The sequence below is a fragment of the Mytilus galloprovincialis genome, chromosome 4, assembly GCF_965363235.1.
Source record: "Mytilus galloprovincialis chromosome 4, xbMytGall1.hap1.1, whole genome shotgun sequence".
Lineage (NCBI taxonomy): Eukaryota > Metazoa > Mollusca > Bivalvia > Mytilida > Mytilidae > Mytilus > Mytilus galloprovincialis.
In genome coordinates, this window is record NC_134841.1 from 80683194 (window position 1) to 80948111 (window position 264918).

Genomic DNA, 264918 nt, shown 5'->3' on the forward strand with positions numbered 1-264918 from the left:
TAAAAGCTTACAACTGTTGGTCACCGTCATCATCACCGTCAACAATGAGCAAAACCCATCGCAAAGTAAGCTATAAAAGCCCAGAAGGAAAAATGTGTTCAACAATGCAAACGAGAAAACTAGCATCCAGACTTGTGTCCAAAAATTCAGACGAAAAACAAATATGATATACAGCAATAAACAACAAACACCGAATTAAAGGCTCCTTCCTGACTTAAGACAGTCGCATATTGAATACAATGGGGTTAAACACGTTTGCTGGATTTATTCGTTTTCGACTTTTTTTTTATCCTGAAGTAACCTAGTATAGGATACTGGAAGATGTTAAAATATCCATATCGACGGATATGAACGTAGATTACTTATCCTAGTAGTATCCCAAGCTTGAAGATGTAAATTCGGATCCCGCACGTAGAAGGTGCGTTTGACTTCAATCTTAATTGACTGTAGGATTGTCAGATTTCCAATCGAGTGTCAGCGGGTAATCAGGCTTTGCCTTCCTCCGAAAATAAAAACACATTTTAGTGTCAACTCTAGTTTTAGAGTTTTGGAGGATTTGAGTTGAGGGAGATGGTGTGTGATTTGCTATTTATAATCTGTCTTCTGTAAAGAAATTGGTTCCCTCATTTTTTGGATACTTCATTTAATTATCAATAATCAATATCGAACGATAAGGGTGAAAATAGTTACAGCGGAAGAAGTTTCATGTATTCAAACATAAAATCTAATCAGAGTTATCTTTCTTTTGAAGAAGGGACAATATCATATAGACAAACAAATCTCCCGCAAGAATCCAATAATCTGTTTTATCAGTTCTTCGACGAGAGTATCACATTAGGCAAGCTATGTTAGTGGTAACTCAGTAGCACTTATGACATAAACTGTTTATATATATCATGCAAAATTGTAGTTTTAAATTATAATGCAACCATTCATGTTTGACATAAACTTTTATCATGATAAAGAAAAAAGCATCTGAAGAAAAAAAAAACATTGGTTCTTTTTAGTTTTTCCATATTCAACTTATTAATGGTTGCAGTCGACATCATATGTTTATACGGACTGCAGGCATCGCCGGGAAGACTAATGCTTCATATCATGATGGAACCCTTTATGAATGTTTAATAAAATGGAAACTATTTGTGCGGAAAATCGTGAAAACTTTTTTATAATCATTGAATTTTTATAAAGAACAAAGAACTCGTTCAAGTGACCAGTCAAGAATTCGAACTTTAATGTTTACTTTTTAGTTAATACCACTCAACAAAAATATAACAGATTAGACATATTTTCAATTCATATGAGCTTAAACATCTAATTCAACACTTGAAAAATCTTAAACCAGTGTTAAAGTACAAGTATTAAAATAGTCCACCGTCTTGATTTCAAGTTTAAAGTAAACAAACTTTCTCTAATCAGTTTAAATAAAAGAATTCCTGTGTGTTTTGAGTGTTACTGTGTATCCAATTATCAGAAGTATTCAAATTAGGATACTTTTAACGTCAATGATCCTAATTGGAATTCCGTAAAGATAAAAGGTAAGGCTTTATTTGGGTTTTTCTTCTGGTATATAAAGAGAAAGATGTGATTGTGGGACGGGTATCGGTCACTATATAAAACTAAAGAAACGCATTCAGATTAAGATAATTCACGACTCACTCCTTACTTGTATATTAAGATCGCCATTCCGTGTACGTCCGACTCCGGCCATACCTTACGGTATGTCTCTAACCCTGAACCCAATTTGAATTAAAATGTATACTACATCAGTGTTCAGCATTTACATCAAAGTCAGCATATATTTCTTATATATTAGCACATCTGGTGGTTTCAGTTCATATTCATTTCTTTACAACTATTACGATATATCAATGATATTCAATCCTATATTTCACTTGCGTAACAATACAGTTTTGTGGCAATCGGGTCACAGTAACCCTGATTGAACATTAAACGTTCACATGGCAGAAACCTGACGTGGTATTGAAATCATTGAAAAATAAAAACCACGAAAATGGATAAAAGGAATCGCAAAAACAATCGCACAGTACAACAGACCCCACCAACCACCATCACCCCACACCTAGAAAAAACACAGACAATCAAAAACGAACACCATACTTTCCAGTTAGCCTGACATGACCGTGCGTACACTGGTGGGGTTAAACCATATTTTCGTGATATGCGCACCAACCTCCCCTTCAACCAATTTCAAAACAATAACCATATTAAGGTCAGAACAGTTGACATTGCCATATGAAGCGCTTCAACTTTTGATATTCAATAACTTTCCACTTTTTTGCTATATTGTCGATACCACAGCAATCTAAAATACTTTTGTCATAATGACCTACATTTCACGCTTGCATGATTATAAGTAAATAATGCAATCATAGTGGAAAGGAGATATGATGTATTTTTTCCTTGCATAAGATTACTACGGTCACGCCAAAAACGGAAAAAAGAACAACACTTTTATTGATGTTCTTCACCTCAAATAGTGAGGCTCTCAATATGGCGCAAGAACTCTCACCTTCCTACAAGTTCAAGACGGACCCTAGGATCCGTTTGTTCGCATATTGTGCTTAATTTCGTCGATCAAGTGCATTACTGAAGACGGCTTCATGATAATAGACATATATATTTGGCATCTTTAGGTTCAAGTCGTAATTGTCCGACTATTTTCGTGTCTTCTCGACACTAACAAAGGTTTTACTTCCTGGTTTAGTTCTAGCAGGGACAAATATCTATATATTAAAACTGCTGATTAACATATTAAACGGGAACGTTTAGAAAGCCAAATGCTTTGACTGTGAAAAGTCATAGTTACTATGCATTACGAGAATTGGCTTGTAAAAAGAAATGATAAATGACAGACAAAAAGACATTATCTATTAATCTAAATATTTCACATTCCTTTCTACATTTATCTATGTATATGAAATTGTCTATCATGTCTAAGGTTAAGTTAGTCTAATTTTCATCAGCCGATTTTCATTGTAGTGGTGGTGATTGTTTTTGAGTTACGTTAAACGTATAACTCTTATAGTCGTTGAATGCCATGCTTAAAAAAAACCACAAAAAACAATCTTCCTGCCATTTCAGGAAACAATAATCTGACGTTACAATTGTTTAGATATTCATTTCTCTGATTTTACCTTTTAAAAGTGTAATCAAGGATTTGTATTATAGTAAGAAGGTTCTTACTTTACAAATCATTGGTGTCATGAAAAATAATATTATCCAAAGTTTTCTAATCTCGGTAATTTTGTGTGCATGATGATTGAATGGCATCATGATATTTTATCTTAGCCAGGGAAAATTATCAATAATATATCTATTATGAGAGTTTGAGGTTTGCTACATCTGGTAAGAACTGATTGTAGGCAGAATATGCATGTATCAATGAATCATATGGCTTTTGTTTATTATTATAAACAAACGTCATTTGATCTGATGCCAGTTTCTATTGGAGGTCATATGATAGTACATGCATATCTACATAGTGTGCCTTTACCCGAAGTTACCCTTACTAATTGCAGACACTGTCTTTCAACTGCTTCCTAAATTATACGTTCGTTTTCGGTTAGCTTGCATTGACAGTTGCATAGATACAACGACTAAGTAATACAATGAAAGTATCATATTAACGAAATATTTCCACGGTAATACATATAAATAATAGACTCCAATCGGACTGGGTGATATTTCTTAAGGATGACTTTATCAAATTATTTCGTTATGGTTACTTGAAGTAAGATAAAAACCCAAATCGGACACTCACCATTTACTTCCAGTCTCTTCCAGTTAAGGTATCAGCAAGATTTATGTCTTATTCGTATTATTATCTACCATACCAAATTATGCGATAATCTATAATGTATGCTTCTGTCTTAACTTACCATTTACGCCATACTTAATTATTATGCAACTTCAATTATTAGTGTGGAATGTAAAACGACCATAAGATATGCACATTATGACTGAGTTGCAAGTAGACTCGTAAAAACGATGAACAGAATTTAAGTAGTTGTAACGTGAAAGATAAAGATAGATATTTATTGGTTAAAAATCCAAATTTACAGATTGCTACATAATTTGACAAAAAACATTGGCTATACATAAACATACAAACACATATTTATTAACATTTATAAACATTTAAATGTAAGGTGAAATAAACGTTGAACGCACACTGAGTTATAGAGAAATCCTACTGGAAAGAAAATAAGAAACAAGCAACAGTGGTAAAACTTAGACTGTCACTCTTCGAAAATGAGTTACGCTCATATATATGTTAACGTTAAAAAAGAGAGAAAAATTTAACATACGCACATTACCAGATAACATTATGTAAATTTTCGGATGCTAAATTACAATCTCGCCAATCGAAGAAGTTCGATGGATGGGCAAATGCAGAAAGATCGGAGATGAAATGCACTTTTTAACACAAATTTGTGATAGGCAAAAAACTAATACCTAATCGCTAAAACGTTTTCCATTGAAAACGCAAGGTAATTTCAATAAGATCAATATTTTTCATTAACCTATAAATTTAATTTGTTAACAAATGAATCATGTTTCTAACTGAAAAGCAACATTTCTTTCCTAAAATGTCTAAAAATATCTGTGAAAACTAGGACTAATACATCAGTGGCAGTCCAATGTGTAAACTATAATTAAGATAATAAACATAAAATGAGTCCTCAATGCTAAAACCCATAACATGACTTTGCCTATATATTCTACCTCTAATACACTATGTGTATCCACCCACCTCTACCATACTTTGTATTTTGCATGTTGCACTGTATACCTTTGGTTTTATTAAGAGAACTATATATTGTACTCTAAACGGCACGTGCACGTTAGGTAATCAGATCAAAATGTGTCTATATAATAGCTAGCTCCACACACATGTAATAATAACCATAAGCCTGCATTCGCCTAAGGTTAACCATATAGGGCTGCATACATTATTCGAGGAAAGGGGACTTAAACCCGACAGTAAAGGAAAAAAACATCACCGATGTAACATGGCGATTTTTATTTTACAAAAAAAGGTTCTTTGCCAAAATGATTGGAATAACCAAACGACTATACTTTATGCTGCCAGGATTCTCACTAAGGTGGGTCCACGGGTCCTTGACGCATGGAAATATGTATGGACTCATCGTTTTCAAAACTACATGGTTAGTCCGAAGATGCAGTTATAGGTGGTAAACTGTTGTATCAACTGAGCACAGTAGCCATCATTTTTAAGGAAAAAAGTTTAACAGTAATATAAATTAGATGTCATTTCCTACGGCTTCATTTTGTCATTTAGACCGAGATGATAAATATTACAGCGATAGCATGTCTCCTTCTCAATGTGGAACTCGTCATGGCCATACACGGTGACTGATATCCTGGACTTGCCTTCAAAAAATCCTTAGTGAGAACCCCGTACTGCAATCGGTAGATAATACAGAAATCATCATTGGTGCAACTGTGTAGTAAAAGTTCTGTCATCTTTCTGTAATACATTGAGTGATTTATAATATAGAAATAACTTTATCTGCTATCAAAATACACATCCTTAATCTCTTTTCTCCTAACTTCAAGTATGACATGAATCGTTATGAAAAAGCACGAGCGTTTATGATGTGTTATTTTTATCTTTCGTTTCTGCTTTTATCGTAAAATGCACTTTCTAAATAGCTTTTCCAATCCTGTACTTATCGTGTATACATTTGTATGTCTAATTACACGTTTCAAAATAAGTCTGGCAAAGAATCATTAGATCTTATCATTTCACTCACAAGCCAAACTTCTTATAAACACAATTTCAGCAGCTTTAAATTTACAAGAGAAATCGGTCAGTTTACACAAACAAAACATATCATTCTGTACATTTCTCAATTATGTTCATTTTTCTCTGCATCTGACACCCTAGCTAATCTCGATAGACTTACCCAAATTGAAGTTAAATTCTAAAATAATATATTCATATGTGTGTGTGTGTGTGTGTTAAGACCAGGATCCAATCCACCCCACCCCTCCTTGAAAAAGCTTCGGCAATCTTGCTGTGGTCAAAAGGTAACATGCACTTTACGTTTGACTGACCTATATTTTCAACATGATTATCTTGTAAAAAAATAATGCAAGTTGTACACAATTTGATTTGATTTACATTTACTTCAAATCATATATTTTGAGTAGTAGTACCACCAAAGATAGCTGATAAATTACCCAACATGGTGATGTGACACAGTGTTTTGGTCATAATTTAAACTTAATTTCAACGGATTCAATTTCCACTTAATATAGTGTTTATTTTCCTTTATTTATGTAATATATTCAACCTATGTAAAAATAAAAATATTATAAAACTTTTGGCAACCATTTTCCTCTTTCTATCTAATCATGTTTATAAAGTAAAAAGAAAAGGATAACAATTTACGTTTCATCTCTATATCAAGAGTGTAAACATTTGTTTGTAATGTTTAAACTATTTGTGATAACGGCTGAATCATCTGGAATGCAAGAAAGTGTATTGTTGGAGCAATTTTCGATGTAGCAGTAAAGTAAACACTTGAGATTTAAATTAAAATCGAAGTGATGTGCATTAGAATGCAAGCGTGCATATTTTGAAAATAAGCGAATTTTTTTCTTTCGAAGAAGCAACTAGAAACAGGTGATTGGGGAAGTTATTTGTCGTGGTTCGACGGAGGCAATATTGACACATGCGAGCTGTTTCCGGCAGTAGCGTTGGCGGCGTCAACAATTGATCATGACAGTATAGGCAACTACTATATATGGCAGCAGTATTTGGTATGCAGTTGTATTAACATTGGTGTATCTCATTTGCGTGGACATTTTTTTGGCTCTGCCCCTTAAGTTATTGAATATTTTGCATAATTTATATGTCAAAGTTTAGCCATTTTAATTTCAACACGTTTGCATCAAAAGATTTAGCAAAGTTTACTTTGAAGTTGAACCTAGTAAGTTTACTTTAAAGTTGAACCTAGTAAGTTGACTTTAAAGTTGAATCTAGTAAGTTTACTTTAAAGTTGAACCTAAATTTATTTCATTGTTGAACCTACGGTTATTTTACTGTTGACCCTAAGGTTATTTTACTATTGAACCTCAGTTTCTATATTTTTGTGTTGTTTTCTGATTAATATGAGAACAATACTTTGAAATATGACTTGGCTAGAACAGATTGGTCTAGCTCAGTAGTACACGTGCACTTCAATCTGATATATCTGGTATATGATGAGGATATCGACATTAGAGATCCATATTTTAATAAGATTGACGGGTACTTGTCTCTCAGTCTGAGCTGAATTATATTACGGTAGATATGATTTTTTTTCAGAGACAAGTGCCTGTTAGCTAGCTAGTATGGACGTTTTTGGCAGTTAAGACATGCGGGAGTATATTGTATTACGTAAACGAACATTATACAAAATTCATTAAGATAAACAAAAACTGCCTCCGCAAAAATGTGTTGTATTTACACGATGCACAATGAAGCTATTTATTACCTTAATACCCACAACGTGACGTGACCTTAGAGTTATCTTAGTTCAATTACGTATTTCAATCCATTCCTTATTTGGCAAATAATTTAAATGTACACTACAAAAAAGGGATAAATATTTGGTAATATTTCATTCATAAAATAAAATCGTCTCAAAATTAGTCACGCAGTATTTTTTTCACCTGGGAAAGGTGTTATAGTTAAGATTTGCATAGTTGTGTATCATAAACAATGTAGGGCAGTAAATTAAATAACTGTTACGTATTATAGTTTAACCGCAGTATTCAGTTAGGAATGACATAATAAATAACAAGAAAGCATTAAATGTTTATGAAAACCCGAGTAAATCATTAAAAACTTGGGAAAAGGGGGGAAAGGGGGGAGAGATTGAAAGGTATATTTTCCCTCTCTGTTACATTAACTGCATTTAGATGATTCCGCCATCAGCTGTCAAGTTAGATGCATTTTACTTTGATTGCCGACTTTTTAACAATTTCTTCTCAGTGGAACCCAAGAAATGAAATTCTTACAAAATTATACATTTCGCAGCCTCGTAAAATAAAACACATTGGTTACTTAAGTACACATATCTAACACAAGATGATTGCCCCGAACAGCTTTTTTAACACGGGACACTGTTACAATATGAATTTTGTTTTGTTACACAGCGGATACATAAGATGATCAAAATAGATTTTCACAAGTCATCGTACGGGGTAGGTTGTTCTGGAAATAGCCTGCAGTGTGTGACGACCAGGATGAAGGGCGGGAGATTTGGATTGCCACTGGAAGACAAAAGTATATATCTTACCTCCTATACATTTTTAGGAATATAATTGGTTAAAAGCGTCCGCGTGGAGACTGTGTATATTTCATATTAAGTTAGTAGGGAGGCGGGGCTTATTTCATACACGGTTAGTAGTGGTGTTACGTCCCTTGATGTTCCATATTAGGTTAGAAGGGAGGCGGCGCTTATTTCATACACGGTTAGTAGCGGTTTTGTGTCCCTTTATTAAAACCAAAACGGTACTGAGAAAAAATCTGAAAGGTTTCAACAGACGAAGAAATTGATGATTAAGATTGAAGTAAATTCATAAAACACATTTAAACGTAACAAGTTGTCATTGTTGGCATCTGTTTTTGTAGGACTAGTTTCTTAATGCTAACAGTATTGAAGACTTGCTCATTTTGATAGGTCACTCGTCTAAATTTCACACGTTAAGATAGTCGGTAAGATAAATTCTTTACATAGTGTGCTAGTGACCTAATACGGTATATACGGGGTCAGTAAATTGCATATGGGGATTCGAGCTTCGCTATCAGACCCCATATGTACCGTATTAGGTCACTAGCACATTATATCATAAAAGGCCACATACGGCCATCTCAAATAGATATTGCAAGGCCAGCTCTATGACGTGCGTATACATAGAGCGATTGGAACTCTTGTCTACACGCGAGATTACACACCGCTAAATCAAATAACTAAACTAGACAACTTAATAATTCTGACCGGACGTGGCAGCGAATTTATATATTTTACAATATATTCTTCCTCAGTGAATTACTAGTCCATTCATTGTTGACATCAATATTGATATCTCCATTCGCATACTAGTATATGCAAGGATATACAATAATTCATTGGTTACATTACACTTGCAGGCGGAACAAGGGGTTCCGCGTATTTTTTTGTTATCCTAGACAGAAGCTAACACAAGAGAATAGTTATCTCTGAGAGTTATCTTGATTTTATTGACATTCGATTTTAAAATACATATTTAGTCATAGGATAGGCATTTAAAGGAAATGTAAATACGAATTAATAAATGTTAAGTTAATGAATAAATAAATATTATCAAATTAAATCATTTAACCTCTATACTTTATGTTGAATTTCAATATTGACTTGGATAATTTGATTTTACAGTTATGATTCCGATATGTTAATTATAAGTTCATATAGTTTTAAAAAAGTGTAACTCTCGACGTAGGTAGCGCTTCTTGAAATAGTCAGATGGACTGTTTTTGGATTGCGAGGTCTTGTATGGTGATGTGATTTTACGGTGTTGCTAAAGACACTTCTGCGTTCATCATAATGGGATAAAATTGTATAGGCATTTATTTGCAATAATTCTACTTTTACAAGTAGTGTGACAAATGCAATTCAAAAATAGGGTATGTGGTTCGTAAGTACTTCTCGTTTTTTCTATAGATTAGACCGTTGGGTTTCCTGTTTGAATGGTTTTACACTAGTCATTTTTTTTGTCTTTTTAGCTTTCTGTTCGGTGTGTTGCAAGGCTCCGTGTCAGTGAAGACCACACTCTGACCTATAATAGTTTACTTTTACAAATTATGACTTGGCTGGAGAGTTGTCTCATTGACACTCATACCATATCTTCTTATATCTATACACATGGTGGGCCGATTGATAGTATATATAGTTGAGGAGGACTTGTACTAGACTCAGTCCCGTTTGTACCAATCTTAATATCTTTTCAAAGCTGGACGTGGCAGTTGGAGTACTCAGCTCTGTACATATGACTAGGTACATGCACGTACTCTCAGTATACATTTGTAGGGGTATGCTTCAAAAATGTCATTCTATCTGAATCCACAAAAAGATAATGTGAAACATATACATATGCAAAGATTTAATAGCTTTGTTTTACGTCAAAATTCAGTCTACGGAGGATATTCTTGGTCTTTCAATATCATTTGACTTGGTAAATGAATAGTTATAGGAATATCTGTCAGCTTCCATCTAAAGAGAGTAGTTAGGCAAGCCCAGGTATCATTCGTATAGCAACCAATCTAGAAAATATGCACACATTTCCATTCAAATTACCGACACTTAACCATGACCTACATTTTACAGTTCACTGAACTTTAATAACGCCTAGTTCATTTCTAGATATTTTCGAGTAAAATAGATTTAGGCGCTCTGTGTCGGTTAAAGCTTCACAACAAAAGACATCTATATTCTCATATTTCAAGTTACTAGTACGTAAACAATATATCTTCAGTTCTTGGAAAATGAGAAATATGAACCTTGTATAAGAATCCAAACAAGATGGGATATATAGTTCTATTCAGGTAAACACCACTTTTACTCGACTGACATGGGTACCTTTTTACATACATGTTACACATTAATACTGGATGTTTGACTTCGGCAATCCTCAGTTTTTATTCTACTTTTGGGGCCAATTATAAGAAAAAAAATTAAGTTCACAAAGTAGGGATATCACATTCCGAATCTGTCCTTTTCAATTTCATTGATCTATACAAGTTTCACATGAGATTCGATTACATGTAAATACCTGGCGATAACCCTACAGTACTAAATTCCTTCCTTTTTGTAATGTTAACCGGTTATATATCGATCTTCTTCTGTCTCATTTTTTTCGCAACTACTTAGAGAAAAAGTAACATTTTACCTGTATGTATATATATAATTGTAAATTCTTTCACGTGAAGATTAAACGGTCTTGTCATGTTTCTTACAAATTCTTTCAAGTTGTAATTGTCAATTAAATTGAATCAAATATTTTATTTAACAGACGGTGCAGGAAGTTTTATTACAAGTTTAATGGCGATCTTAACAAGATAATCAAGTCCTGAAGGTAAATATTTTGTATTTTGTTAAAATGTGTTGAACTTTAAAAAAAATCGTTCATCGAACGAGCACTTGCACAATGCATGAAGTGACAAACTGGTTAGGTTTGCGTAGTTTTAAACGCCGTTTCAATGTTTCTGCGCAATCAGTGGCAAATCAAGGTCTTTCTGCAGCGCCAAAAAGATAGGGGAGTCCGACCCACTAAAAATTGCAATAAAAAAGTGGCACCGTCCACTCCCTGGTTTGTCTGTTGCTTGCTTCGTATAGACCAAAAAAACTGAGCGGATGATTTTTAACGTGCTGGTTCTCATTGTAACAGTCCAATCCTTCCCGGAAGCACCAGTTTACAATCAAACTTACCAATCGTTGGTTTTATTTGTTGAAACCACTTGCTTGCCGAAGAAACAGCAATGCAAATTTCCAAGTCATGTTTGACCCAGTCGGGGATCAAATTACCCGGATGCAGCATGACACCACCGAGGCCGGGTCTATCGGATCAAATAATGAAAGTGAAAGTTTTATAGTTTTATATGTCCACTTTCATTTAGATTTTTTAACTTCAATGATCTCTTTTTGTGGGAAGAGGATCAAAATCATCGTTTTGCCTCACATATACTTTTGAAAGGGGTCAATTGCCCCCTTTACCTCCACCAATACCGACAATAAGATAAGATAAGATATTTTTATTTCCAATTATGGGCCCCAAAGGGCATAAACATTACAACATCAATAATTTTTTTCATAATACAATACAAACAATGAGATAAAAAAAAAAAAAAAAAGTTAAACGAGAACTATTTAAGTTCTTAAAGAATACGTAGATAAAGAATCTATAGTATGTTGGTTTTTTTTAATACTAATGCATTTTATTACAAGTGTGGTTGATATAGATAACAAACAAGCAGCCCAAAAAGAAAAAAAAAAGAAAAATAGATATCCACATATGTATAGTACACAAAAAGTTGGATCAATTAAATATATAATAATTAGCCAAAAAGAAAGTAGAAATTAAACATGTACATGACTCATCCTGTGTCAGCAGCAAATAGGAAAGCATTATGGTTTCCTTAAGGCAGCTGACACCAGGGGACGATACCTTATGGGCCATAGGCATGTCAAATGTGTGTAAATGTCTCTTTCCTACCTGTATCAAAAGCAAACAAGGAAGCATCATAGGTAACTTGAATGCAGTTGATACCAGGGGACGATGCCTCAAGGATATAAGAGAACATTTGAATAAATAATATATCTTAACAATTATTTTTTTTTTTTTTTTAATCGGCTATAGTATGTTTGTGATATTCAGATGAATATAATTTTCTATGTCCAATCAAATGTATATACACACATAGATTTCCTTTAACTAATCTTCACTAAGGAAGATGTTTGTATATAAAATTACATATTATTTAAGTAACTCAACATTTTCTACACTAAATAACCAGATAATTTTGCTTTAACAATATATTAAAACGAAAAGAAGAAAGTTTCCTTCGTAATGCCATGTTAGTCAGAGCTGTATTAGCACAAAATACAGTTTTCAGTGCAATTGAAAAAGTTTAAGATTTTAAAGTGATGTTTTAAATGTAATGGGATGATACACTATAAATACTTCAAAAATGTAATTGAAAATCTCAAGTAGAAGATGTTTGAACTTTAGTACACAGTCTGAACTTAAGATTGCTTTCCGTGATATTTCTCTTTTTAATTTCAAGCGCCAAATATGGGAGAGGAGTTTTGTTACGTGTAATTGAAATTGAATTTATGTTTAAACCATACTTTTTCTAAAATACATTTCAAATAAGACTGTTCTGATCAGAAATCAGTAAATAGGAATTAAGTTTCTGTTGTGGTATGTATAATTTTATTCACAGAGAAACGACCGAAAACAGAATACTAAAGAAAAGATCTATTTCAACACAATAAACTCCTCAAATATATACCATAACATTCCTTTTGCATGTGCATGATGATGACCATATGGAGGTGCTTCTTCTTTCAGGAGGATAATACACAGAAGTAATGTGAACATGCATCTTTTTCTCAATTCAGATGGTCTGTGGTTCTCCCTGGGCACTCAAGCTCTCTTTGCCATTGAAAACTAACCGCCACGAAATAAGTTATAGTGCTGAAAGTGGCGTTAAACCGTGACAAATCAATCAATAATTATTCAGCTTTATATGTATATACCGCTCGCTGATTTTGCGCTCGCCTCTATACAACAATCATTAATTAAGTCCCTGACTAGGTAAATCGAAATACATGCACTTAAAAATTGTTAATAGCAGCTTCTCCATGCACTTATCAAGCAAAGTTTTACGGCAAGTGCAAAGATCAATGTGTCCGAGGATAAGAAGAAAAAAATGTGTTATGATTGGCAATGAGACAACTCTCCACAAGTGACCAAATGACACATAAACTAACAACTACAGGTCACCATACGTCCTTCATCAATGAGCAAAGCCCATACCGTATAGTCAGCTATACAAGACTCCTAAATAACAAGTATAAAAGAATTAAAACGAGAAAACTAACGGCCTAATTTATATACAAAAAAATGAACGAAACAAATATGTAACACATCATAAAACGACAACCACTGAATTACAGGCTCCTGATTACGGGACAGGCACATTCATACAGAATTTTGCGAGGTTAAACATGTTAGCGGGATCCAAACCCTCCCCTAAACTAGGACAGTGGTGTAACAGTACAACATAAGAACTATAAATTAAAATCAGTTGAAACGACTCAACTTATCAGATGGATACACATAGAAATACATATATATAACTAAAACCCAGAGAGGACGTGGCCGGGTACTTATATATCCCAACAACAAAAGGACACTTAAGAATAATTTGAGAGTACTCGAAGTTACTGACAGCTAGTTCAAAGCCACTAACAACTAATAAAAAAAATCATGCACCTAAGACTAAATTATTAATCAGTACACTTCCAACACTGAACCAATGGATTTAGTGTTAATACGTCACATGCAAACAGAGAAAAACATGACCTTGTGCAATGCCAAGATACATGGTATCGACATATTGGAGATCCATGAATGTATATATGTATATAGCAATAATATATAATTTGCTTTTAATTTACTGATAACAAAATCAAGATACGTGTTTTCCTATTAAATGTACGTATACAGGTCACCGATTAGCCTTCCACAATGAACAAAACACATAGTAAATCGTAAAATGCACCGACAAAACAAAATTAGCAAGAAAACCATCGGCTTGATTAATGTACAAAACTATAAACAAATACAATAAATACATGATATATAGTCAGCACAAACGATTAACACTGAATTAAAGACGCGTGACTTAGGACAGGCTCTGAAGGAGGTAATGCATGTTTGTCAGGAGCGGATGCAGGATTTTTGAAGGGGGCGTAATTTCGGATTAGTAAAAGTATTGGCAGAGCATAGCAAGACGAAAAAGTTTTGGACAATTTAATCCCCCAAAAATAATGTTTTCCATTCAAAGGATGTACGCCCTCTATACGCATCCCCCTTATTCGCCCCTGTTTTTTGGGGCACTCAACTCTCTCCCTAACCTTAGACAGGGGTGTAACAATACAACATAAGAACATACTGTAAAAGATGAATACTGAAGACTTGCATATATAAAGAGGATTATAATTGTCTAGGCACATGTATGACTTATAACTAAGGACTCATACGTTTTTTTTTTATTCGCACTAGTCTTTAATGTTGAACAATGGCCACGCTCAACTGCAAAGAAACAAAAACACAGTCAGCATTAATAGTGGCACAGTAAGGTTCGTTGTTTAAAATCATAAATGTACAGGCTTTATAATTCTGTAAATATACATTATATCGACATAAAGTATAAAACTATTTAACAAAAAAGACTGTAGACAAAAAATTGAAGCCAAGATCTAAGAGTTTTTGCAATCGATGAGAACTAGTTCAAAGTCAATTAAAATGGACAAAAGAAGCATGTTTCCAAACCTTTTAAATATTTGTATTAATCGGTACATGCACGTCCAATGTATTTAGTATAAATACATCGTAAACAGTCTTCGGAAAACATGACCTTGTGCATACTAAAATACAAGATGTATTACCGTAGGAGATCATAAATGTATAGGAATACATGTTTTGATTGCAATGCTAGTATAGTATCAATCTAAATAATGCATGTATTACTTTATTATAGTCCTTTTTCAAGCTTAAAAAGGGAGTTTCATGATAAAGTCAATAGTATCATGTCTCTGAGATTAAATCCCTAAATCCCGAATACAATTATCTAAAAAGATGCTCCAGCTTCCAGAAGATAATAATCATTGTTTCATAATCGCAAACAACACAATTCAAACATAATTTTCGAATAAAAGAAGCATAGATGCTGATCCATGCCCGGGCCGATTCAAGAAGCTTAAAAAGCCTTTAAGGCAAACAGATATTCTCATCAAAATTCATTTGTATCACTATTCAGTTTTTGGACGCACGATTTCCTAGAACTGGGTCGATATTACAGCGGGTTAGTCCCCATGGGTATCATCGGAACAGTAGGCAATGCTCCGACATGATTTATAACATATATTTCTAAAATTTCAAAGATGGTTTCGGTCATTATATTATTAATTTTTTTTTGTAATTTTTGTCATTAAAATGATTAAATATTTAAAATTAAAAATTTCAATTGGATTCTACCGGTGTGGATCCGTCAATATCTTATAAAAAGTATGCGCCATTCAGCAAATTTATATAGTTCAGTAAGATTGTGAGATTTTTTTTTCGAATAACACTACAATTGAGTCTCATTTCAGTAAAAAATAAAGATTGGTTCAATGTCTGGGCTGTTTCGTCCATTTAATCCCCTTTATATAATAAAATTCTAGGAAGAGAATTTTATAATTTATCAAAAGTAAGAACGTCAAAATTGTTTTCTGTTAGATATATAAAATTTCGGAAATGGTAAAAGCTGCGTGCAAATCTTTTTGCACATCATACGCAGAAACTATTCTTAACAATTAAAAGAAAAAATCGAATCCATATTCAGACCAAAATAAAAAAGATTTTTTCAAGTTGGACGTCTGTCCCTAAGCTATATCAAGGAGGTTATATTTACTCCTTCTAAGTCAACATTCCTTTTTTTTTTAAAAGAAAGGTTGGATAATATTGGCAGAAAACAAATAATAAGGCATATAGAGATAGTATTTATCTGACTTTACAATTCATTATATCCCTTTTTAAACCTTTTTGTTTTTTTTAAAAGATGCGTATCATATTCAACAAAGTATATTATCGCTATGTGATCGAAAGGAACATCACTGAGTTATTTAAAAGATAAATATCCCATTTAAAAAAACGAAGATAGAGCACTAATATCAATTATCTCTTTTGACCTCTTTCTTTTAAAACGATATATACCAATCCTTAAGAGCAAAGCCAAAAAGCAAAACAAAACACTAATAATAAATTGATTTTGTCAATAACGGCCTAAATGCCAGATGACCTTTCACTGTAGGTGACCAATGATCCATCTTTAAAATGTATCTATAGATCAATATGCAATCAAAACCATATGAGAGAAAACACTGACGCGTGCCTCTGACTCGCGCTGTGAACATGTGGCTTTATTTTGCACGGTGATTATGGATTACAAATGATAATTACATATAAGTTAATCTTTCATCATATATGACTTATTATTATAACATAAATAAGTCTGCACGTTTTACTTTTTAGAGATGTCAAAAAGTCATCGTTTTTACATATCTACAACATGTTTCATTTGTCATTTTTAAAATTGTAAGAGTGAATATAAAAGAGAATGAAATTTGAAATGTAATCTAAATGATAAAATAAATAAATAAACAAACAAAATGAAAAATAATAGTGAAATTCTACAAAAAAAAAAACTATTTGAGAGAGGAAAGATACAGTGGTTCATTTACATACACTTCAAGTTTTGAAAGTTAAAAGTGGTAAAAAATCTAATATATGATGGTTAACCTTAGTAAAAATTTTAACGATCACATATTTTACATGCAATTGCAATTTACTTTTACTGTAGTGACCATTCGTTATAGATATAGAAAAGTTAAAATGGAAATTAAAATGAAGGCGTCCTTGATTTAAAGACCTCAGAAGAAAAAAACCATAGATAAACTGGGGGGTCATATTAAGGACATTCAGTTAAATTGATTCATAGTTCTTCGGATTCGCTCGCTCGCTCTAACATTTTGAAAACCTAGAAAAAAAAAAGAATATATAGCCATTCACAAAAGACTTTCTGAATTACGGCTTTATTCAAATGAAAATCAACAATGGGACATAGCTCGTCCAATAATTTAGAGAACAATAAACGTTTTTTGGTGTTAAAAAACATAATTTGCTTCTAAAAACAAAAGACTTGTAGTAAAATCATCAAAGACCAAAACTTTAAAAACGGTTTCATCTTGCTCAATTCAGGCATTGCTTTTTAAAATATTCATTCAAGATAAAAAAAAAAAAAATCATTATGAATTTCGATTTTTGTATGAAAGACATAGGCATTTTATTTGGAGTGGCCCAAGCTTTATTGTTTCAACCAAAAAATAAGCTTTTCAATGATTTTATAAAAAAAAAAATGCAACCGTGATTTCATACGAAATAATATTAATTTTATATTGTACGAATTCGTTCTTTAGTAACATGTATTTTGCCTCGCCATTATGACCATTTCAAATCCCTGAAAAAGCAGACTTTTTTAGTTGAAATAGAAAACTTGATCTTACACTTTTTTACAATGTTAAGTAAAAGCTTCCGATTTTCGCGAATAACCAAGTTTTGCCGCAAATTTGAAATACAAATTTGAAACATGGAAATTAATAATAGCTATGAATATTGAAAACATGTGATACAAATACAAAGTTTGATCTTATTTCTTACGATGTTTATCGAGCATGTTTTGTTTTGAAATTTGAAAATAAATAATAGCTATGTGATTGAAAGATGTTTTACAATGTTTATTAAGCACGTATTATTTTTGAAATTTAAAAATTAATAATAGCTATGAATTGCATTTGATTTAAAAAATACTTTAAAAATCTTTAATTGGGTGGGACAATATTACAAATACCATAACATAAGATGTAAGTGTAAACATCTATGCTTGAACCGACTCATATCAATAATACAATAACTGGTTAGAGAAGTATAGTTTCCTCATCTGTAACCATGGCATTCGGAAACTTTTACTTCGGGTTTATAGTTCTCGTTTTACATATATATCTTGTGTTATTTAAAATAACCCATGTAAGATAAGTTCATTTTCTAACAAGGGCATGGTACAAAATTAGATATATCAGCAATTTATGACATTCCATATGATAGATAATTAATAAATCTGTAGTCAATGGGGGTGAAAACTCAATAATCAACGATCAGATCAAAATTCGGTTACTGTTAATTAACTTGATAATTCTTCGTAACAAACCTACACACCCCCATGAAAAAGTCTGCGATGCCTTGCGCGTCGTCTGCCTTCACCAAAGATGGTTGTAATCTTATCGCTTCGCTTGAACAGACGAACCACATGGGGGATTCCGATCGTCAATAACACACCCTCCGATAGGCCGATTTGGCACATTCCGTCAGAATCTCTTTCTCGATTTAGTTGGCAACAACCTTGACTGTTTACTTCGGCACAGCATCTTTCGACTTGAGTGGAGCGAGGTCTAGAAAAGCAGGAGTCTCAGTCAGTCAATACAGCTCTCGTCTGCAGATTAGTCAAGCCAATTCCCTTCGCTTATTTATTCTTTTTGTTTTGTGTTCAGTAACCACACTACAAAAAACTATCAATATGGATGCTATCAAGAAGAAGATGGTTGCCATGAAAATGGAAAAGGAAAATGCTCTTGATAGAGCTGAACAATTGGAACAAAAACTGAGGGAGACCGAGGAAGCGAAGGCCAAGGTAAAATATAGATTTCAAAGCTTTATTGTGTTTTACAAATTTGTTGCAAAATCGTGGTTATTCGCGAAAATCGGAAGTTTCTTCTGAACATTTTTATTGTTCCATCGTAAATGTGACTTAATGGTTAAATTCTTAATACGGAATATGTGTTTTATGGTGTATTTAATATGAAAATGTGGATATGTTACGTATATTTAACAACTTATAAGGTAAAGCGATGGAGTTTGACGTATTCATGCAGTATATTGATGTTGGTTAAAGGATATTTGCTCTCACCAGGAGTATAATACATATGGATATTAAACATGGAATCTATTTTCTGTACATGATGTAATGTAATGCATAACATGAACCCATCCTGAAATGCTGATTTTCACTTTTTCTTGGGAAACATTCCAAGCATCGTAACGGTACAGGCGCCATCTTGAAATCTGAAACCAATACATTTTAAAAATAGAATATTGTAGGATGCAGTGCTATGCACCCGAAAATCTTACTCTTATTAGGAATCAGATATATTTACTCATACCACTTTCTGTTTCAAATATTTCAATTTTAATTTGCATGAGCTTGTCTGTTTCATGTTGTATGAGCTCTTCATCATGTAGCATCAGCTTTTTAATAAAATCGTCTTGGTCTTGGTCTGTAGTTTCTATACTGTTTTATATACTGTAGTAAAATCTATACATGTCATAACTTCATCTTATATATAAAACTTATTTTGGAAAAAGTCAAATCTTCCTAAACAATGCTAAATAAAATAACCATTTGTACTTGAGAAGTCGTAGATTTCATGTTACGCATTTAATTTATGGGGTGGTGGTATTTAAAAAGGGGGAATGCATGCGCACAGTTTGCCCAATTTTACGAGAAAAGCTTCTTCAAGCATAAAAAAACTATGAAATATGCAGAACGATATGGAAATTGGTTGCACTTCTAGAATTCAGTAACAAAAAGTACATTTCGACGAAAAGAAATTTACGAGGTCAGATACTTTAAAAAAATCATCTTATCAGTGTTATACTAATAGTTTGGTCTTTATTTCATGTCAATCAATTTTGTTTTCAATATATATACGAGATATTGCCATTGAAACTAATATAGTCAATTCTTTTCATCATAGTTTGATACTAGTTACAGACTGTTTTCAGGGAAATGAAATAATTGAATATTTCGAGTTTTATTTAATAAAAATTATTGCATTTCAGATTGAAGATGACTACAATTCCCTACAGAAAAAGAGTATACAGACGGAAAACGATTTAGATAATACACAAACACAGTTACAAGATGTTCAAGCCAAATACGAAACGACGGAAAAACAAATTGCTGAGGTAAGGATCCTCCTATGCAAACATTTTACGACAGTGTGAAAACGCACAGAAAATAGGACACAAGTTTTCAATACTCTACCTCTAAAAATTAATATAATTTGTTTTATAAAATTTAAATCTATTTTCATTTACTAATTTTAGAGAGAATTTTCGAACGGTTATGACAATTGGTTTTCCGTTCTGGTTTGTGTATTACATCATTCTGAATTAAATTCAATAATTCTAATAAATAAATTAACTAAGATTAAAGTATGTAAACTTGTGTCAAAACTTTTTTCCTCATCATTACCAATAATCAACTTAAAGGCTTTTTTAAGCGCATGGCTTGCATTAAATGTGTTGTTATACATATCTCTTTTAACATCTGTTTTTTCTTGCATTCTGATCTTATTAATGACTTTCTTCATGAGTGTACTATCTCACCACACGTGTATAAGATATGTGTATTCATTGCTCCGGTAACAAATTACCTATTCATAATGTGTTGTGTGACGTCATCAATACCTGATATGGAAATGCAGTGATGGAATGCAGCGCTACTCAGAGGATAACTACGTATCGGCTGTGCTATCAATTAACTATCACCCCGTTTCAACTTCGATTTGTTTACATTTGTATTCAAATTTGATAAAATAAAAATAAATACTATTGAATTAGTTTAATACTGAGATCGAAACATTTGAAAGTTTAAAAAATTTATTAGTGCAAATTTGACTTTAGGATTATGCTATCGAAGAAGAAAAGTCATTGGATTTAACGATGAATGATCAATTCCAATCGGAAAAAGATTTAACGGATATGGTTCAACTATCTCAAGACTCTGTATGTTCTTATCAGCTCTCTCAGGACTCGGTACAATCTAATTTGTCACAGGATTTTACGTCAGAACTTTTAGAAGGCGAAAGTGTTAACGAACCCGAGAAAAAAGTTCGGAAGAAAAAAACAGGAACTAAAAAAGTTAGGAAGAAAAAGGCTGAACAACTTGACGATGAAACGGGTGAAGCCGCAGATAAACCGAAGAAAAAAAAGAAAAAAATCAAAATTACAAAACGACCGGAACCCGAAGGTGGCAATGCACCACAACATAGTTGTAATCCTATGACAGAATTTGACCGCGTTATTTATAGTAATGAACCTTTGTTTTCGGATATGGAACTCTCGGACCATGAAACACCAAACGATGTTCCCGAACGACCAACTCGGACACCTAGACCCGGTGGGGCCATGATTCCTTGTCTCCAGTTAGGAATGCATTCAAACACTATGATTAAATTTGCAATCATTGGAAGTGAAATTCAAAATTTATTGCGGGTGTCTTTAATTAGGGTATGGTATAATGAATAAAAGGTTGCATGAACCTGCATGATGTTTACATAGCTTAAGAAGTGTATGACAGCTTATTTTGAATCAAGTTTGACGTTCAAGTTAGATGTTTCAAAACATAAGAACCTGTAAAAATTGAACAATGTTATCTGGGGTGAAGCATTAAAGAAATGTTTAGAACTTCAGCCTCCCATTACCCTCTACATGCACTGCATACACATCATAGTCGGTAAACTTTAAATGTTTAAATGTCAAAACTCCAAATTGCTATAATAATAACTTAACTGCTCAATTTAATCGTTAAAAATAGATGCTAGTTTAATGTCACACACATGTATAACTGATTGTGTGTACATGTATTTACACATATTTGTCTAAAACCTATTCTTATCGCATACTGCACGTGCATTTCTACATTGATACACTAATTGGCACGTCCATATATAGATGCCAGGGGTAATGAACCTGTTCACATGGAAACGTATTGCTGCTATGCTTCCTGTAATTACACAGAAAAACCTGTAAATTACTTTCTTTGATACATTTCCCTTGTGTCTGTTACACTTTAAATTCATTAATTTCCCTTTTATCAATATTTAAGAATGAATAAACCAGGGATATTTTAACAGGACTGCGTTCTATCAGTTTATTGTTAAAATGTTTCGAGCGTCAAATTACATTTAATTATGAAGTTAGGTTACACTTGTCTTAAAACAATTACTTTAATAACAATTTATTTCCCATTTATACAAATTCCAAAGTTACCAATTACAAGTTTATTTTTTATGAATAGAAATAGTTAAAACCCTGATTGATTGTTCTGAATTTTTTTTGATTCAGAAATGCCCCAAAAGTGCAATATTATCAATTACACCTGCCTCTCCTTTAACGTAACAATGTCTTATTTACCTGTTTAAGGATGGATTCCATGTTGTAATTATTTACTTTATTTTCACATAATTTTAATTGTCAACAACGTGTAAAAACTTATCAAAATGAAAGTAAAAGTAAGACGTTATTACCATATTTGGATTTAATGTAATCTGCCGTAAGGGGATAAGCAATTGAGTAAACAGCACAGGTGTATCATTTTAGGTCAAATGACTCGTAGTGCGACATTTGAATGTGTATCCCTTTGCGTAAGAATATAGATATTTTAACCACGTAACGGTTGTGATTGTGGTATCCTGCAAGGACAATTTCATTTAAGAATCAGTTTCAATTTTACATACAAACCGAGTAGCTGCTTTAAAAAAACATAGCGATAGAAACACCGAAGACCTACATTGATTCGAAGTGATAAAAATTATAGTGGAGTAATACGGTCAAGAAAGATCGGAGTGGAATTCATTGACAAGAGAAAAATTTAAGTTTAATATTTTCAAAATGTCCGTAAAAGCAGGCGGCGGGGCATTGAATGCTCTTAAGGAGAAAATGCAACATTTAAGAGACGAGAATGAAAAGTTAAAAGATGATTTAGAAGAAAAATCAGCACAACTAGAGTTTTCTCAACGGACCATAGACACCGTAGGTGTTGCCTTCATTTCCGCTTTAGAGTTTTATAGTTGTAAAAGCTTTATATGTGTATTTCTTATTGGATTATCTTTAAGGAATATTTGTTAGCATGCATATCAAATTACAAGTGGATTATATATGTTCTTTGCGGAGAAATGGGACTAATTATTCATGACCGGGCAAGTACCGGCTTCTTCCCAAGTATGGTATGGCGGATATTCAAAGGGAGATCACTCTAAATTAATATTTCCACATAATTGAAATATTTTCGATAATTTTTGAGGAAACGAAATTGTTTTCTTCAATATTGTATAAAACAATACATTATTTATTCTATGGTCTATATACATCTTAAATTGTTAACACATGAGTGTAAAAGATAGGTGCAAAATAATCACAACTTGAACCAAATGCTAATGTTTATGATTCACCCTCTAAACCATCAGTTATATACATTTACAATGTTAATAAGGGTTAAGATGTAGCAGGGTTGCCAGTCAAGGTTGTTAAAAACTTCCATTTGTTGTTGTTGAAAATAACTTTGATCAGTCTGAAAGAAGACAGATACTTGCAAACACATGCAATTAACTGAATTCTGTATTCAATTATTGGGGCTATTATTCAAATTTGCATGTATTTTGATAAGTATTTTTGATGCAAAAGCAACAAATAGTTATTATAGACATACATAATTATTAAGTTATATACATGTATGATGGCAGTTTTAATTTAATAGCAGTCCCCTAATGTAACCCCCCTTTTAACAGCACCTGTAATTTCTTTGATATCTTGGTACAAATTGATAACTTTATTTACTTTGAGATATGATCACATAATGTCTATGCTATTAAAACTTTCACTATTTAAACCATCAGTATCTTATCAGGCCTAACATTTTAGAACATTGTTTTAAATTGTTCCACAATTATATGTAACCACAGGTATACACTATGTTATAAAATTTATGACAGTTATCAACAAATATTGATAATGTCATTAAAAGTACACAAAAAAGAAAACAGTGTCATAAATAGTATGACAATGTGTATGTAGTGTACATTAACAATATACATGCACATTGTATTTATTGTTGTCTATTGCAGACTTCACTGAGACAACTCATTTAAGAGTCTGTGCTTTTAATATTTTACAGACAGTTGCTACTGATGACTATCAAATGCACTTTTCAAATTCAAAATTAAGATATTCCTTTAAAATATCTCTTAAAAAAATACTTATCCCTTTTAAATAAATTCAATATTTCTTCATTTGTTGATATTAAATTAATGTTTGATTTTGTATTATTTTCTTTAAAAGTTATGCAGAGGTATTCATACAAAGTAAAATAAAATTTCTGAAGTTTACCAATAAAAATCTGACAAATAAGGCATTTGGTACACCATCAAGGGCAATCCTTCCCATATCAGGGGAAAACCACAGACATTCTCAAAATGCATGAGTGATTTGTTAAAATATGTGTAGTATGAACACACACTTCCTGTGTAAAACATTTATTTAAACATAGGTTTTCATCATACCTTGATCACCACACCTTTATATATAATATTTATAGATATGATATTGTCATATCATATTTCAATAGGGATAGACAGTTGGAGAGGTTTTTAATCATTTAAGTGTTTTCAATTGTAACTGCTACTTAAATAATGAGGACAAAGTGAATTCCAGTCATAACTTTACCTAGATATACCTTAATAACCGCTGATGCATATCATGTTTTGTCAGCTAAAAAAGTTACAACTGGTAAAATTCCTTTAAAAAAAAAAATGAATAATATAAACAGATACCTTCAGGGATAATACATTTGTAATATGCTGATAAGAATCAAGGGTATTTTGATAATTCGATTATAAGTTTAACAAATATAAAAAAGCAATTAGTTGTATAAATTGATGTTAAAGATTTTCCTTACAATAAAATTTCATCAAAGTTTTGGGATGCATTTTTATGAAAAAGTTCAAAGTTTTTACTAATGCTGTAATGTATGCAAAATATTAAATCAAATCTTATGCAGTTAATTATTATAAAACCCTAACATTTGCAATGTACATGAACTGAGAAATAAATGAATTCTTAGATGCAGATTTAGTATGATCAAAGGTTTTTTTCTTAATTTACTATGTGGAATATAAAGCTGTAAACATTTTAAATACCAGTCAATGTCTTTTTCTAGTACAATGTATCAAATTTCTTTTAATAGTTCATAAATATTGAAAAAATCACATGGGTAATAATTACAAACTCAAGAAATGATTTTTCTGTAGGATTATAAAGAGTCATCTCCCATGATTGTTATAAAATCTCTCAAATTTAACAGGTTTAAACGTATAAACAGAAGACAACAAAATGAAATTCAATTTAAGAAATGACTGAATGTGTATATTCAACTTCTCAAACAATACATGCAGTACCCTAGATGTAGATGATGACTCATGCAACTTGAAATAGGGCGTAGACATTTTAATACTACCATAAACTAATTGTTTGTTTAAATTTAATTTGCACTTAAACAGTTAAATAGTGCAGTGTAAGCTGTTTTAAGAGATCTCATGTTGTTTACCTCTATAAAGTCATTCTGTCATTTCAAACCTAATTTGGCCTTTATAAAAATGCATCTTGTGTGCAAATGTGTGTAATAAATTGCTTATTGTGACATGAATTAAATACCTCCTGTATTGATGTTTTTATGAGGTTCAACTACCAAAATTGTGCATGTATGTCACAAAACAGTAAAACCTGTTATTTTCTTAACATACTTCTCTTTAACTGAAATTGGATATATTAAAACAAAATTATTCTATTGTAACATTTTAAACTGATCGATGCTGCCCATAGATAGTTTATAGTACATACACGTATCATTGAACATGTATTAACAGCTACATGTACATGCATGTATGTTCTGAAAGCTCTATATTCAATGTAGCTGACCATGTACATGTATGAACCTAAATAAAAACTGGGATAAGAAAGTCATGAACCTAAGGGATATAAAACAAGTCTAATTAGTTATATTTTATTTGGTTTCACTGTATAAATGACTGTAAGGTTTATTTGTCTGATTTGTACATTGATATATTTGATATAGATCTAGGTTTTATCTTTATGAAGACATGGATCATAGACTACAATGTTCTAGGAGTGACAAACATAACACAGTTTAAATTGTTACTTTATGTTGATCAACCCCCATGTAAATAGATTGATGGATGGGGCCACTAAACTTTATAGTTTGCATTGTAATGTAGATGTAGATATTTATATTGACTGACATCTATGTGTATTTATATTTAATTGGTTTGATGTGGAATCTAATTTGTTAAAGAAATGTAAATTGATAAAGCTAGAGTGAAATTTACCGCAAGTAGTAGGGTTAAATTTACATCTTTTGGATCCTCCATCAATAGTTGAAAAATGACAGCTTAGAAATGTAAAGCAATGTTTTTTTGTCATTAAGAAAAGGTACATCTCCCCTACAATTCAGTTTCAAACAAAGTTTTATAAAAGAAGTTTGTTTTGAAATAGGTCATTCATGTTGTAGTATGTATACAAATACCTCTGACATTAAACTGTAGTTTAGATTATAAATGTACATTTTATGTATATTGATCATTTCACTCTAACATGGAAAGTTTGACTTCAAACTGTTCAACCCATGAAAATAATTATATCGATCCTACATACATGTAATGGTACACTTTGTTATAAATCAGCACAAAGACGGAAACATATGTACAAACATTAAAAAAGTATATTGTTAGAATAAAATGACCATATAAATGCATACTTTATCATAAGTAAAAGAATTGAACATGTATGCTTAATATGGTTTGCTGTAAATTTCAGCATGAACAAGAAATCCAAAGTTTAACAAGAAAAATCAGTATGTTAGAGGAAGATATTATGAAATCGGAGGAACGATACACAACAGCAGCATCTAAATTAGAGGAAGCATCAAAGGCTGCAGATGAGAGTGAAAGGTATATATCCTTCTTTTAGCCATACCAACATCATATTGATATTGTGTTTCCTACACAGACTTGAAAAAAGAGGGGGGGGGGGTTAAAGTTCTCAATGGTGCATTGTCAAAATAATGATATTGTCTTGCAAAAATATGCTTTCAAAATAGAAAAAAAAGTGTTGCTTCTAATAGGGAGGGATGAAATCTTTCTAAATCTATTATGATAATATGGTATAAGGATTTAGTATGGATATTAGTTGTTGATATGGCTAACACAAGACAAGGTTACATTTATATAATGCTATATTAACAGCAAACCCAAGATGTCTAAAAGAAGATGAATAATTTGCATTTGTCACATTTTATTCTGTAAAACAACTTGGGTTGCTGTTACATTTACTGATCAACTACACTTTCATTCAAACTTGGTATACCATATTTTGCATTTAATATATTCATTTATTATATATCTGTCATGTCATGTAGCAGTTTTAGGAATTACTTTTGCTTCTTGGTGTACCATTATTCAGTATTCATGAATTACAAAACTAAGAATTAAGTGAAAAGCACATCCAGAGTCGTTTAGTTAGAAAAAAGAAACAACAAAATTTAAAAATTCCCCTTTCAATTAAAGGTTTCTAAAATAACAAACTTGGTACACAAGAAATGAAAGAAGTTTATAAATCTACTATCTATACTACTGTGTGGTTGTCTGTACTGAAATTTAATATCTATCATAGCTTTAACAACTATCATTTATTAGAAATGTAAAGAAACGTCAACTTTTTGTACATGTTTGGCATACATTTAAAACTGGTAAAAAGATCAGGTTCAAAGTCTGATAGATAACATTTAAAGTACAGATTTCCACAAAAGCAGACTGGCTGTTTATTAGTATTTCTATGGGGAATACTCAGTTATACTGATTTTGCATGCACTGATATGCATATTTAGGTTATGGTTTTTCATATTTCATTGAGTTATCATAATTGTACATAAATTATTTCCTTCCTTGGAAGTTTAAAAGTTGTTGATAAGATATTTGAGTTCAGAACATACTTTTGTACTTTTTCAATGCTGTTTGCCTTACTATAATCAATACTGTATAAATAATAGCTTCCATTTTACTATGATTTAAGCATAAGAACTCCACAATTTTACTGAGTTGAGAAAAAATATGTTGTGTTTCGTTTAACAAAGCTGAAAAGGAGTAAGGTGGGCTTTTAACTTGAAAATCTAAAAATGTTTTTAAATTTGAAAATCATCAAAATCATAAGAGGGCAAATTTGTTTTCTAACTTTTTATTGCAAGGTTAACATTTTAAAAGGTTATAATGAAGGGGAGATAACTGAAAATGTAACATTATCTTTTCACCTAATTTTGAGAATTCTCAAAGTATGTTCTGAAATGAATTATTCACTTACTAACATGAATACACACATTTGCCTATAACACTGGAGCATTCATAAAATCTTTCAGATATTGATAGAATATAGAAAAAGACTATATACTGTAATGTTAAGATAAAATATATAAAGGTTTAACATAAATATTGACTAGAATTTAGTCAAGCTTCAGTGGAGAAAAAGGTGAAATGGAAAGTATATGAATGCATGCTTCACAAGAAACAAATCTTAGAAACGAATAGTAAATCTTTTCTTTAAAAAATGGATCTTTAGATTACACATGTTTCACACCCCTATAAAGTGACCTAAGGACAGGTTGACTGTTTTGGAATGATATAACTTGATGAGTCACCTACATGCATCATTTCCTTAAGGACTTATTGATATTACACATGTATTATTGATTTTCTGAAAGCAAAGTAGTATTATGTAGAGCTCATAAAATAGTTCTCAAAAATCAGTTTCTTGAAAGTTCTGAATAACAGAAAAAACAAAAAAAATGTTTAATGATATATATTGTATATACAGATAACTATTGGAGTTTTCTTTTAATGAAAATTGACCTGAATAACAATAAACAGAATAGAAAGTAATTGATGATAGATGGGGGCAAATGAACACTTATACACCCCTGGGCCAAAATGTGTCAGAAACTGGTTTTATATACCTGTTAGGCTAATGAAGTATAAACAGTGATAAACATTATTTTGCAAACAAATTGTGGATTAAAATTAATACTTTTCCAAAATTTATGATTAATAGGTTTAAAAAGTTCTGTTTTGAAAGTAAGATTAAGATACAAAATCATGTATATGGTAAAAGATACAAGGATCTACAAAATAGCTATAATCATTATAAGTACAAGAAAAACATAACAAACATGGTCTATATGCCAATTTTATCTATTTCCATGTTAGAGCTATAACAACCTGTTACACATGCATTGCTTTTAATGATAATACAATACTACAAAAGACCTTAGTATTTCATTACTTGTTGTAGTAAATAACACAGAAAAAAAATGCTGATGTATAGATACAATTACATCCTGCTTGCGTATGTTAAACCTGATAATATGTAAAAGGAAATTTTAAATGATTCCCTTCTTCCTGTTAATCTATATACACTAACCCTCTTATGATTATATATATAATTATAAATTTTTGGCTTTTGTCCCTACTGTGAAAAATAGTTGAGAAATGTTAGATTTTGGTCTATCTGATTTTATATTTTTCTTTTAAATGTTCAACTTCAAAGAAATTATTTATTCTGACGAGATACATCTAGTCTAACTTTGGAGCTGACCAAAGTCTATTCATTTCTTAACTGTGGTACATATCATATATGGGGGAATGTGCAAAAACTCATGTACTCAATAGATAACATATACTGCCTCTAATGCCATACAATATTTATGGTTTAAAGTTTATTTTATTCTGGAATGTTTTTATTTATTTCAAACACTTTTATTTACGTACTAGTACTTTGTTACTTGATTTTATGCACCTCACACCTACAGCAAATACTGTCATAAATTAGTGCTAAAACATTTGTTTTAGAAAATTTCACAGTTGAAGCACTGTCACTTTAATGTTTAATTTCTGCACCTTTACCTTCCTAATAAGATAGTAGTTTATTGAAAGAAAAAAAATTAAGCATTTCAAACCTTTGTGACTAAAAATTTGGGATAAATACCATATCTGTTCTGATAAAAGCATTGACATTTTCAAAAGGGGACAAGTTTATTATCTCTGAGAGGGATGAGCTTTAATAAGGACAAGTATGGTTGATAATCCTGCTTAGATGTTGTCCAGTTGCTTTTTTGTTTCTATGTGTTTATTTCTGTTATAAATTACTTGCATGGCATTAGAGGCAGACGTCAATTGGAATTTCGAACCTCCACTGATGAAGAAAATTTGGATAGATTGGAGAGGAATTTGCATGATTTTAAAATCACTGCTGAAGACAATGAGAAGAAATACACTGAGGTAATAAGAAAATTAATGGCTTGCATGTGGATTTTCTTTTTTCTGACAGAGGTCGACGGGCTTTGGAGAACAAAACGTTTCTCGATGATGGGAGAATAGAACAGCTTGAAGCTGCCTTAAAACAAACAGAACTTATTGCAAATGAAGCGGAACGCAAATATGACGAGGTAAAATCTGTGGTCATTGGGTGTGGCTTTGTATAACTGTAGCTTTTATTGCCCATTAGACAATTAATAAACCTTTTTTTTTTTCTTTTTTTTTCAGGAATCGGTTGAAAACTAATATATTTCTATTCTTTTAGATGGGGAAAATTTGTGGCATATTTTAGTTGCTGGTATTTATGGTCAAAATGTTTTAAATAATTCTGTTTAAATCATCTTCATAGAGGAAGAAAGGTACTAGAAAGTCGTAGTGTTGCAGATGATGAACGAATAGATGCTCTCGAACAACAACTGAAAGAGGCCAAATACATTGCCGAGGATGCAGATAGAAAATACGACGAGGTGACTGTGCCACAAAAAACTTATTGGCATGCTTCTCATCTTGTTGCAAGAGATAAATACTGATTGTTAGTTCATATGCCCTCTAGTCTATAGCTTTATATTAATTCTTATACTGTATTCTGCACTCAGAAATAGGAAGGTCTTGGAAAACCTTAACTGTGGTAATGACGAAAGAATAGACCAACTTGAGAAACAATTGACTGAGGCAAAATGGATAGCTGAAGAAGCCGATAAAAAATATGAAGAGGTGATTCATTTGCATGATCAGTTGGGGTGACCATCAAAAGACACAAATAGACTTAGCAGTTTTTGTTCTCGACTGTTTATTATCTTTTATTTTGTGTGTTCATTAATCCATATTTTTTGCAATTCCATGTAATGACATGATAGCAATAGGATAGAATGGCAAGGAAAATATATTCTTTATCAATTACTAAATTTACATAAGATATCTTTAAAATTGAGAACAAAAATGAAATGATGTCTTGCTTTCTTAAGATCTGTTATTCGCTAATATCAATTTTGTGGGAAAAACTCAAGAGAAAAGTATATTTGTGAATTTTCTGAATATGTGTTCTGATGATGACAATTTATACAGAAAAGAAAGCAAGACTGTTTATATTTCCATGCATTTTCCCACTTATTTATTACCCAGTGTGACATAAAAATACCCTTATATCCATTTGAGAAAACTTTTGAAAAAAATCTTCATTTCTATTAACCATTTGATTTTCTTTTATGCTGGACTAATGTTTGATTGCTTTTGTTTGCTATACTGCAATGAATTGTTTGATAATCCCCTTCATAAATGGTCTCTCTAATTTTATCTTATCAATCTGAAATCTATACTGGTTTCCTTTTGAATTTTTCTCAAAATTTCTAAAATATGAATTATTTCCCTTGCACATGAACCTTTGCAATTTAATCAGAGTTATTTCCCTTGCAATTGAGTCCAGAATTCAGTTTCATTTTAGGCGAGACTTAACCATGGAGCATGAAAGCCTACAGAAGTCTCAGTAATACAGATTTGTGCATGAGTATATATTAACTCTTCTCTTTTCTCTAAATATACTCTTTGCTGCATTCAATTCACAGAATGTCCCAAGAAAAATGCATCTTGCACAATTTCTGATATGCATAAATGGAAAATATATGTAGAAGACAATATCTTAGTTTAATTAATTATTAGAACTAGTTTAAATATTTGCAGCAAAGGGTGTACTGTTAAGAAAACAGAAATTTTGTTGAAATCTGAAACATAGGTGAAATATGTGGAATTAAGTTTTGCAATGATAAAAATTGTTTTAAAAAGTAAACACATATTCCATTGATGGTTCTTGTTTGTTAGGACTCTGATGACTTACATAAAATAACCCAGTGGAATTATTCAAAATTCTCTATTCAAGTTTGTATTTAAAAAAAATATGTCAGTACTGTGACATTCTCAAGAGTAAATGGTGGGAGGCTGCGGTTATCTAAGTCAACACTGTCCATCTGTAAGGGAACTGTTAATTTTCGCTTTATACAATGAAAAAATATGTGAAAATATATAATTATTTCTAATTAAATCTGAATTGAAAGCGAATGTTTATTTTTGGTGAATCTTGCGAAACTTGACAGTTCTGAAATTGATTTGAGAAAGAGCATGTTTATTTATGCAATTTGCAATAAGAGTTTAGATTTGAAGTTTTTTAAGTAATTTTATGATAGGGAATAAGATAAAGATTTCAATTTTATAATTATTTCATTGTCTTATCAATTTTAAATATTTCAAAGATATTTTGAATAAAATAAATAATTTATTCTTTTTGAGTTAAATGTTGTGAATTAACAAAGTAAATGGTTTGTGATAGCAAGCATGAGCATTCTTCACGATGTCTTTGAAAATCCTTGCACGTTAATTGTACCATTTAATTTTGGTGCAGTTAGATTTATATATTGTCAGACTTAGTTTTCAGAATATTGCTAGATAGGGGAGATAATTTGATATTCAGCACACATTTCTTCGTTAAAGTAAAATTTCAACTGTCAAACAAATTAACATAGCATTTGACTATATTTTCTAACTTTGTTATTGCATCTCCATCAAAAAATGATATTCTGAAAATTTTATATTAATGTTTACGTGTAAGGATTTACAAAAATTTTGTTGAACACTCATAAGTAATGTAGTCCCCAAATTTTATTTGCAGCATGGTGTGTAAAAAATTGCATGATGTTTTAGAAAAAAAATATTTGGCATTTGTTAAATAACAAAAGCATGATAAATTTTAAAAACAATTTGAATTTTGAAAAAAAATATTTGGACATATAAAAGTTTTGAAAAAAGGAATTGACCCTTCTATTTCATACAACAGGCTGCCCGTAAACTTGCTATCACTGAAGTGGACCTCGAGCGTGCCGAGGCACGATTAGAAGCTGCTGAAGCGTGAGTATAGGGAATGCTTTGGAATGCCTTATGTGTGTGTTACCATATATAATTAACATTTTCTAGGCTGCTCGCAAGTTGATAGTAGCTGAAACTGAATTAGAACGCACTGAAGAAAAATACGAGCATATGAGAAGGTTGGTGAATGGTTAATTAACAGACACAGCTTAATAGGGAATCTTAGTACACATACACAAACAGCTTAATAGCTCACTGTCTTATCAATACATTCACCACAAAGTTCACACTATTTTAATGTTGGTAGGTAAAAAACGCAAGACGAAGATGTTAACAAAAAAACTAAACTTTTATAAGTAATTTGTATTTGAATACCAGTATTTGTATCTTGAAAGAACACACAACACAAAAGCCTTTTCAACATTAAATTGCCCAATGCCAATTTCTTAAGATTTGTTGAGATAATCAAAGAGACTCATAAGAAAGGAGCAACGCATAGAAAAAAAGATATCATTGAATATTTGTTCTATCGGCACATAACAAAAAATCAAAGCTATAACACACATACATGTGCTTAGGAAAAGTGCTTTGTTATACCCTTATACTAACATTTGTTGCACTTTATATGTAGGGAATTTGTCACATGGTACTGTTACATCACATAATGAGTTTAATTGAAAAAAAAAAAGTAATATTCAAGAGGAATAATTTACATGAATGAAAGCAAGATGATCTTAGCATTTAATTTATAAGATGAATTAAAACAAGTGTAATGATACAAGCTCATCTTAATGGAAAAAAAACCCATTTTACCCAAAGAAAAATTGTGTTATTTAAGATATGCATGGTGTGTTAGCATGATTTCACATTGACAATTGATCAATTTCAGAAAATATGCCCTCTTGACCCTTGAATCTATATACAAAAGATAAGTTTATGTACAAAGTATTTGTTTACAGAAATTAAATGCAAAAATATTATTTCCCGAAATGTTCAGTCATATTTTTATTGACTATTTGGTCAAGAAATGAAATTTAAATTCAACTGAAAATGAAGGTTTGAATTGCCATTTTGTGGACAGAGTTCACATAAACCAATTTATCAAATGCATGTGGTCATGCATGCATGGTGTGTTTGATCCCTTTGTATGCCTGTTGTGAATTTTTCAGACAAGTAAAAACACTTGAAGATGAACTTCATATAGCTACTAACAACCTTAGAGGCCTAGAAATAGGCGAAGAAAAGGTAAGCATGCTCAATGTTGTGTTTGTAATAACTGCATTGATTGGCTTGTTTGAATAAGGTTCAAATCATATGACTTTTGGTGAGATTTCTTTAGTGGGGATTATGATAAATGTTATATGATTTTATAACTATTCAAACAGGCCAAATTGTTTGAGATTACTGAAATTTGCAAATCTTAAAAGAAATATGCATTTCAATTTTTTTTCATGGGGAAAATAGAAAATTATGAACAAAATTTAGAATGACAATGCATAGCTTCCTTAAAGATTTCTAATTTCAATTATATATGTTTGTGTATGTTTCAGCTGTCTTTGGAGAAATGTATAAATTTCCAAATACTCCTGAAAATATTTCCATGGCAGTTGAAGAAAGTTGTGTGAATGCAAGTCTTGAATGTTATGTGTATGCATAACTAGTCAGTTTTATATGCATTTTGTTAATCATTCAAAGCAATTTACATAATTTCATTTACACAGAGTTTATGCATGGTAACCAGCCTTTCTCTGTTTTAGATAAAAATAATTAATTTGAAACATTTTGATATGAACAAGTTTCATTCAGTAAAGTAATTTTCATATTGATCAACCAAGTTTAACGTTAAATTAATTTAATTTGTATATGTCTATTCCAAAATCACACAATTTTCATAATCAGCAGCTAGACCTAGCCAGATTTACATACCCATATTTTTATTTCAGCATATTTTAATGATTGGGTTTGCTGGAGTTATATTTGTGGCATGAGAATTTTCAGTTTTAAAAGCATGGAGATTTATTTTCTTTAAAAACAAAAAAACAAAGATTTTGAAATGAACTTCCAGAAGCATATTTGATGAAGCACATTTTTCATCATTGGGCTTGTCAGGTTGTTCATTTCATTAAATCAACATGCCTAGTAAACCCTTTCTTATTTTACAGCAAAGTAATTGATCTTGAAGAGCAGCTCACAGTTGTTGGGGCAAATATCAAAACCCTTCAGGTCCAAAATGACCAGGTAAGATAAACTGGCTGGGTCCGGCTGTACTTAAGTCGTTTCATTTCTTTGCTTTTTCAGGAAAGTCCTGGAGCTCGAAGAGGAGTTGAAGGTTATTGGAAACAATATGAAATCTCTCGAGCTTTCTCAGGAAGAGGTATAAAACCAACACCATATTCAAATGGTGCATGGTGTTCGCTTTCTTGCGGCGCATGAACTGACCCATTTAATCACATAACTTTCCTCTTTAAAAAACTTAAGATTTAAACAATAGATTTTGTTCATACTTTGCCAAAATGTAGTTAGCAGTCTATTAAAACAAAACAATAAAAACTCTAGGTCACAGTGATTTTTTTTCAATCTAAAGATTGTGTGAAATTAAGATTTTGAAGGATTTTACATGTATACATGGACACACATTAATATGTGAATAGAAGTAAAACTAAATAATGAATTAAAAAATTTATAGCTCTTATATGAAAATTTAAATTTGGTCACCATATCGGATTTCTTGAATATTAGCAAAATAGGAAAATTTACAGTTTACCTCTTCATAAAAAAAAGATCTAATTTATCTATTCAAATACATGTATAACATAGTTCACAATTTTGAATTAAGATAAGCATTTTCTATATCTTTTAAGAAAAAGTACCCAAAAGCGAAAATCATAAAAGACCTTATTCCTTTAATTGAAAAGATTCTTAAGTTTTGTTCCATTTCTGCATCAAAATTGCTAATATTATCAGGGTTCTAGAATAATCCTTTGCAGTTATTTACATTAAAAATTGAATTTAGATCCCTGGTTTACCTTTATTAAAATGTAACATTAAACAAACAAAAATTTTGATATACATGTTTGTATATTGTAAAGTTCCCCAAGTTTCTTCCTTTAAGTGTTGGTCTTATATATGCTAATTTTCATGATAAATTGAATGTTAACTAATAATAAGCACTATTATATTAGCTTCTGCTCTCTAAACACATATTCAATACTCTTGAAATTATGTTTTGAGAGAAAACCTTTAAGGGTCAGTTGATTAAGTTTATAAGTGTTTTTATATCAAATTTATGTAAGTATTTTTTAATCGGACACAATACACAAAGCATAATTTCAGGAATAGTTTCAAATATAGATAATATATCTTTCTACCAAATTCATACAATTTAATCTAAAAGAATGCATTAGATGTAGATTTTATTTTTATTTTGGCAGCATGTCAAACATAGCAGCCTCACTTTGATGTTGTAGGCATGTTCAGAATGTAAAAAAATGTGAAAATCAAAAAAGGCAAAATATTTTGGCAAGAAAGTGAAAAAAAGTAAATTGAAAAAATCTTTATTATGTAATAGAATAGAAATGCTGTAGGTTCCTGCTAATTATTGCTTACCATTGTATTGTGTCTGCCTAATTTATTTTGCTTTTTTTCCTTTTATATTGTAGGCAGATCAGTATTGTACAGGGCATGGCTATGTCCATAATATATATTTGTTATATTTTATAATAAATTGCAGATTATAAATGTCAAAAAGCCAACTGATCATCTAAATTTAAAAAAAAAGAATGCAGCTGATCCAATTGGAAAAAAATATCAAAATGAGAATGATCATCAGGTGGTTTACAAATATGCGTTTAAATAAAAGTTCTATTTATTGTAGTTGCTGAATTTTAGATTTCAATCTAAGACTTTTATCTAGACATTTAAATGATATGGAAAGATCAGAAATTTAATGAGTTATTTGGTTGTTATATTCAATATCAATTCTAAAATTTACAAACACAATCTTGAAAATTATTGAAAAAAGATGGAAGTGGTTGGAAGAAAAGACCGGTTTAAAAGAGAACTTTTGATTTTGAAATCTTTCCACATTGTTTAAACTTGACCATTGGTCATTCTTGAGTTATACATTTTACTAATGTCTAGAATGTATTTGTGTTTAACAGGCCTCACAGAGAGAGGACAGTTACGAAGAAACAATCAGAGATCTTACAAACAGACTGAAGGATGTAAGTATTATATGTAAACAAATCTATGTTTGTACATTAAGCATCACTACTAGGTTTCTGTCTTTTCTTGAACCTAAATAGTACAAATTGGATCAAATTTTTAAAATTCTTACCTACATCTGCATGGTGCCTGAAATTCACCTTAGGAATTTAACAAAAGGTGTTCTGAAGAAAAGTTACACTTAATTTCAAGTCCCCTACTTTTAGCTATTTTTACAAATTTTTTAAGGATGAGAAATGAAAAATTATTCTATAAAAAAGAGATGTAAATTCTAATTATTAGTTACAAATTGTTCTAATTAATCTGTTTTCAATTTACAGGTAAAAATAAGAGCACCAATCCAAATTATGATAAATAATATGTGCTTATCTCTCTCTATAACATTGTGCTATCCTATCTGGCAATGCTCTGCTTTCTTATTTTATTTAGTATACTTAGTACACACATTTTGTTCTGTATATTTATGTCAATCACTATATTATTTTTGTATCACCCCCCCAAAAAAAGAAGAAAAGGCATCAACTCTATCAAAAAAAGTTATTTTATAACATGGCCTTGTGACACTGACCAACAAAAATATTATATCCCAAGAATTTAAAAAAGTACAAGACCAGTGGACACCGTCTTACAAAATTTTAAAAATCACATCACCATGCCTACAAAGGTGGAGACGATTCATAATTTGAATTTTACCATTCATTTTAAAAGGCTGAAAATCGTGCAACAGAGGCTGAGAGAACTGTATCCAAGTTGCAAAAAGAAGTAGACCGATTGGAAGGTAGGGTGCATGGTGCCCCCGAGCGATTAGTTTATGTTGTTGCACCTGTTATCTTGGTTTTTTGTTTTTCAGCTAGACCAGAGGTTTATCATCAAATTTTCTCAAGTCTGATTTTTTTTATTTATCAAGATCACATTTCTAGTTTTATAGATTTAATAATATACTGATATGGTTTGCCTCTTTCAACAAATAAGAAGTTGAAAATACATGAAAATTGACTTGATTTTATAGAGAATCATGAGCAAATTTGAAGATGGATTTAACCTCCAGAGATTTTTGTTATACTTGTTTGATGCCAAAATAATTCCTTGAAATTAGAAAATAAAATGAACCTGCATGTCTGAACAGTCATTGACTAACACATATGAAAAATGGTAGGGATTATTTTGGCTCGTTGTTTAGTTTTAGATTGTAAAAAGTTTTCAGCAATTTCTTGTTTTTAAATTGAAAATTTACCACAATTTATATCTTAAGGAAAGTAAAATTCATTGTTTAAAAGAACTGCTGAATCCTTTACAATACAGAACCAATTTTTTGCCCAGAAAACTAATAGCATGATGTTGATATTTGTGTGATTTGTCCTTAGGCTGAATATAGGGCTGAAACTAGTGACCGTACCGTTCAAACGTTACAGAGAGAGGTGGACAAAATTCAAGGTAGGTCATATACAAATCAAAATTGCCAAAAGTTATGACAGTAATCAAAAAGGAAAAAGAAAGAGACTACATATATCAAAGGGAAGTAATGTGTTATCAGATTATCATACATATAATTGAGTTACTTCCCTTTAGATGAGAAAAGAAAAAATAATTATTACAAGGAGACAATGCTATAGGATACGATATGTGTATGATACATGATTTATAGAAAAACAGTAACCAGGCTTCAACATGAAACGGTTTTTAACGGTTTACCTAGTTTTAAATTTCCTCAAATTTATTCAATGCATTATGAATGATTAACATGTCAATGCAGATATTGTCACTAATTTCACTACAGAAGATGCATTCATTAACAGAAACATTCCAGAATCTTTGTGTTTATAAAACAGTTCAGAATTTGGTTAACAGTATTTTTGTTTTTCTGATAAGCTGATGAAAAAGCTTACTGTTAATGAATTTCATTTCTGTAATGAAGTTATTAGTGTTATTGTAAATGCCTTTTGTGTGAATTTTTAACATTGAAACTTGCAAGTTATAGAACATGTGTACTAATAACATATACCAAGGATTTGTATTTATACAAATACATTTCATGTATTACAATCAGCAAATGATTTAATTGAAAAACATAGAATACATGTGTATAAAAGAAAGCAGATTTTCATGATATTCATTGCAAATTACATCTTTTGGCAACTGAATGTAGTAAAATTTCCTGCATATTTATAATATTTAGAACATTATAAGAGTTAATTACCCTTTAAAGTAGAATTAAGATTGGATCTTTCCAAGATCAATTCAGTTTATAGTACTTCACTACCAAAAAAATAAGTTGTAAAATTCAGAATAGAAAATTGTTTACAAAATTGTTAAATTACTATCATTTGGGAAAATGGCAAATACAGAGATAAAAAACAGTACTATTCCTCATGAAAATTGTTTTCTGCTGCCACCATTGTGAAGGGCATGATTGCATGATGTTATTTTTTTGCATGTGTGTGTGTTTACAGAGGATTATGAAAATGAACACAGACAAAGAATGGATCTGCAAGAAGAAATGGATGCTACATTAGCAGACTTAAACAATTTGTAGAGATGCATGCTTTTTTTTGAATGATCTACACAGTTGTACAGGTTTGAATTTATATAGATACATTTTATACACAGTGGTTCAAAAGTATTGGAAGATCCAGTTTGTAAAGAGAAATGTTTTAAAACATTATCATATAAGAGGGTGTAACATTGATCTAATTTTAATATATAATTTCAAATTTTGAACCACTGTGAACTGTAGTATGACAAATAATATGTTAAAACCAAATTATATAAAATTATAAAAATGAACAAGCAAACAACATAAAAAGTTCTCTGAAATATCAAGCTGACTAAGAGCTCTTTTGTAAAGACACTTTTATTTTCTGACCTTAAATTTACCACAATATGTTGATTTTGTTTTTATTGGCTACAAATTACCACACTTTCATTCGCATTTCAAAATATTTGCTAAAAAAGTCAGTTAATGTATGCATTATTTAAAAAAAAAAAATTAATGGAAGGAAGTCATAGACATTATAAAATAGAAACAGTATACTTTTAAAGTTATGAAGTATTATAAGTGACAGACTCTGAAATAAACCACTACCAAAAAAACTTTAAAAAAAATTGTTAGACTTGGAAATTGACCAAATTCATAATCATCAAAGCAAGTGCGAAGGATAATATCTTCTTACAAAGAGCTTATATTTTATAAGAACCATTAAGTACATGTATTAATAGTGTAAGCTGTGGAAGTATGATAAAGATGCCTATAAAAAGTCACATGTCTATTTTCTCAGAATTTTTCTACAGTATATTTGTATTTCATTTGTTCTTACCATCACCATGAACAATATCTAATAAAACATTTATTTTTTTCAGATGAATTGCTTACTGAGAAGGAGAAATATAAGGCAATCAGCGACGAATTGGATGCCACCTTCGCTGAATTGGCTGGATACTAAAAACTGGTTTCATATTCCCCTCACCAAAGTCGTATATATCATTGGTTTCTTTACAGGCCAGAATCATGTGTTTCTCGGACAATAATGCATTTTCTTGTAATAATGTATTTATTTGTACAGTTAAATGTTTTGACTGTTTTGTGTAAAGAAGGATAATGATATAATACAGTGCTTGAAGTACATGTTCATTTTCAATTATTTATGTAAAGACAAATAAATATCTGTTACTAATATATTTCGATTTTAAAAAACGAGATCTTTAGTCACAAATCTTTAAGGTTACTACACAACTTTTGATACCAAGCAAATTTTTCGTCTATTTTATGTTTTTGCAATGTTTGTATATCTGGGGAAATATGTTTGTGTGAATCAGTATTGAACCGCCAGACTTTTTAGCTACTTTGTTGAGGGAATCATGGGATACATATAGAGCAGGTTTCTCCTTCCATGCAATTTGTAGTAACCTTTAAGATTTTTGACACGCTGTTGACAAATTTTACACAAGAAAAGGGGTAGCAAAATATCAGAATATGGTGGGTTGATAGATATTCAGATTGGCATTTTAAAAATTTGCAGAATCTGCAGTAAAATGACCAAACTGTCCTTATTTTTGGCCTACCATTGAACAATCGGGCAATATCCAGTCCCAATCCTTCTTTCCCTCCACTTCTGTTGAAGGAGACACCACAGTTGTATAATATAATGTATTGAACGTTGATTTTTTTGCATGTAATATTTGTATAGTATGTCCAAGACTGGTAGCAGGCCTATGGTTCACAAAATATGCTCCACTTCTTTCATAAGTAAATTATTGTATTTCTATAACAGAACAATTCTTAATTGTATTGTACCAAATTTTTATTCTTTATTATAAATATTCTTATACTTTACATATTTTTTTTGTCATTTGACAACATTTTTAGTAAGAAGTTTGGAACTAATATGTTACGAGAGCTGTACTTATGATGACATTGTGTTCATCATGTGACGACTCCCTGGATATTGCCAACTTGTTTTTACCGACAATAAACTTGTATTGCTTAACTACAGAATTTGTCTTTATCATGTTTTTTTAATCCTACCCTGTTGTAAATGACAAGATGAATTTAGACCTTTGGCTGATGAATATGTTTCTTGGTGTTTGTCATGGATTATCTCTCTTTGTCTTAAAATAACTACACTTCAGATTTAGTTAAATAGATAAAAAAAACTATTAATGATGGGGATAATGTGAAACTAAGACAATTTGATCTACAGTGAATTTTAACCTCTCAAATACTGCTGGTGCTTATCTGTATGTTTAAAAAATGATTCATTTTGATACAATGCCATAGTTTTATCACCAAAATCCAAGTCATTTGCATTGGGAAGAGACAAACATGTTGAGCTTGCTAGAAAAGTCCATTCTACCATTCTAAGCCTTTTACAGATTAATAATAACAACAGTGGTTGGTGTTTTTGACATATCAATAATGAGCAGTACATACACATTGATAGTTACATATATTGGAGTCAAAATTACCTAAGGGAAGTCTTCTGTTATCCTTCAGAAGTAAACAAAAAGTCGACCTAGAACACAATAGGACAATCAATATCATTAAATCTGGATTAAGTTTTATTAAAGTGATGCAAGTCAAGTAATTTAGTCATCACAAACCAAATTATGCTTATTTATATCTTAACCAAAAGCAAGACGGTGCTTTCCCATTAGTAATTGTGCTTTGTCCCAGCCCTGGAAGTCTATATTCTATCCACTTCAATGAGGTTATTGGCACCATCTTGATGTTTTGGTTACTTATCTGATGTTGTATACTTAACACATTGGAAGGTCAAATGTATGTACTCTATTGATGTGTTTTGATGTCTTGGATGTTTGATGTGTTAGTCATCATGTTCTGATTGTTATAGGTTTATAGACTTTGATGATTCATCGATTTTCATACAGCATTCTGCAGTGAGGAAGGAAAGTCTGGTTGTTTAAAAAATTAGAAGTGGGATTAATGCCAATGAGTTACTATCAGAGTAAGCCCAGACTTTGATTTGAATTTCTTACTTGTTGACTAGCAATACAAAAATTACTAAAGAGGTTATAAGAAAAATCACAAGACAATATAAAAATTGAAACAGCATCATAACCCCAAGAAAAATTGAAACAACATCATAACCCAACAAAAAATAAAAAAAGTCATCAAAACTATTGAAAAAAAACAGAAGTTCGATCTACACTAACCCCAACTAAAAGTGGAGAGTCTTCAAGTGTGCTGCTCGTGCTACAATCTAGTGATGAGGCATTATCATAAGAAGAGTGTCTTATACTTGAAAATGAGGTTATATTGAATAAGAACAACAATTTTGACTGGCAATAGGCCACCTACGGACCCCTGATAAAGTTCTTAACATGCAAAGAGTGTGGCACTCTATACACGAGGCATCGCTTTAACATTGGACGAGACGTGGCTGTAAAATTGTACATAAAATTGACGCCCCACTTAGGCAAGGGTTTTACTGCCGATCGGAAGACGATCTAAATGACCATATTTCTTTATTATTTCGTTATGTGGAAGGAATACATTTTAGTTCGCTGTCCACAATGATTTGTGTTAATCGTATACACTGATATCTACTGTAGGGTGTTCAGTAAATTTAGATGTCCATATAGATTTTTTTATAGTCGTTTATCTGTTTATGGTTCTACCAGAGACACGTATGTCGGATTCAAAACTAGAATTTAAGCCCAATACAGAAATCCACAGAACCTAAAAACTGTTATAGGTCACCGTACGGCCTTCACCAATTAGCAAAGCCCGGAATCACACATTTAAAACAATTCAAACGAGAAAACTAACTTGGCCTAAAAAATGTACCAAAAAAATGAACGGAAAAACAGATATGTTACACTGCAAAATACGACAACCACTGAATTACATTTACCCATTTATGGGGTGCACCAATATAGTGGTGGATAATACATACCAAAGAAGAAGAAGACATGCTCCTGAAATGAGACAGGCACATACATAAGCATATTAAAAAAGTTATCGGGATCACAACCCTCCCTCAAAACCCATTAACCTGGGACAGAAGGTTGATAAGTTAAGTTTATTACAATAAAATAAGCAGGTGTATCTTAATCGCACAGATAAAAAAAAAGGACTCGATACCAATTCGGACCTGCACAACACACATTTCTATTGAGACGCACATTAAGATGTGACAAAAGGCAATCACTGGCGAGTTTCTCCACTTTGTAAACATAACAATGCAAAGATTGTTAAATTTTTTTGGTAAATAAAAGCTTTGGATTTTGCTTGGAAACATTTTAATGCTGAAAGCGAATTGACTTCTAAATAACTTTTTTTTAATGTTATGCGTTTTTTAGTTTTGTCTCAGTGCTGTCTCATTTTCGTTCCTTATCTGAACTATTTACACTAGACAAATGGTGTCAGATTATTTAAACTTTTAAAAATTTCTGTTGAACCTTAAAATCACGGAATATCATATATTAAAGATGAAAGTCTTCTCAACGTCCAAATATCTTAACGCGATAAAAGGAAGGATAATATGCTTATTTTCTAATAATAGGAGTATGTCTTCACAGCACTGAACCCATTCGGAAATTGTAAAAAAATGAACGCAACACTAAACTTCGAAACATACAAATGAACCCTTATAAAAAAAGTAACACACAAGACTAAAAAAGACTACGGTTTCTGATTGAATGAATGAATGAATTGGAAACATTTGTTCTAGAAAATTTAGTCGCAAGCAATAGACGTGGCGTATGGCTAAAAAATATTAAAACAGACGGTTCTTTTACAGTATGAGGAATTTAAGATTTGACTGATTAATGATGAGTTAATTTACCTAAACTAATGGCACCAATACATTTCTTGTCAAATGAAAGTTTTTAGAAAGGAACCTTTTCTCACGATACATCATTTCCAATGTCAACCAATCGGAAAGTCTGTGTAGGGGTGAATATCCGAGGCGATAGCAGTAAAAGTCATATGATTTGTACTTACTATTAGGACCAATATAGTTTCGTAGGGATATGATGAACACCAAACGACTTCTACATACATAATATTATATTTGGTTGTTATATCCAGTGCGAATAATTGAATAGTTATAGATGACATTAGTTTCATGCTTTTCTTCTCACTGTAGTGTTATATAATAGAAAACGACATAGAACTAAGCGATGAAAGAAGAGTAACTCGAGTTAGAAGACAAGTCATTCATAATTCATGTATAAAATAGTAGCATCATCTCTCAGATTTTACGCAGACAGTTTATTTTATTTTGGTGTATGAAGCCCGACGGTCCAGGATTTGAAATTGACTTATCACGTAATTAATATAGCGTGTATGCTTTTGAATTTATCAACCGAGATTTTCAACAATATTTTATTTTAGAATTAAAGGATTTTTCTCAAATCTTAACAATTCCTATTTTTTTTATATATATAGACCAGTACTAAGACGTTGGTGTGTAATATGATAAACCGTTTTCCGTCCATCCATTCACAGTCCACACATGGCTATGATGCTACAATAACTAGAAAATACTTGATGGCATTTCATGAAAATTGTATGAAATATTTGAATTGGTGGACGGAAGCTTTCTTTTGATTTCGACCATTTTTGGGTTTGCTGTTCCTGAATTGCATAGACAAAATGTGCCTAGAACGTATTATACTAGTCCCCATTATTCAAAATGAACATATGTCATGGTATTTATTTCGTTTAACGTATAGATCATAGGACAACCCTCAACTTATTTCTTTCAAGTATAAAATTGCTTTCTCTTCTTCCACACACTGCCCTCAATCAAACGCGCTGAATATCATGGTTAGTTACGTGTGATAAAACGCTTGTTAACAAGTATATTTTTGATATGGTCAGTTATTGATGTTGATCACTTGAGACTTGATTATTTCAAGGGACTTAGCTGTGGTGATAGTTCTAGTCCTTGGCGGTATTTACGAAGTAGGACCACCAGGTCAGACGAACGTGTCAGTTTAACATTCGTTTGATGCATGTCCAGGTGGCATTTCCTCTATTTATACTTTTACCTATTAGAAAAAATAATTTGGAATGCATTAATGGCAATCGTATAGTATAATTAAGATCAATAGTTTCGGCATTCATCTATATATATCAAGAATCCCGTAAAAGTATGATGGTCTTATTAATGAGGTATCCACCTGCCATATATATTTTATTTATGCAATCAAAAAGTTTTTCTAAGTTATGATAACTATGAATATATACAATCACGAATGATTTTTTTTTTGTATCATGCTTGCATGTCTGATGGAATTTCATATATATAATTTTTTTCAAATAAAAAAAAGGTGTCTGCTTAGCAGATATCAACACCAAAAAATCGTTGATATTTTAAATTTGTAACTACATCTTAATATAATGCTTTTATGACTTAATTTGGTATATTGTTGCTCTCTTAGTTGCTTTTTGGTGATATTTGTCATCTGATCGCTATCTTATTATTGAAGCATACCCCACATCACACTTTCAGCCAGAACTAAACAAAGTTGCTTATGACAAAACTGTATGTTTTTCTTGACTAGTCTTAAAACCTTCGCGAAAAACAAAAGTTGTCAAAGTCATAAAAGCACATGGTTTACATTTTGTCTTCGGATACTCAACCACTGCTTTCCAATATTTTCCCATGTTTACAGTTTATGAGGGTAAAAGTATTTTTGTATTGTATTGTATTGTATTGTATATTGAATATTGTTTTGTATTGTATTGTATTATTGTATTGTATGAGGGCAAACAATATTTTTGTGTTGTATTGTATTGTATTGTATTGTATTGTATATTGAATATTGTTTTGTTTTGTATTGTATTGTATTGTATTATTGTATTGTATGAGGGCAAACAATATTTTTGTATTGTATTGTATTGTATTGTATTGCATTGTATTGAATATTGTATTGTATTGTATTGTATTGTATTGTATTGTATTGTATTATATTATATTGTATTGTATTTTTATTGTATTGTACTGTATTGTATTGTATTGTATTGTATTGTATTATTGTATTGTATGAGGGCAAACAATATTTTTGTGTTGTATTGTATTGTATTGTATTGCATTGAATATTGAATATTTCAATATTGTTTTGTATTGTATTGTATTGTATTATATTGTATTATTGTATTGTATTGTATTGTATTGTATTGTATTGTATTGTATTGTATTGTATTGTATTGTACTGAATATTGACCCGCCGTCCTTGCTAAAGGAAATAACCAAAATGTGTCTATATAAAACGAGTGATTTTATTCACATTATTCCAGTGTACGATATGTATGGTTTAAATATCATATCATCACTTCAGTATTTCATATTATATACTTAAAATGGTATCGCTATTCACTGATCAGTTTACTCGATGCAACCAATATGTTAATTTGAAATATTTTGTGTAAAAAGTGATTTGGTGAATGAGTGTTTTGCAAAAAGCACAATGCAGTCTAAATCATTTCCGTCTTATTGCCTGTTAGAGTGTACCTGCTGGAGATTGGTATAGAATAATAAACCAATTATTAACCTTTACTTATTGTATTTCATTAGCACGTCATTTCATATTCAGTTTTTGGCAATTCGTTTTATCACAATAACTTTTTGGAACTTGTTTTTGTCTTGATTGCAATGTTCAAAGATTTTTTTGTCATAAAATGTTGACAGTAAACACTTTATTACAAAAAAGTCGTGTTTTTGTTACAAAATTACGGTACTTTTATGAAATATTTGACAGATTGCCGAATAAATTGCGTAATTTATGATCTGTACAAAACCCATAACTTATTCTTTTAGATGAATCTTACTATTTTCTATTGAAAAAAAAAAAACAAAAACGCATTGATCATCTTCGGAATTTCGTCGTTTATGTATAACAAGAGCTTTCTTCCACTTTTGTATACTGATATACTCCATAACATTTTTTTCCAGCGTATAGGAATTATGCTTCAACATATACTACTAAATAACGTTTCAGTGAGCTTTCTAATTCTTTCAAATTTACATCCCCCAATTGCTTTAAAAGAAGCATTCAATGAAATGTGCTGCCTAATTGACATCGCGTCAGGAAATATATCATAATGCTTCGACTCGGTTGATAATGTTTTCTTGGGTAAAAGTCTAATATATATCACCCTCTAAGCTATATATGCTATATGTATTTACATAATGTTTAAGCGCAAATAGCGTTTCCCCTCCCAATAGATGTGCCTTGAATTGAAAAGAGCAAATTTTTACAAAGTAGCCGTTTCTATCCAATAAGATTCCACGACATCTATCGTAAATCTTTAACCAAAAAAAAAGTGACAGAACTTAAATTTATTTTAAACTTAAACGACACAAATGAATGGTACACACTTAATTCTGATGTCTGATTCAGATGATGAAGATGACGACGAGGAGACAACAACGACGACGATGACGATGATAATTATTTTAATCTTTTACAAATACAAGTAAAGATTTTTTTTTAGAATATATGATCTTTTGCATATTACTCAATGTTGTTTCGACTGGCTGGAAACTCTTACAGAGGGTTATTGCTAACAAGGAAGCTATTAAATCAAGGGTTCCAAATGGTGAAGTTGAAATCATCTCTTCGTAAATTTTACGGACGCCATCACGAGTTGGTTGACCGTTATGGAATAACCGTTTCACAAATCATATCGGATATGTTCCTTACGTCGTAACTACAATCCCCTTCCCTTTCATGAATGTGACCTTACCGGACTATTTACCGGATTTGTTATAACATAAGCAACACGACGGGTGCCACATGTGGAGCAGGATCTGTTTACCCTTCCGGAGCACCTAAGACCACCCTTAGTTTTTGGTGGGGTTCTTGTTGCTTATTCTTTAGTTTTCTATGTTATTTCATGTGTACTATTGTTTGTCTGTTTGTCTTTTTCATTTTTAGCCATGGCGTTGTCAGTTTATTTTCGATTTATGAGTTTGACTGTACCTCTGGTATCTTTCGTCCCTCTTTTCTTATCGTTTCGTTTTTGTCCTTGTCCTTGTCGTTGTCCGTTTGTTTTCAACTTATGAGTTTTAATATTCATTTGGTATTTTCAGCCTCTCGTCTATACCAATATTACAGTAATAGCTGGTCAATACCAAACTGTGATATGTGATGTTTGGTGACATATGCGGCAAAGGGAGCAATCGTGTTATTGTGATCATATGAAGCGACATAGCATACATTTGCTAAAAGGACACATAGTCTTACTCTTTTACTACATCTAATCTTTTAAAAACAAATTTGTTGCAATTGGCAATACTTGTGTTTTACATCAGACTAAGTAATGAAGTGGGATTATTCTTATGATGTAGGTATGGAACAAAGACAAGTTCTCCCATTACACGTTTGCTTATAGCATATATGTTATTCTAATTTTAATATTCTTATTACAAAATCTCAAACTATTCTAAATTTTACAAACCTTGCAGATTTCTATCAATATATAAAAATACCATCAGAAAATGTATAACTTTACTACTAGAATTTCAAACGGAACATTTTTGGACATTTTTTATATGTCTACTATGCAAGGCCACATGTATATTTTATGACAGATAAAGACGACTCGAACTAATATTGTGACATACACAAGATAGTATAACATATACAGATATAATAAAATATGATAAAAAGATATGTTAGTGCATCAGCGTAGTATTTATTTTTGTGAAAACAAAATAGTGATATACTATTTGCAACTCCTATCAAACCAATGTAACATTGCTTTACATATTCAAACTACAGCCAAAGAAGGCACTGCTGGTGGGCAAGTTCCCTGAAATCGAACCCCACAATAACATATACACGTATTAGGCCGTACATTGACCTATAATGGTTTACTTTTATAAATTGTTATTTGGATGGAGAGTTGTCTCATTGGCACCCACACCACATCTTCCTATATATATTAAATTATGTCACTACTGGTAGAGATTTAGTCCTCCAGGCAATCATCCGTCAAGTATAAAAAGAACCGACATTAACGTTATCAAGGACATGATGTCATCTGGACAAGCATCCATCCGATTATTTCTTTATATGTGCAACTCGGATATTGCACATTCCAATCATCATGCTAAAAGAGCCTTATTTTTCTAGAAGCTTAATGTTGATATCCAGCTACAAAAAACAAATGCACCATCATTACCAAAAGTAAAATCGAAAACGCCTGCCATACGTTTTATGTTTCTGCTAGTATTGAATTTGGAACTTTGTTTTATAGATTACTATACGGTATGGGTTTTGCTCATTGTTGAAGGCCAGGTGGTATTCTTTGTTTGTATACATCCTCATCATTTGTTCTACGGACTCATGGTAGCATACTTTCCGTAAATGAAGTTCTTCAGGTTGTACCCCAATCGGGTCAAACCAAGACTCTAAGATCGGCGTTTGCAGCTTTTCCACTTATCACGCGGACTCCTGCGGACTGCTACCTTGTGAACTGGCATATTTAAAAATACATGCACATGGCTCAACGTGTCGGTGTTGTACACAGCAGGGTTTTTATATTCATGTCATATTATTATATTCTAGTTCTGAATATGTATTTAATTACCGATGGACGTTATACCCTCTTATCAATCCCCCCATTTGTTCTCTGTATGGTTGATAGTTCGAGCACTGACAACCATTCCACAAATGATTAACAAACAAAATAGAAGTTATACCAAAGTACTGACCGTTATACGGTGTAAAAACCTTTTATATGATTCATATATTTAGTATTCACTTATATACAAAATGAACCTATAAATCAATATTGTCACGTTTCTGTGTATATTTGTATATTTATTCTACACATAATGTAAATATATCTGATTTATCAGTTACTGTATATATATTCTTTATTTGTGAATTGTCAGTTTGATTTCCCCGTAACGTGTATGTCTGCTCCATGCCTCCATCTATACTAAAAGTTAACTACTTCAGAACTGCCGGTCCACCGCCGTTTAACTTTTAAGGTAGTTTCAATCCGTCTTAATCTGGTATTTTTATGGATTATAATAAATAATCTCGTCAAGATGTCGTTTAATGAACTTTGTGAATTGCATACCCTGCATTTTATATGATGATTTTCAATACTATATGATCCAATCGCTGATAGACCCTCTCTTAAATTATTGAAAACTATCATTCTGCATTGACAATAGTATATTGTTGTAAACTATATACACCCATTCGGGCTATAGCCCTCATGGTGTATCTATTATTAAAAAAAGAAGGTTTTAGTAGGTTTGCACTAGACAATCGCATGTCTATACTTTGATTGAAAAGATAAGGAAGAAATTAAGGCTTTTATTAGTGACTTTTAAGAATAAGACCGATACCATTCGAATCGTCTTCAAATTAAGAGACATCGCAGTGTTCAAGCTGTTATAGCTTTCATGAATTAAGTGCAGGCTTGCTCCCGCAATCTCAGAAACGTAATATTGTATAAAGAATAAGCTTCAAAATGTTTTTAAAAATTGGGTACCCCAAGGACATTTCATTGTCTCTTCTTTTACATGCAGCTAGTTAAATTGCCAGTTTCTGGCATAATAATGAATAAAATTGAGAATATGTCAAGGAGAGACAACAACCCGACCAAAGAGCTGACAACAGCGAATGAATGAATACCTTACTTTGACAGTGCGCAGGTGAATCCTGACCTGTTCTAGGTAGTAATAAGAGGTTCTAAATTCTACCTTGATATTCATGACAACCAATTTTAAATCCAGAACAGCGCCTCAGATGCAAGATATTCATAACGTGTTGTTTTAATTTTGTACAGCACTAGATCAATACCGCTGCTGGTGGACTTTCCGTCCCAAACGATATATCCCAAGTTAGCTCAGTATAGTCAGTACTTCGGTAATTAACTTTTCTAAAATTTTCTTTATTAATTTATAGATTATCAGAAGAGAAAAAAGGTTTCAACTGCCCCTGTCAAAGTTGACCTCAGATGGATTTGACTGTCATTGTAATGTTCTTTTTTGTCATATAAAGCTCTTCGGTTTCTGTATCTGTTCTTATATACATCCTGGCATTCAATTATTCGGCTTTTAGCGTTCTTGATGAAGGTAGACATAGAAAACGGTTTCGGACGCATGTAATTCATAACGTTGTTTTAAATTTTTATGATTTTTTTTTTATAATATACATATTGTTGTGGTGCTGCAACATTACAACACACCTGGTATTACAGAAAAAAAACTTGCCTATATTGAAAAGGTTTAGAGTGATTTAAAGCTGTTTTGTAATTTGCCTATATGTTTTACTTTAAAATTGTCTTACATTTTATGCAAAATTTGTAAAAGTAAAATGAATTTAATAAAAAAAAAAAAAAAAAAACAGCTACCGGTATCTCTGTTTTTTTTCAATTCGTTTCAATATTCCGTTTAATTTGTCTCTCTATTTTTTATTAGCCTATCTCCATTTGGTTGTCAAAAAGGAAAAAAGTAAAACTATCACATCTCGTAATACAGGTTATGTCGATGTCACATTTTACGACTTTACCACAAAGGTTATGACCCCTGAACACTCATAGCTGTGACCTTCATATCGTACATATACCTATTCATGACTTTTACACTGAACAGAAAACTCACAAGTCATTGACCATTCATATTTTGTGTAAGAAAGTGGGCATGGTGGTGGTATTTTTAAATTGCTTGAACAAACCTATATCAAGAAATATAAAACATGCACCTTTCGCTAAAATTCCCGTACAGAAATCTCATAAGTTCCAATTAACAGACAAAAAATGTCATTTATTTAATCAATTTTCGGAGCTCTAAAAGTTTCTAGAAAAACTGAAAATCATGAAAATATGTGTAATAATAAAGATGCAGAAGGCATGTTAATGAGGACCAAATCATGTTTGGGAACTGAAGACGTTAGTGAGATATATGTCACTGGAGAAAAACAGTAACTAAAATTCATAATCTCATGATGGTGACTACAAAAATTACTCTTAAAACTTTCCTTCAAAATCCTATAAAAATCTCATGGATGATTGTCCATAACTTTCAAGAACTTATTTTTTAGTGTTCAATGCTTAATGTCCTTTCTGATGTAAAACGCAAGAGATCTAGCTTACAAGAAAAATGTTAAATAGACTGTCAAGTTAATCTTGATGACTCGATAAAAGAAAGTGAACTTAATCTTCAATAGTAACTTCACTTTCGTTCGTTGTGGGATGTTTATTTTTGTTTCTTCAGTCGTTCACTTTTCATATAGATTTTATTTTCATAAAAAGCGAATGATATATAAAAAAAACAACCAAAAAACACAACACATCGAACGAAACAAACGACCATTGAACTTCAAGGGTGGAGGGTGGGTAATGATTTGATAAAAGAAAAAATATTCTGGCCAAGCAGATGATCAAAAAAATATTCCGAATCCAGATTTGCCCCATACTTTATGCTGTTAAATATTGGAGAAAAAAAATTGATTGGTAGCTTTAAAAAACTAAATCGTGAAAAAAACCCATTTTGACTCAGAAAAAAAACCCATAACCCCCGACCCCTTAGAAGTTAAATGGTTGCTCCTTAAATGCAAATAATTCAAGAATGTCAAACGTACCAATTAATGGTAATCAAGTATCTGTTGTATATCCATGTTGAAGTCTATAGTTGATAACATTGTTGAGCTCGATGTAATGATTTGGGAAATAAGTGATTCTTTTCAAAAAAATGCGATACATAAAATTGAGAATGGAAATGGGGAATGTGCCAAAGAGACAACAACCCGACCATAGAGCAGACAACAGCAGAAGGTCACCAACAGGTCTTCAATGCAACGAGAAATTCTTGCACCCGGAGGCGTCCTTCAGTTGGCCCCTAAACAAATATATACTAGTTATAGATATCAGAAGATGTGGTATAAGTTCCAATTAGACAACTATCCATTGAAGTCACAATTTGTAAAAGTAAACCAAAGTGATTATAGGTCAAAGTATGGTCTTCAACACAGAGTCTTGGCTCACACTGAACAGCAAGCTATAAAGACCCCCAGAAATTACTGGTGTAAAACCATTTAAACGAGATTCCTCCTGACTTACGACAGGTGCAAACATATGCAGCGGGTTTAAACGTTTTAAGGTCCCAACCTTCACCCTTACCTGAAACCTGAAAAAAAGCATAAGCAATCAAAAGCAACAATCCTACATCCCTTTATATTTAGAAATATCTTTTCACCTCATCCAATCTCAGCTGTTGTCACAAAAATAATTAGGCACAAGTTGTAATTGTCTTCATAAATCACAAAAAGACCACTGACATTTACGCTTGATATTACGCAAAAATAATAAATAAAGATTTACTTATGATAGATAATAACGTCCCGAAAGTAACACACCGTCAGCTAACATGTCATTTGTCCCTTAAACCAACTAATCATTGCCGTCTTATGAAGTTTGTGTAGTTCTTTAAACTTTGTTTTTGACACCATTTTGCCAAATTTAAGTGTTAAACTGACATCGAGCGTCTTTGGTGTCTTCGCTTCACCACATACATTATTAAAGAAAGACACGATTGGAAAAAAAAGTGTGTAAACGGGTAAGGGTTGTGATTGTTCTTATAACACACAAATTCTTGCTTGTTCTTTCTACATTCAAGAACATCGTCCTACGTTTGCATGTATCTCAGTTTTCTCTAAGGTAATCTATTCCTGAGGTAGAAAAGCCTTAGTTTTTAAAAAAAATTCAAAGTTTTGTTAACAGTTAATTTATGACTATAAAAATATAAATGATAACTAAAGGCAACACAGAAGTGCTGACTACTGAGCTGGTGATACCCTCGATAAAATATCAATCAGTTTTAGTCTTTTTTAAAAATTTTATTTGAAAGGACGTTTGCATTGATGGCAGATGTTTGGAAGCCTCTATCGAATTTAATCACATTTCGTCCAGATTCTAATCGATTCAGAGCTTGACATGATATTGACACATGTATGTCTATTATTAATAGATGTTTTCCGTAAGTTTTATAGTCATGTTGATCTGAATTAACGCTTAATTGGTTTGAGTATTAAAAATACTGTAAACAATATAGTGACCTTCAGATATATCTTTATCTTTTGTTTGTGTTGAATGTATGTATAATTAAATATGATAGAAGTATAAATACTAAAACATTGGCAGAAGAAGCCAATGGGACAATCAAAAATACATGTTGAAGAAAAACCGACAATACTATGTCAATAAACGAAAGACCACGAAGGTAAAGGCATCTATAATACTAAAATAACGAGGTCCAATTTGTCAGCCGTCATGGGGTTAAAACGACAAATCAAAGAATTCAACGTTATATATATATATATATATAATATATTTTAAAAACAATACACCGTTTGGAGGTGCGCCTGTCAGATGCGGAACATACAGATAAGGTAATAGGGAATATACTATTGGTATCGGTATCGGATTCGACCCGGATTCAGACTTTGACTGACAGAAAATTAACAAATATATAATACGGTCTATTTTATCGATTCTGCACAGGTGTGATACCGTAAATCACACGTAAGGACAATGTTTTCAAATACTGATAATCATGTCTCTAGAATTTACTATAGCAAATCAAAATCGCATTCATGTATATTTAAAACTTATCAGACTATTTTGGACCTATTTCCAACAGACTGGAAGAATAATGGCACGCACAGGCCAAGCATATAATCTGGTGTTTTCAGTTAGTTGGGGCAGTACAGTTGGTATCGTCATATTTATTATAAGCACAAGATCTAACACATACATCGTCAAACCTACAAGTATAAACGAAACACCTTTTTTTTGTTGTAAAATCTCTAACAAATTTTCACTACCAGCTCGTGTATGGGATGAATTATGTATTACATATGATTTCTGGACGGGTGTCTAATGTTTTGCCACCGTTTTAAATAGAGTGCACTACAAACTGCTTACAGTCTGAAAAGACAAGATTTTGTGCTCGACCAGTAAAGTCAGCACACATTTTACTCGACTAGTCTCGACATTACCTCGACAGTACTTAACTATACTAAATTGTACTCGACTAGGTCTCGACTTTACTTAATTAGTCTGATTCAGCACTTGATGAGCTTGGTGTCGTCTGAAATGGTCTCGACTCAGTCTCAACTAGTCTCGACTAGTCTGGACCTTCAAATTTAGTCTTGACTGGTGTAAATCAGGCATGGCCTTGCTCGACATTTAACAAAATACACAATACCATAATACTTAATAAACACATCACGGAAAGAAATATTGGATTTCGCTGTTCTTGAGTAATATTGGAGTTTTGTAATCTTTGCAACATGGAAAAATGAATTGTCATTGATACTGCAAAACTCTTTATTCTGTCAACGTTGCTCAACTCGGAAGATGGGTACTCAACTTTCTCATCTTTTTCAATATTAGTGTGCTTAATAATTAAGATAAATAGTTATCAAAGGTATCAGGATTACAACTTAATACGCCAGACGCGCGTTTCGTCTACATAAGACTCATCAATGACGCTCAGATCAAATAAGTTATAAAGCCAAACAAGTACAAGGATGAAGAGCATTGAGGACCCACAATTCCAAAAAGTTGTGCCAAACACTTTCCTACTTAGGGCATATGGTACAACACAATGTCTATTATCATACATCAACAAGCGTAACAACCATTGCAGAAAGTAGAACAGTTTAATTAAGATATATTAGAATTAGAGCATTTGTATGTTTGGCCATATACCGAATTTCAGCACTGGAAATGTCGTATCTGTCTAGGATAATCGAAATGTTTCAAATTTGTGGCTCTGATTGTCCGCAAGCAAGTTCGCTCTTGATTTGCCGATAAAACAGTCATATGTATTACATGGAATTATATAGGAGATACCAAAGCAATATTCAAACTCATATGTCAAAGACAAACTGACAACGTAATGGCAAAAAGATGACTATGACCAAAAGACAAACAATTCTTCAAAACACAATATGGGAAACATAAGACTAAGCAACACAAACCCCTCAATAAATCAGGGGATGATCTTATGTGTTTCAGAAGGGCTCTACGAAATGATGCTCGTACAAGTACAAAAGTAAGGATAAGTCAATTCGGTGATTTCAAATTCTAGAAAAACACGACAGGGTTGTGGTGATGACAATTTGAACAAATTCGTCATCATCTGTGAAACAGATATTCATCCAATAAAGGTAAACATATATGCGAATTGCAAAATGAAAGTGGTTAAGAGTGCTTGTGGATAAATTAAAGCAACTAATAAGTGGCAGAGAAAACGAATACAACAAGAACACGACCCCTGAATTGATACTTCATTTGAATGAAAATGAAAACCCTAAAGACATGTGACCGATTGCAGCTTACAATTGGCAGTCGCCTTTTGCATGTCCGTCAAAAATCATGTGAAAAAGAATGGGCAAACTTGAGAACACATATTAAAAAAATATTAAACAAAGTATGAACTTTAAACTTCCTTTCAGATACAGTAATATTAACTTGAAGTTGTGTTGTTTTGCGATTTAAATAAACACACTATGTTAATCCAATGCCTGTATCAAGTCAGAAATGTTTTTTCGTGGTGGTTTTGATTTGTGTCTCACTGTTAAAATTCAGCATATTTGAAAAGATAATTCGGAATGTTTTCATTGAATGTAATGTTTTAGAATTGGTTTAGAATCGTTGAAGAAATTTTAGCATGCATGTCTTGTAGTCTCTGTTAAATGTATTCACAACTAGTGGAATCTTTCTGTTTATTATTTGACATGTAATATGTTTTTGCTGTCTTACTTATGTATTACCAATATGTATCTCTTTTTATATTCATAATAAATCATAGTTATTTGGTTCCAGTATAATCTGGTTTCATTAACGTACAACTATATATGCTGACAAACATTAATGCCTAATTTCAAAACGCAAAGTCAGACACCTTTAACATACAATGTTAAACATCATTGCACAATGAAATAATTATATAAATAATAGTATAGTCGTAATCAAAACCTCTATATTTGACAATTATTTATACATATGTTTCCTTTGATAATGAAGCATATGATTTTATGTCCACAATAAGGTGATTTGATGGTCCTAACACCAAATATATTACTATACTTTATTGGTCTAGTGTCGCTTCTACTCATGATGAAGATAAATAGACATTTATATATTAACATATTCATAAGTTTTGATGATTTTTGTGAACTAATGCATAACCTTTAATACACCAAGTTATGGTCAAGATATAAATAAGACCCAAGCTTACATTGTACGTCAGTCAGACAGTAAGCGGGTTTTGCCATAGTTAACTGAGGTAAGGACATTTCCTTTTTATTAGTAATGTGGTCTGTGGGAATAATATATGTGTCAGTATATATACAATATTAGGTCAATGTTAGAAAAATATAAACTTTTTTGTATGCATGAGGCTGAGAAACTGGATAAGGGTTTTACCGATCCCTTTCCCAGTTTTGTACCGAATACAAAAAAGTTTATATTTTGATGCCATTGACCTAATATTGTTTTTATACTGCAATTTAATTTAAACCATCGATTCCTATATAAATTGTAACACAAATTTCAAACTTATTTTCATTCCTTAATGAACCCCTGATGCTGGAAAAAGAGTTCCATGATGAAATTGACATTGCACAAAATAAAGCTGTGTTACTATATTTAGGAATTAACACAACTAGTTGCAGTATAAACCAGTATTTGTGTAAAAAGAAAAGTAAAATGTGAATATACTGTTTCAGATGAGGTCAGGCAAAGATGTCATATGTCATATATGGCATAAGTGGGAGATACAGAAAATATTAATAGATATATGTAGATGTTTCGTTATATTCAGACAACAATACGTACCTTTTATCTGGTGTGCGTTTGTATTTTTGAAGGGGGCATATTTTAAACTAGTTGCTAGATTTTAAATTTCTTGAAAAATGAATGTTTCAGAAGAAATTTTAAAAATGAATTGTTTGTTTTTACTGAACATTGGGAAATTGTAAAATATTTATTGAAAAAAATACTGTTTCTGTTCATCATGGAAAATATAATTTGTTTTATTTCTTTTAATTAAAAACAAAATCATAGAAACAAACAAACAATGATAACCCCATCACTAAATATACAAAGTTGGTGCTACAGGCAAACAAGTGGAATTCACTGAGGATTATAGTATTAGGAATATAATATCTATAAAAGGCGATATGTGGGGTTACGTCAAATAAACTACATGCATAGATACTTAAAATAGTTGGCTTGTGAAAAATATATTTTATTGGTTTTTTGTCGATGGTATTGCTAATAGAGTGTTAAGCGTCACGGTATAAAACAAATAAATCCTTGGATCATATCGGTAACCAATCATATATAATTGTATGCGGTTTTTTTTTAATATGTACAGTTGTTTTTTTTTCAGTGGAGTATACAATATATATCCATTTTTAAAAAATTTTGCACTTAATATTTTGGTACGTTAGGATAGTATCCTTGCAAAGACGATAGTAACAATGCTCACTTGTTCCAATCAAAACAAAAATTTGGTGAATTTTTATCAACTAATTTTAACGTTTAATGTTGTTTTTTTTTTTTTTTTTTACTGAAGAAATAACACATTCATGTTTCATGCATTATACACTAAAGATGTGATGTGGGGTACATTTTGGTTAACGTTGTGGTTCGTGTTCGGTTAAGACATACACTATGTTTCCAGGTAAAATATATCAATTTAGAAATTTTGATTACATCTTAAAAGTAAAATTCACTAATATAATTTGAAAATTTAATTAGTATCTTTAGTTCTAAAGCCACTTACATGCTTTTGTCATATCGTTTACTGATTGCAAAATTTATCCTGGCATTTGTTTTCCTCATTAGATCATTATGAATTAATACAATAAAGATTTGTTTTACAGGGAAACATTTGATTGAAAATGGTCCCATTATTTGTTGCATTTTTGATAGCCACTGCCCAGGCAAGTGGATATGGCGGCTATAACAGTGGCTATGGCAGTGGAGGTGGAGGTGGAGTAGTTACGGTTGTCAGAGGAGGTGGTGGTGGTGGTGGCGGAGGAGGAGGATACGGAGGAGGATATGGATCAGGCGGTTATGGAAATACTGGCGGCTATGGATATGGCGGCGGCTATGGTGGCGGTAATGTCATGGTTGTTAGTGGAGGTCATGGCGGTTATGGATCCAGTAGTAATATTGGTTATGGTAATCAAGGATACGGATCAGGCAGTGGATATGGATCAGTAAGCACTTACCTTCCAGTCGGATCAAAAGGTGGTAGCTTGAATCTTGGAGGAGGATTTGGAGGAGGAGGGTATGGAGGAGGATACGGAGGAGGAAATGGAGGCGGAATTGGAGGAGGAGGTGGAAAAGGTGGAGTTGTTGTTGTAAGTGGCGGGGGACACGGCGGCAATGGTGGATATGGAGGAGGATACGGAGGAGGATATGGCGGTGGATATGGAGGTGGATACGGAGGAGGATATGGTGGTGGTGTTGTTGTCAGTGGTGGTGGAGGTGGTGGACTTGGAGGAAAAGGTGGAGGATATGGTGGAGGATATGGCGGAGGATACGGAGGAGGATATGGAGGAGGAATTGGAGGAGGAATTGGAGGAGGAGGTGGCAAAGGTGAAGTTGTTGTCGTAAGTGGTGGAGGATACGGCGGTAATGGTGGATATGGAGGAGGAAATGGAGGAGGATATGGAGGTGGATATGGAGGAGGATACGGAGGAGGAATTGGAGGAGGAATTGGAGGAGGAATTGGAGGAGGAGGGGGCAAAGGTGGAGTTGTTGTCGTAAGTGGTGGAGGATACGGCGGTAATGGTGGATATGGAGGAGGAAACGGTGGTGGATATGGTGGTGGATATGGAGGTGGATATGGCGGAGGATATGGAGGAGGAATTGGAGGAGGAATTGGGGGAGGCGGAGGAAAAGGTGGAGTTGTTGTTGTAAGCGGTGGCAATGGTGGATACGGAGGCGGATATGGTGGTGGATACGGAGGCGGATACGGGGGTGGATATGGCGGTGGATACGGAGGAGGAAATGGAGGCGGATTCGGAGGAGGATTTGGCAACGGCGGTGGAAAAGGTGGAGTTGTTGTTGTAAGTGGCGGGGGACACGGCGGCAATGGTGGATATGGAGGTGGAAACGGAGGAGGATATGGCGGTGGATACGGAGGTGGATACGGAGGAGGATACGGAGGAGGATATGGCGGAGGTGTTGTTGTCAGTGGTGGTGGAGGTGGTGGACTTGGAGGAAAAGGTGGTTACAAGTCATATTAAACAGCTTCAGGTAATTATCTCTACTGTACATTTTCTTATACAACAAATAAAAAGGGATTGAGGGATACCTAACAGACTTTCAAAACACGTAAGTCGAAGAGAGAGTGATAACGCCATGCCCCCTTATAAATAAAGAAAAGACAAACAAGTGCACAAAAACACTCCACATCACTAAACACTGAACAATAAGAACTGCACTAAATTACGGGGTGATTTCAGTCATCCTAGTTAGAGTGGTAGATCCTTCTCTATATGCTACGACCGTCTTGTTACTCATGTAAAATACGTCGAAAACTTATTTAGTATTTAAGCGATATAAAAAAATGTGCATGATATGCAATGATATCGTAAGAAGAAAAATCAAAATGTTGAATTGTTAATCGGACCCCTTAGTTTAGAAATATGCTTATAATCTAAACGTCTAATTAATTCCTTTATACGCTAAGTACATAGCATTAGTAATAACAGAGTACACCGTCTTACCCTGAGTCAAAACAATAAATAAACATGACAATGCATAAATATATATAAAGGAAAAATACTCATAGAACTACGTTAAAAATGATACCAATGAAAAAATATATGTATCGGCGTTGAAGACCCACACAAAATTAAAGATTCGCCGTATAGACCACTGATGGCTAATTGTTTTGTGTTTCCGGCAAAATAGATATACTGTTACATTTTTTTTTATTGAAACCAAAAGTTATAGTATTAAACTAAAACAATATATTTCAAATATAATGTTAAATAATGTTATGTAATGTTATATGACAAATATCCAACCAGAACAACTTCCTTTAAACAACAAATTGTTTATAGTGATAAATGATATGGTATTAGTAGTGTTGTGTGCTTAGCGTAACTATCTTTTTAGATAAAAGTCAAAAACTTTAAACAAAGGTTTCGATTAACAATTCAAAGTTATCAAAGGTACCAGGATTACCTTTCAATACGCCAAACGCGCGTTTCGTCTACACAGGACTCATCAGTGACGCTCAGATCAAAATTTAATTTCTAAATATGCATTCCTCTTGCAACATCATTGCATATCATGCAATTAATATCTTTTATTTATTTATTTCTTCACTGTTTTATGATATTTTTTAATCATCTTATAAATCATCATTGTTGTTTAATTGAATAATACATAATATCTATTGGTATTAAGATACTTTGGAAAGCCAGGTCCCTTGTTGCTGTCTGGTAAGATGCAATACTATAAAATTTCCTATCTAAAGGAATAGTCTAAATAAACTGCAGTTTTATATCAAATTTGTTAATTCAATTAAAAAATAACCAATACAAGCTGGCGTAATACTCTCTTTTTTAAAGTGAGTTAAACTACCGTAACAAAAACCAAATACTTATTCACTAAATAATATTACTGATTGATATCATATATTTTCTATAATTATAATTGTTATTATTATATTTCAGAAGCAGAATACATACATCAAACCGATGAAGATCTACACTCGCCCGCTCATTTTGTACATATATTTAAATCGTTACTGTCATAGTAAAACAATGTTCTTTGTTATTTTTCTGTTTTGTTTGTTTACCGTATTCTTCTTCTTCTCTGTTTTAAATAATTCTCTATTTTTTATTTATTACCAAATTTCTATTTGATATAATGCAAATATGATGAGAGAAAAACTATAACAATTAGATGCTCGTCTCCTATTATATTACTTTTTTTTTTATAATGAATGCATTTAAATTCTTACAATTACAAATGTAAGAAGAATAGATTTGTTGAATAGTCAGAAAAAATAGCGTGAACTATCGTACAAAGCAATCTCTAATCTACACTAACGCATTTTAAAGGAAGAAAGAAAACATCTGAAAGTAAACACGTTTGCTTATTTAAATGAGGCCTAGACTTCTTTAACTTTAAGCATCTTGGGTTATGAGATTCGATGGTTTTTCATTTAATAAAGTAAAAATCTATGTTTATTGATGGGTCAAAAGAAGTTTCTGAAAACGATGAGTTCTATTTTGCAATATAATGAGCGTTTAAAGAAATCAATATTACATGTATATAAGATGTATACAAGTATGTACTTCAAAAATATTAAAAACAAAAACAAAACAACAAACCCCAAAATAAAATATTAGAAGCCAACAAAAACAACAACAAAAACAACAATCTTCCTCCGCCAAAACAAAAAAGAAAGAAGATTAGACGTACTAACACAGACAAATAATAGCAAACGATACATGGTCCAGTCAATCTGATATCTAAATGTGCAAAGTTCAACCGGTCATAAAATGCATTAGTACAACCCCCTTCCCCCTCCTAAACTGTTCTTTATTACAGATCTACACACGATAAAAAAAAAACCTTTGCACAGTCCACCAACCAACAGGATGATTACTTTACCGAACGAAGGAATAAAAAACTGCACATAAACAGAGAAAACATTTGCTCCTACAGGAATATTGCATACATCCATAGCTGTTGGTTGAATAATGTCGCGTAAAAAAAAAATACACAACAATCCTAACAGGTTTCAGTTTCAAACAGGGATTTCGATACCATCAATTAATTAGAATCGTTTATAAATTGTTTTTTTTTAGGTTTGTCTGAACGCGTAAAGAGCTAATTGCGAACAGAATATAACATCCTGGTTTTATGGCGATGTTGTTTAAGAAAGAGCCCGTAAATTTTGATACTTTTCATGTAAAGTTTCTTCATCCTGTCGATACTTATATTTTGGCATTGCACAATGTCATATATGTCTCATACTGTTTATGACGTTTCTATACTAAATCCATTGGATATGAACTGCTGGATAATTGTCTGCGAAATCATTTTTTTAAAAGTTGTAATTATCTGTGTAACAGTACTAACAGAGAGTACTCTTAGGTCGATACCTTTCGTTGTTGTGCTTTGTGTCAATCTTATGCGTTGTACTGTCACACTACTGTCTGAGATTAGTGAAGTGGTCATGGCCCACAAACATGTTTAATCCAGCGACATTCTGTATGTGCTTGCCCCAAGTCAATAGCCTGCAGTTGTGGTTGTCGTCGTTTGTCATATATTGTTTTCTTTCCATTCATGTTTTATGTACATCAATCATACCGCACTGTAAAGCTATCATAAGGTCCCTACTGGATATTTGGTCTCATTGGCGTTCATAATGGTGTTACACCTTATTTTTTATATTAATGAAGTCTCAATCGACGTCTTACAGGGACAATAGCTAAGAGATATATACAAAATCTGAAATATGATTTTTTTTGTTCAATCATTAATGAAAGTGAAATAGTAAAATAAAAATTAGCTTTTAGCAGGCAGTATGGTTCAATTTTGTCAAAATAAGATGAAAACATTGATGATGAATTATTCACCTATACAATATTAGGTCAATGTTAGAAAAAATATAAACTTTTTTGTATGCATGAGGCTGAGAAACTGGAGAAGGGTTTTACCGATCCCTTCCCCAGTTTTGTACCGAATACAAAAAAGTTTATATTTTAATGCCATTGACCTAATATTGTTTTTTTACTGCAATTTAATTTTAACCATTGATTTCTATATATAAATTGTAACACAAATTTCAAACTTATTTTCATTCCTTAATGAACCCCTGATGCTGGAAAAAGTGTTCCATGATGAAATTGACATTGCACAAAATAAAGCTGTGTTACTGTATTTAGGAATTAACACAACTAGTTGTAGTATTTAAACCAGTATTTGTGTAAAAAGAAAAGTAGAATGTGAATATACTATTTCAGATGAGGTCAGTCAAAGATGTCATATGTCATATTTGGTATAATTTGGAGAGATAGAAAATGTTAAGAGATATATGAAGAGGTTTCGTTGTATTCAAGCAACAATATGAACCTTTTATTTCGTGTGTGTTTGAATTTTCGGAGGGGGCATATTTAAAACTATTACAGAAGACATTTTAAAAATGAATAGTTTGTTGTTACTGAACATTGGGAAATTGAATACCATTTATTGAATATTGTTTCTATTTGTCATGGAAAAAAATAATTTTGTTTTATTTCTTTTAAATAAAAACATTTATCATAAAACACAAACGAACAACGATAACCCCATCACTAAATAAACAAAGTTGGTGCTACAGGCAAACACTTGGAATTCACTGAGGATGGTAACATAAGTGTTATAATATGAATAAAAGGCGATATGTGGGGTTACGTCAATTAAATAAACTACATTCATAGATAAACAAAGTAGTTAGCTTCTGAAAAATATTTTATTGTTTTTTTTTTGGTCGATGATATTGCTAATAGAGTGTTAAGCGTCACGGTATAAAACAAATAAATCCTTGGATCATATCGGTAACCAATCATATATAATTGTATGCGTTTTTTTTTTAATATGTACAGTTGTTTTTTTTTTCAGTGGAGTATACAATATATATCCATTTAAAAAAAAAAATGCATTTAATATTTTGGTACGTTAGGATAGTATCCTTGCAAAGACGATAGTAACAACGCTCACTTTTTCCAATCAAAAAAAAAATTTGGTGAATTTTTATCAACTAATTTTAACGTTTAATGTAAAAAAAAAATAATTTTTTACTGAAGAAATAACACATACATGTTTCATGCATTATACACTGAAGATGTGATGTGGGATACATTTTGGTTAAAGTTGTGGTTCGTGTTCGGTTAAGACATACACTATGTTTCCAGGTCAAATATATCAATTTAGAAATTTTGATGACATCTTATTAAAAGTAAAATTCACTAATATAATTTGAAAATTTAATTAGTATCTTTAGTTCTAAAGCCACTTACATGCTTTTGTCATATCGTTTACTGATTGCAAAATTTACCATGGCATTTGTTTTCCTCATTAGATCATTATGAATTAATACAATAAACATTTGTTTTACAGGGAAACATTTGATTGAAAATGGTCCCATTATTTGTTGCATTTTTGATAGCCACTGCCCAGGCAAGTGGATATGGCGGCTATAACAGTGGCTATGGCAGTGGAGGTGGAGGTGGAGTAGTTACGGTTGTCAGAGGAGGTGGTGGTGGTGGTGGTGGTGGCGGAGGATACGGAGGAGGATATGGATCAGGCGGTTATGGAAATACTGGCGGCTATGGATTTGGCGGCGGCTATGGTGGCGGTAATGTCATGGTTGTTAGTGGAGGTCATGGCGGTTATGGATCCAGTAGTAATATTGGTTATGGTAATCAAGGATACGGTTCAGGCAGTGGATATGGATCAGTAAGCACTTACCTTCCAGTCGGATCAAAAGGTGGTAGCTTGAATCTTGGAGGAGGATTTGGAGGAGGAGGGTATGGAGGAGGATACGGAGGAGGAAATGGAGGCGGAATTGGAGGAGGAGGTGGAAAAGGTGGAGTTGTTGTTATAAGTGGCGGGGGACACGGCGGCAATGGTGGATATGGAGGAGGATACGGAGGATATGGCGGTGGATATGGAGGTGGATACGGAGGAGGATATGGTGGTGGTGTTGTTGTCAGTGGTGGTGGAGGTGGTGGACTTGGAGGAAAAGGTGGAGGATATGGTGGAGGATATGGCGGAGGATACGGAGGAGGATATGGAGGAGGAATTGGAGGAGGAATTGGAGGAGGAGGTGGCAAAGGTGGAGTTGTTGTCGTAAGTGGTGGAGGATACGGCGGTAATGGTGGATATGGAGGAAGAAATGGAGGAGGATATGGAGGTGGATATGGAGGAGGATACGGAGGAGGAATTGGAGGAGGAGGTGGCAAAGGTGGAGTTGTTGTCGTAAGTGGTGGAGGATACGGCGGTAATGGTGGATATGGAGGAGGAAACGGTGGTGGATATGGTGGTGGATATGGAGGTGGATATGGCGGAGGATATGGAGGAGGAATTGGAGGAGGAATTGGAGGAGGCGGAGGAAAAGGTGTGTTGTTGTTGTAAGCGGTGGCAATGGTGGAAACGGAGGCGGATATGGTGGTGGATACGGAGGCGGATACGGGGGTGGATATGGCGGTGGATACGGAGGAGGAAATGGAGGCGGATTCGGAGGAGGATTTGGCAACGGCGGTGGAAAAGGTGGAGTTGTTGTTGTAAGTGGCGGGGGACACGGCGGCAATGATGGATATGGAGGTGGATACGGAGGAGGATATGGTGGTGGATACGGAGGTGGATACGGAGGTGGATACGGAGGAGGATATGGCGGAGGTGTTGTTGTCAGTGGTGGTGGAGGTGGTGGACTTGGAGGAAAAGGTGGTTACAAATCATATTAAACAGCTTCAGGTAATTATCTCTACTGTTCATTTTCTTATACAACAAATAAAAAGGGATTGAGGGATACCTAAGGGACTTTCAAAACACCAATCTAATTAAAAACCGATCTCTCATCGCTATTGTTTCTGATATGTCGCGTGGGAGATCTAACGAAACCGGCTTTGAGGTCACATGTGAGTGAACTAAAAGTCATGAATTTATAAAGATATGCAAATGAGTTGACGACCTATTAATAAGCCAATCAAAAAAGTTTATGAATTATTATGACTGACGATTTCGTCGTAAATAAAATGAGTTACATCCCCTTGCCTTACGTTAAACTTCCAAGATCGTGGAAGACTCAATTTCATTGGTCGAAAAAGACACACCTACGAGGTCACTCACATGTGACCTCAAAGCGGGTTTCGTTAGATCTCCCACGCGACATATCAGAAACAGGAGCGATGAGAGATCGGTTTTTAATTAGATTGTCAAAACACGTAAGTCGAAGAGAGAGTGATAACGCCATGCCCCCTTATAAATAAAGAAATGACAAACAAGTGCACAAAAACACTCCACAGAACTAAAAACTGAACAATAAGAACTGCACCAATACAGGGGGGATTTCAGTCATCCTAGTTAGAGTGGTAGATCCTTCTCTATATGCTACGGCCGTCTTGTTACTCATGTAAAATACGTCGAAAACTTACTAAAGTATTTAAGCGATATAACAAATGTCCATAATATGCAATGATACCGGAAGAAGAATACATCTTTAAAATAAAACCATTGAATTGTTAATCTGACCCCGTAGTTTAGAAATATGCCTATTATCTAAACGGCTAGTCAATTCCTTTATACTAAGTACAAAGCACTAGTAATAATAGCTTACACTGTCTAATCCTGAGTCGAAAAAAATAAATAAACATGACAATTCATAAATATATATAAAGGAAAAATACTCATACAACTACGTTTAAAATGATACCAATGAAAAAATACATGTGTCGGTGTTGAATACCCAAACATTTTTTTATAGATTCGCCGTATATATACCACTGATGGTCATTTGTTTTGTGTTTTCGGGAATAAATATATACTGTTACATGCTTGTTTTGAAACCAAAAGTTCTAGTATTAAACTACAACAATACATTTCGAATATAATGTTATGTAATGTTATATGATTGACAAATATCCAACCAGAACAACTTCCTTTAAACTACAAATTGTATAGTGATAAATGATATGGTATTAAAGTGTTGTGTGCTTAGCGTTACTATATTTTTAGATTAAAGGAAAACATATAAACAAAGGTTTCGATTAATAATTCAACATTTGAATTTCTAAAGATGTATTCTCCAAGGTGCGACATCATTGCATATCATGCAATTAAAAACTTTTATTTATTTATTTCCTCCATCATCTATGATATTTTTTAATCATCTTATAAATTACCAACATTGTTAAATTGAATAATACATAATATCTATGATTCTTAGGATACTTTGGAAAACCAGGCCCCTGGTTGTTGTTTGGTAAGATGCAATAATATAAGGTTTCACATCTAAAAGAATAGTCTTAATAAACTGCAGTTTTATATCATATTTGATAACTTTTAAAGTAATAAAAACAAACCAATCCAAGCTGGCGGAATACTCTCATTCTTAAACTACCGTAACAAAAACCAAATACTTCAATAATTAATACTACTGATGAATATTTCTATAATTATAATGATACAAACAAATAATTGTTATTATTATATTTCAGAAGCAGAATACATACATCAAACCGATGAAGATCTACACTCGCCCGCTCATTTTGTACTTATATCTAAATCGTTACTGTCATATTAAAACAATGTTCTTTGTTATTTTTCTGTTTTGTTGTTCACTGTATTCTTCTTCTTCTCTGTCTCGAATAATTCTCTTTTTAAAATTTATTATCATATTTCTATTTGATATAATGTAAATATGATAAGAAGTTATAACTTTTTAGATGCATAACTTTGTAATAATGATGCAATTCAAATCTACGGAAGCCGGTTAGTGTCAGGGTAGAGTTTTATTTTTAAGTCGCTATAACGACTTAGCTAACTTGTTTAAACGACTTAGCTAAGTTTTTATAACGACTTAGCATATTTATCTTATTATAACAACTTAGCTAACTTGTTTAAACGACTTAGCTAAGTTGTTACAACGACTTAGCATATTTATCTTGTTATAACAACTTAACTAACTTGGTTTAACGACTTACCTTACTTGTTTAAACAACTTAGCATATTTATCTTGTTATAACAACTTAGCTAACTTGTTTTAACGACTTAGCTTACTTGTTTAAACAACTTAGCTAACTCGTTAAAACGACTTAGCTAACTTGTTTAAACAAATTAGCTAACTTGTTATAATGACTTAGCTAATTTAACTCGTTATAACGACTTAGCTAAGTCGTTTAAACAACTAAGCTAAGTTGTTGAAACGAGATAGGTAAGTTGTTTAAACGACTTAGCTAAGTCGTTATAACGAGTAAGCTAAGTTGTTATAACGAGTTAAATTAGCTAAGTCGTTATAAACAAGTAAGCTAAGTCGTTAAAACAAGTTATCTAAGTTGTTATAACAAGATAAATATGCTAAGTCGTTATAACAACTTAGCTAAGTCGTTTAAACAAGTTGGCTAAGTTGTTATAACAAGATAAATATTCTTAGTCGTTATAACAACTTAGCTAAGTCGTTTAAACAAGTTAGCTAAGTCGTTCTAACGACTTAAAAATAAAACTCTACCCTGACACTAACCGGCTTCCGTACAAATCCATACAATAAATGGAAGAATAATAGATGTGTGCAATAGTTAGAAGAAAAGGTTAAGTAAACGATCTCACAAAGCAATCACTTATCTTCTAACACGAACGTATTTTTAAAGAAAGAAAAACATCTAAAGGTGAAAGCTATTACTTATTAGACTTATTTGAATAAGAGCTCCTTTGGTTATGAGATTCATATATGTTTTCATTTCATTGAGTAACAACCTATGTATATTGATGAATCAAAAGTAATTTACTTAGAAGATTAAATCTAAATTGTCTAGTTTGCGCATATAATGGGCGTATAAAGAAAAAGTGAAGAATACAGAAAAAGTTTAATCGGAATCTGCAAAAATATTAGACAAAAGAGAAAAAGAAAAAAGAAATAAAGATAGACGTTCAAACAAATACAAACCACTACGAACAACACATGTGGCACAGACAGTCGGACTTGGTACAGGCACAAAATGTGTCGGATTTGAACATGTTTTATAATGTATTCATGCACAAACCTCCCCTATACCTTTCTAGACCATACGTTATAAAAGTTCAACTCACAATGCAAATCCTGCACATTTAAGCTACCAAAAGGATGACCACCAACTTAACAAAGAAATTAAAGAGGACAAAAAATTTGAAAATCAGAATAAGTTTCCTCGCTACTACAGGAAGCAAGCCAACACAGCTGTTGAATACTGGCTGCCACTCAATAAAAAAATATCTGTTGCAATGTTATCTTCCAGGTTTCAATTTCAAAGTCAGGGAGTTCAATACAATAAATTGATTAAAAGATTGTTTACATCATGTAGTTTCGAAAAACCGGCCGTGAATCCATAAATAGGGAAAAGAACGAATATTAAAATACGAATGGATTCAGTCGATTATTATGACAGACAATGAGCTAACCGCTAAAAAGAAGATGGTGGTATTACTTTAGAATCGGTTTTGCAGTGATGACATTTATAAAAATAAAAATTCAAAAAAAACCTGAATATGTCTATGAACACTCATAATACATATATCTTCTTCACATGAATGTTGCTAGTCACCGATCATACGTATATGTGATGTTGTTGTTCGAACTCCCCGCTAATAAAGCTCATGCAAACGCTTTTGTGTGTAAAACACATAACATAAACTACTTGATAACGGAATTAAGTATTAACAACTCACTCGGAAACTCATCATATACTAGTATACTAGACTCCATGTTGAAGACCGGACCGTGACCTTTAATGGTATACTTTTATAAATTGTGACTTGGATGGTGTGTTGTATCATTGGCACTCATACCACATCTTTCTATATCTATTAACAAGCTATGCGGGCATCATTTCCATAGAAATACCAAAACGAGGACATAGCTCATAAGAGCACTGGTAGCAGGGTGAAGTAATTGTTCTTCTTTTAATGTATCCTTGATATTTTCAGACACACCTTGGTGTAATTCTGAAAGTCTTAACATAGACTTCAATTTTCCTACAGCAAATATGGCATCCCCTAAATTGAGTTCAGAGCTAAACTCTATATTTCGTATCCCTTGGCCCCACTGTGTCTGAATTGTAAGGTGTCACAATATCTAGTTAGTTCTGGAGTTTGGCAGTTTGGTAAGCATCAGAGACAATCTTGGGTAAAATTGATCGGTATATATAGAGGATGTGCTACATAAGAAAGGCTTTTTCTTATGGAAGAACAAATCACATCACTAACAATCGTTATTAATGAACTGACAGCAAGTTCAAATTCTAATTTTTCAGTAACTGTTTTACTTTATTGCACAGGTGTTGACTTCAATAAGTACTTGGTTATGCATAGATAAATGATTACTCACATTAATAAGCACAACTTAAAAGACTGTCAACACGTTTAGAGGACTCAGTTTTACGTAGTTTTCTGGGTTTTTTTTAAAGGTTGTTCTTTTACACAAAAACCCTGTTTTCATATCCAAACTACAATGAAGAAACTGAGCGCGAGATCGTATAAAAGTGTCAGGTTGTGAGGATACATGTCGATCAGTTTGATCACATATATGGATTTCTGTTGTTTCTAATTTAAAGTTCCCCAAGGGTGACTGGGGAAACGAAATATGGTCACTTGGTCTTCTCCCGACCGGCAGTAAAACGAAGTGGGGCGTCCGTTTGGCTGTGCAGGATGTATCAAGTTCGCAGTCACGTCCGGTCAGAATGGGGACGTTAAATCCGATGTAAAGGGAGTGTCACTTTCTTAGCACGTTAAAAACCCTTGCATCAACTCTTTGAGGGGTCCGTAGGTGGCATGTTGCATAATATCAAGAGAAGTTGGTTTTAGCATCACCTTGTCACACACCAAATCTCTGCGAAACTTCAATAGTACTTTTCCCCGACCACTTGCATGCATATTAATTGCTCTGAGGTTAAACATTGACATACAATGTTTTTTCACACAATGTCAACTATAGTCATTATCCGGAAAAACGTCTTATCCGAAGGATTTGGTTAACTTTTATATAAAGTCAAAATTTAATTAACAAAAATATAACTTATTTACGGAAAATACACAAAAGAACTACTATATATATTCAAATCACTCAAAAATAGATTAACTTCTCCTAAAAAATCTACATAATCACATCGAAACTATCAAATTGATTGTGAAGGAAAAAATAAATGGTGGAGCTGATTGACGGATAGGAATTTTCCGTAATTAAAAAAGGTACAAATGATGTTTTTATTTTTGGATTTTTTGACAAAATTGTTTGGAATTTGCCCAACAAAATTTGCATGCAGTATCGCAATAATATGTTTTGTCCTCTCAAATGTCAAATACTGTTTTTGAATCATATGTTTTCTCGTTTTCAAAGAAAAACGCGTTAAATTTGTAACTAAAAAACAGCCAAATTTAAGTTTGAAAGTTTTACTTGGAGATGGTATTATATTTATGTCTTCATCATTCCGATGATCCTTGATGATATGTGCATAGAAAATATTTACGAAAATAGCGGGAAATTTAACCCAAAAATATATTTTTGGATTTTAAGGTAACTACCCAAAACCGTAAATTGAGGGGTACCCCCATTAAAGGGATAAAATACAAAAATGTGACCATAGAAACTTTTTACGACCCGACGGAAATTAAAGTATAGATATTATTCTATCATTTAAAACAATTTGCAGCCGTGTGTTATTCCGGACCATTAAACTCGTTAACTAAGCGTCTTTTTCGATGTCAGTTGCAGTACTATAGGCTCAAAAGTTCATTTGTTAGTTAGTTGATGAAAAATAACACAAAGGCGTTTCTGAACCGTATATTGTCCCTAAAGATAACAAAAATTCGTAAATGTATGGCTATTACAAAATCAATCGTTTCTGTAGCAAAATTCGCCCCATTACATTTGGGATTGGCAGTGCAGATACATCATGCATATGCATATGGGAATATGGGTCACGAACATTGATCGAAACTTTGTACTCACATTTCTTTTGTGTTTCCTATGCAAAGGTAAGACTATATCTGACGAGTTTGACCGAATCATGACGGTATTTACGCTCCAGATAGCATTTGTACTCAACAACTGTGTTTGCTTTGAACAAACTCTGTCCTGCGCCGAACTTGTTCTTATAAAAAAGGGAAGTGTCTTGTAATGCTAATACGCGTACTGAATCCGCATATGATGACTCAGAGATTGATTTATGTCGCTATTTTATGAATACTTGAGCTATTGTGTGTCGCTTTTAAAAGTTATATAAGGATCATGACTGATTTTGAATTACAACATCAGAAAATTGGCATTGCATTGTATAATATTTCATCCTTCCCTTAAACAATTAAGGAGTTAACTTTTTTTACCAGGATTATCCCACTAAAAAAATGTTCATGCACCAAACTAACTTTGTTTTACACTCATTTTTTTTAAACCTCGCATTCGCCTCGGGTGACTATAGTATATTTTATGTTATAACTGCTCTGTCCAGACTTTGCAAATACACAATATGTATTTATCTATAACTAGATACTAATTTTCACAAAATACACAACCTTTAAGATGCAAAATTAAAAACACTGTTTCAGCGCTTGAATTTTGTTTTTTTCAAAGATAGAAAAAATATTGAAATAATTTGATAAACTGGTGTTTTATACTTTAGAAAATAATTCTGTAATATACTATAGTGAAATACTATACACAATATGAAAGTTTATGGATGTGAAAAGGTCAAGGCCACTTCTTCTTTTGCTATGTCTTAAATGGAAAAAAATCAGAAGGTTCCAAATCAACGCCATTTTGTAATGGCAGCTCTTCATATAAGTAGTCAAATTTGTCGTTTTAACATCGTTTATAGCATATGCTTATGATTGAATCGTTTTTGTAGCATTCTGTCGAATAAATATCAGAATATTTCTCCTTTTTGTCCTTGTGGTTGAAATATTGATATTTCTAGGTCTGACCTTTGACCTCAATTTCACAAAATTGTGACCACTCTGGATTTTTACGACCCAACTTTTCTTATTGTACACGTTTTCCTCTTTCCATCGATATATAATTTAGGTGTGTGTTCTTCCGGACCATTAAAGTTTTAAAAAATGAACTCTGGTTGCAGTACTAATACTCCTATGCCGCTAACCAAAGAGGAAGTTCTGAGCAGGGCCTTTTATAGCTGACTATGCGGTATGGGATTTGCTCATTGTTTAAGGCCGTACGGTGACCTATAGTTGTTAATGTCTGTGTCATTTTGGTCTTTTGTGGATAGTTGTCTCATTGGCAATCATACCACATCTTTTTTTTTTTATATTGTTCTGTTATTTTTTTAATGGAACCAAAGATGAGAATTAAATCTTCCTTCCTTCTTGATTTCAAAATTACGTGTCCTTACACATTAAGCTTTATTCATACTAGGTCTGCAGAATGCACTACGAAACCTCTATCAAAACTATGAATACCAAAGTCGTGCTTACTGTGAAACTAACCAATCTTGCGGAGGCATGAATAAGATGATGATACTAAGATTTCAAAGATCTGATATGAGCAAACAATCTAAATATCTTCTCTTACAATACAATGAATGCATTCAATGTCTTGTTCTAAATGGTGTTATTTGATGTATTTTCTAACCAGTACAAGACTATTAATATACAATTGTTCTAAATAGATTGACCAAAATAAGTCCAACCTTTCAGATTTTTTTTATTAGTTGTTATTGCCTTTTAACTAGTTTTGAGTGTAGATTACTGGACAGATAACTTCAAATAATCTCAGATCTGTACTTTTCTTGTCTTTCTTCTTGTTGGGATGTAAAAATACCCCGCCACGTCTGGTCTGTGCTTTGTGTTTTTGTTGTTTTTTTTTCATCTCTGATGAGCTAAGCTCCTTTTAACTGATATTTTAGTTTGTTCGTATGTGGTGATGTTACATCTCTGTCCTATGTTAGGGGAGAGGTTGGCGCCCGTAAACATGTTTAATTGATCTGTTCCTCAATATTTATACAGATGGACGAATTTACACTAAACTCTATGACAAACGGAACGAATTCAACTTCCAAATTATCAAGTTCCTATTTCTTAGAAGTAACATACCCTCTGCACCATCGTATTGTTTTAAAATATCTCAGCTGATACGTTTTGCTTGTGCCTGTTCACACTATACGGACTTCATATACAGGATTATGCTCCTAACGCCGAAACTGTTCTTATAGAGTTATGAGTAGGAAAGAATCAAAATAACACCATCACGAATTGGTTGATCTATATGATATGTATGTGTCTACATTTCCACTATTTACGGCGTTGACATATTCGTGTGACGTACAGTTCATAATTCTTTTGTGCTGAACTTGTGTACTGACGTAAATTAATTTTAGTTGTTCGTTGTTATTCTTTGGTTTACATGTTGAAATGTACTATTATATATATATTTTTTTACGTATTGGTCTGTCTTGAGTGTTCTTGCAATTATTTTATCTGCATTCATGTAACGAAATAGTGTCTTTTTTAGTTATATATTCAACATTTCTATATATAAGCGGGAGGTTTGGCTATCCATAAATCCTGGTTCAACCGACCATTTTACTTTAAATGTCTTGTACTTAGTCAGGAATATGGAATTTGTTATCAATTAGTCCGTTTTCATGTATGTTGCGTTAGTTATTGTAGCAGTTCAGTGTTTCTGTTCCGTTGTTTTCCTCTTAAAGTTGATGTGTTTCCCTCGAGCTGGATTTGTTCAAGTTAAATCGATTTCTGGCTATTGAACAGCGGAATACTAATATTGCCTTTATCTAACCACGACACATTCTTTATATGCCTGTCCAAAATCAGGAGCCTGTGATTTTGTGGTTGTAGTTTATTTCTGTTTCTAAAATTTTTTTATTGTTTATTGTTTTGCATAGGTTAGCAGCAATACATGTAATTATGCATAACGCTTAAGTTGAGGCCTAGCTATTAAATAATTGCCTGAAAATTCCATCGCTTAGGCTACTTCCTGAAACCTGATGGTGGTTATTCAATATATTGCCAAACCCAATACCCATTGTAAATCACTTCAAACGAAAAAACTAACGTCCAAATTTATATACAAAATAATGAACGAAATACATATATGCTACGGAGCAACAAACGACAACCACTGAATTAAAGGCTCTTGGGACAGGAACATACATACAATATGTGGCGGGGTTAATATGTTAGCAGGTGCCAACTCTCTCCTACACTGGGACAGTGGTGTAACAGTACAATATAAGAACACACCATACAATTCAGTTTAAAAGGCTTATCGAATCTGACGGATACAAATATAAATATTCTAACAAAACAGAGTGGACTTAGCCGAGTAAATGTACATCCCAATAGCCAAAAGACATTAAGTACATATATAAAAATACTAAGTTACTGACAGCTAGTTCAAAGCCAATAACAACTAATAAAAAAAATCATGCATCAAAGACTACATTATCAATCAATATCCAACATCAAATTAATTTAGTGTCAAGACGTCATAAACATTAAAAGAAAAACATAACCTTGTGCAAGATCAGGTATCGACAGATTATAGAGCAGTGATGTGCATATACATATAATAATAATAATAATAATTAGTTTACTTTCAATTTACTGATAACAAAATCAATATCAATATCCCTAAAACAAAAGTCAATAAAACCACACCAAAATCAATTGTACATCAAACGTTTTTTACCAAAATTATACACGTAAATTCACGCGACGTTTTGCGCGGTGAATATTCTTTTTCGCAGGTGAATATGCTTATTCATTCAAAATCCAATTCATATAGAAAAACCTACTAAAGTTTTAGCCATATGGATAAAACTTTAGTAGGTTTTTCTATATGAATGGGATTTTGAATAAATAAGCATATTCACCTGCGGAAAAGGGATATTCACCGCGCATAACGTCGCGTGCTTTTACCTGCACTATTTTGGTAAAAAAAACGATTGATGTACAATTGGTTTTGGTTAATAATTGCCATTTACATACATTTCTCTCGGAATATGGAATAAAACAATTACTGTCTTTTGTTTCGGTAAATATGTGGTTTAATTGACTTTTGAAAAACTGATATTCACTTCGGCCGTTGGCCTCAGTGTATATCAGTTTTTCAAAAGTCAATAAAACTACACATTTACCTCATCAAAAGACAGTAATTGTATAATATTGTATAGTGTGTTATTGTGTTGTGTAATTTCTCCATTGTAAACCTTACTACACGATTATTTTATTTACCGATGTACTTTATTTTCTTCGGCGGTATTGCGTCAAAGGTTATGGTTGTCTTTCTGAAATTGATTTAATATAACCCCCATGTTTTATGAATTTTGTATTTACAAATTTATTCGTTCAGTGTATGTTCACTTGGTTTTCTTAATATGTCTTATGACTGAGTTAAGCCATTTTAATTGATATTATATAGTTTGTCTTTCTTTGTTGTGATGTGACACTATTGTTACAGGTTGGGTGAAGGTTCGTGCCCTTCATGCCTATTAAAAAGTTTAAACCGCTGCACCTGTCCCAAGTCAGGAACCTGATGTCCAGTGGTTGTCGTTTGTTGACGTGGTTCTTAACTGTTTCTCGTTTTTTATATAAATAAGTTCGCTGATTTTCCTGTTTGAACTGTTTTACACTAGTCATTAGGGCCCTTTATAGCTTGCTGTTCGGTGAGAGACAAGGCTCCGTGCTGAAGACTGTACTTTGACCTATAATGGTTTACTTATACAAATTGTGACTTTGATGGAGAGTTGTCTCATTGGCACTCATACCACATCTTTTTATTGAAAAAAAATATGTTGTTACGTTTGAAAGAGGTTGTAAGAACATATATACTCTGTATTCTTATGGGAAAGACAATCTTTTTGGCGACTTTTTTTTCAATTTTTTATTTAAAACACTTCATACAGGACCTTTACTAGGCCTTTAACTTCAAATGTCGCTACATAAATGATGACAAAATAATTTCAACGTTTAAAGTCTCTATTAAACACATCTATTTTATTAGAAATAAAGAAAAACCACAGATACAATTGATTCTATCACTTCTAGAAATTCAACATGAGGATCGGAAAAATACACAACAACAAAGGGGATGATTTCAGCTTCACAATTGTAAACTTACCATTTATGTGTAGCAACAATCCAGCAGCGCCCACAAAAGGATTATGTTTCTCAAGTTTATACGAAATACCAGTGCTGACGTTTCCTATTATGATTTCCTTGATATACATATAGGGTTGCTTAGGGTAATATGTACTTCAGAAATATTAGCATTTTTGTAGCTTTTGTTTTGCCAGATTTATACATAAAAGAAATTAGGCATTTTACCTGTATGTTTTATTTTTAGACATTGCAGCCATGTTTTTTGACTGACTTGTGAATAAAAAAAACTTTATACTACTGTACTTGAACAGTAAAATGTTGGCTGAAACTATTTCAGCATTTTTAAAGGAAAATATATTTTGAAAAAGTTTACGGAGATGACGAGTGATGGCAATAGGTCACCTGGTCTTAAGGTGAGATAAAACGGAGGACAAAAAATGACAACAAGGATATTACATGATCCGAAAACAGTTAATTGTGGTCGCATTAAATCACTACTGCAGCTTCCAATAATACATGTAATAGCAAAATGGTATATTAACAACATAACACGGTTTAAAACTAACCCCAGAAAATATTCACCTTTGTTTCTAAAGTAAACACAACAACACAATTATTTTGGATAAGATTCATCGTTAATGTATCGCTTTCTTTGTTTAAATTGACAATGCTTATGTTTCTAGCAAAATATGTGAAAAGCACTGTTTTTCGATTTGTTTTTAAAATGCCTTACCCTAGGAATAGATTACAGTAGCACTAATTAGCAAAGCTTTTAGTAATGTTGGGTCCTCAACGCTATTCAAATTAATACTTTTTGGGTCTTTTCAACTATTTGAATCGAGCGTCAATGGTGAGTCTTTTGTAGAAGAAACGCACGTCCTGCGTACACAATTACAATCCAGGAATCTATGATGAGTTTATTTACAATTACTGGGTCGATGCCACTGCTGGTTGAGTTTTCTCCCCGATGGGACCATGAACGCAGTAGTCATCACTTATATGATGGCATGAATTATCATTGCTATGGTCATAGAATGAAATTCATAACAGTGTAGCTATGGCCATTCATTGACTGGGGAAAATTAGGTGAACGTTCGTCTGTAATGCCCACTGCTCACGACGTACTTATCGTAGAAATTTAAACTGTGAGGTCACCAAAGGTTTTAAACGCCTAAATAAAATAATTAAAAATACTAATCAGGAATAACCTTTGTAATTTGAAAATAAATAAAAATGGCCTTCAACACGGAGTCTTGGCTCACACCGAACAGCAAGCTATAAAGGTTGAATACTTAAAATTCTTTACGTGATATTTTGTTATGGTTTGACCATCAATTTTCCTAATATGATATCGCACGTTCTTTCAGATTATCTTTTTTACTTAATTTGCTTTAAAAGTTACAATGCATGATGTCGTCTGTTTATGTAGTTCATATGTGTTTTTCGTTTCTCGTTGGTTTTCCCGTTTGAATGGTTTTACACTAGTAGTTTTGGGGCCCTCTATAACTTGCTGTTCGGTGTGAGCTCTGAGGGTGTGAGCCAAGGCTCCGTGTTGCAGGTCGTACCTTGACCTATAATGGTTTACTTTTATGAATTATTACTTGGGAGGAGAGTTGTCTCATTGGCACTCATACCACATCTTCCTATATCTATCTATATCTATACATTTTTTTTCAACAAAAGAAAACATCACAAGAATATAAGTTTTGTAAGAAACGTGAGAAGTTGTGTTGGACTTGAAGATAAGGCAAAGTGACAAATATCTGAAAGAATGAATCGTTTTATGGTATTAAACAAAGAAATCAAATGATTTTTTAATTATCCAGAACTCTTCACAAACAAAACCCACATGTATACGCATTGAATAAATAGTAGGCCATTCTTAAATGACCACACCGTAGAAGTAGTTGTGCTCTTAATCAATGAGATATTTTGTGAATTAACCCCATCAACTTAATAGTTTTTTTTACAATGGATAAACCTATTTTTTTTATTATTATTAAATAATATCATCTCTGAACATTATTATTCTTATAAATGACACGGTTGTATGTGATGATTATAATAAATATTTAAAACAAATTCCTTTCAAGCTTTGTAAAAAGAAAGTTTCATTTTATGTATCGGAATGTGTAACAAGTGAATATTTCAATCCCCACTGGAAGGCCTCTGACAGCCTGGGTGAGCATAAAATCATAGTCGTTGACAAACAAGTTACAACCTACAAACGTTTTACTGTCGACCACACTGTTATGCAATTAATTCTAATTATAAATTAACTATCACAAAACTTTAGATTTTTTTCGAAATACTACAGGTATTCCACCCCAGGAATGGATTAGTTTAGCTGATCTTGAATTTAAAAAAATAACAAAAAGAGGCTGTCGAGTGACAGCAAACCGGATTTTCCTGCAGAGGTCGTCGAACACTCAACAGTATGGACACAACATTTAAGCTTATTACAGCTCTGAGTTTGGATTGTGATTGAATATTTAAAATAGATTATTATCAAATTAATAATAAAAACGATACTTGCAAATCCCCAAACAGGATCATGTTAAAATTAAACAAATTAAACATTAACACAAACATCAAAAATATGATACTCAAACAAATGTGACATCTACCTTCATAACACCCATGACTTAAAAAAATAGTTATGAAGAAATTTTGACAACTAATGACTAAAATTAATTGAACAGAATTCATATAGTTATGGTATCATTACTGGTTCATGGAACAAGTTTGAGATATTTCCCATTGGACAGAAATTGTGTAACTAACAAGCATGATGTGAGTATTGCATGGCAATACATAGTCCCCTGCCGGTTCATTGTATTGGAACAACATTCTTTTTTGATCTATAACTTGTCATGGTATAATTTATATCACATATATCAGTTCAATATCTTCAGAAATGACTACAACTAGAGGCTCACAAACGCCTATGTCGCTCACCTGTATTTACCGATGCTTTGGAAATATTGTAAAATAAGGTTAATCATAATTAAGAGTATTCGATATTAGATATTATAATAATATCCAAGGTAATAACAAAAAACAAAATTTCCGTAAAATAACTAACTCAGGGGCAGCAATTCGTCTGAGAACTTTAGGGCATATAAATCTAAATCTGATGAACATGTTTGCCACCTGTCAGATTTGCTTTAAATGCTTGAATTACAAGATATAAGCCAAAAACTGCATTTTACCCCTATGTTCTATTTTAACCATGTCGGCCATGATGGTTGGAAGGCGGGGTCACATTTTTTAAACTAGATACCCTAATGATGATTGTGGCAAGATTTGATTAAATTTGTCTATAGATGAAGTTTCAGGGGAGAAGATTTTTGTAAAAGATTACCAAAATTTTGCAAAATTGTTAAAAATTGACTATAAAAGGCAATAATTCCTTAAAGGGGTCAATTGACAAAGCTGAACATTATTGCTGCTTACAGTTTATCTCTATCTATAATAATTTTCAAGATAATAACCAAAAACAGCAAAATTATCAAAAAATACCAATTATTGAGCAACAACCCAACAACAGGTTGTCTGATTTGTCTGAAAGTTTCAGGGCAGATAATTCTTGTCCTGATAGACAATTTCACCTCGTGTCAGATTTGCTATAAATGCTTTGGTTTCAGAGATATAAGCTAAAATCTACAATTTACCCCTATGTTCTATTTTTAGCCATGACGGCCATCTTGGTTGGTGAGTAGGATCACCGGACACTTTAAAAAAAAATTAAACTAGATACCTTAATGATCATTGTGGCCAAGTCTGGTTAAATTTGGCCCAGTGGTTTGAGAGGAGCATATAATTGTTAAAGCTAACGACGTCGGACATCGTCGGCAGGGGACTAATAAAGCAAAAATAGTTCTCTAAATTATATCAAATATAAATAATAGTTCCAAATATATTGTCTTTCATTTGTTACAACCTAATATAGATCTGCAACTCATCTACTAATGTCAACAACGTCATCTACACAATGTAATGTAATAAAGTATATCCTTTAATAACAATAGATTATTAACTTATTATAGAATATCACTTCATAAAACTAGAGGCTCTAAAGAGCCGGTGTCTCGCTCACCTTGGTCTATGTGCATATCAAACAAAGGACACAGATGGAATCATGACAATATTGTGTTTTGGTGATGGTGATGTGTTTGTAGATCCTACTTTACTGAGCATTCTTGATGCTTACAATTATCTCTATCTATATTTAACTTGGCCCAGTAGTTACAGTGGAAAATATTTTGTTAAAAATTTATTATAAAGGGCAATAACTCCTTAAGGGGTCAATTGACCATTTTGTTCATGTTTACTTATTTGTAGGTCTTACTTTGTTGTACATTTTTGCAGTTCAAAGTTTATCTCTATCTATAATAATATTTAAGATAATAACCAAAAGCTGCAAAATTTTCTTAAAATTACCAATTCAGGGCAACAACCCAACAACAGGCTGCCTGATTGGTCTCAAAATTTCAGGGTAGATGGAAATTGACCTAATGAACAATTTTATCACATCACATTTGGTAATTTAAAAAAAGAATGAATATAAAATACATATATTTCTAAATATATAGTTATGTAAATAGCATTTATACAATAGTCAGCAATAATTCACAAACAGGCGAAATAGAGTTAAACAGTACAGTGCATATAAAAAATAACATATCGCTCTAAAAAGTTATTTAGTGCCAACAGACAAGAAACTGATATTCAAAATAATAAAAACTTATCCGAAATTTTCAATGACTTTTGAATTGATTATTTCGTTATGCTTTTCCGCTAACTTCGGTGCTAATGTTCATTTAAAAAAAAAAGGTATATTTTTTTCTCCGCTGATTATACGATATTAGATTATTTATGACCATCAAACGTTATGTAACAGAAAAAGAATTGGCATCAATTACAATAAATTGGTCAGCAGGGCGCAGCTTGATATGAACGCAGATGTCGAACTCTGAACAATTGGGGCCAGTATGGGCACAACAATCAAGCTTGATACATCTCTGAATTTGGATTGTGATTAAACATTTAAAAAAAAATTAGCGTTTTGAAAAACTATAAGGCTTTTCTTCTTCAGGAACAGATTACCTTAACTGTATTTGGCAAAACTTTTTAGGAATTGTTGGTCCTCAATGCTCTTCAATTTTGTACTCTATTTGGCCTTTTAAACATTTTTGATTCGAGCGTCACTGAAGAGTCTTTTTTAGACGAAACGCGCGTCTGGCGTATATGTAAAATTTTGATCCTGGTATCTATAATGAGTTTATTTGATACAGTATAGGTTTCTGAAACAGAATGACTGCGGTCTAATGAAAAAATATCCAAAATCTAAATACATGGATTGATTCAGCATATTAATAAACCCTAAGAATTCATTTTTTTTTGTTAAAATGAAACTAAGTTTAATTTTGGTCCCTTTGGACCTTAATGCAGACCAATTTGAAAACGGGACCAAAAATTAAAAATCTAAATACACGGTTAGATTCAGCATATCAAAAAACATATGGACGATTTGAGAGGCTACCCGTGCAACAACGGACTTGCGAAACTTGTAAAAACATTGTTGAAACTGAGGAACATGTCTTGTTAGAGTGTCCGTTGTACGATGATCTGCGAAATGAACTTTTTAAAATTATTCTGTCAGAACACTCAAACTTTTTAAATTTTTCCAACCTGGATAAATTGTCTATTGTTCTAGCCAGTAACTGTGATAGTATTATTATTTATAGTGCCAAAAGCTGCAAATTTATTTTAGATAGAAGACGTCGATTTTTATATCGTTAAACTTTTTTTCCTTTTTTAAATGTAAATATAAATATTTTAAGGAAATTTTTAATCTAGCTGTACAGTGATATTTATAATTATTAATTTTCAATATATATACATATATATATTTTAATCCCGTCTCTCATAATTCTTTTTAGAATGGCATTAATATTTTATATTATTGTATGTATTCGTGTATTATGTTATGTATTGTAATATTAATGGTGAGACGTAAATAAACTATTTGTATTATGGGCACAACAATCAAGCTTGATACATCTCTGAATTTGGATTATGATTAAACATTTAAAAAAAAATTAGCTTTTTGAAAAACTAAGGCTTTTCTTCTTCAGGAACAGATTACCTTAACTGTGTTTGGCAAAACTTTTTAGGAATTGTTGGTCCTCAATGCTCTTCAATTTTGTACTCTATTTGGCCTTTTAAACATTTTTGATTCGAGCGTCACTGAGGAGTCTTTTTTAGACGAAACGCGCGTCTGGCGTATATGTAAAATTTTGATCCTGGTATCTATAATGAGTTTATTTGATACAGCATAGGTTTCTGAAACAGAATGACTGCGGTCTAATGAAAAAATATCCAAAATCTAAATACATGGATTGATTCAGCATATTAATAAACCCTAAGAATTCATTTTTTTTTGTTAAAATGAAACTAAGTTTAATTTTGGTCCCTTTGGACCTTAATGCAGACCAATTTGAAAACGGGACCAAAAATTAAAAATCTAAATACACGGTTAGATTCAGCATATCAAAAAACCTCAATAATTCAATTTTTGATAAAATCTACAAAATTAATTTTAATTGGACATGTGGTCCAATTTAAAAACGGGGACAAAATTCCAAAAACTTAATATACGGTTAGATTCGGCGTATAAAAGAACCCAATAATTCAAGAATAAAACCCCATTGCGATTGGCAATGAAGTAACCAATTTATTCCAAATATTAGAAAAGTATTGTTGTTGGCCCCTAATTCCTAAACAGTTTGGGCAATAACCCCCAAAATTAATCCCAACCTTCCTTTTTTTGGAATGGAACCTTGTGGTACAACTTTAGAAAGATCCATACACTTACACACAAGTTATTGTCTGGAAAATAGAAAAAATACTTATTTTAACCCCTTTTGGGTCCCTTGTTCCCAAACTGTTGGGACCATAATCCTAAAAATCAATCCCAACCTTCCTTTTGTATTTAAATTTCAGAGAGATCCCAATTTATTGTCCGGAAACTAAGTGTCTTATGACGACGCTGACGACGACGACGACGTGGTACCAATATACGAATGCAAAATTATAGTTGGAAAATAAAACACATTTAGAAAAATAGTGCGAAATGATCTTATTTGTATAAACAAAAACAAACCAGCTGTTTGTATTATAGTTGCGTTTCAACAAAAAGTTCCTTGGACATTTCAGTGTCCAGAATTTTGAACAGTCTGTCGTCAGCGTTGGTAACAACATGAACAATCATCAAGTGATTTTTCCTATTCCTATTTCTTGCAAATTCTTTAATAATTGCGATTTGATTAACAACGCTGCACTCAAGAAACCATTGACTTGTGTTGTCATAGAAATCTGAAAAAAAGGTTACAATTATTTGAGAGGATATAAGCTGATTCGAAAAAGAGTTTAAGTTACATTTAATAGACTGCAGACTCGTATTTATTATATATACTCAATATAAATACTAATTACTGTTTTGTAACAGTTTTTCTTTATATCATCGAATTTTGATCAATAAAGAACTGAAATCAAACGAACCACACGTTGATTAAATAAAAATAATCAACAGGTCAGGAAAGAGATAAATCTACAGGTGCTTGGGTTTATGATACAGATTTTTTTTTATTAATTGTTTTTTTGTTGATTGAAATATTCAATTTTCTATATTTATAATACGTATCTATCACTTCTGTGCATGTCTTACCTTCTTTCATTGACACGACTAAGAGAAAATACCCAATTTTACTATCCATACTAAGTTTGCACAGAAGTGATAGAAACGTATTATAAATATAGAAAATTTAATATTGTATCATATACCTAAGCGCCTGTGACAACAAAATATACAATAATCATATATTAATTTTTCAAACCTTTATATGTATTATGTCATGTTCTCTCTTATTTATCTGCAAAATATATTACATACGTACAGATCGAATAGTATCATGCTCAGAATGAATGAATTAATTGAAATCAGGAACCACCGTACTTTTTGTACATTAGGTTTGATTGTTTTTCAGAAAATATGATGAAGTCTGGGAAAAGAAAGTAAAATCTTGATTGCATTGCTTAAAAGTTCAAATATTTCTTCTTTTGTGTCAGAAATAAGGCAAAATCAATTGCAATCGTTCATTATAAATATCTTCAGATACATATTTAAAATATATTGTATAAGATGTGAATAATTGAATAATAATGCATTTATTTCTTTATTTTATCGAAATCATGAATCGCCATTGTATAACGCTTCCGACCTATTCAGTCCCAGGTTTTACGACGGTTTCAATGCCTCTTACCAAAACATTTGTATCTTCTCTGGACTTCGACCTATGTATTTTTAAACTAAAGTCCTGACTTTAAAAATATTAAAATCGGTTGGAAAAAAATCTTTTTCTGTACTATGCTTGAAATATTTCCCACTTGACGTTAACTTTTTAAGCATGCATCCATCAATCTATTTTATGTGTGATTAGATTAAAACATCAATGAAGAATGTGTTCATGGGACACAGATGATGCGCCCACTTGCATATCATATAAAGCTAAAAAAAGGACATAACTGAAGAACGGTAGAAGTGATCTGAGTCATATGGTAAAAAATATTGTGTATATTAAATTTTCATAACATTTTGTCGAGGCAAACATAAGTTAGAGAATGCAAACCATTTGCAAATGGACATAACTCTAGAACAGTAAAAGTGAAACAACCAAAATTCAAACTTGATCTGTATTTTGTGGTACTTAGCATTGTGTATAAGTTGCATAACTTTTTGGTTTAGACTTACTAAAGTTAGAGTACGAAAACGAAAACGCAGCATTTTTTTTCGTTTGCAAAGGGGTACAACTTTAGAACAGTTAATGTGAAACAACCAAAATTCAAACTTGATCTGTATTTTGAAGTAATAAGTAATATAACATTTCATTGATGCAAACTAAAGTCAGAGAAAACAAAAATGAAAAGTTCAACATCTTTTCCATTTGTAAAGGGGAATTACTCCAGAACAGTCAATGTGACTAAAATTCAAACTTGATGTATGTTTTGTGGTTCTTAGCATTGTGTATACATGTACTAAGTTTCATAACATTATGTTGAGGATAACTGGAGTTAGAGAACGGAAACGAAAAATTCAGCAATGTTTCCGGTTGTAAAGGAGCAGAACTCTAGAACGGTCAAAGTGGCAGAACCAAAATTCAAACTTGATCTGTATTTTGTGGTAATAAACATTATGTTTTAATTTTCATAACAATTCATTGATGCAAACTAAAGTAAGAGAACGGATATGAAAACAAAATCAGCATTTTATCCGTTTGTAAAGGGGCATAGCTCTAGAACGGTTAATGTAACGCCACCAAAATTCAAACTTTATCTGTGTTTTGTGGTAATGAGCATTTTGTAAGTTTTATAACATTTGGTTGAGGTAAACTAAAGTAAGAGAAAGGAAACCAACTTTGACTAGGAGACGTACGTACGCACGGGCGAACAAGGGGCAAACTTAATGCCCATTTTGCTGCAGCGGTGGAATAAAAATAAGACTTTAACGAAAATATTTGATTTCTTATGCTGTTATCAAAATAAATAGCTTATGACAAGCGTTGTGATTGAAATGAGGACTAACAAAAGATACAGCACCAACATTATACTCGGGTACCAGAAAATGGTGACAATGAAACAGAATTAACGTAGCAGAGACTTGAATGAAATAAGACTAAAAAGAGAAAGATTTGGACAAACAGGAAGGAATGGAAATCAAATGCAGAGCGGAGCTAGATACGACCACAAAGCAGCTGGGGCAAGTATGGACACTGTATTCAAGCATTCAAGCTTGATAACGCTCTGATTTGGTTCGCGTTTAAATATGTCATACAGTATACTTCTTCTTCTTCGATCTTCTTCTTCTTCTTCTTCTTCTGGAAGTCCACCCTATCTGCAGGGTCACCGCATTTAAAAATTTTGTTTATTTTTAAAATTGCGTTATTTAAAATTCTATCTACTGGTTAAAATTTAAAATAATAGTAACAGAGTTAGAATAGGATAAAACTAAAAATTAGTTAAAAACAGGAACTTGAATGTACACTATACATTTAAAATTATAAAATGGATAAAAGTAATATCTTATCAGTTGTTTAAATTTCTCTTAGCAAAGGTAAGTGAAAGGAACTACTAATCTATACTAGTAATTGGTTAAATTTATGGACTAGTATGGTTTCATAATTAGTTTAAATATATGTAATTAAAATCTAAAATGGTAAGGGATACGAATAAAAAAGAAACTTGTAAAAATTAGTTTTAAGTAAAACAGTAGAGTTTGTCAATAGAATTTGGGTATATAAGATTATTTACAGGGGTAATTAATATTCATATGCTCTAGTTATGATTTAACTATGAAGTACTTAGCTACATCACCTAGTATTACTTAAGTATATAGACAAAGAAGTATAATACTTGTTATATGTTACATTCCCACGACTGACAGCCACTTGCAGTTTAAGCTCAGAACTCAACTGATTGTTCATTTGTTTTCCAAAAGTTGGGTTCTTTTAGCATGCAATGCATAGATCCAGTCTTTGCAGATTCGTTCTAAGTCTCTCTGCTGAGACACAGTTATAAGGTCGTTCCTAGAACAGTCAACCAAGAATTCGAGAAGATCCTCATCAGAATTAATTATACTGCAATAGTGGATATGATTATCCTCTAGTAGGGATTTTAGTCTATTGTGATGAATTTTTCTCACACAATTCAGACTTTCACACTTGATTAGGAAATGTTTATAATCCTCAGGTCCTACCATGCACAATTTGCATTCGGCAGATTTTGTTCCGTCAAATCGGTTGGTAATACTTTGGGTTTTGTAAGTTCCTGTAAGTATCCTGGATTTTATTATCCCTTTGCTAACATCTCTTTTATGATCTCTGACACTGCTCCAACAGAAGTTTGGTTTTTTAAAGTTCCAGTTGTTTACTTCCATATATTTGAGTGTTGATTTGCTTCTAGCAGATTCGGTCCATCTGTTTTTCCACGTTTTGTCTATAACATCATGAGTCAATCGTTTCCAATTTTCCTCTGGATTTAGTATAATCTCATGTGCGGATGGAAGATCATTAGATTTGAGAGTTTTGTCCACATTTATGTACCAACTATTTGATTTATCATCTTTTGTAGCTAGCTGTCTAATTCCAATTTTACACTCAATTGAGTTGGGATCTTTTGATATTCTTAGAAATAGGGAAATGCCAGCTTTATGTACGAGTTGCTCAATAGATTCGGCTCCGAGTAAGATATAGATAGCAGCATCTGCAGTTCTTTGTGGTAAGGATAGAATTTGTTTAAATGTTTTTTTCTGAAAAGCTTCTAATTTTTGGATATCAGTTTTAGTAATGTTGAGAATTTCAATTCCATAGAGCATTCTTGGTATAACGTAAGTCCGCCATAGTTTATACGATAATAGTGGATTTATACCATTTATTCCATGTAATCCAGCACCTAATAGGGAATACATTGTAGCTCTTGCAACAGAAGTTCTATTCTCTACATTTGGATTATTTTTCTCTTGTCTTTCAATTCCTAAAATGTTTAATGTTTTGCTTTTCGTCTATTTTTTCATTAAAAAGTTGAAGATTTATATCTGTATTTTTCTTGTTAATCATTAGAATTTCAGTTTTTTTGCTGTTTATCTTTACTCGATCGTTTTTGGTACAGTTTTCAATGATGCGGAGTTGGGTTGAGTCATCATGTTCTGAGCCAGCACATAGCATTATGTCATCTGCGCACGTTGGGCAACCCACATAATTGGTTCCAATTTTAATTCCTATGTTTGTGGATTCAAGAGTATCAATGATATTCTTATTATAGGCCTTGTAAAAATTGGCAGAGAGAATTCCACCTTGTTTGACTCCCTGCTCATTTACAAATGTTTCCGAGATGTATCCTTGAGATTTAACTTGTGTAGTTGTTTTGTTATATAGTTCCTTAACTAGTAACCATGAAGCTCCATTAATTCCTTGATGATATAATTTCCAAAATAGGTGTATATGGTCTACCACGTCAATTGCTTTTTCTGCATCCAGAGTTATTAGAATGAGACACTCGTTTTTATCTGTGGCTTCGTTAATTGTTTCAGAGATGAGAAGAGCAATATTAATAGAGGATGCACCTTTAGTCAAACCTTTCTGAAGCTTGTTTTGATGTTTATTTAGTGTACCCTCGATTCTAGCTCTAATACAAAGCTCCAAAATCTTACAAATGATGGAAATGACTGTGATGCCTCTATAGTTGGATGGAATAGTAGGGTCTTTGTCTTTTTTGCAATTGTGGACAGGGGTCAGCAGACCTTTTTTTGATGACTTCAGGAACATGCTTTGTATAGAATATATTGTTAATTAAGGTAACCAGGAATTCAGTCAACTCTGTTCCACCATAAATTAGATGTTCTGCAGTTAAGCCTTCTACATCCCCAGACTTTTTTCTTTTTAATATCGAAATACGCTTGGTGATTTCTGTTGAGGTAACAGGTTGAATTGTTATTTCTTGGTTTTCACAGATGTTGACAATGGTTTCCATGTCTAGCTTGACAAGATTATCATGACCAATGTTGAAGGAAGGATTTGAATTGGTTTTGGCTAATTTTTCAAAGTGATATTTGAAGACATTATTTATCTCATTTGGAGTTGATGTTTCTTTTTCTTCAGTTCCAAGGGTGTGTGTGAACTGAGAAGAAGAAGACCGTTGAGTTTAATAAGTCGAAAAAAACAGATCCTTGTCCCTATCTGTAGCCATCATAATTTCTTCATGTAGTTTAATTCTTTTGTCAGCGGTTTATTGCCTTTGTATTGATCTGACCTAACGTTTCGTCTCTAGTCTCTTCAAGTTGTAAATAATATTTTTCGAAGGAGGTGAACCAAACTTTTTCCACAGATAAAATGCCTTTTTTGACAGACCCACAGCTTTAGCAAGTTGTGGAGACCAGCTGATCTTCTTTTTTTCTACTAAATTTGGATTTCCTACGGGGATAACTCAAATTTTAAGCGTTAGTAAGACCAGAAATTAGCTGGTTTGTAGCTTGTTCAATACCGTAAGGTGTTCTCATGTTCAGATACTTTCTATCTTTTAGTTCCTCCTTCAACCTTTTCCCAATTAATCTTAGTCACAATATCTCCATTCAGTTGTTTTTGAGCGGTCTGTAATCTAACAGAAAATTCAGCGGAGACGGGATAATGGTCTGATGTGTTATGTCCTTCTCTTAAGATTTCCAATTGCATATATTCAGTTGACTCGTCATCATTCTCTCTAGATTTTGTTAGAATGTAGTCTATCTGTGATTTTGAATCACCTTGAAGGTATGTATGGTCTATAGGGTAGTTAGATGGTAGCTCTATTTGATTTTCCTTACAAAAGTTTTTAAATAGTTCATCTTGGGTGTCCTTGTATTGTCTATGGAATGAAGCATTAAAATCGCCGGCGATAATAATTGAATGAGTTCTTTGATATTTCAGTAGTAATTCTTTTAAGATGTCCAAAGCTGCTCTATACGCATCATGCCCTTTGTCGGTACCTCTTGAGGGGAGATATACATTTATAAGACATATTGGGTCTTTTGTGGTTGAAATTTCGATAGCCAGTATTCTGTTATCTCCACCAGGAAGATGAGAAAACATAGTTGACATGGACTTTCTATACAAAATTGCAATACCTCCATGGCCTCTTGGTCTACTGATTGGAGATAAGGGTTCATTATCATCAATTTGTCTCGAGAAGGTTATAAAATCTAAATGATGTTGTTTCAATAATTCTTTTTCATAATTAAAAAGCCAATGTTCTTGTATCAGTACAATATCATGTTTATCAAGAAGTTCATCAAAGTAGTTTTTATTGGAATTAAAGCCTTTAATGTTGAAAGAGACAATTCGGAGCGGACTTGATTTTCCCAAGGTTATATCATTCTTGTCACAGGGGCTGCTATATCTGGGTCCAGGAGGAATGTTTGACCTTTGTCTAAAAAGGATTGTATATGTGTTGAACATTCTTGTTTGATGGCAATCCTACTGTGTCAGAACAATTTTCTGATATCATTGTCTCACTCCTTTGTTCAACAGCAAAACAGTTTTTACTATTTGAGTTTGAGGAATTTGATATGGTATTGGGATCAGGATTTTCAGGGTAAACATATGGTTTTGCTGAATCTCTAGGATGACCACTTTGTGAAGGAACATTCAGGTTTGCTTTCATTTCATTTCCCTTTCTGACAGCAAAACTGTTTTTACTATCTCCTGAAGAACTGTTACTTAAGACATTAGGAACATAAGAATATGAATTTGTGATATGCTCTGGTACAATTTATTAGTAGATGTGTTTATCTGTACCTTTCCTTGAGTAGATGACATGTGGTGAATTTGAGAATGAAGATGAGTAGATGGAGTGACAGCAAAACTGTTTTTACTATCTCCTGATGAACTGTTACTTATGTCATTAGAAACGTAAGATTTTGTGATAAGCTCTGGTACAATTTTATTACTAGATGTGTTTATCTGTACCTTTCCTTGAGTAGAGGACATGTGGTGAATTTGAGAATGAGGATGAATTGATGGAGTGATAGCAATACTGTTATTACTATCCAAGGGAGATAATTGTGTTGCAACTGCAGCTCTATGATATATTATTTGTGGATGCTGGGATTGCATGTGACTATTTGGTATGTTTTGTGAAGGTGCCATTTGGGTTCTGCTTGGTTGTCTAAAAATATAAGGTGGTGGAGCTGGAACTGTCTGCTGGAATAAAGGATGAACTGGTTGTTGTAACCAATGGTTTTGCACTGAAGTTGGAGAAGGTTGTACACCATGTTGAGAGTGTATTGTATGTACAGGGCCTTGTTGGTTCATATGTGCTGAGCCTTGCAGGTTGACTAGGTTTTGACTTTGTTGCCTAAGCGTGAAGAATTGATTTTCAAGGTGTTGCAGTCTCAAATTTGACATTTCACGCTCAAGGTCTCTGATTCTGTTATCTACTTGTGAACAGTGACAATTAGAACAGTTAGCACTGATTGATGATGGGGTCTGTCTATAACTATGATGGTCAGGTCCATTTTGGTGGTAATCATTTTGACCGAGCTGAGTCAGTTTCATGTTTCTGATTAAGTTATTATTATCTAGTATGGTGTTCTCTAGAGCGGCAATACGTGCTTCTGCTACGGCGAGTTTGGATTTTAAATCATCTTGCTTCAGTATCTTTTGTTTCTTTGGTCCAGTTTGTTTAGGTTGTTTTATGGAGTTATTATCTGTCTGCAAAATTGGAGAAGAGTTGTTTCTAAGAGCTTCTATATTAGTTGATTGTTGTTGAGCAGTATGAACTTGTTTTCCTGTATGGTCTTGTTGCATGTCATTAGAATTCCCACAATAAGGGTCTGATTTTGGAGATTTTTCAAGATTTCTGTTTATCTGAACTAATTTCACCAAAGTATCTGGGGAGCATGAAGAACCAGTAAATTGAATCATGTTTCCAGCATCTGTTTCTATTTCTGAGATGGATAGGTCATTTAATAACGAATTACACTGTGAGCATTTGAATTGTTCCAATTCATCAATACTCATAAATTTGTATTGATCAGAAGTTATGTTTTGACATTGAAAATGGAATTTTTCTTCGCAAGTGATACACATGATAAAGTCGAAGTCGATTATGTTCTCAGAGCAACTAGCACAGTTTTTGTGAGATTGGGTAGAATCTGTTGCTACTATTGTCTCAATTGATGTCGAATTTTGAGTTCTGTTTAAATTGGTCAGGAGAGGATCATTTTCATCTCTACTGGATGTAGGTACAATTGCAGAATGGGAAGAAATTTTATCGGATTGTATCCAATTGTTAGAGTCCTGATCAGACAAGAAAGATTTACATAAATCTTGTATGGCTGTGTTCATATTGTTTAAAAATTCTACAGATGGTAATGTACTTAAAATTTCATGTAGGTCATTCTTAATAAATCCTTAATCTTTCTACCATTTGCTTCAACAGAGAATGCAGTTTTGTATAAATTGATTCTGCAAGCTTGTCTCCTACCAACCTTATCATTTGTGATTGGTTTAATACTGAGTGATTCTTCAACTATGAGATTGTTTTTGTCCCTTTTGAAATGAGATATAGCTGTTAATCTACTTGATTTTTCATAGAAAGCAAGAGTATGTTTATGAAACATCAGAAACGCAGTAGGAGATAATTTCATAACAAGGGTTCCTCTTTTGAATTCAGCCTGTACATTGAGCTGTTCAGTAGCATCAATCATCTTTTGGGCTGCTTTGGTTGGATTTAGTGAGTAATTGGTCACTGTTGATTTCCCTTGATTTAATCAAGTTGGAGTAAATTGACTAGATAGTTGCAAACGTTCCCTGTTTTTTGTCGTGCTTTATGTTTTGCAACTGCTAGACTTGGTGTATATCTATATGGAGAGATTTTCTCTCTGTGTGATCTCCTTGGGGAAGACATTCTAGAATCAGATAACAGCAAAGCAGTCTTTACTATACTGAAGCTATTAAATCTTGACAAAATTTATTTACTGAGGGTCCTTTCCTTATTCCAATAAGTCTAGATAAAATTTTGGACAGCAAAGCAGTCTTTTACTATTTTGAAGCCAATGAACCTGACAATTTTTACTGAAGTTCCTTTCCTTTCCTTTCTCTAACAACTCTGGATAAATTTATTTGTTGTTTTTTGTTTTGTGTTTTTGTTTGTTTTTTTGGACAGCAAAGCAGTCTTTACTATTCTGAAGCCAATATAAATTGACAGATTTGTTTACTGGAGTGCCTTTTCTTTCTCAATAACTCTGGATAAATTTTGGACAGCAAAGCAGTCTTTACTATTCCAAAGAATGTGACTTGTTAAATTTGTTTACTTTGTTGTTTTCCTTTCTCTAAGAAATTTGGTAGATTTTGGGCAGCAAAACAGTATTTACTATCCTTGACGTTTGACGAACATATATAAATTGGTGCACAGATGACACAAAGTATGTAAGCTATGTGTAAGATAGGGTAATCCCTATGGACAGCAAAACTGTTTTTACTATCTTGATGATAAAACTGAAGAATCAGGTTATATGATGATTATAATATAGACTATATATAGGGTTATGACAAAAATAGGATGATCTCTAGTTAAATGCTCTTAGCGGAATGTATGTTGATAGTAATGCAGAAGCTGAATTTGTCTGATATATAGGAATGGACAGCAAAACAGTTTCTACTATCCAAATTTTCTGAACCAAACTCTTGTTATCTATATTATGCAGAAGCAATTATAACTATAGTGATGAAGCTGTGTCAGAGATATGGTGCTATTATGTTGTTATATATGATGGGATGACGTAGACAATATTTTAATTCTTTTCCTTATTTATAACTGTATCAGGTTCACTTGGATTGTATAGCAATTAGGCAGCAAAACTGTTTTTACTACCTTTACTAAAAGTTATTCCCCCTTCCTGAACTTATTGGTTGTAATGATGTTAATTCAATTGACAATAGGAAAATCTGTATGAGCAGCAAAACAGTTTTTACAGCTCAGTTTTCAAATTTTGAGTTTTTGGATTTTCTGTACCTGTGGCGACGCTTTTTTGATTTTGTGAAACAGTCAAACACCATCTGTCTGCCAATGCGTTGATACCAGAGTTTTGCAAGCAATGGGTTGGGGTGTTCACCATCCACGTACACGTGCTTGAAATTGTAATGGCTACGAGCCTTTGCTCTTTGTCCCTTGTGACCTTTGGTTGGGCGGGTTAAGTCTAATGAGAATCGTGGTGATCTGGCGTTATCCAAGGCTGAGGTATTAAGCTGACGGATTACACTATTAATAGAATCAATTTGTTTTGAAAGTTTGATGTCGTCTTCATAAAAAGAACGAGGTTCATGGTGTTTTTGTGAAGAGTTGTATTCCACTAATGAGTAATGAGGGATTTCGAGCAAAGTGACTCTTGGTGTGTTTTTCTTTCTGGACACTTTTATGGCTAAAATAATATCCTCAAGTTTGTCTTTTATGTATTTGATTATACTGGAGGTATTCTGAAAGCGTAGGTTTAAATATATACCAGATTTTGCAGTAATATCACAGTTTCCAAGCCACACATAAACGTGAATATTTTTATATCTTTTGGTTCTTTTGTGAAGGTTGTTACGTACGTGGCTTATGAACTCTATCTTTAGCTCATCTAAGTTGGTAACTTCACGTTTAATATACGAGCCTTTGCTATCAGATAGCAAAACCGGTATATATTTTTGCTGAAGACCTGATGTTTGGATTTTAATCTGCCTCAAGCTCCTTCTAATGTAGCTATCAGTCATGGGAATATTCTTGCCTAACAAGTGTAATAACTATTAACGAAAGGGGGGGGGGGTATTAATACAAGGATAAAAAATAAGAACTGAGATAAAAGATAAAATGAGGTCACCTGGTTTTGTTTATAATCCTACATGGTGGAACTATTCAGCAGAGAATGCTTTTTAAAGTTATTTCAAGGAGAAACAAAAATCAAAAAATTAAGTAGCTTGTTAAATTATTAACTTTTAAGAATGTAATTAATTAAACTTTTGTAAATTTTACTATTTACCCTTTAAATGGCGGGAAATTTAATCTCGTTCTGCACGGGCAGAAACCCAAGTTTCTAGTATACTTAATTACGCTTTATTCTACATAGTATTTTGGAATAAATGTGTATTAAATGTTTTGTAAGGTTAAATGTATGGCAAATAGGGTGTGACTTTGTGAAATTCCTGAAAAACTCTCAAATTTTCTTCTCTGTGAAAATCCACGACCACGCTGCTCAGGCCTCGTGTCTACCACAAAATGGTCGTACATTATGTTAACATTATTTGTTCATCAAATGATCGTTTATTTTACGACATTATTAAAAAAATCAACTTTGTTATAAACTAGAGTAAAGGCTCTAAAGAACCTGTGTCGCTCACCATGGTCTATGTGCATATTAAACAAAGGACACATATGGATTCATGACAAAATTGTGTTTTGGTGATGGTGATGTGTGTTGTAGATCTTACTTTACTGTGATGGTGATGTGTGTTGTAGATCTTACTTTACTGAACATTCTTGCTACTTTCAATTTTCTCTATCTATAATAATCTTGGCCCTTTAGATTGAAATTATTTTCTAAAAATTTACCAAACTTATGAAAATTGTTAAAAATTGACTATAAACGACAATAACTCCTTAAGGGGTCATTACTATAAAGGGCAATAACTCCTTAAGGGGTCAACTGACCATTTTGGTCATGTTGACTTATTTGCAGATCTGACTTTGCTGAACTTTATTGCTGTTTATAGTTTATCTCTATCTATAACAATATTCAAGTTAATAACCAAAAACGGCAAAATTTCCTTAAAATTACCAATTCAGGGGCAGCAACTCAACAACCGGTTGTCCGATTCATCTGAAAATTTCAGGGCAGATAGATGTTGACTTGATAAACAATTTTACCCCATGTCAGATTTGCTCGTAATGCTTTGGTGTCAGAGTTATAAAAGCCAAAATCTACATTTTACCCCTTATGTTCTATTTTTAGCCATGGCGGCCATGTTGGTTAGTTGGCCGGGTCACCGGACACATTTTTAAAAATAGATACTCCAATGATGATTGTGGCTAAGTTTGGTTAAATTTGGTCTAATTTGTTTAGAAACATTATCTTTTCGTGAATAAAACACATTTTTACGCATCTGGTTCAAAAAATAAATGTAAATATTTTTACAAAATAGGTTTTTTGTTAATTTTTTTTATGCATTCTAAATTTTTAATACATTTTACGAAAAGATCGTTTCCACTTCTGTACATGTTTTTGCGGTCTTTTTTGATATGCTGCATATCAATTGATTCCTTTTGGATCTCTTTGCATGAAATTCTCTGATATAGCTAAAATTGAGAATGGAAATGGGGAATGTGCCAAAGAGACAACAACCCGACCATAAAAAAAAACAACAGCAGAAGGTCACCAACAGGTCTTCAATGTAGCGAGAAATTCCCGCACCCGGAGGCGTCCTTCAGCTGGCCCCTAAACAAAGATATACTAGTGCAGTGATACTGAACGCTCTCCATACATATACGAATAATTCGGATAATTTGAGTAGCCAACTTTTAAAGAGGGGGTGCAAGGGGTTTGACCATTATGCTGTTTTGTGCAATTTAATTCGTTGTTATCTGTTATTCTGAAAATATATTTGCTGTTAGCTGTTATTGTCTTATTCATTGTTAGTAGGAATATTATATTTTTTTATTGTTATCTGTTATTGTGTGAACGTTTTTGCTGTTAAATTTTATTGATAATTGGAGTGTTAGCATTTTGACAAAAATACAATATTTGAACATGTTGGTCGTACCACTGCTAAAATGTTGGTTCCTTATTCGGAGAAGGAATCAAGTAAAATAGACATCACAGTTATTAAAATCAGTCGTCGGGTCAGGACCATTTCAGTACATATATCTTGTAATAATTTCTATTTTCTATGAACTTGATTTTAGAGTTAGTTTAAACATATTTATTTATAGTGGATTGGGAAACAAGTGTTGCAACTTATATTAATCCCTTTCCACTTTGCGAGTGCGAGCGCTGCCTTGTAGCGGCTTTAGCCTACTCTTTTTCGAAATTTACAAGGGTATCTTTAACGTGCAAGAGATATGGTTCAAGAGATGGTCAGTCATTTACCGTCCCCTTCCGACGGACTATCATCGTTTCCCCAAGACCATACTCGCAAATTAAATGGTGTCAAGGGAGAGCCGAAAATTCAATCCCTGATATTTTTATCCCGGCACGGGAATCGAATCAGGAACCTTTGTGTTAGTAGTCCAATGCACTAACCACTACGTATACACCACGGCTTTCATGAGTTACTATGTACTTATATAAAAGGTGTTTCGGCTAAGGTCGTATAGACCTAGGCCTAACTTCATCAGGTATCCATGTTTTCCTGCTTGTAATACGAATTGGTCAAATTTAATTTATGTGTATGGGGATATTGTTCGATAATGTTTCCTGTATCCCAGCACGTAAATTTTAAATTCGTACATTTCTCAATTTAGTATTATCTGCTTTTATCCTCTTTCAATTGCTTGTTATCTGCTTTAGCCATATCAATTTGCTGTTTTGTTGTTATAGGACCCTCTTGTCAATTTTACACAACTTGTAACCTGCTATACTCATCGTTTGTTATTTACAGAGAAATAATAGCATGAAAAGAAAGGAGTAGGTCCAGTAAGACTCCTTTTTGACCCCAAAATATTGCAGTTTTACAAAATTGATAAAATGTAAATTTTAAGCTATTTATTGGAAAGTATAATACTTCTGCTTTTTTTTTATACTATATAATGCACATGTATCGGGTACTAGCTTCAATTAATCATGCTAAATAACTGACATCACACAATTTTAGCATTTGAGTTAATTTTTAGACGGCTCTCGTCTGAAGTGGAAGTGGCCGCATTTGTGTTCATTCTTTGTATCTAAATGTAAGTTGTATTTGATGATAATATGAGGCAGGCATTACCTGTGAATTGGGACGAAGTCTGTATGAATTATTTTTTTGGTAATCTGTATGAAATATTCTGTATGGTATGTACACGGATTATAGTAGGAAAATTGCTTTGACTTCCTACCATAAAAGAGTGATTTTCTAGTCAGACAGTAGTAGGAATCCACATGGAAAATAGCCGAAAAATTTAAATTAGCAGGAAATTCTTTGTAGGAATATGGAATATTGTATATTCCTACAAGGAATATGCAAATTAGCAGGAATAATTTAGTAGGAAAATAAAAGTTCCTACTTGAATACCTAGTAGGAATTTTTCAAAAAAAAAAGGAATTTAAAAATATACAAAATGTAAGTGTATATTCTCACATACACAACTGGGTCAATAATTTAAGTTTGAATCTCAACAACAAAGAACAAAGGAAAATCATAGAATAAAATCATTTTTTAAAGAATGGACTTTTGAAATGTATAAGCAAACTGCAATAATTGCAAGTTAGAAATTGTGTTATACATAAACATGTAAATATGAGTTTATAATTATGAACAAAAAAACGAGTAAGAGTATGCACTTTTGTTGAAATATTAATTACTAAATATTTTTGACAGGCAGATAAAAAAAATATCATATTTGATGTATAAGAATTACCTTCAGTCTTTATAAGCAATGTTTTCTTACATTTCTATATTGTTATGTAGTCGTGTGACCCTAGCTTGCAGCATTGTGTTCCAACAAAACTTTTCTTTCCCCTCCAACTTTTGAATTTGTGATCTGGAACTTGCATGCATTTAAGACTGCAAAATGTGTGTCATTAGCAAAGAGGAATCCAGTACAAGATATCTTTCCAGGTAGAAAGATTTTCTGGTAGGAATTAATAAATTAATTCTAGTAGGAATCTTGAACATGTAGTAGGAAAATATATAACCTAATCAGATTTTCAAAACAGAAAAAAATCCATACAGACTTTTAAAATTCCACCTAGGTAGTAGATTTTGGTAGTAAGAATATTAAAAAATCCAGTCAGAATTTTATTCTTTTTCCATGTCCGCCTACTTTCTATATGGAATTTTTGATTCTAGGTAGATTCCACTTCATTCCTACTAGTGTCTAGGTGGAATCCTACTACTTATTTCGTACGGGATTTTAATTTTTTTTTACTTACATATTTGTTAATAAAAAAAAAAACGGAAATACCGTAACGTTTCCGATTCTGGTTCTGTTGTTAGGGATTTTACTTGTGACGTTATTTAAGTTATGACATCATGTTCAATGTAATTAAAGAAACGCAATGCATCCGGTAACATTAATTCATATCAAAAACAAAGAATTATTAAATATGAAATATTGGTATTGTGTTCCTTGAGTTCCTATATTTTACTAGACTACTCAAAGTCTCACGACAACGAGACCGGACGAAGGAAGTAGATTTCTGCGTTCTGCGCAAATGCGGGAATTGAAAAAAGCGACAAAAACAAAATTTGAACGATTTTGAATTCATTAGTAAAATGAAAATTTCGGGAAATCTTCCGGATTTCTTTTAATTGAATTTTCTACTGTAATAGGGGACTTCGTCCCCATAATACATAGCATATATAAAGGTTGAGGATGAACACGGATGCGGCCACTTTCATTTTTGACAAAAAAACATCTGAAAAGTGACATATTATGCCATATTTGATAGATTTTTAATATTTAAGCTTGAATTTGAGCGTCTTTAATGACTAAATCAGTTCAAATCTTTTACATCAATTAACTGAATCTACTAAAGTAGACACTTTAAAAGTGTTTAAAAAGTGTCCGAAACCTTGCATCAGACGTCTCTGAAATTTGAGGCCGAAATCGGCCCTTACCGAACCGGACCTACTCCAGTTTTGTTGTATGTCATTGACTTTTTATTTTTAATATCAATCAGAAAGTTTTTTTCGTCATTGCTAAAACAAGACAAATAGTTTTCGATGTTTACAGTGGGGGGTAATATTTTTCCTGTAGATTTCCCACGAAAAAGCCTTGCACCTTTGATAGTTTCAAAGTGCATGTACTCCACTCTATTAAAATAAAGGAATTTTAAGTGTGGTAGTACATGTATAATGTTTTACTTGTAAAAAGTTTTATGTCGTTTGTGACTTTCTAATATAATTAGTTACATAGTGTGTTAGTGACCTAATACGATATACGGGGTCATTGAATTCCATATGGGGTTGGCGCGAGGTAAGATAATTTTAGTTCTTACCTCTACAGAGAACTGGCATACACAGATGTTTCACGCCGTATCCATCAGCTACTTTAAGTAAGTTCATGTTACATTCATTGACTGTCTTAAAAAACGCTGCCTGTTCAGGAGAGTTTTTAATGTGAGCCTTTTCAGCAAATTTTGGCATAATTGCACAATAAACGTGATAAAAATCAAGCTCTTCTCCTCCAAACATGTCTTCAACATCGCCTGCTTTTCTTCTTTTATTCGGTTTCCCCTTACCAGCAAGTATTTTAAGAAAAGACTGTCCACCTTTGGTTCTACATGTCTTACTACTTTTGCTGGTACCAGAGAACTTTTTGTCCTCGGTAATAACGACTGCTGTCTGATTACTTTTAATTTCACTGCAACCTGAACTGGTCATAAATTTGCGTATATGTACATGTTGTAGTGATGTTGATAATGCACAATCACAAACGATTATAACGACACCAAAACCAGTTAATTCTAACTGCACATTTTTCCCTGCACCTTCGTATGATCTTACATCAGATGTAAATCTCTCCTTTATCATCTGTGGTATTTTCTTAAGCTTTTCTACCAAATTCACTGTTGGTTCAGGCACAGCATACAAAAAAGCCGCTTTTATGTAGTCAACGACATTTGGATCTATATCGACAAAATGTATCTCCTTGACCGCCAGTTTTTTGGCATTATGTTCAGAAAACTTGATAACCCCATGTGGATAGGCTTTGTTTCGAATAACTGCTGGAGCAGCCCCAAAACCTGCAAATAAACAAATTTCAAAAAAGTTTGAATTATTATAAATACCATTGCAATAAGCTGTCAATTTCCAAAAAGCGCTTAAATTTAACTAAATGTTTTAATTTTTGGAAAGATAGATAGCATTTTAATGTACATAATTTGATGTTTTTCTATTTGGTACAAAAAAAAATCCCAATGACACAACGTGTTTAGGAAACATGATAAACTACAGAAAGATAAAACAAGCAAAACTACGACTCAAAAAAAGAAAAGGAAAAAAAAGTTAAACTGAGTCAAATAGGATATCTTGTCTTGCTGATTATTTTGGCTATTTAAATTTCCTCCTATCAATTGTTTCAGACATTGGGCAAAAACGATTTTGACCATGCGGACTTATTTGTTGAACTTGTCTTCCTGATAGTTTCTGTATTTCAAAGTATCTATCGATCCATCATAGTTTTCATGATAACAGGTAATATGATAAACAAGAGTCTCCAAAGAGCCTGAATCGCTCACCTGTTATTTTTTGCTTAAAATCTTTCCACAATCATATTAGTAATTTTTGCTGTTGACAGTTTATCTTATTAATATTATTCCATTGCATGTTGATTTTGATAGCGAAATCAACATTTGATTGGTTGAAACTATCACACGTGACGTCGAACAAAATTTCAAATTCCCCTGTGAGTATCATGTTCCCCTCTGAACGTCTGAATGTCAGGACTGCCTTGTGCGACGTTATCCGCCGTTAAAGTTTAGATAAAATATTTTGATAGGGTTTGTTTTAAAAAATATTTCAAATCTAACCAGGTGCTCCGCAGGGCGCAGCTTTATACGACCGCAGAGGTCGAACCCTGAACAGTTGGGGCAAGTATGGACAAAACATTCAAGCGTGATACAGCTCTGAATTTGGATTGTAATCAAATTTTTGACATTACATGTTTTTTTTTACACAAAACAAATGTCAAGATTTTACAAATCAATTAAAGATTTCTTCTTCAAACTTATTTAAATCTAAAATTAAATAGTTGACACAGCATAGGTTTCTGATACAGAATGAATGTGGTCTAATGAACTTAAAAAATTTTTTTTGCCTGTGAGCAATTCACTATGCTGTTGAATATTAATCCTCTCAAAAAAATGTTTGAAGAAATTTTCTTTTTATTTATGAAATCTGAAATGAGAAAAATTTAACCCCCCGCCATTTTTTTTCACATCCCTGTTTCCCTTTTTCCAAAACTGATATCAATTCAAATTTCTAATGGAGTTTGCAACAATAACTACTCTTTTAAATACATCATAAAATATTAAAATGTAAAATAAAGTGCTTGTTATCACTGAATGGTAAAGATTGGTTGGTAGTAAAAGTGAATATAAATTGTTTATTGTATAAAACAATAAAAAAAACTTCATCAGAAACATTTTATATTGGCAAATTTCCAATGAAGTTATTTACATAAAGTTATTGGCAAATAAAAATAGAAAATGACATCATAGTCATGTCTGGCAAATGTCCAACATACATTATCTAAAAACATTTTAGATAAGATAAGGGAAAAAAGCTTCATCAGCAACATTTTAAAATTGGCAAATTTCCAATGAAGTTATTTACATAAAGTTATTGGCAAATAAAAAAAGAAAATGACATCATAGTCATGTCTGGCAAATTTCCAACATATATTATCAACTACTATTCTATACAAAGAAAGATAACTCCAATTGAAAATTAATTGCTATTGCACAATATTATGCAATTAGATATTTCTTGCTATTGTGCAATACTGTGCAATTGAAATTTTTTTGCTATTGCACAATACTTGATATGGAATCCTGATTTGGACCAACTTGAAAACTGGGCCAATAATAAAAAATCTAAGTACATGTTTAGATTCAGCATATCAAAGAACCCCAAGGATTCAATTTTTGTTAAAATCAAACTAAGTTTAATTTTGGACCCTTTGGACCTTAATATGTAGACCAATTTGAAAACGGGACCAAAAATTAAGAATCTACATACACAGTTAGATTCGGCATACCAAAGAACCCCAATTATTCAATTTTTGATGAAATCAAACAAAGTTCAATTTTGGACCCTTTGGGCCCTTTTTCCTAAACTGTAGTGACCAAAACTCCTAAAATCAATCGCAACCTTCCTTTTAGGGTAGTTTTATTTTGGACCCTTTGGACCTTAACGTAGACCAATTTGAAAACGGGACCAAAAATTAAAAATCTACATACAGTTAGATTCGACATATCAAAGAACCCCAATTATTCAATTTTTGATGAAAATCAAACAAAGTTTAATTTTGGGCCCTTTGGGCCCCTTATTCCTAAACTGTTGGGACCAAAACTCCCAAAATCAATCCCAACCTTCCTTTTGTGGTCATAAACATTGTGTCAAAATTTCATTGATTTCTATTTACATATACTAAAGTTATTGTGCGAAAACCAAGAATAAAGCTTATTTTGGCCCTTTTTTGGCCCCTAATTCCTAAACTGTTTGAACTAAACCTCCCAAAATCAATCCTAACCTTCCTTTTGTGGTCATAAACCTTTTGTCAAAATTTCATAGACTTCTATTAACTTAAACTAAAGTTATAGTGCGAAAACCAAGAAAATGCTTATTTAGACCCTTTTTGGCCCCGAATTCCTAAAATGATAGGACCAAAACTCCCAAAATCAATCCCAACCTTCCTTTTGTGGTAAGAAACCTTGTTTTAAAATTTCATAGATTTCTATTCACTTTTACTAAAGTTAGAGTGCGAAAACTAAAAGTATTCGGATGACGACGACGACCACGACGACGCGAACGTGATTCCAGTATACGACCAAAAATATTCAATTTTTGCGGTCGTATCAAAACTCTCGAAAAATTGTTAAAAATAACTATAAAGGGCAATAACTCCTTTTAGGGGTCAATTGACTATTTTGGTCATGTTGACTTATTTGTTGATCTTACTTTTCTGAACATTATTGCTGTTTACAGTTTATCTGTATCTATAATACTATTCAAGATAATAACCAACTAGAGGCTCTTAATATGTCGCTCACCTTGGTCTACATGCATATAAAATAAAGGACACAGGTGGATTCATGACAACTTATTTTTTGGTGAGGGTGATGCGTTTGTAGATCTTACTTTACTGAGCATTCTTACTGCTTACAGTTATATATATCTATAATGAACTTGAACCAGTAGTAACAGAGGAAAATATTTTGTAAAAATTTAAAAATATTTACAAAATTTATGAAAAAATTGACTACAAAAAAGCAATAACTCCTTAAGGGGTCAATTGACCATGTTGGTCATGCTAACTTATTTGTAGGTCTTACTTTGCTGTACACTATTGCTGTTTACAGTTTATCTCAATCTATAATAATATTCCAGATAATAACCAATAAAGGGCTGCGCTTTAGCGCATGATACGCCCGTTGCTCTTTTAACTTGTCTTTTATGCTTTAAATGAATTTATATGATCAACTAGAAATATATATACAAATCATAAGGGATGTTACATTAATATATTCACCAAACTTTCATAAAATCCCCCTTTTTTAAGTATAAAAATTCATTACTTAAGAAAACGTAAAATCTAAAATTTATAAAAATGGAAAGGGAGCTTATGTCAATAGATATAAACAATTTATCAAAGTTGCATAAAATTTTGTGAAAGTGTTAGTTATTGTCCCAAAATTGAAAAATCCCCCCTTTGTTAAGCATAAAAATACATAACATGGAAATTTAAAATCTGAAATTTATAAAAATTGAAAGGGAGCTTACATCAATAGATATAAACAATTCACCAAAGTTTCATGGACATTGGTGAAAGCCTTTTTGAGTTATTGTCCGAAGTGTTGAAAATCCCCCTTTTTTATGAATAAAGCCCCATAAATCCAAAACTTAAAATCTGAAATTTATAAAAATTGAAAGGAAGCTTACATCAATAGATATAAACAATTCACCAAAGTTTCATGGACATTGGTGAAGGCCTTTTTGAGTTATTGTCCGAAGTGTTGAAAATCCCCCTTTTTTATGAATAAAGCCCCATAAATGCAAAACTTGAAATCTGAAATTTATAAAAATTGAAAGGGAGCTTACATCAATAGATATAAACAATTCACCAAAGTTTCATGGACATTGGTGAAAGCCTTTTTGAGTTATTGTCCGAAGTGTTGAAAATCCCCCCTTTTTTATGAATAAAGCCCCATAAATCCCAAACTTAACATCTGAAATTAAAAAAAAACGAAAGGGAGCTTACGTCAATAGATATAAACAATTCATTTAAGTTTCATGGAAATTGGTGAAAGTGTTTTTGAGTTATTGTCCGAAGTGTGGACGACGGACGGACGGTACGACGGACAGACGGACGGACGGACAGACGGACAACGGTATACCATAATACGTCCCGTCTAAAAGACGGCAAAAACGGCAAAATTTCCTTACAATTACCAATTCAATTCTGGAGCAGCAACCCGATTAAAATAATCATTTATCTCATTAACTGGGATAGCAAAATAGAACAAGTATGTAAACACTATAGCTAATTTTTGAAAAAGGTATATTTGAAAATGTAAATGCAAACAAGTAAAAATATGACACTATTTATCACAATAACATAAGTACATAACAAGCAAGTGTAGCAATGAACAGACCAGACCCTACTTAGTACAATGCAGTTGTTATCTATACTATTAAACGAGAAGACCTTATTTTGGGTGTCGCTTCTCTTCTTTCAACAATTAATTGATCAACACGGCTCTATGTCCTATAGGTACAGTGCATAGTGCCATTTGTCATCCATTCATATGATTATTCAGATTGAGTTATTTTTGGAGAAAAACGAGAAAAAAGGCATCCGGATATTGTCCCGTCATTGGACGAAATTTTAAGTAAGATTAGACTTCCGGTTTGCGTTTTTCTGTATACTTTGAACGTACATATACAAAGAATAAAGTGTATTTTCAGAATTCTATCTGCTATTATTTTCAAGTTTACTATCCACGGCAGTCACAGAGTTTATTAAATAGAGAGGGTCTGTATACTATATCAATGACCACTATGGATCGATTAGTAAACTTAGAATTGAAAGTAAATACACTATATTTATATAGTAAAGAATGTTCATAATATACAGATAAGCGCTTAAAATATTCATGTGAACTTTTGATACCTTTTCTGAAATTCTCCAGTCATTAAATCTTTTACAAAAATCATTGATTACAAAAAAAGAAGATGTGGTATGATTGCCATGTTGAGACAACTCTCCACAAGAGACCAATATGTTACTGATGTGGTATGATTGCCATGTTGAGACAACTCTCCACAAGAGACCAATATGACACAGATATTAACAATTATAGGTTACCGTACGACCTTCAACAACGAGCAAAGCCCATACCGCATATTCAGCTTTCAAAGGCCCCGAACTGACAATGTAAAACAATTCAAACCAGAAAACTAGTGGCCTTATTTATGTACAAAAAAATGAACGAAAAACAAATATGTAACACATAAACAAACAACAACCACTGAATTACAGGCTCCTTACTTGAATGTTCATAACATACTAAATGTATGTTCATATTGAAATTGATAAAAAACCAAAAAATGGGAATATTGGAAATAAAGGAGGAGGGATAAAAAAAAAGCATTTTCCTGTCCCCAATAACCTATGACTTATGATACTTTTGCTGAAATTCTCCAGTCATTAAATATTTTACAAAATTCTTCCAACAACACTTTACATACTTTAAACTACGCTTTAAATGCCCGCGATTTCGCGGGTGTGTTGTTATAGATTATTATATCTTATTAAATGACTATCCCATTGAAATTGGTTAACAGATTTGTATTTATTTTCAATTGAAGTTTCGTGCTTTTGCACAATACTGTGCTATTGTCCAATAATATGCTATTGCACAACATTGTCCATTTAGGCAATTATGTGCTGTTGCACACTACTTAGTTAATCTGTTGAATATAATAATTTATCATAAAATTAGTAGCATAATCGAAATACGATCAACTGTAATCGTGTTGAATCAGCTATCCGTGCTGACATCGATATCAGTCACGTGGGTAAAGGCTTTGTCACACCTTTAATCTGAAGGACGTCACGTCATCGATTTTAGTCACGTTAACTGTATGACGTCATGTCCCATAAAAAAAACCTACGTGGGGTTTATTTATACATGTAAACCTGTTAGTCAAATGCGTTTTGTTAAAATATATTTTTTCATTCTTTTGGTCGTTTGAAAAATGTTGTTTGTGCTGTATTAAGCCCCCTTTATAACGAAAGTTATTTGCACACGTATAAAAATTGCGAGTTTTTTCCAACGCAATCATAGATTTGAACATTGTTTTCAATTTAAGACTTGTTTAAATTTATTTCGTTTGGGCTTGTATAAATTTTCCCTCCGGTTTATATAATCCGTTCATCCTATTTTGACTCTTTAAAATTCAAGAGTCTATCCTAAATTAAGATAAATTAAATGGCCTTCCAAATACTTTTCGATCCCTAACATCACTGAAAAGACATTTTAAATTGTCGAAATCCGAATATGGTGTAAAACAAAATTTGCACCTCATGTTGTGGTTTACCATCTTTGCCGCAGGTTTATTGTTTTCTACTTGGTATTAATTTAATATAGAGATCCATTTTGTTACACCTTGTGGTCAATTTGTTTAAGCAATTGTCAATGGCAGTCAGCAGGTTTTAAAAACATCAGTTGTTCGAACGGTTAGTCAAATGTAATTTGTTAAAATATTTTTTTTCACTCTTTTGGTCCTTTGGAAAATGTTTTTGTGCTGTATTTAGACCCCTCTATAACGAAATGTGTTGCATGCACACGTATAAGAATTGAGATTTTAATCCAACGCAATCATACGTGTGAACGTTGTTTTCAATTTAGACTTGTATATATATTTATCTTACGTACTATGAATTTAAAGAGATATGATTGTTTAAAGAACTACACGTGGTGACTATGTATATTTGATATAGGGTGTCGTAAAAAGTATAGGGTTGGTTACCATACATGGTTAGTTACCAAATGGGGCTAGTAAGGAGCTACTTCCCTTTTAAAACAAAAAAATTGGCACAACCCTTTATGAAAGGATTCAACAGACGAAGAAATTGACGATGAAAGGTTGAAATAAATTCATAAAATATAATTAAAGCTAACAGGTTGTTATTGTTGGCATTTAGAAGTTACTTCTCTTTCAAAAAAATTAAATCTTGAAGGTTTCAGCTTTGATCTCACGCCATATTGTATAAACTGACCCCATATATCTCTTATTACGTCATTAACACACCATGTAACTAATTACTATACTACATATAAAAATATTAATTTTCGCGAACCATTTAGGTCACGGAAATTCCAAAATATGGCATCAGTAAGGAGAGTTGTACAAACAATGTAAATACACAGAACCCCATCCAAACTTGCTTTAGCTAATAGTATTCATCTTTTTCTATTTTATATGTACTAACAACATTCCATTTTTCTATAATTTCGATTAAAAAATTCCAAAATCTGAGTTAAAATAGGTCGAATGCCCCAAATAAACGTTGTCTGATTGGTTGACGTACTGTGGCGTCGATGATAAGCATAGAAAGCCTCGATGTAAAGCACACGCTTCACAGGAATAAGGAGAGTTTTGACAAATAATGTGAATACACAGATGCTCCAGCCTATTTATGTTTTGCTGAAAATGTTGCAGTGTTCATCATTTCTGTTTTGATTCTGCTAACAACATTCCATTTTTTCTATAATTCCGATTTAAAGATGTGGAAACCCGTAATAAAAATAGATGGCCTCAATGATTTGAAAGCAACGCAAAAAATTCCGTTAATACGACCCTAAGTTCAACCGGGGTAATTATATAAACCGATTCACAAATAAAGATCTTGCGCTCAAATGTACTGATTAATTCTTAGTGAAGTATACGGGTAAATTCGTTTACGGAAATTTATACACACTTTATCATTAATATATTACCAGGCTTTTGCATATTGACGTTTTTTTTTTGTTCAACTTTAGTCAAAATTCAATTCAATACATTTTTTTTACGTAAAGCAATAGGAGTAAGAATATCATTTCGCGCCAATTTAACCAGCATCACCACCATCATCAAAATTGTTTACCGTTATCTTTGTGAAATTTCAGTTATATAGTTTATTAATTAGAGAAATTTTGGTAAGTATTACTTATTAATGTTGAGGTCCTACTGATGTGCTTCTGTAGACCTTTTTGACGGTCAGTTTTATCCCATTTATCTCGATATTATGACAGAAATGTCAACCCGACCTATTCGTGTCAAAAGTGAAAATCGATCTATTTGATGAACTTATTTCTTCTTAAACATTACATGCATTATTTCTGTATTATTTGATAACCAATCACATTCACGTTGCATGTTTGCATGATAATGGGTTATGTATTAGTGGATTGTTATGGCGATGCAACATGCGAGGTCTGCGCGATCACGTGACATTATTATTTGTAAACAAACATGCTCCCCGTGTAACACGTGTCTGAATTATCCTTTCAAAGTGTTATGAATCTTTCAATCACTATTTTATGATATATTTTTCTGTTTTTAGGTTTGCATATCAGTAGTCAAAGTGAATTAGACATAGTTCTGAACATTATTTGGCCCCTTCCCTGTCATTTCCCTTTAAATTTGCTCAAAAGTCATACTTTTAGTCCATTTACAGTAACGGCTGATTTGTGATTTCACCATCTTAACTGCAATTTTCATATTGAACACATTTGACCATTCAGTATGAGTTTCAATGTATTTTTGTCTTATATGAAGGAGGTTTTAGGTCATGTTTTCCTAAACAACTTATTGCTATTTGTCTGTCTGGACTGTTAAAACCACAAAATCAAATATGGATGAATATGCAAGTTTTCAACAATCCAGGAGAATTGACATCCACGAAAAATATAGGAATCCACAGTAAGATTACCCCCCTTTAGGTTTTGATAAATTTTCGAAATGACATTTAAGTAAATAGAAATCAATGAAATTTAAACACAAGGTTTATGACCACAAAAGTGAGGTTGGGATTGATTTTGGGAGTTGAGGTCTGAACAGTTTAGGAATTAGGGGCCAAAAAGGGGCCCAAGTAAGCATTATTCTTGGTTTTGCACCATAACTTTAGTATAAGTAAATATAAATCTTAGAAATTTAAACACAAGGTTTATGACCATAAAAGGAAGGTTGGGTTTGATTTTGGAAGTTTTGGTCCCAACAGGTTTTTAGGAATAAGGGGCCCAAAGGGTCCAACATTGAACTTTGTTTGATTTCATCAAAAATTGAATAATTGGGGTTCTTTGATATGCCGGATCTAACTGTGTATGTAGATTCTTAATTTTTGGTCCCGTTTTCCAATTGGTCTACATTAAGGTCCAAAGGGTCCAAAATTAAACTTAGTTTGATTTTAACAAAAATTGAATCCGTGGGGTTCTTTGATATGCTGAATCTAAAAATGTACTTAGATTTTTTTATTATTGGCCCAGTTTTCAAGTTGGTCCAAATCAGGGTCCAAAATTAAACTTTGTTTGATTTCATCAAAAATTGAATAATTGGGGTTCTTTGATATGCCAAATCTAACTGTGTATGTAGATTCTTAATTTTTAGTCCCGTTTTCAAATTGGTCTACATTAAATACCAAAGGGTCCAAAATTAAACTAAGTTTGATTTTAATAAAAATTGAATCCTTTGGCTTTTTATATGCTGAATTGAATCATTTACTTAGATTTTTTGATTATGGGCCCAGTTTTCAAGTTGGTTCAAATCAGGATCCAAAATTATTATATTAAGTATTGTGCAATAGCAAGAAATTTTCAATTGCACAGTATTCAGCAATAGCAAGAAATCTTCAATTGCACTGTATTGTGCAATAGCAAGAAATTTTCAATTGCACAGTATTGCGCAATAGCAAGAAATCTTCAATTGCACAATATTATCAGATTATTACATGGCATTTTTCATATCGCATGTATTATCAGCCCTAGGTTCAATATCAGCCCAAGAGCCGCATGGCTCGAGGGCTGATATTGACCGAGGGCTGATAATACATGCGATATGAAAAATGACATGTTATGATCTTTTTATCATATGCTTCAACAGTAGAGAAAAATAACAGATTTATATATTGATCCGTTTACGTGGTTCCCGAAGTTTAAAGAGTAAAAACATGAGTTCACGGCCGTCGGACCCAAAATTTGATACATTCAATCTGAAATCTTTCTATTATATGCCTCAATAGAGAGAGAGAAAGAAAAAAAACCATATAAATATGGACGAATCGACAAAAAAATAAGTCAACAATATACATAATGATCATTGTTTGGAAAAGTCAACTTTTTAAAGAAACTTTCTAAATTATGTTTCAGAAAAACTTAAAAAATGCATTCATTAAATAATTTGTTTGTTTTTTTTTTGTTTTTTTTGTTTATTATTTTAAACAATATACTTTCCAGTATTCAAGAAATTATTTTGTACACTACTTTGTAATGTTTTTTTACTGAAAACGTAACATTAAGGTGTATTTTCCGGAATTAGCCGAGTATTACCGGAATGCCATGTGATAACGTTACGGAAAGGCATGTGATAACAATCGAAGCATGTGATAAACTTTTCATATCAGCCCGCTAAGCACCAATTCGAAAAATATGGAATTTACGTCAATTTAATGCTATTATCATACGGTAAAATTTATATGTTATTTAGTCTAAGTATATATATATGATAATGTGCAATAGCAAATATTTTCAATTGCACAGTATTGCGCAATAGCAAGAAATATCTAATTGCACAATATTGTGCAATAGCAAGAGATTTTCAATTGATTGGAGTTATCTTTCTTTGTCCAGAATAGTAGTTGAATCAACTTAAATCATTGTTTTATACAATACACAATGTATATTCACTTTTACTACCAACTGATAAATTAAAACAATCTTTACCATTCAGTGATAACAAGCACTTTTTGTTACATTTTAATATTTAATGATGTATTTAAATGAGTAGTTATTGTTGCAAACTCCATTAGAAATTTGAATTGAGATCAGTTTTGAAAAAAGGGAAAGGGGGATGTGAGAAAAAAATGGTGGGGGGGGGGGGGTAAATTTATGTCATTTCAGATTTCATAAATAAAAAGAAAATTTCTTCAAACATTTTTTTGAGAGGATTAATACTCAACAGCATAGTGATTGCTCAAAGACAAAAAACATATTTTAAGTTCATTAGACCATATTCATTCTGTGTCCAAAACCTATGCTGTGTCAACTATTTAATCACAATCCAAATTTAGAGCTGAATCCAGCTTGAATGTTGTGTCCATACTTGCCCCAACTGTTCAGAGTTCAACCTCTGCGGTCGTATAAAGCTGCGCCCTGCGGAGCATCTGGTTATACGTATCCATCCTTTAGAAAAATTGTTCCAAATGTAATGAATCCCCTCCAGGCTTGCCTTCATCTTCCTTTTATCTTCATTGGAACAATTTTTTTTTGGGGGGGGAAGGGGAGGGTTCCAAACCTGTTGTTTATAAGTTGCAAATCAGGCCATTACTTTTCTTAATTTAATTGTTGCTTAGAGCTCCAGATAAGCTGCGTATTTGCGTGATCACGCACTACAAATGATTATAAACCCAATGCAATTGCCCATTGCAGGGTTCAAGAACCCAATTAGTTCAAAGGAAAACCCAATTATATGCCAAAACCATGAGTGCTCAACCCTTTTATTGGCTACCATTTTCGTTATTTACCCTTATCTGTTTAGTCGTCGCGTAAATCTATTCGTATAATATTTATAATTGGAAATGTCCTTTTGTTCTAAAAATAGATCCCTGCATCAAGTAGCTGAAATGGGTCCCTGCTGGAATTTTCCGTTGCCCTAAGGTACACATGTTTTTGAAAACATTTCGATCTTCTCGGCGTTTATCCAATTAGCGTGTGTCATTTTGACATATTTTTATACGACCGCAAAATTTTTAATTTTTTGGTCGTATATTGCTATCACGTTGGCGTCGTCGTCCTGCGTTGTCGTCGTCGTCCGAATACTTATAGTTTTCGCACTCTAACTTTAGTAAAAGTGAATAGAAATCAATGAAATTTTAACACAAGGTTAGTGATCACAAAATGAAGGTTAGGATTGATTTTGGGAGTTTTGGTCCCAACAGTTTAGGAATTAAGGGTAAAAAAAGGGCCCAAATAAGCATTATTCTTGGTTTTCGCACAATAACTTTAGTATAAGTAAATAGAAATCAATGAAATTTTAACACAAGGTTTATGACCACAAAAGTAAGGTTGGGATTGATTTTTGGAGTTGAGGTCACAACAGATTATGAATTAGGGGCCAAAAAGGGGCCCATATAAGCATTATTTTTGGTTTTTGCACCATAACTTTAGTATAAGTAAATAGAAATCTATGAAATTTAAACACAAGGTTTATGACCATAAAAGGAAGGTTGGGTTTGATTTTGGGAGTTTTGGTCCTAACAGTTTATGAATAAGGGGTCCAAAGGGTCCAAAATTGAACTTTGTGTGATTTCATCAAAAATTGAATAATTGGGGTTCTTTGATATGCCGAATCTAACTATGTATGTACAGTGTTCTCCCCAGGATTTTTTTAAGGCGCAAAATTCAAGGGCGCGTAACTCTTTTTTTAGAGTGAACTTTTGTGATCTGAAGCAATCAGTCATTAATCAATGACATGCAATATGAATTATAATGCTTTGTGTTATGTGTTTGATAATGCAGAGTATTTAATAATGAACAACAAGAATATATATATATATATATATATGAAATAAATTGATTTTAAACACAAAAGTTATTTATAAGTCAAAATATAAATATTCATCTCTGTACTCTCTGCTCCTTCTAGGGATAATTTTTCAAGATAGTGTTATTTTGTTGGACAGTCTGTTCCTCAATTTTGTCTTTATCCTCTTTAGGGTTGAAACCCCCTCTCACAATAACTTTTGCTTATACCCCCTTTAACATTTGTAAGCCATGAAAACTCAGTCAGCCACTTGTTATTGAAACCAGAAACATGGTGCTTGCTGTTATCACTTGCTAAAACTTTAGCTATGTTGGGATTAGGAGAAGCAATGACATCTGCTTATACTGACAGTGAAGAGGAAGGTGTATTCCCCTTTTCATTAGAAGTCATTAGCGGCTGGAAAAAAAAACCTTCTACTTCCATCATCTGCCTTTTGCTTAGAAGTCACTCTTTTGTTATTTGCAGAGAACATCAACATGTTCATTCAGAATTAATAAAATCGAATATGGTTAAGATATTTGATCATATTTGGTATACAACTTTTTAAAACAAAAATATGTTAATGAACAGCTGACACGTTTCCGTAGTTTTACATTACGCTTCAATTCCGTGTGTATTATTGTTAAAACCTATCTCTGGCAGGTAGATATAAACGAAACTTTGCAAGTTTTTTTTTAAAGTTAAGACCATTGAAATTATCAACTAGTGACATTATAAAGAAGCTGCAGCAATTCCGTATTGTCACATATTTACCGAAGAACGGAATTTTACGATCGATGTTCAATGATCATTTTATTTCTAAAAACACGACAGTTTGAGACAATTTACCTTGCAAGTAACATTTTTTCACTTTATATTAAAATAAATCACTTCTCTTTATCTTTAATCAAAGTTTATTTTATTTTTTTCAATTACAAATACTCTTATTCATAATTTTCATCGTAAATATCTTTAGCAATGTGTATTCAAATTTATCATGTGTATTCATCACGTTCATTGGTCGTGTTAAAATAGTTGGGGTTCTTTGATATGCCGGATCTAACTGTGTATGTAGATTCTTAATTTTTGGTCCCGTTTTCAAATTGGTCTACATTAAGGTCCAAAATTAAACTTAGTTTGATTTTAACAAAAAATGAATCCTTGGGGTTCTTTGATATGCTGAATTTAAAAATATACTTAGATTTTTAATTATTTATCATAACATACATTGAATTTAAACGAAAGTGAATGTCCGGTAAAAATATTGAATAGAAGCATGTTTTCAGCTTCTCTTGAATAGCTGAGGGAAAGTTATGATGATAACAAGACTCAGCCAGTGATTTTAGGAAGCGTTCATCTAATGCACGGGCGTGTTTGCATAACTTAACGAGAACATTGCTAATAAACACGTGGTTTTGTCAAAAACAAACTCAGTTGGAAAAAGTGAAAGGCCAAATCATGATATGTAGTTGGAAAGCATCGGAAAGCAAAAGTTCTAATAAGGGATCACTTAACCCAGATTTGTGTAAATTGAATAAAACAAAAACATTCAAGAATAGTTATAGAGTTTATATACTATTTTTTTTCATTTTACGGTTAATGAGTGATAAAAAATATTGAGACGAGTGCCTGTGAAAACACATATCCATTATTTACAGTTTATATAAGTTGTGAGAAAATACAAAACTAGCAGAAGGTTTGAAACTGGACACAAATTAAACCTACAATTGCTCTTCAGTGAATAAACCAAATAAAATAGCTAGCACGTATACAAAGAAAGAAACATATTTATGATGGGAAAACATCTGGGGTTGATATTGGCTAAATATTCAATATTGTGTTGATGTAAAAACCCAATACATTAAGGAGCTTGGTGGTGAAAAACCCAATTTGATATTAACTTGAGGGGTGAATTTGAATTGATAATGCAATAAAAAACTTAATCACCCAATTACATAAGAAAATGGTGGGTAAAAACCCCAATTTGGGAATTCTTATCTGGAGCTTTGTGACTTAAGATGTCTAGACTGTTTTTTTCTCACTTTTTAAGGCTGTATGGTTGCCTTTAATTACTTTGTTATTTTAACCTCTGGAAAGCTGTCTCATTGGAAATTATACCACATATATACAGATTTTTATATGGATTGTACACCGGAAAAAGATGTTCAAAGTTGAATATGCTGCAAACTTCAAACAACCTACTACTTATTTACCATGCCTGTTTATCATGAAACTTTTGATCAAAACTATATATAAGTGATTTCATCATTTCTTCATATGTGTACCACTATCAATCAACAGAACAAATGGGAATAATTTTTTTAATATTTGCATATGGTTTCCTTTAATTTCTCACATCTATTTTATTTGAATTTAGGGAAATAAGTATTATTTATATAAACAAATCTCATGTCGATATATAACATGTACAACAATCAAACATCAACCCACACCAAACTGGCTGTAGTTGAAAAACATCAAAAGGGAAAATAAAGTGAAATTTGGAGAATTTACATTATCACATGTACATGCATTTGAAATATTTAAAATATTTTTTTCAAATTTTTTAGTTTTAGGTTCCACCTACATGTAGCTACCATATTAGAAAACTGGGATTTAAACGCTAGTCTATTAGAGGGATATTTCCAGTGGCGAATCCAGAAATTTTCATAAGTGGAGGCCCACTGACTGCCTAAGAGAGGGCCCACTCCGGTCATGCTCCAGTGGTTCTCTAAATAATCAACCATTTTTCCAGACAAAAAGGGGGGGGGGGGGGCTCTTAATTCGCCTTTGATTTCATTGGTTGTAGTTTTGGAATTTTATTTTATCATGAATCAGATTTGAACACGACTTGGGGAATGAAGGTAAAGACCGAATGTCAGTTTTAGTCTTATATATATATATATGTACTTTAATTTTAGTCTTACATGTATTTATGTGTACATATATCACTGATTCAATGGCGATGGTGAATAGCTATATATAGACACTGACAAGTCTTAACATTTTATAGTTTTGAATGTTTCTTCATCAGTTGACTAAAATTAGATGGAGGTATGTTTTTATTTCCAACAGAGGGGCACTCATGCTCAACCTATATCAGTTTGTGCATGAAGCGATTGATAGTTGCCAGACAATGAATGATTATACCACAAATTTTTGAAAGTTTTAACCTATGCATATATACTTTAACTACGATAAAAAAAAATCATGTCTTTTTCAGGACTTCCGATCCAACCATGTAGTATGGCATGTTATTGAGATATGGTTCTGGTTGATGGATGTTCATGAAGGACCTGTAGTACAAAGTATATCACTGGATTGAGCTCTCTGTTTAAGTGTATTATTAAAGGGCTTTGCTTTGAGCTCGGTTCATTGTTATGCAATTCATTAATTCTTTGTGAAATAAAGATTTTACAGACAACTCTCATGTACAAGGAAGTCTCAAAGTATTATCATTTCTATGTACAATGTAAGTAACAGGGAGATAAAATCATTTTATTTTTTGTTTGAACCAAACATTATTTGTCCATTGACCAAATTTGTTTTGCTTTCACCAGCTTTGAGGGAGATATTATCAAAGAATTGATAGAAAACAGCACAGAAGCTTACTTTCTAGCTCATCAGGCCCAAGCATCATGTTAGGCATTGTCATTACTAAAAACCAATAAATGTCTTCTTATCTGAGGATTAATTCAACATTTTAAAGTGTTTTACTAATGATACTGACAAGCCACCACAAAGATATATAAATAGAACCATACAAATAGTTAGCAAATACATATAACAAAAGATGTGATATGATTGCCAATGAGACACTTATCCACAACAGACCAAAATGACATAGAAATTAACAATTACAGGTCACCGCACAACCTTCAACAATGAGCAAAGCTTATACAGCATAGTCAGCTATAAAAGGTCTCGAAATGACAATGTAAAACAATTCATAGGCGAAAAATAACAGGCTTATTTATGTACAAAAAATAAAGAAAAAACGAATATGTAACACATAAACAAACGACAACCACTGAATTACATGCTCCTTATATCATGTTCTCAGATATCATCTCCCAATTTAAAAAATCATGAAAAATTGAACCCATTATGTGTTGCTCTCCTAGCTATAAAATGTATCCAATATCAAAGATGTGGAACATATTCTATCATAATCATTTGGTAACTAATGCAATTAGTGTCTCTTCCATGCCGGTCTTGAACATAAAAACTAAACTAAATATAAAATAAACAACACTCCTAATGCTCAGGTTGGTTGTCATCGTGCAACACAGTTAATAACACATATAGGAAAATCATAGAACTACATTTATCATAAAACACTGTCAAACATCCAAACATACTATCCACACTCATCTGTGTCCACACTTGTAATATATATAATATATATATATATAAAAATTGTATATGATATGGCTTTTTTCAGTATCATACACCGTTTCAACCCTAAAAAAATATAATCCCTCGAGCAGAGCTCTTGGAATCATATAAGTGTCTCGAATTGATACGGATATGATATTGAAAAAGCCATATGACATTCTCCATTTATACACCCTGTTTGGTGTGTATCTCCTGTTATATCAGTATGTTTCGCTTTTATATATAAGTTAAACACAATCAATGTTTAAATCGAAATATGTTTGTAAAAAAACCCAGCAAAATCGAAATTTGTTTGTAAAAAAACCCCAGCAAAATGAAAAAAAAATACCATAAAAAAAACCTTGAAATTATGAAGTCTTAAAGAGAAGATAGTAAAACCCCCACAACATTAAGAGAAAAAACCTGCAAAAAAATGTTTTCAAAAAAATTTAAAATTAAAACTAAATTTAAGAATAAAATTGTGAGCCCCCCGAAATGTTTGCTTTTGAAATTTTGAGGTTTATATTATTTAGGATAAATGTATAATTTCAGAGAGTTCCGTTTACCTTAACACTAGTCATTGTCAGGGAAAATGCTTGTTTGTTGGCTCCTTTCTGCTCATGATTCATGTATCTAAACTTTTGTGGCAATTACACCCAACCTCCACAATTTTTCTTTTGTGATATGGAACCATGTGGTACAGTTTCAGAGAGATCCATACACTTACACACAAGTCATTGCCCGGGAACTACAAAATGCTTGTTTTGGCCCCTATTTCATAAACTGTACCATAACATCCGAAATCAATCCCAACCTTCTTTTTACAATATTGAACCCTCTGGTAAAATTTCATTTTAGAGATCCATTCATTTAAACTTAAGTTACTGTTGAATGTCCTTATTTCGCCCCTCTATTATATCGCTTTCAGTTTGAGAGTCATTATTAAAATTCTATTAGGAATCATTGTACATTTGGATGGCTGTTTAGAGTGCTAATTATTTTTAGTAAACTAGGGTAAAAATCACCATTCAAGGCAAATAATTTATCTACTTTTAGATAAATGATGAAATAATGACACAGTTGGTGTTTAGAATAAATTATATTCATAATTTCGTACTATCACACGTTTAGTGCTGCTTCTTGCCTCACGTATACTTGTACGTTTTTAACAATATTGCACTTATACGAAACGTGTATTAATAACATCTTCTTGATAGCAAAGTTCATAAAACCGTGTATAACATTTTCAGATCTATCATACCTACTTTTTGATTGCAGCCTACATGATTGATTCAAGCAAAACGAATGTTCCATATATTTTATCTAGCAACAACATGTCATTAGTTATTCCAGAAACTTATATTTAGCAACATTGACAAAAGATGTTACCAGTTTTGTGTTATCAAATCATTTTACAGTTTCAATCCAGTTCCTTGAAACATTTTTGAACGAAAAGTTGCGCTCAATGACATGTTGAAATTGACGAGCGCTATCACGAAATTGTTTGAAAAATTCTTTGTCGTCTATTCAGATTTTTGGCAACATTTTCAAAAGATAGTACCCATTTTGTGAAACTTACTCATACTACAGATTACCTTGATAATCGACAGCAAAATTGCCCATTTATTGCAATTGTGCACCCACAATTATGGAAATATTTGAGGATTTTTTTCACATTTTCCAGACGTGGTAACCTTTTTCAGTAAAATTCAAAACAAATGTTAGGAACTAAGAACTTTTTAAGGTTATATACCAATCACCGATGTCTATGAGAGCGGACTCGGAAATTTTTGCAGAAAAAATCCTTTAACCTCGTTGAAATTGTTTCGTCGAATTGGTTTCATTGATAGATATTATAATCATTACCTTAGATTTTTCTCGGTGTGTTGAAGAACCATTGGTGGCTTTTGGTTGTTTACTGCTCTTTTGTCGGGTTGTTGTCTCTTTGACACATTCCCAATTTCCATTCTCAATTTTATCGTATATTTTATGTTCTGGTTTATATTTATCTATTGAAGAAAGTTTTGGCAGATATTTTCAGGATTGTTTGAGAGATGTGGTCAGATGGGATCCATTAGTAGTTTCTATGTTGAAAACTATCAGACAAAATATATTTGAAGTATGAGGGTTTTAGCTGTTGCCCTTATGGATCGGTAGTTTCTTTCTGCGAACCTAGGAATAGTAGGATTTTCGGCTTTCCTCTACCAGGAAAACAGCTGGGCATTTAGCAGTATCGGTTTGGAATCCAAGGATGTCCTTTCCGGTTTCCCGTTCGTTGAATTGGTATGTCTGCAACATCCAAGGTGATCTTATCCCTTATTTTGCATACTATATAATTATTTTTTTTATCTTGCATTTTATATATTTTGAAGACAGACGAATCAGGTGAGTGGGTGTATTCGTATGTTTCATTGCATTGAACTTATTGTTTTTTGGGAAGGTTAACTTTCTGGTAGTAAGACCCAACACGGACAGACTGGGAAACTAGGTAGGCAAATGCTTATATTATATCTGTACCTATACAGTGTGTGAAATGTCTTCCTTTGCACCTTTAACCTTTGTAGTGCTCCTACTAAAGGAGGAAAATACAGATCATACAAATATACCTTCTATTAAGTAGTTCAGTTTGGAATCATTCTCCGTGGCCTAAAAAACACTGACTTTTCTGTCCATATGAGTCTTTCGTCCACTTTGGTTTCATAAAGAGTGAGAATCACATATTGCTCGATATCAACCAGGATATATTGAATTTAACAATCTGGGGGAAACTAGTGAACGGTAATGTTTCCATATAATTCCATATAAGATTTTCATTTTGAAACTTATGTCAAGAATAAAAAACGTATTCCTTAGGAAAAGTCAATCATGAAAGAAGAATGAGATTATTGCCAGCACTAAGAAATATATATGTGGTCACCTATGATACAAATATACTCTTGCGTTCAACCAATTGATGATAGGGTCCGGAAATCGTTTAAGATATTGAAATTAACTTCCTAGCAAGCACTAGCCTTCAATAAAAGAGTTGTGCACCTCTTGTTTATAGAAACTTAGAAAGCGGACTAAATACAGAAATAACGCAGACCAAAGAACAATGAAATGTATGAGTGAATAATTTCGGTATTTACCGCGTACAATCAGTGTTTACACCAAATTTAGTTAACTTATATATATATATATATAGAAGCTTATAGTATCCGACCAAGAACTAACCACGAACACCCAACAAGGACAATGAACCCGTCACAAGGATATTGGTAACAATTTCAATTCTTATTTTTAAACACCAATATAGTTGATAAAGGTCCGAACCATGAATATTAAACGTCAGAATTCATCAAAAAATCATGAAAATGAAGAAACTCATTATAAATATAAATATATGTTCAAATTGTGTTTAGTTGACTTACCAGAGCTAATAGCAGGTATGCCAATAGAAGTCATTTGCTCTTGGTTAGCTTTATGAAGACTTATTTCAACCGCATTAGACAATGAATCAAAAAAATTTTCATCTTTTTGGCTGCTGTCCCATTTAGGTGCATTGATATGCAAAATTTTTCTGTAGTGTGACAAAATTCCTGAATCTGTTATGCAAACTTCATTTGGAGAAAGGATACCATGTTTTGCTATGTATTTCATACATTGATCTTCCATAGTTTGACCTGCCTCTATTAAAATAGCATTTGAAAGCCCATGTTGATGTTTCATATTAAGGTTAGACGAATTCACAATGCAGTCAACTTTCAGGAAACATATGCTACCTTGATAAACATAAACTTTAACTCCTTCTTTCGTTATCATCATCACAGAATCTTCCCCTGGTGCTATTAGAATTGGTTTCTTGGATTTTTTCTTAGCAGAAATATTCGATTTCTCAATTGGTTTACTGACATTTTCTGGATTCTGCTTTTGAAGGTCTGGATATAGATTTGTTTTTGGTGATGCAATTGGTTTTTGTGATGTCATGGTGGTCTTTTCAATTTGCACAGAACTACCAACATTGTTAATAGGTCTATCTGTTTGTTGGTTACTTTTTGATTGCTTTGGAATGGCCCCAGCGTCGGCAGTAGATGGTCCAGTGCTCTGTTGATTTTGCATGGTGAGCAAATCAGGATACAATTTATGGCTCAATTCTTTATCTTGTGACTGGATATACGACTCATTCTTAGTAACGCTTGCTTTCGTTGTGTTGATGTTGTTCCCTTTACCAAAAGACGAACTACCATGCTGCTCAATATTTCTCTGATTATCTAACTCGATACGATTAGTGTTGCTGGTACAAGCAACGGGGTGTTCTGTATACGAGTCATCCGTACAAGACGTTTTACTCGACTTCTTTCGCATTTTGTCATCATCAAATTCTTTAGCATACCGATTTTGATTGTTAGTCCCTTTACTGTCCGCTTTTGTAGTACATGTAAATCCTGTTCCTTGTTGCGCTTTCCATCGAATAAGTATGTTACGAGCTTCGCTAATTTCGGTTAAATCCCCTGTCAAAACTATTTCATCGTCTTCCTTTACTATTTTCACTCCTGACCATTGTTGCAAATGTTGACAATTGTCTCCGTTTTCTAGGTATTTAGCTATTGCTCTGTTCAGTTTTGCTCTTATATTCACCACAGCCTTGGGGAATAAAAAATAATGTGTTAAAGACAAAACAATTTCATTTATTGTATTTATATCAGTAGGAATAAACAAATGGAAAATTTCAAAATGGTGAAAGTAAACATAGTCTAGATTACAATAATTCTTTTTAATTATTGACAGCTTCAAAGAATAATTTTGATGCGTGCCATTTAGTCTTTATTTTAGTTGTAAGAAACTTTATTATTAAGTACATTTTGTTTATTTTTATTTCATACTATACATTATGTACGTTTAGATTCTGGAAAAGTGGCACTTAAATCATAAACTGAGATGTCTTATAAAAAAAGAAGATGTGGTATGATTGCCAATGAGACAACTCTCCACAAGAGACCAAAATGACACAGAAAGTAACAACTATAGGTTACCGTACGGCCTTCAACAATGAGTAAAACCCATACCGCATAGTCAGCTATAAAAGGCCCCGAAATGACAATGTAAAACAATTCAAACGAAAAAACTAACGGCCTTATTTATGTACAAAAAATGAACGAAAAACAAATATGTAAAAAATAAACAAACGACAACCACTGAATTACAGGCGCCTGAATTGGGACAGGCACATACACACATAATGTGGCGGGGTTTAACATGTAAGCGGGATCCCAACCCTCCCTTAACCTGGGACAGTGGAATAACAGAACAACATAAGAACGAACTATAACCAGATGCTCCGCAGGGCGCAGCTTTATACGACCGCAGAGGTGAACCCTGAACGGTTGGGGCAAGTATGGACACAACATTCAAGCTGGATACAGCTCTAAATTTGAATTGTGATTAAATAGTTGACACAGCATAGGTTTCTGACACAGAATGAATGTGGTCTAATGAACTTAAAAAATTTTGTTTGCCTTTGAGCATTTCACTAGTATGCTGTTGAATATTAATCCTCTCAAAAAAATGTTTGAAGAAATTTTCTTTTTATTTATGAAATCTGAAATGAGAAAAATTTAACCCCCCTTTTTTTTCACATCCCCCTTTCCCTTTTTCCAAAACTGATCTCAATTCAAATTTCTAATGGAGTTTGCAACAATAACTACTCATTTAAATACATCATAAAATATTAAAATGTAACAAAAGGTGCTTGTTATCACTGAATGGTAAAGATTGTTTTAATTTATCAGTTGGTAGTAAAAGTGAATATACATTGTATATTGTATAAAACAATGATTTAAGTTGACTCAACTACTATTCGGGACAAAGAAAGATAACTCCAATCAATTGAAAATTTCTTGCTATTGCACAATATTGTGCAGTTAGATATTTCTGGCTATTGCGCAATACTGTGCAATTGAAAATATTTGCTATTGCACAATACTGTGCAATTGAAGATTTCTTGCTATTGCGCAATACTGAGCAATTGAAAATTTCTTGCTATTGCACAATACTGTGCAATTGAAGATTTCTTGCTATTGCTGAATACTGTGCAATTGAAAATTTCTTGCTATTGCACAATACTTAAAATAATAATTTTGGATCCTGATTTGAACCAACTTGAAAACTGGGCCCATAAACAAAAATCTAAGTACATGTTTAGATTCAGCATATCAAAAAAGCCCAAGAATTCAATTTTTGTTAAAATCAAATTTAGTTTAATTTTGGACCCTTTGGACTTTAATGTAGACCAATTTGAAAACGGGACCAAAAATTAAGAATCTACATACACAGTTAGATTTGGCATATCAAAGAACCCCAATTATTCAATTTTTGACCCCGATTTGGACCAACTTGAAAACTGGGCCAATAATCAAAAATCTAAGTACATTTTTAGATTCAACATATTAAAGAACCCCAAGGATTCAATTTTTGTTAAAATCAAACTAAGTTTAATTTTGGACCCTTTGGACCTTAATGTAGACCAATTTGAAAACGGGACCAAAAATTAAGAATCTACATACACAGTTAGATTTAGCATATCAAAGAACCCCAATTATTCAATTTTTGATGAAATCAAACAAAGTTCAATTTTGGCCATTTGGGCCCCTTATTCCTAAACTGTTGGGACTAAAACTCCCAAAATCAAACCCAACCTTCCTTTTATGGTCATAAACCTCGTGTTAAAATTTCATAGATTTCTATTTACTTATACTTAAGTTATGGTGCGAAAACCATGAATAATGCTTATTTGGGCCCCTTTTTGGCCCCTTTTTCCTAAACTGTTGGAACCTCAACTCCCAAAATCAATCCCAACCTTCCTTTTGTGGTCATACACCTTGTGTTTAAATTTCACTGATTTCTATTTACTTATACTAAAGTTATTGTGCGAAAACCAAGAAAATGCTTATTTGGGCCCTTTTTGGCCCCTAATTCCTAAAATGTTGGGACCAAAACTCCCAAAATCAATCACAACCTTCCTTTTATGGTCATAAACCTTTTGTCAAAATTTCATCGATTTCTATTCACTTTTACTAAAGTAAGAGTGCGAAAACTAAAAGTATTCGGACGACGACGACGCAAGACAACGCAAGACGACGACGACGACGCCAACGTGATAGCAATATAAGCCGAAAAAAAAAAAAAAAAAAAAAAAAAAAAAAAATTTGCGGTCGTATAAAAATCAGTTGAAAAAGACTTTACTCATCAGATGGACATAAAATACAATTGGACGTGTCTTGCATTTCTTAACTTCTTTAAATGGATATCTGTCATAAAAAAATAGCAAATTCAAACTTACGTCTGGTATGCCTGGTCTAAATTCATATTCTGAACAATTTTTCATGTTTTCAATAAGATCATTGGCATCTGAAATACAAAATGCTTTTTAGTTTATTACTAGTATTCTTAAAGAGTGCTTAAAATTAATTACTTTAATATGTGTACATAAAACACAAAATTCTGAAATAAAATTTAAACATGTCTGAAAAAGTCAATGAAAATGCAAGGTCATCAAAGATTCAGTTTGTTCATTAAGATCATGAAATTTCAAATCAATATTTAAGTATGAAATGCACATTAAATGCAATGCTATTTCCGCTAAGTACAGACCTGTAATAAAAAAACCTAAATAGAAAACGCTCGTCAATAGTGTTGTATGTTGTAAATGTGGCATATTTTTTTCGGCAATACATACTGCTGCCAAAAGTCTTAAGTTCAATTGACTGTTTGTTTAATTTTTATCCTAAATAATATTACTAACAAAAATAAAAGGTCATTCCTAAGAGAAAGTTACTAATTGGAGACTATTTACATTTATAATTTGATTTCAGAATTAAGAAACCCAAACCTTCTCGTCATAATCATATGGCAATTATCGCTGATAGTTACAAAATTTTGCCTCTTGTAGAGCACGAGCAACAGGAACTGCATAACATATGTTACTGTTTTGCATTCAAAATTTAAATATAATAAAAGAACAGAGTTCGTATGTCCCCCGCGTTACGCTTACTTGCTACTTCCAAGGACATAACTCTTTTTAATAAAAGTCGATCGTTCAACATTTTAGAACTTATCTGAGATATTGCTGACCTTGACCTATAGTTTAAGTTTTATAAAATCTGTCAGGACCCGTGAGAGCCTAACGATTCCGTTTTCCATATTAAACTTCCCAAGTGAAATAAAAAAAAATTAAAAAAATGCGATCATTAAAACTTTTCCGAAATCTATAATACTAAAATAACGAGGTCCATTTTGTTAGCTGTCATGGGGTAAAAAGACAAATCAAAGAATTCAACTTTATATAGCTAATATAGGACAATGGTGTTGATTAAAAATTACACCATTCCGGAGCCTTTTGTTTTATATAATTAATATTGCCAATAATTAACAAGTTCCGGGTCGAATCCAAACAAATGGAAGTTTTTAACGACCTTGACTGGCTATACAGCCCTTGCACGGCCGGAGGGTCGAATCTGTTACCGATACCAACAGTATATTCATCTGTTACCCTTATCTGTACGTTCCGCATCTGACGGGCGCACTACCAAAAGGTGTATTCAGGATTTGCTATATACTAGGGTCATAAGCACAGGGTTGACACTACTAAAATTAATCATTGTCTCATTGTTTCCTATTGTAACATTTTAATCAGCATGACTTCATTAGATGACAATACAAATACTAAAAATCTAGACTTAAAGGGGCACTAGCTGTCAAATTCATGTTCACCGGTTTTAATAAAATTCTCATATTTGATTTATAACAATGTAAAACATTTATCCAAGCTATGAAAAGCCTAAAATAAACAATTAACAGGTCACGGGCATGAAAATACTTAGCTTCGTTTCGTGTGTATTTTTACCTAAATGCCATCTATATATCATTTTATAGCCGACTATGCGGTATGGGCTTTGCTCATTGTTGAAGGCCGTACGGTGACCTATAGTTGTAAATGTCTGTGCCATTTTGCTCTCTTGTGGAGAGTTGTCTCATTGGCAATCATACCACATCTTCTTTTTTATAAATAACTTTCGAGTTGACCTCTAAAGTCATCCGATGACCATATAAGCGATGTAAACATAAATAAAGATAGATATAAATAGATTAAGTAAACTCGTGCTGTTGGATTTTTCAATGTCTATTTAATTTCATATTATAGATGAAAAATAAATGCTTATCAACGTTTTTACCTGTATTAGAATGATGTTTTGTGGATCGAATCTTATAATCAGCATGACTTTATCAGATGACAATACCAATACTAAAAATCAAGGCTAAAATAATGCTTACACTTGGTTATATACTTTAATTCAGTCACGGACCCGCGATATCTCGGGTGAGTTCTAGTTTTACTGATATAAACCTATACTATTAGACTTTTAAAAACCTGGAAAGAATATTTGGTGAGAATGCTAACGAGGCCATTTACCAAAATTCAACATTTCCCAAGAAAATAGCTCTTTAACTCTTCTTAACAGTAGATCGTTCACCATTTTAAAACTTGCCCGTAATATTGCTAATATTAACATAGAGTATAAGTTTTATAAATATATAATGGCAAGAAATAGCAAGAGCGCTAACAAGACCGGACGGAAGCCCGGTATTTCCATGTCCCCCGCAACGCGTTTCGCTGGGCAGGGGCGGATCCAGCTATTTTAAAAAAGGGGGGTTCCCAACCCAGGATAAAGGGGAAGGGTTTCAACTTTATTTCCCCATTCAAATTCATTGATCGTCATGCAAAGGGGGTTCCAATCCCCGGACCCCCCTTCCGGATCCGCCACTGCGGGGGACAAAAAAATTAAACATAAACAATTACACTAAATATAGCAAAACATTTCATAATTGTGTCTTTTATGTCAACAATTTCTTACGTATTTTCTGTAAAAGGTTAGAAAACAAGAATGTGTCCATAGTACACGGATGCCCCATCCGCACTATCATTTTCTGTTTTCAGTGAACCAGGAGCATGAGGTAAAATCTCTTATTTGGACCTCGACCAAAAACTTTAACCTGAAGCGGGACAGACAGACGGACAGACGAACGAACGAACGCACAGACCAGAAAACATAATGCCCATAAATAGGGCATTCAAATGAAATGTCTGTTAGATGAAAAGGTTTCATATTATTACTTGTTGATTCTACTGCACAGCGTAGACACTTTTTAACGATTCAATTGTCATCGTAAAACGAACGTATAAAGTCACATAAACATCAACATTTTAAGTTGCCCTTTGTGTTACTCACCAGTTCTGTTCTTGAACCGAAGTCTTGCCTTCATTGGGTAATCTGGACAACATATAATTTGACCCGATTTGATACCATGTTGTTTTAATATTTGACGCAATGCAGAATGTGGAGGAGATCCACTTTCATCTGTTAGTATATCGACATTTACGTAACATGCATCATCAGTATCTTGTGGTGGTGAAACAAATGTACTGAAATAATATCGAAAGAACATTAATTCTATTGAATGTTATACGTGCATCGTCCTATACTGACTCAGGAGTTGTTATAAAGTTATCCGTTTCTATATAGGGTGGCATTTGCTTTTCTTTCAGTTCATGTTTCTGTTGTACCGATGTTTAACTCTTATTGATAACGTATTTCCCTCGGTTTTAGTTTGTAACCTGGATTTGTTTTCGTCTAATAGATTTATGACTTCTAAACAACGGTGTACTACTGTTGCCTTTATTTAGGTATTTAGTAACAATATGACATGTTGATATTATTTTTTCTTTTATTGAAATTAATAATGATTATTTTCGAGGATCTTGTGTTAGTGATCATTTTTGCATTGAACTGTTTGTACCTCTCTATCATAGATTTCGATATTAAACAAAATTACAAAAATCAGTCAAAAAATGACATTTGAGGACCATAACTTTTTAATAAGTCATCACATGGCTTAAGCCATAGTGATATTGTGTATGCCTTATGTAGCTTATTTCTTTTTGCTAATTTCAGTTTATGTCCTGTTATAGATTTCGAGATAATTTACAACAAGAGACTGTCACAACGACAGCAAACCGGATTTATTAACATTTATTTGTGTCCTGGCAATATCACAAGAACCATAACTGACGAATGCTGCAAGTGAAAATCGTCAATATTAAATTTGACCTCCATTTTGAAGTCAGTATCAACATATTAAAATTTGAAAAGCTTAGATTGAATGATTCATTAGTAAATGCAACAACGTGAATGGAAACGCCATTTTACGATCTTTCAAGAACCATAACTCCTGAACGGTAAAAGTCAAAATCGTCATTATTGAACTTGACCTCTATTTTGTCATCAGTAACAACATACAAAAATTTCAAAAGCTTTAGTTGAATGGTTTATGAGAAAATGCACGGACACGACTGGAAACACCATTTTTCAATCTTTCAAGAACCATAACTCCTGAACGGTAAAAGTCAAAATCGTCATTATTGAGCTTGACCTCCATTTTGTCATCATTCAGTAACAATATATCAAATTTGGGAAGCTTTGGTAGAACAGTTCATGCGTTAATGCACGGGCACGACTGGAAACTCCATTTTTCAATCTTTCAAGAACCATAACTCCTGAACCGTAAAGTCAAAATCGTCATTATTGAACTTGACCTCCATTTTGTCATCGGTAACAACATATTAAAATTTGGGAAGCTTTGGTAGAACAGTTTATGCGTAAATGCACGGACACGACTGGAAACTCCATTTTTCAATCTTTCAATAGCCATAACTCCTGAACCGTAAAAGTCAAAATCGCCATTATTAAACTTGACCTTCATTTAGTTGTCAGTGACAACATATTAAAATTTTAAAAGCTTTGGTTAAACGGTTCATGAGTTAATGCACGGACAACATTTGATTGCCGCCCGCCCGCCCGACAGCCCGGCCGCCCGGCCGCCCGCCGTACATCCCCAAATCAATAACCGACATTTTTGTCACAAAAATCCGGTTAAAAATTATATAAATAAGTCAAATATTGTTTAAGGTCAATAACTTCTACCAGGACTCTTACGATGGTTTCGTTTCGTTTCGTTTGTTTTTGTTTTGTATATTCTGTATTGCTGATGTTTTTTGCTGTTTAACTATATTTTATCGCTCTTCATATACGTAGTTTAAATTCGAAATCCATTAGTAATAATCACCGAAGTACCATAACTCCAAAATGAGTTATCCAATGATTTGGTCAATAGATTTAAAAGCCCTTAGTATATTTATATCTTGGTGTTGCTTAGTCTTTATCCATCTATTATAGTCCTTGGTATAATTCAGACTATTGTCATTCAATGGCAATAACTCTTCTCGAACCATCTGGCAGGTATAGTAAAAATAAGAAGAAGATTAGAGATAATACGTAAAAACACTAAAATAAGTCAACAAATTGTCTTTATGACTTTGTTTGTGGTCATCTAATTGTTTCGGTCATTTGACATTTAATAATATTTTGTACTGCAAATCGTTTTTTTGCCGTTAATAGTTTCGACCTAATAACTTATATAGTTTTCACGTTAATAGATTAAAATATGAAAATCAAATAAGCCAAAAATTCGTCATTTATGGTTGATAAATTCTCAAGTAATCTGATAATTTTGGTGTCAACATGCAGTAGTTTAACCAATATGTTGAGTATTTTTGTCCTTGTTAGATTTTCTCTATGTATTATATTTCTCATGAAATACGACAAGTAATGGATTTCACCCTTATTATCTATTTTTTTAGCCATGGTGACCGTGTTTATTGACTGAGTGGGAAAACACCAATCAAAGAGCAGATTGCTCTGAGGTATACGATTGCCATTGTTTTCATTGACACATGTATACATGTAGCTGGATAATATTATTTTCAAAACTAATTCAACTGCACATGTAAAATGTAATTTACGTAATCTGAATAGTTACAAAATAGCCCATCCCGGACACAAGTGTATGAACAATGTACTTAGGCCTATTGTGTTTTATTTTTGTACTATCAATTTCAAGTTTACTTTCCACAGCAGTAACTGAGACTCAGAGCGAGAGAAGGTATTTCACTTCGTATCTTATCACCTATCTTCTTACGTTATACACCTTATCGTTATTTCCAATCCGGGAAAACAGTCATTTATACAACTTCCTGTTTTAGTCAGGCCGCCGAAAATAGAGGTCATCAGTAGTGAGCTGAAAAGGGGGGGGGAATTTAAAAAGCGATCATCAAAAAACTTTGATAAAGTATGAACTACTTTTTCAAAATTAAAATTGAAGTAAAAAAATATTTTGTTTTGAAGCATTTACGGTAGTTTAAACAGGTCTCTTTAAAAAGTATAAGTATGGTGAATTGTTTAAACGGGGTTCCAGATAGCTTCAACTGGACGAAAAAGTTGTGTAATTTTAGAACTTATCCGGAATGGAATAAATAGAGATAAGGTGTATTCTAGGAGGAACCCCATTCCTAACTCTCTAAATATTTAATTTCCTTCGGGTCAGTGGTCATGACTCCTTTCCGTACACATTCCTCGGTTTAAATTGCGATCGTTTTTAATATAATACGATGTTTATCGACAGAACGAGTTAATTTTTCTCGACGTGTTGTATCGAATTCTGAATTGACGGATGTTACTTCCGGGAGGGAGACAACTCGCAACGATAATATGGAAGACTCCATTTCGCCTGAAGAAAGTGTTGTAGTTACACCTTTACGATGTAGACTACATTTATTTTAATTCAAATGAGGCATATGATTTAAAATTATGCAACAACAATAACCCTCAATAGAAGACATACATAGAAAGGATCCCATGAGTTTGAAATTAATCAATTGAGCCGGGAATTCAGAGCATCATTCAATATAATACCCCTTGAAGGCAAGAAAACTATACGCATGCGCATAATTACCTAAACAAACCCTGAAGCAAGAACGTATATTAAATGTTGTAACATAAATTGGATTTTTTCCTTTGATGTTTTTATGAAATAATTTGCTTAAAAAGTGTGGTGAGGGAAAACCATGGTATATTATATGCAAATTTATGTTGTACCATACTTTGCTAATTAAATATGCAACTCGACTAGAATCCAAAGGAAAAAAGGCGGAGCTTCAGCCATGGTATAACATATTCATTTTCATGTTATTCCATGGCTGAAGCTCCACCTTTTTTTTTTTAAATGTATCCGCCTCTAAAATATTTAGGAAACTGTAAAACGTACTAAAAGGTCAAGATCTTCATTTGTTTTCATTTTATAAGAAAAAGCAATAAATTATGTGTACCACATTTCAGGAAACCCTTTTCAAACTACATAGGATTGTTACGAATTCCCTTAATTTTCGAAACAATTACTAAATGTTTCTTCTTTCAGTTTTGAAAAAAATAAAATGTAAAACTATCATTTCCAATTTAAATTCGATTTAAAAAGGGGGGTACCTATACAAAAAGGAATAAATATCGGCTACAAATATCTGTGAAAAAACATGATTAGGGGACGTACACTATCTACGCCCCTGAATCCGCCACTGTTAAAATATTGTTTTATCATTAAAATTGTGTTTTAATAAATAATGTAATAAAATAACGGAAGAAAAGCATTTTTCAATTAGATGAAAATTCTGTAAAATATGATTTGAAAAAAAAAAAAAAAAAAACAATTCTTACCGCCATTAGAATAATTATTTAATCCTTGTCGCTGGAATCTGACACTTTTGTTTACCTCAGTCTGATGACATTATGAAATTACCTGCGCCAACAATCATACACGGGGCGCAAAACTAAAAAAACAAATCGGGGAAAATCCGACATTTTCTTTACTTTCTGCAAATTCAGGGGTTTTATTACATGAAATATACAGACGATCATACACGAAGCGCAAAAGTGACTTGCGCCAGCTTCCATTTCATTGGATAAAACTGTAACGTGATCAATTTCCAATATTAGTTGAAGGTCTTGAAGCTGTCAATCATTTTATTTATATTACAAATTTTATATACCATGTGTCTTACTCATTAACATATTTAAACAAACTCATCCTTCGGATTCGTTTGTTTAAATATGTTAACTCGTAAAAACCATGGTATATATAGTACTTAATAAAACGACCTAGATTGTTCACTATTTCTTTACGGAAGTACAATATCAAATATCAATTTCATAACGGTGACATAAGAAAAACTCCACTTCAGTTCTCATATGACAGAAATAGATTTATGGGAATTCAGAGAACTCGCATTTTTATTTAAACTAGGGAATTCCCTCTGACGTGTTTCTGAATTGATAAAAAACACTCAATATACAAAAATGTAAACACTGCTTAATTCTGATTTTCCGTGTTGTTAAAAACACGCATATAAGTCAAGGGAAATCTGTAATCTGTAATCTGTTATATAATTTCTGCCAATGTAGGCACACCTCTTCCGAGTATTGGATTTCACAATATGAACAAAAATATCTTCCACCAATATCACTATACACTATCAAACATGAAGATTATGAAAAGAACATTATAGGAAAGTTGTTTAAGTTCAATCCCTTTATTTGTTTTTACCTTTTAAACCAAGACAATCATAAGAATCTGAGATGTTCCTTAATGTTTAGAATAAAACGGTTGGCGTGAGGGCATGGCCCTAAGCCAATGTTATAAGTCTACAGATTGCTTGAAAACAATCGTATCCCAAAAAAACTTTATAATTGAAATCCAAAGGATCAACCATTCCAAGTTTGGTTGAAATTGGCTCAATTGTTGCAACGGAAAATTTTACCAAACGAAATCCGAAATTCTGTATAGACATAAGATATTTTCGTCTCAGTTTATTGCTCTTAAAATATTTCTTCCTAACACTACAACTTACCTTGAACTGGAAGCTAACTCAGCTTTACTTGTAGATATGCTTTTTGTATTTTCTGAAACCAATATAGAAAAAATGACATAACATATAATATAAGCGGACATATAGTTAAAAGTATACAAACAAGTGACTCACAAGAGCATGAGTTGCCAACCTGGGTAAAATATGCTTTAATATTTATAATAATTTATAGTTTGCCTTTTTGTTGATCTTATTAGTGCCGATTTTGTAGCTACTTAAATGATATTCACTTTGATGTTTCCCGTTTATTCAATATATTGAAGTCGTATGACACTTTAATCTTAATAAAAATAAAGTTGAATACGTTACATATACTAGAATAGTTTAGTTTACCATAAAACAAGTATACTACATTTTTTTTTGTAAATGAAAATCCTTTATATAATCAAAATCTTCGTAAGAATTATTGTAGTCCCGAATATTAATTCGCCTATACTTTTTCGTATGTTTGTGGCCTTTCAACGAGACCTCTCGTTTGAACTTCAGCCACCACACAGCGCAAGTGAGTGCACGGGGGGAAATCGTGATAAAGGAATATAGATAAACGAGCACTAGAAGGTAAAAAGTATTAGCTGATTCTTAAAACAAATTTAATGCATTTAACAATTGTTAATAACAAAATTCACAAATGGAAAGACATGGAAAGTACAATAAATAGCATGACACGTTTTTTTTTAAATTATTTGTAACGTTCTCCCCGTTCTCTGTGTTGATTATTTATCAATGTCATGATCCGATATACTTCGGAAACAGAAATCGAAAGTTATTAGCTTGCGATCAACAATCACTAAATAACTATCGTTTCTTGATAATACATAATAGTCTTGTAATAAATATTAAAAACACGTCCATGACAGACTTAGTTTCGTACATGTGCATACATTGTTTTAATAATTTCTATCACATTAGAATTAGTCCGAGATTACTCTGACGTCCAACGGCTGTTTCGCCAGACAAGCTGGGGCCATGGGACGTCAGAGCTCATCCCATATCAAAAAGTGGATATTTGCCCACTCAAAATAGATGCGATGCTTCGTCGCTTCTGGTGCCGATTGAGGGCCTTGGAATTATATAAATCGGGCATCAATTTGTTCATTTTTCATTTATCTCTTCATTTATGTAAGTTTCACCTACCTGCCAAATTTTATTTTTCCATATTTTAACAGTTTTCACAGAGACCCATCGATTTCTGCATTTTGACTTTCACTTTCAAATGGACGTCAAGTTACGAGAGAGTTCGTGGCCTCGAGACTCAAATATGCAAATATTTATATTTTTTTTACCTCCTTTATAGGAGATCGATGTTTAACATTTAGAGACCAACCACGATTTTTCACCTCCTTCACAGGAGATCGGTATTAAGCATTTAGTTCCGACCACGATAACAATCGGAGCTTCTCGGACATTAAGATAACTTGCATCGTAAATGAACGAGGTGTTACATTATGGTCATTTGCACTGTTTTCTCGTGGTCACGTGATAATCTTTGAAAATGGAAGTCAAAATGCAGAAATCGATGGGTCTCTGTGAAAACTGTTAAAATATGGAAAAACAAAGGTTGGCAGGTAGGTGAAACTTACATAAATGAAAAGATAAATGAACCAGATGCTCCGCAGGGCGTAGCTTTATACGACCGCAGAGGTTGAACCCTGAACGGTTGGGGCAAGTATGGACACAACATTCAAGCTGGATTCAGCTCTAAATTTGGATTGTGATTAAATAGTTGACACAGCATAGGTTTCTGACACAGAATGAATGTGTTCTAATGAACTTAAAATTTTTGTTTTCTCTTAGAGCAATTCACTATGCTGTTGAATATTAATACTCTCAAAAAAATGTTTGAAGAAATTTTCTTTTTTTATTTATGAAATTTCAAATGAGAAAAATTGAACCCAATTTTTTTAATCACATCCCCCTTTCCCTTATTCCAAAACTAATCTCAATTAAAATTTCTAATGGAGTTTGCAACAATAACTACTCATTTAAATACATCATAAAATATTAAGATGTAAAAAGACTGCTTGTTATCACTGAATGGTAAAGATTATTTTAATTTATCAGTTGGTAGTAAAAAGTGAATATACATTGTATATTGTATATAACAAAGATTTAAAATGATTCTGGACAAAGAAAGATAACCCCAATTAAAAAAAAATCTTGCTATTGCACAATATTTTGCAATTAGATATTTCTTGCTTACTATTCTGGACAAAGAAAGATAACTCTAATTAAAAAAAATTTGCTATTTCACAATATTGTGCAATTAGATATTTCTTGCCATTGCGCAATACTGTGCAATTGAAAAGACTTGCTATTGCACAATACTTAATATAATAATTTTAGATCCTGATTTGGACCAACTTGAAAACTGGGCCCATAATAAAAAATCTAAGTACATTTTTGGATTCAGCATATCAAAGAACCCCAAATTTCAATTTTTTTGTTAAAATCAGACTAAGTTTAATTTTGGACCCTTTGGACTTTAGTGTAGACCAATTTGAAAACAGGACCAAAAATGAAGAATCTACATACACAATTAGATTTGGTATATCAAAGAACCCCATTTATTCAATTTTTGATGAAATCAAACAAAGTTTAATTTTGGACCCCGATTTGGACCAACTTGAAAACTGGGCCAATAATCAAGAATCTAAGTACATTTTAAGATTCAGCATATCAAAGAACCTAACTGATTCATTTTTTGTCAAAATCAAACTAAGTTTAATTTTGGACCCTTTGGACCTTAATGTAGACCAATTTGAAAACGGGACCAAAAGTTAAGAATCTACATACACAGTCATGACAGTTAGATTCGGCATATCAAAGAACCCCAATTATTCAATTTTGATGAAATCAAACAAAGTTTAATTTTGGACCCTTTAGGCTCCTTTTTCTGTTGGGACCAAAACTCCCAAAATCTTAACCAACCTTCCTTTTATGGTCATAAACCTTGTGTTTAAATTTCATAGATTTCTATTTACTTATAATAACGTTATGGTGCGAAAACCAAGAAAAATGCTTATTTGGGTCCCTTTTTGGCCCCTAATTCCTAAACTGTTGGGACCTAACCTCCCAAAATCAATACCAACCTTCCTTTTGTAGTCATTAACATTGTGTTTAAATTTCATTGATTTCTATTTACTTAAACTAAAGTTATTGTGCGAAAACCAAGAATAATGCTTGTTTGGGCCCTTTTTTGGCCCCTAATTCCTAAACTGCTGAAACCAAAACTCCCAAAATCAATCCCAACCGTTCTTTTGTGGTCATAAACCTTGTGTCAAAATTTCATAGATTTCTATTCACTTAAACTAAAGTTATAGTGCGAAAACCAAGAAAATGCTTATTTGGGCCCTTTTTGGCCCCTAATTCCTAAAATGTTGGGACCAAAACTCCCAAAATCAATACCAACCTTCCTTTTGTGGTCATAAACCTTGTGTTAAAATTTCATAGATTTCCATTCACTTTTACTAAAGTTAGAGTGCGAAAACTAAAAGTATTCGGACGACGACGACGACGACGACGACGACGACGACGCCAACGTGATAGCAATATACGACGAAAATTTTTTCAAATTTTGCGGTCGTATAAAAATGAACAGATTGATGCCCGATTTATATAATTCCAAGGCCCTCAATCGGCACCAGAAGCGACGAAGCAGCGCATCTATTTTGGGTGTGCAAATATCCACTTTTTGATATGGGACGAGCTCTGACGTCCCACGGCCCCAGCTTGTCTGGCGAAACAGCCGTTGGACGTCAGAGTAATCTCGGACTAATTAGAATGATCAGAATATACTCATCAAAGATACCAGGATTAAAATTTTATATTTACGCCAGACGCACGTTCCGTCTACATAAGACTTTATGACGCTCGAATAAAAACATGTTTAAAAGGCCAAATAAAGTACGAAGTTGAAGAGCATTGAGGACCAAAAATTCTTAAAAGTTTTACTAAATAATGTAATCTAATCCTGAGTTAGAAAAGCCTTAATTTTTTTCAAAAAGTCAAAGTTTTGTTAACAGGTAATTTATAATTATGAACATATCGATGATAACTCAAGTCAACACAGAAGTGCTGAGTACTGGGCTGGTGATACCCTCGGGGAAATAAATCTCCACCAGCTGTGGCATAGACCCAGTGGTTGCAAATAAACTCATCATAGATACCAGGATTAAAATTTTATATTTACGCCAGACGCACGTTTCGTCTTCATAAGACTCATCAGTGACGCTCGAATCAATTTTTTTTTTGTCAGACAAAAAACGTCCTTTGTACGCAATATAGCATCGACTACCGATTTCGGTTAATCTGACTTTGTAAAACTGGTCTTGCTGATGCTTTTCTGTCTATTGATTTTAATTTTCAAGATACCAGACACAACAAAAACGTTGAAAACATTTTACTTATGGACAATAACTCATTTAGGAAGTCGTCTGTCAGTTTTGATAGTCAATAAAGATAAGGAAGATCTCATCATTTTGAATAAGTTTTCCCTGTTAATTGTTTCTGTTTCTATAAGATGTTTACAAGAAAGTAGACAACAAATGCATTTTAAGTCAATGCTCTTTTCCTAGTCAAAATGGCCAAGTTTGTTGGCAGATCGAGTTAGCCTACATTTTTGTCAAACAAGATTCCCATTGATGTTAATGGGGAATTCGTTAAATTTTAACGAACGACGACGAGGACGACGTCGGACGCCAAGTGATGGCAAAAGATAACACTGACTGTCACTGTAATTGAAAAGGAATATTTTCTCTATCTATAACGGTGTTCAATATAAATGACCAAACGTGCATGTTATCCCTTTGTTTTTATTTTTAGCCATGTCGACCAAGTTAATTAGTAAACTAGGTTATCGGGCAGAGTTTAAAACTAGATACCCATTACTAATTTTGGCCAAGTTGATTAAGTGTAGACCTTTAGTATCAAAGGAGAAGATTTTTGTAAAAGTTTCGGACGACGGATGTCAAGTGATGAGAGTAGAAGTTCAGACTAGCTGATCTAAGATACACAAAATAAGTAAATAAAGGCTTTCAAGAGCAATAACTGCTATATGGGCTCAATTGAAGGTTCGGCTAGGTTGACTTCTTTAAAGATCATATTTTGTTGAACGTATGTACTATGACAAGACTTGTCTATTAATTAAAAAAAAACAGCAAAAAAAGAAAACATTGTAAATCAAAGGCCATATTAGTAACTCCTATAACCGGCTATTTGACAATTTCTACCAATTTGACTTATGTGTAGATATTGACGTTGCGCGTACCTCATTGGAAAATCGGTGCAGTTGGCAAGATGCAAGTCCAAAATATATAATTTTGTGATATCATATTCATTGCTATACGTATTTTAGAAATAAAAACGGAAATAATAACTGTTGAAACTATGTTTTATGCTGCATGCGACACGCTTTATTTAAAAAAAAAAACCGGCTATTTTTAGGCTGTCCCACGTAACATATTTCATTTATTGTAACCACTAAACTATAATTTTCGTCTAAACTATTTGATATTTTGAAAAACGTTTTTTTCCATTCAGTCTTTTTAGCATTTTTTATGACGTTATGATGACGTCATAGAAAAAAAGTATTCCAATCTACAAGGGCAAATCTGTCCCATGGGGAAAAAAATTGAGATTCCAGATTTGAGAATCAAAAAACATTTCTCTAAAATGGAAAAACATTAGTATTTGTATTTACTATATCAATGTTAATTTGCTTAATTTTATGAATTCAAAGACAAATATCCTGAAAAATGATATATGATAATTTATGATCGATTTTTCAAAGGCTTACAAGGTTGTCGCACCGCCATTTTTTGACGTAAAAACGAATTCAACTCAAATTTACGTCAATTGTTTGCTTATCAGAGCTCTTATAATGGTACAATTTCATGATTTTTTAAAATGTTATTTTTCTTAATTTTTCAAAAATCCAAAATACAACAATTTTCAATTAGTAGTTTAAAAGCACCGCCGATTTTGCGGAGTCTTACAAGAATGTCGCACTGGCTCAAAAACAACGTTTCAGTCGAAGTTTTTGTTTGAACGTAACGAAATATTCGCGACGTTGTGTTACGCTTACATGTACGAACATCGCGCGTAACGTCGTTGCTGTTTTTTTCCCTTATACATGTATGTTATTTTTTTAAAGAAAGTTACCAATACAAATGCGCAATTCGCCACCAAAAAAAAATAGATAGAAAAAAAAAAAAAAATATTTAAATCTAAGGTATTTTCCCTGTAAATTCCGAAGGAGATAGACTTACCTGCTTATCATAAAAAAGTTAAACCACATAAGTATTCTAAACTCTTAAAATCTGTAGAAAATGGTTGATTAAATTATGTTTTAAAGCTAGCTAAACCTCTCACTTGTATGACAGTCGCATCAAAATCCAATATATTGACAACAATGTGTAAACAAAACAAACGGACACACACAATAAGTAAAAATGTCACAAATAGGGGTTCAACAGCAACACGAACGCCACATAAAACTGGGGGTGATCTCAGGTGCTCCGGAAGGGTAAGCATATCCTACTCCAAATGTGGCACCTGTCATTTTTCCACTACATTTAATCCATATCTTCTGTGTCAAGTATGTAAGTAAATATGTAAAACTGTCATTGTCGTGTAAATTTATTTGCACAGAGAAATATCATGTAAAACCAGTCATAGTATATCAAAGAAATTTGGAAATGAATAATAACAAGAATGACTGTGTCCATAGTACACGGATGCCCCACTCGCATAATCATTTTCTATGTTCAGTGGACCGTGAAATTAGGGTCAAAAGTCTAATTTGGCAATTAAATTAGAAAGATCATATCATAAGGAACATGTGTACTAAGTTTGAAGTTGATTGGAATTCAACTTCATCAAAAAGTTTAAACTACCTTGACCGAAAACTTTAACCTGAAACTTGCACTATCCCTTTCTATGTTCAGTGGACCGTGAAAGTCAAAAGTATAATTTGGCAATTAAATTAGAAAGATCATATCATAGGGAACATGTGTACTAAGTTTGAAGTTGATTGGACTGCAACTTCATCAAAAACTACCTTGACCAAAAACTTTAACCTGAAACTTGCACTATCATTTTCTATGTTCAGTGGACCGTGAAATTGGGGTCAAAAGTCTAATTTGGCAATTAAATTAGAAAGATCATATCATAGGAAACATGTGGACTAAGTTTAAAGTTGATTGGACTTCAACTTCATCAAAAACTACCTTGACCAAAAACTTTAACCTGAAACTTGCACTATCATATTCTATATTCAGTGGACCGTGAAATTGGGGGCAAAAGTCTAATTTGGCAATTAAATTAGAAAGGTCATATCATAGGGAACATGTTTACTAAGTTTGAAGTTGATTGGACTTCAACTTAATCAAAAACTACCTTGACCAAAAACTTTAACCTGAACGAACGAACGAACGAACGGACGGACGCACAGACCAGAAAACATAATGCCCCCCCTACTATCGTAGGTGGGGAATAAAAATGCGAAAAATACCAAGAAGACTCCAAACCCTAATAAGTCGGGGAAAAAATGACAACGCCATAGAAAATTAACTCATCATAGATACCAGGATATCATTTTGTATATACGCCAGACGCGAAAGACGTTGATAAACATACCAACCATCAAAACACTTAATAGAATACATTAATACTAAACAAAAGGAACGAAAACAATAACTTGATGTGATCTCAGCTACTTCGGGAGGGTGAGTGATGACTTGATCTTTACCACATAGAACTCTTGTTATCATAGTGCCCCTTGGTTCAATGACTTTCTTGTATAAAGCGCTGAGCTACCATTTTCCAAGGAAATCAGGACACGAAACGCAAGCTCTAGAGAATCTTCTTTATTGGGAGAAATATACTCCATATGCAGGCGTTATTGAAATGTTGCTACATAAAAAGAAGGGAAAGTTCACAATTGGGAAGCGTAAATATTCTCTTTTGTTGTAAAGTTTTGATCCCAACCGACTAATACTGTAAATTTCAAGATACAAGTCAAGATATCAGGCAGACGTTACTGTATCTGTGGTATTCTCTATTCAAAAGTCAATTACGAAAGATATAATAAACATAGCCACCAAATTAGGAATTATTTGGTTTGAGGACATCGTCTTAATAGCGGAACTTGTAGTAAAAAATTGACAACATCACCTCAAATGGTCTGCAATTTTATTTGCTAGATGGTCTACATGTTTCGCCTGCAAGGCAGGCTTCATCAGGCCATAAAAAACATGTCGGCAAAAAAGGGACCACAAATGGTTTCCACATAAATTCTATATTATCACACACTAGTTCAGCAAAATTATTTTTGGTGCGTTCTGAGTTTAAATTGAAATATACTTTTACAGAAGCAAATGCTTTGCTTTGAAATGAATTTGGTAAATGCCCCAACCAATGTTGTTTACCTTCCTTATATTCATTCTCGTCATCTATCGGATCTGGTACATCTTTTCGTTCCATTTTTTGCGGTCCAGGTTCTTCAATGTTCTGTAAAAATACTTTGTTAATTACTATGCTAGCACATCATATTTAAGATTATGATGTACAACTTATTGAAACAATAGGAGAAAGCGTGCCGTCCATTATTCGGCGTATATCTAGTTGTAAGTGAAATAATAAAATGTACCCCTTCCCTCACCTAATTCGATTATCTTCCATTTCCCAAACTCCGCAAAGGAGCATAACTCTACAACAATAGAAGCAGACACCGAAACACAAAACTTGATCTGTGCCTATTGGTAATAAGCATTATGTACAAGTTTCATAATATTTTGTTGTGGCAAACTAAAGTTAGAGAACAGAACGAAAAATCAGCTATTTTTTCCATTTGTAAAGGGACATGTCTAGAATGGTGAAATTTACTCTACCTCAATTCAGACTTGATCTGTGTTTTGTGGTAATATTTATTGTGTATATTTAATTACATTACGTACGTATCAATTTTATAATCTTCCCCTTTTATAATTTACCTTGAAGTTTGTTATTCTGTTATTAAATAGTATTCAATATTACTATTCTTGATTTAAATATTTCAGGAAAATCAATCCTTCAACAGTGAATGTATATGTTACAGTAAATAGGTGAAATGAGGAATTACACGTAATTACTTGAACAATTCAGTAAAATGAATACCTGTTATTACTAGTGGAATTAGTGATTACATGTATTTATTACTATTTGTTTCAGTATATACAGGTAATCACTTTTTGTTTAGTACTTTATACAGCTATTTACTAACTTGATATTTTTGTTTCAAAGTTTGAGACATAATTTAAGAAACCAAACAAGAAAGTAAAGGACTAGGATTGGAGGGCTTACTTTTGGGTAAACATATCAAAGACTGTATGCTCTTTAACTTCAGGTAGGGTTTTGAAACCTGAAAATGGTTGTTTGCAAGAGTTTAACTTTTATAAGACTAATAATATTGTTGATACGTAAATTTCTGTTTAAATAATAATAACAAGTTGCTTTCTTTAAAAAAAGAAATGCAATCGTAAACCCAAATGCTTGTTTGGTATTAAATATTAGATAATTGTTTACTTAAGATGTATTGTTTTATATAATTATTGTGGTATAAGAATTAAAAACTGACATTGATTGTTTACTTAATGAAATTACAATTCAATGTGGGTTGATATATTTTCGCTAAAGCTGTGATCACACATTCACGATTTTTACTGCCGTCCTTGACAGGACCATTCCCAATTAAAATTTGTCAAAAGTCTGATCAAGATCCTGTGAATCGTGGAAGGAAATTCAAACTTTAATTAATTAATCACGGCAACAATCAGATATTGTTCAGGAAGCGTCAATATTCAATCGTTTCCAAGAGAATTTTTTCACGATAATCCCGTTCTCAATCCGCTTCTAATCCGATTTGTATCTTTCGCAAAGTAAAATTCGACCGAATTGGTCACAACTGCATCCCGATTCTACCGAATGTAATCCGACAGAGATCAGATAGTGACCAGACAGTGAACCGACGCTGACAGAAGTTATCCGTTCGAAAACTGTCGACATACTCGGGATGATCAGGTACTGTCGGAACGGAATTCTATCACGATCCTCTCTATCTCATTACAAACGTCTTTGTCTGGTCTCAGTCGTATTGTGTTCTGTAATTGTCGGGACTCTGAGGTGGGTATCATTGGCGAATTTCGTATTAATAACAGGACTGTTCCGGAACGATTTCGGCAAAGACGGTTTGAAATCGACTAGATCTGGATGCAATCTGGACCCAATCGGCAAAAAAACATCAATGAACAATTTCTCCAGATCATTCCCGTTCCACAGGACACCGTCCAGAAAACACAGAACAATGTTAGAATTTTTATCCGATACAGCAGAATCCGCCACGACATAGTCACGCTTGTCATCCGGCTAGACAAAGTCGGCTGAGTTTCCCCGAATGTTACGGGACGCACCTAAATGTCGGGGTGCTTCGCCGAACTATCAAGACCATTTCCTGACCCGTAGCCTATCTGTTACGAATTTAAACGACTGCGTTCAGACAATGATAGGACATTCCAGATAATTGAGGATAGTAATCCGACTTTTTCACTTTTCGTGTCTTATTGCTGTCTGATCTCAAACGGGAGCAATACTCGGCAATGTGTGATCCCCGCATTAAGGAATCATTGCCCACGACCAAGGAATATTTGTTTCTTCTCTCTCCCGAAAGACTATATGCTGAGTCAACCACTGGATGTTCCATTTTAAGGTGCTGGTTTTTTATAAGAGTTATGTTTTTAGGCTAAAGTTCAATTACAAATGTGAAGAAATGTAATTAATTGATGATTACTTGTGTTCAAGAAATGCAGTACGTGAACCTGTAAATAGCTGTAGTGGTTTTTTTTTTTTTTTTTTTTTTTTTTTTATAAAATTTGATATGTTCATGGTTATTTGAACAATGGCTTGATATTGATCATTATTAATATCTTTACACCTGCTCTGCAAGATTTTTGTGATGCTTAGGGTAGTAAGCATTGGCAATTTTAAGCTGTGTGCTTTCTGCTCTTAAAAGTTTTAGATGGCAAAACGCTTTTGTTAAAAACAAAAACTTATTAAAAATTTTAACTCGCTTTGAAGATATTTTCTGAATGTTCCAAGTAAGAAGCATGTTGTTTGGTGGTTGTCTTTTTTTGGTGCAGTTCATATTTGCTTTTTGTTTCTGGTTTGAAGTTAGCAGTTACATGTATAGTATACATGTAACTGCTAACTTTGACTACACTGTGTCTAACACTTCATAGAGAGTTGTCTAATTGGTTTTCCTGCCATATTTAAAAAGATATTCCCTCTGACATTTGACTTATTCATTAGAATAATCTATATAATAATACATGTATATATTGAAATTGAACTGAAGTTGCCTTGTTAATTTTTCTATATTGACCCATCTTTTTCTCTCTTGCTGGATAGTTTTATACTGTTCATTTGGGGGTACTGTGTAGCCTACACTGATCAGTGAGATGGCTCAAAATCCCCGTGCACTATTTTACATTGTCGTACTTAATATATATTAAAACCGAAAATTCATCATCTGATCGTCTTCAAGAAATAATAATTATTTATTTTTATTTTTACGAACATTTTGAAGAGCTTTTAAAATTACAATAGGAACATATAGTTAGATAATCTTCTCCCTGACCATATATGATAGAAATTATTATTGGTTTTCTCTGTCTACATCTATCATCACTCGGTGTCTATAAAAAAAAATGGTATCTTAACGTCGATCCTGTTAAGTCTGCTAAAATTGCATGCATGATTAATTTTAAGGTTATCAATCGTTATTAAAGCGGCACATTTAATTTGTTATGTCATTGCTTGTTTACATGAAATCTTATCTCATGAATTAACACAGCTGGTAACCAGGTTTCAACGTTTGACTCTAATTAAAATAATTATTACGGATATATGTAAGGTAAATATTAGCAGCTTGCAATTGCGTGCAAGGAAGTATTCAAATGCTCATTAACATAGCTTGTGTCATGATAAATTTTGCATCTCTATAGCAACTCATGATGCTAATGTTTATTCAACAGGTCAATTGATAAGCTATTGCGCATGTATATGAAAGGTGGCAATAGAAAGGACAGAATGATGTATTCCGAATAACATCCGGTGTTCCGAAAGACTACATATATCGTCCAATATATACTGCGTAAACCCTCAGGGGTTTACGCAATAATAATGATTTATTTTAATATAGTGTCACATATTTGATCAGACATTTATATATACACAATTACATAAACAACACAAAATAATATCCAGCCTTATGTACAAACATTTCTAAAATCTAAAAATTAAAAAAGAATTCCTTTAACAAGTCATTTTAGTCTATAAGCGTAAAATTCAAATTCTGAAAATCTAAAAAAGATTTAAAAACTTTAACTTATCATCACACTTTAAATCGGTCCTACTAAAAAGCGCCCGGGACAAGAAAAAGCGCCCGGGGAAAAGAAAAAGCGCCCGGAGAAGGAAAATTAGCGCCCGGAGAAGAAAATAATAATATTTTATAACAATATTTTTTTTTCCTTAAAAAATAACTAATCATTGCTTGTTTTGTCCTTAATATAAATGGGGATATGTACGATGCTACATCTAGAGTGTTGTTGTACTTTTACATTTTAGATTTCAAAATTGTATATTAAAGTAAGTAAATAAATATAAATAAGAGTATATAGAAGAATCATGAACGACATTGTCCTCGATCAAAATGTACATTTTGTTACTAAAAATAATCGGTGCCTGAGGTCTAATATTTTCGCAACGGCATGGTGAACACTTTTTTATACAGATGCTGAGATAGATTTATTATATCTTTTTATAAAACTAAAACTGTTTCAATGGCTATGGTTATCAGGGTTTTAATGCTTAGACTTAAATTTAAACCAAACTTCTGCTTTTTACCCCCTTGTTTTAACTACGGTACATACCGTTTTTGAAAAACATGTCTTTTGATGTCTTACATGTTATCAGTGGCGTAGCCAGGGTTGAAATGATGTGGATGCCAAACTGTCGCCGAGCGTAGCGATGCGAAAAAAATTCGGAGATCTTTTTATGCAGAAAATTATATATTTTTTCGGACATTTCCTATTTGCACGTGTACTCCCCCAGAATCCGACACTTGTTAGATTTTTTATGTAATTTCAAAATACCCACCCATTCATATATCTCAAACATAATTTTATTATTTTCTCAAAACTACCATCATTCAATTCATAAACATGATAAATATTTGATGTAAAAGTTTTCACCAAATCTTATATTTGACATCTCAAAAACGGACCCATTACAGCGGTACATCCGTATATGCTGGAACTTCGGAATATATTGATTAATCTTTCGCTTAACGCGTTGCAGGGGACATGGAAATATCGGGCGTCCGTCCCTCCGTCTGTTCGGTCTTGTTGGCACTCGCATGTGTATAATTCTTGCCAGATTTTTATGAAACTTAAATCATCAGCAATGTCTTTGACACTATAAAAAATAAGTCCTGATCAAATATTTTTAACCGGTTATGCCCCTTTGAAATAAAAATTATAATGGAAATCCCATTGCATTTGCTCTGAAGCTTTTATTTCTCTTTAGATATTATTTTCAGTTATTGTCCTTGCTTCTTGGATAGATAAAAAAAAATGCTATATGGGGGGCATTGGCTCTTCTTTTATTGAAATATTATTATTTGTATCTAGATGGAAACGCGGGGTATATATATAAGCCCATGAATTATCACACTCTATTACAAATTCACGTTTTTATTACGTCGTCTTTCATGTCAGAGGAAACTATATCAGGATATAAATGGTGGTTTAGTTGTTAGTAACGGTGCTACGTCAGATGTAGAAGCCATCTCTCCGCTTGGCCTAATTTCAGATGAGACATCTCCGCGGGTCTGCCTGTCATCATCCTCTGTCTGGGCTTGCCGTAGCTGACGACATAGACTTTTCACGAAAAAATCAGAAAGTCAGAACACTTTTATGCTATTGATACATCTTGTTTACATAAACCATGGAAGTATTATATTGTCAATATAATACTTCCATGCATAAACTAATTGATCATACATAAAAGACCGCGCATACTGCTTTAGAAATGATTTGACGTTATCCTCATATTTCCATTCTTGTTACATTTGGATACATACATGTACACTACCAATAATTTACCCACACTTTTTTGGTACATTTCTACCCTCGTGCATATCAGTACTGTTAGGAAAGACTGAAAACTTATAATGTTATACTTTCAATAAAATCAGTACTGATTTTGTCAGTACTGTTTCAGTACTGATTTTGACAGTACTGTTTCAGTACTGATTTTGACAGTACTGTTTCAGTACTGATTTTGACAGTACTGTTTTAGTACTGATTTTGACAGTACTGTTTCAGTACTGATTTTGCCAGTACTGTTTCAGTACTGATTTTGCCAGTACTGTTTCAGTTCTGATTTTGACAGTACTGTTTTAGTACTGATTTTGACAGTACTGTTTTAGTACTGATTTTGACAGTACTGTTTCAGTACTGTTTCAGTACCGATTTCGTCAGTAATGATTCAGTACTGATTTCGTAAGTAGTGTTTCGTTACAGATTTCTTCAGTACTGTTTCATTATAACACTTTTTAAATCAGACTGTATCTGTATAGTGATGCCTAGTTGTTTTGTATATTTGGGGTGGGTTAATTCTTCTCTTTGACACTAACCCCATTTCCATTCATTTTCTATATCGTGACATGTTAATGTTTTCGTTATGTTTTTTTTTATTTCTCTGATTTTTGTTGTCCTGAAGTGGTTTTGCTTTAGATCCAGCTCTTCGACAGTAACTTTAGCCTTTTTTTTTTAAATATTTTGGCTTTATGTCATATTTATTGTCAGAATTGCATCTTGTGTGGTCTATAAGGTTTATGTTTTTAATACTTATTAATACTTCTATTTGACAATACCATATTACATATATTTATATCTTGCTTGAGTCAAATCAGAACATATTGAACATTGGAACTCGGTATATTACTTTTGAGAAGATGGGTGGATGGATTGATGTTATGTGATCCAGTGGCAAGTTAAGTGCAGGAAGAGGACATGATACTCAGATATAAATACAATGTAATTAACATACTTTGTACAGAACTAGACCAATAATGCACTGAGCTCCTTTTTAACATGCTAGTTCACCACAAGGAGAGAATCTGCTATAAGACATGTCCCCCTACATGAACAAGTACCTTCAGACTGAACAGTGTATGTTTTTCTCCTTTTACTGTGAGCTGAGCGAATATTCAGAATACGACCACTTTTTTAGTCTAATTTCTCATAAATAAATTTCCAATCATATGCTCATTGTAAGATTTTTAATGGTTAAATACATTTATTGACAGATTTCTTTTTTTTTGTATACATTAATCATGCTGCAATTTCATTCACTTGTAATGAGTGTATTGTGAATAGTAACTTAAATACATGTATGCATAACTCTTGTACTCTTTCCTATAAAACTGCAGAGCGTATTTTACGAAAAGAATATATGAAATTTGGTGTTACAATATTTAGGCATCCCGTTAACGGGGAGTTGAAAGGGTGAGAACTACATTACTCAGTATAGCATGTTCACATGAGGACTGATGACTTTCAGAAACTCTTGGTTTGTAGTTCCTCAGAAATCTCTGATGGATTTGAATCTTACAGACATACAAACAGAGGTACATTTTGTAAAATAAGTATAAAAATTTAAAGAAAGATTTCCAACAGACTGATTAATGTCTGACGGAGGTCATTTGGTACATAATAACCTTTTTGATTTTTGAACATATATGGTTTGCTTTTCAAAATTGATTTTTATTGACTGAATAAAAACAAGCTGAAGAACTCAAATTTTTAGTTCTATCTTCTTATCAACTGCAATAACTTCCATTGCAAATACAATAAACAGTAATCTTAAGAATGAACAGCATTAAAAAGTAAAAAAATGTGTTTTTCTCTCTCTCAATTTAATGTTTTTTAAAATAACTGTTTCATAATTCTGCTTCAATGTTATTTTCCACTGCTCTTCCTATGGTACATTTCTACCCTCGTGCATATCAGTACTGTGATATATATCTTTGCCAACTTGTTTCTGGAAAGGAAAAAGTGGATTATAACATTTATCATTTTGTTAAAGTCCAATAATAAGATTAAACATAGGTCAACCATGACATAATGTGAATCAGTGTACATGCATTGCTAAAGGTGGTATAACGTTAATTATACAAGGTTTATATTATACAGGGAAAAAAATGAAAGAAAAAAAATGGAACAATGTTTGATTTACCTACTTGAAAACTGGCCTTGAAGTCATTAAACTTTCGAGTCAGTTATTTACTCAAACTCCAAAATCAACAAATCAACCAATCAAAATGCTGGATTTCAATTTTCGACCACGATTTTTTTTCTCCGGGCACTGAGAAATTTTTTTATGACTTCAGGGCCTGATCTTATACGATTTGGAGAAGAATTTTAGCGTCCCAAGTCTGAGTTCATGGCAAATCTACATGTTTTCAATACGGGCTGCACTTTTAACATTTTTAATTTGTTTTGTTATAAATTAGGTCGTTAATTTTTCTAAATTAAATTGTTTCATATATTGTTTATGTCATAGTCTTTTGTAGCCGACAATACGGTATGGGTTTTCTCATTGTTGAAGTCTGCACAGTTGTATATTATTGTTCACATTCACATCGTCTCAAATTTGGTGGATAGTTGTCTCAGTGACAATCCTACAACTTTCAGTTATTATTTTATATGTGTATAGTTTAAAAAATTAATAAAAGTATTCTTTTTGTGAATTTTTTCATTATTAGTACCAGTGGAAATTCTCATTATAATATATTACTATTTTTTAAATCTGTTATTCGGTTACAGAGAAGGAGATGTTTGTTTATATTTCCTTTAGGTTTCTAAGTTCAACTATGTCCTGCTGTAACACTCTGACATCTTTGGATCGGCACCAAAACACATATGTATTAATATAATCTGATTATTCGAGCACAATATCAATGCAATCTGTGAAACAGTTAAATGAGAAGTTGTGTGTACGAATATGTACTTCCCGTAGACTTTTTTGTTAACTTTAATGATATCTTTCAATTGTTGAAGAATTGTATTTCTACTCTTTATTCTTTTGAATTTGCTCGTTGTTGGTTTGTTGTCATATGAACACACTACAACAGTTCATGATATTGAAATAAAATTATAGGAATAATTGCAAATACTTACTTTAAAAAAATCATAATTGAGTGTAAAACTATATATATATATACCTACCTTTCAAATTATGTCAATGTTCTACTGTCACCTTTCATACCAGTTCTATCTCTATCTCATATTTTATCTGTTCATGACAATTTTTAGTCGTTGATCTAAAACTTTATTTTCCTCATAGACTTAGTCTTTGTGTTCTGGTGGGATCCATTTTTAGATACCTATAACAATAGATCATACTGCATCAAATACTTTGCATGCATTTATAAAAAAGTTGTTTTTCCCAACATGCATGTTATGGTAATAATTATGGACGTAACACTTTGTAAATTGTCCTTTGAAAAAATACATCATGAGATAAAGATTGTATCGATGATTTACAAAATTCTGTAAAGTGGTTCAGGAGTAATTGATGACACTTACGTGGGACATAAGGACAAGATTTGTTCCATATGTGAACACATTCTCACTAAGAAAATGTCACCAGAAGTGCAAGTCTGTCATCACAACGGATAATGTTTATGTGATACAGTAAAAACAGTAAAAACATTAGTAGTAAAATTGTGCGGGATGTTTAATTTTCAACAAATGTAAGATTGGTCACCTTTAATCGGATGCCTCATATAGCATGTATAGAAAGAGAGTGCCATGATCTCTGCAGGTTAATAACTATTGCAACAACTCTTTTAGAGGCCATGGGTGGCCTTTTGTCTGAATATGCAGGAGGGCAAATTCCTGTCCACCTTCAAATTTCAATATGCTTTCGTTGTCCAGTGGCAGTCCAAGTTTCATTGACCTTCTTTCACCCCAGATGACATCTTTTACAGGACTTACCTATTGTACTTATTTAACAATTATTTTGAACATGCATGTAATATTTGCCACTGGACATTAAGCAAATTTTTAACACATGTACACCAATATGTTATTATTTTGAGGAATCTCAGTAGGATCATTTTAAACTATTGGGATTATCCTCTTGAAATATAAATATTATTCATACAAAGTATTGCTCAATAATTATGTGTCGGATTACTAATATTCGTGTGTCGGTCCAATGGGTCGTCGGACTAATAGGGCGTCAGGCTATTGTGGTGTCGGACTTATATGGTGTCCGAACAGAAAGATTTAAAAGGCAAAAAAAAAAAAAAAAATGTGCAACTTATAAAACGTATATATACCTCGACCTCATTTCATGGATCTGTGAACAAGGTTAAGTTTTCGTGGTCAAGTCCATATCTCAGATACTATAAGCAATAGGTCTAGTATATTCGATGTATGGAAGGACTGTAAGGTGTACATGTCCAACTGGCAGGTGTCATCTGACCTTGACCTCATTTTCATGGTTCAGTGGTCATAGTTAAGTTTTTGTGTTTTGGTCTGTTTTTCTAATACTTTATGCATTAGGTCAACTATATTTGGTGTATGGAAATATTTTATGATCTATATGTCGGTTACGCAGGTTTTATTTGACCTTGACCTCATTTTCAAGGTCCATTGCTAAGTTTTAAGTGTTTGTGTTTTGGTCTGTTTTTCTTTATTTATAAGCAATAAGTCAACTATATTTGTAATATTGAAGAATTGTTAGCTGTACATGTCTGCCTGGCATGGTTTATCTGACCTTGACCTCATTTCCATGGTTCATTGATCAATGTTTTAATTTTCTTGGTTAATGTTGAGTTTATGTGACAGTTGTAAAATGTAATAAAGCTTTATATTAAGTTCTATCAAGATAGTATCAAGGATTAGTAAAGAGGGCGAGACATTTCAGTGTGTGCACTCTTGTTGTTATTAGTTGTTAGTGGCTTTGAACTAGCTGTCAGTAACTGCAAGTACTCTCAGATCTGTATTTAGTGACTTTTTTTGTTGGGTAACGGTAACGTCCATTATGTTTTTGTTACTGAGATGTATTTCTATTTGCATTCATGTTATTTAAAGTTAAATAAGCCTTTTTCAACTGAATTTTATAGTTTGTTGTTATGTAGTACGGTTACAACTCTGTTCCAGGTTTAGGGGGGAAGACCCTAGCATGTTTAACCTCACCACATTCTGTATATATGTTCCTGTCCGAAGTCAGGAGCCTGTAATTCAGTGGTTTTTGTTTGTTGGTGTGTTACATATTCATTGTTCGTTCATTTTTGTACATAAATAAGAACGTTAGTTTTCTTGTTTAAATTCGTTGACATTTGTCATTTTGGTGCCTTTTTTAGCTGACTATGCGATATGGCTTTGCTCATTATTGATGGCCGTATGGTGACCTATATTTGTTAATTTCTGGTCATCTGATCTGTTGTGGAGAGTTGTGATTATTCCACTCATTTTGGGTGCCATGATTGGCAAATAAAATATATGTTGTTGCTGTTGTTGTTGTGTCGTTTGCAATAATACGGCATCTTTTTTTATAAACAAATATATATATATATATGTAAATCGAATGTTCTGTTTTCCCTTATGAACCACATTTGAACTAAATTCTTGAAGGGAAAGACATTGTTTTTGTATAAATGTCAACAGAATACAGAATGTTGTGTCAACAAAATACAGAATCAACATTCTGTATTCCATTCTGTATTCTGTTGACACAGTATACAGAATGTTGATTCCGGCAAAATATATGATCTGACAGGATGCTCACAGAATAAAACTTGTGATGGAAGAAGACATATGTAAAACATACATGAACAATAGCAATCCGTAGATGATTCGAAAAGGATCCGCCATCTCTGACTTGTCGTAACAATCGTCTCTTTCTGTAACTTTAAGACTTTCTGCAAGTGGCTGGTAAACCGATATTTTCTCTGCTGTATTTCTGTATCCTATCCTTCCCGGCTGATCTGCTGTTGTCTCAAATTTTGCCGTTGATGTTATTTTCGTAATCACAAAAGCGCGTCAATATGGAACATACAATTGCCTATTGTAAAACGTTTATGTGATTGGATTTACACATGACGTCATTCATTGTTTACAAACGTTATTTTTGCACTCGCACTGACATTTCAACAGTTCAACAGTTCAAACTTCTTCTGGATTGAATACCGAAATACCACAATGGGATTGAAGGTAGATCAAGGTATAGTAGTACATTGAATATTTTAAAACTGAGAAAAGTGTAGAATAGCTAATTCAAAACATATCACGTTAGTTAAAGGAGGAGAATACGCGTTACACAGTGGCGGACCCCTGGGGTTCCGTGGGTTGGAACACCAAATTATTTTGGACGTTCAATACATTATTCTATATAATACTACTTTTAAAAAATATTTTATTTCCCCCATTTTTTCGCTATAATTATGAAATCTGTAGGCGGCTGTGTTGGGACATATAGATGGAACCCCTTTTTTTCCTTTTATCCCGAGTGTTTGGAACCCACTTTTAAATCAATGGGTGGATCCGCCTCTGGTTACAGAACTTTCTGTAAATGTCAAAATAGGTATAAAATCGCGGGTTGTTTTGGATATACATATTATTACTTCTTTACCAAACCTTATTAAATAGATTACAGTATTAATATTTGTCAAATTCATATTTGAGAAATGATCAGCCTGACTTTCTAAACATATGATTGTTGCAATTAGTTTGACGTTAAACTTTATTTTGACTAGACTAAAAGGGAGGTGCGGTACACCCCTCGGCGTAAGAAGGGGGAGGGGTCCGAAGGTTGGACCCCCTTTTTAACGATAAATGCATAAATTTGAAAAGGGAAATCTATTTGGAAACCCTATCTCCAGATTTGGAACCCCCTTTTAAAAATATGTTTCCTATTTTGATTGGATTTTTTTTATACCAATGCTTCATTTAGTTTGGGAAACATTTTAATATACAAGTCCTAGGTGCCTACAGAATTATTTCATCTCGCCACATTGACTGCTGTGTTTGTTGCTGTTCAGTTGTTGCTGCATATATATATATATTTTTATATATAAGTGATATCGTTTGAAATGGTTTTACAACAACATTTCTGTTACTTCGGGTTTTTTTAAATATTTTTTTAACATGCTATGCGATCTGGGCAATGCGATATATGGGTTTGCTCATTGGGCATTTGATGTGGTAAAAATCATCCAACAGTCTTCCTATTTTTATATTGTAAAGAAAGATGTCTGTGAAATATTTAAATTTCTATTTTATTTTGGTACTGGCTATGGTTACATTGAAATGTAACAGTCATAAAAAAGTTATTGTTACAATGAAGTTTAGGCTATATCGCCGGAATGCAGGCCTAGGGTTGACTAAGGAACTGCATGAATACTTACGAGTGTAACAATGATATTTATGTCTACGGTTACATTGTGTTATTGTTACGTAAATGCACTCAAATGAAAAATTATTTTTTACAATATTTTATACATTTTTTTAATTTTAATTTGATTGTCAGTGTACACACAACCAGTATGTTGTTTCAGTCCGATGCATTTTTGGCCCGGTGTAACCACTCTCAGTGGCGGATCCAGAAATTTACATAAGTGGGGGCCCACTGACTGACCTAAGAGGGGGCCGGCTCCAGTCACGCTTCAATGATTCCCATATATGAGCATCCAAATTTTTTCCCAAAAAGTGGGGGGGGGGGCGGGTCCCCTGCCTCCCCTAAATCCACCTCTGACTCTAGGCAGCCCTCACAAACGAGTAACTGGGGTGGATGGGTTGGGTGGCTCAGTGTTGTATTAATATATAAGAAGATGTGGTATAACTGCCAATGAGAAAAGTCTCCTGTTCATATAAGTCGTAATTTGTAGAAGTAAACCATTATAGGTCAAAGTACGGTCTTCAACACCATGCCTGCATGGGCTCTCACCGAACAGCAAGCTATAATGGGCCCCAAAAGTGACTAGTGTAAAACCATTCAAACTGGAAAACCAATGGTCTATAGATATAGGAAAATGTGGTATGAGTGCCAATGAGACAACTCTCCATCCAAGTGACAATTTTAAAAGTAAACAGTTATGGTCAAGGTACGGCAATTCAACACGGAGCCTTGGCTCACACCTAACAGCAAGCTGTAAAGGGCTCCAAAAAATTATTAGTGCCACGGTAAACTATTCAAACGGCAAAACCAACGGTCTAATCTATACAAAAACGAGAAACGAGAAACACTTATAAACCACATAAACAGACGACAACCATTGAAGGCTCTCAATAAAATTTACTAGTGTAAAACCATTCAAGCGGGAAAACCAACTACTGAATACTAAACTCCTGACTTAGGACAATAACTTTTTTTGTATTGTTACAATCTCAAAAACGTGTCCGATAATTTAAGAATGTGTCCGGTTAAAAACGCCAGAATATTTCAAAACTCATATACCCCCAATGATACTCTGTAAAGTAAAAACGCAATTCAATATTAATGGTGTGGGATACGATAGAACCCGTATTGTTCGGTTGGATTATAAATGATTAAAAAAAAAAGTCGAAGCAGGTGCCAAAAAAAATCTGGAGGAAAGGTTTAGTAATCAGTACAGACAAATGTCCAAGGTATGCTACACTGTGCACTCTTTCTTCTGCTTGCAGACACAGACTTATAGGTCTGGTTTAAAAAAAAAATTGCACAATAAAAAGTTATTTTTATTTGAAGCGCTTTTTAATTTATGATTTTCTTTATCAATATGATTATTATTATAATAAAGTTCAGACAGAGGTACTTCACAATTTAGAAAACTAATACATCATGTACATTTTATATTGTATTTTTTTCCCGGTGCTTGACCATGTAAAATAAATTGTTTACTGTATGTCATCAGCATTAGTTTGTTCAGCATAGGTAATTCATAACAAGCATAACTGCAGGCTAAGTTTACAACACATAATTAACTATTGATTACTTTATGTCCAGTGGCAAATATGTCATGCGTATTTAGAAAAAAAACCATTAACATTTCATTTAATACGTTTTGTAAAGTTTAAATCATCGTTTAATAGTAAGTAAATTCTATTGTTTTAATATTATCCGGTGATGCCTAAATGTCTTTTTACAAAATGTATGTGTATGAGGGTACTGCTCGACCGGCTTCCCGCAGAAGTGGTTTCGCCAATGCAATTTGACATGTTTATCAAATTTTTGACGTCACATTGACGCGTTTTGGAGGAATCGGACACGTTTCTGTGTGCTACCATAGATAGATGTATAACATCTCTGGTGCTACATATATGACTATGTACGATAAATTTTCAATTAAATTGAATTTCCACTTCAATCTATTAAACATTAATGTACTTTTGTATAAAGTAGTTAGTATATATTTAAATGTCTTTTGTCGTTGTTTCACGGATCTTATTATAAAGAGCACATAAATAGACCGATGGTTAAAGCTACACGTGTATGAAATACTTGCCACTGGCAAACACCAATACTTTGATGATGATGAATTAAATTATCATATTTTCCTTTTTTTTTATTTAGAAACAAATTTCAACTTTGATTGATTATAATATATACATGTAGTATCAGAAGTCCAGTCCATTACTCTGGTAGTATATAAAGTAATAAGTAAATTTTGACGTCAGACCATTCCCTTCCATAATTGTGCATTCTTTTTATTTTTACATCACACAGAAATGAGGAAAGTTTTAACATAAGAAAATTTATAGTAGCCTTTATAAATTCATTACATTTTCTTTCCTCAGAATGATAAACAGCAATGGAGACAGGAGCAGACATGGGAATGTTTAATGTGAAAATTGAAGACCTATAAACAAAATGATGCATCAATATGACTCTCATCAGAAAGAAAACCCAACATTTAATCATGAACCATTGAATCCTAAGTTTCGTACAAGTACCAAAACATTAAAGGTGGATGCTTAAAATGAGCTCATATTAGAACTAAAGTGTCCTCTTGAATTACCACTGTACATGTAAAAAGACACATCATATCCGGGACTGAATTGAGGAAAAGAGCCAGGAAACTGACATTCAACAAAGCATTCCAAAGAAAAGATGGCATAGGGGGAGAGCAATGAAACATGATACATGCAAAATAATTGTTTCTTTGATTGTTTTTTTTATGAGCTTTAAAGGGTCATAAAATAACCAAGGGGCATGAAAATGACAGAGATTTTTGCCACAAACTTTACATGTTGGTATGACATTGAATGTTTTATTATATATTAAAAAATGGTTATGATAAATAAAAGAAATTCCAGTTATGATTAAAAATAAGGGAATCGAGACATTGTTTTGTGTTGATTATAATGCATTGCCTAACATAGTAACATATGACTGCATTAATTACAACATATTTTAAGCAATAGCAAAATACCAAAAAATGAACAGTATTGAAGATTCTAATCTTGTTTGATATATATATAAATTATGCGCTATTATACACATTGATACTGTAAAATATCAGCCTCGAACCACAGTGTGAATCTCCCTGATGTCGAGTGCGTATTATTTTTATAAACACTGAAAGACAGTCACAATCAAAATCAAGAAGTAAGCAAAGAATCACAAAACGAAAGGGCATTTACAACAACACTTTAAAAAATACATATATAAAAACAACACGAACTCCATTAAAAACCGGGAGTGAATTCAGGTGCTCCTAATGGGTAAAATCCGATAAACTGCTTATCTTGCTTCATTTCTGTTGTTTTCTCCTTCGCTTCAATAGTTTTTCAATAGACGAGAGTAAGCTTGATAATTTTCCTTGGTCATGTTCACGTCGCTAAAAAAAATCTGCGCAGCAGGGTGATATAGTCAAAGAGAAAAACGTAACCAGCTATATATATATAAAAAAGGATAATAATAATATTGTCACAGAATTATCAAACCTATATTTGGATACCAATTGTACTGAGATGCACATTGTAAAAACTTCTCTAATGATAAACACTTAATCAGAGATATCTACAAAAGATAAAAAATATGCCACAATTATTATATAGCATACTATACTTACCTAGTTTAAAAGTTTTCAGTTCCAAATATTTTTTGAAACAATACATCTTCAAGTTAAAAAGATTAACAACACCAAATCTACTGAAACAGTACTGAAAATAACAATACCGAAATAGTACTGACAAAATCAGTACTGAAATAGTACTGACAAAATCAGTACTGAAACAGTACTGAAAAAATAAGTACTGAAATAGTACTGACAAAATCAGTACTGAAACAGTACTGTTAAAATCAGTACTGAAACAGTACTGACAAAATCAGTACTGAAATAGTACTGAAAAAATAAGTACTGAAACAGTACTGACAAAATCAGTACTGAAACAGTACTGAAAAAATCAGTACTGAAATAGTACTGACAAAATCAGTACTGATTTCATTGAAAGTATAACATTATAAGTTTTCAGTCTTTCCTAACAGTACTGATATGTACGAGGGTAGAAATGTACCAAAAAAGTGTGGGTAAATTATTGGTAGTGTACGAGTTTAACTCCTACGAACACATTTTTTTTTTAATTTTTTTTTTTTTTTTTTTATCAAAATGATGTGGATGCTTGAGCATCTGAGCATACATGCAAGCTACGCCACTGGTTATAAATCTTCCGCATAAACTGTGATCCATTATTATCAGTCTTTTGAAATAGTATTCATATATTATTGTTAAAATTGAAATATTCATACTTGTTTTTGTGCTTTATTACAAACGTATATATTATCTGAATTGGCAAATTTCTTGTCTAAAATTAAAAAAAATCAATTTTCATAACTTAACAAAGGTGTCTCATGCCAATAAAATATAAATATATTTTCCCCGGGCGCTTTTTCTGTTTCCCGGGCGCTATATTTTCTTCTCCGGGTGCTTTTTCTTTTCCCCGGGCGCTTTTTCTTCACCCGGGCGCTCCCGGGCGCATTCTAGTAGAACCCCTTTAAATGATATAAAATAATCAAATGGTCACCGACTTCGATTTTTGTTAAAAACCAATACTTTTAAGGTACTGAAAACGTCAAAAATCAATTTTTACGGGATATTACGCGATAATATTACGATTATTTTGCCGTTTGTTTGGTATTTTTTCACATTGGAAACAACTTTGATTGATGCATACCGTAAAAACGAAGTTGGAAACCCTTTTTATTCTACCTTATAGAAACAGAAAATTTTAACCAAGAACATATAGTTTTTTGAAGAAAAATCCATGGAGTAAAAATCGAAAATTTGATTATTTAAGGTAAAAATTTAGACCTATTTTGTCGATTTTATATGCAAATCTAAACAAATGACAGAGATAACTGCATTATATTTTTCGATTTGCCTTTACAGTTTAACAAGCCAAAGGTGTGTGCTAAACTAATTGAAATCTGTGACATCTAGACTATTTACGGTCGTAACCTGACCCTAGTGCTTGCAACAAAATTGTATCTTTTTTGTAGAAAAAATAAAAGCCGTCCATTTGATGTTTAGTAGTCTATCTATTGGCGTACTGAGAGTGCCGAATTTGAAGCCGACACTTATTCTTACACTGCATCTGGTCCTGAATTTTGAACGGACAAACGCAGACAGACATTATAATTTCTGGACATATTTGGAGCTTTCTGGTAAAAATTTGACAATGTGCCTACGACTGTATATATTTACATCACTAATCACAAATATAGATGGGAGGGTATGGACATGATAAAACAAGTTAAACCCCGCTGCATATTACATGGGCCTGTCCTAAGTCTAGATTTAAGGCTGAGAATAAGGGGGTCTAGGAAAGGGACCTGGTAGGGGCTTAGGGTTGACAAAGCAAGAAAAAGCTAGAGGTGCACATTAAATAATTATGACTGTCAAATAGCTTTTATATGTTGAATTATTTGAAATACAACAGAACCGTCTTGAAAACCATTACAGTGGTTGTCGTTGATTATTGTGTGACATAATTTTTGATCGTTCATTTATTAGGCCTCTAGTTTTCTTGTTTGAACTGTTTTACATTTGTGATTTCGGGGACATTTGTAGCTGACTATGCTGTATGGGTTTTGCTCATTGTAAAAGGCCATAAGGTGACATGTAGCTATTAGTTTCTGAGTCATTTGGTCTCTTTGGGAGAGTTGTCTCATTGACAATCATATAGATTCTAACATCTGCTTTTTTTATACCTATCTTGAGAGAAGGTTGTGATTATCTCTTGTTTATTTCATGTTTAATCTGCTGATAACGGATTTTTTGGCATTAAAAATATCACATTTATTCATTGAACAATTTGAACAACGTCTCAGTTAATATGTATTCCTTATCATCGTTCATTTTCAGTCTATGTTTCATTCTTAAAATCAGGGTATATTTTAAGATGGTCATTTTGTGGTAGTACTGACTGTTCATCTAATCATTATTGCCCTTCCTTTTTATCAGCTGATCATACAATGCAACATTGTTTTATCAGTAAGTAAATAGGTGTAAAAATTCATTCAACAATTAGTAATTACTGGTAATAACTGGGCAGTTTTATGAATTACTTGTATTTACTAGGTACAACAGGAATTACATGAAATTGCTAAATTTTAGTAATTACGTGTAATTCCTAATTTCATCTATTTACTGTAACATATATACACTAAGTGTATCTATATCGGAATAAGTAATCGGTCCCAAGCGGCGTATTCATTATAAACTTTTTGATGAGGGTAATTTAAATGTTGACACATTTTAAAGAAAACCATTTGATGTGTTCCAAACATTATGCTCAACCAGGGTACCATACACAGTTGTCAACAGGCAGTTTTTGAGATTTTGCTTAACGACAACGTGGAGTTTTTTTTTGTTTTTTTTTTAATTAATGTACCAATAAGTTAAAATGTTATATATTTAAGGATTTACGTATAAGTTGAAATAGAAAACATTGGAAACATTAACTAGGTTTCAACTGAAGAGGTTAACATAAATTGAGATAATATTCCTTTGATGGAAACGCTTTGAAAATTTCATACGGTATGTTCATACCGCCAATGACGAACGGCCACTCACACGAGCACCAAACCCTGCATTACATATATTAATAATGTGTAAGGATTCCACTGATCCCAGTTTCTCGCCTAGTTTATGAATCTAATAAATGTTTTCAGAACTTTAACTGCAGACTGTATGTAATTTTAAATGGAAGAAAAGTTCATTTATAAGTAATATGCAGAAAAACAGGAAATATTATTTACAAAATTTCCGTCTTGATACTAGCTTTTGATCATAAACAAGCTTCCGTCAAAGTTTGGGAGAAATCAGGATAGTTTCAGAATGTTTAAAATTTTTAAAACTTTAACAACAGAGTGAGTGTAATGTTAATTGGCCGAAATACTAAGTCCATTTATAAGTAAAATACGATTTTTTTTATTTTTTTTTACAAAATTTACTTCTGAATACCATCTTCTGATCATAAACAAGCTTCTCTCCAAGTTTGGTAGAAATCCAGAATAGTTTTAGAAAGTTATGATTTAAAAAAAAAATTCAACCACAGAGTGAATGTAATGTTAACTGGCAGAAATACTAAGTCCACTTATGAGTTAAAAAAATACGGATAAAAGATATTCTTTTTACAAAACTTACTTTCAGATACTATCAAATAACCATAAACAAATTTCTATCAAAATTTGGTATAGATACAGGAGAGTTTAAGAAAGTGAATGAAAGTGAATGAAATGTTCACTGGCAGAAAAAATAATTCGATTTATTATCAAAATATAGATAAAAAGATATTTTTTTTTACAAAATTTACTTCTTGATACTATCTAATGATCATAAACAAGATTCCGTCCAAGTTTGGTAGATATCCATGATAGTATAAGAAAGTTATTAAAATTTGAATAAACTTTAACCACAGAGTGAATTTTTGTCGACGACGCCGACGATGACGACAACGACGCAGACGACGGAATGTAGGATTGCTATGTCTCGCTTTTTCGACAAAAGTCGAAGGATCGACAAACAGAAGATTTCAAACCCGTTCGTTGAATTTGATGCTAGACATGAACGTGTTTCATGGGAAATAAACACTGAGTATATTCCAATCTGAATTTTCTTCGACAACTACCTGTCATAATAGATGTTGGGTCGTTTCATAATTGCTGGTTTTATCCATAATCACTCACTCTGTAATAATGTCCCTTTTGCTGTTATAAACACTTTCCTCTTTTTATTTCAGTTGTAAGTGAGCATTTCAGGAATAATTTTTGGTTTATAATTATTATGATATTTTGGTAAAGTCCCAAGGACAATAATATATTACTGCGTCCATTTTATACGTATTTCATAAACATAAGGAATTTCTAAATAGAAATATAAAATTGTTGACATATATCGCAAAGTAGAACAATATAGATGGAAGATTCCTTACCATTTTTTCCTCTGTCTCTGTCTCTGTAATTTTCTTTTCTATTCGATGAAATGTGTGGTCCACATCTTTCTCGTTCTTCCCGGTTACAGTAATTCTAACTAAGTTAGGCTTAGGACATTTTTCTGTCGTCACCAATTTTTTATTTCCTAAAATAAATGAAAAATTGTATATATTCAAAAAATATACAGAAAGACGAATAGATCCACACAATACTACATGGAAAGTTACATGTAAGACTAAGGAATATGGACCCTATAGAAAACCGGGTGTGGACTAATGTGATTGAAGGGTCAGCAGTTCCTCCTTCGCATATGACACCAACATAGTAATGCGGTAGAACGACTGAAATTTACATAAAGTTAAGTCATAATCACGAATTGATAAACCTGTATTATGTGTCAGTGTCTCAAATCACTAGTAATATGTTTTCGCGGTCTAAGATCTTCAAATTCCAGTTAAGTCATATATGATCTTTACTTGCAAAGGTTGTGTCCTGTTCCCGATTGATAAATTTTGCTTGAGTGTTGATTCGCTTTGCAGGTGATGCATATTGAATACTTTAACTTGTCTGATTTGCTCTAATTACTTTTGAGATATAAGTCATCTTACCCTATGTTCCATGTTTACCCATGGCGGCCATATTTTTTTGAGGAAACAGAAAATAAAAAAAAAGAATTTATTCTAGACACCCTTAGGATCATTCAGCTTAACTCTGGGCTGGAATTGGTTCAATAGAAACTAGAGGAGAATATTTTTTAAAGTTAGCAAACATGACGAATTGTGTAAAATTTTCCTTAAAGAGCAATAACTCATGAAGGAGTCAAATGACAATTTTGGTCTCATTAACTTATTTGTAACTTTACTTTGCTGAACATGTTTGTTGTTTACAGTTTAACTTTATCTTTAATAATATTCAAGATAATAACAAAAAAACTGCAAAATTTCCTTTAAATTACAACTTTAGTTTCAGCAACAACAAAAATGGGTTGCGAGATTCATCTGAAAATTTTAGGCCTGATAGAGCTTGAGGTAATGATCTTTTTTTACCACATGTCAGATTTTTCAAAGAACTATTTATTGATACTTAATCTTTGTTGTATTAACCTTCAACTGTATGTAAACAAAGACTAAATGGTTATTTCAAGAAATTATCTATTTAATGATAAAATTGAAATATAATTAATCTTTATTCTAACTAATTAATCCATAACTGACCAGGCATATTGATTACTATTTTCCCCAACTATTGCTGAATGTACGACAAAGTTAACACTGAATTCTTTTTGTGGGCAATCAAACCTATCATAGAAAATCTGCACTTTCTTTAGAAACTTCGAGAAGAACAATATGCCAATTCGCATCTCAATAAAAATAGTGAAGTCTGATGAAAAGACAAAAAGAAAGAAGGTAAGGGTGGGTTCATAAAATTCCAAGCAGAGAAAACTCTATACTAGCTGTTTTTCTGTGACTTTTTCAGATGACAATGCGAATACCAATAGTCCCGGGTAAAACTCACAACATGATTCAGTCCGAATGCCGCGGAAGTATTAAGGAAAATATGGTCGAAACAGTTTGGTAAAAAAAGCAGGGGGGTATTATCGATGGAACTGGACTTTGATGAGGGATATTTACTTAATTGACGGCATGGGAATCGTTGTTGGCTGAGGATAGTATAAGAAAAACTCATTTATATCGTATCGTCTCTCCAATGCCTTCCGATCTAAAAAGTCTGCGACGGGTAATATCAGTTATGATGACTATGTATTTGAATATGCTAGCACAAGGATTTTTAACAGTGGTTTCCATTATGAAATGTTAAGAGTGAAGCTACTAAACGGAGAGTAAGTAGATTCGTCCGATTGTTATGAATACCCGACGACATCTGTATAAATGACAAGAATGTCATAAATTGAAACATCATTGAAAGAAGGTGTATAATGACGATGAGCATGACGTCTGTGTCAAAGCCAAGGAGCATAGTTTAAAATATACATCGCGGAGCTAAAGGAAAAACTTGAAAGAATACGTTTGCAAACAGTTTTGACAATGCAACCATTTGTTGTTGCCGATTCAAGTCAACGAATTCAAAAGTCTTTACTTTGTCTTTCAGAGATGTAGCATGACGGGGATTGGTAGTCCTGTAGAACTTTGTGTCGAGTATGCGATCACCCAATGATATAATTCATTGATCATACCAGTGAAAGCAATGTCATTTGCCTAGCTTTTCATGTTTGATCTCTCTGATAAAAATATATAATAATGAACAGTAAACGAAATTTAATATATATATAAATAATTTCTAAAATTGTAATCTGATGCTGATCGATTAAAACTAAGATTCTACTTTTAATTTCTCTAAATTGTGCATTATATCTCTGAATTTCGATTGGGATTAAATCTTAAATATAGTATAAGCTTCTGACACAGGTGTGGTGTAAGAACATAAAAACATTAAATTGAACATACCTTTTATGGTCCAATATCCAAAAGGTAACTAAACTCTTTAGTTAGATTGGGAATGTCAAAGAACAACAATCATTAAACAAGAGGCTGTCACAACGACAGCAAACCGGATTTATTAATATTTATTTGTGTCCTGGCAATATCACAAGAACTATTACTGATGAATGGTGAAAGTGAAAATCGTCAATATCAAATTTGACCTCCATTTTGTCATCAGTATCAACATCTTAAAATTTGAAAAGCTTAGATTGAATGGTTCATGAGTAAATGCAACAACGTGAATGGAAACGCCATTTCACAATCTTTCAAGAACCATAACTCCTGAACGGTAAAAGTCAAAATCGTCATTATTGAACTTGACCTCTAATTTGCCATCAGTAACAACATATACAAATTTTAAAAGCTTTGGTTGAATGGTTCATGAGAAAATGCACGGACACGACTGGAAACAGTATTTTTCAATCTTTCAAGAACCATAACTCCTGAACGGTAAAAGTCAAAATCGTCATTATTGAACTTGACCTCCATTTTGTCATCAGTAACAACATATTAAAATTTGGGAAGCTTTGGTAAAACAGTTCATGCGTTAATGCACGGACACGACGGGAAACTCCATTTTTCAATCTTTCAAGAACCATAACTCCTGAACGGTAAAAGTCAAAATCGCCATTATTGAACTTGACCTTCATTTAGTTGTCAGTAACAACATATTAAAATTTTAGAAGCTTTGGTTGAACGGTTTATGAGTTAATGCACGGACAACATTTGATTGCCGCCCGCCCGCCCGCCCGCCCGACCAACCGCCCGCCCGCCGTACATCCCCAAATCAATAACCGACATTTTTGTCACAAAAATCCGGTTAAAAATGTTTGCTTGAATTAAATAAACTCATCATAGATACCAGGACTAAATTTTGTATATACGCCAGACGCGCGTTTCGTCTACAAAAGACTCATCAGTGACGCTCGAATCCAAAAAAGTTAAGTGACCAAATAAAGTACGAAGTTGAAGAGCACTGAGGACCAAAATTCCTAAAAGTTTTGCCAAACAGAGTTTAATTTGGGACCTCAATTCGGACCAACTTGAATACTGTGTTAAAAGTCAAAAATAAAAAAACCCGCTTCATTTAAGGAGGTAGACCTAGGTTAAGGGAAATAACTCTTAAAATCATTAGTACGTTTGTGTCAACCATTTTCAAAAATATATTCTAAGCTTCTAGGTTACATAGATTATTTTCAATCTGTTTCAGGTGAATGCTTAAAATACATTGATGAACTTGACTTTTACAAACACATAACTGATTTAAAGAGTTATCTCCCTGAACCAAGGTCTACCCCCTTAAGCAATTAAAAAAACATTTTTTTTTGGTTTTAATCAAACAAAGTTAATTTTGAACCTTGATGAAGACCAATCTAAAGACAAGCCCCAAAATAAAAAATAAATAAATACACGGTTAGATACGGCATAGAATATAGCTAATTCCAAAAGAATAATCACCTTGTTTTTGTCTTTTTTCTTCTGTTTGAAATGCCTGTTGTGAGATAGAAAAAAAAAATATATAAGGTTTTTCTTATTACCGTAATCATATAATTGGATTGCATATTTAAAAAAAAAGTACATTTTTTTTCTCGATTTGCATGTCGATTGGTTGCAAATTAGTGTTTCCAATTGATGTCGAGGAAAGCTACACCAAATTTTTGAATGTTCAACATAATACAAATTTACAATGGGTTTGTATGTCCATTTTGGTACAAACTAGAAGCTCTCAAGAGCCTGTATCGCTCACCTGACTCTACCTGGGTTTTTGAAATCATTTAAAAAAAGATAAAATTTGGCAACAAAGTAACAACACTTGGCCAGCACCTCATTAGGAAAGGCACATTTATGCTATGTTTGGTTTCATTCAATTCAGTGGTTCTCACTAATTTCCCCGCTGGCGGCCATCTTGGATGATGTATCGGATACAAAGTAACAACACTTGGTCAACACCTCATAAGGAACATCCATGTTATGTTTGGTTTCATTCCATTCAGTGGTTCTCTAACAGAAGTCATTTGTATGCATTTCCAAAAGGGTCCTATGTTAAACTAAGTCCCCCGCTGGCGGCCATCTTGGATGATGGATCGGCTACAAAGTAACAACACTTGGTCAACACCTCATAAGGACCATTCATGCCATGTTTAGTTTCATTCCATTCAGGGGTTCTCTAAAAGAAGTCATTTGTATGCATTTCCTATAGGGTCTTATGTTAAAGTAAGTCTCCCGCTGGCGGCTATCTTGGATGATGGATCGGCTACAAAGTAACAACACTTGGTCATCATCTCATAAGGAACATTCATGCCATGTTTGGTTCATTCCAATCAGTGGTTCTCTAGAAGAAGTCATTTGTATGCATTTCCCATAGGGTCCTATGTTTAACTAAGTCCCCCGCTGGCGGCCTTCTTGGATGATAGATCGACTACAAAGTAACAACACTTGGTCAACACCTCATGAGGAACATTCATGCCATGTTTGGTTTCATTCCATTCAGTGGTTCTCTAAAAGGATTCATTTGTATGGATTTCCCATAGGGTTCTATTTTAAACTTAGTCTCCCACAGTTGGCCATTTTGGATGATGGATCGGCTACAAAGTAACAACACTTGGTCAGCATATCATAAGGAACATCCATGTCATGTTTGGTTCATTCCAATCAGTGGTTCTCTAGAAGAAGTTCAAAATGTAAAAAGTTAACGCCGACGACGGACGACGACGAAGGACGACGGACGCCAAGTGATGAGAAAAGCTCACTTGGCCCTTCAGGCCAGGTGAGCTTAAAATGAAATCAAATTTCTACGAAATTGCATTTTTTATTCATCCACGATAATTGATATCCCCCTAAAAGGTAATCGACAATTTGGAATATGTTATTGTGCAGTTGCATGTACAATCAAGTTATTCCAATACAATTGTTCATATGCATTTTATCAATAACTTGTTTGGGAAAATATGAAAGTTTAAAAATATTGGATGTACGACTGATTTTATAAGTATTAAAGATCTATAACAGAACACACTTATTCTTAATAACATTTTATTTTGTCGTTACGAAAAAAACTCCTTTTGCACTTAGTGGAATGAATATAGATCATTTGCCAAATTGTTAGTTATTAAATTCGCCCTACATTATTGTGAATATACTTTTTGATAAGACGAATGTGCGTACTCAATCATTAAAGTATGCACATTTTATATGTCTCTCATCTCTAAATCCTTATAAAAATCGATTTACCGTTCATCGTACATTTATTAAGACACGTGTTTCAAGATGCAGAATTTAATGTTAGACCCTTGTTCAATATCGCCCTCATTTTTTTTTTCGTCAGGATTACACACACTATACTGTATGTGACCGTTAAAAAAAAAGATATTTCCCTCGGTTTTGGTTTGTTACACAGATTTGTTTGTTTTCGCAACCGATTTCTTGAACATCGATATACTACCTTTACCATTGTTTTTGCACCTGTTGAACAAGTTAACAATTAATGTGTTTTTTTCAGTGATTCTCCAGGCCAAAATATTTGAATTTCAAATTATTTTTTTTTATTATTAAATATATGAGTAGCTTATAAAACAAAAAAAATTATAAAATAATATAGCCAGTGTCAAGCAAGTTATCAATTTCCTGAATTAAAAACGTTCTTAAATTAATTATGACTTCCATTAAAATTACCTGATATCCAGCGTTGTCTTTTTCATAAATAACAAAAATCACCTCTTTCAGAGAACCAATATTGTTGTCGTCTGCATATTTTCTTACTGTTTGTATCATTATTTTAGCTACTTGGTCTGCAGGATAACCAAGCTTTCCAGTTCCAAGGGAAGGGAACGCTATCCTAGATAACTGGATTAGTTCAGCCTCCTTAAGGCATTTATAGACAAACTTGTCCAAAGTCTTGTAAAAAAAAAACGGTTACTGACAGATTTCGTTCTAAACTTTATTTACATATCTTCATATTGGTTCGAAGTTACATCGTACAAATAATCTTAAATACAAGTTACAATAAGCAGATGACACAATTACCGAAGTCTAAAAAAACGTATAAAGTATTCAACAACTCACCAGTAATACAAAACTGTTTACATTTGTAATACGAAATCTTTCAATCAGTAAATTGTATTGAGGAAGATATGAAAAATGCGAAGCGGTTCAGACTTCCACGGGAGGTATTTCCCATGTTGTCTATAAATAATCCACATCGAAACGATACTGTCCTTTGGTACTGAAAACTACATAAATAACACTGCTGGAAAATTAAAATATCTAGTACGCTACTTCAGGCCCTGTAGAAAAATTATAAGCAGGTTTCGGTTAAATTCTGTCAAACCGTGTTTAAGAAGTTGCTAATAAAAAACACTTAGGGTTACAAGAGCACAATTATTCGCAATGCATTTTCCATAGGGTACCACTGGTGTTCCGTATTATTTTTTCTCGACGACTACACAAACTAGGGAAAATAGGGTAGCAGTTCATGTTACTAGAAATGCCAGTGTTGCATTACAACCAAAAAAATATATAGGGTCATGCGGCTCAATTGGACTTAAATGCAGTTGAAAAAGATCGTCTATTTTTTTTCGCTTAATGAAAAAGGCATATTTTAAATGGCTCCGACGTGCAGAAATGGAATATATTTTCTATACTTCGTAAAATGTGAATATGAATTTCGGCAATTTTTACACCTAATTGGATAAGCTTTCGATTAAATGTAATTCCAATCCTGTATCATCCAATCAGAAGCTGTATAGGATTCTATTCTGAGTACCATCTTGTAAACATATAATTACGCTCTTGTAACCTTATGCAATAAATGACCAAGTTTAAGTTGGAGAACAGGAAATCCCATTTATAAAACTGAATAAAAATAGAAATAGCAGTTGCACCATGCCATGTCCTTAAGCAAAAAAAATGGCTGAGTAACTATAGGCTCCAAAGAAGAGGGACGAAAGATACCAAAGGGACAGTCAAACTCATAAATCTAAAACAAACTGACAACGCCATGGCTAAAAATAAAAAAGACAAACAGAAAAACAATAGTACACACGACACAGCATAGAAAACTAAAGAATAAACAACAAGAACCCCACCAAAAACTAGGGGTGATCTCAGGTGCTCCGGAAGGGTAAGCAGATCCTGCTCCACATGTGGCACCCGTCGTGTTGCTTAAGTGATTACAAATCCGGTAAATAGTCTAATTCGGTAGGTCATATTCATGAAAGGGAAGGGGATTGTAGTTACGACGTAAGGAACATATCCGATATCATTTGTGAAACGGTTATTCCATAACGGTCAACCAACTCGTGATGGCGTCCGTAAAATTTACGAAGGGATGATTTCAACTTCACCATTTGGAACTCTTGGTTTAATAGCTTTCTTGTGAGCAGCAAACCTCTATCAAGAAAATCATGATAGGAAATGCAAGCACGGGAATATCGTATAAATTGGGAGATATATACCCCGTATGCAGGTGCTGCTGGAATGTTGCTACTTAGAAATGGAAAGTTCACAATTGGAAAGCTGAAATCATCTCTTTTGTCGTAAAGTTTTGTTTTCAACCGACCCTCATTGTCAATTTCTAGATGTAAGTCAAGATATGAAGCCGACTTAACTGTATCTGTAGTATCCTTTATCTCTAGTTCGATTGGATAGATGCGTTCCACATAGTCACCAAATTTTGAATTGTTTAGTGAAAGAACATCATCTATATAGCGGAAAGTAGAGTTAAAGGATATTGCTAACTTCTTATCTTTCTTCCTAAGAAGTTCCTGCATGAAGTCAGCCTCATAATAATAAAGAAACAAGTCGGCGAGTAGAGGGGCATAGTTTGTTCCCATTGGAATGCCGACAGTCTGTTGAAAAACACGTCCTCCGAACGTAACAAATATGTTGTCAATCAAGAAATCAAGCATCTTGATAATATCAGTTTCAGAGAATTTTTTGTTTGAATCAGAGTGATTCTTTACAAAGTAGGATTTATCCCTCCCTAAGACAAGATACTTGTATCTACGTTGGCCATTCTTTTTTATGAAGCAAAGTAATATCAACTCTTTCAATTTGTCTTTTAGTTTGGAATGTGGAATACTTGTGTACAGGGTAGAAAAGTCAAATGTTTTAATACTGTTACAAGATGAAAGAGAGTTAGATTGTATGTACTCTAAAAGATCTTTTGAATTTTTAAGTATCCACATCTGATTCACGCCACCTCTAGAATAGGCAGTTTCACAATAACTTTGAAGCCCGTCTTTGATTGCTGATAAAATAGATGTTAATAATTTAGAAAGAGGTTTCGTGGAGCACTTGGAAGACCCAGCAATATACCGTTGTTTGTAAGGACACTTATGTAGTTTAGGTATCCAATACAGTGATGGAAGATCCAGTTCTTCATCTTTGGTTGAAATTCCAAAGGAACATAGAACAGACCTATGATTATCCAGGATTTCCTCTTTGGTAAGTGTCGTGAGGCTATATGTTGAGTTACCAAGTGAATTGTCAATACCTAATTCGTTTATCAAGCAGTTGATGTAGTGACTTTTACACACAAAAACGATGTTATTTGGGGCTTTATCTGCAGGGACAACAACATATTTGTCATGGAGGTCGGATAGGTGTTTTGCAACATTTGGGTCTTTAAAGATTGACGTAGCATGGTTATTGATGGACCCATTCAGTTTCTTAATTCTGATTTGTATCAACGACCTCACTGCCTTAATCCATTCGGAAAGAGTGTCTACGTCTTCCTTCTCGCGCTTAGCCCATTGCCTGGCATAATCCTCGACTGAATCCATCAAAATTTTAAAGTTGTATTTCCAATTGATGGATTTAGGCTCACGATATTTGGGACCTTTCGATAACACATTTCGTAGAGAAGTGTTATTAACAATGTTAATGTCACCGGTAATAACGTGGCCAGCAGGATTATATGTGAATTTGGAACTAGCACAAGTGCAATCAGGAGGTTTAGACTTGAAGTCGTCAATATCGAGATCCTGCAAAACGCGTTTGTAATTGAAAATTTTAGTTGCAATAGGTTTGGTATAGGTATAAGAAATTATTGGTACAGACTGGTCTTTGAAATAAGGAGGCATTTTCGATTGCACTAATTTATGATGAAGGATATTGCCTAGGTTGACGCCATCGAGACCTTTGTTGGCAAAGGAAAGATTAAGAAAAGATCTTTTCTCTTTTTCATCTTTTCCAATGCGAACTGGCTTGAAAAGTCTGTGACTTGCAATATCCGAAATTATAGCTTCAAGTTTGTATTGGTTTGAATGAGGGTTTGTAACAGTGGATTCCAAACATAAATTGAACAGAGAATGAAGTTTCGAAAGGGGTAATGAATAAAGTTTCGTGCGAATGTGATGAATACCTAACGGCTTTTGTATGAATGGCAGCAAGTCATTAATAGAGACATCATGCAGAGAAGGTGATGTATAATGACGATGACCATGACTGCGTCTACGTCGAGGAGTCGAGTTGAAAATATTCATCACATTCACCGAGTTACACGAAGGACTAGATAGAATACCTATACCATCAATTTTGTCATTGCAGCCATAAGGTGTTGCAGTTCCCAATTGTCTAATGGAGTAGTCTTCTTTTTGTCTACGGAGAGTCGTTGAAAGATTAGGATTGTTAGAGCTATGGTATATCTTTTCGATAATGCGAACTGTCATAGAAACGATGGAATGATCGGGCTGATTGAAATGCTGGTATAGAATGTCGTTAGCATTAAGGTTAATGTCTGATCTATGACCGCACATACGTTTGTTAAGCCTGTATTTTCAATTGGTGTCACTCACGTTAGTTTATGTGTATAATAAATAGTCCAGTCAATTTGTGAAACAATTGTTCTGATTGTGGTAATAGCATCAAACTTTTTAGAATTTTAGTTTTGGTCCAAACAAACATTTATAGCTATGAACCCAATTCAGAAAATCAAAATAGCTGCTCTTGGCCCCAATATTAAAAATATTAAAAGGGTCGACATAAATTTTTTTTAATCTTTTTTAATTTTTTTGCATTTAATTATGTTTTGATGCATTTGCAAATCGATTTGCAAATCATTGCTATATGAATGTTGTTATGTATAATGGATATTCACCACGTTTGCCTAAGTAACTATTTATTACAGAAAAAAAAACCGTGTATACGTACTACAATTTATAAACACACTATATCGCAAAGGATAAAAATTGTAGAGTTTAAATTACTGGAGCTAAAAAATCTAAACAACAATTAGACAGGAATGATGTGTGTAACTCCAAGATAGGCCAAGTGAGGATTAACAATTCCCAGCAGATCCCAAAAGAACAGACATAGTCATTGCAGCGGGATATCAGTTCTATTTTGCTAGCATACAAAGATGTTGCACATTGAACAATGTTGAATTTACTTGACTTGGGGCAGTTGAATAAAGGCAATGGAATTGCATAAACAGTCCAGCGTTACAAGACAAAATGGTACTATAATGCTGTCAAAATAAATTTTCAGATCCCAAAATATTTCGTCAGGAAAAACAGAAACATATTTCTGAAGATAAGGATGAGTCACCAATTGAAAATACAGTGAAATAGCCAAACACAGTTGTAGTGAATCAACAAGAACAATAACTGCAGTGTGATGATGTATCTGATAATCTTCAAGTACATAGAAATGCTTGTTGAATCTGCACAACAAGGCAATAAGACAGAATCCAAAGACACAGAGAGAAAGTAAAGGAATCTGTAATTCATTGAATTTTACTTGCCGAATTAGTATAATACATCGACAGCTCACAGTCTGGAACAGATGTTGTGCCAATCTATGAGCTTGATCCTATCGCTAAATTGTATAGTAACCCCTTGAGCAACTTGGAGTTGTCATGGAAGGATGATTAATACAAAGCTTTTGAAAATTGGATACTAGCTGCCATAGAAGATATACAAGCACACATGGAAGGTAGCTTCGTTCTTCTGATTTTCTACGAGCATTTTGGGATCGTTCCTCGACAGGCTATGTCTTATAGTCTTGAGGATAAAGGCCTCATAATGGTCAAAGTAGCTCGAATAGTTTGAAGAGATTTGATTGATACTAAGAATAGTTGTGCATATACATTCAATGAAGGCTTTCAACATGAATCAGTTCCACAAACACCGAGATGGCTCTCTATCTGAGGAGTAATAACTTGTTATTGTATCCCTTCGGTGACGATTTGCACAATTGAATTGTTACATCTGCGAGACTGTTAGTGCTGTCTATGACACAACACTATTACTGGGTTGTGTCTCGATGTTTGGCCCACCTAGATTCGTTATTACTAAGGAATTAATGTTTGTGGAACTGATTCATGTTGACAGCTATTCGGATGTCCCTATAAAGCTATTCTTAATATCAAGTATATCTGTTCAAACTATTTTAATTGCTTTGACTATGATAATGCCTTTATTTTCACGCTTTTGAGATGGTGTCTGTTTCAGAGCTTTACCAACGCCGTCGTACAAAAACAAGACAAATCTTCATTGCGTGTTTGCTTGCAGATCTGCCATAGCAGCCAGTTTCCATTTTTCAGATGAGTTGCATCAAGCCTTCCTTCCATGACAACTCTATGTTGTTTGAATGCGTTAAATGTACAATTTAGCCCGATCGCCGATTGACCATGTGCCGTCGATGTACATGTATTCATTTCGGCAAGCACAATTCCATGGATAACATATTACCGGTGTTCCTTCTGTCTCTTTAAATTTTGCCTACTTGTTATGTTGTCAAGTTTTATCACAACTTATTATTATTAGACTCCTGTGATATAACATCTCCAGCACAAATGTTCAGTTGTATACTCTTTTGTCGATCATAATTGACGATGCATCGTGGAGATCTTCAGATGAATAACCACAAATAAAAAATACATTGCATTCATTGTTCTTGTTAATCCAGCACAACTTTCATATGACTGGTTATTTTACTTTTGTTCAGTTGTGACTTATAAATCTTTAACCTGACGAAATAGTTTAAGATCTGAAAATTCGTTTGGACAGTATTTGTGCCATTTTGCCTTAAGCCTCTGGAGTGTGTGCATTTTCATAGTATGCATTCAATGTTCCAAATTGAGCGATAGGAGGAACCAATTCGATGCGTACTATCTTTGTATGCTAGCATGAAAGGACTGATTACCAAGTCAAATGTCTATGTCTGTTCTCTTTGTGTCTACTTGGCATTGTTAATTCTTACATGTCCTCTCTTGGCGTCCAAGACATTATTTCCAGTCTATTTGTCCATTAGGTTTATCAGCCATAGTCTTTTCTATATCTAACATTTTAATCCTTTTCGAAAAAGTGTGATCATAAATTATAATATATATATGTAATGTAATTTCTGTGGTAAAAAGTCACTAAGCCAAACCTGTAAGTTGAAGAAAATTGGAATCATATATCTCTTTTTTGTACCTCTTTTTTGTAAACATGTGCTTGCCTTTTTTGATACTTGATGATTATCCAATTTAAATAACAACAGTCATATATAACATGTATAATAATAGTTTTGCTAAACTAGTTGTAAATACGTTTAAACGTTAAGAATAAATGCAAATAACAAAGAATTAAAAATAGCGAATATGATATTTTCGAAATTCTTGTAATAAAAATGTCCACCATTAAAGATGGCTAACAATACTTCAATGCTGGAAGTCCTCAAATGATAGTATTTGTCATTTGTGATGAATATACCATGTGTTATAAAAATTGGTAGAGCAATTTTTGTTCGTAATTTTCTAAAACGACTGGACTATATCGGAACCCCTGGGGAGCGTATGAGTCCTGTGTTAAATTAATAAAATGTAAACGTAAAAGTTTAAATGGTTGCAGAAGACCATGCAAATGTTTCAAGACAGTATTAAATTGTACTACTCTATGTAAATTTTGAGGACAATGTGAATTGACATAAAAGAACGAGACAGCTATTGTATTGTTTGACAGATCATATTTGTGTGATATTGTGAACGTCAATTGAGAACATTTGAGCAAATGATATTCTAATGACATTACTTGTATGATATGATACTCATTATGTCTGCCAAAAAGGTTTTCCAAAAACCAATAATAACCAAATGATTTATTTTCATCAATTGTGAATTGGAGATCTACCTATTTTGGCTTAACTTTGAATTTCAAGATTTTTCAAAATAGCCGCCAGTCTTTATGTGTAACATTTTGTTCATTAAGGCAATTGGTGTAAGCACTGTCACTCTTTTTACCAAGTTTCATGTAATTTATATATCTTAATCTATATAAATTTTAGGAATTGTGAAGTTTTTTTCGAAATCAAACGTCCGCCATTTTGAAAATGGCCGCCTTTCCCGCCAATTTCAACTTTCGAAGTGGGTTCATAGCTGAAAATGGTTTACATGACCTATACTACTATTATGCATAATTTCATGCTTTTACCACTTTGAGCAATTTTAAAATCGACTAGACTAAAACAAAGAACACACATTTAGACAAGAATAGAAACCATGCCAAAAATTCTGCTTTGCTGATGGTAACTTGTTTATTGAACAGTCTTGTTGTTTATAATTACATCTATCCATAATGAACTTTGCCCAGTAGTTTCAAGGGAAAATACCTTTGTAAAATTACAAAAGATTTACGAAAATATGTGAAAAAATGTCTTTCAAGGGCACTTATTCCGGAAGGGGTCAATTGATAATTTTGATTATGTTGACTTATTTGTCGATCTGACTTTGCTGAACATTTTTGCTGTTTCCAGTTTATCTCTATCTATTAGAATATTCAAGATAATCACCCCAAACGGCAAATTTTCCTTAAATGTACCAATTTAGGGTTAGCAACCAAACAAGTTTATTTTTATGCGTCTGATAAATTCAAGGCAGATAGATAATCAATTTATTTCGCTCATTTTAGACAAAATGTGAATAATTTGGCCCCGTAGGTAAAGATAAGAAGATATTTGTAAAGATTACAAAAATATACGAAAACAAATTTGAAAAATTGACAAATGACTCTTTGTGGGGTAAATTGACAATTTTGATCACGTTGATTTATTTTGTAGTTCTAATTTGCCGTTTATTATAGTTTATCTGTATCTAGTATTATATCCAAGATAATGACCAAATACTGCAAATTTCTTAAAAATACCAGGAGCAGATATAAAGCTAATTTGAAATAAATTCCATCTCAATCCTTAATATTTCATCCTTTACGATACAATTTTACTATCCTATTAACATAAATACACATGTCTTTCTTCCCATAACACGGCCAAAATATGTTAATTATATACTGAATATAGATGACATATAAGCATCTCATTAACATAATATGATTCAAAATATGTATGTAAAAAAAAAAGCATTGGATGATAGGCCACCATCTATCAATCACATATTCTAAATGTCGAACAACTCTGTCTGGCTGATTGTTTGATACATATATGTATCTTTAGTCTTTTTGAAAATTATAACATAGTCGTTATACTATTTTATTACTTAAGATGAGTCTTTGTTTAGACGAAACTCATAAACACACAAAATAATCAATACCTGACTTGGCCATGAAGCAAGGGCACCATGAAAGACAAATCTACAATCTAAATCGTAACCATTTGTGATTACAACTTCTTCTGAAGAAAGTTTAGATTTAGATCTTTCTTTCATTATATCATTGCATTCGTCTTGTATCTTGTTGCCAGCCAGTTTCAGAATGGTTCCTGAAACAGCTCCATAATTCAAAAGTAAGTCCTCATGTGTGCTGTTTATTATGGCATCACACTACAAGAGAGATTGAACTGCTTGATTAGTGAACATGCATATTTTGTTACCAATCCGTATCAAACATAAACATTTTTGCAAAAGAGGACATCGATTAAATGTCTTATCATGTTAAACCAATAATATACCAGCTATATATGAAGAAGATTTGAAATATCGTGGGGTTTTACAAAGATTAACATAACAAAATCGCATTGTCTCCTCTGGCACCTCAATGTTACAATACCTTTGCATATACACTTCATAATTGGCGCAATTTATTTTTGCGATTTTGTTCTATCCGCGAAAATAAGCGAAAATTAACATCCCGCGAAAATAACCCCCTATCTACTATTCAAGTGAAACAAGACAGGCAATGATTGATATGCAGGTGCGGATTAAGATTTTGAGAAGGGGGAGTAAACAACAACGATAGCAGTGAAATTCGTCTAAAGTCTATGTATTACCATATATTTTGATCCAAACGGTAGGAACTCTTGCCTCTTCCCCTCCCCAAATACGCCTTAGTTATCAAAGGTCTGCATAGGAAAAGAACAACTGAACAATATAAATCATAATTTTCCTACGCGATAAAGTGGGTGTTGTTGCCTTTATAATATATTGCTCAAGTCACTTGTACATTTGTATTTAGTGGATGTTTTATAAAATAGTAAAACAATGCAGGCATTTTAACTAGCAATTAAATATAGATAATTTCTCATGTTCCGATCCGAAAGCATTAGTGGGTGTTGGTTTATTTCTAATAACATGTGGTTTTCATAAAATGTTAGTAATTAGGCCATTAGTACTTTCTTTCGACGTTCGAATTGTTAACGTTTTTCATGTTATGGCCTTTTATCTGACTTCAACAGTACAAGTTTATCTTACTACATTTTTTTAATTTTTTTTTATTGTTGGTTCATTTTTGACATATTTGTTTTTCGTAAAACATCCTAAACTAAGCCATTTTTCTCGTTTGAATCGTTTCAAAATTTTCATGTTGTGACTATTGTAACTAACTGATGCGGTATGAGTTTTTCTAAACTGTATTAATTTTTGTAATAATTTGTTTTTATCTGTTATATAATCAATTAGAAGAGCAAATTTTCAGACAGCTTTTAAATGAGAAAAAAATATTTGAAAAAATATTCTGTGGCCATGCACACCTCCATTAAGTGTTTGAACATTCTATAAAATAATAAAGTTGTACCTCCAAAACTGCAGAAGGAGATAACAAAAAATGAAATTTGACAAATCTCTAATACTAGTGGTTTAATCACTCAAAAGCAGGACTAACTTGTTTACATATTAACCTGAAGCAAGCAGATGTCAAAATAAACAAAACTATTAAGTCATGCTTGCTGGATACGGTATGAGAAATGAGCTAGAGGAATAATTTGAGGTTATGATGTTCGAAGAAAAGTATTTAGCTGGGCACTTTTGCTCCGAACCTAGTGTCCGTCGTCAGTGTAAAAGACAGACATAACGGAATAACACACCAGCAACCAGTGCAACTGAGTAACTGAATATTACAAATGAACTTCGAAGCCTTCTCATTCCTTTTTTGTGTCATTTTCTCAATTAACTTATTTTTTTCAAAACACATTCAACTTGTATCAAAAGGTATTTTGATTACACAACATGTGTTGGTTCTCTGAAAGACACCTAAAATGCCCCCTGGTATACAAGAGCTATCCAAAGTGTACAAGGATGACCTGCCATGCATTGGTTATTTAAAAAGCGAGAACCATATATATGAGAAAAGGAAATCAAAAGACAGTCCGACTGATCATAAGCTCCCTAGCACCGAGATAGAGACGCCCCAGGTTTGTAACAAAAGATTTTATGCGAACATTTTTCTTCTTAAAACTTCATGTACACTACCAGTTACAACAACAGAATGTGTAACATACGGTCTTACAGCTCTTCCAAACTATTGAAGACCTATTTGCGATAAACCATGACAAGCGAGAGACTTAATGGCCATACTTAAATGCATATTCATAGGACCACAGTGCAGTGAGCGATCAGCATGACAGAGCCTATAACAGCAGGATGAAATTATCAACAAAAGACTTTTTAAGATAACTTTGTACATTCAATAATTGCCATTTCCTTCCATTGAAGTATTTATATCTGTAATTCGATAATTTAACTCATTTAAAATAAAAGTGAACAAAAAGTGAACCAATTATTGAAAAACATAAGGAAAACTTCTATAATTTAAAAAAAACGCTTCAAAAAATTCTTTAAGCCCTTGATGCGCACCTGTTCGGCAGCAGCACATTGCAAAGGAAAGAAAAATCCGCGATACAAAAAGGCGAACAAATTTAAACATGCAAAGGAAGATAGATAATTTAAATGGTTTCCGAAAGAAAAAAATTAACACAAAAATCATTTCACAACTGGTATGACAACGTTTTATAAATAAATGCAAGCTCATGGAAAATATAAAAAAAATAACATATCTCGATCAACTCACTAATTGTTATCACGTGCTGCATGTACCTCCCGTGTAAATGTTTTTAAAAATCATGATCGGTAAACATTGGCAGCATAAACCCGAAAGTTAATTAGCAGCAATAAGTAATGATCAACATTGACTGAGTGAAATACCCGAATGATACATTATGGTTCCTTAATAATTATATAAATAGACTTCCATACTGTACTTGGTTTGGCATAAACACGTATGCATGAACTGGTTCAATAATTTCCAAACATTATAATTACGACTAAAAGAGAGGAGACGATTCCAACGGGATATTCAAACTCAGAAGTCGAAAACAAGCTGACAATCAATGTCAAAAGACGAATATATGACAAACAATGGCATATTTAATTTAAAACAAAATTAACAAAGAAAAGTAAAGACTGAGCAACACAAACTCCACCATAAACCAGGATTGATCACATTAGCTCCGGAAGGGTAAGCATATCTTGCTTCACTTGCTGATTCGTCATGTTGCTCATATAGGTACAAACCCAGTGAAAATTCGAATTCGAAAGGTTTCGGGGGAAAGAGAAGGGGATTGTGGTGACGACAATTTGACATAACGGTCAACCGAAATTAATTCGTTTCAAATAACTTTTTAATTATAATTTAAGTGTATTATCTTGTATGCTAACATACTGTACCTTCATCCTTGCCAGTTGGCCGATTTCAATTTTTGTTTCAATTCTGCGAGGACGACCTAGAAAAATTAAAAATAATACGATAAGAAACTTATAACATCGGGTGCTGTTATCATTATTATAAAATTTACTATTGTCTATTATCATAAGAGGCATCAGTATCGGAGTCGTCTAAGTAGTGCAACTACCGTATCACTAGCTGCGGAACCGTAGCTCTTAGGTCCTTATGTTATTTTTTGACTATTTGCGGACGATCTATGGTTCGCAAATAGTCAAAAAATAACATAAGGACCTAAGAGCTACGGTTCCGCAGATACCGTATCACTAGCCTGTCAACACTCTGGTTGTGAATTCGTCATTTGTTTATGAGCTTTTCGTTTAGAATATTTTGGGTATTTTTGTTATTTTGCTTTTTCCTGACAAAATTCTCTCCGGGTACCCGTCTTACTCTACCAATAAAAACTTCCCACCACAATATAGCCAATAGTGCTGAAAGTTGAGTTAAACACCATTACAAAATATAAACAATTTAACTTTATATATGTGGATAAAATTAGAAAATGTATGTATTATTTGTATTTTAAAATTCTCGATTCTGCTTAATTTGATTATTGTTCCCATAGAACGACTAGCATAAACTAGACCTACACAACCAATATATCTAGATGGACTTTCAAGTAAAATGTACATGCATGTGAAAGATTTCAACGGATTGGGGTTGAGTATTTAGATATCACGACAAATACATTGCATTTTGTACAAAGACCATAATTCTGCAACAAAATCAATCGGCCGGAACAAATTTCGAACTTGATCTGAAACTTTTCATGATAGAACAATTATATACCAATTTTCAAACCAATATCTTCAAGCATGACGAAAAAAATTGCGAAAAAAAACCCAGATTATGCTTTTGAATTTTCATCAGACCGGAACAAATTCCGAACTGGAATTGAAACATGTCATGATAAAACAATACACTAAATATCAAATCAATATCTTCATGCAATAAGAAAAAATTGTGAAACTGATTTGCCGGACTGACGGATGGACATATATATAGACAGACAGACTTCGTCAGTAGGGGACTTACAAAAGCAAGTAAAATTCGTAAACAGTCAAAGTACTTTGAAAGATTCAGCGATTGGCTCAATCGTAAAACCTTTTACAGTCACTGATTTATTCCGTTTCTCATGTTTTAACATTACACTTTAAACTGCAATATCATTTTAAAAATAATAATAATAATAGGCTCAAAGAAAATTTAGTTTATATTGCGGCAACTTTTGATATCGCATAATATATTGATGTTTGGCATGGTATGGTGTAAAATTTGAATTCAGTAAGAACTAATTGTAATTAAATTTTAGTTCTTTTAAAATTGTATCATTTACAAAAGTAAATGTCAGCTAGCAACTTGATCCTGCAAGACTTTTTTTTAAATCTTGAACAAATCAATAAACACGACACTGAAAATGTGTCGACACGAATACCACTAAAACTTCAGGTAAACAACAGGTTCTCTGGAGGGTCCACTATATTCTGCTCTAACATATTATGCTGTTTATGTTACATACACTGTATGGTGATAAGAAACATTCCTTAACTCCCTATTCTTGCAAAAGAGAACGGGATTGTGGGAACGACCATTGAAACATATCCGTGGTCATATTTGATACAGATATTTTATAAGAGTCAACCAACTCTATTAAGTTTGTGAAGTTCTTATTTATAGTGTGTGTCTTGAAAGAAGGTTGGTTGACAAATTGATATTCCTCTGTTTAATATTTGTGGCGATTTCAACTTTCCAATAGTCACCTTTAAAGCAAATTTGAACATAAAACTTAAAAGCACTCTGCATCTTAAATTTAAATGCATATTTTTAAGGTTTATCGACTTTTCTGGCGAAAAGTCGAAACTTGAACACAGACAATTATATATGTTTAACTGTAAATATGTGCAAGTAGATACCGAATGGTAGAGGGAGTAACAGCAATGTATATACAGAGCATTGGAGCTGCGCATGACATTATGATTAAATGTCAATTTGACAAATGGTAGAGGAAGTATCATTACTCTATATATTATACAGCAGCACCATGAGCGCATGATACGCCCGACGCTTTATTAAGAATAAATGGAGAATGTGTCCACATGGACACATATTATGCCCCCGCTTGATTACAACATCTTAAAAGGACATAATTCAAGAACAATCAAAGTTACGCTACCGAAATTTGTACTTTGTGTATAGGTTACCTAATGTTTGGTTGGCGCAAACCTAAGTTACAGAACCATAATTATTGTTTTTCAATTTTTCGATTCATAAAGGGCCATAACTCGATAAATAGTTAAAGTGACGCCACCAAAGTTCAACTTGATCTGTGTTTTGTGGTAATAGGCACCTTAACCTAATTATAATGGTTTACTTTTATAAATTGTGACTTGGATGGAGAGTTGTCTCATTGGCACTCATACCAGATCTTCCTATATCTATTGTGTATAAGTTTGATAACATTTGGTTGATGCAACTTATAAAAGTAAGGGAACGGAAACTAAAAAAATTGCGTTTTTTCCATTCATTAAGGGGCAAAAATCCAGAACGGTGAAAGTTTTCCCACCAAATTTCAAACTTTATCTGTATTTTGTGGTAATAAGCATTGTGTATAAGTTTCATAACATTTGGTTAAGGTGAACTAAAGTTAGAGAACGGAATCTAAAGATTTTGCAATTTTTCCATTTATAAAGGGGCCTAACTCTAGAATGATTGTTTTGTGTCCTTTGGTCTTTTGTGGAGAGTTGTATCACTGACAATCATACCACATCTTTTTTTTATATTAAGTAAGAGAACGGAAACTACAAATTTGGTATTTTTTTCCGTTTCTAGAGGGCAAACTCAAGTTGGAAAACGGAAACCAATTTTTGGGCGTATACAAGTACAGACGGACAATGGTAAAACTTAATTCCCCCTCCGCTACGGCGGGGGGATCAAAATAAAGTTCAATAATAAATTCGCATTTTTCATATAAGAAATTTATAATAAAAATTAATGAGAGAGTATTATAATATATATACATAAACCAGTCAATAAAAATCTGAAAACGCTTTAAAGCACTTTAAGGTATTGTGCAGCCCTTCTAAAACTCAAACTGACCACACGCACGATACACGCACGCACGGTGAATGCACAATGAATGCACGAAAACAAAAAATCACCCTTCTATATGAATAAAATCCCACAACTTGGAAACACATATATTTGGGTTATTGTCCGACATGTTGACGGACGGACGGACAGACAAACAACGGTTCACCATAATCAGTCCAGTAAACGAGCCTATAAGGAAAACCTGTTCTACTTATGAAAATATGGTTCCTCTACATTGGTAGTTTAAAGAGAGTATAAGTTAGATTAGATTAGACTTGCTTTATAATATTGCGTAATGTCTGTAGATCTAAAACATATGTTTGTTAAATTAGTGAAGAATAATGAGTTATAAAACAAATATTTCCGTTTTGTTTCAGTTAACCAAATTAACGCAGAGTGACGGCTCTTGGACTTTCGTGTGGATTGTTAAGATCTTTTTTCTAAACGTTCTGTCACACTGTGGCTATTTTATTTAGCATGTTAACGTATAATAGTTATGTCTTGCAGTGAGAGTTTGCATTCGTTTTTATATGTCGATCTTTTATGAAACTTCGATCATTTAGCACGTAAATGCTTCTTGTCAGATTTGGTTTGCAATGCATGTAGATCTTTAATTGATTTTTATGCATGATAAGTGTCACGATGACCAACAGATCTCATGTTAGATGGCAGAAACTTATAAAATTTCAATAAAAATTCTTGCTAGACAACTTTTGAAAAGCCTGTATATCTTAGAGTTATGACTTTCAGATCGCGGGCATACTTTTCCAAAAACGATTAATTGCTATATATAGAGTTGCGGAATTTCATTTGTGTCATTTTGATTTTTTCCTAAATTTTTGAAGTTTCCATGGAAACAGTAAACAAATGAATTTGAAAAAAAATATGGTTAAATATGGAACTTAAAAATGCAGCTTGTACGAATTAAATTGAAATAATGTAATGTAAGGCGTTATTATAATAGACTTGTTGACCAGCAACAGTATGTGCCTCTGTTTTAACCAATCAAAGATCTGAGCGGGAAAATTGACTTTTATTTTTTTTATCAGAAAATACATATTTGTAAGCATCACTTGAACGACTCATAAGTTGCACTGGAACGACGGGAAGTATCATATTATGATTCAACGAGATTGTCATTTGGTTAAGGCAAACTAAAGTTAGAGAACGAAAACGGAAAATTCAGCATTTTTTTTCGTTGAAAGAGCCGGGCAGAAATATAGAACGGTTCAAGTGACGCCACCAAAGTTCAAACTTGGTCTGTGTTTTGTGGCAATTAGCATTATGTATAAGTGTCATAACATTTGAACTGAAGTTAGAGAACGGAAACCAACTTTGGGACGTACATACAGACAGACAAAGGTAAAACTCAATGCCCCCTCCGCTACGACGAGACATAAAAAGTGTGGAAAGCTGATTATTTATGGTAATTTTGTAAGTCAAAGGACCATAACTCTGCACAAACTCATTAGACCGAAACACAATTTGTGAACTTAATCCTGTAACAGTAACTTGTTAAAATAAAACAATACACAAAATATCAAATCAATATCTTCAAGTAAAAAGAAACAAATGGGGAATGTGTACATGGGACACAGATGATGCCCACGCTTATATATATAAAGTAATTAAAGTACATATTCGCACAGAAGGGCAAAACTTGCTTTAGTTTATCAGCGGAAGGCAAAATTAAACATTGCGTTGTATAAACAGGCGGAAACCCAGTTGAAATAGAACAAAAGAATCGAATTTTTTTTTTTAGAGAAGACGATAAATGTAATTTTAACTATTGTAAAAAAAATATTTAAAAGTTAACATAAACAATCAAAATGACAGCTTTCGGCTAAATTACGAAGAATTTTACCATGAAAACACCGTCTGCATAAGTTTGCAATTTATCTATTACATAGTTAAGCTGAACAATTAGATATCAAGTCGACGACATGGATGTCTATTCAGTTGGATCTAAAAAATGCAAAACCTCCGATTTTTAAATAAAAAATAACACAGACAGAGAACATATCAATCTATTTGTTCCTTAATTCTCGTTTCTACACTTCCATTTTGTGACTCGAGAAATAATTTTAAAAAAATGGGTAACAATTGAACCTTCAAAAAAGAAAATCGGGTGCACCTTTTTATGTTATGGGTGTTTAAGAGGAATAATGTGTCTTTAAAAACGCAAAAAGCAAAAATATTTGATACATCATCTCATTTCAGATTCTGTCATTTTTATATATATCAAGGCTAGAGTGGGGTGCTCATTTTCGCCATATCTTTCCATGTTTTCTACAGTTTATGTTCAGGTCTATATGTTTTTGAAGTATACTAATATTTCTATATGAAGATAACTTCAAATGCAAAATATTCTTAAGCTTGAAAACATGTTTGTTTGAAAAGAATCATCTGAAAAGTTAGATTAAAGGGTGTTTGAAATTGACTGATGTTTTGTCAATGGGGGACACATATTCGCCGTTTTGACTTTATAACATTGGAAATTGAAAGTGCTATAAAAATGAAAATTCAAATATATGGGTCAAGTGAAATACCTTTCCAATGAATCACAAAAACAGAGTAGGTGTGTCCGAATAGCATTTTTTTTACTAAAAGTATACTTGATGACTGACTTTTAAGTTCGATCTTAAAAAATGCATATCTTCGATTTTTTGTGTGTGTGATATCTAGGGTTTAATAATAGTCTTCGACCACTAAAAATTTTTAGTCTGCCCTTCCACGAAATGTTGAATTAGAATTGTTTTTAATGTTTTTGAATTTTCGAAAATTCCACCTGACAACCGACCAGACAATAATTTTAAGTTGACTGAATGCAGACAAGTACATTAACTGATGCTCATAAGCTAGTAGATACATTACCACTGACATATAAGGATCGTAAAGGTGCTCTGATAATAAATGTATCGGTTTTCAAGAGGTAAATTGGCAGTGTGTCATCCCTTCAATTGCTTCCATTTTTATGATTGTAAAAATGAACTGGTGTAATAGGGAGATAATTTTGACGAAGTAGAAGCATGCATTGTAGTTGATTAAACTATAATCATAGACAAAGGAAGATATTAACTTCATTTAATAAAAAATACTTGATTGATATTTTTTTTAGGATTTTTTCCCATTTGTAAAGGAGTATAACTCTAGAACGGTAAAAGTGACGCTACCAAAATTCACACTTGATCTGTGTTTTGTGGTAAAAAGCATTGTGTATAAGTTTCAAAACATTTGTTTGAGGCAAACTAAAGTAAGAGAACGGAAACAAATTTTGGGACTAACTGATGGACGTAAAGACGGACAAAGGTAAAACTTAATATCCCCTGCTACTGCGGGGGCAAAACAAGTGTGGAAAACTCATTTACCGGACTAGTTTAAACATATTTTATTGTTCAAAATGACAAAAGGATCAGACACAAGTTTTACAACTTAGTAACGTCTTTACCGGACTGACGGATGGACAGACAGACAGACAAACGGAATGCAAAGCAAAAGTCCCCTTAGTCTTCGTTGGTATGGAACTTAACTATAATAACTGATTCTAATGGAAATTACTTACAAACCATATCAGCATAACTTTGTATAGCGTCTGATCCTTTTTCAAATTCATTCTTTGACGGTTCAAGAATTACTAATGGCAGACTAACATTGTGTCTACTTAAAGCCACTAAAACTTCTGGAAGGAATTTTTTCCATGACCATCCAATTTTTTCAGGTTCTCTCAAATTCAAAACCAAAAATAGGCAGATACTTTTTTGGTCCAGCTCCTTTCTCTTGAATAGGTCATCTAAGGCAGATCTTAAGATTTCTTTTTCTTTAGCGACACTTTCCTTCCATGGTGGAAGATACAGAGTAACTTCGGAGTACTTTGAATTGAAGCATACACTTGTCTCTCCGCGACGATCTACAACATCAAAAGACAATTAAACAAACATTCTGTGTGTACTGCATAGCAATACAGGTAAACCAGATGCTCCGCAGGGTGCAGCTTTATACGACCGCAGAGAACCCTGAACGGTTGGGGCAAGTATGGACACAACATTCAAGCTGGATTCAGCTCTAAATTTGGATTGTGATTAAATAGTTGACACAGCATAGGTTTCTATCACAGAATGAATGTGGTCTAATGAACTTAAAATTTTTGTTCTGCATTTGAGCAATTCACTTTGCTGTTGAATATGAATCCTCTCAAAAAAATGTTTGAAGAAATTTTCTTTTTATTTATGAAATCTGAAATGAGAAAAATTTGACCCCCCCCCCCAAATTTTTTTTCACATCCCCCTTTCCCTTATTCCAAAACTGATCTCAATTCAAATGTCTAATGGTCCCTAGCAATAACTACTCATTTAAATACATCATAAAATATTAAAATGTAAAAAAAGTGCTGGTTATCACTGAATGGTAAAGATTGTTTTAATTTATCAGTTGGTAGTAAAAGTGAATATACATTGTATATTGTATGAAACAATGATTTCAGTTGATTCAACTACTATTCTGGACAAAGAAAGATAACTCCAATTGAAAATTGCAATTAGATATTTCTTGCTATTGCGCAATACTGTGCAATTGAAAATATTTGCTATTGCACAATACTGTGCAATTGAAGATTTCTTGCTATTGCGCAATACTGTGCAATTGAAAATTTCTTGCTATTGCTGAATATTGTGCAATTAAAAATTTCTTGCTATTGCACAATACTTAATATAATAATTTTGGATCCTGATTGGACAAACTTGAAAACTGGGCCCATAATCAAAAATCTAAGTACATGTTTAGATTCAGATATCAAAGAAGCCCAAGAATTCAATTTTTGTTAAAATCAAATTTAGTTTAATTTTGGACCCTTTGGACTTTAATGTAGACCAATTTGAAAACGGGACCAAAAATTAAGAATCTACATACACAGTTAGATTTACCATATCAAAGAACCCCAGTTATTCAATTTTTGATGAAAATTTTGGACCCCGATTTTGACCAACTTGAAAACTGGGCCAATAATCAAAAACTCCCAAAATCAATTTAAACCTTCCTTTTTGTGTTTTCAAACTTTGTGTTCATAGAATTTCTATTCACTATTACTAAAGTTAGAGTGCAAAAACTAAAAGTATTCGGACGACGACGACGACGACGACGACGTAGACGACGACGACGACGATGCAGACGACGACGCAAACGTGATATCAATATACGACCAAATTTTTTTTAATTTTTGCGGTCGTAAAAAAATGCATACTTGAACAAGCAAACAAAAAGCAAAGAGTACCAACATAAAGAAACAAAGCTAAAGTACATTGTAATTGTCCATTAACCAGGAAACCCTCCCCCCTTTTTGCCCTAATTCCTAAACAGATTGAGTCATAACTTCACAACTCCAATCCTTAACATCCTTTTGTGGTGTGGAATTTTGTGATACAACGTTAGGCAATTCTATACACTGTACCACAAGTTATTGTCTGGACACTTGATATGCTTATTTGGGCCCCTTTTATATCTTTTATTCCTAAACCAAAGGGACCATAATCCCAAAATCAATTTAAACCTTCCTTTTTGTGTTTTCAAACTTTGTGTTCAAATTTCAAAGATTTATATTTACTTATAGTTAAGTTATTGGCATATTTCCAATTATGCTAAAATTATTGGCAAATTTCAAATTATACTTAAGTTATTGGCAAATTTCCAATGAAGTTTATCAATACTAAAGTTATATATATTGGTAAATTTCAAATACACATATTTAAAAGCCGTGTGAAGTAGTTCAAACATTACTTCTGGATTATCTCCCTTACACTGCTTTCAAATTGTCTTAACTGTCTTTTAACCAGAAAAAAACCCTTGTTTTCCCCCTTTTTTGCCATAACCCCCAAAAGCCAATCCTAACCATCCATTAGTAGTATGGAATCATGTTGTATAATTTCAGAAAGATTCATACACTTTTACACAAGTTATTGTCTTGAAACTACAAAAATGCTTGTTTTTGCCCCTTTTTGGCCCTTTATCCCTAGGCTGTTTGTCCCATAACACTTAAAATAAATCCTAACCTTCTACTTATGGCATTTAACATTGAGGTACATTTTCATGGCAATTGAAATACTTATACACAGCTTATTGTCCTGAAACAGATAAATGCTTGTGTTGGCCCCTAATTCATAAACCTCAGGGACCATAACCCCTAAAATCAATCCCAAGCTTCCTTTTTGTGGTTATAAACATCGTGTAAAATTTTTATTCATTTCTATTTACTTATACTAAAGTTATTATCCGGAAACCATCCGTCTTCGGACGACGACGACAACGTGATACCAATATACGACCACAAACATTTTTGCGGTCGTATAAAAACTGAGGAAATTGATAAATTTAATTATTTCAGGGACAATAACTCCGAATTGGAATATCCTATTTGCATGAAAATTCCTTGTTATAATAGATCGTAGCATGCTTATCATTCTTATCCAATGTCGGATTTGCTGTTAAGTACTGCTTTATTTTTGAGATAAAAAATAAAAAACTGCATTAGAATCATTTTGTCTATCTTTCTATCATGACGGCCATGTTTGATGACTAAACGAGAAAAACACAACATTATCCTAGATACATGTACAGTAACTGTAAAAATCTTTCACTTCAAGTTTGGTTAAAATTGGTTCAGAAGTTTAAGAGGGGAATATCTTTTTTAAAGTTAATAATTCCATTGCATGTATGTTTGATTATGATACGTTATTTTGATTGACCAACAGCAATCTCGCGTCCTTCTGAAATTGACATTCATTACACAATGAAATATAACATTCATGATACACGAGGCCCCACAATAAAGTGCTTAGGTAAAGAAATCAGTTATTCATGATCCTAGCTAAAAAATGTAATTATAAGTATTGAATATTTCTTGTAGTAATTTCATAGGGTTGTAAAAGCGTTGACCATGCGCATATTTTTACCGCTTCATACGAAATGTTCTTGGGTCAACGCTTTTACACCCCAAGGAATTTACAATAGAAGCATGCAATTCTTTAATGACAACGGACGCGAAAAGATGGCAAAATATAACAGGTTAGTTTAAGAATAAACTTCTATGTATGCTGTATTTATTCTTTCAATCTAAAAATATGTGAAGATGTGGTATGATTGCTAATGAGATAACTACCCATCAGAAGTCAAATGAAGAGGATATTAGTTATAATAGAAATCGGTATCGCCTTCAACAACGAGTAAACCCCATACCGTTTAGTCAGTATAAAAGATTTCTACGTAATTTATGAAAAACCATCCAAGCGCGAAAACTAAAAGGCTTTCAGCATATAATTTGTAACAATTTATGAAAGCAAATATGAAAGAAATGACTAAACAAAAAACAATGAATTACAGGCTCCTAAACTTGTGACAGACGGAATGTGGCGAGGTTAAACGTTTGAGAACTCTCAACCCTACACTAATCTGGACAGTGCCCCGTAACACCACAACAAAAGAACACACTGTAATAAAACGTCACAGAGCGAGCGCAGCTTGACATGAGTGCAGAGGTCGAAGCCTGAACAATTAATGTACATGTATGGACACAAAATCATTTAAAGCTTGATAAAGCTCTGACTTTAGATTAATGATTAAACATTTTACACAACATAGGTTTCTGAACATAATCATTGTGATAATGAACGTGATCGAAGAACTTTAAAATAATTTGAAATGGTAATTTACCTATTGTGGTCAAATATCCAAAATATAAATGAACGTTAAATTCAGCATATCAAACAACCCCATATATTATTTTTTGTTGAAGTCGGACAAAGTTTAATTTAATAATAACCAACTTGAAACCTGGACCAATAATCAAAAATCTGAATTAAGGTTCAGATTCAGCATATATCAAGGAACTCCTTGAATTCAAGTTTTGTTTAAATTTAACAAATTAATTTTGGACTCTTTAGAACTTAATAAGGACCAATTTCAAAATGGGACCCAAACTCTAAAATCTTAATCCGTGGTTTGATTCATTAAGCACACCAAAGAACTAGAATAATTTAAATTATGATAAATTCAAGCAAATATTAATTTTGGACCCTTTAAACCTCAACGTGGACCAACTTAAACAAATATTCTGTGAGTATTGCATGACAATACATACATTTTTGTAGTCCCCTACAAGTTAAAAACATCTTTCAAAAAAATTAAGTTATTTCCCTTAGAACAGAAATCTTGTAATTAATAAGTATCAATTTTCATCAAAAATTTAATTCTAGGGAAAAGGCTTCCACTGAACAAGGAGAAAAGCTAAAATCAATCAATTCAATAACTTCAAGCATGAAGAAAAAAGACTGAACTTTACATGGAATTTAACGCCCCTGACTTGCTTAAGAAATAAGCAATTTATAAAAAGCAACAATATTATAATATAACATTAAGAGTAAACCAATTGCAAACATATACTTATAAATTGAAAGGGATGAATGCTCACCTGAAACTGCATTCGTTTTCAGTAGTAAAGCGTCTTTCAAAAGCCATGTATAATCTGCGTTAACAATTTTCAAGTCATTGCCATTTGGGAGTATCCATCTATAGCTAGAAAAGCTGTTTCTTAGATCAGTTGGGTTTGGTGCCTTGTATGATGACACTTCTGCAATGCTGACTAAACCTGTCTGTATTATTTCTTCTATGGACGATTGAACGGTTTTTATGTCTTCGTCGATTTGATAATCTTTTGCTTTAGTCTGTAAAGCATTTCCGCTTGCTTTCAACTCGTCATAAGCAGCTGTAACTGAACTTGACCCTCCTTGAATTTTCCAACCAAATTTGTTTGCTTTTTCTTCTTCTAATATATTAACGCTATAAGTGTTTTCTAATTCCTTTACTTTCGATTTCAGTAATATCCCCTGTTCCTTGTTAGTTTGCAATGTTTTTGTCACAGTGAGCGATTTTAGGTCTTGCTGAAATCTGAATTCTTGATCGTTGACAGACATGTAGTTCAGTGTAGAGTATGACGAGCTAAAATACACGTCAACTTTATTCTCATACTTTTTCTGTAATTCGAGTAATCTTATTCGTATCCCTTCTGTTGAGAAATATTTGGGTGGTACTATCATACTGCCAGTTACAATAGACCTCCTAAGCATGTCTGCCTTGTAACTGGCATCAGGGTCTTTTGTGTAAACATTTACCAAATTAGTATCTTCTTTTATGTACCAGACACAAGATATCGATGGGCGGGAAAAGTTTAGGTTTTTGTCGACATAACTATAAACAGGATCTGTACAAAGGAACTTGGTTTCACGAGGATTAAAGCTGACTTGTTTAAAACCAACCTGACCTTTCTTGCTCTTCAGTTCCGTTCTGATGTCATTTTCTAGTTCTGGTGAATCTGGAACTTTTGGTATACGAACCCTTACTGTAAATCTTACGACATCTTTTTCAATTTTAACCAACTCTTTTTTAAGGCTAGGCAATTGCCTTAAATCATGCAAGATAATAAATGCTTGTTCTTCCTCTGTTAGATAAATATCAATTAGTTCGAGATTTACCCAGGATTGATATTTGTCAGCATTATTGGTATCAGACTCTGTTGAAGAATTATTACTGAGCTGCGTTTTGGCAACAGCGTCCACAACGTTTCTCTGTCCAACTATCAAAAAAGCGTCATTCTGGACTTTATAAACTTTACATCCACGTTCTGGTAGGTTAAGAGGACGACTGTTTAACTGCAATGCATGCAAGGTACTTGATGCTTTTGTTAAATTTTTAACTATCGATAACTTCCCGTCATGATCAGCTGAAGAAGGATATGAGGCAAAATATTTATCTCCATATTGATCCTTGGATATTGACACATCTTTAATTTTTAAATAGTGATCAATCTCCTTGTAATTTGTTTCAAGTAGATACTGCCATATATATCTCTCCTTGTCATCATCAGCCAATTTAAGTATATCAACTATTTGGCGAACTTCCAAAAGAAACAAAATAATATAAAGTTATAAAATGTTAAGACAGAAAAAACATAATGTTCTTTTTTCGAATTATTATATGATAAAACATTTGGCGATTGTGCTTGTTTTATATTCATAAATCCATCACCTGCTGCCAAATGAATCATAATGTTTTCATTCATTCTTTTCTAACCTCCTACTCAGTCGAGACACAAACTAAGTTTGGGGTTCCTCAATTTTCAAGTATTTTGCACTATGAAACAAGAACTTTGTGAGTTTTGCATGACAATACATAGTTCCCTACCGATTGAAATTAATTGAATTTATCAAAATTTTCACTCGATCGATAACTAATCATGGTGTAAACAATATAACAAATTGCAGGTCAATATTGAAGATATACTTTTTTATGCAAGTTTTGATTTTCACATACCGTAATAAGTTTAACATTGCAACATGTCTTGTAAGAAAATAATTGATATTCGTGTGTGTGAAGTGAAAATGACAACTGACTGGTTTTTTTTTAGTGCAAATGAAAGGTCAAGAGTCAAGACTACCTGAATGATCTTGAATGATCTACAGTATCCAATGACTACTAGCTGTTGTTTTTTTTTGTACAAATAAATAGGTCAAGACTACCTGAATGATCTACAGTATCCAATGACTACTGGCTGGGTTTTTTGTACAAATAAATAGGTCAAGAATACTGGAATGATCTACAATATCCAATGACTACTAGCTGTTCTTTTGTACAAATAGATAGGTCAAGACTATTTAAATGATCTACAATATCCAATGACTACTGGCTGTTCTTTTGTACATACTAAATAAAGACTACCTGAATGATCTAAAGTATTCTAAGTAATGTGTAAATTTTTTCTTGCAATTACATTTGTCTAAATCAAGAATACAGACTACTAGTATCCTTTTCAAACCAAATGTTTATTAAGAGCCTGTTGTAACAAGCTCTTATACCCCACTAGTCCTATAACATATGAATTCGCATTTTTATTCAATTTTTAACGTTTTTATACTGATACTTTCATTTTTTTTTTAAATTTAATGCGAAGTGTGGCACATTGATAGTATTTTTTTTTTTATCAGAACAGTAAATAGAAATAGTAAATAATGCTCCCGAGGTCATATGTTATAGGACTAATTAGACATACTCATTAAATAAGTTACTAGTGACATAGTTATTTTTCTGTTACTTGAAGCAAATTCTATTTCTGTAGATTTACACAATAGCATAGTATTGTTATATGGGTCATTTTCAAAAAATGTCGAATTTTCAGTACACCCATGCTAAAATTTTTATTTCTAATAGAAATTTCAGTTGTAATCTTGTCGGATTTGTGATTCAGAATATAAATAATAAACACACCTTACATCTATTTTGATAAGATTAAACTGCATTTAAGTCCAATTTTGGGGGTATTTGTGTGCGTACATTGTCAGAAATACACATTTCAAATGATTTTTTTTTCCGATTTTCTGATCGCCTTGATATCTGCAAGAGGGACTTTTTAAGAACGTTAATTATAATTCTAACGAAAAATCGTAGCTTCTTTATCATTGTATGTAACAGATTATCTACAAACTAAATTCAATCAGCGTACAGGAGGTTCATGTCTATCCTGTTACCGCTACTTAAATCAGTCGTTAAATTATTCTCCCTATGAATATTGAATCAGTCAGTGTTGATTTCAAAAATGCAAAGTAATCCTTACATTTAAAACGCCTCGTTTCTTGAACGACAGTGTAGAGAAAGGAAATTTCAAGACATTTAGTGAAAAAAATAGAGCGTACTTTTTTTTATGTCTATGCTGTTACCAACCATTTTGATTAATTACACTAACAGTGTGGTTGTAAAAAGTGCAATAACGTGTTGGAAACCAAATTCACAATAGAAAACCATAATCACTTCACCAAAGGGAGTAGTTATTTCACAACAGCAATCAAAAACGAAGAAATGTGTCTATCCTGTTACTATGGTTGCTATGGTTACAGTAACATGATAGACAATTATAGACAAAAACGTCGTTACATTTTTTTTATCTTAACATGTAGGTGGAAAACGAATGAAATATTTCATTGTTTGAACTCATCTTAAGGTTAAACGTCTTAATCTTCCCAATTAAGCATTTGCAGGTGCAATACTGATATCGGTAACAGGATAGACAAAAAGGTAACAGGATAGACTTTTATTTAGTGATATATCAGAAACGTACGTTCCTGTTACCAACGAAATAAAGAGAAAAGTAAATTAACTTATGAGGGATTTACTTGATGTTGGGTTTATTTGAAAGGGTGAAAAAAGGCCGAACAATATAAATTTCTATCTTAGACTTGCATTACTGGTGGTAATTTTACAACCTTTGAAACCCAATTTTTAGAGCCATTTTCAGTACAACCTAGAAAATTGGCAAATAATCTATTATTTTACAGAATGAATATATATAGAAGTTTATTCTCTTGAAAACCATCTAATTGGTAACGTAAAACAAGCTTAATATTTGATCTAAACCTTTTCTTAATAACCCAAAATTTCTTTTGAAAATGGTAACAGGATAGACAAAATATTGTACAACCGATCAGAAAATGTTTCAAGATATTCTTGTATGACATCATTAAGATTGCATCTTTTAATATGTTGTTCTTAAAGTACTGTTTGTTTTGATTTGCTTATGTAGAGGGTTGTTTAAATAAGTAACTTTTAATAAATTTTTCAATTTCAAAATTCGACATTTTTTGAAAATGACCCATATAGTTTTATTTCACCTATATAATATTGATATTTTATAACAACTCTGCCCATGACCCATATAATTGATAATCATTCTTTAAACATATATCATAAGCTTGTTTCTTATTTTGCACTAACCCACCATTTCTGTCTCCATTTCAGTTTATGCCATTGAACCATCATGGTATTAAACACAATTCCAAGTAATTATGCTGTTATAGTGGGTCACCATATATTCAACTTGGGTGGCATTCCAGTTATTGAAATTTGTGTAAGATTAGAACAATGAACTAGACCTTTAGGAATGGATCTCATAATTTAATATGGAGCCATATTATGCGACCCCTGCCCGGTAACAAAAATAAACAAGCTTGAAAGGATACATGTCAAGCGGCAAAATTTATCACCAGAGTTTACAAGTCAAGAGAGGATGGATATATCTCCAAAATGCTTGCCAAACTGGAACTACAACAAGATCTCCAGACAAGGACGAACACTGAAGGCGTTGAAGCCAAAGTTAGTATTTATGTAAAAAGTAGTTGAGGGGCTGATTCATGCCATTGAACCAGACGAATTCCTCAAAAAAGCATTCCGAAGAGAACCATACCTGCCGAGAAATTCAAAGAATACCACGAAACAATTATTGTGGAAAAGCAAGTGAAGAATAACTCTAACTGTGAGTGTATTGACATTCAACCAAGTAAAACACCGTACAATATTCAAACTCATCCTTTGTAAGACAGTGATCGCGTCGAATCAGCTAGACGACACTGTTGTGCACGCATCAAACGTAGAGAGCTTCAAATCTGTTCGCATGCCCCGCCAATAAATCGGCGGCGCTCTCTCAAATCGTTGTATTAAAGCCAGCATCGATATCGACAATTTATTCACATGTCATACAGATACAGTCTGTTACAGACTCTGCTGCTGTAACTTTGTAAACAAAGATTGAGTCGGGCCCAGTCTGCGTCGTTAACCACTAGCCCGATGCCCCAGACTAGTATCAAATTTTCAGCTCGGACTAATAGATTTTAATTATTCGGCTAGCCCGACCGGACTAGTTAGAAATATAACGTCCTTTCTATGTTATTTGATCATATTTGAAGTTTAGATTGACAAGTAATGCAGAAAAGATCGTCAAATTAATGTGTACGAACGTAACGAAGTCTAAACTATCCATGTATCGATGTATCGAGATCGATTATTCATAATTATACATTTATCCTGAGAAAGTGAAACAGAAACGTAAACCAGTCGCAATATTTCCGGTACTTCAATCTGTCTTATAACCAGTAAAAAGTGGACCAACACGGACACATTATATTTTCTTATTTATAAAGGCAGTTGTTTGTAAAACGACAAGACTATCAAGTATCAAGTTCCCCCCCCCCCTCCCCCCATTAATAAGATATCTTTCATGTTTTAACAATGTTTTAGTTTTTCTAAAAATAGATTTAAGAGTATCTTAAAAACAACGTGTTGGTACACTTCGATCTTTTTGGTAATAAGAAGGACCGGAGACCATGTGTCATCAGACGATTCATACGCACCGCGTTGGTATAACCGTATTACTAATTTCCGATTATTCAAAACTTCGTAAATCTTGATAAAGACCAGTATCTAACCAATGGATGTCAAGATGATTCCGAATAATACTTGTTTAATGGTTGTTAAGTTGAAATGGTAAGAAAGGCTGACATTATTTAGGAGAACTATTTTGTCTAGCAATTGCTGATCATTGCTGTGTGAAAAGTCCAGAACCATGTCAAAACGGATCTATTTGTTTATTGTGTAGATAAAAGCGAAAGCTTAAATAAATATGAAAAATATAACAAAGGGAAAGCTCAAAATACCATTTAATAACAATAAACATATGAACAGGTCAAAATGTTTTATTCTGTAAATAAAGTATGTAAACTGGTTCCAGGTTGATTACTACACAATGATGATAATACAAGCAGATTCCAGTTTGTATGTAAATTGTAAATACGAAACCAAGCGCGGTAGACGGAGAAATGCAATGGAAAGTAAATACGAAACCAAGCGCGGTAGGCAGAGAAATGTAATGGAAGTTCAGGTCAATAGTATCGGAAACATGCCGCTGCATGCCAAGAAATTGCCTCCGTTGAAATTCTGCAAACACCCCATAGAGCAAATTACATGGATGATTAATATTGACCATTTGGTATATGGCTGTGTTCTAAGCGACACGTACATGAAGGTCATAAATTAATTTCTTCAATGAATTCAAATCTTTAGATACTAATGACTGCCGTAGGGGGTTGACCGGAATTTTTAGCGAGGATTTCTTGGCATGGAGTAACAGATAGAAAACTCAGGGTTAGAATTCATAGAGCAGAAAAGGGGCAGTGGTAAATATTTCATGTATATTTTGAACACGGAGAGAATTTACCTGCACCTTTTGCCAAAAAAACCCTTTCTTTTTCTTATTTGTGCCTTCCGACTTTATGTTTTGAATTGTAGTTTCACTTTCCATATTCGGTATTTATTCAAATGTAAGCTCCACATGGTAAAAATCACGTGATGCAGGAATATAATATCTTGGAGTTAGACTATTTCTTTCTGTTCAGGCTGAGACTCCAAGCAAACAACATGCATGTGTATAACGGCACTGTAGATTTTCGTATTAAATAAAGAAAGTTGCCGGTCCGGTACATGAATAGATTGGTTAGAAAGCAAGGTTTAAATTTTAATTAGATTCGAAACCTTAATTCGAGGGTTGAAAATGCAGAGCACAAATAAAAGGGGGGGGGGGTTCCACAGGGAATATTTGTATCTTATGAACTCTATATTTGAAAGGGTTATTTTTTTATGTAATTAAAAAAGAGAAAAACAAATATTGAACAAATTGTGATTGGTCTTTCTTCCTTTCTCCCATGCCAAGAAATTGCCTCCGTTGAAATTCTGCAAACACCCCATAGAGCAAATTACATGGATGATTAATATTGACCATTTGGTATATGGCTGTGTTCTAAGCGACACGTACATGAAGGTCATAAATTAATTTCTTCAATTAAATCAAATCTTTAGCTACTATGACTGCCGTAGGGGGTCGACCGGAATTTTTAGCGAGGATTTCTTGGCATGGAAAGCGTCATTTTCCAAAAAATGATTATCAAAGTCATTTTTTTAAGTCCAAGAATCATAACTCCGCACAAAATCATCAGAATGGAACAAAATTGATCTGTAACTTGTCATGCTTATACTATATATCATTTTTCAATTAATATCTTTAAGCATGACGAAATAAGTGCGGAAAACTGTGCATTTTAAGGACGAATTGTTTTGATCAACAATCCTTTAGATGTGTTCTGTATCAGTAATCGGTTGATAAAGAACAACATGAATTTCGACAGCAACTAGAAAAGGAGGGCATGCTAAACGAAGACAGAAACGTTGCCGTACAACAAACACCTACCGACACCAGGGTTGCATTGTTGTACAGATGGCATGGTACTCCCCTTACACACGTCGCGTTTAATGTTCCCGTTCTTACATGATATAGCTGCGTATTTATTCATCAAACACAAGGATATGGACGAAGTTCATGAAGGGCCATATTTTATTCACCTTAAACTGTCCATTCAGAATTAAAATAAATAAATAAATCTATGTATTAAAGCAATTTCTGCAAAATGGGTCGTTCGGATTCAAAGGCGAAATATTTGTCCATTCACCTGGAAAAGAGGGTATTTTAGGATAAGGTACGTATAAGTACAAAGCACGCATATCCAGGCAAACGATTGCTGGTTAATTGATTGATCCTTACAATAAAGCAGTCATGTTTCGCGTACCTTGTCACGGAATTTGAAATTTAATGGTTTGGAAAGGTTAATAATTATCGTCACAAGTGTGTTATTCTATAGGAGGGGTATTCTTAAAGTATGTGAAACATGTTGTATTATAAAGACAAATCAATTACTAGCAGACATAGTATGTGTGTTTGTCCGTGAGAAATGCAAGGGAATGTTAGAAAGCATCGATTGAATAGAACACATTCAATTTTCGTTAACCCATTGTGATTTTTCGTACAAGTGTCGATAGAAAGTCCCATATTGACAGAAACAAAATATTGTTGTGGTCCATCCTCGGTGTCAAGATTGTGGTATTTGTACATCGCTAATTGAAACAGTCACTATGTATTTGGTAGACTAAGTCTTCATTATATTTAGTAAGCCTTATGCGTCAAGATAGGATGTTGCATTGTGATCATATCAATTGTTTTTGAAATAATAAAACCTCTGTAAACAAAAAAATAAATACCATTTTCTCCTGCAGCCATATCAACGACTGTGTTGAAGTTTCCTGAAAAGTAAAAAAAAAAATGCTTTTAGATTTTAGTCTTCATGATTTTTTATTAGTTATTATTTGCATCGAAATAGCTGTCTGTAACTTTCAGTCCTCTCAGATCTTTACTTGTGTCTATTTTCTTCTGTGAATGTATGAATTCTAGCGAAATGTTTGCCTAACCGGTTACTCGGATATTCTTTCAACCTATTCACCAGTTAACTTTAATAGTACAGCTGATGTGTTTTAAAATATCTTACATTTGTATCATTAGTACCGTACAATTGTTTGTTTTTGTGATACGATAACTTGAAGTTTATTCTTGGGCATTATAAGATTTGAATGTCTTGGACTACAACGCCATGATAGTAATATACGAACGCAATTTGTTTGCAGTCGTATAAAAATCGGGAAAGAATTCTACAGACGAGAGTGCTAAAAATGCAATTTTCCATCTGGTCAATATTACCAAGAGGCATAACTCTTTTTAAACTGATCGGCACTGATTTCCGAACTCGTCAAAGACATTGCTGATATAAACCTGATATAAAATAATTAATTCATTAAATTCTGGCATAAGTTGTACACATGAGAGCGCTAACGATGTAATTTCCTATAAAAATCAATCTTTCCAAGGGGCAACCAGATGCTCCGCAGGGCGCAGCTTTATACGACCGCAGAGGTTGAACCCTGAACAGTTGGGGCAAGTATGGACACAACATTCAAGCTGGATTTTTGCCTTTGAGCAATTCACTATGCTGTTGAATATTAATCCTCTCAAAAAAATGTTTGAAGAAATTTTCTTTTAATTTATGAAATCTGAAATGAAAAAAATTGAACCCCCCCCCCCCCAATTTTTTTTCACATCCCCCTTTCCCTTATTCCAAAACTAATCTCAATTCAAATTTCTAATGGAGTTTGCAACAATAACTACTCATTTAAATACATCATAAAATATTAAAATGTAAAAAAGTGCTTGTTATCACTGAATGGTAAAGATTGTTTTAATTTATCAGTTGGTAGTAAAAGTGAATATACATTGTATGTTGTATAAAACAATGATTTAAGTTGATTCAACTACTATTCTGGACAAAGAAAGATAACTCCAATTGAAAATTTCTTGCTATTGCACAATATTGTGCAATTAGATATTTCTTGCTATTGCGCAATACTGTGCAATTGAAAATACTTGCTATTGCACAATACTGTGCAATTGAAGATTTCTTGCTATTGCGCAATACTGTGCAATTGAAAGTTTCTTGCTATTGCACAATACTGTGCAATTGAAGATTTCTTGCTATTGCTGAATACTGTGCAATTGAAAATTTCTTGCTATTGCACAATACTTAATATAATAATTTTTGATCCTGATTTTGACCAACTTGAAAACTGAGCCCATAATCAAAAATCTACATCTACATTCAGCATATCAAAAAAGCCCAAGAATTCAATTTTTGTTAAAATCAAACTTAGTTTAATTTTGGACCCTTTGGACTTTAATGTAGACCAATTTGAAAACGGGACCAAAAATTATGAATCTACATACACATTTAGATTTGGCATATCAAAGAACCCCAATTATTCAATTTTTGATGAAATCAAACAAAGTTTAATTTTAGACCCCGATTTGGACCAACTTGAAAACTGGGCCAATAATCAAAAATCTAAGTACATTTTTAGATTCAGCATATCAAAGAACCCAATGGATTCAATTTTTGTTAAAATCAAACTAAGTTTAATTTTGGACCCTTTGGACCTTAATGTAGACCAATTTAAAAACGGGACCAAAAATTAAGAATCTACATATACAGTTAGATTCGGCATATCAAAGAACCCCAATTGCTCAATTTTTGATGAAATAAAACAAAGTTTAATTTTGGACCCTTTGTGCACCTTATTCCTAAACTGTTGGGACCAAAACTCCCAAAATCAATCCAAACCTTCCTTTTATGGTCATAAACCTTGTGTTTAAATTTCATAGATTTCTATTTACTTATAAATAAATAAATAAATAAATAATCTTTATTTCAAGAGGATGATCCCATTAGTTAAAACTAATCTTCCTGAGAGTTCTCAAAATAATAATAACATATTTATAAGTACATAGAGTATTATAAAGTTATATTATACACAATATACAATTGTATTTAAATAATAATGAAAAAGCATATTAATTTGCACAATTGATGAAAAATTTGCAACATTTTGTTTTAAAAGATACAAGTGTATTACTCATTTTTATTTCATTTGGTAAACTGTTCCATATTTTAATACTTCTTATACTAAAATTATTGTGCGAAAACCAAGAATAATGATTATTTGTGCCCTTTTTGGCCCCTTATTCCTAAACTGTTGGGACCCAAACTCCCAAAATCAATCCCAACCTTCAATTTGTAGTCATAAACCTTGTGTCAAAATTTCGTAGTTTTCTATTGACTTAAACAAAAGATATAGTGCGAAAACCAAGAAAATGCTTATTTGGGCTCTTTTTGGCCCCTAATTCCTAAACTGTTTGGAATAAAACCTCCGAAATCAATCCCAACCTTCCTTTTATGTTCATTAACCTTGTGTTTAAATTTCATAGATTTCCATTGACTTAAACTAAAGTTAGAGTGCGAAACTAAAAGTATTCGGACGACGACGACGACGACGCAGACGACGACGCAGACGACGACGCCAACGTGATACCAATATACGACCAAAATTTTTTCCATTTTTGCGGTCGTATAAAAAAAAAGAAAGGCTGGAATTTATTCAAGAGCAGACCCTGGTTCTTCGTTACATTTGGATCGAGAAGATTCAACGACTCATTGGTAGGATTATGCCCCTTTGAAAATTAACAAATGTCGGTTGGCCACTAAAACTCAGAAACCGTAAGTTGTAGCCACCTAGGATCTTCACCAATGATCATCAATTCACGTGACCATGAAAATTGACCTAAAGTATACAAGGGTAGACGAAACGAAGCAAGAAGTGAAAATGGACAGGTAAGGTCAATTATCTATAATACTAAAATTACGAGGTCCAATTTGTCACCCGTCATCACGTAAAAACGACGAATCAAAGAATTCAACTTTATATATAACTAATATAGTACAAAGGTGTAGATTAAAAATTACACCACTCCAGGCCCTTTTGTTTTCCACGTAATTAATATTGCCAATAATTAAGAAGTTCCGGGTCGAGTCCGATACCGATACCAATAGTATATTCACCTGTTACCTATTACCTTATCTGTACGTTCCGCATCTGACATGCGCACCAACAAACGGTGTATTCAGGATTAATATGCTATATACACGGGTCATAATCACAGGGTTGACACTACTAAATTGTCAAATTGTTACCTATTGTAGTATTTTCATAAGTAAGACTTTCTATGATAACAATACGAATACTAAAAATCTGGACTAAAAATAAGGCGTATAGGTACAGTTTTCAATTTTTAGCGGGCATGACGTAAAACAGCGAATCAAAGAATTCAACTTTATTTATAACTAATATAGGACAATGCTGTTGATTAAAAAATACTCCATTCCAGGACCTTTTATTTTCCAAATAATTAATATTACCAATAATTGATAACTTCCAGTTCGACGGGTTCAAACAGAAAGATTTGAAAGCAGAGAAAACTGTGTATCTTATAATCGGCATGACTTTATCAGATGACAATACTAATACTAAAATAAGGCTTGCGCATAGTTATATATTTTAATTCAGTCACAGACCCGCGATATCACGGGTGTGTTCTAGTTGCATTTAAAAATGTACATGTTCGGCATGTATGTTGTAACTTTTTTTAAATGTAAAGTTCCTTTACTATATAACAGCCGGTCACCTTGAAACACATTTTTCGGTAAACCAGCCTTCGTTTGGTCTAATAGAATCACTTGTTCGTGTTTATCCCCTGTTTAGATCTATTTCAATATATATTTTCAGGATCTATTGTAATAAAATTAATTGCTTAGTACAATATTTTAATAAAAATCTAAATTTCAATTTTATCAAATTGCAGTCAGCTATAACACTGAGGCATATGACTGCACTTTTAAATAGCAGTCTACCAGTCACCATAAAGTATATTAATTATTGTTTTTTTATTGAGAACATCTGTATAACTTGTGTTTCTTTTAATTTGCAACATAATTTTTGTTTGTGTTCTTTTTTTGTTTCTTCATGGACATTAATAATGTGTTAACTGTCGATATGTATAGCCTTCTTTTTTCTTCGCTGTGAATACCACTGTAAGTCCGTAATATAATTATTATAATCAATTTAACTATTGTCAGTTCATTAATTGTCTTAATTTTGTATGCCTTATGGCATATAACCATTTAAGGTAAATGTGTTTGTGCTAATAAATATTGTCTATTGTCTATTATTAACTAGGCCTGGCTATACTTTCAAAATGAAAAACAGATTCAGCTTATCAAATAGAAGATCAGGCGGCCTAATAATTTGTTATAAAGATGAGATTTTAAAATATGTCCGACTTATAGAAAATGAGAGCAATTTTGTCATGTGGATAAATGTTTCATCCCAATACACTAAATTAGACGACGATGTTATTCTTGGTTCGGTTTACATTCCACCTGAAAATACACGATACAGTTCCTCCGATTCTTTTCGGGAATTTGAAAATGATATTTTAGAATATTCTTCTCGATATAAATATGTATGCTTAGCAGGTGATTTTAACAGCAGAACATCGATAGACTTAGATCATGTATCAAGTGAAGACAACGATTTTGATGATATTCTGATCGAATCATCCATTTTTGAAGAAAATAGTCTGCACATACCTGATAACCTCACATGTCCTACTACTAGGGAAAATATGGATAAAACAAAAAATAATTACGGTAATTTACTCCTAGATTTATGTAGATGCACTGGTGTATATATTGTGAACGGAAGAATAGGTGATAACATTACCGGTAAACTAACAAGTAAAAATGCAGCTACCGTTGATTATTTTTTAGCAACCCCAGACCTCCTTAATATTATTTCAAACTCTGATGTGCTACATTTTAGTAATTTATTTTCTGACGCCCACTGTCCTTTGGACATTTCGATAAACATCAACACTACTACATGTACCTGTAATGCATGTAACCCTAGAACGGATATCCAACCAAAAAAAGAACAGATCAAGAAGTGGAATTTAGCTAAAGCGGATGAATTTAATGAATACTTGGATCTTGCAAAAATTGAAACTATTGATAATGCTTTGGATCTACTGACAGATGACCATGTTAACCTGAATAATATTAATGATACTGTAAGGTCTGTAAGGAATATTGGTGATATATTTGTCGACGCCGCAAAACATACGTTTGGAACTTACAATCCAAAAAAAAAACCTGATAAAAGAACCTACAATGCGCAAAAAGAGAAATCGAATAAACCATGGTTTGACAACGAGTGCAGGCTAAAAACAAAAAACACGAGGCGCACTCAAAGGTTATACAGACTAAATAAATCCGAAGAAAATAAAAGAATTAAAAATCAAAGCGAAAAAGAATATAAAAAGACCTTAAACAAATGTATTCAAAAATATAGGATCGAAATGAGAAATAAAATGAAAAATATGAAAACAAAAAACCCAAAGGAATATTGGAAATTACTGAATGGTGAACATAAACAAAAACAAAAACAACCAAATATACCTATACAAATATTATATGACTTCTTTAAGGAATTAAACGAGACAAGAAGCAACGATGAAAATGGAAACACAGAACAAAATGAGCATGATGATACCAATGTTGAAAAAGAGTCGAACGAAATTATTAATGATGTAATTACAGCAGAAGAGATATTGAAATGTATAAAGAAGCTTAAAAACAATAAAGCTAGTGGCGATGACCTTATTATTAATGAATACATAAAATCAACAGCTAACAAAATGATAAATATATATGTGAAATTGTTTAATATAATTTTTAATACTGGAATTATACCGGAAAGCTGGCTCCTTGGAAATATAAATCCGATGTACAAAAACAAAGGAGATGTGGAGGATCCGAATAACTTTAGACCAATAACAATCTTGAGCTGTTTTGGGAAATTATTCACGTCTGTCTTAAATGAAAGATTATCCACTTTTATTGAATCTTTTTCTATACTTCATAATAACCAGAGCGGATTTAGGAAAAATTACTCCACCACTGATAATTTATTCATATTACATTGTCTTTTTGAAATGATGAAAAATCGGAGAAAAAAACTGTTCTGCGCCTTCGTCGACTTCGCAAAGGCATTCGATACTGTCTGGAGAAATGGACTCTGGTATAAAATGAACTTGAATGACATAAATGGTAAGATGTATAATGTGATAGTAAATATGTACAATGGTATCAAATCACGGATAACATATAACAATAAATCTTCAATATTTTTTTCTTGCAATATTGGCGTTAGACAGGGTTATTATTTTCTTTATATATAAATGATTTAACAGATTATTTGAATAGCAAAAATATAAATGGCTTATCGTCTATATCAGAATGTTTGGAAAATGATCTCAATGTATACCTAAAATTATTTATACTACTTTATGCTGATGACACAGTCATTATGTCAGAGAATAGAGACGATCTTCAAAATCAATTGGATATATTTAGTGAATACTGTGATATTTGGAAATTAAAAGTTAATGTGGCAAAAACAAAAGTTATGATATTCTCAAAGGGAAGACCTCCTAGTAACGTACATTTCTTGTACAAAGGAAACAAACTAGACATAGTAAACGAGTTCAATTATTTGGGTATAAATCTTGCCAGGACAGGAACATTTACAAAAGCAAAGAAAAAAATTGCAGAAAAAGCAACGAAAGCCATGTATGGCGTCATACAAAAAAGCCGTTTATTTAACCTTTCAATAAAATGCCAACTTGATCTGTTCGACAAAATAGTTAAACCCATACTTCTGTATGGATGTGAAGTTTGGGGATCGGAGAAAAATGATGTTATCGAACAAGTTCACCTGAAATTTCTAAAACATATATTGCACTTGAAAAAATCAACACCAAGCATAATTGTGTATGGTGAAACAGGCAGATACCCACTTGACATCAACATAAAATGCCGAACTATTACGTTCTGGTGCAAACTATGTTCAGACGAAAACAAACTGTCTTCATTAATTTACAAGACTGCATATTACCAACATTGTGTGAAAAATCAAAGCATCAAATGGATCAAATATGTTCAAAATATTCTTAACATGAGCGGGTTTTCAAATATTTTTCAACAACAAAATGGACATTTCTCAAAGTGGCTAAATCAGAGCATCAAAATGAGGCTAATCGACCAATACAAGCAGACGTGGTACTCTTCAGTACAAGACTCACCAAAATGCATTAACTATAGACTGTTTAAAAAAACATTGGAGTTTGAGAACTACTTGAATATTCTTGAAGAGAAACATTTGTTTACATTATGTAAATGCGTTACCTATAGAAAAGGGAAGATGGCAAAACATTGCCCGAAATGAAAGAACATGTTCGTTGTGTAGTTCCGGTGAGATAGGCGACGAATTTCATTATTTGTTTTGCTGTTCGCATTTGAAGAACGAAAGACAATTATTTCTACAAATTAAGTTTTCAAATAATCCAAATATAATTTCATTTTGCTCATTATTTAATAGTAAAAAACAATCTGTCTTAAGGAAACTGTGTTTATTTATTAAGTGTATTAATAAAAAAGTTTGTCCCTCCATGTAAATGTAATCTCATAAGCATATTTGTATTTGTTTACCTTAACTATTGTGTCTTTATGTATATTGTATGTTTCTCTGTAAACTTTTATCTAGTTTTTAGAGAATAAAGTATCTATCTATCTAATAAGGCAAGTCAAGAGTTTTAAACGTGTTTTTTTTTAATATAGGAATATATTATATGATATATTTGTAAAGATTTTTATTTACAAACATCGTATGATATAAAGGCAATTTTAGTGCGTGTTACACTTATAAAATTCAAAATTTTAAAAAGTTTACAAATTTCGATTAACGTTTTGAAATATAAAGATTCCAAGTTTTTGAGATCTTAGAAATTTTATAATTTTAACCAAATAATAAAAACTAAAAGGGGTGAAAAGAGGGATACCTTGAATTGCGAAACGGAAGAAAAGTGGAACAAACAGAACAAAACAAAACAAAAGAAATGAAATGAAATGAACAGTCACTGTTACTTAATTAAAAGATAATGTATAAAATAAACCAAGAGGCTAATACTTGTAAGCGGTTAAATTCATAACAAAATAAATATTTCTCAAAAGTGGGGAATTAATTTTAAAACAAGAAACACAGCTCTGGTTATGATCAATTTTTTAAAGAATAAGAAGCACGAAATGTATCAAATCATGTTTAACTACAAAATAAATGATTTAAAAAAGGCTCCTGACTTGGGACAGGCACATACATAAATAATGTGGTGGGATTAAACATGTTAGCGGGATCCCAACCCTCCCCTAACCTGGGACACTCTATTTATAAATGTTCATAATGTACAGATAAACACTAACATTATTGAAATTAATAGAAAAAAATGAGGAGCCGGGTTAGAATAACAATTGTCATGTCCCAAAGTACCTATGACTGTTGATACCTTTTCTGAAATTCTCCAGTCATAAAATCTTTTACAAAAAATTTATTATTAAAAAGAGAGGGTCTATATAATATATCAATGACCGCCGTGGATTGATTAGTAAACTGAGAATTGATAGTAAAAAGCAAACACACTTTATTTATAGTAATGAATTATCATTATATAGTAAACGTATGTTCATATTGAAATACATAGAAAAAAATGGGAATTTTGGGAAAAAAGGAGGAGGGGTAGAAAAACAATTGTCCTGTCCCAAAGTACCTATGACTTTTGATACCTTTCCTGAAATTCTCCAGTCATTAAATCTTTTACAAAAATTCATCCTACAACACTTTACATACTTTCAACCACGCTCTGAATGCCCGCGATTTAACGGGTGTGTTCAAGCATTTTTCATCCTTGCTTAACGTATTTCAGTTTGGGTTATTTTGCATGTTTTGGGAGGAATATGAAAATAAATGCGTCCAGATATTGTTTCCGTCATCGGACTGACTTTTTGAGAAATATAAAAGACTTCCGCTGCCCTTTAGGCCTGTTTTAAAATTGACTATTCACGGCGGTCACTGATACATTTTATATAATATATCATATGTGACCGTTTATAGTAATTATAGCATATATGTATGTTCATAGTATACAGAAAAACAGAAGGAATCAAAATCGATTTTTGGAAAAAGGGGGAGGGCAAACAAAATGTGCCCAGTCCCCAAGTACCTTTGACTTTTGATACCTCTTCTGAAATTCTCCAGATATAATCTTTTTACAGCTAACATACGCTCTATTTACCCGCGATTTCGCGGGTGTGTTCTAGTGTTTATAATAACGCAATTACAATGTCTGTGATTTGCCATAAAGGGGGGGAAATGGGCTAAAAAATGTGATAAACAATAATTGGTTTAGTAGGAGAATCGGATACAACTATGAACTATTAGTGCAAATTATATGACAATATAATCTATGACATGTTCGCGTAGTGGCCTTTATACTAGATTATAATATACAGTTCCTATTTTAATATTTTTGAAATGTTTGCAGATCTTTCAGAGGCGGATTTAGGGGGGGGGGGGCAGGGGGCCCGGGCCCCCCCTTTTGGGGAAAAAATTTGGTTGCTTATATAGGGAATCACTGAAGCGTGACTGGAGCGGGCCCCCTCTTAGGTCAGTCAGTGGGCCCCCACTTATGAAAATTCCTGGATCCGCCACTGTCTTTTCACGGGTTACTATATTGAGGGCCATCTATATTTGTATGTATGTTTTGAGACTTCTATAATGTGTGTTATGGTAGTCTCAGGTATGTAGAATCACCTGACACCTTTAAATTTATCAATAGACAAGCTAAAATTAGAAATTGGGTCGAGTAATTTCTTAAAAACGGATATATAAGGTCAAGCATTATGCATAACGAAAGTACAACAATGATGATTCAATATATTCAATCGTATTTCTTACAATATGAGTTGTTCCATATAGTCATTATTTTTTTTGCATTATTTAACTTAATTAAAGAAGATCGATGTTATTTGTTAAGATTTATGTAATGCTATCGATTTAGTACTTTCGTTTCTCTAATACTGGTAATGAAAATGCAAAATCGACTTTACATGATTTTTACATTAAATAGTGATAATATCTTGCTGTTACAACATGGTACCATGAACAGGAAGTTATTATTTGTTAACTTTAACACTTTATTCAAATAAAATTCAATTACGAAAGAAAATAGCTCACCTACCTGTATATGTTACATTATCAAACCTGGTAAATAATAACGAAAGTAGATGAACGAATGCGCATGCGGTTTTGTAAGTAGACATAACACGCCTTAAACTGATTAAATGTTCTTTTATGTAAAATAAAAGCGAGTATCAGTAATATTTTGATTGCTTTAAATTTATTTGGGATAAATCGGAATGTCAACAGCATGATGATAGATTGATTGATGTTTGATTTACGCCGCACCAGAACAATAAAAAATATTGAATTATACAGCAAATTCGCCATTTTATGCATGGATTAGGTATGAAGGAGTAATACACAGATTTTTTTTCTTTCAGATACTGCAAACACTTCATTTTGATTGATTCAATGGTATTGTCATAAAGTGAGTGTAAATTAGTTGTGGTATAGAAAACATCGAATTCCGAATCTAATCACACATTACACTGTACAACTAAGGCAGTAAAGCCAATGGATTTTAAGCTTAACGAAGCCAGAATAGACTATAAATCCTCCTTTGCTAATACTAATTATCCTAGAGAATAAAAAACCTACTCGGTTTATTTTATAAGTTCACAAACATAACAAAGACGTATACCTACTTACATCTTCTTCATTGGAACTTTGGTGATATAAGTAATCATGCCACAACTCTTTGTTTTTATATTTATAGTTCTTACAATATGTGGAGATGCACATTACATACAATACTCCAGTTTCCATCAGTTTCAAACTCTTGTATAGTCTGTTTGAGTTCTATATTAACCTTCAAAGACATTTTTGAATCATTTGACATTTCAAATTTGGTAGAGCTCTGCTTTTATATACCATTATTTTTTTATTAATATAAAAATTTCTCCACTACTATACAAAATCAGTACTGGATATTATAATTAAATTTTTAGGCCACTACTTATTAATCTATACTTTCACTTTATTCTTGATCAACCAGAAACTACAAATTCACTAGAAATCAGTTCAAGAGGCAATAAACAATTCAGATAGAGAGAATAAAGAGTGATGTGCTAGAATTGAATACGGCTATGGTTTGGGAAGAAACAAAAGACGTATTTAAAAAAGCAGATGTAGTATGATTGCCAATGACACAACTCTCCACAAATTACCAAATAACACAGAAATTAACAACTTTAATAGGTCACCGTACGGTCTTCAGCAATGAGTAAATTCCGTACCGCATAGGTAGCTAAAAATGCCCAGAATAACAAATGTAAAACAATTAAAACGAGAAAACTAAGTAACGGGCTGTTTTATGTACAAAATAATGAACGAAAAATTAAGTCAATCCAATAAAACTAATTATTAATTAGCTATTTGTTATTGGACTTCCAATGCATGATGACAACTGTCTATGCAATACAAAAGTGTCTACTAGGCAAACACAGAATAGCTCGGCCAATATTTTTCCATGATCTGGCCGAAAAAGGATCTCAGAAAGTCTCTAGTTTACGATCGAAAGTCATGATAAACATAAACTACTAGAAAAAGCATTTTCGAACAGACATCGGTTTGGGGAACGAGTCCGTAGATTAAGCTCATTTCTGGTCGACCTCATAACTATTTAAAATATTTAATCAGTTTAATGGGTGTTATTCAGTTTGCTGTTTACTTTCGCTTTTCATGTTTTTGTTAGGTATCTTATATTTTTTAACCTTCCAAAACTGCTGTCTTAATTTATTATCCAAATGAATTTCAAAGAACTTGTTGAGCACACACACACATTATTAGTCTATCAACCCCGTCATATTCTTTATGATCATATATCTCAGAGCTGGAACCTATATTTCAGTAGTTGTGTTTGTATGCAGTTTTCCGTACTAGATTTTCGTTATTGAATTTAGCATGAATGAAGCCGTCGGTTTTTTAAATTTTGTCACTTCATGACTGTTTTTAAAGCATACTATTCGGTAAGCGCTTTATTCATCGTTGAAGGTCGTACCATACGGTTATCTATAGGTTTTACACCTTTGTCCTTTGTTCTCTCGTTGACAGTTGCCAAATTGTGTCATACATTGTAAGACATTTTTTATGATATTCTGAAAGTCAATATCGTATTAAAGCTGCATAGACGAGATTTATTATGTGATATTTAGAATTAATGTCATTGTTTAAACCAGATTTCCTGTGATAAAAATATCCCGGAAGTGAAAGCTTATTACGATGAGTAAAATGTACATATTGGACAACTTTAAGGCAATAATTGTTTGTTTATAAAACTACTTTTGACAACATGGGAAATAAACTGGAAAAGTTACCAGAAAAAGAAGTTCAATTTCTGCGCATGCATACAAATTTTGACAAAACACGAATTAAAGAATCGTATAAAGAATATCTGGTAAGTAAGATAAATCTGTAATGGTAAAACGCTTTATAGATAAGGATAAGGATATCCCTTCGTTGGTATGTACTATGCGGTTTTATGTTTGGTTTCTTTTTGTTAAGTGTATTACATAGCTCTATGCGAAAGTTAAAGATTGAAAGTTGGTCGCTGTTGATTGTATTCATTATGGGGAGAGAAAAATTAACACGATAACACATCAATAATGGAAACTAAACAGAACATCAAGGAACAAAACTGTTCTCTGTTGTCATGCCGGTGTTTTTTTAAAGCTTAATAAACGGTATGAGTTTTGCTCATTGTTGAAGTCCATTGTAAATTTTAATTGTTTACATCCTCGTCCCTTGGTCGCTGGTGATAAGTGGAATTTTCAATCATACCATGCGATTAAAAGATTTTTTATTTTGTATATGAAGGTCATTTCAAATTTATTTTTGTTAACAGAACACACACATGGGTATATGAAACCGTCAAATTTAGTATAAAATGGCCCTTGAACTTTTTGATAAAAAATAAGTGAAGCTAAATTGTTGCTACTTTTGATTACAAGAAAAAAAGACGAAAACACACTGGCAATGCCATGCCAAAAAAAAAAAAACGAAAAAACAAAACCAGATATTAATACAGAACACATAAAAAAAAAAAAAAAACCCACATAAAAACACAAAGACTGAGAAACTCAAACCGCAACAAAAACTAGGGTGATCTCAGATGCAAATCCTGTTCTACATGTGGCACCCGTCGTATTGCTCATGGAAGTATAAAATCGGTTATTTTCGAGGAAATTTAAGACAACGTAAGAATTTTATAGATAGGAGGATAGCGAGGTTCACAGAGCTCTTCTCCTGTTCCAAAAACAAGTGCATTTTCTATAGATGTAACATTATTATTGTTTTATCTTGTAATCAATTATTAGCATTGGCACTTTGTCGGCTGTTACCATTGATTTTGTAAGAAAACTGTAATGCTTAGAGCCATGAAGAGGACACCTAAATGAAATGCTGCATGAACAGTTACTAACTGTAGTCAACCGCGATCGTTCATGGAATAGTCAGAATACACGGTACTATTTGAGTATATACTAAACAACTATCTCATAAATTTATTTGTACACCTGTTTTAGTATAATATCAAAATGGATAATTACTCGAAGAATATTGACTGTATACTTACAGAAAATATCACCGAAGGCCTTGATGAGTCTCAAGACATTCAAAGAATACTTGAGACAGTTCTTCGGGGATGAAGCTGACAGTTTTGCCCACCACTACTTCAGAGTTATTGACAAAGACAACAGTGGCAATATAAACTTTGCAGAGTTTTTACTGTATTTGAGCAATGAAAGTGATCCAAATATTTTCTGTAAAATCAGGTTGATGTTTGAACTATTCGATATAGACGGGGATGGCAGGATTGAAAAGAAGGAAATGGCAGAAATATTTAAGGTACTAAAATCTTATGTGATTATAAAATTATATTGATTCTATTTGTTGTCACTGGTTTTATAAATTTATCTAAATGAGCTGGTAGGTCTCTTTTACCCACGAAGGAAGTACCTCATTGTAAACGTTTATGATAAATGATCATAATAAGATAAAGAAATCGTTTTTTAATTCTTCTCTTATTTCTACAATGTGTAAAGTATAGTATTAAAACCCACGAAACAAAGTCAATTGCGATTACGATTTCTTTTAATAGTGTAATAACTTTAATTTTATTGGTGATTTTTATTGACATTGAGCGTTTTTATATTAAAAATAACATGAATCTACAAGTTATGAGACCGCCGAATATCAGTATTTATACTGACACATTTTGTCATCCATTTTTCCCCTTCGTCCAAACTACGTGTGTTAACGGAAAGCAATAGATAGAATGAAATTCAAAACAGTGTAGCTGTGGCCATTGATTGACACATTAAAATCATCCATTGACTGGGACAATTTAGGTGAACGTTTGTATGTAACGACCAATGCTCACTATGTACTTTTTAAAGACACTTAAACTATGGGGTCACCAAAGGTTCTCAACACCTAAATAAAGTAATTCGAAAAATTAATCAGAAATAACACGATATTTTGATTTATATCAATTATATAAATCAAAACACAAAGGTTATTCCTGATTAATTTTTCGAATTATTTTATAATTAAAGGCGTTAAGAAATCTTTGGTGACCCCACAGTTTAAATGTCTATCGTAGGTACGTCATGAACAGTGGTCGTTACAGACAAACGTTCACGTAAATTGTCCCAGTCAATGGATGATTTTAATGTGTCAATCAATGGCCACAGCTACACTGTTTTGAATTTCATTCTAATAGACCGCATTTGACAATGAATACTCAAGTAGCTTCATGTTCAAAACAAATGTGCGCTCTATGTGCTGTTCTTGTCTAATTTTTATTCGGAATGCGGAAAGCTCGAACCCAAAGCATTGAAATATAAGGATGTTTAAATACACTTATACTTCAGGAGCTATGAAACAAAAAGGAAGTGCTTAGACTTGAACATTCATTTTAATACAGATATGAAGGGATTGAGAAACATTCTCGTATTCAATACCGGACTTTAGTAACAAATCATACCGCCTCCTTTATTCCCTTATCATCGGCCAATTTCACGTCTCTAAAAACAACCATCATTAGTTCTGAAGAAATAAGTTACTTTACTCCTTCACTTGTAGGAGACGTGTTTCATGTTATACAAAACAAAAAGTAATATCACAAAAATACTGAACTCCGAGGAAAATCCAAAACGGATAGTTCCTAATCAAATGCCAAAATCAAAAGCTCAAACACATCAAACGAAATCAATGACCAAAAACTGTCACATTCCTAACTTGATACAGGTACTTTCCCAAGCAGAAATGTTGGATAAAACCTGGTATAATAGCTAGCTAAACCTCTCACATGTATGGTAGTTGCATAAAATTCCATTATACAAGTCAAACTTAGATCGAGTGTTATATACAATAACAAATAATGATTTGCATATAAAAATCATTTGACTTTAGAGATAAGCCTACATCATTCTTCAAACATGATTTGCACCTGTCCTAAGTCAGGAATCTGATGTACAGTAGTTGTCGTTTGTTTATGTAATTTATACGTGTTTCTCGTTTCTCGTTTTTTATATAGATTAGACCGTTGGTTTTCTTGATTGAATGGTTTTACACGTCAAGTTATTTTAGGGCCTTTTATAGCTTGTTGTTCGGTGTGAGCCAAGGCTCCGTGTTGAAGGCCGTACATTGACCTATAATGGTTTACTTTTATAAATTGTTATTTGGATGGAGACTTGTCTCATTGGCACTCATACTACATCTTCCTATATCTATTTTCTCTTTTCCAGATTGCATTAAAAATGACAGAAGAAGATAAAGAAGATGGGTTAGCTGCACATAAATTAACACAAAAATTATTTGAAGATTATGATAAAGGAAAAGAATTTCTTACACAAAATGAATTCACTGACATGTTCCTTGAAAACAGGATTCTCTTCAAGAACTTTCCTGTTTTAAGTAGTTCCTTGTTTACCGAAGTTAGTGTGGATCCTAATAAATGATTTAATAGTTATAATTAAAGTTAAACCTTTCCTGCTATACGTGTGGTAAATGTTTGTGTACATCAAATCATAAACATGTATACATTTTAGTTCACAAAAGGATTAAGGAAAGTGAAATTGAATTAAAAGTTTCGATTCGAGTTAGGATTAATATGATTATCGCTTGATATTAACACATGTTATTAATTAACATGCTTTATTCGTTTATAGTGTGTTAATTTACGTTTTTTTGATTGAGTTAAGCCTTCCGATTGATATTTTATCGTGTGTTTGTCTATGTTGTGATGTTATACCATTAAAACGTTTAATCCCGCTGCAAATGTTTGCACCTGTCATAAGTCAGGAATCTGATGTACAGTAGTTGTCGTTTGTTTATGTAATTTATACGTATTTCTCGTTTCTCGTTTTTTATATAGATTAGACCGTTGGTTTTCCCGTTTGAATGGTTTTACACGAGTAATGTATGGGCCCTTTATACCTTGTTGTTCGGTGTGTGCCAAGGCTCCATGTTGAAGACCGTACTTTGACCTATAATGGTTTACTTTTAAAAATTGTTATTTGGATTGAGAGTTGTCTCATTAACAATCATACCACATTTTCCTATATCTATCTATAACAATATATTACATATTCAGTCAGAGGAGCGCGGAAGTAGTCAAGTATTATTTTTTCCAGGGATTGATTTTCCAAATATAATGACACCCCCTCCCCCTCTATAAGGCTACTTTTTCTTTTTCTTTTTTACAACAGCAAAATAAGGGATACATTATCCATCTATTTTGGGGTTGTTTTTTTTTATTTGGGGGGGGGGGGGGGTCACAAGCGGTTGTTTAGTTTTACACTACACACAGAGAGGACATATTCTCATACTTTGATTTATATCTAAAAGTTTTTGAATTGTTAAATTTAAAGAAAATTTAAATCACAATGGTTAATTCTGTCTGGGATATTGAAAAAAACGCATTTAAAATTCCCCAAATATAATTGTTTAAAAATGATACGTCGAATACTAATTACATGTAAATATTTTAAGTTGAACGGAATGGCTATTTAGTTTTAATATCTTGAACATGTTAATTTCGAAATTTACACTTTTATTGACAAGCATATTTTTCATGTCGTGGTCTTTTATAGTCGCCTACACGGTATGGAGTTTCTTACTGTTGAATGCTGAACGGTTGGCTATTATATATTGCTTACATGCACTTCATTTGAACATTGGTAGAAAGGAGTTTCATTTGCAATCATACTACAACTCTTTATTTTTATAGTATACAAATCCTAAAGTTAAAGTGGCTTCTTGAATATTTAGATGTATGAAGAATTAGCTGTTTGTTTAATTGCTGTTGCTGGAAGTGGCAAATGTTCCATGTATATCATTTACGAGACCAATTAAACAATAACAAAGCAAGAATAGTTAGTATACTTGACTGTTATAGTGTTTGTTTTACATTAGAAAAAAATATTCAAAGTACTAAAATACTGATCATCGGATGACCGCAAGTTCTTGTGGATGGTCAAAAGCATGTCACAGAAAATAATCACATCTCTATACCTGAAACTGAGGTTAATGTACAGAGATATATTTTTTCTGAGACAAGTTCGTGCGTGGATGATGAATAAATGACAGGAAATTCAACCGCAACGCAATAACTATTATCTTGTAGTGATACAAATCAGTATACCTGGGACTATTATACTAATATAAAAAAAACGTTCTTGAGATATTCTTCCCCAATCTTTAACACAATGTGTCGGTACGTGTGCATGGATATTATCAATGATTTTTTTACTTTAATGTATATATATATATATATATATATCAAACGTCTGAATAATAGTCAACGATTTTTCCCACGTGGGAGCTGGATGGTTACAAGTAACGATACATGTACACAATAAAATAAATTATATAAACGCCTAAAAAGTGTACATAACAACACCAATGATATAAAAAGGAACTATAAATGTAATTATTTATAAATATTTCGGATAACAGATATCCTTCGTCAGTCAGATGCTGATGTTAAATGAATCATCTTTAAGTCTTCTTAGATTAAACTTTTACTAAATCTTGAAATTTATACAATAAAAAAGGCCGAACATCAGTTAAGACGCTTGCACCATTCTAAAAATTTGTTGAATATGACATAGGTTATATGACTAATTACATCAGAGAGTTCACATATATGCTTTAAATAAAAATAATAATGTGCGATGTGAACTAGCACAATTTTAAAGCTTTAACGGTGTCGATATTATGATGTTGCAAGAAAGATTGCGTCAATAAGAATTCCAAATAAACGGCACTGAACGGTCTAAATTTCTAAATATTTCAGATTTGACAACTGTAGTGTAGTTACATTAGAGTCTGCGATGTTTAAAACAAACGGCCGTTAAAATATAATAACAAATTTTGACTAAAGTAAAATAGTTGGACGTGGCTTGGTACTTATACATCCCTCAAAAAATTAAGCAATTTAAATTGTTATATTCAACAGATTTATTTTAGAGATGAGTAAGGTAAAGAAATAGAAACGGAGACTGTAATAATAAGTAATATAACCCAGATGTGAAGCACTGCATGGTGTCGAACTACATCTTTTCATTTATCCCATTTGGTGCCAAAGTTGTTAATTTTCTAATCCAAAATCTTTCCCGAGTAAGTCTATCCTCCCTAGACCAAGCAGAGTTGTGGTCAATGATAGTAATGGTCAGTCGATTGAGATCTGCCTTAGTGTGGCCAGGGGATCTCAAATGTCGACTAAGAGGGAGGTCTGGCTTGCATTGGTAGTCGCTACGATGACCGTTCATTCGTTTGTGAAACGGCTGTTCTGACTCGCCTACATACTGTTTACCACATTTACACTGTAGGAGATACACAACATTTGTAGTCTTGCAATTAACATTGCAAAATATGGTGTATTCTGTACCAGTGGAGTGACTGTTAAAAGTCTGGGTATCCAGTATTTGTTTGCAAGTCAGACATCGTTTGTTTCCACAACCCTTACAAGAGCCCACTGACGAAGAGCCTGCTTGAGAGGATAACTCAGCTCTCACCAGCAAGTCTTTAAGGCTTTTGGGCCTGCGGAAAGCCAGTACAGGTGGCTCGGGAAAGATCTTGGATAGTTTAGGATGTTTTTCGATATCTTTCCAACTTTCGCGGATAAGGTGAGACAAGTTGTCAAATTTTGGATTGTAAGTCAACACAAAAGGCACCCTCCTGTTGACCTTTTTGACTTTATATTGTAAAAGTTCATCTCGGCTGATGTTGCTAGCACGATATAAACCTTTATCAATGTCGTTCCTTTTGTAGCCTCTATGTTTTAGGTGACCGCGAAGTTCTTGTAGTCGTTTTTTGGCAACATCGTTGGTGGAGCAAATCCTTTTTATTCGTATGGCCTGGCTGTAGGGAATGCGCTTGGTGCAATGTTTAGGGTGACAACTTGAAGGAGACAGATATTGATGTTTGTCTGTGGGCTTGCAATACAGATCTGTAAATATGTTTCCATCCCTCACTTGCGTTGTAGTGTCAAGAAATGTGATCTTAGAGTCAGAGATTTCATATGTGAATTTTATTGAGGGATGGGCATCGTTGGCATGTTGAATAAACAAATCTAGTGCTTGTTCAGTATTATCCCACTTCATGTCAATATCGTCAATAAATCGGAACCAAGAGAGGGGTTGATAAAGATAAGAATTGAGAATTCTCTGTTCTAATTTCCCCATAAAAATATTGGCATAAGACGGGGCCATCTTTGTTCCCATTGCTGTTCCATTAACTTGGAGAAAGTGTTCACCATTGAATGTGAAGTTATTGCATTTTAAAACCAAAGTTAGAAGCTGGATGAGACATTCAGTTGGTGGATGTAAGGTGTTACGAGAGTTCCAGACTTCCCTACAGGCTTCAATACCATCATCATGGGGGATATTAGTATAGAGGGAGGTAACATCAAGCGAGACAAGGATCGTTTCAGGTGGGAGAGGGTTCAAAGATTCCATTTTTTTAAGATAATGTGTTGTGTCTTGTATATATGATGGTAAATTTTCTACGTGTGGTCGGAGATGAAAGTCAATAAATTCTGATATTTTCTCTGTAGGGTGGTCATTGGCTGAAACAATTGGTCTACCTGGATTATTGACTTTATGTATTTTGGGCAGAAGATAGATCTAAAACCGGAAAAATCAAAGCCGGGGCATTTCTATCTTCTGCCCAAAATACATAAAGTCAATAATCCAGGTAGACCAATTGTTTCCGCCAATGACCACCCTACAGAGAAAATATCAGAATTTATTGACTTTCATCTCCGACCACACGTAGAAAATTTACCATCATATATACAAGACACAACACATTATCTTAAAAAAATGGAATCTTTGAACCCTCTCCCACCTGAAACGATCCTTGTCTCGCTTGATGTTACCTCCCTCTATACTAATATCCCCCATGATGATGGTATTGAAGCCTGTAGGGAAGTCTGGAACTCTCGTAACACCTTACATCCACCAACTGAATGTCTCATCCAGCTTCTAACTTTGGTTTTAAAATGCAATAACTTCACATTCAATGGTGAACACTTTCTCCAAGTTAATGGAACAGCAATGGGAACAAAGATGGCCCCGTCTTATGCCAATATTTTTATGGGGAAATTAGAACAGAGAATTCTCAATTCTTATCTTTATCAACCCCTCTCTTGGTTCCGATTTATTGACGATATTGACATGAAGTGGGATAATACTGAACAAGCACTAGATTTGTTTATTCAACATGCCAACGATGCCCATCCCTCAATAAAATTCACATATGAAATCTCTGACTCTAAGATCACATTTCTTGACACTACAACGCAAGTGAGGGATGGAAACATATTTACAGATCTGTATTGCAAGCCCACAGACAAACATCAATATCTGTCTCCTTCAAGTTGTCACCCTAAACATTGCACCAAGAGCATTCCCTACAGCCAGGCCATACGAATAAAAAGGATTTGCTCCACCAACGATGTTGCCAAAAAACGACTACAAGAACTTCGCGGTCACCTAAAACATAGAGGCTACAAAAGGAAAGACATTGATAAAGGTTTTTCTCGTGCTAGCAACATCAGCCGAGATGAACTTTTACAATATAAAGTCAAAAAGGTCAACAGGAGGGTGCCTTTTGTGTTGACTTACAATCCAAAATTTGACAACTTGTCTCACCTTATCCGCGAAAGTTGGAAAGATATCGAAAAACATCCTAAACTATCCAAGATCTTTCCCGAGCCACCTGTACTGGCTTTCCGCAGGCCCAAAAGCCTTAAAGACTTGCTGGTGAGAGCTGAGTTATCCTCTCAAGCAGGCTCTTCGTCAGTGGGCTCTTGTAAGGGTTGTGGAAACAAACGATGTCTGACTTGCAAACAAATACTGGATACCCAGACTTTTAACAGTCACTCCACTGGTACAGAATACACCATATTTTGCAATGTTAATTGCAAGACTACAAATGTTGTGTATCTCCTACAGTGTAAATGTGGTAAACAGTATGTAGGCGAGTCAGAACAGCCGTTTCACAAACGAATGAACGGTCATCGTAGCGACTACCAATGCAAGCCAGACCTCCCTCTTAGTCGACATTTGAGATCCCCTGGCCACACTAAGGCAGATCTCAATCGACTGACCATTACTATCATTGACCACAACTCTGCTTGGTCTAGGGAGGATAGACTTACTCGGGAAAGATTTTGGATTAGAAAATTAACAACTTTGGCACCAAATGGGATAAATGAAAAGATGTAGTTCGACACCATGCAGTGCTTCACATCTGGGTTATATTACTTATTATTACAGTCTCCGTTTCTATTTCTTTACCTTACTCATCTCTAAAATAAATCTGTTGAATATAACAATTTAAATTGCTTAATTTTTTGAGGGATGTATAAGTACCAAGCCACGTCCAACTATTTTACTTTAGTCAAAATTTGTTATTATATTTTAACGGCCGTTTGTTTTAAACATCGCAGACTCTAATGTAACTACACTACAGTTGTCAAATCTGAAATATTTAGAAATTTAGACCGTTCAGTGCCGTTTATTTGGAATTCTTATTGACGCAATCTTTCTTGCAACATCATAATATCGACACCGTTAAAGCTTTAAAATTGTGCTAGTTCACATCGCACATTATTATTTTTATTTAAAGCATATATGTGAACTCTCTGATGTAATTAGTCATATAACCTATGTCATATTCAACAAATTTTTAGAATGGTGCAAGCGTCTTAACTGATGTTCGGTTTGCCTTTTTTATTGTATAAATTTCAAGATTTACTAGTAGTAAAAGTTTAATCTAAGAAGACTTAAAGATGATTCATTTAACATCAAAATCTGACTGACGAAGGATATCTGTTATCCGAAATATTTATAAATAATTACATTTATAGTTCCTTTTTATATCATTGGTGTTGTTATGTACACTTTTTAGGCGTTATATATATATATATATATATATATATATATATATATATATATATATGTAAGACTCAGATCGGCGTCCGGTCTCTAATCGACGTCCTTTCCTCAAATCGACGTCCAATTATGTCGTCACAGTAAAATAACATTACAAATCGACGGCCAATTTTATTTCCCTCTAATCGACGTCCAATTTTCTGATTCTCTAATCAACGTCCAATTTTTAGCTTCTCTAATCGACGTCCGTTTTATAGACTTGTAGCAATGACGTCATAACTTTATAAAATGAAGTCTGCGTAGATGACTTTGAGACAACAATGGTGCAAGACACAGTACCAAATGAAGGATAAGGTTTTGATCTGCTTTGAAAAGAAAAAGAAAAACAAACAAGAATAGGGAAAGATCCAAACGCCGAGACATTTTGTGGCGACAAGCCTTATTACATGGAAATATTTAAAGCAAAGGAACATAGCGGCATATGGGGACCTAAACAAATTGTAGCAAAATAAAAAAATAAAAAGTTGAAGACTGAATACTGTCCAATAGATGTCGTTCGGTTTTCTCTGTCGTTGTTTTTTGTGTGAACAGGAATACCACACTACAATGTAGATTGATTGAATTAACTTCTATGTTACCTATTTCGGATTGAAAAATCTATTTGGAAGGTAGGTTATACAGGTTTGAAAATTTTGTTGTCATGAGAAGCCTACAAAACATTACATGCCAGTGGCGGATCCAGAAATTTTTAAGAGAGAGGGCTCACTGAGTGCCTATATAAGATGGGGCACGCTCCAGTCATGCTTCAGTAATTCCCTATATAATCAACCAAATTTTTCCAACAAAATGGTGCCCCCTCAAATCAGCCTTTGCATGTATAAGTGTTAGTGCAGTAATTTATCATTCATTGATATTAGACATCGATAAGAGAAGACCACAATTAATTGTACGTCGTTTTGTCAATACATGTCGTCACATTGGACGTCGATAAGAGGATCAAACAATTGGTCTTCTATTTGAGAATGTGACGTTAGATTTGGACGTCGATTTGGGGATCAAAACATTGGACGTCGATTTGAGAATGTGACGTTAAACTTGGGCGTCGATTTGAGGAACGGACGTCGATTAGAGACCGGACGTCGATTTGAGTCTAACATATATATATATATACATACTGACCGACTTTAGAAACGCAACACTAGATTATTTTTGTGTTATTTTGGAATGAATGTGTCACCGTCAAAAGCGATGACTGCCTGTTACAAACGCCAAAATGATTGTCAGAAAGGTCAACAAATTCTGTCTGACATGTTTTAGGTTCTGTTTTACACCTTCTGATTTTGCATTTGTTCAACCCATTAATTGGTTTTGGCAATTATGCGGTTGTAACTTGAGTGCTTTTTAGGTTTTCCTTCAGTCGATTCTTTGGCAATTCAGTTGATGGGAAACATTTATGGCATGAATCTGTACCCAATGGCACTCGGCAATTTGATTAGGACGTTGCGGCCGTAAACATGTTTTCAAATGACGTTGCGTATTCAAATTCTGTTGACGTTTCATTGTCACTACACGTTGATCTGTTCATTGATGGCCAGCAACAAATCTTGTCTACTTGTATCGTTGTCGGAAGGACAGTAAGACGTGTTTCTGAAGTCATAAAGTATGGTTGCAGCACGTTTATGTTTTCATGTTTGCAGTATTCTTAAGGGCTAATTCAGTATTTATTTCTTAGTCTTGGCAAAATGGAGATGCAACATTTTAAAACTGAATTAAGTGAGGCAAAGGATTGAAAGAACTGTTTCACAAAGCAAAAAAAACTGAAACAATCTTTCATGGGTCCAAAATTTCGCTTTAAGAAATTCGTGCGACTTCAAAAATTCGGTAACAAAATGAGTGTTGCGTTTCTATGTGTGAACAAAACAAACAGACATAAAAGGCACAAATGTCAAAATGGGAGTGCAAGTCAACATTTTGTTTCAATAACCACAGGTAAGTCAGATTTTGATTTTTTGTAAGGAGTAAGAAGTATGATAAGCATATACAAAAGTTATAAGAGAATCAAACAAGATTTGGTAAAAAAAATCAACAAAATGAGTGTTGCGTTTCTAAAGTCGTTCAGTATATATATCTAACGACAAAACATTTTCATATTATTAATTTGTGTTTAAAAAAAATAATTTTAGGAGTATCCATAGAAAAAACGAATTTAAAACAAGCGATAAGTAATGTTATTTTGCACTAGATAATGTCCGCGGATCTATAATTTGTATAGATCAGTTGAAAACCCAAAACTAGTTTGCATAATGGAAATTTGGGCGATAGCAATAAATCGGAATGACCTAACGGTCATCTCGATGAAAAATCACAAAAATACCGAACTCCGATGAATATTCAAAACGGAAAGTCCCTAGACAAAATGCAAAATCAAAAGCTCAAACACATCAAACACATCAATCAAATGAATAACAACTGTCATATTCCTGACTTTATACAGGCACTTTGTTATGTAGAATATGTTGGATTAAATCTGGTTTATAGCTAGCTAAACTTCTCACTTGTATGACAGTCGCATAAAATTTCATTATATTGACAACGATGTGTGAACAAAACAAACAGATATAAAAGGCACAAATGTCAAAATGGGAGTGCAAGTCAACATTTTGTTTTAATCTAAATTACCCAAAATACAAACAAATATGTAACAAAGAAACACAAAAAGGCATATAGACACAGTACACAAATAAAATAAAGACAAGAATACAAAACTTTCCCATAGCACAATTACACAATGATGGCATGTACATAAATGAAACGTTGTTCTATTTAAAATGTACGCTGTGTGGATATGTAGAATTTATCCACGTGTCTGTACTGTATATACCCTTGTTATTATTATATATTTTATAGTTAGGGGTTTTGCGTATGAGAGAGATTGTAACATATTCCAGTCGCTTGGTCTCAAAACAAAACAAACAGACATACATTTGTAATAGGTAAAAATATCAAAATAGGGGTACAGCATTCAATATTGTGTTCTAATTCTAATTACCATAAAACAATCAAACGAGCCAACAAAGAAAAACAAAATGGCACAAAGACAAAGCAAATAAGCAAAAATGAATGACAAGAATACAAAAAATTACCACAGCACATCAACACATTGGCGGGATGTATACGTAAACATGAAATTACAACGGAATGGAGTAAACAGAAAAGGATAATAATTTACAAAGACAAATAGAAGAACACTATAACATGTAGTTAAAATAATAAACAAATAAGTGCTTAAAATCTATAAATCAAGCCCATCATGTATTATTTGTAGAATGTATCCACGGGGCCTGTACTGTATATATGCCCTTATATTTTACAGTTATGTTTTTTTTTTGTTAGTATGAGAGAGATTGTAACATATTCCAATCGCTTGGTCTCTCGTGGAGAGTTGTCTCATTGGCAATCATACGGTACCACATCTTCCAATTCCTATAATTTAACATCCTCTATTTGTTCATACTTTTACAGAAAAATATGTAAGGCTAACATTTTTTTTGACAGAATCGGGATCTAGATTAGATTTTATATAATCTGTTCCAAGTTAGGGGAGGGTTAGGCGACTGCAAACATTTATTTCCTCGTAACAATCTGTTTGTGCCCATCCCAAGTTAGGTGCCTCTAATACACTTATTGTCGTTTGTTGCTGTATTCTATATATTTTTTTAAAGACATATAAACGTTTTATTCCTAAATATTTCCTGTATACAATTACCTTAGACGTCCAGGAACAGGCTAAGGGTCCCTGTTTACAAAGTGAAACCATCTATCCAGGGGAAATAGAAGGTTATAAAAATCTAGTCCACCTTTTACCTTAGATTTACAATTAGTGTATGCTTATACTATATTTACTGTCTAAATTTTTATTATTGCCGACTCCAATTTTGTCTTATCAATGATGTCAACGCCTTTCAAAAGAAGAACAAATTTTAGATTATTTTTCAAGTTTTGTTTCCAGATATTATAAATATCTTGCGGTGCTTTAGGCGTTTTGTTCAATTTTATTGAATTCCTAATTTTCCATAGTGTCCATTTAAAATATATGATGATTATGTTTAAAAAATTATCATATTTTAGTTCTCCCGTGTTTTTACCTAACATAATGTCCTTTTCAACAAAAGAAAAATTTATTCCTATGTTTGATTTGATTAGTATTTCTTGGAGATTTTTTTTTAATTAACTGTGATGTACTACAACTAAAAAAAAAGTATTGCAGGGTTTCTATATTACTTTCATTTTGACAAATGTTGCATTTTCCATTTGAAATTATCATTTTTTTTAATCTTTCTTTAGTATATAAAATATTGTGCATGGATCTCCATTTAAATTCCTTTGCTTTATTTTCAATTTTCAAATGTTTAAATCCCGACCACATATTTTCCCAAGGTATATTTGTTCCAAATATTTCCTCCCACTTAATTTGACATTTTGGAGATACATCTTTATTTAAAACCGTACGAATATATTTGAGTTTTAACTTTGCTGGTTTGATTGTTTGGTTGTTTAAGTTTATGATCTCAAGGTCATTTGATATCTTTAATTTACTTTCATAATGTAAATTCTGGTTTCCGCAAGATTTCAATATTTGCAGGAAATCTTTAGGAATTGCCTGTTTAAATTTTGAAAATTCTGAAATACAATTTCTCCGATCAATTAGCTTCCTAGAAATTTCAGTACGGCTAATAAAATTTGTAGTTTCTGAATTCCAAATGTCCTGGATAGTTGTGATATCTATACTATTAAACGAGAAGACCTCATTTTGTGTGTCGCTTCTCTTCCTTTCACAATAAATTAATCATCATGCCTCTGTGTTCTTTAAGTAACATGCATAGTCGCATTTGCCATCCATTCTTATGATTATTCAGATTGAGTTATTTTGGGAGAAAAACGACAAAATAGGTATCCGGATATTGTTTCCGTTATCAGACTGAATTTTAGTCATAGATAAGGTTTCCGGTTTTTAAAAACATGCACAAGAACAACCAATCGTATGATAGATTACAAAAATGAAAAATAAATAAGCCAATCAGAGCGTTCTCCATATCATGGTTTTTAGGTCGCAAGAACCACAACTATCAGTGGCGTAGCTTGCATGTATGCTCAGATGCTCAAGCATCCACATCATTTTGACAAAAAAAAAAAAAAAAAAAAAAAAAAAAATAGCAGCAGTTTAACTTTTTTTTCGCCGAATCTATTTTTTTTTTTTTTTGGCGACAAGTCGAAAACATTTTTTTTCTTTCAATTTTAGCATTATATATAGTGGCAGCTGAGGGTGAAACAAATTATTTTTTCTCTAAAAACTGGAAACAAACTTTTTTTCCAAAAAAATCCATACCCCCCCCCCCCCCCCCATAATTTCAACCCTGGCTACGCCACTGACTATTACACCTCCTTAGAGACAATTATGTTTTCGCGTTTATCCACCTGTAAACTACGATTATACTATTATAATATACAGACACTCTCTGTATTTTGTCTACTTTTTTTCTGAAATATTTACTATCTAAGGGCTCATACCAGTTGCATATATATTGAAATATGTAAAACATGTTGAAACAAGAATGTGTCCATAGTATATACGGATGCCACATCGGCACTTACTATGTTTAATGGACCGTGAAATTGGGTAAAATTTCTAATTTGGCATTAAAATTAGAAAGATCATATCTTAGGGAACATATTTACTAAGTTTCGAGTTGGTTGGACTTCAACTTCATCAAAAACTACCTCGACAAAAACTTTAACCTGAAGCGGGACAGACGGACGGACGGATGAACGAACGAACGGACGAACAGACTAGAAAACATAATTCCTATAAATGGGGCATAAAAAATTATTGTTGAAAGTAAAAGTAGTGATTTGGCCAAAATGAAAGTAGGGCAGATTAGAGGGAGGCAGGACATATTGGGACGTCGGGATCGGGTGTTTTTAAGCTCGGGATTTCGGGATTGATCTTTACGGGATGCGGGAATATATATTTTTTTTTAATTTCGTGATATCGGGATATGAATTTCGTTAAAATACGCACCTCGGGATTTCATGTTTTTAAGCCCGGGATTTCGGGATCAGGGCCCTCAGACCATCCCTCAAATGAGCCTTAGTCATGTCGGGATAAGATTTTTTTTTAAATACGCACCTCGGGATTTCATGTTTTTAAGCCCGGGATTTCGGGATCAGGGCCCCTCAGACCACCCCTCAAATGAGCAATAGTCATTTATGCGAGATTCAAATCCTACCATTGGCATGTTAATAGGGCTCTCAAAAGAAAAGGCACCGATGGATTGTCCTAGAAGCACATTTTATTAGAATAATAATGGTCTATAAGAAGTTTCATTTATTTAATGTTTAAAGCGGTGCAAATTTTAAATTTAATTTGACTTTTACCAAAAAATGTATTGTAGCAAAGGGGAAGAATAATTGTGGTATAAGGACAGAAACACGAAAAATAATTGAATTTAAAAGAAAGGAAACACATAACGGACTTTGGAAAAAAAGGAAAGGCCTTTTGATACCTTATATGAAATTCTCCAGTCATAATATCTTTAAAAAAAATTCATCCTACAACAGTTTACAAGCTGTATATTCCCGCGATTTCGTGGGTGTGTTCTAGTCGCTTTTTAAAAAAGAAGAGTAGAACAATGGTTTATTTTCAGGGCCGTAACTAGCCTCTTTTAAAAGTGAGGCCAAATATTCGCCGAGCGGAGCGAGGCGAAAAAATTTTGGCGAGGGGTCAAGGGGGGGGCGCTGAAGGCCCCCAGACGCTCTGAGAAAAATAATGCAAAATCGTGCATTCTGAGCTATTTTTTCTACAATATTCTGGTCTCATAGCAATAACAACCAGGTGCTCCGCAGGGCGCAGCTTTATACGACCCCAGTGGTTGAACCCTGAACAGTTGGGGCAAATTTGGTCACAATATTCAAGCTGGATTCTGTCTGAATTTGGATTGTGATCAAATTTTTGACATAATATAGGTTTTTGTCACAAAATTAATGTGGTCAAAGATTTAACAAATCTATTGCACAATACTGTGCAATTGAAGATTTCTTCTTGAAACTTTTCAAAATTCCAAATTTAAAAAAATTTGAAAAAAAGGAAGCTCTTCAAAAAATGGTAAACAAACCCCCCCACCCCCAGCTTTTTGAAACCCCCTTGGAGCAATAACCCTTAAACTCAATCCCATGCTTTCCATTGCAGTATTGAATCTTGTAGTACAATTTCAGAGAGATCCATACACTTAAACACAAGTTATTGTCATGATTGTTTGGAAACTAGAAACATGCTTCTTTTTGGCCCCTAATTCCTGCATATTTTGGGCAATTAACCCAAAACTTAATCCCAGCCTCCCCTTTGTTATATGGTACATTGTGGTACAATTTCAGAGAGATCCATACAATTACACATAAGTTATTGTCTTGAAACTAGAAAATGCTTGTTTTGACCCCTTTTTGGCCCTTAATTCCTAAACTTTGGCCCCATAACCCCTAAAATGAATCCAAACCTTCTACTTGTGGTTTTAAACATTGCGGTATGATTTCAGAGCAATTGAAATACTTCTACACAAGTTATTATCCTGAAACTAGAAAAATGCTTCTTTTGGGCCCCTTTTGCCCCCCTAATTCCTAATCAGTTGGGACCATCATCCCCAAAATCAATCCCAACCTTCCTTTTGTGGTATTGAAACTTCTGAAACAATTTCAAGAAGATCTATTCACTTAAACTAAAGTTATTATCCGGAAACCAATGTGTCTTCGGACGACGACGACGCAGACGACGCAGACGACGACATCATACCATTATACGATCCCAAAATTTTTTTGGGGTCGTATACAAATTCATTGTATTTTAAGACTTTAAGGTTTTAGGGATAACATTTAAAAAAGATCGATATATATATGATGGATAAAGCAAAAATCGTAATTCTCAGAATCCTTAATACCGAATCTGTCTGTCTGCTCTTGTCTTGTATTGTAATTAGACTTTGGTGATTTTTTTATGACTAGATTTAAATATAGTGACAGTGTAGTATTATACTTTAAGTACTAGTACTGTTAAAGTCGACACTAGGGACCATCTTGACCTTGTTTTACGATATTAATGATTCTTTTATTGTTGGAGACTATCAAGATGAAAAACAGGAATTAAACTTTAACAATTGATCATTCGTATTTTTCTGTACATTGACTTTGTGTGCGATTAGGTTCCGTGCACGTGTACTCAATATTCCTTTTTTTCTGTTAAAAGAGTCTGAACATGACTTAATGCAAGGGTAACCCTTCAATGTAAAAGGTCATATGGCAATACAGTGTTGTTGTTTTTTTTCAGTTTTTTTGATACCGTGGAATTGGTGACCATATTTCAATTTAAACCATGTCAGCCTTCTAGTTTTATCTACGAAAAAAGCCAGTTTTGTTCTCTTTGATATCAAGTTCAATTCTCCATGCAGAAACGACGATTCATTTCTGTGTCTTGTAGCATCGTATATTGAATATTCTTAAAATATTTTCTCGCACATTGTCTGGACATCGGTTGGCATGCAACATTGCAAAACCACACGTTTACAAATGAAAATCAACACTCAGACTATAGTCATTAAGTAGGACAATAAATTAACAAACGACAAACCCGGGACATAGAAGTACAAACAATAGACCATCAACTCTGATAACTAAAAGTAAAATAGAAACATGGATCACGAAAAGCATGAAGGGGCTACACCAGAGAGTGAAGAGAACTGGCTTCTTGCAAGACACTTTCCGTCAAAACAATTTGACAATCTGTTTGTTTCAGTTTCTTTTTTTTTTTTTTTGGAAATTTCAAAGTGAGGCATTTGCCTCATTTGCCTCAATGTAGTTACGGCCCTGATTTTTGAAACGAATAGAAGAGTTTCCAAATATTCTCGTATTTAAAATATCACTTTTATTAGTTTAGTTTTACTTTATTGTTCTGTACATGAATCAGATCATTAATTTTCTCGTTTGAAATGTTTTACATCATCAAGTTGTCATTTTGGGGATTTCATAGCTTGCTATGCGATATGGATTTTCTTCATTTTTGATAGCTGTACAATAATACATAATCTGGTATAACACATGTATATACAATTGTTGTACATGTACCTTTATATGTACTTTATTAACGCTATTGTAGGGGAACATGTTTCCCCTGAATGGTGTTCTATAGTTTTCTATAGCAAGCTCTGATGTTGCTGTTGTTTAAATGATTGAGATAAAAAAATTAGTGTATTGGTATCGCGTTTGATATATTATATATCTTTTGAACTTGATATGTAAGTTTTGTACGAGATCTTAATATGTAACTTCAATGAACTGCTGTTGCCTCTTATATTTTTTCAGGCAATAATCTTTTTGTTTCGAGTTTACCTCATGTTAGTTATTGATTTGAAATAAAAATCATTTTACAGACTTTAAGGTGGTACCTAACACTACAGGGAGATAACTCTGTAAAATCAGCTAAGCGTTTTTATTACGTTGTGTTGTGCCTAGATCTTATAAATAGCTGTACTTAAAGCCTCGGTCAGTCCTTACAGCCTCGGTCACACCTTACCGGATAGCTCGAACGGACGCCTAACGGATAACTTTTTTTCAATCCGTTCATGTCCGTTAGACGTCCGTTCTTATCCGTTAGACGTCCGTTGCATGTCCGTTAAGCGTACGTTTTATCCGTCGACGTCCGTTCTGTCCGGTGGAAAATTTTGAGCATGTTCAAAACTTTAAACGGACGTCCAACGGATAAAATGTCCGTTGAACGTCCGTTAGGCGTCCGTTTTGTACGGTACTCGTCCGTTTCGTTTCCGTTTTGTATCCGTTACGTGTCCGTTATACATCCGTTAGAGGTCTGGAAGATAAATTCACCAACGGACTTCTACCGGACGTTTAACGGATAAAACGGATGTTGAACGGATGAGAAACGGACTTCTACCGGACGTATAACGGATAAAACGGATGATGAACGGATCTAAAACGGATAAAAGCCAATTGAAAATTTCGGGTCAGAAATGCCAATTATTGGTATGTCAGATTTCTTAAGGTTCATGAATTCTTATTATTCATAATCGATCTTAGAGTATAGGCACGTCTTCACAATCAAGCAGTTCTTATTCAGGCCAGACACTGCCTTTTGGTGGAATCTTGAAGAACAAACCAAAACCAGTTACACAGAAACATTTTGAATATTTATGCGATTTACATGTATTATTATTGTCGCCTTTGATTTTTCCGTATATATCTTGTTCATCCGTTTTATCCGGTACGCTTCCGTTAGGTGTCCGTTTTATGCGGTACTCGTCCGTTAGATGTACGTTCGACATCCGTTCTGTCCGGTACGTGTCCGTTTCTCGTACGTTGCATATCCGTTGTGTGTCCGTTATGCATCCGTTACACGTCCGTTTTATTCGGTCAGTACTTCAACGGACTCCCAACGGATAACAATTTTGTCAATGGACAACTTTTATTTTCATCCGTTAGGCATCCGTTCGTGCTATCCGGTAAGGTGTGACCGAGGCTTACCGGATAGCACGAACGGACGCCTAACGGATAAAAATAAAAGCTGTTCGTTGACAAAATTTTTATCCGTTGGGAGTCCGTTGATGTACTGACCGAATAAAACGGACGTGTAACGAATGCATAACGGACACACACCGGATATGCAACGTACGAGAAACGGAAACGTACCGGACAGAACGGATGTCTAACGTACATCCAACGGACGAGTACCGCATAAAACGGACACCTAACGGAAGCGTACCGAATAAAACGGATGAACAAGATATACGGAAAAATTAAAGGCGACAATAATAATACATGTAAATCGCATAAATATTCAAAATGTTTCTGTGTAACTGGTTTTGGTTTATTATTCAAAATGCTGCCAAAGGGCAGTGTCTGGCCTGAATAAGAGCTGCTTGATTGTGAAGACGTGCCTTTACTCTAAGATCGATTATGAATAATAAGAATTCATGAACCCTAAGAAATCTGACATACCAATAATTGGTTTACTGACGCGAAATTTTCAATTGGCATTTATTCGTTTCAGATCCGTTCATCATCCGTTTTATCCGTTATACGTCCGGTAGAAGTCCGTTTCTCATTCATTCGTTCGACATCCGTTTTATCCGTTAAACGTCCGGTAGAAGTCCGTTGGTGAATTTATCTTCCAGACCTCCAACAGATGTATAACGGACACGTAACGGATACAAAACGGAAACGAAACGGACGATTACCGTACAAAACGGACGCCTAACGGACGTTCAACGGACATTTTATCCGTTGGACGTCCGTTCAAAGTTTTGAACATGCTCAAAATTTTCCACTGGACAGAACGGACGTCGACGGAGAAAACGTACGCTTAACGGACATGCAACGGATATGGACGGAGGTCTAACGGATACGAACGGACGTCTAACGGACATGAACGGATTGAAAAAAAGTTACATGTATCCGTTAGGCGTCCGTTCGATCTATCCGGTAAGGTGTGACCGAGGCTTACTTAAGGGAATATCAAGCTTCGCAATGATCAAAATTAGTGTCTGTCAAACTGCTATATAACCAGTGTATTTTTTCTGATGAAATGGTTCGTTCAAATGTTTTGAAATTTTTATATTTTTGTCAAAGGGTCAAAATAAATACTTTGTCAAAATCTTATGAAAATTAAAAGAGCCAAATTAATTTTAGTGAAGGTGTTAGGTTCCACCTTAATTAGTTCCCAATTATATATATTTTTTTACTTTTCATACTGTTTCAAATTGTCCACCAAATAAATCAAATCAAATCAAATCAAATATTTTATTATAGTCTCACCTCTCTATACATGTACAATACAAACATGAATACGATATATACAACATGTTTTAATTAAAAGTACAAAACAATCTTAAAAACATTCGAGAGCCACTCTCAAAAGAGTTATGAGAGACTTTTACATAAAAAAGGACAGCTCGATAAAAATACAAAACATTTCTTATCTATATAAAACATTCTTCCTTTGAATTAAAATATCATGGCAGATTTTGGCAGAATAAAAGCACAAATTTCTATTTGTAAATAAAAATATAAATTTTTCATCATCATTTAAGTCTAAAAAATCAATATTAAAAGAAACTGCTCTAGTAAAAACCTCTTGTCTTGCCTGTGAATATAAAGGGCATTTGAGTAAAACATGTTTCTCATCTTCAATGAGTTTCTGTTGCATACATGAATCATTAAAACAAAATCTATCTGCCTGTTTCAATTCTAATCGGCGCCACACCACATCGAAATTTAGCAAGGCGCTTTTATATTTTCCTGGCATATGAAGACTTAAATAATGTTCTTTATAATATTCTTGTTTAAATAATCTATATGTACGCAGTTTACTGCGATCATTTGTGTTTAAATCATTACACCATTTTCTCTTGTACAAAAACATTACTTTCAATATTCTTAATATCATTTTTACTAAAAGTACAGTTTATATTACAAAAATATGACTCGGTCCTCGTCCAATAAAAGGAACAGAATTATGAATAAGATTTTAAACAGAAATCAACAAAAAATAGGCTTAAATAATATATAAAAAATAGGCTTGAACGATATAAAACAAAATAGGCTTGAATAATATAAAAAAAATAGGCTTGAATGATATAAAAAAAAAGGCTTGAATTATATATAAAAAAAAAGAAAAGGCTTGAATAATATAACAAAAAGGCTTGAATGATATATAAAAAAAGGCTTGAATAATATAAAAAAATAGGCTTGAATAATATAAAAAATAGGCTTGAATATTTAAAAAAATAGGCTTGAATAATATAAAAAAATAGGCTTGAATAATATAAGAAAAATAGGCTGGAGTAATATAAAAAAAATAGGCTGGAATAATATTAAGAAAAGGCTTAAATAATATTTTAAAAAAATAGGCTTGAATAATATGTACGACTAAGATCACAAAATGGATACAATGTTAATTTTAGGTTATCAACTTTACAAGATAACAAAATTGAATTTCGTCAAGTTAATAAAAGAACTGTTAACTTATATTATGTTTTTAAAGTATAAACAATGCCTATTACTATGTACAAAACAAATGAAATATTACAAATATGTTTAATATTTGTTATATAAAAAGAATATTGTTATAAACGAAATGAGAATCTTTGCTGTCAATCCAGTACGCATGTGTGTAGCACTACTAACACAAACTTTTCCAGAAAGTGTTTTGATCTTGATAGCATAGGACATCCCTGGTATTGCATGTATTACCTGTATGATTTTTGATACAATATAGGTTGGATCGCTGCTTGGGTTTGTCAAGTCAGTTTTCTGGCATCCTGTTTGGTTCGTTATTTTACAGTATCTAGTTTTTATGCCAGCACTGGGATAAACCGAAAATACTGAAAGTATTGAACAAGAGTATAATTAGTATTATGTTAGTTTTAAATCCTTCAACTAAAGTTAACCTTAAAGGGTTTAAGACCTTTTAGTATAAGGTTGTTCACATGATAGTTTTTCGAAACTTCTATTCTCGTGCGCAAATAGTATAAAATCAAATCGGAAAGATCAAAATCAAACACATCAAACGAATGGAAAACACTTTGATATTACTGACTTGCACATGTACTTTTGTATGCAGAAAATCGTGGATTAAAACTGGTTTTATAGCTAGCTAAACCTCTCACTTGTATGAAAGTCGGAAAACATTTCATTACATTGAAAACAATGTGTGAACAAAACAAACAGACATAATAGGTAAAAATATCAAAAAGTGGTACAGCAGTCAATATTGTGTTATACTTTTAATTACCATAAAACAAACAAATGTGCCAGCAAAGAAAAACAAAATGGAATAAAGACAAAGCAAATAAGCAAAAATGAATGACAAGAATACAAAACTGACCACAGTACATCAACACATTGGCGGGAGGTATAAGTACCGAGTCACGTAAAAATGGAATTACAAAAAATGGAGTAAACAGAAAAGGATAATAATTTACAAAGACAAATAGAAGAACACTATAACATGTTGTTAAGATAATAAACAAATAAGTGCCTAAAATCTATAGGTCAAGTCCATCATGTATTATTTATGAAGCTGATTCGGAATATTTATCAACAATGTCTTGGTATCTTCGTGGGGGCTATAGATTCTAGGAATCCGATCAACCTTCTGCTCAGACACTGGTGACAATTTATTATGGGCATACGATACAGTTACGATCCCATCTTGATTTTTTTAACGATAATTTGCATACAAGCTATTTTTCACATCGGCAATTCAAATATGTAATAGAATATATACCTTCATGTGCTACTTTTAGAGATAAAAGGGATCGAAATTTTAGTCATTTACTCAAAATTTAGGTTCCTTTTGATAGGCACACCTAACTAATTTATTACTACAGATAACCAGGTGGTTTAAATGTGGAGCAAAACAATGTACCAATTGATAACTTGCGATAATCTGCATAATTACGAAGAGCCCTAATACATTGAGGAATGACCGAGAAGTTGTTGAAGAAGTTGAATGCTGTAGTTGACGATTTAGTTAAATTGCAACATTGTTTGCAAACAGATATCTTGGCTTCTTTTTCTAATATTTGTAGTGATGTTGTGGTTGTTAAAACTGTAATAAATTTCATTTCTTCTTTTTTAATCCAAGCCAGGTCATCTGGGTATAGAATTTTACCACAAACTGAACACACACCTTTTGGGTATAAGCATGACATTTGAGTACTACAATGAATAGCTGAAGATATCAATTCAGGTTTCAACAGACAGTTTTCAGGTAATGATGACTTGTATTTCTTTGAATGATGTTGCTCTTCAAAAGGAAGTTTTCGTTTTGAATCTTTTTTCTTTTTCCCTCCTCCTGAAAACATGAGTTTAGTGATATACACCTGGAATATCGAACTCATGTTTAATATATTGTGTTAGTAATGAAACTTGGGAGTCTAGATCTCCTCACTAATCTACTGCAATTCCACAGGCATGGTTATTTGATTACAAATATTTGGTAATTTGTAGTCATGACTTCTTTTTCTATGTTAGTTAATAGAAAACATGAACAATTTCATACTCACTGTGAAAGAATTTGGTGAGAGAAATAAAATATTTATCAACATATTATTCTATATTTAAGAAATGACTGTAATATTTTTTCTGTCTATGCAGATATAACGAAAAAAATTTGGTGCACACAGAATAACGCGCGTAGCTGGTTATTTAACAGTGTGCACCACATTTTTTATGTTATTTCGAATAGATAGAAAAAATATTACAGTCATTTCTTATAAGTTAATTCTAAATTCAATTTAAAGCCGTAGAAAACCATGAAAAAATATTGATGACGTCACGGTCACATGACAAGATGACCGTGTCTATGGGCTCATAACAAAATAATGTTAGCCAATCAGAAGACGCGTTACATCCAAAATTAAATTATTAAGTAATACATGTAATAATTGACAGAATTTCAATAACATTGTTGATATTAATACGTAGATTAAGCTTTTTATATAATTTTGATCGCATAGTAGATAAATCAAAATGGAATATTTAAACTCGTCAATTATGCAAATCATTCTAACTACTGTCTATAACTTCTTTACTTTTTTTAAGGCAAACTCAACTTAGTTTATATAGGGTATAACTTTCAAAGATAAGATCCACCAAAATTGAAAGCATTGCTTGGAAATAAAAATTCAGCAACTCTTCAGTTTATAAAGGGACATAACCCAAATAGTTAAGAAAAATGCCACAAATTTCAAACTTAATCTGTTTTCAAATTAAAGGTAATTAGGATTGTCTATACATGTTAGTGTGATATCAATGAGTTGAGACAAACTAATGAGAACAGACTCTAAAATTCAGCAATTTCCCAAACTGTTTAGGGGTATAACTGTAGAAAGTTAAAAGTGACACCACCAAAATTCAAACTTGATCTGTGTTTGTGGTAATAAAGCATTGTATAAGTTTCACAACATTTGATTGAGGCATTGAAACTACATTTGGAGAACAGAAATTAACTTTGAGACATATGGACATACAACCGGACTTGAGTAAAACTTAATGCTCTCACTGAGATTTGCCATTTGTAAATCTGTGTGAAACAAATATCATTGATTTACCACTACTGGTTCCTCTTAAACTTGTGATTTCACAAATTTGTGTACAGGAACTATGGCGTAGTCAATAGACCATGATTGAAGGGGCATAACCAAATAATCCAAGATTAATATACGGATTGACAAGGGAATTGCTTAAGAAATTGCAAGGTTTTAAGGTATTTGATGTTTCAATGCTAATTAAACTTTTCCTAATAAAATTATATAAAGTACAACATAGCTGCATAACAACTTATTTCAGGAAGTTGTTGTCAAAAATGTTGTTTGAAGCCTGAAATAATTTGGTTAACTGAAATCCTTAAACGTACAATGTACTTCATAATTAATACCACTTCTGAGGGTAAAAATACATTGCTAATTAACTACTTTAGTACACATGCAAAACTTTGTGAGGGAGGCATAATGCATGTTCAAAATTTTCAACAACTCTAAACTACTGATAAAAATTGTTAACTGTTACTTACCTTTGGTAAAGTGGATTGCATTGACTTTACTACATATACATATAAATATGATCAACAATACTGCAACACCTAGGATAAATAGGATATTGTTTTTAAAAACAGATTCAGAAATAAGCAGTCAATATTAAAATAAAAGCAGAATTAAAATGTTTGAAGAATTGTTCCCATTGACTCAAATGATGTCCCCTTTGCATACAACATTCAAAGGGACATAACTCAAGTACGATTAAAGTGACACGTCTCAATTCTATACTTATTATGTGGTAATCAGTATATATTGTGTATAGGTTTCGTAAGGTTTATGATTTAGGGGGGGGGGGGAAATAACTCAATAATGATTATAAAGTGACGCCAAAGAAATATCAACTTGATCTGTATTTTATGATAAAAAGCATTGTGTTAAAGTTTCAGAACATTTGGTTGTGGCAAACTTAGTTAAATTGTGCAACATTTCCATTTATAAACAGACACAACTTTAGAATGGTTGAAGTGATGCCTCCAAAATTTTAATTTGTTTGTGTTTCTGGTAATAAGCATGCGCATTGTGTATAAGTTTAATGACATTTGGTTGTTGCAAACTGAAGTAAAAACAGAAACTAAAATTTTGCATTTTTTTAAAGGGGGCATAACTCTAGAATGGTTAATGTGACACCACAAAAATTCAAACTTAATGTGGGTTTTCCTCTAATATAACATTGTGCATAAGTTTCATAAGATATGGTGGAGGCAAACTTGATTAGAGAACAGGAACTAAAAAGTATGTAAGTTTTTTTTTCTTATATATTCATTTTTTGTTGAAATCAAAGAAAGGTTAATGTTTTATTTGATTTGGAATAACTTGTGTGCTCATAATAAAAATCCAAGTAAATGTTAAGATTCAGCATATCAAAGACCCCAAGGATTCATTTTTTGTTAAAATCAAACTAAATTTAAGTTTGGACCCTTTGGACCTTAATGTAGACCTATTTGAAAACGGGACCAAATATTAATATTCTAAATACACTGTTCGATTTGGCATATCAAGGAACCCCAATAATTCAATTTTTGGTGTTATCAAACAAAGTTTAATTAATCCCATCCTTTTTTTGTGGTTATTAACCTTGTGTTTAAATGTCAGAAATTTCTTTTCACTTTTTCCTAAACTGTCCCAAATAAAACTCTCTAAATCAATCCAAACCTCCCTTTGGAGGTCGTAAACCTTGTGTTAAAATTTCATAGATTTCTATAAATTCATACTAAAGTTATTGTGTGAAATCCAAGAAAAATCCTTATTTGAGTCCTTTAAGGGTCCCTAATTCCTAAACTGTTTGGACCAAAACTCAAATAATCAATCCTTAACCTTTCTCTAATGGCCATATACCTTGTGTTTAAATTTTAAAAATTTCTATTCACTTGTAGTCAAGTAATTGTGCGAAAATCAAGAAAAATGCTGATTTGGGCCTTTTTTTTTTGGCCCCTTATTCTCAACTAATGGGACCACAACCCCCAACTTAATCCCAATCTTCCTTTTGTGGTATTGAACTTTCTGTTAAAAATTTATAGAGATCCATTCACAAAAACTAAAGTTATTAACCGAAAACTAAATGGTCTTCGAACGATGACGACGCAGATGCCGATATCATACCATTATAAGCAAAAAAAACTGTCGTATAAAAACTTTTAAATTGCACATTATCTGTTTTATGAAACAATATCCCAAATTAAAATATATCATTAGATTCAGCATATCAAAGAACCCCAAGAATTGATTTCTTGAAGAGATCTAATAAAGTTCAATTTTGAACATTTTAGACCTCAATAGTGACCAATTTTATAACTGGGCAAAAATATCAAAAAATCTAAAAACATATATGGTTAAGATTCGGCATATCAAAGAACCCCATAAATTAAGTTTTTGTTAAAATCTAACAAAGTTTAATTTTGGACCTCGATTTGGACCAACTTCAAAACTGGGCCCATAATCAAAAATCAAAGTACATGTTTAGATTCAGCATATCAAAGAACCAAAAGAAATCAGTTTTTGTTAGAATCTAATTAAGTTTAATTTTGGACCCTTTGACCCTTAACGTAGACCAATTTGAAAACGTGACCAAAAATTAAGAATCTAAATACACAGTTAGATTCGGCATATCAAGGAACCACAATAATTCAAGTTATGATGAAATCAAACAAAGTTTAATTTTGACCCTTTTGGACTCTTATTCCTAAACTGTTGGACCCAAAACTCTAAAATCAATCCCAACCTTCCGTTTGTAGTCATAAACTTTTGTTAAAATCTCATAGGTTTCTCTTTACTTATACTAAAGTAATTGTGTGAAAACCAAGGAAAATGCTCATTTAGACCCTTTTTTTGGCCCCCAATTCCAAAACTCCTAAAAACAATCCTTACATGTACCTTTCCATTGTGGTCATTATCCTTGTGTTTAAATTTCACAGATTTCTATTTCTTTATACTAAAGTAATTGTGCAAAAACCAAGAAAAATGCTTATTTGGGCCCTTTTTTTGGCCCCTAGTTGTTCCAAAACTATCGAGACCATAACCCCCAAATTCAATCCCCACCTTCCTATGGAACTATTGAACCTCCAGGTATAAAATTTTCAGTTATTGCAGCATACTAAATGCGTCTTCGTACAAAAAAGCAGACAACATGATAGCATTATATACGATGCAAAAAAATTGTTCTGGTCCTATAAAAAAATGCAAGTGTCTTAATATTCTTCCCTCTCTAGTTTATAAGCTTAATACCGCCTACTTTAAGTTTTTTTTGGACAATTCTCAATAAGCACTATTAAAGTGTGTGAATAACATATAAATGTAGAGTTAAATAAAGGAGACAGAAACAGTATTGCTATCAATTTTAAAATAATGTCTTTTTTAGATCACAATATCAAAATAAATAGGGTTTTCCACTTGGTCATTGGGTGGAAGGAAAATGGCGACGATGTTTTAATTTCATTACACTAGTTGCAAGTTTCCTTAAAACAGCTGTCATATTTGCGATTATGAACATTGGGATGTATCAGGCAATTGATTAAATTTATTGACAACTCTTACTACCCTCACTAAAATGCACCCTCTTGACACAAGTTCTATTTATTTTTCACTTTACAACGGAAATAAAATACCTTAGGGTTAGCGCTAAAATTAAGGTAGGTCAGGTAACCGTAAACAGAAATATATTTTTTTTTCGCCTAAGACTAGTCATTTTGCCACTGAGTTTTGAGGGTGGTGTGGGGGTACAGAAGAAAGCTTATTATGCCAATCTGTTATTATTTTATGCAAGAGTATTTCAAAAATTGTGAGAAAAATACAGCAAAATCAGAGAAAGTTTTGCATGGACTTAGTTTATTTATAATGTAAACTTACCTAAATTTTCTAAATTAACTACTGAACAGGATCCGGAACACTAACAATACTATGGTATGAAACTACTTCTAATCTGCAACATCTACTAAGAGACCAAGAAATAAAGAGAAATCAAATGGTGAAATAAATAAGATTGATTGCACCTTGTGTGAATAATTCTAATGTATTTCCACGAATTTATTTTGTATTGAATTTTGGATTTCTAAATACTTAAATTGACTGTCTGATTAAACATACACATATACCAATGGACTTAAATAGATAAATTTTTGAATGTTCTTCAACTATTTTGGTTTCCCCCTATGCACCTCAATTGATACCAACAACCCCAAAAAAGGGCCCACAATCCATAAACTGAATACCGAGTACTTAGCTAGAATGCAAATATATGCAAGCATGTACTGCCGAGCGGAGCGAGGCGAAAAATTTTGGGACCCTTTTATTAAGATTTTGGTTTTTTTTGGTATTCGGTCATATGACAGTTCAAAAAGTAGCTACATGTACATGTACACATGACGGTTAAAAGAGTAGCTACATCTACACATGACTTAAAAACAATTCATGAATGCAAAACTATTCAGCAATCTTCTGAAGAGAATAAAGCATTGTTAATTGAATACATAAACTTTGCAAAATCTGCTTTTTGGGTCTTAGCAGGAACGAACTTCTCTATTACTTTGTCAATAGTCACACTTAAATCCTGAAGAATATGCAGTGACCTTCCGTTGTTCATGGTAACTCGTATATACGTTTTCAACAGACATAGTATACTTAGCGATCTCTCCACAGTAGCACTCGCCAGGTGTTCGCCAGGTGTTAATCCAGCGTCTACGCCATTGAGCATCCTCCCGGTTGATTTGTAAAAATTACATGCCAGGTCAGTTTGGTACATTATGTCTCATACAATTGTTTTTTGTATTTCCTAAAACACGAGGAAGCAGATAATGCGCCAAGAAGTGATTCAGTTTCTGATGATATCAGATGCGACTCCAGTTCCATTATCATGTGGTCTATGAACGCAAAATATAACGAGACTTTCGAATACTGTTTTGGCATGTCTGCAAGGTGATTGTCTCTGGTAGTCTGTCGAACACATCGCCTCGGCATATATTCAACAATATCGAATTGGTTCTGATAAAACTAATGCCAATACATCGCATTTTACTGTCCGTTTTTGTCATATCATTTAAAAAAGCGACAACGTATTTGTGTTTCCTTTAAATTTTTATTTTGCATGCTGAATTGGTGTGCACGCAACTGCATGTTGGCGTATAGGGAGCTACCCGCCCGAATCTATAATACTAAAATTACGAGGTCCAATTTGTCAGCCGTCATCACGTAAAAACGACGAATCACAGAATTAAACTTTATATATAACTAATATAGTACAAAGGTGTAGATTAAAAATTACACCACTCCAGGCCCTTTTGTTTTCCACATAATTAATATTGCCAATAATTAAGAAGTTACGGGTCGAGTCCGCTACCGATACCAATAGTACATTCACCTGTAACTGTTACCTATTACCTTATCTGTACGTTCCGCATCTGACAGGCGCACCACCAAACGTTGTATTTAGGATTAATATGCTATATACACAGGTCATAACCACAGGGTTGACACTACTAAATTGTCAAATTGTTACCTATTGTAGTATTTTAATCAGTAAGACCTTCTAAGATAACAATACGAATACTAAAAATCTGGACTAAAAATAAGGCGTATAGGTACAGTTTTCAATTTGTCAGTGGGCATGACGTAAAACAGCGAAGCAAAGAATTCAACTTTATTTATAACTTATATAGGACAATGCTGTTGATTAAAAAATACTCCATTCCAGGACCTTTTGTTTTCCAAATAATTAATATTATTGTTTCAGTTCAACGGGTTCAAACAGAAAGACTTGAAAGCAGAGAAAAACTGTGTATCTTATAATCGGCATGACTTTATCAGATGACAATACTAATACTAAAATAAGGCTTGCGCATAGTTATATACTTTAATTCAGTCACGGACCCGTGATTTCACGGGTGTGTTCTAGTACAATTTAATTAAATATATTAAATAACTGGGTATCCTCCCCCTTCATAAGTAGAGACAATCCATAACCTACATCTCAGAAATATTAATCTTATATTTATATAAATGGAAAGCAAGCTTCAATAAATAAAATTCAACAATGTTTCTTAAAATTGGTAAAAGTGGTTTATAGTCATACCCCAACATGTTGACCATAGACAAACAAATCACTTGCATTCGATTCACATTTGAACAATGTGTTTGTTAATGTAAACCGTTTCAAATGTGAATTAAACTAATTCAAATTAGTTAATGTCAATCCAATTCGAATTAGGTGTAAACTCACTCAGTATGATTGTCAGGTAGTTTCAAACTGAAAGATACTTTTAAGGGAAGGGAAAGAAACGGATAAAACCATGTGTGTTACAAACACTGTTTATTCAAGTCAGAATCCTGGATCTCTATAGTACTTTCATAATGTCAAATAAAAACATGAATATGATAGTTACATACAATACTGTTTATTACGTATCAAATGACATTTATTTTAGTGATTGGCAATTAGGAAAAATCTGAAATTCAGGTGTAAATTGAGACAAACATTATCACTGAATGCATTTTCTAGTCAAGTGACCAGCAAAAATGAAAATCTACCTTTTGAATGAAAGGAGAACTCTTACATTAAAAATGAATGATGTAAATCTAGATTCTTATAATAGCCGAACGGAGCTCACATTCACAACAGTTAAAGCGTTGCTGAGTTAGTGAACAAAGCATTTTTCTCATTAACTTGAAAATTCACCTATTAGAATGGATAAAACCTGATTTTTAAGACATAAATTATAAAATTCCTGATAAAAAGCGGTGCTGAGCATGCATGGTATGCTCGAAACATATTCAAAGAATAAAGTTTTATAACTTCCTAATGTCATATCCAAAATTTATCAAAACCTAAAGAGAAGCTATCTTACTGTGGATTCCTATATTTTTTCGTGGATGTCAATTCTCCTGGATTGTTGAAAACTTGCATATTCATCGATATTTGATTTTGTGGTTTTAACAATCCAGACAGACAAATAGCAATAAGGTGTTTAGGAAAACATGACCTAAAACCTCCTTCATATAAGACAAAATACATGGGAACTCATACTGAATGGTCAAATGTGTTCAATATGAAAATTGCAGCAAAGATGGTAAAATCACAAATCAGTCGTTACTGTAAATGGACTGAAAGTATGACTTTTGAGCAAATTTAAAGGGAAATGACAGGGAAGGGGCCAAATTGTGTTCACGGGGAGCAAATGCCCTTTAAGTTGGTATGCAGGTTTCAAAAATAGAGGGAAAATTAGAGGGAAAGTTGAGTCATCTTTTTAGACTTCAGTTAAATAATGACTTATGAAGTTATGTAGACTTACCTTCTAATTCTAAAAACACACACACACACTACTCAGAACTATGTCTTGACTACTGACATGCAAACCTAAAAACAAACAGAAAAATATATCATAAAATAGTGATTGAAAGATTCATAACACTTTGAAAGGATAATTCACACGTGTTACACGGGGAGCATGTTTGTTTACAAATAATAATGTCACGTGATCGCGCAGACCTCACATGCTGCATCGCCCTTACAATCCACTAATACATAACCCATTATCATGCAAACATGCAACGTGAATGTGATTGGTTATCAAATAATACAGAAATAATGCATGTACAATTTATGAAGAAATTGGTTCATCAAATAGATGCGATTTTCACTTTTGACACGAATAGGTCGGGTTGACATTTCTGTCATCGGGGATAATATTGAGATAAATTGGATAAAACTGACCGTCAAAAAGGTCTAGAGAAGCACATCAGTAGAACCTTAACATTAATTAGTAAAACTTACCAAAATTTCTTTAATTAATAAACTATAATATAACTGAAATTTCACAAAGATAACGTAAATAATTTTGATGATGGTGATGATGCTGGTAAATTGGCGCGAAATAATATTCTTACTCCTATTGCTTTACGTAAAAAAAATGTATAGAATTGAATTTGACTAAAGTTGAGCATAAAAAAACGTGAATATGCAAACGCCTGGTAATATATTAATGATAAAGTGTGTATAAATTTCCGTAAACGAAATTACCCGTATACTTCACTAAGAATTACATTTGAGCGCAAGAATCTTTATTACTAGTTTGTGAATCGGTTTATATAACCCCGGTTGAACTCAGCCAGTCAAGGTCGTTAAAAACTTCCATTTGTTGTTGTTGGTTGAGGCAATCTATTTTTATTACGGGTTTCCACATCTTTAAATCGGAATTATAGAAAAAATGGAATGTTGTTAGCTGAATCAAAACAGAAATGATGAACACTGCAACATTTTCAGCAAAACATAAATAGGATGGAGGATCTGTGTATTCACATTATTTGTAAAACTCTCCTTATTCCTGTGAAGCGTGTGCTTTACATCGAGGCTTTCTATGCTTATTATCGACGCCACAGTACTTCAACCAATCAGACAACGTTTATTTGGGGCATTCGACCTATTTTAACTCAGATTTTGGAATTTTTTAATCGAAATTATAGAAAAATGGAATGTTGTTAGTACATATAAAATAGAAAAAGATGAATACTATTAGTTAAAGCAAGTTTGGATGGGGTTCTGTGTATTTTCATTGTTTGTACAACTCTCCTTACTGATGCCATATTTTGGAATTTCCGTGACCTAAATGGTTCGCGAAAATTAATATTTTTATATATAGTATAGTAAACACAAGCGGATTTTTGTAGAAACATTATGAAAATATTTTTCTCATAAGGGACGACATCAAAAGATCGATGTAGGATAAAAAACTTAAATCGAATAGTTTGGGGGTGAGGGGTCAACATTGCTGCAAGTTTTGTTAATCTAAAATCGATTTTACATATATCCATATAGGTAAATCAATTTTTCCCAAATTAAGTTAAGAAGGGGGGTAGGGGGGTCAGCGAAAAAACTATGTGAATTAAGTTTTTTATCCTACATTGAACTTTTGATGTTCTCCCTAAATATGTTCTTAATGTGTACAACAGATATTTTAAATTTTTAACAAAGTTTCATGATTCCAGGAAATAAACGGCTTTTTTCCCGGTAAACTTTTTTTTTATTATAATTAGTACAAATAATCTTCATAAATAATCAAAAATATTAATTTAAAAAAGAGGGGTCCATGTTCTTGTTTTCAAGTGAAATCAGTTTGAATGATAAAAATCAGTCAAAAAATGCATCTTTTCCCGATATGTCATAGTTTGACGTCGAGAAAATAACAAGGTCTTGAATACCGAATGAGTTAGGAACTGTTTATACCATATGCAGGTGAAATTGGAATATTGCGACTAACGTGTTGGAAATTGAAAATATTAGAATAAATTCGTCTCGTATGTCATAGATTTTGGTACTGAGATGACCGATTATGTCAAATTCGAGGTATAAGTCTTAAAATGAGGCAGAAGAAGCCTGTTGTTTCTTTAATTTCAAGTTCTGGAGGATATATTAATGGAACATATCAGAAAACTTTAGAATTGTTATGGACAGAGATTAATTGATATATTTGAATATTAAATTAAATGATTTGGCTTCTTTTATCTTCTTGTTTTTGACAAGTGTCTGAACTAATTCCGACTCTTATGAAAATAAGAAGAGGCCGACATGAAGAGGCGCATAGTTCGTTCCCAAAGGAATTCCGATAACTTATTGAAAAAGTCTACCTCCAAATTCAAGTAAAATTTTGTTAATAAGGCACTCCAGCATACTGGTCGCTTGTCTTCTGTGTAGCATGTTTCTACCTTTTAGTTCACTATTAACAAAGTATGCCGTATGATATCCCAAAAGTAATAAATATTTAGCGAATACTACAATATTTATATTGAAAAACATTGTGGATTATTTTTCAAGACGATTTATCTATAGGGGAACATGGGGAATGGTGATATACAGGGTTGGATAATCAAAAGTTTTTTATTGAATTAATTTCAAAAGAAAAATCGATATATTGAATTATCTAGAAGTTCTTTAGAGCATTTTCTTAGAATCCACAACGAACGGCCTTCAACAATGAGCAGGGCCCATACCGCATAGTCAGCTATAAAAGGCCCCGAAATGACAATGTAAAACAATTCAAACGAGAAAAACTAACGGCCTTATTTATTTAAACAAAATGAGCGAAAAACAAATATGAAACACATAAACAAACGACAATCACTGAATTACAGGCTCCTGACTTGGGACAGGCACAGACGTAAAATGTGACGGGGTTAACCATGTTAGCGGGATCCCAACCCTCCGCCTAACCTGGAACAGTGGTATAACAGTACAACATAAGAACGAACTACACAAATCAGTTGAAAAAGGCTTTACTCATCAGATGGACAAAAATACAAGTGGAGTTGGACGGGTAATAGGCTGTTATTTTGTTTGGTTAAATTTCCACATGTTTAGCATTGAAACAACAAATCCTTAAATACATAGTCCTTAAACTTATTTATATGAAAAAGAAGATGTGTTATGAATGCCAATAAGATAGGTCTCCACAAGAGACCAAATTACACAGAAATTAACAACTATAGGTCATCGTACGGACTTCAACAATGAGCAAAGCCCATACCGCATAGTCAGTCACTTATGTAAATATTCCATGAACGACCAACGAAGATACAACGGCGTTTGAAATACATATCTGACGGTAAAATAATATCAATACACTTTTTCTAATTCTGTTCCTTTTACCTGACTAACATTTTTTTCTTTTGATCATACAGATATATGATTTATACTTTCAATGTTTCAATGTTGATAAAATATTTGCCGATGGACCCTTAACACCCAACAAGTAACAGTGTAAAGTATAAAAAAATAAAATAGCATGAAATGCATCGTGTATTAAGCAAGATATTCAATGGTGATAGTTGCTTATTATTAAATGAATACGTCAACATAATTATTTATTCAGATGCCAACAATTTAGCACAGGACACTGGAAGCCAATCTTTATAATATTATATTTTATCAAGGTTCTCTTTAGCTAAAAGTAAAATGCAAAAAAAGAATGTTAACAAACTAAGATTCATCATGATTATCTTAAAAAGAAATAAACCATGCTTCAATTTTATTCATATTAACTACACAAAAATGTTTTAATTGTTATTTACTAAAATGTTTCCTAGATAAGATAGTTAAACTGAAAAATGGTAATGAATATATATAAAAAATGAAAATAGTGTTAACTTTGTATTTAACAAACTTACGCCAAATTGATATCTTAAGACCAGCTGTTCCTTCGAACTCCATACACTTGTGATTTAACCGTTGCACATCTTGAGGTAGATACTTTATCACAGTTCTTTGTTTTTACATTCAGGAGGCGCACTTTCAAACTTACGTCAAAACATTTTCCGCATCGAGGACCTAGGGGTAAAAAATGCAAATGTATTATAGTGAGTCCAAACCGGTACATGTCCTTAAATCATCAATGCGTTTGCAATATCGTCACTTTCATGTATACATTTAAGCATTCGTGTAAAAAAGAAATGAATTGAATCTGCATTCCTAAAAAGCCTGAAATTATTTGTTTCGTATTGGGTTGACACATGCGTACCACTAAATATCCAGGTTTTCGTTTCTTAAGATAATGTGTCTGCATCCTTTAAATACACAAAAATAGCTATACAGTGTAGCATCACAACCGAATAAATGGACCTCCCCCTAGTTGTCCTATAGTATGATATGAACCTACGAAGTCTTATATTATAGGACTACCCCCCTAATGATGCATAAGAAAAAAAAATGTGAAGTTAGGTAAGGTTAATTTCGTCTTATTGTCATTATAAGTGAAGTTTTGTGATACTGATTCCTAATAATGCAGCTAATATTTAAGGCTGAAATATGATCCTTAAATTAGCTAATCGTCAGAATAGGACCTGGTGGTACCTGTTCAAAGAAGCATATGGCGAATTCAAACTTGTTTAAAACACATTTATATTTGTCAAATATACATTTCAAATTACCGTAGATCAAAAATATAAAATATTTAAGCTTGAGCAACACTGTATTACGAAATATACTATTTTTTTTCAGAGAGAAATTCGTGTAAATAAAGCGAATAAATGGCATTTCACGCTTCTTAAAAAAAAAATCCCGAGTTACTTACGATGGTACAATGTATGTAAGGAAACTGATAAGTTTTATCGATTTAAAACATTACCCGTTTCAAGATTTTCCTTCTTGACATACATTTTGTACGTTAACTCGTATGTATGAATTTAGTCGTTTCAAACGGAGAAAGGCAAACCAAAATGTAAATTGTGTGATATCAGTTGCATGGTTTTTTTTATTAGTTGGTATTGGCTTTGAACTAGCTGTCAGCAACTGCGAATTCTCTCAGATCTGTACTTAGTGTCTGTTTGTTGTGTGGATGTACAAGTACCCGTCCACTTTATGTTTTTGTTAGATGTGTTTCTATTTGTATCCATCTGATGAGTTAAATATTTTTTCAACTGATTTTTATAGTTTGTTTTTATGTTGTACTGTAACAAGGTTAGGGGAGGATAAGGTGCCCGCTCACATGTTTAAATCCGCCACAAAGTGTATGTGGCTGTCCAAAGTCCACAGCCTGTAATTTAGTGGTTGTTGTTTGTTGCTGTGTTACCTTGTTTCTCGTTCATTATTTTGTATATAAACGAAGACGTTAGTTTTCTCGTTTGAATTGTTTTACATTTGTCATTTCGGGGCCTTTTAGACCTGACTAAGCGGTAAAGGCTTTGCTCATTGTTTAAGGCCGTACGGTGACCTATAGTTGTTAATTGCTGTCTCTTCAGAAGAGTTGTCTCATTGGCAATCATACCACATTTTCTTTTTTATATTTGTAACCTACAGTTTTAGATTCTGTCATTTTATTCGAAATTTAAAATTTTGTTGAAATAAAACGTCGTATAAGGTTTTATGGAGATATAAAAGTCAGAATTATTACAACCTTCGATCGTTACGATTTTGTATTGATTATAAAGATAGATATATAAAGATGTGATATGAGTGCCATTGAGAAAACTCTCCGTCTTTTTTGTGATGACTTACTATCCTTAATTTGACAAATCATCACACCTTATTATGTGGGAAAATTGGAAAGAAATCGAAAACATCCTAAACTATCCGATATCTTCCTTAAGCCACCCGTACTGGCTTTCCGTAAGCTCAAAAAGCCTTCAGACTTTCTGATTTATCCTCTAAACCAGGCTCTTCGTCAGCGGGCTTTTGACAGTTACTCTAATGGAACAAAATAAACCATAGTTTGCAATATTACTTGCAAGACTACAAACACTTGGTATCCTCTACGCTGGAAATGTGGTAAACAGTATTTTGGTGAGTCGACATTTGAGATTTCCTGGCCACACTAAGGAAGATCCAGATCGACTGACTATTTCTATCGTTGAACACAACACTGGTTGGTCTAGGGCTTCGAGAATAACTCGGGAACATTTTTGGAAAGTAAATAAAGTTGGCATAAAATGCCATCAATAAAAAGGTGTTGTTCAAATTGTGCAGTGATCTACTTTTTGGTTGTAAAACATGTACTAATATCTACTCATTCTTATTAACTGACGGATCTCCTAATTTACTGATTTTATCCTATGGTGTAACTGATTGTTGATTTGCATGCATGTATGCCAGGAGAAGCCTTACCTGTCGAATAACAATGGCCCGCTCCTTTTTGAGTTCATGCCATTCCATTATATTTTGTTTGTTACCTTTATTTGTGTTCTTAATCGAGTTTTGATATTTGATCATTGGTAAACTACTGTTGCGTTGATCTAGAAATCGTTGGATATGAAATCCTATTTTCTATTGTGGTATTTTTTTACTGGGTTTGGATTCGCATAATGAGTGATAAATGTATAACAATGGACGCTAACTCAATCTTCCCATCATTTCCGCTCTATGTAGAGTTTCTATTCTATCAGAATGTTTTTCTCTGTTGATAAGTATATCTAATTGATTAACAATTTGTTAACATCAGTAAACTGATGTTGTTTCTTATCTATGTTTTGGTGTACAACACATTTTGTTTTGAGTATACCACTTGTCGGTTATAAGTTGAAAAGATTTGTCAACATAAAATGATATGATCTGTTTAATGATAATCATACACAAAATTCAGTGGCGTAGCTTGCATGTATGCTCAGATGCTCAAGCATCCACATCATTTTGACAAAAAAAAATAGCATGATTGATGTGCAGTTTAACTCGGAAGTGTCCAAATGTAACAAGGCTGAGGATATGGGGGATAACGTCCAGTCATTTTCGAAGCAGCATGCCTGGTCTTTCATTAAGGATAATTTAGTTTATATAAACAAGATAGTTGAATCGCAATATAGTGTTTCAAGTTAGCTTTTGTTCGTAAAAAAAAGTCATCGGCTAAGGCAAGCAGGGAGGACTGATACGCAGACCCGTGGACATGTTTCATCTGAAATTAACCTAGTGGAGAGATGGCTTCTCATTTGACTATAGCAATTGACAACTAAAACATCATATCCTGATATTGTTTCTTGCGATATGGTACACGACGTGATAAAAAAATCAATTTGTAATAGATCGTGATAAGTCCTAGGCTTATGAATTCCCGTTTCTATCTGGGTTCAAATACTAATTTTATTTTCAATCGGTAAAGAACAACAATCCAATGTTCCCCGCCATGCACAATTACATGTCATATTTTATCTATCAAAGGGCAAGGAACAAGAGAATCACTTGTTTTCTTTATCTTTTTTATTTTCAATATCTTAAGAGAAATAAATGCATCACAGGAAATGAAATGGGATTTTCATTACAATTTATATTTCAAAGGGTCATAACTGGTTAAAAATATTTGATTACGACTTATTTTCCAAATTGTCAAAGACGTTGCTTATGATATGAGTTTCACTTAATCTGACAAGAATTTTACACATGAGAGTGCTACATTGTAGCAAGACAGGACGATCGGATGCCCGGTTTTTTAATGTCTCCTGCAACGCGTTAAGCTCAGTAGTCAAAAATCAAAAACCCAAGGTTGTGGACTCAAATTCCTGGAAAGAGAAAGCACTTCAGTTCCTATATTCCGAAGTTCCTAAATTATACAGAAGTGCCGCTGTAATGGGGTCCGTTTTTGATATGTCAAATATGAGATTGGGTGGGAAACTTTACATCAAATGTTTATGAATTGAATGATGGTAGTTTCGAGGAAACAATCAAATTTGGTTAACAATAAAAATATATGAACTGGTGCCCGTGGGTATTTTGAATTTAAACAAAAATCTAACTAGTGTCGGATTCTGGGGGAGTACATGTGCTTAAATAAAAAATAATTATCTGCATAAAAAGGTCCAAAATATTTCCCCCCTCGCTCCGCTCGGCGAAACATCCACATCATTTCAACCCTGGCTACGCCACTGAAATTGATACAGTGCGTATGATTGTATCATAATTCAAAAAATGGATACAATGCTTGATTCGGTGATATTCATTTTGTTTCGTACCTGAGACGGTAAAACCAAATGTTAAACAGACTATAATGCATGCGTAAAATTTCATTTTAGGTTTTAAATTTCTTATTTTGTTTGCTTGAACGGGTCACCCTTTTATTGCCACATTAACAAATAACGATTGTTTACAGTCAGGATCCTACTTCGTCAAAATTATCTCCCCATTACGCCAGTTCATTTTCACAATCGTAGAAATGGAAGCCATTGTAGGGATGACGCGCTACCAATTTTGCTCTTGGAAACCGATAAATTTATCCACATTGCACCAGTACGATCCTTATATGTCAGTTGCATTTTAAAAGACAAATGTATCAACTCGCTAATGAGCATCAGTTTATGATCTTGTCTGCATTGATTCAACTTAAAACTATTGTCTGATCGGTTGTCAGGTGGAATTTTCGAAAATTCATAAACATTAAAAAAAATTCTAATTAAATATTTCGTGGAAGGGCAGACTAGATTTTTTTAGTGGTTCAAGACTATACACCCTAGTTATCACACACAAAAAATTATAATTTTTCGAAGATATGCATTTTCATCACCCAACTTGAAAGACTGTTGTCAAGTACTGTTAGTAAAAAAAAATAGCTATTCGAACACACCTACTCTGTGTTTGTGATTCATTAGATAGGTATTTCACTTCACCCATATATTTCATCTTTTAGTACTGTGATTTTTTTAAGTTATAAAGTCAATCTGTAGCTTTGATATATAAAAATTATAGAATCTGAAGCGAGACCATGTATGAAATATTCTTGCTTTGAACGATATCAAGACAAAATATTCAACTAAAACACGTCCTAACATAAAAAGGTGCACTCGATTTTCTCTTTTCGATACTATTGTTACCCATTTTTTGGAATTTTTTCTTGAGTCACATAATAGAAGAGCAGACACAAAAATTACTGAACTAATAGATTGATATGTTGTCAGTCCGTGGTAATTTTTTAAAAGAAATCGGAGGATATGCATTTCCTACATCCAACTTGAAAGATACCCATGTTGTCGACCTGATATCTAATTGTTCTGCTTAACTATGTACTAGATAAATTGAAAACTTATGCAAATAGTGTTTTTAAAATAAAACACTTCGTTATTGAGAAGAAAATTGTAATTTTGTTTGTTTCTATTAACTTTTAAATTGTTTGTCACTATAGTAAACATTACAGTACACATTTATCGCCTTCTCTAACAAAGAGCTTCGATTCTTTTGTTCTATTTCAACCAGGTTTCCGACTGTTTAGGCTCTCCCAACTTGTTCATTAAACCGGAACTATATACCACTGACATATACATGGAAAGTTATGTTAGCTATATAACAATGGTTAACCAATCCACCATTTGCACCTGTCCAAATCTAGGAATATGACAATTGCTTGCCGGTCGTTACGCCGGTTGATATAGTCGAGTTTGACAGGTTGAATGGACTTCCACCTATTTGAATAATACTTTGAGTGCGGTATTTTGTGGATACGTTTTTTGTCATCTTAAGGCGTCCGTACTTGTCTATTGACTTTTACAATTATTCCCTAAAACTGCAAGACCATATTTAACCGAACATAATCATAAACACCATCGGGATATCTAGTTTAAAAATGTGTCCAAGATGGTTGACATGGCTCAACAAAGAACATAGGATTAAATGCAAGTTTTGCCTTTTATTTTAAAAACTGCTACAAAGAGAATAAATTTGGCATAAACTCGGACTCAGTGTCCTTCCAATTATAAATCCAAGAAAAATAAAAAGTATTGTTTATAGTGTCTTTTTTTCATCAAAAATATAACAGCTCATCTACTATATAATTTAATACATCAGAAGTATATTTATTAGTAGTATGAAAACCTCAGCTTGCCATTCGTTACCTATAATTGCAGCACTTCCAGAATTTTTGTTAACCGCAGTAGTAGTAGTAGTAGTAGTAGTGATTTTTGATTCACAAATACTACCAGAGATTTTTTTAAATGAAAACCCATGGATAAATTGGTTTATTTTCTTCAACCCAGTTTTTATTTCTGATTTAAGTTTAGTAAGATCGTGATTTGGATCTGCCAAGTCAGTTTCCTGGCACCCTTTCTGGTTTGTGACTTCACAGTAACTAGTTGTTATGTTGAAATTGTAAGAACTACTATGCCTCCATCCATTTTTTTCAATATCTATGGTTCCTACGAACTCCATACACGTATACTTGGAGGTTGCACACTCAGAGGTAGATGGTTTCTCACAGTTCTTTGTTCTATAATACCCCCAGAAAACAAATCGTCCTCCATAATCGAAACATGTTCTGCAACGAGTACCTATTAATAAAACGAAATAAAAAGTTACAGTGCCATAATGATTTAAAATTGGATGCGTCTTTAAATTTAGTCTGGGTTGGGGGAGAAAGTTCTTAAAATCAGTAAAGATTTTATTGGTTTATGTTTTTGGAGCATTCGTGCGAAACACAATTACTATTTTGTTTCCCTGTATTAGTATGTCCACGTCTGCTTAAGTATGAGGAATTAAAAATAGGGGGAAAAAGCCTGGTTAATCTTGAATTTGATTAATAAATAACAAGATTACCTGTACCGGTATGTGTGAGCGAGCTCATCGTTTTATCCCATTTTCAAAAGGGTTTGAAACGGACAAAGACCATTTGCAATGTCATCTTGTTCGCATATATTTTGTTTTTATCTTTTATTAAGATCGTTGTATAAATCTGAAGACTTATATATGTATTTATTATATATAGTATATGTTGTGTACAAATTGTAATGTTGTTAAGCATTATAGTCTGTACAGAATTTTATTACAAGTTATCAGTGTTTAATGAATCGCTTAACACAAGTGGATGCTACAAGTGCACAGTCTTTTGTTTCGTATATTTCCGTCATATTTCATGACTACACGATACAGTCTTATACTGAATATTTATTATACACAAAAAACTCTATTAGAACACAAAAAGACTTTTATGGACATAATTTTGGTATAATGAGAAAAATTAAAATATAATTTTAACCATTCGGTTGTCCTTGTTTCCAGTTTTAGGACAAGAAAAATAGAACGGAATGCTATGTTGAAGTATATTAATTTGAATCTAAGAAATTAAACTAATAAATTAAAGATTAACTTTTATCATCTGGTGCAAATATTATATGTGCTAAAAAACTTATAACCTGTACAAACTAAGTTGTACATATTAACATCTTTTACACAACATAGACATATAGCTATTTATAGATTATCGTTGATCATCTCAACGAGATTGATTTTCTCGCTTGAGCTGGTACAGCGAAAGTGAGAAAAGCAATCAAGTTGAGATGACCAATGATAATCTGTTTATCGCTATTTTACCTATGACGACGTTGTCAATTTCATGTCAATTTCGTTAGCAACGCCACGTGTCCTTAGTTTCTAGCGATAATTTTTCCATCTCAATCGAGAAGCATGATATGAAAATTATCACAAAAAAAGATCAAAGGAAAAATGCACAAAATAGCGATAATACATTTTATACTACAACTAGTTGTGTTTTTTTCCTAAATATAGTAACATACATGTAGCTATATTTTGTATAATGTCAATTTCATCATGGAAAACTTTCTCCACAGTCAGGGGTTCATTTAGGGATGATAATAAGACAATTGTGTTACTATTTAAAAAGCTATCAATGTATTTGTTTAAGTTGCAGTATAAAAACAATATTAGGTCAATGTCATAAAAATATAAACTTTTTTGTACTCGGTTTCTCAGCCTCATATAAAAAGTTTATATTTTTCTTTCATTGACCTAATATTGTATATTGATGATTTATAAGAGCTGTGTCCGTCAACCCATTACCTTACAAACTTCGAAACAATATTATAACTGTTTTTTTTATTATCTTGTCAATGTTTCTGAACTAAATATATGTATACATAATAATCTTTAAAAAGAACAAACCAGCAACTTAAATGTGTACCGGATCGACTAAGCGATACTGCGCACAAAAGAAATACAATTATAAAGGTATAAAGATTTGCGCAATAGTACCAATATAAGATGGTAATATAAACGAAGAGGATTTCATGCTTTCGTGAAGACAAATATTTCGTCTAAACAAACTGTGAGTCAGTTAATAATTTCCAAAATACTGGTTTAATATATATTATATTCATTATATAAAATGAACAATATATCCCGATTTGCGTTAATGTATGACGGTTTTTAGAAATAAAAAAAAGTAATTCAAAGTATCCAGAAATTACAACAAGAATATCTTATAGTTATGTATAAAAACAGAAACAATTTTTGTCGTTACATTAGATCTGTTCCAGAGGTAACTGGAGTCATAAATATAGTCGTAAAACTGAAACTACTGTCTATGTAAACATAAGAAGATGTGGTATGATTGCCAATGAAACAACCTTTACAAGAGACCAAGTGGCATAGAAATTAACACCATTACAAACTAAATCCCAATTTTATATTTTTTTTATTAAAGATATTTTACCTCTAGCTGATCCAACTGTTATCAAGCATGCAGTCACAAATATAGTAGTATAACCGAACATACTTCTACAAATATGATCACGTCTTGTTTTCCTTACAATATTTCTTCTATTACCAGGTGTTGCATTGTAGTTTAAAACAAAGCCACCAGACACCTTAACTATTTAAATTTAAATGATACGGAACTTTAGTAAAGTATGTTTTATTTCCTTTGTATTTAGAAAAAATATCCAGAACTTTTATCTTAACCAGTAATAAATAACATATGGCTGCAATTTAGGTCTTCCTTGTTGAATTCTAGGAAAGATAAAAATCTAAGTCTTTGCTGTTTCTGATAACAGAGATGCATAGTGCACCTAGTTGATAAAATGAATACTAATAATAGTATCGATATGTAACTTGTTACTTGTTTCAAATCATAAATAAAATGGAGGCTCACTAGAGCATGAAGCTCAGCCTAATAAATATGGAACATTAAAAGTATAGCAATTGAGGCAAACAATCTTTTACAGTCAGTTGTGTTGTATGTCTGTGATATATGTTAGCGCAGATTTTGTAGCCGGATCCCAACTATTACCACCTTAACCCATTACTAGTTTGTGTTTTTAATATAGTAGAACTACAAACACCTTTCATACAAGTAGGAGGTCACGCTAGCTATAAAACCAGGGTTTACTCACCAAATTTTTTGAAAATACCTCTACCCAGTCAGAGATATGAGTTGTTTTCCATTCTTTCAATTGGTTGATAAAGTCAAACGTTTGGTGTTGTCATTTTTTGTTGACTTCCCCTTTTTTAAATTTACATTAAACCTCGGTAATTTTGCCAACGGTTAGTCCTTTTTTCACACACAATATAATAAAATTTATTGTGATCAGTTTTGTTCACCCTTTTGTATATTGTATCTTATTAAGCTGACCAAGGGTTCAAGATTACAGCAACAAAAGTGACAACAAGATATTAGTAACCAGATGCTCCGCAGGGCGCAGCTTTATACGACCGCAGAGGTTGAACCCTGAACGGTTGGGGCAAGTATGGACACAACATTCAAGCTGGATTCAGCTCTAAATTTGGATTGTGATTAAATAGTAGTTGACACAGCATAGGTTTCTGACACAGAATGAATGTGGTCTAATGAACTTAACATTTTGTATTGCCTTTGAGCAATTCACTATGCTGTTGAATATTAATCCTCTCAAAAAAATGTTTGAAGAAATTTTCTTTTTATTTATGAAATCTGAAATGAGAAAAATTGACCCCCCCCCCCCCCCAATTTTTTTTCACATCCCCCTTTCCCTTATTCCTAAACTGATCTCAATTCAAATTTCTAATGGAGTTTGCAACAATAACTACTCATTTAAATACATCATAAAATATTAAAATGTAAAAAAGTGCTTGTTATCACTGAATGGTAAAGATTGTTTGAATTTATCAGTTGGTAGTAAAAGTGAATATACTTGTATGTTGTATAAAACAATGATTTAAGTTGATTCAATTACTATTCTGGACAAATAAAGATAATTCCAATTGAAAATTTCTTGCTATTGCACAATTTTGTGCAATTAAGATATTTCTTGCTAT

At 32.8% G+C, this 264918-nt stretch overlaps 5 protein-coding genes and 3 long non-coding RNA genes across 52 annotated transcripts; 5 read left to right on the top strand and 3 right to left on the bottom strand.

The window, feature by feature from the left end:
* The first annotated feature begins 18759 nt into the window (after positions 1-18759).
* LOC143073090 (tropomyosin) lies at positions 18760-42081 on the top strand. 45 transcript variants are annotated; one of them, XM_076248392.1, is made up of 9 exons: positions 18760-19090; positions 20299-20424; positions 27130-27263; positions 31024-31141; positions 33499-33569; positions 35690-35765; positions 37688-37750; positions 38460-38529; positions 41109-42081. In XM_076248392.1, exons 1-9 carry the CDS (start codon positions 18977-18979, stop codon positions 41189-41191), a joined length of 855 nt encoding a protein of 284 aa, XP_076104507.1. In that variant the 5' UTR covers positions 18760-18976; the 3' UTR covers positions 41192-42081. The 45 variants fall into 45 exon arrangements, with proteins under 45 accessions (XP_076104507.1, XP_076104510.1, XP_076104506.1 ...); XM_076248395.1 differs by lacking the exon at positions 35690-35765 and adding an exon at positions 35826-35901; XM_076248391.1 differs by lacking the exon at positions 31024-31141 and adding an exon at positions 31271-31388.
* Positions 42082-60158: 18077 nt separating this feature from the next.
* LOC143073757 (uncharacterized) lies at positions 60159-63057 on the top strand. Its single transcript, XM_076249513.1, has 2 exons — positions 60159-61524; positions 62955-63057. The coding sequence occupies exon 1, from the start codon at positions 60159-60161 to the stop codon at positions 61512-61514; it is 1356 nt and encodes a 451-aa protein (XP_076105628.1). The 3' UTR covers positions 61515-61524; positions 62955-63057.
* A 3112-nt stretch (positions 63058-66169) lies between these two features.
* LOC143073758 (uncharacterized) lies at positions 66170-67410 on the top strand. The gene has a single exon (XM_076249514.1). The coding sequence runs from the start codon at positions 66412-66414 to the stop codon at positions 67408-67410; it is 999 nt and encodes a 332-aa protein (XP_076105629.1). The 5' UTR covers positions 66170-66411.
* A 2-nt stretch (positions 67411-67412) lies between these two features.
* On the top strand, positions 67413-69610 carry LOC143073760 (uncharacterized; the record flags this gene model as incomplete). Its single annotated transcript, XM_076249515.1, has 2 exons — positions 67413-67749; positions 69492-69610. A coding segment is annotated over one exon (327 nt), but the record flags the coding sequence as incomplete, so codon positions are not given.
* A 15016-nt stretch (positions 69611-84626) lies between these two features.
* LOC143073094 (uncharacterized) lies at positions 84627-197565 on the bottom strand. The gene is made up of 14 exons (XM_076248409.1): positions 196092-197565; positions 191199-191543; positions 184492-184547; positions 181147-181374; positions 172290-172511; positions 170076-170109; positions 166116-166261; positions 145020-145101; positions 136576-136627; positions 131012-131205; positions 128065-128132; positions 124157-125369; positions 102863-103609; positions 84627-86475 (listed from the first exon to the last, which is right to left on the bottom strand). Exons 1-14 carry the CDS (start codon positions 196744-196746, stop codon positions 86276-86278), a joined length of 4242 nt encoding a protein of 1413 aa, XP_076104524.1. The 5' UTR covers positions 196747-197565; the 3' UTR covers positions 84627-86275.
* On the bottom strand, positions 152414-156716 carry LOC143070782 (uncharacterized). The gene is made up of 3 exons (XR_012976701.1): positions 156532-156716; positions 153918-154075; positions 152414-152730 (listed from the first exon to the last, which is right to left on the bottom strand). It is a non-coding gene; the product is annotated as an uncharacterized LOC143070782 (long non-coding RNA).
* Positions 197566-217093: 19528 nt separating the features above from the next.
* Positions 217094-222268, top strand: LOC143073095 (uncharacterized). Its single transcript, XR_012977392.1, has 3 exons — positions 217094-217289; positions 218468-218737; positions 220642-222268. It is a non-coding gene; the product is annotated as an uncharacterized LOC143073095 (long non-coding RNA).
* Positions 222269-260509: 38241 nt separating this feature from the next.
* Positions 260510-263524, bottom strand: LOC143070783 (uncharacterized). Its single transcript, XR_012976702.1, has 2 exons — positions 263339-263524; positions 260510-261161 (listed from the first exon to the last, which is right to left on the bottom strand). It is a non-coding gene; the product is annotated as an uncharacterized LOC143070783 (long non-coding RNA).
* Between the last annotated feature and the right edge of the window lie 1394 nt (positions 263525-264918).

Excerpts from the sequence above, each read along its gene's own strand:
- LOC143073090 (XM_076248379.1), top strand. The coding sequence starts at position 21,184 with ATGAATGATCAATTCCAATCGGAAAAAGATTTAACGGATATGGTTCAA. Across the intron at positions 33,570-34,696 it reads CGATTAGAAGCTGCTGAAGC|ACAAGTAAAAACACTTGAAG; the intron begins GTGAGTATAGGG and ends TGAATTTTTCAG. Across the intron at positions 37,751-38,459 it reads TTACAAACAGACTGAAGGAT|GCTGAAAATCGTGCAACAGA; the intron begins GTAAGTATTATA and ends TCATTTTAAAAG.
- LOC143073757 (XM_076249513.1), top strand. The coding sequence starts at position 60,159 with ATGGTCCCATTATTTGTTGCATTTTTGATAGCCACTGCCCAGGCAAGT.
- LOC143073758 (XM_076249514.1), top strand. The coding sequence starts at position 66,412 with ATGGTCCCATTATTTGTTGCATTTTTGATAGCCACTGCCCAGGCAAGT.
- LOC143073094 (XM_076248409.1), bottom strand. The coding sequence starts at position 196,746 with ATGCTTAGGAGGTCTATTGTAACTGGCAGTATGATAGTACCACCCAAA. Across the intron at positions 166,262-170,075 it reads AGAAAAAAGACAAAAACAAG|GAAATAAAAAATTGGTGACG; the intron begins GTGATTATTCTT and ends CATTTATTTTAG. Across the intron at positions 136,628-145,019 it reads CGAGAATGAATATAAGGAAG|AAAATACAAAAAGCATATCT; the intron begins GTAAACAACATT and ends TATTGGTTTCAG.